Source organism: Pezoporus wallicus, unplaced genomic scaffold (assembly GCF_028554395.1).
Source record: "Pezoporus wallicus isolate ANWC-B61680 ecotype Strahan unplaced genomic scaffold, APGP_CSIRO_Pwel_v1 contig_5542, whole genome shotgun sequence".
NCBI lineage: Eukaryota > Metazoa > Chordata > Aves > Psittaciformes > Psittacidae > Pezoporus > Pezoporus wallicus.
In genome coordinates, this window is record NW_026640165.1 from 3,585,481 (window position 1) to 3,873,838 (window position 288,358).

At 37.4% G+C, this 288,358-nt stretch overlaps 2 protein-coding genes and 1 long non-coding RNA gene across 5 annotated transcripts; 1 reads left to right on the plus strand and 2 right to left on the minus strand.

The window, feature by feature from the left end:
* Positions 1-408: 408 nt before the first annotated feature.
* On the minus strand, positions 409-39,056 carry CERK (ceramide kinase). Its single transcript, XM_057417863.1, has 13 exons — positions 38,820-39,056; positions 29,188-29,301; positions 27,940-28,062; positions 25,860-25,985; positions 25,278-25,341; positions 21,872-22,017; positions 13,126-13,200; positions 11,180-11,332; positions 10,309-10,414; positions 7,923-7,993; positions 3,755-3,957; positions 1,528-1,736; positions 409-653 (listed from the first exon to the last, which is right to left on the minus strand). Exons 1-13 carry the CDS (start codon positions 38,956-38,958, stop codon positions 560-562), a joined length of 1,623 nt encoding a protein of 540 aa, XP_057273846.1. The 5' UTR covers positions 38,959-39,056; the 3' UTR covers positions 409-559.
* A 14,694-nt stretch (positions 39,057-53,750) lies between these two features.
* On the minus strand, positions 53,751-55,483 carry LOC130603827 (uncharacterized). The gene is made up of 2 exons (XR_008973295.1): positions 55,221-55,483; positions 53,751-54,364 (listed from the first exon to the last, which is right to left on the minus strand). It is a non-coding gene; the product is annotated as an uncharacterized LOC130603827 (long non-coding RNA).
* A 10,900-nt stretch (positions 55,484-66,383) lies between these two features.
* Positions 66,384-236,305, plus strand: TBC1D22A (TBC1 domain family member 22A). 3 transcript variants are annotated; one of them, XM_057417910.1, is made up of 13 exons: positions 66,384-66,541; positions 68,535-68,591; positions 70,634-70,974; positions 71,652-71,831; positions 92,018-92,088; positions 99,540-99,668; positions 100,826-100,888; positions 108,236-108,350; positions 132,704-132,813; positions 147,121-147,196; positions 162,725-162,852; positions 203,774-203,869; positions 235,162-236,305. In XM_057417910.1, exons 1-13 carry the CDS (start codon positions 66,480-66,482, stop codon positions 235,288-235,290), a joined length of 1,557 nt encoding a protein of 518 aa, XP_057273893.1. In that variant the 5' UTR covers positions 66,384-66,479; the 3' UTR covers positions 235,291-236,305. The 3 variants fall into 3 exon arrangements, with proteins under 3 accessions (XP_057273893.1, XP_057273894.1, XP_057273896.1); XM_057417911.1 differs by having other exon boundaries at positions 132,707-132,813; XM_057417913.1 differs by lacking the exons at positions 66,384-66,541; positions 68,535-68,591 and adding an exon at positions 69,307-69,431.
* The last annotated feature ends 52,053 nt before the right edge of the window (positions 236,306-288,358 follow it).

The window sequence follows — 288,358 nt, forward strand, 5'->3', positions numbered from 1 at the left end:
TTGAATTGCATTGATAAGTTGCAAGGTATAGTCAGAACTACAAAATGAAAAGTTTTACTAAACAAAGATGTGAATGACAACACTGTTGTCCAGCATTTAAGCCACATGTAACTATGGAATGACCCCAGCAAAAAACATCTCAGACTCTGAAAAATATCTTGTCTTGATCTCTTGGTTTGATGACAGTGGAAAGTCCAATGTTTTGTAACATTTGGATATTATTGCAACACAACCGCTACATTAGCTCTCCAGAAAAGCACAGAGAATTTATCAGTCTTCATGATTACACACACACACACACACACACATATATATGCCAATTCTCTCTTTTCTAACATAACTTAGATTACATTGTTCCAAGGTACATTTTAATGATTACAATGTTCTTTAAAAAAATGACACAATGCAATGATGTCTAAAACTAAACTGAAGCCATAAAAAACCAAAACCTCAAACCTAAAAGTTTAAAATACTTGTCAATTTGACTAAAATGCATATTTACTCAAGTTCCTTGAGCTTTCATTTTTTCTTCTCCCCACTGGAGGAACAATGTCTATAGTCATTGCTCAACACTACTCTGGCTGTAGGCAGCTTCATCTTTACAGGTTTCCTCGATTCCCCTTGCAAATAGTTTCATTAACTGGCAGTGAACCCTGGAAAATATAGAGATCAACTAATAAGAAACAAATGTATACTACACATTTAATTCAAATAATCCATTAATTTTAAGCAGTTGGACAAAGTTCCTTGCTCCAGACTACATAAAATGCACTCTCATTTTTGATACAGTCCTTTCCTGAAAAGAAGGTTGGATGTTTTCACATATCCATCACTCAGGTTATTCTTCTTTTCCATACATAGAGTTGTATGGTGAACTTAGACGAGTTGATTTTATGCAATACACAATATCTATAGAAATCACTTTTGGACTGGAAGTGATCACGTTTAGTAGACACACTTGCACGTAAATATTAGGTATTTTTGCTCCCTTTGTTCTAAAAACAACAAACAAAATCAACCAAAAAAACCCCAAACAATTCAATCAAAAAACTCCTTCAAATTTCACAAACCTCTATTCCTTTCTAATTCGATTATTTGCACAACTGCAAACGTCTTCCTCCATATGCAAAGGCTGGAGATAAGACTCAGTGCTGTGTCAAAAATTACAACGTATGGGACACACTCATCTGTAAGACAATGATGCTTACTTAAGTTTATGTTTAACAGGAAAGGCTGTTCCTCAGAGTAATAAGGTACTCTGCACTTTTAAAAAGAATCCTCCCAACACAAGCATGTAGCAGTTCCTAAGAAGTAAGTATGACTCCAATGGTAGAGCCATCCACCTTTCTCAGAGTGATCACTTACGCTTATTCTCTGGAAAAGACTCAAAAAAGGATATATAAAAAAGTTTATTATCAGAAGACCCAAATTTACTATGTAGAGGCACCTTTTGGGGATGTCTTTGTGAACATCTTTAAAATCAGTGAAAAGGCCTGATGTTTATGGAGAAAAATAATCAATGCTTACCTCACTTCAATTCCTGAACTCTCCAGAGTTTCTCCATCACAATTCCAGGTGCTATTAGCAATGTTACAGCAACAGGCTGGGTGATCTCGGCAGAACTGGCCAAACCGTTTCTTTCCCATGTCAGTGACATTGCTTTCATTGTCTTCTGAAAGCTTTGAAGTAAATTGAAAACTCTTCACCCGATGAACATCTACAAATGAGAAGTCAAACTACACAGAAAAAAACAAATCAAAACAGGCAATTACAATTAGTTAAATACATTTGATGTGTAAAGCAAGTCAGGGTGCAGCATTCTGTATTCAAGTCTGTCCACTCCAATTTTCTGGAGAAGCTTATCTGAGGCAGAGAGTGATTTTTGCTTTTAAAAAGCAGCACAAGTCAGAAACAATAAAGCCAAATTGGAACATTACTTTTTAAGGGTCCTCTTCAAGTGGCCATGTTATAGATAATCAGGTAACAGGTTTTGTGATTATGAGCCAATGGGGTATAAATCATGCCCTATAAAAACTAATATAGCATGGAATTGAAGTCAGAAAGGTCTGGATTGGATCTTTGTACCATCCTCAGGACCTCTTCAACTACAGCCCTTAAGACACATGGGCTTTTTTGAAAGCCTTCTGCTTCTGCATTTGGAACAATGTCCTGAAGGTGAGAATTCCATGGCAGTGTGATCACATCCCAGAGCTGGGTGTATAGGATCAAAAGAATAGAGAGCAATATTATTGCATTCTAACAAAATGAATGTATTTTTAACTAGTTAATTCAGCTAGAAAAAGTGGGACAGTTAAAAGATCACTCTTAGAAGATGCAGACTATAATATCATAAAAATGCTTTAAAACAGGCTTCATAAATTAAAGGAGCAATCAAATTAGAGGGTGTCCCTCGCAATTTTTTAAGTTTTCAAAAAGGGGTTTCCCCTGTTATGGTAGACACTAACCCGAAGTGAGGACAACCCTGCATTTAATCTGCACTGCAAGACCAGCATACGCCAGAGAGAAACAGGTAGGAAGCACTGGAAGGGGAACGGCCACAGTAACGAATCACAAAAAGCATCAGATTTGAAGGGACCTCCTAGGTCTTAAGTTCCCGCAGCTTTTAGCCATAAAAAAGCTGTCAAATTGTCAAAATCCACTCTTGTAAGTAGTGGCTCATGGGTACAATGAGGCTCGCTAAGCAGTTTACTAGTCCAAACAGCTTAGTTGCAAAAACTGGTTTCCACAGCTGCGCAATGAATGCTCTCATGTCTCAAGTCTAAGCAGAATGCCTCAAGTCTAAGCAGAATGAACTTGCTTGATAAATGTTGAAGTCAGTTTGAAAGGCAGACAACGAAGGCTTCAAATAACCAAAAATATCAAGGGAGCAGTGAGGGTGATTGGGAAGGAGTGAAGGGAAGAGCAGGAGACTGAGAATAGCAGGAAGGAGGAAAACAGACACAAAATGTCCCAGGGAATGGTAATGTGACAATAAAGAGAATCTATACTAATTTTTCTACAGAGGAGGAAGAATAGCATCATAAATGAGATTTATTATTGCTTTTATAACTGACTATGACACTAACCCATTGTTCAGATAATTTCCAGAACACGTTAATATCATCAGGTTGTGACAAATACTAAATGTGTGTGCTCACAGCCACAGCTCTGGTTTCAACAGATACTATGATCAAAAGCAGTGATGAATCTTTCCTTATAGTCTATCCTGACAGCTACAACATACACAAAGAATAATTTTAAAGCCAAATGAATAAAGCTCATATCCTGATCACATATATGCAGTAAAATTCTGCTAAAAGTTAGCACTTTACAACCAAACTACAGTTCTGGTAGCTTTCTTCTAAACCACATTTTCATGCAGTTTACAAAAAGTGATTTATTATTCTTCACTACAACTTCTACCTCACTTATGTTGCACTGCTGTGAATAGTTTTTCATGACAAATCACTGTAAATATTGTCCAAACAGCAAATATATGGAAAATGCTATAAAACAGAATTCAATTAGAAAAAATGGACTTTTATTAGAACGCTACAGCCAAAGGTTTGACTTAGCTAGAATGATTTTTTTTAATGGTACACATGATGAGATTTTGTCACCCAAAATGCAGAAACTCTTAAAAAACAAAGAAAAACCAACAGACCTGCTTTGTAAATTTTTTTTTCATATAAGAATATCAATATTTACAACTTAGACTGACACTGGAGAATTCACTGCCAAAGGGAATACACACCTGATCATCCTGGTTTGTATGCCTGACAAGATACCGTAGAAAATCAAATCTTGAGCATTTACGAACTAGAATGAGGTCAGCTGAACCATCTGCCAAATGAGCTGCTGGTGAAAGACCTTTCGGACTTCGTGGACAGGCACAGCTCATGTTTACTGCATTAATGGCTAGAAATTTCCCTTTAATAATCTTCCATTCTTCTTCTTCTGAAACACATCAATAAAGGCATGGAGATAGGTTATGATTTGATCTACTCAGAAGAACACTAAGAAGCAACTATTGTTGGCAGCTTACAAGTTTATATTGCCCATATTCATGTACTGTCAATAAATATCTAAAATTGCATTTTAAAAAAATAAATTTATTTTTCATATACTAACAGAGCAAGATTCTTTCTCCCTTCACAGACTGATTATCTGCTAAAACTGATCACCATTCCCGACATGCACATCGGATTCAGAATCAGTGCTATTTGGGTAGTCTGTTTCCACCCCAATCCCAAATGTCTGAAGATTAATACTATTAACAGAGTTAAACTTTCCTGTGCATAAATCTTTACAAATTTCTGGAAACCAGTACAAAAAGTCTGTTTTCAACATGACAGTGTTCTGTTACAGATCAGACTTAAACCAGGAGGCAGAGGAATTTTCTAGAACAAAGAAACAGTGTCAGGCACTGCACAGAGTTGTCATCTAACCTGTATTTTCTTCAATATGGATAAAAATAGATTTAAAAATGCCTTTGCATTTTTATATTACACATAATCACCTTCCTCACTGCAAAAAGAAAAAGCCATGAAACAGCCATAACACCCCTATTCCCCTCTCAGTATGAGTGGATGTGGATACTTCAAACAAACAATTCCACAACAGTCATGACTGCAGAATAGCCTATGAAGCTACGTGCAGTTCTAAGACTGGAGTTCAGGAATGGAGTGCCATTGCTGATGATGGGGGTGAAATTCAGGACTGAACTAAAGTTGTTTGTATAAGCTTATTAAAGTTTAACCATGAAAAAATAGCAAGGTTGAGGTTTTGAGGCATATTAACTGGTATGGACTTAGTATTGTAATGTTATTCAGTTCCCCACATCTGGGTTACCTTACAGTTATTTTCAAGGTGCTTCTCTGATGGGACTATAGATGACATCTATGCTATATATTCCACGCACTGAAATTCTGCTGTTCTTTACTGTCTTAGTCTTAGGAACTTTACATGTAAAAAATGATTCTTTAAAGTACAACTGTCAAGGTAATTGAACCTAAAGCTTATGATGCATTCATTTTGAACTGATCTCTTCCAAGCTTTATGCACCAGAAAAAGAAGAAAAAAAGAAGAAGAAAAAGAAGTTTGAAAAGTATGCTGCATTTGTTCTTTGCTCTTTGAACTTTACTTGCTTCCTTGAATTTTTATTCACTGGAACTTCTTACTATATACACTTGAGCAACAAAACCAAGAAACACAGAACTCCGGGAAAAATAGAGCAGGATTATAATGTGACAAAAGACTTAAAGGAAACCAAAAACTTCCATCTACACTATCCTCTCTATCTCCTGACAAACCAAACAGTAATAGCAAGAAAAAAAGCAGCTCTTGAGTTCAACATTTTCACATCAATAGCCAGAGCGGTTTTAGAATTGCTTGCTTTACTGCTGTTCTTTTTATGTTGCTTTCAAACAGTAAAATACAGAAAGAAAAAATTAAATCATATTCAAAAGGTGTATCTTAAGAGAGATGAGAAAAACTTAAATGTCAAACTACAGAACGACTTTGTTCAGGCTGTAGGCAAATGACAAGGCCCTGCTCGGAGATGAAGGTAACTGAACAGAACATAAGAAACTATTACAACTGGAAACATCTATGTCCAGAACTACACAAGTGCTTATTTACAAGTTCTCTGATATACAAACAACAAAATAAAACAACACCCTTTACTGATAAATCCTTTTGTTGTTTATCTGAGAAACAGTATGAATTTAGTCTACAGTGTGCTACACGTTAACTTTTAAGTTACGCTCACTGTAATAAATAAGCCTCAAATCACCTAAGGGAGAATGTTTATGAATGTTACTGTAATAGTTTGTTTTCACCTGGTGGGAAGAGTACCATACAGTATAAATTTTAGTATGTTAATAAAAAAAAAAAAAAAGCTTTACCATTCCAGTAAGAATCAAGTCAGGATATTTATCACATTTTAAATGACCAACTGCTTCCATAAGCATTCAGTGGGATGCATCACTGTAATAGCACAAATAACTCACCAAAAAAAATCCTTCATACAATAGAGCAATCACAAGCTCGTTTCAACTGTCTACTGTGTATAACTACATGGCAAGTTGCTGAAATCAGCATCAAGTATTAACACTCAGTGTTTACTCAGCACATACTCATAGACTTCAGGCACAATATGAAGAAATATGCTCACTGACAGCCAATGCAAGCATCCTTCTAAACTTACCTGAATTGTACACAAACCAAGTACACAATGAGAAAGTCAGCCAACACACCCTGCTGAGTAAAAAGCTTGTCTGAGGTGGCGATTTAAAATCCTTTTCATTGCAAATCAAGAGTAACTGATTGTTATTGTTTGCTTACCAGTACTAAACAGAGAAGAGACTGGACTGCAAAGAAAGCCAGTCAGCAGCAGTAAAATGGATTTAAGTAAACAATATCCTACATAATTATTTGCTTAATGTCTTGGGCAATGCTGGCTAAAGCAGTCTTGATGGCTTGATAATCTGTGGCTTTCTCCTGCCTGTACTCCATCAAAGCTAACAAAATGGCAGATTTAAAAATCAAGCCAAACAACCCTCCCTCCCCCAAAACAATAACAAAAAACCCTCCACAAACAAAAGGAAAAAGCTTGGTAATTCTGAACTACAGTTATTTCTCAAAAAGGTAGGGTTTTTTTTTTCCCTTACCAAAGCCCCTACTATCACATTTAGCTCTTAGGAAAACATTATGTAAAGCAATTTCTTTAGCTAAATCTAGGCATAAATTAAAACAACTCAAGACTGCAATCTGCCCATCTGCTGACTACATAAAAGATCTAAAAGCAGTAGCTGGGATAGGAGCACTATATAGATAGAAGCATGTGTAACAGGAATTCAAGTTGGCATAGAAACCTATATACTGTCTTTATGGTACCAATGAATCTCTATACTATGATGATACTTTTTTTGCTAACAGTCTAGAACCTGGCAAAGACACTGTGCAAAATAACTGTAATTATAAGAATCCAGGTCGTAACGGCCAATGGTTGTGTCAAGAAAATTATGTGTTTAGGCACCGGGCTTTACAAGAAAAGAAAAAATAGAGTAAAGGCAGAAGCAAACACCCATGGGAAGGCTTCCTGCTGTTTAATGAAGGGTTTATCCAAGATGACAAACTCAGATCAGAAGCAAAACTCAGCCAACTGAATCTGTATCTCTTACTCCAGCAAGGCCACAAGTTCTCCCCATTAGGACACAGTAGTCAGACAAAGATACAACCAGGAAGATGACAGCACAGAATCCAGTATATTGACAGTTGTTTTAATGAAAGGAACGAAGAGTTCTGCTTATAAAAAAAAATCCCTGGAAGTGTAGGCAGAGGTAGGAACAGAAGGAAAAAAAGAGAGTAAAGATAACACAACAAGAGAAAGAGGAGAGAAATCCCATTTATCATTTATACTGAGAATTGGTGGGGTATAGTACAGAAATACTTCAGACCACTAGATTGTTATTAGTTGTCTAAGTTCACTGCCTCCCATTTTCTTATTAAACAGCTTTCCATAGGATGACTTTTGCACTGGAAAACACAAATTTTTAAACCTGATCTATTCTAAAAGCTGTCTTCATGAACTGCTTCCTTGTGTACTGCCTCACGGTTTACAGCTGAGCCCTTCTCACAAAAAGAACAGAGTCCTAGCTCACAAAATATATCTTACCTGAGGAAGAGAGACCAAACCCATTGAAATATACAAGTGACCAGTACAATTTATCAGAATTTTCTGAGGTTTGGATGGAGAAGACACCTTATATTTTCCACATATTTACATGTGTTTTTCTTAAAGAAAAAATGTAACTCACAACTGTTGAAAAACCTAAACCACACACACACTTGAACTGATATATTCTGAAAAACAACAATTTGTATAACATTACACTATCATGCTTTTTCTGGCAAATTACCTTCATGTTTTAATCCACACTGCTTCTGCTGTTGTGCCAGCTGTTGCTCACTTTTCTTGCAAATGTAACATCTGAAAACAAAAATACCACTCAGTTCCTGAAAAAAGAACTATTATTCAGTTCAACTTCTTTGTTTTACCCAATCATTACAAGATCTCCCTACCCCAAGATGCAGCATGGCCAACTGGCCAACCTAGGAGGCTGGCCTTCCTTGCAGCATGGACACAAAAGGTACAGCTTACTCAGATACATCTGTTGTCCACCAGGATCCCAAAGTTCTTTTCGGCAGAGCTGCCTTCCTTGCCAGTCAGTACTATTGCATCAGACTATTCACCCATGATGTTTACCTCTTCTGAGCTTCAGCAGGTTCCTACTGGCCATTTCTTCAGCCAAGGGGCCTCAGAATAGCAGCCCTGACTTTCAACATGTCAACCACTCTTTCCAATCTGGTACCATCCATAAAACTGCTGAGTGTGCACTCTCTGCCACCATCCCAATCCCTGATAGTGATATTGCACAGTATTAGCGCCAGTACTGGTCCCAGAGGAGCACCATTAATAATCAGCTGCCAACAGGTCTGGTTCTCACAACCATTCTAACAATCTTCCCAGTTCTCTACCCATCCACTAATCTAGACCACATCTCAACGTTTTAGTTTTAAGAATACTACAGGAAACAATACCAAAGGCCTTGATAAAGTTCCCACTCATCCATAGGCCTTTTGTACCCGTAAGTACCGGTAAAGCCTCGGAGAAGACAACATCAGTGGAAAGTGGGGCAAAGGAGTAATTTTCTATTACTTTTCCCTATCTTTTATCACTATGTACCCCATACTACATACCCCAGCAGGCCCACAGGTCCTTTAGCCTTTAGCTTTGATTGCTATACTTATATAATCCCTTTGTAAGAAGTAACACCCTTCACATGACTCACTGATTTCAATTCCACCTGAGCTTTGGCTTTGTCAGCTCCATCCCTGTGTGTTTAGGCTATGTCTCTGGCTTCTTCCAAAGTAAACCATTCCACTTGCACCTCCCCTTTACTTCTCAGATACTTGCTCATTCATATTGGTTTTCTATCAATCATTCTTATTCAAGTTTCTGCACATCAAAATGGGCTGCTCTTTTGCTTTGAGAAATTACCAACTCTCTTGGGTCTCTTTGTCCTCTGGGGCAGTCTCCCATGGAATCTTGCCACGATTCCTGAATAAACCAAAATCTGCTCTCTGAAAGTTCAGAGCTGCAACTCTTCTTTTTTCTTGCTTACTTGTCTCAGGATTTTAGACTCTGTAATCTCCCAGTCACCGCTGCTCTCAATTTTCACATCCCCCACTTTTCTGTAACAAGACCAGCAGAGCACTTGTCCTGGTCAACTTGTCAATCACTTGCACCATCACTGCCATCACCACACTCCAGAATACTCCTAAATGGCTTGTACCCAGCCCTATTTCCCTTCCAACAATTATCAGGATGTATAAAATCCCACAAGAGGCAGCAGGCACTCTTTACTCTCTGACTGAGACCTGGATACAGCTTTCTCCCTCTGGAGTTTCTCCTGCATCAAGGCACCAGATGGGTCAGAATAGTTCATTCAGCTAGTACTGGAGACCTTGATCTGCAGTATGTCATAGCACTAACACAGCAGAATCTCAACAACTTCCATGTAGTTTCTGGACAAAGATTCTGGCTCCTTGGTATCCTGCTGTAGCATTTGCTGCTGTAACAACTACTATACCTCTGATAGATACATTCATATATAAAGAGGAATAATAAATGCTGCTGCATAATTTCAAGCAGGTGAAAGCAAAGAGAAAGGAAGGAACACTGGGAGATTCAGGTAGGTTCCCTGGTTGAAGAAACAAGTGAAGAATAACACACAGAATTTATACAGCATTGTAGCTGTCTATAAAAAGAGTGCTAAATAGGGTGATTACTGAGGACATATCCTCAGAACAAGCCATGCCAGCTGTTGTCGTGGCACCAAAACAACCACCAAAATTGCTAGATCCAATTACAGTGTGAACATTTGAGAACTTCTGAATAATTATTTCTATTTGTAGAAGCCATGAGGCATCCAGACATTAAATTTATCAACACTAACACAGCACAATACCCTCAGCACCTTGTAACTGGGTACCATGCTGTTATACTGGTCACTGCTCCTCATTTAAAACCGGGGGAGGAGAGGGAACAGCTAACAAAGTCTTACTACATTTTACATTTCTGTTTACCTAATAATATGGTGCTCTCTTTAATAATGTCAATAAACCTTTTTTACTAGCTTGTGTCTTTCAGAGTAAGTGTTCTGATATTACAAACAACATTTCTGTGACATCTATTTATGTACAGGCTGCATGTCAGATATTCAGAGTTAAACATTAGCCTACCCTGTTCTGCAGGTATATTTATCTCGTGGAGATCCCAGTGTGTGTTTTGCTGGTTGAAATGAAATTGTTCCTTCATAGTAATGATGAGTAAGAAAAGTCTTGAAGCCTACAAAAAAATATTAAGCAGCATTACATCATTATAAATCCACATTGCAAACACCTCTGCGTACACAGAATCATAGAATGGTTTGGGTTCAAAGGGACCTTCATGAGAGCTGAGCAGAGGGGCAGAATCACCTCCCTCAACCTGCTGGTCACACTCCTTTTGATGCAGCCCCCTCAACTTTCTAAAATTTGCCAACAGTGCCATTACTACTCAACATCTTCAAAAGCCAACTAACCTTTTAGCTATATATCACTATCAAGTCTTAAAATTGGCCTAATACTACTAAAATTCTGCTTCCGCACCTTCTTTTCCTAACACAAGACAAATCATACTCTCTAGTAGTATAGAATTTATCCAAATATTGGCTAACTAGGCTAAACCGCTCATCTCTATGATTAGTGCTGGAAGAAGAACAAAATTAACAATTCATTCCATCACCTGAATGTCCAAGACAGAGGTGTTCTTAACTTTAACTGACAGAAAAGAATGACAAAATGATTAGCACCGAAGAGATACTACTTCTTAGGTAGATATCACTAGGTCACATATATTCAACACAACTTCAAGGAGTGCACTATAAACATTGTCCCCAAAGTTATGAACCTCTACATAATGTGATCCAATGTACGTGGTACTACAAGGAGTTTAAAATCGGGTTCAGTCTGTTTCTGATGTTTAAAGGCTTCAGAGAAGGTTGGTTTGGAGAGAACATCAACTGTTCTGATACGTTTATGTGCTGACAAAAAATGCAATGACACAAGTTACCTGAGTAGTCATATCTCATTGGACCCATCCACCGTTTCTTTTCACTATCTTTTAATACATCTCCATAAAAACCATAACCCAGCAATGACACACAGTACTTCAAAAACGTGTTGTTATGATGTACAGAACAGACATCCAGAGGCTGACAGTCACCTATGAAAGTGAGAAGTGCAAGGCTGTATTAAGACTTCTTACGTTTGCAGCTGCAAACATGATAGTAACTTTAATGCTACAAAATCTAAAAATATTAAAAAATGTTGTATTTATGTCATATATACATATATATGTATATATATATAACGTATGTCATATATGTCACATATCTTGCTTACACATGCAGAAAGGGAAAATAATTTTTAATACTAATTTCACTAATATTTAAAAAGCATTAAACACTAAGTGAGAAGAGGTCAAAATGCTAAAAAATTATAATGAAGAATATACATTCATTTACCATGTAGCAGTAAGTGGGGATGTTATGGAAGGGATCAAAGTGAGCTATACATTTACCGGATATTACTTAATCCTGTATGTCATTCTATGAGACAATATGTCATGCTATCAGAGGATAATTCAATCTGGAAGGGGCCTTAGGAGGTTCCTCGTCAAACCTCTCACTCCAAGCAGGTTCAGCTATGACATCAGATCAGGTTATGCAGGGCTTACCCAGTCAAGTTCTGAAAATCCCTAAGAAGAAAACGTATATTGCCTCTTGATGTCCTCATAAAGTAAGCTTTGGAGTGGTAGTGGTTTTGGGTGGGGTAAGTGGGTGTGTATATTTCTGTTTAATAATCCAACTAAAGTCTATCCATCCCTCTAAATTTAGCCCAATGGCCTAAACTCTACATACGCTGAACAGAGTTAACCATAAGTAAGTAATAGAGAAGCACATGTGTAAACTTGCGCAACACCAGTTCCTAAACCTGTAACTGTTAAGCGTACAAGTGATAATGAAATAATGGTCATTAACGCTTACACATCACCATCTGAACTGAAGACTACCTTGCACAACTTTTCAAATTCAGTATTAACAACTGGGTGACTGTGGTTCTTCAGCATGTGGCAGATAGGATGGACTGAATAAGCCAAGCTGCCTTCTTCAGCCCTCGTGCAGTTCAGGTCCTCCATTACTAGAGGACTTCGAAAAGTGGCAATGTTAGCATCTCTAATGATGACGATGTGTCAAAATACATTTACTGAAGAGTAATTGTTTTCCTCCCTAGTTCCTCCTCAAATATATGACTTACAGATGGTAAAAATGGGAAATTATCAGCTAATTCCAGGCAAGCAGAAACTTGGCATGGAAGCACTGAACTGCACAGGACAATTGGGGAACTAATACAAAATGCAACTATTCAAGTGTGCATGCACTTGTCATAGCTTTCTTTAAGAGAAAGAAAAAAGAAAAGAAAAGAAAAGAAAAGAAAAGAAAAGAAAAGAAAAGAAAAGAAAAGAAAAGAAAAGAAAAGAAAAGAAAAGAAAAGAAAAGAAAAGAAAAGAAAAGAAGAGAAAAGAAAAGAAAAGAAAAGAAAAGAAAAGAAAAGAAAAGAAAAGAAAAGAAAAGAAAAGAAAAGAAAAGAAAAGAAAAGAAAAGAAAAGAAAAGAAAAGAAAAGAAAAGAAAGAAAAAGTGTGCAATAACTTAGACTGCTTATTGTATTTTACTGTTATTTTCAAAAGCATGCGAGAATGTCGAAAACTTCAGCACCAGATATAAAGCTTCAAAACACTATGATCCCATGAAAACAATGAATTACAGTGGAGAAAGCAATTTATTTTTAACCTCCTGTATTCCAAATCGCTTAAATTGCAGACAAAAATTTTATATTTCAACTCAGCCATTATGTTCAAATTGTATTTCACAGACATACAGAAAGACCTAAATGAATTAGGGGGTTAGGCTATGTTCACCATTTTCATAACAAAACAGTGAACTATGATCACCCACCTACAATAATATGAAGAGCTGATGTCACTGGATCAGAAATGCCAATAGTTGAATAGCATATGCAGTCTGTTGATCCTGAAAAATAAACAACTAGAGATTAATTAATACCCTTTCAAAAGAAGTTATTATTGGCACAGTTCTCCAAACTAAAGCACTATGTTCCTTTGGATTGCCCCTTTCTATTTTATGGAACAAAGTAAATACAAGGATACCAATATTATGAATTAAAAGGTACCTTTCCTTCTCCCCCTCCTCCCCTGCAATAAGTAGAGCTGTTTCTCTCCATAGAAAGTACAAATATTTTCACTACATAACCAATAAATATATAGCAGTTAGTGAAGGGAAATAAGTTAATTCACATGAAAAAAAAAAATAAATCAGGATTACATTACAGCTTTTAAAGTGTTTAAGGGTGGAGGGGAAGGAAGGCAGATGCTGACTCTCCTTTCCTCAAAATTTTTTAGTCATTGAGATCTCATGAAAAGAAATTAACTGATATCCTGGTTTTTGGGGGACAGATCTAAATTCCAGGCTGCCAACATCTTCTCCTCCTCCAGCTGCATCTTAAACCAGAAACTACTGCTTAGTTCCATTATTTGAAAATTAGTAAATCCTTGCATTCAGTAATTAGTTTATAGATAGGTGAGCAAAGTGGATAGAGATATGCCTTTACAGTCTTGAACAAAAGATCTACAAGAAGAAAGAGGGGAAGCTTTAGATTTCACCTATATTCTGTCTTTGTAAATAACTACCTGCAGGCAATTCTGAAGTCAGTACATCCATTCAGTATTTTAGGTGCTGGTTAGAGACAGGAAATTCTCCCTGATCCCTATAAAAAGCAGTCTAAGAGCCTAATGTAGGGTTCTGATTTCTGTTCTGCAGCAGGGACTTGCAAGTTGGGGCCAGACATACCAAAGCACACTCGTTGCAACACCTAACTCCAAATTCATCTTGTAGCTTCTCCCATTCCTTCCCTGAAATTGAATTTCTTTAAAGCCAAGGCTGGATATCAGAAAACAAAGTTACTTTGTCCACATATAGGTTCTCAGATTTGCTACTAATATACTAGCTGAAGAGCAGCTCAGATACAGCATACTTCATTTCTGAGGCCTAATCAAATTGAAATAGAAAACTAAAAGTGGAGGCATGAACAACCACTATTTAAAACGATACTTTTAGTTCTTTCTCGCTTTGAAAACAGTCAGGGCATATACAGCTGTCAACAGAAGCAAAGAAAATCCTTCCCACTCCAACTCCCAGGAAATAGACACCACTTCCCCTACCAGAGAAGGGTATTGAGGGAAGCTTCTATCAATCAAATGTATGCTCTCTACAAGGCTGAGGTTCAAAATGGTGCAAGTGGACCACTAAAAGTATAAGCTGTTGCACAGGAAATGGGACTCCAATTTCTCTCAGTATTGCAACAGAAAAGGTACTCAGATGATGTTATTATGCCACATTTAGCGTTTTATAGCCAAAAATATTCAGTAGAGTTCAGATACTGAAGCTATGCTTTACTGCCATTTTTTTTCAGTTTCATTTTGCCTTCTACACTTGTGAATTTCCATTAAGCAGAAAAAAAATTCTCACTACTTTTGAAAAGAAAAATAAATAAATATACGAGTGGTGTCCCTCAGGGATCGGTACTGGGACTGGTCTTGTTCAACACCTTTGTCGCTGACATGGACAGTGGGATTGAGTGTACCCTCAGCAAGTTTGCCGATGACACCAAGCTGTGTGGTTCGGTTGATACACTGGAGGGAAGGAATGCCATCCAGAGGGACCTCGACACACTTGTGAGGTGGGCTGATGCCAACCTTATGAAGTTTAACCATGCCAAGTGCAAGGTCCTACACCTGGGTTGGAGCAATCCCAGGCACAGCTACAGGTTGGGCAGAGAAGAGATTCAGAGCAGCCCTGCAGAGAAGGACTTGGGGGTGTTGGTCGATGAGAAAATGAACATGAGCCGGCTTCAGTGTGCACTTGCAGCCCAGAAAGCCAACCGTATCCTGGGCTGCATCAAAAGGAGCGTGACCAGCAGGTCAAAGGAGGTGATCCTGCCTCTCTACTCTGCTCTTGTGAGACCTCACCTGGAGTATTGTGTGCAGTTCTGGTGTCCTCAACATAAAAAGGACATGGAACTGTTGGAACAAGTCCAGAGGAGGGCCACGAGGATGATCAGGGGCTGGAGCACCTCCCGTATGAAGACAGGCTGAGGAAGTTGGGGCTGTTCAGCCTGGAGAAGAGAAGGCTGCGTGGAGACCTCAGAGCAGCCTTCCAGTATCTGAAGGGGGCCTACAGGGATTCTGGGGAGGGACTCTTCATTAGAGACTGTAGTGACAGGACAAAGGGTAACGGGTTCAAACTTAAACAGAGGAAGTTTAGATTGGATACAAGGAGGACATTCTTTCCTGTTAGGGTGGTGAGGCACTGGAATGGGTTGCCCAGGGAGGCTGTGAATGCTCCATCCCTGGCAGTATTCAAGGCCAGGCTGGACAAAGCCTTGGGTGAGATGGTTTAGTGTGAGGTGTCCCTGCCTGTGGCAGGGGGGTTGGAACTAGATGATCTAAAGGTCCTTTCCAACCCTAACTATTCTATGATTCTAAAATAGCCACTAGAAGTAGCCACTAAAAGGTCTGACCTGAACTTTTACAACATTTCATCCAACTTTTCTCATTTCTTCAAGATCTGTTTGCATTCTGCTTCTAGAATTACCTTAAGTCACATTTGTCTTGATGTAAGCAAATTTTCCGCAGTCTTACACTATAGAATCGTAGAATAGTTTGGGTTGGAAATGACCTTAAGATTATCTAGTTCCAACCCTCCTGCCATGGGCAGGGACACCCTGCCGAGGTAGAAGAAGAGGGGCGTTCACTCAAGCTACATTTTAGACTGAAGGCTTACCTCCCTGTATTATTCTGTAGTCAATTAAAAGCTGATTTATCTGTTGGGCAATTTTATAGAACTTATTTTAATTTCCATTTGTTAACTAGCAAGGGAGGGTTAAAGTTAGATCTGAAGTCTGAAATTAATTCTGAGATTCTGAATAGGAGGCTGGGGAAGACACCAACAGTGTTTAACAATTGCCAAATCATTCCTCTTTCCCAGACGTGCCAGTGGAGTACCAAGCACAAACAGTAAAATACCGGGTTTTTTTTCTCTCTCAGGGCTGGTAGCATGCGGCAACAAAACCAGCATCATTCCTTACGTACATTCTAATAGAATATAACTGGTCATAACACCACACCAAGCATGAATCTAGCAGCACTAGTTTAAAGGTCACTAAAATGTTCATATGACTAAAGATTTGTATCTCTTTGAATACTTCATAACCAAACAGGAATTCTAGACCAACAGGTGGGTCTTGAATACTCTACAGGCTCTAATACCTGTACTGACCAGATTACCCCTGCTACAACATGGATTTAGGTGCTCATCTTACCTGCAGACACCTAAACATAAGCAAGAAAATTTGATTATCAATTTCAAATTGTAACTCACCCTAAAGGGAGTGCTGCAGATTACTCTGCTTGGCTTCCAGCTGCTACTCTAGCACAACAGTTGTCTTGCATAGGGCTAGTGCGTTGCAATGATAGTGGCACCATACCACCACATGTGGATAGCTGAATCCCGAACTAAATGTCCAAACTCTCCCACCTAAAGAAAGCTCTCATCCCAGGTATTTTGGTATTAAGAGCTTACTGAAAATATGAAGTGTGTAGAGGGCAAACTGACTAGTCTTTGTTAAAATACATATAATTACTTTGAATCTTTACCATGTATTATGTATACTAGAGCCCAGTTTCATTACCCATTTTAGCTAAAGTCTGTCTGTTATTAGGAGTTATCACAGAGCCACATAGTTCTTTATAGGCAAGCTCTTCTACATCTTTTCCCTCCCCAAACTTAAACACTATTTTTTTTAAACAAATCAATTTAGTAATTAAAAAATTATCAAGGAAGTCCTTCTTTTTAATCATAAGGAGAAATGATTGAGATATGTATTTAAAATATTAAAGAGTATGTACTCCCCACAAACCATTTTTGCAAGATTAAAGAAAGCAAAGTGATGGACTGCACTATATAGAATACAGCACAGCTAAATCCCCAGATTTCCCCTTTGCATGCAAATATTGCTAAGTTATTTGTGAGTAGGCAAGTTACACAGACAGGTGCTCAGATACCACCTCGCTAGCTTTACTCATAGAACCACCAAAGCAATAAACAAAATCTGATGATTTACTGGTCGTACAAAGAGTTCATGCTGTTGATGCTGCAGACAACCCTCTCCCCCCCCCCCCCCCCCCCAAAACCACACCCAAAACCAACCAACCAAAAAAACAAACGTAGAAACAAAACCACCAAACAAAAACGGAATCCCCAAAGTGCTGGAATTACTCATCTGAAAAATTATTCAACCAGAACACACACATGCTGTGGGCTTCAAGGTCTCTTTTTTGTGCTTTTACTGATGGAAGACTGCATAGATTTCAAAGAACTGGAAGTCCTAAACTGAGCATATGACAGAAGCAATTCAGCTAGATGTTGATGCTATAGAAAAGAGTAAATTTAGTAAAGAAATAAATACTTTTAGTGCTTCATATGAGATACGGTTGACAAGGGCAGGTGCTTCCACAGCACAAACAGAATCCTCAGAGATAAATTAGTATGGCAACAGGATTCTGTACTGCAAACAGGTAAAATTACTTCGGTGGGGATCCCATACATTTGAAGTATTTTTGTGAAGTCACAATCCACGCCGTCACCTCATAGATAAAATACCAGCTGAGTCACGCTAATGACTGAGTAACCGCATGCTCTTGGGCAAGCAGCATTGAGAATTTTGAAAAAATCCATACCATGACTTTTCCAGGAAGTGACTTTCAAATGACAAGGATCTGACACATTCAAAAGTAAGTGAGGAAGCTGCTGTTACAGGGAGAGATGAATGGCCTGGGCATACAGTCATCGCCCTACTCAAGAGTTTGTACACCTTCCTGTACTATCTTTAGTATTCTCAACTTCTACAGCCACACATCAACGTGCTGATTATAACTACATTGCATGCTTCAATCCATTAGTTTATACCTTGACCACAATGAAAATGAGAGGGATCTGGATACACTACATACCTAATTCAGTATATCAATTCACACTTTGTATCTACACTTCACTCCATCTTCCCTAGTGCAAGGAAGATCTTCCCCCTATCCCTAGGGTAGACTTGCAAACTTATTTGTTTTTTGAAGAACAAATGCATTAATAATATGCCACGGCACAGACTGAAGTGAGATTTCTTTGTCCTGCCTACTGAGATCACAAGAGTATTTAATCCAACCCAGGCTCTTTTACTAAACAGTCCTCCAACAGCAGTTGACAGCTTTGTCCTCCTGTTCTGTGCTGAGTTCAGTGAGAACAACAAATTACTTCCGCTTGCTCCAGAGAGTATAATTTTAAAACTAAAACACGTGGATGAAACCACAGTACCACGTGTCATAACAGAAATGATTTTCTGTTTTTAAATTATATAGAGGCACTCTACCACTCTGAATGCAGTAAGAAACTGTGGCTGAATGTGCTTTTAAGGCTAGATGACACTAAGAGGAAGTAATAACTAAACAGAAGTTTTTGTAGCTGTGCTGACTTGTGGTTACCACATCGCAATGCAAAATTTTGTTAGGTTGCTACAGTCTCTAAGTACTTTTAACAGTAAGGCTGTTTACAACAGAACTCAGTCAACTTACACTGGCAGATTAGAAGACTGGCTGCAACTAAGAGAAATTCAGAATTTAAAACTACTATTTGAGTAAAAGCTTTATTCATGCCAATAAAAACACAAGTTATTTCATAAAAATGTACCATAAACCACAAGAATAAATGATACTTTTTAACCAGAAAACACACTAAGGATACACATTTGTTCAAGGAAAAGAAAAGAGGGCCAAGCAGGGTTTGCTCCAGAAAGTCAGTCATGATTTAGAAGCAGCATCCAACATTAATATGGAAAAAAGAGCCTGCACAATGGGATTCTGCTTATGAAATAGAGCCAATTACTCAGAAATGGTTATATAGAAGAGAGCTATTTAACATTAAATCTCTTTCATTTGTAATTTCAAGCCTTTGTGTAAGTAAATTGACAATTTCTGAGCAAAGATTAAGTCTGCTGAACTGTTAGTTTGAATACAGACACTGTTTAATCACAACCGCAAACCACAACCTGCCATGCCTGTTAACACAGCCTGACATTAGGAAATAAATGAAAAAAAAAAGGGAAAAACACCAATTCAGTGCCACCTTACCTGAGGCTCCTGTCCTCACTGAACTTATTCTCTGAACTATGGGTTTGTTTTCAATATCTATTAATGAGATCTTAGGATTTTTAGAAAAAGGTTAGGATTTTTAGAAAAAGGATTTTTAGAAAAAGGACTAAAAAGAGCATCATGGATGAAATTTTTCTAAAAGCATGGTTTATATTTCATTATTCCTTTTGACTTGCTGTATTTTAGGACTGTCAGTTTAGTTTAAAAAAAAAAAAAAAGTAGTTTTTAATGATCTCACTTACTTTGGAACAGACTTCTTACACTAGTCAGGGAACTACAGGATCTGTTGGGGTCAACACAGTCAGAGCTCCATTACATCAAGCAAATATGAACTGAGAACAGCTTCACCAAGGACTGGAAAAAAAAAACCCTCTTGCTGCCTTCCTGACCATCTGCAATGCATGGGTTTGGCTATTTCATATACAATTAAGGTCCCTGTGATGACTACATGTGTTAAGAAAGAGTTAAGATTAATTTGTTCAGTGATTTGACTCCCTTTTTCAGTAAATAAACATTTTCCCATATTTTCAGTAACAGATCATTTTAAATATTGTACAATATACAAACAGATCAAGATATGTATTATCCTCTGTACCTCCAGAAACTTAATTAACAGAACTTCAGCATGGAGAAAATACTTGAAACACAGCACTGATTACAAGGCTGCACCTCATGTTAGTTCAAGGAATGAAGCATGCAGTATACACTCAATAGCAAACAGCTACAGTGGACAAAGCAGATAAATACTGAAGTATGTAAGAGAAGAAAGTGACTTAATGCATGGCAGTCATACTAAAATATCAGTGAAGATCATACATTTTGGTTGGGTCTGGAAAAAATGCCTTAAGAAATTGTTGAAAAAACAAGGTTAATCTTCCAATTTTAACATGCTTATAGTTAATTTCTTAAACCCAAGGAAACAGATCTTAATATTGAGGTTCTGTTTTTTCAATTGGTCTCCAATTATGGTCTCTAATATCACAAGTAGGCAAAATCTTCTGAAATCAACCATGTAAGCAAAAAACATTAGTCCAAGAACTTTGCCCAAATAATGGAAACAAAGGATAAAGCACTTCAAATTCTATGCTTGTTAAGCTTACTATACAAACTAATTTTAATCCAAAGCTTTAAAAAACAAAATCAGAATATACTTATATATAATAAATGCCATAAAGAACCCTTAGTGTGCTACCTTAAAAGCAGAATGAAAAACTGCAAGGGGATATCCACATTGGAACTTTTAGATATCTAACTGTTGTTATACTGCAAGCAGAAAGGGTTAAGCTTCTTCCAAGCAACAATTCAGACTGTTTGGGTTTGAATACATTCTTCACAAAGATACAAGTATAAAATTAGTCACCTAAAGCCTGAGGGTACAAATATACTATTTCACTTGGTGTATTTTTATAACCTGTGCTAAATTTTCTCATAAAGTCTGTGTTACAGTTCTAGTCAGAAGCTCATAATGTTTATTTCATATCACAGTTCTTTAATTCAAATCCCAAGCATCTGACAAGAAAGAGAATAGCATAGAAAAGACACTGAACTGTCCGTTTGTCTTCACAGAGTACTCAGAATTGCAGATGCTATTAATGAGCTGCAACAATGAATCTAGTCATGGAAAAGAGTCGTCTTGTAAGTTCATTCTTTGAGGAATCTTTAGGGACCAATTGGGCAGGGTGAAGTAACGCCTGAGACACCAAATTTAACAAGACTGATACAAAGAGTGCCTATGGTCAATAAAATTGTAAGTTTATCTCCAGAGATCCAAATTTCAAGGATGAGTTTCCTCAAATGCCTCTCAATGACAATAGTCAGGACCATCTGAAAAATCAGCTGACATGGACATGGAGAACTGTGAAGATATAGCACCTCTAAAAAGGGGCAGAAACTGCAACTTGGTTTGGAACTTGAGGACTCTTCCTCAGACATAACCGCCCTTTGATTTCTGTGATGACAACAGGAAGCGGGGAAGAGAGAGAGAGGAAACGTTAGCAGTTTTTGGAGTTTGCCAGACTAGTGGGAGGTTCTCAGTACAATTCTAACTAAATCTGTGGAGCACTTGGAACTGGAGAAATACTTATCAGGTAAGTCTCTGTTCAGTAGATTTCACTCACTATGTTCAGATGAGCAAAGGTGCTATTTTCAACAACTTATCTTGTATTAATACACAATAAGCCACACACACTCAAAAGGAGTAGCAATTACATTCTAAAGTTGCACATTAAGATTATTTCCTTCACAAAATACCCCTCCCAAATAAAATGGCATGTGATCAATAATTATACCAGGATACAAACAGTTTAGCTATGTGTCTTTATGGAATATCATTGCTCATATCTTACACCTAAATTCAAGAAGTTATGAATAAGAAGAAATTTCAAGAATAAATGAATAAAGTAAACTGAAAGTTAACCCTTTCTTACCAGCAGGAATTATGCCAATCCTTATATTGCACTGGACTAATGGTGCTTTGGGATTATTTTGATCTATGCCAGAGTCCTTCTGCATTCTTCCAATGAGACCATGCATCACTTCACTGAACATGCCGTCCCCACCAACACAAACAACACTGCCAGGAAACACAAATTAGAATGCACACTAACAGTCAATAAACAACACAGCAAGTGTTCTACTTAGGGCATGCACTGGGCACATCAAAAATAGCTGGTCTATTCTTCTCTTCCTTTTTAATGTGATATAGTTGCCTACAGTCAACTTGGCAGTTACAATCAAGCTACACAACTGCAAAGGCACCTACACATGTCTGTAATGGTAGAAAAAAATGTTGGAATGCAACCTAATATCTTTATCCTCTATTGCCGTGTGCAGACAGACAAGGATTGGTGGAAATTCACTATACATGGGAAACACTGAACAGGACTGTACATACAGCTTTCCAAGTAAATAAAATGGAAATAGCATACCTTTACTAATAGTGAAAAATTAAGCTAATATTTGTGGCTTCAGGCAGAAGTATACTTTACACTATTAATTTAATAGGATATATATTATATAAAAGTCAAAAACCAGAAAAGTGCATGCTTGCATTCTCTTTTGAACATGCTGAGAGCCCAAACAGACAGAAGTCATGTATATCTACATAACCACCCATAGTGAAATGCAGTGTTCTAGATGCTACCAAATGCAAAACTTCGTTTTGCAAACTTAATTCAGGTCAGAGCTGATGCAGCAGCTACACAGTTCCACAATATGTTAAAGCTCAGCAGAGAGTCCACAGCCAAGCAAATGCTAGGAAGTAAAAGACTATTTTACAGCAATATATGTTTCATGCACAATAATCAAATGGACACCATGAACTCCAAAAACATAAACTATTTCAAATACATTTGAAAGGCACACATGACAAATTCAAAGCTATGCAGGTAGTCCCCAGCACACATGTTTAGGAATGCATACTGTTATCTATAGAAATCATTTTCAGTGCATAAGCTAATACTTACTCTTCCACATAGTCAGCAACAGACATTGCAGAATGAGCACTTGTTCATAGGACAAGTTAATTTATTTAGTTTGTAAGTATTGATGATTTAAGTCTACTTATTATTGTATTTTCAGCAGAAGCTTGAAAAACCCCAGTCATTTTTTCATGAATGGGGAGGACAGTCTTAAAAATACACACTGTCCAATTCTGAGTCAAGACCTAAGAGACTGGGAGAGAAGGAAGAAAGGATGTTTGTTTTTCATTTTTATAATGAATTTATCATCTCATAGCTTAACTACATTATTCCTCAGCTTTAGACAGTCTCATCTTTCTCTGCAGACTCTAAGAAAGAGGTTGAGTGGACAAAAATTTCCATGTCAGAACACTACTGAGACAGCATTGACCTTGAACTATCTATAACAAATACTATATCCAGGCTGAGAGATGACAACAATATTAATGTCTAGACCTATCAGATAAAGAAGTTCACATACACAATATCAGCATGACCAAACTCAAAGCAAAAATCAGATGTGAAAAGCACGCACGTGAAAGCCCCTAGCAAAGAGCTACTGTAAGAGAGAGCTTCTTAGAGCAATTCTTACGTTCTGGTTTTATTTTTCTAATGGACTAGCATTTCAATTTTTAGACAGATGGTAACAGTAAACTACATATGCCAAAAGACTTCAGGAGAGCCCACAAGAAAAACGAGTTTTAAAAGATCTATGATCCCTTCTAATCTCAACCATTCTGTGAACTATTCAAAAGCTAGGAAAAAAAAAAAAAAACAACCTGAAACAGTTTTAGAAAGGCTTGTGCAGTACGTATATGGGCAAGGAAGTGATTCATACATGCCAGACTTATTCTAAACATGGACAATACCTGCATAATATTACAGCATGCTGTAGCTCTACACAGCAATGTATGAAAACCTGCTATATTGCAACTGAATGAATATTTGAAGTAACTGTCTTTGAAGAGAAGCTGTTCTGCCACTGAGCTTTTAGATCGGTACACTTGCCATAAGAAATTCTTTGGAGATTTCTTTGGAGATTAAATGAAGAAACTCATCACTGAATGACAAGAAAGAGCTAATCTAAGAAAATAGGTGAACAACAATTAGATGTAGGAATCCAAAGAAGCTTTTCCTGCACATGTAAGGAGTCAGTCAAACTTGGAGAAACGTGTATTTATGCAGTTCAGCCATTTTTAAAACCTTCCATATAGCTATGTGATCTGTTATTTAAAAAAATAGTATTAATACAAGAACTCCTTCCCAACATCACTGTTCACCACAGAAACACACTTGTATGTGATGGACAAAAACTAGGCTTGGAAAGACAGGCTGTAGTTCCCAGGCTGACTGCCACTAAGGCCTAAACTGAGGATGGAAGAATAATGAGATCCTAAAATGATGCAGTGCCCTGGCCAATTGTTAAGCTCAGTCATGTTAGAGAAAGACCAAACCCCACCCCTCAGAAAGGGGAGGGGGAGTAGTCTAGGAACAAAGCCTGTAAATGTAGTTTCTTACTTCCACAATTTATCAACATCATGACCTCACCTGTCTTCTATAATGCAGATAGATCTGCTCCCCCAGTAAAAGTACTCCGAAAAGATACAATGTGTTTCATTTTTGCAACTTACCAGTTTAAATGTACCTGTCAACAAGCACAACAAAATACTATCTTTATATTCTCTAGTTATAACAGCTTATCTACATAGGTTCTCCATACATTTGCATGATTTTCCAGCTATGTAACTTGCTTCATGTCATGAACTGGAAGCTGAATGACTAGCTTATTTATTAAAATACTCTCCTTCTACAGCAGATTTAATAATGGAATGCAATTTCACAATTCAATTAGGTCTTCTTTAAAACAGTAATTTCACAACAGAACAAACACAAATAAAACCAAACTACATAGCCGTTATTTGAACAGTCCTATATAGCAAGAGGAACTATGTGAAGCTTTTATAAACGGTTCCTGTTTTTCATACACAAGCTGAATGCTACTAATGCAATGTTCTGGACCCATGTCTATATCAAGATCACCTTTACCACAAAACATTTCAGAGTAGCTTTAGGGCTATCAGCAAATGCTCAACTTCTGGACAAGCAGAATTAATCTGACATTCATTTTCTGAACACAGATCTCATGAAAACATTGTGATACTACACTTGAAACTACTGTGTGTTCAACAGGTTTACTGAAACAGGTTAGTTTTCCTTTGATACTCCTTAATGTGGATCTATGGAAAGATACATGCCTCAGAATTTTCAGCTGTTGCAATAAACTATCAGCAATGAAGGGTACTTTTATAAATTAGATACAAGAACAGATCACAGAATATATCAACTAGAAAAAAAGGCAAGTGAGGTTACTTACCCATCATATTTATTAATATTAACTTCAAATAGATTGTCCTTAGCATGGTTAGCATGTTCAGTTACTATGAAGAAATAAACACATTAAAAATTATATATAAATACATTGATATATAATATAGTTATAGACATTTTATTATGAATTACAATTCTATTCATAATGATTCTATTACCAATGTGACTTAACAGCTTGCCCATAAAATGTATTTCAAAGGACTGTGTGCCAAGTAAAGATTTGAAAGACACACTCACTGCAGTACATGTGAGTATTTCATTACGATACTGTACAAATGAAAACTGGTTTTAACAGTGAAACTGGAAGAGAGAAGAAAGGCAGCATCATATAAATGAAGAGCTCAAATAGCTCAGAAGTACCAGAAATTTTAGTTTGGTAAGCAGAAAATTGATATAAGGCTGACATTTTCTGGCTAGCTATGTTTTAATTAGAAAACAGTTCCCCCCAACACTTAGCTTCATTTTCTTAGTAAGAAAAGGTAAGAAACAGGAAGAACTTCAGGTACCCATACGTGTTTTAAAGAGTTCATATTGTGTTTATTAATAAATTAAAATATTCATCACTCACTAACAACATCAGTGGAGATAGAAGCCAGACTGAAGAGTGGAGCCACTTTCTGTTCATAAATCCTCTTCCCTTGTCGTTTTCCTCCATAAGGATTAATATACACAAGCAACTGCTTTGGTCTAGATTCTGCAGTATGGAAAAAATATTACAATATACTACTTCTGTTCACAAAACAAATTTAAGAAGCTATACAAAACCAAACCTGTAAACATCAGAGTGAACACAGCACACTAACCTTTTATAACTCTTTATTAACAATTGCAACTCTATAAATCTTTATCAAAGTGCTATAAAAACCTGCTTCATCTATCCTCTTTATTATACTGAGGATATTGACAGCATTAAACAAATTGGTAAGAAGACAGAAGGTGAAGTTCAGAATAATTTCATCTGACCATGTCTTGCATTCTTAATTATGTTATTCTTGCAGAACTTTCCCATTAAATTACATTAGTATCACAGGCATACAAGACAAAAGGCAAACCAAAGGCAGCAATAGTACTTTTTAGCAGTGGTGAGTGAAGCGCACATAGAAATGATTTTACATTAATTTATTTAAACAACATTCTTGGCTTTTGTAATATAGATAGTGTCCTTATCACGGAAAGGAAATATCTCACTAACTACATACTGCACAGCAAGTGCTTGCCTTATAGTGTGTAAGCCCTTCCCTCCAGAAACCACCTTTGATACTGTTATCTCAAGTTTGTCCAAGTAGTTATAGATTATGTAAATGGTGGTAGCAATGAAAACAATTACTACACCTCTTTACTAACAGATACACAAAATTGTAATGCTTCCTGCACCTCAGGAGCCTTAATTTTTTTTTTTGATAGAGCACAAAGACCTCTTAACACATTCACATTTCCTCAGGTAGAATTCAAATAATTATTTTAAAAGGAAAGAATAACTGAGTTAAGCCAGCACACCTACATAATAAATCCAGAATGTTTGAAAAGCTTAAAGCTGCCACACATCCAAAGCATCATTCACCCTCTCTGGGAACCTGTTACCTTCTCTGAAATAGTTTGATACCAATAGAACTACTTGCACTTAAACAAAGATGACTGCCCAGGCCACATCTCTCACAGATGTACTAAATTGGTGCATAAACCCCATTTTTAATAATATTTTATTATAAGAGAGATACTAATGTTCTTGATTTGCATACATTACATGAGGTAAGATGCATGCTTACAATACCTGTTCAAAAGAACATCTATTTTTAAATGTACATTTTTCATATGTGAGCCTCAAGTACTTGCTTGAGTCACATCGTAGGTGTACTTGTACCCAGTCCCTTCTCCACCTCTGTCTCAGATGGACCTCAGGCCTATGCTGTAGGTAGCTTACCTATAGTCCCACCTCCACCTTCTGCTGCTCCCATCTGGCCTCCCTGGGTGGACCCGATTATCTCATCTGAACAGTAAATCTGACCCACTGCTACTCCACCCTGCATAGATACAGTGGTACTGCATGCTGGATGGTGAGGGCACTGCCTGTGGTATGGTCATCCTTGATCTTCATTCTATCCTGCCACTCTCTGACATCTATCAAGGTATCTCTCAGGAATAACTCCTGCAAAACTCCTTTTAGCTTTACGAGAAGTAGTTGTCCAAGAGTCCCAGAAATGATTAATGGGAGCTCTTACTGCAGCACATTGTTGATGAGAGAGACTGGAAAGGTTAGACAGACACACAAAAAGCCACCCATAAATCTTACAGTTGTTACAATCCTTCTCCTCATATCTCTGGAGTACCTCACATGTCTAAGCTTACATCTGCCTTTTACTTCTCTTATTTAAAGCCTCTGGTAAGCCTCCAATGTGTCCTTATTTTGTGACAATAACTTTCATCTGAGCAAAACTGTAAGATACCTGTAGTCCTGACTGATTAGAGTAAAACACTGCACAACTTGGCAAATATGTGAGATACAAAAGCAGTGATGAGAAGAATGAGACACTTCAACTCTCAGCTCCCTCAACTTTTAAACATAAGCTGCAGATACATCAGAATAATAGGAACTGAGATACAAGCCCGTAAAATGATGCTGAAAATGTTAGTATTTTAGTCAAACTTACTCTGCATTTCAAGTAATTCTTTCAGTGCCTGTATCCACTGATTACACAAGTGCTCATCAGCACACCAAAATGTCACATCACTGCACCGCCAGCGGTGATTTCGAGCTTTCTTCACATAATAAACTGTTTAAATTAAAAAAAGAAAAAAAAATAAATTGGTACAATGAGGCAGTTCTGTGAAATAACCAATGCATTTCTGAGAAACAGCCAAAATATCTACCTTTGGAAAGAAGTGATAATTAACCCCCCACCACACATTTCTGCTAATGACAAAAGCATTTAGAGTGTGAACAGGACGTCTGTAAAAAGTCATGATGAAAAGACTGCTCTAGGTCATTACCTTGCAGCAGAATCTCAAACATAAACTTCTTTTTTTTAAACCAAATACGATCCATTTTCCACAAACTAATTATAGACATAACATAAAAGTTCACTGAGTTTATGTATTATTTTATCCATATTAATGTCTACATAATATAAATTGCCATAAGCTTAAGAGAACAAGCCGAAACGGTCACATCCACTTCCATGTAACCAACAGGATGAATTTAATTTTATACAGCTGAAATTTAAGGGGAAAAAAAATATTTAGAGTTCTCTCGTGCATTAAGAACTAGGCTGGTGAGACAAGAAGTACCCTTATCTCTCCATCTACAGTATCAGCAATCATTGTTACTGAACTACTAAGTGCGATCAAAGTATTCCACAACATAAAGTTTTGGCATGGGAGCAACCACATTTGCAGCACAGAAGTCACCACTCTTTCCCCAAACCAAACAGAAATCTATTTCTGGCACTTGATTTTAAGAATGTAGTCAATAATACAGCGAACCTTCTCACGCACGCATTCTGAACCCAAACATTAAAACCACAAACATGTAGGACTCATTTTTCCAGCCTCTCTTGATTTTCTAGTCAAGTAACATAAAGTGAGTATGTTGCTGCAGAGTCATTCAGCAGCTAAAATGTAAGATGTTTGGGCTTTGCTAAAGAACTAAACCCAGCAAGTGCTCTTAAAGGAAGGGGTTTATTCTCCAAAATAAGAAGCTTTAGATGTAAACGGGCAGACGTGGTTTTGTTTGTTTGTGGGGGGTTTGGTTGTTTTGTTTGGTTTTTTTTTTATGTTCTCTGTTTGGTTTGGGTGGGGTTTTTTGTGTTGTTTCACTGTTTTTTTCTGGGGTGTTAATTGTTTGGGTTCGGGGTTTTTTTGGGGGGAGGGGGAGGGATGTATTTATCTATTTGCCTTACCTGTGAAAGCATGTGGCTTTCCCATTTTTTGCCATTTGCCACTATTTCGTTGTTTCTTGTTAAGTTCCGTTTCTTCTACAGCAATGATCTCCGAGAGTGGTACGAAACAGTTTTCTGTACAAACACAAGACCCCGTACATTAACATCTTAAACCAGCAGCAGATTATTCCTACAGGCAATATGATATAGACATAAAATTAGAGTAGTTGCTCAATAAGCAAAACCAAGAGCAAAAGCAGTAATTTGCTGAATATTTTCAATTTCCTTCTGCCTTTTGTCAAAGCACATAATTCATAAGCACCTATGAAGTACAGCAACTAATATTTCAAATGTCTATGATTTCTCAGAAAATCAAGCTTTCTGAGTATAAAAACTTTTTGCATGAAGCCAAAATCCAGCAACTAATGAAACTGACCCTTCAATGACACCTAGTCCAGATATCTGACAGCAAATAGCACAAGAGGTTTCAAAGACTGTGAACTAAATCTAGTGCAGAGACACTACAGGGACTGTTTGTTATTCTCAAGTAACTAGTTGTCTTAAGAATTCATATGTGAATGCCCTTCTTTCATAAGACTTTAAGTCCCACTAAGCTTTTAAACTTCAAGGCCTCCTAAGAAGCAAGTCCTAGGTATTATGTTTAGGTACTGTTAAGTGTATTTCTCTTACAAAAAATCCGAAACTATTGTTTTTCAGAATTACAGGCCTCTTGCTCTTACACTATGAAAGAATTTCCTCTACCCTCACTCTTTTTTCTTCTAATAGTCCTTCATACCTTCTCAGTCTTCTTAACTCCTGACAAATTGAGGATTTTGTCTCATTTTCATTATCAATTTCAAAATTTCTCTGCTTTTTCCTTAACTCAGAAAAATAAAAAAAAAGCAGAACTGAAAATACATGCTTTGCATTTATGTACAAATGAGCACTCTGTGCATATATACACATGTATAAAACTTAGTTACATAAGATTATATTACTATTATAATATGTCTTATATATTAACAATTTATCTACCTGTATATGAGAAAAACAAGTATAGAGACTCACAGATATAAAGAGATATTAAACACATAAAATACAGCACTAATACTGCCATTACCAAGTTTTATCCTACATTTCATCTTCCTCCCTATTTTGCAGAAGCACCCCAGTGGTGGTGAGAAATATAAAACAAAGAGAAAAACCTCCTAAGCTCTTCACAGTGCTGACCACAATTCATTTGCCACTAGTTCAATTTTTTCCTGCCCTATTTATTTTAGTCAACACAGTTGTTACCTATTATGATGTCTATTGATATGTCACGGATTTCACACGCAAGGTTGTGTTTTCTGTTTCTTTACAGGTGTTTCAATACTTGACTTGATTTGTATTCCTGTAGGGATTTCATCTTCCCACAGGGTTTTAGTTTGATTCATAAATGTAGCCTCCGAACTTTGCACTAGGGTCTTTTAGGAATCTGACTGTATTCAAATGTTTTAACTACTCACAAAATTAGTTATGGCTTATAATTACATTTACCGTATTTATAGCATGATGGGGAAATGCAGCAGTCACAGAATGTCTTTATAAAGATCCAACAGCAGAGATGAACTTAATAAAAACATTTAACTTGTATTCAGATATCAGTATCATACATATACACATGTAAGACAGTATCAAGTATTTAATACTGGATAGTAACAGTTAGTTTCTCTTCCTAACATTCAGAGTGAAGGTCTGCTGTGGGCTCTCAATGTCATTACCCACCTAGCCATTTATCAGAGTTAAAAAGTTCAGAACAGGGATGGAACAATAAATGAAGGGAAGGGAACACATTCTTTAACCTTTCTTTCCCAGAACTGCTTTTAGTTCTCATTTTTCTACTGGCTACGCTGGCTATCCATACGTTACAAGACAAAAGAAAGCTTGTTGCATTTATAAAGACTGCTTTTAGGTGATAACTCATTTTGTTGTTGCTCACAGATTGCTACAAAACCGAAACTAGATTTATATTAAATTTAAATAACAATGCTCTAATGACCAACTTGGTAAATAGGACTATGTATTGGACACTCAGTAGCATGTGTGTTAGAAGCAGCTACAAAAGTCATTGTTTTATTAGGCAGTTTCTGTACAATAGAGAAAGCTGTCCAACTGTACAGATAGCAAATAGATTAAAAAGCACTTCCAAATCTGTATCACTAAAAGCATTTTTTTGGAGTACATATTTTAGCACATATCACACAGCTTATATTAACAACCGTAGACCTTGAAACTGCTTCTACTAATACTAAGTTCTCCTAATTTGTCAGATGTGTTCTCCCTCTGACAGTCGCATGACTGGAAGTTCTGCTTTTCCAGTAAATCTCTCCACAGATGCAGCAAAAAAAGCAAAGAAGAAAAATTTTAGTTAAATATGTGCCTTTTTTATTATTATTATTATAAGCCACAGGAGGTACATATCTGAAAAAAATAAACCCCAGACTGGGGGTGGGAGCAGTGACACACCAAAACAAGGAAAAAGAAACAAAAAAGGAACAAAACAAAAGCAAAGCACAGAGTGATCCCACCTTCCCCCTCTAAATCCTTGGGCTTGGTAGAAGTTCAAGATGTTTCTGTTCTATGAATATCGGCTGTGTCAGTTGTGGCCCTCTACTACTTAGCACTGCACAAGTATCAAGCAACTTCACTGCCCCACCAGCATACTCCAATCTTCAGGCAGTCAAAACCACACACTACTTAACAGAGTAATCACAGAGGACCAAAAGATGCAAGGCTTTCTCAAATACAAACATGTTATTCAGAACATTCCCTACAGCTTATAAAAACAAATCTGAATGCAGTGGCATTTGTGTTTGGATAGAGCTCAAGAATTCCTATCAGTCCAAATATGACTATCACTATTTGACTTAGTGTTATGCAGTAAGTCAAAACACATCGTTTAATCAAAAAGCAAATCAACTACTTAGCTGCCCCCTCCCCCTTTTTTTCTCCAGACAGGAAAAGTTTCCATTGCAAAGAAATCAAATAGAAGCCTTGAATACAAGAAATCCTGCTTCTACGAACACAATGCCCCCTTCTGCCATTTAATTACCAAAACATGCCCCGTAAAAAAGTAGGTCTCTCCCACCCTCTTTTGAAAGGTCAACAAGTTTCACATATGTACTGATGTCCTTTCACATACCTACTCTTGCAGCATTTACCCTATTATCAGGTAGCATAAGCTACTTCTTTCACTGATGTAGTATAAAAATGCTCACTTCACCTTGACAAGCTTCTCCCAAAACACGGAAAATCTTATTGCCACATTAACAGTAACAAAAAAATTGTACTTAGACCAGAACTACTAGAACAACATTAACGAAAAAAGTTGAAAAGTGGACTCAGAACCATACCACATAAAGAATTTCACTTGGCTCAGAACAATATATTCAACCAAGCAGATACAAAAGTTGCTAGATAAAATTCCAGATGAAATACCATGCCATTTTCAACATACACATCTAGATTCAAGAGACTGAATTTCATGCTCAGAAATACTGAAGTACATATTAATTTTCTTAAACTATCTCAAAGATCTTAAGACATTTTTATGTTTCAATGTCTCACCTTGCCCAGTATCTAACATACGCAATGCACTAAAGATGATGATTTGTCCAACCAAAGCAGATGGATGAAGAAGCATGGCAAAAAGATAAAATAATTAAAACCCCAAAAGACACACTAGACAGGTGACAGTCTTCCCTGCACATTGGCTGTGCCAGTTATCAGTTATTCCATGTCCCAGCGCCTTTACAGTCTTAACAGACAGTCTTCTCTAACTGCAAACTGGCAAACAGTGTGTTAGATGCATACTACTTTTTCCCACATTAAGCAAGTGGGAGAAAAAAAAATAACAAACAAACCCAAAAAACTCAAGTTAAGCACACTAACAGTGGGCTTTCTTTGCAAAAAAAACTAGCTAGAAGTTGTGAAGTGTGGTGTTGTGTGTTATGAAAGGCATTTTAATATGCCATTTCTGTCTGCTACTTCTGTAGAATACGTCCTGAGTTTATAAGCAAACTCACTCAGAACCTCAGTAAAGACTTGTTCAGTCATCACTGCCAGCTTCATACCCTACAGGCCAAATTCCTCCCTCAGAAATGTGTTAGCTCAAAGCAACAGACATGTGCAAAAGCACAAAGACGTTGCTGATCACAACATTTGGTTTATTATTAAAATTCAGCTCAGTCCCAGCGATGCAGTGACATTCAGAACTAATTTAAATTATTAGTATACTCCTGTGACATAAAAGTATTAACAGCTAAAAAGCTGGGGTGCAGATTTAAATAAAAAGTTTCTTTTCAGTCACTTTGGAAACTAATTTACTGTTAGGGAACACATGAACATTAAGTTACCTTGCCCTAAGTTTAAGCTTTGCCTTCACCCAAAAGCAAGAAAACAAGAACATTTTCTGTCAGAAGGTACACTGCATTATATTGACCATGCACTACAGAAAGCTGTGTCTAATAAAGACCAGAATAAAAGATGGTGGATGGGATATAGAGCAGAATTACAGAGAATTCACATCCTACAAGAGGGGGAAGGGGAAAAGAAAGGTATCATAACTAAATTATTTAATTCCAAACTGTGGAAGAGTCACAGAAACATATGAAGTCCATGATCTCACAATATACAGGCATTTATAGGATTTTTTTTTTTTAAGTAAATCTTCAAGTACTTTGTAAACCAATAGACAATAGAACAGTTCCTTAGTATGATCAGACACACAGCTGGGGCTTAACGTCACATATCTGAATTTGAATCAAATCACAGCAATTTGCACTTGCATCAATTTGCATATTTAAATTGTACCATTGAGTATTTTCCCAAATTGATTCCATTCCATTGAATGTTTTCCAAATAAAATCTTTCCAACTCAACCATGAATACTTTACTGGTAAAGCAAGAAATAAGATGCACTTTTTCACTGTAACAAGGGAAAAAAAAACACCACCAAAGAGATGTATGCTGAAAAGCATGTATTTTTTAATGTAAGGTGCGTCTACATCTGAATAATATATCTTCCAGAAGACAACATACTCCAAAGAAACAATGCATTCTAAACCTATTATTCCCCACATCCTACTGGTTCAATGTAGTCAGGGGAACTGTCTAGAGAAAAACATGGTTCAGATTTCTACTTGTGCCCACTGCCAACTGGGAATGATTGATGACAAATGACCTTGACTAAGGATGTGCCAACACACTACAGGTGCAGTACAGGCCTTCATTCCAAGCAGGCTCACTTCTGCTGTCTCAGTACTGTGTTTATCAAACTAAACACCCTCTGGAATCCACAACATCGGAATGGCATCAGTCGTGAATATGAGTTCTGAGGCTTCCATGAGTGTTTTGGGGAGAAAAGTAGAAAAGACACTTAGAGGGACAAGAATTCCCTGGGAGAGACAGAGAAAGGGTTAAAAGATAGAAAAGAAGGTGCACGCAGGAAGTGAAATCATACAGTTCAGTGTCTAGTTTGATCATCCCCTTTATGCTTGTACCTTACAAGTATAAAATCCCAAAACACAGAAGTAACAAGGGAATCTCATTCTGTGTTTGTAATGCCTTAGTATGAGGCACATTATAATCTTAGCCAATACTTGTAAAATACCTGTAAGTACATGTGTACAATATATAATCTGCTATGAAATTTGGTACATGAAGTTTTATAATCACTTCTACCACTTGATAAAAACCCTAACTGTGCCACCAACATAAGGAAATAATAAAACAATTGATCTGTCCAGCTTTGCATAGGCTATTAACGACTAACAACTAAATCTAATGGAGAAATGTTATAAGGTTGAAAAAAATAATATTCTTCAGAACATTTGAAGATGAAGGTGTGAAAAAGAGGTATAGCTAAGAGTAACAAAGAAACACATTTAGATGAAACTTTGCCCTTTAAGTTTAAAAAAGTCCAACCAAAGAATGGAAAATGGGAACCTCATTACACTGAAGACAGAACTTGAAAATATGATGCTGTTAAACAAGGTCTAACAGTAGGAAAGAAAGTTAACAGGCTTGTTTAAAAACAAGCCATGTCCTGAACAAACATTTTTGGTTTTATTATTGTTGGTATCTCCTCAACAATAGCATTAAATTCTTCAGAATCAATACTTCTTTCTTCATAAAACACATTTTAACAGAATTGGCTTTAAATTTATATATCTATATGTTGACACACTCGAGAGGTGAGCCAGTGCCAACTTCAAGTACAATAATGCAAAGTGCAAGGTCCTACGCCTGGGTCAGGACAGGCTAAGAAAGCTGGGGCTGTTCAGCCTGGAGAAGGGAAGTTGCGTGGAGACCTCCTAGCAGCTTTCCAGTATCTGAAGGGGGCCTGGGCCTACAAGGATACTGGAGAGGGGCTCTTCATTAAGGGACTGTAGCGATAGGACAAGGAGGAATGGGTTTAAACTTAAATAGATGAAGTTCAGGTTAGATACAAGGAATTCTTTACTGTGAGGGTGGTGAGGCACTGGAACAGGTTACCCAAAGAAGTGGTAAATGCTCCATCCCTAGCAGTGTTCAAGGCCAGGTTGGACAGAGCCTTGGGTGACATGGTCTAGTGTGAGGCACCCCCACCCATGGCAGGGGCTTGGAATTAGATCATCTTAAGGTCCTTTCTAACCCTAACTATTCTATGTTAGCATCATTGTACAAAGATAAGAAAACACAAGAACCTTGCCATATTCTGTAAAGGACAATAGGACAAAATCTCTATTGTTTCCTACCTCTTCCTAACAGCTAACTATAGCTCTAGTTCCTTACCCGTCAACATCTGAAAACCTTGACAAAACATGTACCGAACCATTTTACATATGTAGCTAAAACCAAGACAGTAATAAATACTCAGAAAATAAGCAGCCCTCACTGAGGGTATTTTTTTCAGTTTAAAGACAACTGTTTCGCTGTAATAACTACCTATTAAACAAAAAATACAGCAGCTGTATACTGCATAATCAAGTCTATATTTAGGCAGAATACACAGTAGTCACGTAGTCAAAGGCTAAATGGTAGAAAGATACCAATCTTGGTCAAAGAACTCCTCTATAATAATATGCTTCTAACTAACCACCTTCCATAGTATAGTTTATTTATATATACTGTCACATATGCTGCTTGGATTTCCAAAATAATTGCAGAGCACACAATGAGCCATCCCAGGTCTTAGAAGAGCTTAAAGGCAACACGGCAGCAAACTGTGATCATACTAAAGCACAAGTGCAAGGAACACATGAATTAATCACGGTGTTAAGAGGAAGTGATACATCAAGTATTATATTGCTCTTTACAGAAATTATACATGTGCCTCCAGAAGACCTGGGCATTTATTTTTCTTCTCCCACCCTCCCTTTTCTCTCTGGATAACATGTCATAGTTTCCAAAATGTTGTTAATAGCTATGCCACAGGACAGCAGCCGCCCTCAGTAACCAGACTTGCCCCCTAAGAAATCTGCTGGCTACTACTTCAGAAACTGCCTCAGAAAGAATCTAGTTATTGTGTCCCACTACATTTGCTATGGAACAGGATTCAGCACAGGTTCATACTTGGTTTGGCCAAGTCAAGAAAACTTATAACTTGCAAGGTCTAAAGGAAGTCATCACACAGAAGGAGCAACTGTCCCAAAAAGCTCTGAAACTCTATTTTAAATTTAAGATCCAGACACCTTTCTCTGAACAATTTTTTTTTTTTTTTTTTTAAAGTATAGAGCTTACTTTTCACAGCAATATATTAGAGCTTGGCAGAATTAAAGAACTCATTTTTAAAGTCTTAATTTCATTCAGATGCTGAACTAAGTCCAGGGATTTTCAAACACTCTTTTCAGCAGCACTGCTGATAAAAACTGGATGAAGTCAAATTGTATTTACAGAACAGAAGGAAAGCAGACTGGTTTTATGTTACTATGAATAAGAAGAGATGTACTTAAAACATGACCAATTCTCAATTATGTAAACTACATTTTCTTCTCGAGTCCTCCTTCTCCTTCAACTTTATTCAAAAAAGCCTCAGGCCAATAAGACATTATGACAAAATCAGTGAAATATTTAAGAAGGATACATGGTAAGAAAGGAAGAACTATTTAACTACTTAAGTTTGGGAACTTGCCCGAGACTGGAGACATCTATACTCAAACTCTTCTCAGAAAAGCTTCTAGTTGACCTTTCTATTATTAGTTTCTTTCTGTTTCGGTACCTACAACCTCTTAGAGGAGAATGACAGCAGTTTTCCACCCTACAGCAGCTGCTGTGAAAAGAACATTACACACTTCAGGATGCTCACATACCCTGCTAATAGGGCTATATTATTAATGTGAATAATTACTAGATTAAAAATGCCCAGGTCAGAGACTGATGAAATACCACCTACAGTGTAGCAGAAAGCTCGATATACATGTACACACATTTTCAGCAGTTATCCTGCAATTCTGTCAGGTATTTTCCACAGCAACCTCTCACACTTGCAGTTTTATAAGTCAACACTATTCTACCTGCACAAAAGGTGAACAGCTTTGTTACACCAATACACTCTATTAGACTATATTTAACACTTCCTAAAAAGTAACTCACAGAAGTTAAACTTTCTTTGGAAATTCCTACGAAGCTCTTTAGAAAATAAAGAGTTTAAAAAAACCCACACCTTTTTTTTCCTTTTTTTTTTGGGTGAGGGGAGGGGAAGCCTGAAATAGTGCTTCAGTATTTTTCAGTATTATTTTTTAAGCACAAGTCATGTACCAAAAAGAAATGTTGCTTTAAAAGTTCTGTAAGTCTATTATGTCCTTTTGTTGCCCGAAGAAGTTGCGTCTGCCCCATACCTGGCAGCGTGCAAAGCCAGGTTGAACAGAGCTTTCAGTAACTTGGTCCAGTGGAAGGTGTCCCTGCCCGTGGCGGCGGGTTGGAACTGGATGAGCTTTAAGGTCCCTTCCAACCCAAACCATTCTGTCGTTCTAGGATTACAAACTACATGCTGCTACCTGCTCCCAGTGCCAAGAAACAACGGGCTTCAACTACAAAACCCGTGCTTTCCTCATCCAGCTGCAGGGAAGTTTTCTCACCCCTCGGTAACCAGGGGCACACTCTCAGACAGACGCTCCTCTTCCGCAGAACGGGGAGCTCGCTGCACTCCACGCGGTCCCTGCGGCTCAAAGAGGGGGAGCTTCCAGCTACCTCTCGCAGGGAACCGGCTGACAGGTTCAGTACAGCCGGCGGCTGACAGCCCGTCCGCGGCTACACCGCCGCCCGGCCGGGCCCGCGTGTGATTAACGCACTCTCCGTCTGCCACCGCCGGACTCCGAACCCCGGAGCCGACCGCGAAAGGACGCCGGTGCCGCCGGCTGCCGCGCTTCTTTTGTAGGGCGAAAAGGCGCCCAAGTACAGGAAATACACGGCGCCGGCTGAGCGCACCCTAAGCCGCCGGCGTGCGACCCGGCCACTGCAGGCCGTCCCCGCCGGCACCGGCACCCGCGCCGCGCTGCGAGCTGCCCCGCGCTGCAAAGGACGCGAGGAAGGCCCGTCCCGCACCGCGGAGGGGAGGCGGCCCCTCCGGCGGCCCCGGCAGGTGCGCTAATGCCGGCCGGCGCCGCAGCCCGCCCCGCCGCTCCACTCACCATCGCCGCGGCGCGGTGGGCGGGGGTCGCGCCAGGCCAGCCGGCCCCACTCCACGTCTAAGGTGACCTCCCAGGCGCGCTGCCCCAGCCCCAGCGAGGACACCAGCCGGAGCCGCCGCCCGCCCGGGAGCTGTTCCATGGCCTCCGAGAGCGCGGGCCCGCCGCACCCCGCTACGGCACGGCCCAGCGAGGGGCACCCATCAGCTAACGGCGCCCCCCACCCGCCGCTACCCGGCCTGGCCCGCGGGCGGGGCGAGGCGGGGCGGGGAGCGGCGTCAGAGCCTACGACAGCGCCGCGGGGCGGGGCCTGCGGGGCCGCGGCTCCTCGGTCTGGGCGGGGCGGGGCGGGGCCGGGCGGTGTTCCTGCGGTGGGCTGCCCCTGCCCGTGCCCCTGCCCGTGCCCGGCGCGACGGAGGAGGCGGGGGCCAGCCCTTCGGCCCGCTGTGTGTGTGCTCGTCCCTCTGGCGGGTGACACGGGCTCCGTGCGGGGACACTCGGGCTTGCACCGTAACGTGTCTGGGTGTCTTTCGCGGCTTTTCTTCAGAAGGACCAAGCGCCCATCACCGTGACGACGAACTCTTCCCTTATCAAGACAGTGCCAATGTAATGGATACATCACACCACAAACGGTGCCACTCGATCTAACCTTGCCTTCTGTTACATACAAACATTTTGGGGTTTGCCTTAAGGATTCTAACTATAATTAAACTCAGATTTACTATAATTAAACCCTTCATTCTTTGCCATCTTCCCTCCATTGTGTTCCTGAATTTTATCGCTGTAATCATCAGCATCCGATCCAAAATGCCACCCAGAGTGCACAGCAGTTACTTCACCTCTGACCTTCCTCCCAACCTATTGGTTCTGATTATTTCCCCTAGAGTTTAGATAAGAATGTCACTGCTCTGTTCTCACGTGGGCCCAGCCTGGGGCCAGGTCTCTGCTTCATCTGGATGATCCAGAGCAGCTCCAGCTGGCTTTGTGCAGAGCCACTGCAGGTTCAAAAATCTTCTGCACTGAGCTCTGCTCTGAACCTTGCAATGCACTCACACTTCATTTTCTGGAAAGGAATGAGCTTGGCACTGTCACCCCAGGCATGTGTTCAAGATAGCCTCCCTGTGCCATGTATACTTGTCATTGCCTGTCCATCAGTGCAACATCCGTTCCACTGGCTTTGACAGACACGATGTTGCTACCTTTAATGTTAAAAATAGGTATGCTGCACTTTCAGCATTCCAAGAAACAGTTATTTCTGGCAGTTGTATTGCCCTTCACATTTTTTAATCCTTCCCTCCACAAACACCTATAAAGCTCTTTACACTACGATAAAGTCTGTTTGTTGCAAAAGCCTGTTGTGAACATCAGTCTGCCAAATCCATTTCTGAGCAGTCACTGGCGTCTCACTGGTTCTTTGCATTTTGCCAGCTCCCTCCTCTGTTATCATCCCTCTTACACTTGGATGGTAAGATCCCTGGGCCAGGAATGTCCTTTTTGTTTGTTTGCACCATATCTAGTACATTTCATTTCCATTATTTGTAATCACTTCTGCAAGCCAGAGCAGCTGTGTGAAAACCCCAGTCCAGTGCTGGTACTATGGATGCAGCTGAGGCTTTCGCTGTTCTGTTGACCCTCTCAGACATGCTCCAGGAGCTAATGGATAAATTTTTATTCTGATAAATACTACACAGGGGTACCCATTTATATTTCTGCACTGGGAAAAGTAGATCTAACCTTTTATAGCCTGTAGTCACCCAAATCAATAAAATGCTGTGATCCATGCTAGCTGAAGAAGTAAAAAGCTTGTTCTATCACTGTTGCTTATGATTATTTCCTTTTATTATTAATTTGACAACTCTTTTTGACCTAGACAGGCCTGAAGCCTTCAGTTGTGATAAAGTAATCTCTGGTCTGTTAGAAGCCTACAAAGGTGTATTAGAACCACTAGCAGGAATGGCATTTACCATCCACATTTCTTAGTTCTTTAGATAATGAGAAGCCACTTATTTCTTCCTTCTACATCATTTTACTGTAACAGTGCTTTGGTCCATGATTTGGGATCCTCCATGCTAGTACAGGAATGTCTTGCACTTCTTACCAGTGATGTGCTTGGTCTGCTCTGGCACTCCCTGTTAGTACCTTGAACATGTGCCCAGAAAGTAAAGGTCAAATTTCAGCCAATACAATGTTGGTTGGTTTTTTTTTTTCCAATTGGTTTTAGTACTTTATGATTTTTTTCCCTTAATCTAACAAAAAGCAACTTCTAAAGGATGATTGACTTGGCAGACTAAAGCTCACATATGTCAATTGTTGTTTTACTGCTTATTACGTAAGCCTTTAATTACCACTGAGGGGCCAGAACTGCAGATGCCAGTGATGCCAGGTTTATAAAACTGCAGGTTTTATAACCTAAAATCTTGGTGCTAAAGACAGCTGATCACAGGACTCCACCCTGAGAAATGGCATGGTTGTAAAAGTACCTCACTTTGCTCACAGGTCCAGAGAGGCCACAGGAAGGGTTGCACTTGTCAGGAACAAGTTGATTCCCAACTTAGGAACAATATGTTGTGCAACAAGTACAATTTACAATGTCAGATGGGAAGAATGCAGGAAGGTAACACAACTTCCAAGGTTTATCTCTATGATCCATTTACTACCTGTGTAGCAAAAAACATAACTTCTAAAGCCAACTTTCTCTCCCCAGTCGGAGTTTATGATCGGTCAATGATCTTGAATGACACCAGGCCAAGTGGTGCAGTTGATACTCTTGAGGGCAGGGACACCATCCTGAGGGGCCTTGACAAGCTTGAAGAGTGGGCCCACATGAACCTCATGAAGTTCAACATAGCCAAGTGAAAGGTTCCACACCTGGGTGGGGGCAATCGCAGGCTAGGCTAGGGGATGAAAGGATGGACAGCAGCCCTGAGGGGAAGGACTTGGGGATGCTGATGGATGAAGAATTTGATGTGACCTGGCAATGTGCACTTGCAGCCCAGAAAGACAGACATATTCTGGGCTGCATCAAAAGGAGTACGGCCAGCAGGTCGAGGAAAGTGATTCTCTCCCTCTACTCCACTCTGGTGAGATCCCACCTGGAGTACTGACTTCCACTCTGGAGCCACCAGAACAAGAAGGACACGGATATGATACAGCAGATTCAGAGGAGTGCTATGAAGATGATCAGAGGGCTGGAGCATTTCTCCTAAGGAGACAGGCTAAGAGAGTGCAAATTGTTCAGCCTGGAGAAGAGAAGACTCTGGGGAGAATTTAGATCAGCCTTCCAGTACCTAAAGGGGCCAACAAGAAAGACGGAGAGAGACTTTTTAGTAGGATCTGTTGCGATAGGACAATTTGTAATGGCTTTAAACTGAAAGAGGTTAGATTTATATTAGATGTTAGGAAGAAGTTCTTCACTGTGAGGGTTGTGAGACATTGGAACAAGTTGTCTAGAGAAGCTGTGGCTGCATTCAAGGAAGTGTTGAAGACCAGGTTGGATGGGGTTTTGAGCAACCTGATTTAGTAGAAGGTGTCCATGCCCATGGCAGGGGCATTGGACTAGATTATCTTTACAGGTCCCTTCCAACCCAAACCATTCTGTGAGTCTCTGATCTCTGTAAAAAGTACTTACTCCTTGCAACTTCATGTTGTACTTAACAGGTTCATTAAATGATAATGTAAGCAATCAATTAAGGACACTGCTTAGTAGGTACATCTTTTGAATCAACAGACACAGACAGGTAATCTTCAGCATGACCTGCATTAACAAAGTTCAGATTTTATTCATTACCAACTTGAGTTATCTTTCTTCTAAAATTTTTGGAGGTGCAATTCATCATTAGGACACTGCAACTGATTATTTCCACAGTGAAAATCAAGCATTCCCTTGCAATGCCTTGGCAGAAGCAGAAAGTACTTGTATCCAACCTTACCTGAAAGAGTGAATGAAATGAAAAAATGTAAAATATCTTCTTCAAAGTCATAGTTGGATAATACTTACCTAGGTGTGCCAGAGACAAAAGAAGAATATTCCACCATATTTTTGCCACTGAGTTCTTCATTGGAAGTTTAGAAGGAATCACAGATTTTTATGAAGATGTTTTTACTGCCCACAGATAACTATATTTATTTTCTTCCACAAAGAAAATGTCACAAGAAAGGTTTTTTTAGAGAGCTTGGGAATTATAAAAAATTGTTATCTCAGTGCATCTCAGGCAAACTGAAGTACTTACACATTAATCAAATTCGGTTCTCAAGTACACAGACACACAACTCCATTAGAACAGTGTAAATACACCCAAAAGCCAAATTCGGCAATACTTTTGGAAAATGGAAACTAACCAACAAAGAGATTAGAACAGAGGAAAATAATTAATTTTAAATATCAAAATACTGACTAATGTTCTAATTCTTTTTCTGCTTATCAGCAAACAAAGACTAAAGCATGAGTGGCTGCTGATGGAAAGAATGACATCATGTTCTCTAGAAAAATACCTGGGCTATTTTAAAGCACTTGTATGCTTTTATCATAAAAGTTTAAATTACATTTATTGTTGGAAATGATCTGGAAAACAGTTTTGAAGGCTTGTCAAAAAGGATGATTGCAGCTTTTTATTCACTTGAGCCAAAAGGTAATTGAGAGAAAGTTGTTGATATACTGGAGAGTGTGGGAACAAATCCAGAAGATACTTTATTTTAATGTAAAGTGAAATGTTGCATGCTGTTCCTGAACCATGAAAGTTTGCACAATGCTTCCTTTCTTCCAAAGCTCCAACCTATCTCCATATTCTCTGCCTCAAATACCTATCACTGTGACTCCCACTTACAGATATACACAGAAGTACTGATTTGTATTTCTTTGTTTAGATGCTTATTCCTATTTTAATTATTATCCTCAACTGGACTCCCTGAGGAGCTGTAAGACCTTCCTCTCATCTACCTGCAATCTTTTAAGAAACAATGAAATTACTAGTTTACTGTCTGACAGAATGATAATGCTCTCTGGCAGTGTGCAGCTTTGCTCTTAAGTCGAGAAATTGTTGTAATTAGTTGAAAGAGCTAGGAGCCACTGATATTTCATCCTGTTTTAAGAGACCAACATAGGAATCTGAGATTAGTTATCTTCTTGATGGCCTTGCAGGGTACAGGGTGTGTAAGGGGGTGTATAAGAAGTATTTGCTCTGCTTTGTTGAGAATGACTGAATAGGTAAAGTAGGTCTTACCCTGCAGTCATCATAGGCAAAGATAACTGAAGAGGCAGACCTCATGTTTGAGACCATATAAGGTACCTGAAGGTGTATAAGACTGTGGGACCTGATGAGATGTCCCATGTTCAATAGTAACCTTCATCACATATACTAACTCTTACACTTAAGATTTTCTGATGGTTTATAAATCTGCCTGAAGATGGTTTTATACAATTATAGGGCATATGTGTGCCATCAGCATGGCACTATTGACAACTTTCAAGTGTGGGCTCCATTCTATGAAATAAAAGAGCTTCAGGATGAAAATATTGTTATTAAAAAAAAAAATCATCATCAAAACAGTATTTTTCCTCCTAATTAATTTTTAGACTTCTAATATGAGCCATTTTAACTGGACCTTTCACTCCCAAAGTACTTCTCTAAACACTCTGATTTAGCAGGCAGGGCTCTAATCCATATCATGGCTTCTCTGACTTATACCAGGCAATGTGGCCTAAATATAAAAAACACACAGACTATGGAAGCAGTAGAAACAGTCCCTTTCCAAGGAGAAAGTAAACCAAACCAGAAGCAAGTTCTTCTGAAAGAGAAGAGGAAGGTCTGGGCAGCATATTTATAAGACTTAATGTCATCAACTAATGAAATAATTTGAAAATAAAACAATCTCATTATAGAAACAATTACACTGAAAAATATGATTTACTTCCTTCAGTTGTGGATATATGAGAAGAATCTACATTCTTTAAGAAAGTAGTTGTCTCTGTATAGCTGTCAGAATAAAAACTCTAGGTGATACACAGTGAATGAGATGAAATATAAACCTAATTCATATTATCTTAAAAAAATTTCTTTCTTTTTTCCTTATTACTGAGAAAATGACACTGATGTGCCATTTATGCCTAAAAGATAATCATACCTGTGATCACAGTTAGATTGAGCTCACTGAGAAGCTAGTGAAATGACTAATCACCAGTGATCAAAAAGTCCTCTTGCTCTCTTCTTGACATTTGGTAGGTTCTTCATCAATTTTTGTCCCAGGGAACTTATCACCTATCAAATGTACCCTGAAACACAAGCATTCACACCAGTCTCTTTGGAATACCTCTACTTCTGACTTGATATTCATGAGCTCGTGCTTTTTTCAGTACCACTACAAGACTACAAATAATTGCAGTTAAAGACGGATCTTGAGATCTGTTTTCTTACAAAAGCAAGAGATGTTCTAAGGCATAGCTACTATTTACAAGATAGCAGAGTTACTATATGTGGAAGAAGGATGCTCAGAAGGGCAGACATTTGGCTAAAGTAAAAGATAACACATAAAACTCTCTCTTTACTGTCACTTTGAAGCCAAGTAGCATTAGATCACACACTTGACTTTCCTGATAGCTCATGTTGAAAAAAATCATGACTTGTAGTCAAAAGTTGTAGTTTCATATTTTTATTCAAACTATCCCAACACTTCAGTTTCAGTGCAAAAAAAGAAATCCTGCACAAAACCTTGATCAGAATTAATTCAGAAAATATAAGAGTATATGAAATACAGAAAAAAAAAAAAAGTTTTCTCAATCTTATAAGTCTTTAGACATAGCCTCATTTTGGTTGTATTATTGGAATGTTCACTGATGCATAAATGTATATTTTAATAACATCTATCTTTGCAAAGTCAAAGATGCTGGTTGTAGAGTCTTTTAAAGTCATGTTTGTGGATTTAAAATAGAAGAAGGAAGGGTTTTTTCGTCTTTAAATGCCAGTGAATTGTCTCCTTGAAACAGGTTTAATTAATTAATGTGATTTAATTAGCAGTGTTACTTTCTGTGGTTGATACAATATTTTAAAAATGCATTATAAACCTTAAGTACATGCTTAGAAATGCAGGTGAAATTCTCTTTCAAAAATGAAGATTCTGAATGATCAGATCAAATATAAATTGAAGCTGTTTCTCTGAATAGAGTAATTTTCACTATGATTGTTTTTCAGCTGGCTACTGTAGTAGAGATGATGATAGCTGATATGAAGCTGTCTGAATCAGTGATATGAGAATGCAAATACATGCCAATACTTTGCATAAAATCCACAAAGCAGAGCAGATGCCTTTTGACATCTCTGCATGCATGTTGACTTGAATTGGCATCTTCTCTCTTTGATTTTCTGTCATCAAAATTAAATGGAAAGCTAAGAAAAGAATACAAAATCAGCCACAGCAAAAAAAAAAAGGGCAATGGTGAACAAAGAGGATCTGTTCATAACTGAAGTTAAATATTTAATTCTAGCAAAAAAATATTAAAGGGAATTTGTTGTACCTGACTTCATAGTTGTTCAAAGGGATGCCAGTCACCCTGGGGACAGTGCTGAATACACTGAAAAATGAATTCAAAGACTGAGGAGTAACCTGATAAACATTTGTAATCTGTTTGTCATGCCAGGTGGCAATGACTGACTAATCTGGAGCACACCATTTTATGGGGAACATATTTAGAGTTGGCTAGCCTAGATGTCATTCTAAATACAATTTATAGATATTGTAGGTTTTGATGGAAGTTATACATTTTCAAAAGATTGCACAGGGATTTAGTCAACCAGCTCACTTAGAACTATGAATCAAACTTCACTTCAATGCTTTGAAAAATCAATCACCACAAAACTATCACCAGACGGTTTAATGTGAATAGTTCTGAGAAAATCATGACTCTGAAAGACATAATTCTAAATCACTGTGGCTAAGAAATGACAATTAGGAGTAATCAGTATTTCAAAAAAGAACCTGAGTGCAAAGAAACCATTCAAACCAATTGCTTTTATGGTTGTATCTATAGGAGCAAGTCAACAGGAAAAAAGATTACATTGTTAACTGCAGATTCTTTGTCTTGATTAAAAAAGGAAATGTAATAACAAAACTTGAACTAATAACACATTTATTCTAGATTTAGCTGGGAGAAATTTCCTCCTCTGTAACAGTAGGATGGGCATACAATAAACCTATGAATGGCCAGAACCACAAATAGAATAGAAAACAAAGAAGTATACTGAGTTGAAACAAAAATTCAGTCGAAAATGGACTTGTGCAATATTTCATTCCTCTTCCTTCTTTTTTTTTTTAGCAAATTTTGAGACTGTGACTAGAATTCTTAGAACAGAAATTAATGTAATGCTATGTGTGTCATGTCATTCACAGCTAGCAGCTACTGGCTACCAAGAAATCATGTGTGATTTACTCAATAGACCATATGGCTGATGATATCAACATCACAAATCATTCTGGTTTTGGAAAGAAGCATTTTGAAACACTGTGGGATAGAACATGAAGTGGAGAGAGAAAAATAGAGAAGTGTGCTATAGACTGTCTCGTTAACAAACAGAAACGCAACTATAGGCTTAAGGGAAGTAGACAGTGCCCAAATACAAACAGGACAAGAGTAGGAAAAAAAACCCTACATCTTCCCTTTTTCACCAGCACGAACTCCCTTACTCACAATCCAGTGTTTCAGAAGACACACAATGTTGCATGTGTTTGATTAGACAAACACACATAACAGGGTTGACAGCAACATAGCTTGAAGTTGGGTTAAAACACATAAACTGTTTCTACATAACTTAATCAATGGCAACACATCTCTCTGAAAATGATCAGATAAAACCCAACATGAGAAATCTACAAAATAAAACTGAAGACATTAATTCCTTTTGCTTTCTGAAGATGCTATGACTGCAAAGCGTACGGGTATATGTGCAGGTATGCATGTACAGCCAGGTGAAAAATGATTTACCTGCATCCCCAAATTCACTGGGTCATAATGATGTCAACACTTCACCTGCTACTTTACACTCCAGAGTAATGAATGTACAATGCAGATAGATTTCTCTAGCTTTGAAATATAATTTGTTAATCCTAAAGAAATTAAAAGTTTAGCCAAACCAAAACCAAACATATTTCAAGCAAAATGATGGTTGAGTTATAATGGCCTTAAGCTGATATCTCAGTACCTTCAAGAGGCAGCAGCTCATGTGCAAACCTTCTGTTAACCTTCAAATTAAAATACCCTGTTTTTTAACAGTTTTTAATTGTGAAGCTATTATCAGGCCTGAGTAAATCTTGTATTTACCCATCTTGGACTGAATCTACAGAGACATCCTCTAAAGCAACTGTGCAACTTATCTTACGATTTGTTTTTCCCCAATCCAGCAATAATACAACACATAATGCATATCTGTCCTCTTCTACAACTGACAACTTCCTTCTGCAAGTAATAGAGGAGCCGACCAGGAGAGGTGCTGTGCTTGACCTCGTGCTCACCAACAGGGAAGGGCTCGTTGGAAATGTGATGCTCCAGGGCAGCCTTGGATGCAGCGATCATAAGATGCTCGAATTTGAGATCCTCAGACAGTGAGAAGAGCGTGCAGCAAGCTCACTGCCCTGGACTTCAAAAGAGCAGACTTTGGCCTCTTCAGGAACCTGCTTCGGAAGGTTCCATGGGATACAGCCCTAGAGGGCAGAGGGGCCCAAGACTGTTGGTTGATATTCAAGGATCACCTGTTACAAGCTCAGGAGTGTTGCATCCCAACCAGAAGGAAGTGCAGCAGGAGGGCCAGGAGACCTCCTTGGATGGATAAGGAATTCCTGAGGAAAATTCAATTGAAAAAAGAGGCTTATAATAAGTGGAAGCAAGGACAGGTGGCATGGGAAGAGTACAGGGATATTGTCAGAGAAGCTAGGGAACAGGTTAGGAAAGCTAAGGCTCAGTTTGAATTAAACTTATCTAGAGGTATTAAAGATAACAGGAAGGGATTCTACAAGTACATAGCAAATAAAACACAGACTAGGGAGAATGTAGGCCCCCTCAGGAAGCTCTCGGGAGAACTGGCTACACAGGATTTGGAGAAGGCTGAGGTTCTGAATGACTTCTTTGCCTCGGTCTTCACTGGCAAAGGCTGCGACCAAACCACCCAAGTCTTGGAAGGCAGATGCAGGGACTGTGAGAATGAAGACCTTGGGCCCACTGTAGGAGAGGAACTGGTTGGAGACCATCTTAAAAATCTGAACGTGCACAAGTCCATGGGTCCTGATGAGATCCATCCGTGGGTCCTGAAGGAGCTGGGGAATGAAGTTGCGAAGCCGCTATCCATCATATTTGAGAAATCGTGGCAGTCAGATGAAGTTCCTGATGACTGGAACAAGGGAAATATAACCCCATTTTCAAGAAGGGGAAAATGGATGACCCGGGGAATTACAGACCAGTCAGTCTCACCTCTGTGCCTGGCAAAATCTTGGAGCAGATTCTCCTGGATGCCATGCTAAGGCACATGAAAAACAACAAGGTGCTTGGTGACAGCCAGCATGGCTTCACTAAGGGGAAATCCCGCCTGACCAATTTGGTGGCCTTCTATGATGGGGCTACAGAACTGATGGACAGGGGTAGAGCAGTTGATGTCATCTACCTCGACTTGTGTAAAGTGTTCAACACTGTCCCACACGACATCCTTGTCTCTAAATTGGAGAGACATCAATTTGATGGACGGACCACTCTGTGTGTGGCCATGCAGCCAGTTCTTTATCCACCAAGAGTTGTGGTCAGTGGCTCAGTGTCCGGCTGGAGACCAGTAACGAGTGGTGTCCCTCAGGGATCGGTGTTGGGACTAGTCTTGTTTAACATCTTCGTCACTGACATGGACAGTGGGATTGAGTGCACCCTCAGCAAGCTTGCTGATGACACCAAGCTGTGTGGTTTGGTTGACACGCTGGAGGGAAGGAATGCCATCCAGAGGGACCTTAACACACTTGTGAGGTGGGCTGATGCCAACCTTATGAAGTTTAACCATGCCAAGTGCAAGGTCCTGCACCTGGGTGGGACCAATCCCAGGCACAGCTACAGGTTGGGCAGAGAAGAGATTCAGAGCAGCCCTGCAGAGAAGGACTTGGGGGTGTTGGCTGATGAGAAAATGAACATGAGCCGGCTTCAGTGTGCGCTCGCAGCCCAGAAAGCCAACCATATCCTGGGCTGCATCAAAAGAAGCGTGACCAGCAGGTCGAAGGAGGTGATCCTGCCCCTCTACTCTGCTCTTGTGAGACCTCACCTGGAGTATTGTGTGCAGTTCTGTTGTCCTCAACATAAAAAGGACATGGAACTGTTGGAACAAGTCCAGAGAAGGGCCATGAGGATGATCAGGGGACTGGAGCACCTCCTGTATGAAGACAGGCTGAGGAAGTTGGGGCTGTTCAGCCTGGGGAAGAGAAGGCTGCGTGGAGACCTCAGAGCAGCCTTCCAGTATCTGAAGGGGGCCTATAGGGATGCTGGAGAGGGACTCTTCGTTAGAGACTGTAGTGACAGGACAAGGGGTAACAGGTTAAAACTTAAACAGGGGAAGTTTAGGTTGGATATAAGAAGGAAATTCTTTCCTGTTAGGGTGGTGAGGCACTGGAATGGGTTGCCCAGGGAGGCTGTGAATGCTCCATCCCTGGCAGTGTTCAAGGCCAGGTTGGACGAGGCCTTGGGTGATATGATTTAGCGTTAGGTGTCCCTGCCCATGGCAGGGGAGTTGGAACTAGATGATCTTAAGGTCCTTTCCAACCCTAACGATTTTATGATTCTATGATTCTATGATCTTCTACAGTACATTATATGAATAGTATAGAATCTCTTACTCCTTTCACATCTGTTTTTCATTGAAAGAGGCAATAGACAGCTAGTGAAATGCCCTGTGAAATTAGAATCATGTTCATTGTTATCATGGTCTCAGAGTCAAAGATGCTGTTGCCATAAGGAGGTACGTGCTAACATGCTGACGCATGCAGCTACTTTTAAGCCCATGCAGAGGACTCCTCTTTTTGGTTTAGGAATCCAGAAGCATTAGCTGGCAGGGTGTGTTCAGTCCTTCTAGGGTACCTTTGAATAATGTCTCACCATCCATCCTCCTTTTCAGATGTTCCAGCTCACTGTATGAGAACTGTTTGGTCACTTACGTATGGTCTACCCAAACCACACCTACTACCCATGCTGCTGGGACATCATTATTGATGACGCATTTAGTCGCATTCAATCCATCTGACTAAAGCCAAGAAGGTATACTATTTCATTATGAGCAGGTACACAGAATCCTGTCATGGCAGTTTTCCATAAGTGGAAATCTATGGCTGGTTGCATTTTCTATGCAGAATCTCTGACTTATATAGGAGCACTGTAAGCATGGGAGTGCTGTGTCACTTTAATTTGGTGAAGAAGCTACTTTCATGTTGATGCAATAGCTAAACTGCAAAAGCATATCAAATTTCAAGTTTATTTCTACCCATGAATGTGGAAGGCATAATGCGTTTTCTTCTTTAGCACATAATCTTTTGTTTTCCTTGGAGTCAGCAATACTTGAGGCCTGACAACGTAAGAAGAAAATCAGCCTGTAAACTAAGTATCTTGTTTAGAACAGGGTACTAGTGAATGCTCAAATCCTGCAAGAGTTTTTGTAGCCTTGAATAGTTCAGGAGTAAACACTGTTGATTGTTTTAGTGCATTGTATAGCACAAATGCACAAAATAGCACGAACAATGAAGTCCCTAAGATGCAATCTCATTTGCTACTGATTGCTTTGGGGAAATGATTGGCTTGGAATTCTGCTGAACTTTTCGGAACCCAAAGGAAGCTTTTTCAGACAGCCAGGTCCCTCTATCATGCTTCAAAATTCAGCTCATTTCTGAGTGGCCAAAAGCTTTCATCAAATCAAGGGATGTTCAACAAATCTTTAGATTTTTCTCCTGGATGCAAAATGATGCAACTTTAAGAATAGTTTCATGGCTTGTTGGAGCATGTTTCAAATACAGAAGCTTTCTTTATTACAGTATTCTAGGGCATTCAACAGGAATGTTTTTTAATCATTCTTAATTTCTCAGGCTGCAATGCATTCAACCTCCCTATGTGGCTGGGCACTAGTCTGAACTGCAGCAGTGCAGTTGCCATGAGAAGCAATGGGGATGCTACCTTTGGCAACAAACGTAGGAAGTGCTGGGCCTACCAACTTTGCAGTCTGCAGTCAGCTTTTCTACCCTTTACTGGCATTATCATGTGTTAACTCCTCCAGAGCTCTGAGCCCTGCTTAGAATAAACACACATCAGAAACACCAAACTGGTGAAAAATGAATAATCAGGAAGGAAGCCAGTTTTTACTCAAGACTTCATGAACAGTTTTTATTGATATGTATTAATCAACATGTAGTATGTACTGTTTAAAGAGATTAAAAGCTGCCTCTTACATAAAAATACAATGTTCAGTTACAGATTTGTTTTCAGCCTGCTTCTGTAGGGCCACTAGAATAAAACCAGGAATGTATGAGATGGTATTTCTGAAAATTCTAATGTGAAAAAAACAATCATTCACCACTTGATATTAAAAAACGTAGCAAAGCAGAACAGAAGCAGTGCCCATCACTCAGTGCAGACGACTTTTATATTGAAATCATGGGAAGAAATTAATCATTGCTCTAAGTGGGGAGAACACAGCTGGGAGTGGCTGAATTGTGTCTGCAACCAAGGCAGGCTGAACAGCACTCTGTGAAGCAACTCAGCTGGATCCCTGGGCAGTGAGAGGCTGCTAACCACCAGCCTTTTAAAACACCACAGCAGTAAAAGCCCATCAAATGCCTGCAAGAAGGTGTTTGGTCTCAGGCCTAGTGGGAATTTCCTCAGATTTCAAATAGTGGGGGCCATATGCCAAGATCCCTGCAGCACTGCTCAGCTTGAAAGTAAACAGCTGAATATATTTGGCACAGCATATATACTACTGCTGCTCAAGGAGTTTTTGTAAGGGTTTTGTATGGGCAAAGCCATCATAGCACTGGAATTAGGAAGAATTCCTTTTTATGTAAGTCAATATTCTTTTGATAAATCTCTGGAAAGCATGTATAGGGAAGATATGAATTGACAAAAAAACCTTTAAAATAGATAAACATGAAGATGTGTTTTTTGTTTCAAGCAGAAATCCCCACTCCAGTCATCCATTTATATAAGGGCAACACTTCTGAGTGTGGGATAGAGTAGGATGTGCTCTTCAGTGACTGTTTTTCTCCTTTTCCATATTAACATTTTTCAGCGATAATGTTGTCAATGTTGCAGTTACTGTAATAAACAGTCTTTGCCTCAAAGTAGTTAGGTTCAAAAATGCAGATTCACATTAGCAGCCTGGAGGTCATGCTGATGTGAAAAAGGCCAGGTTCAACATGCCAGAACATTTTGGTCTTTGACACCTGGCCATGTTGCAAATGATAATTAACTTGATCTTCAGGAATGGGATTACCAAAACATTACAGTGCTAAGCAGTACCAAGACATCTACTTCAGCAGCTGTTTTGCTGGCAGACTCCAGGCAGAGCTTTTATCATAATCTTATAATAAGGTATTAATAGCAATCTCAGAGGAAACTGCTTGCTCTTTCTCGAAGAGGAATTATCAGTAACTGCAAAACTCTGTTTATGGTTTTGTACAGGATGGAAACATTGGTGACAAGGAAAGAATTCCCTGGATCCTCCTCTGCAAGTGGAAAGTCACTCCTGCACTACCTGCTTTCTTCCATAGAAAAAATCAGATGTTGAAAGTCCAATAATTGGTCAACAGAAATCTGAAACCAAGACACTGGGCTTTGATAATACTTTTATATGAGGGATATTAAGAGGAATTTTTACTTTTGCAAGCTTAGATGAGAAAAAGCATCGATCCTGTATGAAATGATAGTGAGAGCCACTTACTCAGTGATGCTGCAATGAGTTCATTTTATTGCATAACAGAGGACAAATGAAGTACACTAATTGTAACAGAATGAGATCAAGTCATGAATCCCAGTCCTCTCTCAAAAGCACACAAGGCTATTCTTTCTTGTGTCTGCTACAGAAGTCCTTAGAATATTTCCGAGAAAAAAACATGTCTTTGTTCAAGGTTACAGCTCTTAAAATCTGTAATATCTGCATCTGGACTCTTTATAAAAATCAGTGTTTCTCAGAGCAGTGTGAAAACTTACCACCTAGGTTCGGTTTCTCCCAGGCACTGTGTACGTATATATTGAAGCCTACCTGCCACTGGAAAAATCTATAGCAATGCAGGTTAGATGAGCAGGTGGTAACAGAAAAAAGGCTGTATGGAAGAATAAAAATTCAGAGAACCACAGATGCCTATTGCTGGCTGATTTCTTCAGGACTCTTAGGCCTACAAAAGACCTCTCAGATATTGATCCTTTTCCTTGGTATCAAAGAGATGAACAAGTGCACTGAAGTCTGTGGGAGCTGATGGATGCTATGAAAGGCTTTTCACAACAGCACTGGCAAAGTTGCCTGCCTGTTTCTTCTGCCAGAGGAAAGGATTGTATAGCTTCACTGTTAAAAGAAACAAAACAGCAAACAAACACTGAGCAATTCTTTTAACGTGAAATAAGTATTCGGGCTGCTCTTCCCTCCAGATGTAAAGAATCCCATTGTTTTTGTATGAAAAGCAGGTTCTGTATTGTTTAGGTTTGAAGAAAATAAGATGAAGCAATGTTTTTGTCAATAATTCTGAAGCTCTTACAATCCAAATGAAATCAAAGTTTCAATAGTGACATATAACAGTTAAATTTGCCTAGAATGGACATGAATTCTTCAAGATTTTCAGCACCCCAGAACAGAAGGAAGAACCAGGGAGCATTTTTGACAAATTAGACCTGAACTAGTAAGATAGAAGTGATTTGACGTTGTTAAACTTGCCTTCTGTTAAGGGAAACATCTGTTTACTATAATAAAATCAATGATCAACTTCTATAAAGACAATTCAAATTCATTCAAAACTGTGCTGAGTTTTTATCACCCATAGTATAAACAGCCTATTAACATAAAAAGTAATATGTACATCTATATATCATGAAAAGATGCTGAGTCCTCCCTTTTTCCTTTTCCATATTTCTTAAGGTTATTGGAGTAATTATTTTGCTTTTCAATTAAAACAAACAAAAAGCCATCACAAAATAATTCCTTGTCTTTGAGCATCTAAATCCTTAAATTGGGTTACTTAGGACTTGAGCCAACAGGAGGGTTAAATGAAGCGCAATAGCTAGCCAAGTAGTGTTTGCCCCTCAGATAACAGGCTGCTCATGCAGAGCTACAGGACTTCCATACAGCCTTTTTGCTAAAGCCATCTCTGACAGTGTGAAGAGGATACAAAATTCTACCAACAGATTTTTTAATCCATTTCACTCACCATTGCACAATCCTTGATTGCTGTATACCAGTGATATTATCCAAAGCAATGTTGGATTAGCACCCTGAACAACTCTTAATCTCTTCTGAGACTTACTCCTCAGCAGAGAGGTGAACTTGTTTCTACAGAGAGCCCTTTAGCTCTAGCTGTCCTGCCTTTCACAACACATTGACCCAGAGGCATGCGGCTGTTCTGGTTTGTCTGTGCTGGAGACCCCGAGGAGGATACATTTGACAGCACTGGCACCGGAGCCCGGCAGGGAAGTAGGCTAGGATGGATGGAAGGATTGCAGCACAATGCCCTTTCAAAGTCAGGTGAGTTCCTGTGGGGCTGCCAGCCCTTGCACCCCACGCGATGCAGCGTTCCCGGGGCTGTGTGGTCACACAGACTAAAGGCTAGACTTGACTGGTGTCAGCAGCAGGAAAAGGGCTAAAGCCTTCTCCTCCCTTCCCCATTGATTAATCAGTGATATGTGAAGTACTTCCTGCACAAAGACAGCATACTATTGAAATAGTTGAAAGGCTGAAACCTAATGTGGGCAGAAGGTGCAATTTTTCTTGTTATCTGAGGTTGGCAGACATGTATTTTCAGATGAATCAACTCAGTTTACTAGGCGGAGAGACAAATCAAGTCCCTGGAGATTTATACCATGGGAAATGCCTTGGAAAGTGTTCCAAGTTGTCTTTTATAAAATAACAACACAGTTTTGAGCCAGCAGCTCCTCATCTAAGTATTGATCCTTTCCTGGCATGACAACATCTTGTTGAGATAATGACATAATGTTTCCAGTGGAGCCAAAGGCACCCCAGCCCCGCTCCAGACATGCTTGAGCAGACTGAAAAGAGCAATGAGATGCAGAGTGCTGATGAATGGTCCTTTGCCTTCAACAAAGGAGAACCTGAATGCAAACAAGGATTTATTAACATAAATGCTTCTTTCACATTTTGAAATCAGTGAAAACAAACACGCATGAGCTTCAAGCTGCAATCTGGCTTATAAAACACAACAGATTTTCTTAGCTAAGTTAGATACTGAAATGTTACTGACTGCTATTTCTCTACTATAATAATTTTCTCATTAACTTTTACTGTTTTTGAGCATACTGCCAATAATTAGCAATGAAATAAAGGACATTTTCTTCTATTGTGCAGTGTGTAACAGACAGAAAATTGGAATACTCTAAAAAACTCATATAGCTGCTGCTGCGTGATTTATTCCTTCACTACTCCCATATGTTCACACTTCAACTGGCTAATTATATGAACTATGAAGAAATTTCCTGAGTTACTTTTTCCTTCGGAAAAAGACTGTGATACAGACCCCCTCTCATGAACCATGTTACAGAAGGACCCAACTCTCCTGGCTTCTCAGTGAAGAGAGACAGACCACACTCCTAGACAGGAGTTTACATCTTAAATGAACCAAAGACTATGTAGAGGTGGCCTCTTCCTTCACCTACACAAACACAAGAAAGTTCATTTTAAACACATCAATTTAAATAAACTTGCTCCACTAAATTTCCTTTTACCACAAAGAAAGGCCCACTATTCTTTGTGATACTCCAACAAAACCACATTTTAATTGGATTTTTATATAAGATTAAACATCTGTATCTAATGTGCATTCACATATATATATGCCATGTATAAATCAATGTAATGTAACTGTTTCACTGTTGCAGAGAGTTTAACAGATAAATAATAGTAAGAAATTAGAAAAGGAATAGCTTTGAGAGCAATTCATAGGTTATGCAGCCCAAGGGACTGTTATGATCATCTTCTCTGATTTTCTACACAAAGAACATAGATTTTTCACACAGTAAAAGCCTCAATCAAGCTCAATGAATTGTAGCTGAAGTACTGCAAATTTTCAGCAATACATCCTGTCTTAATCTAAAGAACTAAATTTATGAGGAAGCTCCGACATCCCCTACCGAACCATTGCTTATCTTCACTCTTTAGACAGTATTTCTGCTTAGGTTTTTCTAGTATTAACTTCCAACCATCAAATCATGTTACAACTCTCCTACACTCTTTAATGACTGCTATTATTATTATTTGTAACTTTTAATTTTTGCCACATACAAATGCAGAGCACCAGCGATTTTGAATTTGTAGAGCATTATTAAGAATGTTGGCTAGCGTTATCTGAGAACTGATACAAACAGAAGGGTACAATGTACAAATTAATATAAATCATAGACAACAAAGGTGGAATGGGATCAGCTCGATATTAATAATATTAACAATTACAGTATTATTACTGTGGAAACAAGAATATAATATGAACTATGAATTTAAAGTTTTTGTCATGAAGTACTTATAAAACTTTCAGTATCAAAGTGTGTAAAAAAAATAGAAAAAGGTTCGTCTGGTAGAAACCTACCTGTTGTTCCCTCAGTTTCATTAGTCCAGTATAAAACACTATCTCCCTGAGCAGGTATCTCCTCTCACAAAACAAAGCCAAAAAAGATAAAACACAAAAGTTTTCAAGCTTCATTAGTATTTCAGTATTGCTCCTGTTCTCCAGCCCATGGCTGATTTTCAGAGTTAGAGAGATTTTTGAAAAATGATGCATAACATATTTATTTCCTCTGGCTACTTGTGAAGTCTTATTTTAATGACCATGCATACTAGAATTATTACCACTATACTTCAAAATTTCAGTAGAAGAGATGAATCCTCTGAGCTCTTTCCATTTAAAATGGTTTTAACTTCTGAGGAGCTGCCTGTGATTGCCTTATCATTTTCTTTTCGAAAGCCAGGGACTCTCTGGTGCTTTTACATTAGTATTCTTAGTTCGTTCCTTGCACTAAGATTGCCAGTCCTGAAACAACTGTCAAGACTATTCAAGAGAAATGGCAAATTTTCATTCTGAGGTTTAGAAGCTAAGCTGTTCTTTCTTTTATTACTTTACAACATGATGCTACATGCTGTGTTATATAAGAAAGTGATATGAATAGCAAAATATTTCATTCTTACTTTGGAGTCTGAGTTTTCTCCCCTTAGCTGAAAAACTTGTACTATTTCTACCTTTGTTTCAAAAGTAACAAGGTCTAAATAGAAAAAAAATATGCAGGTTTTCCAATTCTACCAATGTTCTTATATTTGAGAAAACATTTACCATCTTCAGCTAATGAGTACTTTCAATTACTTTAATTCTCTAACACAGTATACCTCTTGGATAAGGAGCAACAATGCTTTAAAGCGAATATGTAAAATGCTTTGTCATTTATATCATATCTTTTCATCCAAATATTTGCAGTTACTCCCATTTTCTTTGCAATATAATTTTGCTTATATCTCCTTCTGCAACCTCTCAGCCTCTGTGTTGCTAAATCATAAACCCTTCCAACACTCTCACTAGTAAAACAAGTTGCTCAGCCAACAGCATTACTGCAGGAGCACTCAATAACTTCTTCCTACCAAAAGTCATGCTGGAAGGATCCTGTTACAAGAACTCCAACTGCAATATCTTAATTATACTCATCACTCATGTTTACATCTGCTCATATTCAAACAAGAGCATACACAAAACACAAAACCAGCAATAAAAATACAAGTAATAAAGAACAGTTAATGAGACCTGATACAGACATGCCTCTAAAGTAGCAAATTCTATTCCTCTTCAAGAAAAACAAAACATGACTTTTTGATACAACTCACTTGACTTGAATGATAACTACGATGTATTATACTGAAGATATTTTTGGAAATGCTATCTATGCAACACACTGCAAGGCCAACTGTGAATTCATATTCTATCCTGTATTTGTCATTCACCTTACAATACCTGAACTCACTCTACCACTAATCCTTTTCTACAGAAATTGTATTAATAGGATTTCAATACTGAAAACAGGTGGAACGCTAAAAAAAGAAGGGAAGAAGGCTGTTTTCAGTTTAAGTGTACTTTTCAACTGCTATGCAGAGTAACTCAGAAATGGATTGTAAAGCAAACAGTGAAACTTAATTACCTTCTAATATATATTTGGATCAAAGAGAAATTAATTGAGAGTGAAATGGGGTTGAATAGCATAGTAAAGGCTTTGCTATCCTCCAGAACACCAAGGAAAACTAATCCCTCACACAGACGCAAATGACATGAAAAAGGAAGTAACAGTGTCTTTGAGGCACAAAGAGAACTCAGTGGTAGGCTTAAATAAGACAGAGATCCAAGGAGAAACCACAAAAAAAAAAAATTAAAAAAATGCTGGTGAGGGAGCTGGATGGTCACAGACAAGACTAGAGAAAAAAACCAATCTAACTAAATCTTGCAGCATTCAGTCATAATATTGTCAGAGGACAAAGGTATGTTCTCAAGATAAATGTAGATGCCAATTAACATACAGCTTGATGCATTCGAGCACCTGAAAATATCTGCTGAAGATAATTCATAAAAACTTGTGTGTAGTATCATGTTGCCATTCTTCTTACATGCATGGGGAGACTTAAAGATTCACTTCTAAATACCCTTTTTTTTTTTGAACAAAAATATAAGAAGCCAAGGACAGGACTGATGCTAGTTGCATGCCAAATGCACCGTCTTCGTGCTGAATACGTTTTCTGAGAACAATGGAAAACACAGGCTAGCCAGAGAATGAACTAAAAGGAACATATCTTTTACAGACCTTTACAGGTCTGGAGGCTCAAAGATCAACATAAACATTCATCAGAGTTGTTACAAACCACAGGTCAGAGCAGTTTAGTATCAGCAGTCACAGAAGCAGCTGGATAACCAAGAAGTCAATAATGCTGAGAAATACTTCTCTCCACACCTGGTACATTTCCTGAAATTTGAAACGAAGTTGTCCGTCAGAACCAAAATGACCAAAACTGAGAAGCTGAGCCAAACACCTAAATCTGCTGTTAAATTCCTTCCTAGAGTTACAAGGCACTTAACCTGTAACTTGTTTCAGGTTTTCTCTTAAAAATTCAATAATACAAACTGACATGAAGAAAGAAAGTGAGGCCACTTAGCAAAATGAGTATGGATATTCTAAAAAGAAACCTGAGGGATCTGAGAGCCCTACTCACTCTCGTATTACATGCCAAAATCTAGTTTTGCACAGTTTTGTAATCCAGTTAATTACAGATGGTACTTTAAAAAAAACAAACCAATCCAAAAAGCCAGTCTGTAGATTTAGGGGAACAGGTCCAGATACCCACCTTTCACATTCTGCTGCATTTCACGTACAGCTTTTAGAATAAAGCAAAAGTAGACAGTTCTGCTATTTATTATGACTTTGGTAAAAAAGTGGTTCTGTGTCTGTCCCAAGGGATTCATGCTCTTACTGAATTTAGAGAAATGCTATTGCCTACTTCCTCATCAATAGCACTAAGCAGGTCTTCTGGCACCTTTAAAGTTCTCTCAGCAAGTCAAGATGCTTTAGCTGCAGGAAAAGTTAGCTAATGCTCCAATGATTTTACCTTTCACCTTGTTCTAATAGATAACAAGTTAAATGTGGAGTTTAGAAACTGATATAGGTAGTGTAATTTAAAGAAATTTCTATTGGCAATGAACAGAACTATCATGGCTCAGAGACAAATATACATTGATTTATTCCTCTGTTCGAAGTTCTGTCATGCTGCAATTCACTGTATGTACTGGAAGCATAATAAGATGGAATTTCAAGGAACTAGAAGTATGCTGGAAAGAGAACCTGTTGCTTTTGCCAACTTCCCTGTCTCCTACCCAAGACTTCCACTTAGAAGCGTCCTTCCTCCTCTGAGTCATTTAAGTCTCAACTGCATATTGCATCAGACTTGGGGAAAGAGCAGTTTCATCAACCAGACTGCTGTTAAGCAAGTACTCCTTGGACACAGAGTGCTGTTCCAGACTATGCCCAACAATGTCGGATTATCAGTTGATGCTGTGACAGACAGAAATAAAACTAAAACCCTTCACCTAAACCCACATGGAATGTAAATATGGGGACCGCTACTAATATTTTAGTGAATAACAGCCTTTGAAAACTGCCCACATCAATCAGTCTTCTAGAAGCAGAAAAAAGAAACAGACATTTACCCAGAGACAGCACATATTTATGCTCTTTCCTGTTTCACAGTATTCTTTCACTGTTACTGAATACAGAGTGCAAGTGTGCACAATTCCATACATGTGCACCACCACAGTAAGTATATTTTGGCAAGTTTGCTCACATTTTCAAACCCCTGCTCAATTCATGCGCAATAGGGAAGGCCACTTACAGAGAAAAAGCTACGAAATGCTATGGTGACTGCTTGTCTGCAATGACTACTCCTCCTGGTCATTGCTCTCTCATTTTGATTCCTTCCTCCTTTTTTCCTCTTCAATTTTCTGGAGAAAAATTGTACTACACTGGAAGAGCTGTTGAGACTATGTGATTTGCTGGCCCATATCTAACCCCTTTCAATCTAGCTGTTGGCTATCTCTATTCTTTAACATCCCTTTATTCTTTCTTCCATAGTACTACATGTCTACTTATCTCATTTATCTTACCTTGCCTTATATCTTCAGTACTACCAAGTACTGAACCCTCCAGAACTGTTGTCCTTCCTAGTGTATAAGTGGCTATCTCTGCTTCTATTCTTTTTGTGCAGAATGCTGGCTTTGGGTTAGCTTGCTTGGCAACTTCACTGCCTTTGCCCAATTTTATTTTAAAGAACTGCTTCTTCCATTGTATTTACAGTAAAGTTGATGGATATAATAGCTCAGTAGGAAGGCATATGGATGGACCAAACAGTGATCAGCCACCATAAAAAGCCCTGAGTATTACATTCAGAAGCACTTACACCAGTTTGCTTAAGTGGTAAAAACATGCAAAAACTAATACTTCAATGTGTAGGGACCCATATGAATTCAGTTTGGGTTTTCTTTTTCTGTATTAATTAAAGCAAACAAAACCATACATACAGCAAAATGTAGTCTTGTAAGCTTGTAGAACAACTAAGTTTAAAATACAACTCACAGCTGCATCTACATTACAGCATGTTGCTGACGAAGCAATGTGAGGATAAGCATGAAAAAGCACACTCCCTAGCTTGCACAACTTTATCAGTAAATCCTCCTGGTGTGAGTGTACCTAAGTCAGCAGGGGAATGCTGTTGTCAGCTAAGTTAATTATGTTTATTATCAATCTATACTTTCCTGTCATCAGAAAAGCTTCTTTTCCAAAAATACACTGCACCTCCACAGAAAAGTCTACCTGTGTAACCATACCAACACAGCTGTATTAGCAGAAGCTCTCTATAACAGATTAGCTGAAAAACAAAACAATAAAACTGAATGTCCACTGAAACACCTGCATATATAGTTCACCAGCTCTTACACTAATAAACATCTCAGCATCTACTTTGTTCAAAACATTGCTAGTGCAAGAATATTAATCAGCCAAGAATGTGGCTTGTTTGGATGCCAGAAGCAGTGCAACTGCAGCTAAGCACAATTCAATGTTAATCAATTTCCAAAGTGCTTGTCTAGATTCTTGAGAATGTTTGAAAACTACACTGATGATAACAGCAGTGGGTGAGTCCCAGCAGTGACTGCAGTGTTGTTATACTGATTGAATGACAGTACCTGACCCCCAGCAGACCTCCTCAAATGAGTAAAGAGGTTGCCATTGAAAACTCTGTACACCTTCAGCTGCCCATGTTACATTTATGTAACCAAAAACATTAAGCATTAACACTGCTAAAATACATGCTTAGACCACCATCTCCTTCCAAGTACTATACAGCTATGAAGTTATCTCATTATGATACTCCATTAATACTGTTTTGTAAAGTCCTTTTCAAGGACATACACTTTGTGGTTGTATCAGCTTAAGTGATGGGCATAAGGAATTGCACCTAAATTACCTGATGGGGCCTTGAAAGGTTCCTCCTTCCAAATCCCTTGCATCTCCAGAACCTCGGCAACACAGGTTTAGGTGAGGCATAAAACACAGAACAAGGAAAAAATGTAACAGTGAATGGAAAGAGAATTAAAATAGTATCCCTGACTTCTTGAAAGTCAAGAAGAAAGGGTCTGTCCAGCTCTGGATGACTTCAGTCTAAGGGTCTAAACTGGCAGCAGCGGCACACAGTTTCAGAGATTTTGTGATTGTACTTGTTACAGATGTAGCCCCATTTGCAGGTCAGACCCATTCACATGAACAAATCAATGCAGCTGTTATTTGTTTCCAGTATCAAATTCTGCACCACACAAAAACTTTAAGCACCACACAACATATACTGAATACAATGAAAACTAAATAATGCAGTTAACTTTGTACTTACTTTATTATATAATGCAATAAAACTTCCATTTCTAAAACTCACCAGTTCCACATGGCTGCACCAGACTGACAAAAAAGTTAAACAGTGTTTCATCAGCATTCAGGTCAAGGATGACAGATGATTTAGGCTATCTAGGCTGAATCTAATTAAGTTTCCTTTGCACAAATATCAACAAAAAAGAAAAGAACAGAAATAGAGTTTCAACATCCATACTAATGCTAATGATAGAACATATCTTTTATGGATTATTACTTTTTTGACTGTCAAAACCAAAAGTACCTCATTTTTGTACTCTAACAGCAACAGGTCTGATTTAAATTTATCTAGCTAAGACCATGCAAAGTTTCACTCATGACCTTACAGGTTTTATCTTCACTTTAGCTAACAGGTGTAGTTCATGTTACATTATGCTTCTTGTATATTCTATTAAACTTGCTGATAGTCAAGGTCATAATGCATTACAAAAAGCTTACAGGTCCAGAATCTGTAAGAGGGATCCTATTTAAAGGACACAAGTAGGGAAGATGATGCTACCCTTATCATATTTCTCTTTAAGTAGCTTTAAAATTACTGGGACATGCAGCTTTCACTTATGGATAATGATCTACCAAGATCTCCTAAAGCAAACCCCAAAGCAGGCAGAAAAACTCATTACTTTTTATTCTTAATAATAACTTACATGTGAAATATATACTAAAGAATAAATGTCATGCTACAGGTCAGGTCTTATACTACATGGTGGTTTTTAAGTTAATTATGGTGGAATGTTCCCTGAACTATCTTTGATACATTAAGTCAGCCTTGCATTAGGATGCAGCGTAAAACCTCTGTAAGTCAGCATTACTTTCTCAGGAGCCACACCCCAAAGAATAACGTAAAATCATACTTATTTAGTTTGCAGAAGTGATGTATCCTTCGATCAGAGTGCCGAGAACTCTATAAAGACCCTCAGTCTTGTACCATTCCAAAGCAAATAAATAAAGTGGATACAATGATTGGGTGAGCCCAATCTTCAGGAAAACTTTAAAGTATAGAAAGATGGAGATGTTGGAACAAGTCCAGAGGAGGCCACAAGGATGATCAGGGGAATGGAGCACCTCCCATAGGAAGACAGGCTGAGAAAGTTGAGGCTCTTCAGCCTGGAGAAGAGAAGGCTGCATGGAGACCTCATAGCAGCCTTCCAATATCTGCAGGGGACCTACAAGGATGCCGGAGAGGGACTGTTCACCAGGGATTGTAGCAACAGAACAAAGGGTAATAGGTTTAAACTTAAACAGGGGAAGCTCAGGTTAGACAGAAGGAAGAAGTTCTTTTCTGGGTGGATGGTGAGGCACTGGAACAGGTTGCCCAAGGAAGTGGAAAATGCTCCATCCCTGGCAGTGTTCAAGGCCAGGTTGGACAGAGCCTTGGGCAACATGGTCTAGAGTGAGGTGCCCATGGTGAGGCAGCTAGAACTAGATGATCTTAAGGTCCTTTCCAACCTAAACCATTCTGTGATTACACAGTATCACAGTATGCTAGAGATTGGAAGGGACCTCGAAAGATCATCTAGTCCAATCCCCCTGCTGGAGCAGGAACACCTAGATAATGTTACACAGGAATGTGTCCAGGCGGGTTTTGAATGTCTCCAGGGAAGAAGACTCCACAACCTCCCTGGGCAGCCTGTTCCAGTGTTCCGTCACCCTCACTGAGAAGAAGTTTCTTCTCAAGTTTAAGTGGAACCTCTTGTGTTCCAGTTTGTACCCATTACCCCTTGTCCTATCATTGTTTGCCACTGAGTAGAGCCTGGCTCCATCCTCGTGACACTCCCCCTTTATATATTTATATACACTAATAAGGTCACCCCTCAGTCTCCTCTTCTCCAAACTATAGAGACCCAGTTCCCTCAGTCTTTCCTCATAAGGGAGGTGCTCCACTCCCTTAATCATCTTCGTTGCCCTGCACTGGACTCTCTCCAGCAGGTCCCTGTCCTTCTTGAACTGAGGGGCCCAGAACTGGACACAATATTCCAGATGCGGTCTCACCAGGGCAGAGTAGAGGGGAAGGAGGACCTCTCTAGACCTACTAACCACCCCCCTTCTAATACACCCCAGGATGCCATTGGCCTTCTTGGCCACAAGGGCACAGTGTTGGCTCATGGTCATCCTGTTGTCCACTAGGACCCCCAGGTCCCTCTCCCCTACACTGCTCTCTAACAGGTCGTTCCCCAAGCTATACTGGAACCTGGGGTTGTTCCTGCCCAGATGCAGGACTCTACACTTTCCTTTGTTATATTTCATCCAGTTATTCCCTGCCCAACTCTCCAGCCTGTCCAGGTCTCGCTGGATGGCAGCACAGCCTTCTGCCGTGTCAGCCACTCCTCCCAGCTTAGTGTCATCAGCAAACTTGCTGATAGTACACTCAATTCCCTCATCTAAATCATTGATGAATATATTAAATAATACTGGTCCCAGTACTGACCCTTGAGGCCTCCAACTACAGACTCAGCCCCATAGACTACAACTCTCTGGCTTCTCTCCTTCAGCCAGTTCGCAGTCCACCTCACTACCTGATCATCCAGACCACACTTCCTCAATTTAGCTGTGAGGATGCTGTGGGAGACTGTGTCACATGCTTTGCTGAAGTCAAGGTAGACCACATCCACCGCTCTGCCATCATCGATCCCGCTGCGACACCACCTCCACCACGGGAGGAGCGAGCGGTCCCACACCGACTGACCCACCACCTCCACAGCAGCCCCACTACCAGGCTTTTCTCCGCCCAACACACTCCCCTGGTGCGATTGGCTCAACCTGACCCACCCGGCAGCACTCTCACTTTTGGTTGGCTAAAAGCTCTGGGCCGCATTGTGGGGCGAATGAGAAGCAGGGTTGTTTTACGGTCCCAAAATGGCTGCGCTCTGTCCCGTTTGTGTGGAAAGGGGTGGGAGGGAGTGAAGTCTGAGGGAGCGGGTCGGGGCCGTGAGCCGCGCCGCAGGGAGGGGGATGAGGTGACGGCCGCCATGGCGAGTGAGGGCGGCAAGAAGCAGTTCTGGAAGCGGAGCGGCGCGAAGGTGCCGGGCAGGTGAGGGGGCGGCGGGAAGGTCGGGAGCGGCCGGCTGGCGGAGGCTTGTCGCTGTTCGTCCCGCTGCCAGCTGGAGTACAGGGTGTCGGCGCGGGTCTGCCTAGCTCCGCTTCGTGGTCTCCAGCGCCGGGCTCCTGGGAGCCGCCTTGGCCGCTGAATTCACCAGATGCTCGTAGATCTGTGCTCTCTGTGGCCGGCCGGTCGCTGTGGCTGGTGCGGGGCCTCTCCTCCCTGCCTTGGTTGTTTTCTGTTAGCTCAGTGCCCGGAGCGTTGCAATTGTAACTTAATGCAAGCTATGGTATTTTGAAATAGTGTGCAGGAAACTGCACTTTAGAGGCATAGAGCTGTATTTTAGCTCCTGCTTAATGTTTCAAAATAGCATCGATTTCACAATTCTCTTCCTGAAGTATAGACAGCAGACCCAGTCGTGGTATTGCAAAGAGCTACAAACACGTTCTGCTCTTCACATTTTTCTGGGAAATACATCCCCAAAGTCACATTAACTCTTTTGACCATTACGTCAGGCTGGACCGCATGTTCAGGTGATTATTTAACAGTAACTCTGCTCCCATCCCTGAGCTACTTTTGTAAGTAGAGTAATTCTGTTTCCTATATTATTTTTATAAGAGCGATGCGTGCTCTTGGTTCTTGGAGAACTGTAACTCTGCACCGTTTTCCTGAATTCAACAAAACCTGCTCGGCCTTTTAGCTCCTTCCGTTCTTAGTTACCTATAAGCAATAACTTGTAGCAGTTTTGTTTTTCTAGTTACAAACTAACCCTTTGAGTCTGACTGTTCCTGTGCTGAACTTGTTATTTTGTAACTTTGCTGAGTCCTTTAGGAGTAAATACACCTGACCCTCCTCCATTGGGTGGGGTCTATGAATAGATGCATTTAATTAACTTGAAGGCAACTGCAGGCATGTGGAAAAATAAGGATTCTGCTTTTTTTTTTTTTTTTTTTTTTTAAATGGTGCGGAGAAGGTTGATGTTGCTTTATATTTGGGTGGATTCCTATCATGGTCATTCATAGTGTCTGAAGGAAAAGGCAGATTTTGTGTGAACGCCAAAATGGAAGGGGACACCTGACTCTCATGTGAGCTAAGAGGAGAAGACTGCAGGGGCTTGATGTGTGGGGTATGCATACAGTCATGTAGGAAGGCTGGTGGTGGACTGACTCTTTCATTTGTATGGGATCACGTGAAAATTGATAGCCTTTATAAACCACCACTCAGTCATCTCTAGGGCTAATTTCACTAATATTAATACTGCTTGTGTAGTATAAATTTAAGTCTGTCAAAATTTGTGACTGCCATCTTCCTGGCTTGGTTCTATCTCAGGTTTACTAAGGTCAGGCTTATTTATGTTTATGATCTGAAGATTGGTTTTGATTTGTCAGGAGGGCATGTTTGTTTTCTTTTATGTGGTTTTTAGTGCAGGTTTAGGTAGATGTTAACGTTGTATATGATTTGCTTCTCTGACAATCAGAGTTTTGTAGTAGTAATTTCTGTTATGAAACCAGATGTAAATCTTGATGTGCCTTCTGTGGAGTTTTTCTATGTATAAAATAATTTTGTAGCTGAAAACTGAGCAAATGAACTTTTAGTTTATAGAGAGTTTTATTATTCATGAAGTAATGTGCTGTTTTGCAATGTTAAAGATAATTGTAAATAAGTCTGTCTTGGGCAGCCGCTCCTCAAAACATTTGTTTTAATACTCATGGCTTTTATTCTCTAATATGACATCTTTTGTGTTTTTATTTAAATACGTCAGTCTTTTACTTTAGTAACAGTTAAGGCCTCCTGTTAGGCAAATCTATGATTTTTTTATAAGATACTTTAATTTTAGCTTCATTATTTTTAATGTCATGAGGGATTCTTTGAAACAGAAAACTTGGAACATTTCAATTCAGCTGATTATAGGCTGTTTATTTGATACACAGAAAAAAACCCAAATGTTTTACTATTTTTGTGATAACTCTTTCTTTTCCTTTAGTATTCAACATGTGTATGGAGCTCAGCATCCACCTTTTGATCCGTTGTTGCATGGAACGTAAGTCAACCTAATATTTAAATATTCCAGGTAGCTTATATCTCCTCTGCCTTCTCTCCCCTTTTTCTTCCCTGTTGGCTGTAAAGTTTTTTGTTAGTCTTCCTTTTTCAATTTTTGTCATCATCTTGACTTCTCTGTTCTGTCTTGTCTTATGACTTCCTCATGCTTATCATATTGCGAACAACAAACAGCTGTTCAGTTCTTAAGTAGCCTGGATTGCCAGCATTTATTATCTGTTTGCAGTGTCTTACACATTGAAAATCGTAGGGTAAATATTTGGGTGTAAGCAGCTTTCCTGCATGCAACTTTATGTGGATGGATTGGCTTTCTTTGCCTGTAAGAGAAAAGAGTCAGGTTGTGATGTAGATCATTTTGAGGCAAAGGTGTGCATTTTGACTTGTGAGGAGTCAGTAGGTAGAATAAATTTTAGTGCTTTGAAAGTTGATTGCCATAGATCATGACTATTTGGTATCAGAACACAATGTACATGAAAATGGTAGCATTATGCTAAACATCATTAGTAACCAAATATATTTCATGCTGATAAGCCAAAATGATTTTCATCTCCTTTTGCCTGAGGGCTACAGAAAAATGCTGCTTTCTGATAGCTCCTACTTCTCTGTGTATTACATTTTGCTTTATTGTATTTTGTTTGTCTTTTGAAAGACAGTTTAAGTTTTGTCAAGGACAGAATTGTTTCTGGTTTGTTGGTAGAGTTCTCAGCTCCTTGGAAACCAGCATTGCTGTTGAAATGTTGGTGTGTGTGAGAATTTTGGGAAAAGTGTATGACCAATGAAATGAACTGTCCAAAGTGGCAAGGACAAAACATAAGGGAAGGAGGTGATTTTTTTTTTTTTTTTCTTCTTCCAAAAGCTGATTTGAAATGGCACAAGAGATAAACACATGCTAGTTAATTTTCAGATGATACAGAATTGAAGGCAGTTGAAATGTGTAACCTTGAGGACTGAAGAAAAAGGAACGGGATGAATTGGTTCAAAATGTGGAGTTATTAAGTATGTTAAAGAACTTTAACTTACACTTCCACTTAATGGGAGTTAAATGTGGAGAGACCCAGTAACAAAAACTAGAAGCTAACTGCTTGAAATGATGACAGGAGAAAGACCTTGCTATTTTAGATAATGATAACCTGGATGAAAGTGTTAGTTTTGTAACACCTGTTAGGAAAGATATTCCTTGTAATACATAACAGAAACATTACTGACATTGTATGAGGACTATGTAAGAACTTTTTCTGATTTCCAATTCTGGCTGCCTTGTCTTTACAGGAAAAAAAAGCAAATGAGCACAGGTGGAAAGACAGGAATGGCAGGAAAAGCAATGGAGTTAATGGCGTTAACTTTTTTCTTGGGAGCAGACTGGGATGCTCTCTCAACTTTATACCTTGTTTAGCTGAAATCTGAAGAGATATGTGACTGCTTGGTATTGTAAGTGAGAGCAAGTGTCAAGCTGGAGAGGAATGCTTAATTCTTTTCTGTTATACTGTGTGTTGACAGAGGGATGAAAGGTTAGGAGCTGATCAGGGTACACTCTAGACTAGCAACTAGAGGAAATATCCTGCCTATAAGCAGAGCAAAGTTCCGAGGCAAATTGAGCTGGATCGCCTGTATAGGGAGGAATGGTAGATGTAATGAGTTTTAAGGTGAGACTTTGTTTATGGCATGATTACATGATTGGTTATGATGACATGAGTAGACCTGATGACTTGATTATTGCTGCTGTGTTGTTATGCAGAAATTGCAGTCTACAGAAATTTGTGAAGCAAGAGAAGTGCAACACCTCCTGTCTATCTTTTAAACTATTGCAGTAGTATTCTGTTTATTTGTCTTTTGGGTTGGTCTATTTTTTTGTTGTTGTTTGGTGTGGATTTTGGTGGGTTTTTTTAACAGTAACATGACTGGAGGAAGCTTAAATTTTGCTACCTATATAATGTCAAGCATGGGCTTTTTTTTTTGGCCTTCTCCATGGTGTTTTTCGTACTCCATTACTAGTTCTTTAAATATTGTTTACTTGTTTTTGAACAGCTTGGTAAAACCAGGTTCAAAGCCACCTACAACTCCAGTGAAACTAAAGAAAGTCAGCACCTTCCAAGAATTTGAAAGTAACACGAGTGATGCTTGGGATCTTGGGGATGACGATGATGAACTCTTAGCAATAGCTGCTGAAAACTTAAATACAGAAGTGGTCATGGAAACGGCTCACAAAGTAATTGAGAATCATAGCAAGCTACAAGAGCAGCATAAATTTCAGGAAGAACATCTACAGGAAGAAAAACAAGTAGAATCTGCAGAATTGACTTCGATTGCATGTGGTGATAATAGGCTTGTTAAATCAATCAGTGAAGGTCATACATCGAGCTCATCAGGTATGTTTAAAAAATGAAAAAGATGTTGAAAATCAAATGAGGGGACTACTATTTGCTCTTTAAGACATTAACCCCTTCCCAACCTTTTCATAGTACCACAGGAAAATAGTAGTAATCAATATTGATTTGAGGGAGGCACTGTATGCCTTACTGAACTTTAAAGTATGTGTGTGAGAAATACAGGGGTGAGGGAAGGATAATTAAACTTTTGTGTTTTCAGCATTATTACATCCTCAGTTTTGGAAGGAAGCTGCACTACTGAATGCATTTTAATGGTTAACTGCACCAAGTTGTGTGTAGTTAATAGTATTCCTACCGCTGTGAAAATTTCTTATTAAAATACTACTGTATAAAGCATATTCAAAAATTGGAGAAAAACATGCATGTGAATTGGGAAGTTCATCCTTTATGTGATCTGTTCTGTGGTATACGTATAAACTTTAAAGTAAGATTTTAGAAATCAAAGCTGTTGGTCTGCTCCCTAATTGGTGTGGTTTAATTGTGGAACACTGCTTGGAAGAGGAATGCTCCTCCTGCTAAATCCAAATGATTTGAAGTCCTAACTTGTGCTGTACTTGAGTTTACCTAATTCTATTTTAAATTTACAAATTAAATTCAAGTTATGAGTAGCCTTCTCAGTAGCTGAGGCTAACTGTTGTGAATCTTTTTCTCTTCAGATAATGCTAGTGAAAATACTTCCATGCAGAGATCACAGTCCCTTCCACAAACTTCCACCCCTCCCTTGGTGAGTGGAATGGCAGACTGTAATACCTCAGTTACTCCTGCATTAACTGAAAGAGAAGCATCCCGATTAGACAAATTTAAGCTGCTACTTGCTGGCCCCAATACAGATCTTGGTGAGTATTTCTCATAGGAGCTATGAATTACATGTAAATTATTATTTAACTATATATTTTCTGTTTCATGTACTGTTCTGCCTGATGGTTTGTTGAGTATCTAATCCTTTCAGCATTTAGAATTGATCTTGCAAAAGGCAGAATAAAATTGAATGCTTGTTGTATTCAGGCTTGTGATACTCAATTTGTGTACATCCTACTAATATGTAAGGTGTTAGTTGCCTTTTTGTTCTTTTCTTTCTCACGTTATTTTTTCCTACTGGGCTAACCTCTGGAGGAAAACCAAACTATAATTAGCTGTGTTTAGTGTTAATACCTGTTAATGGAACAGCATGTAGTACAGGAATGATTCTCACACTTAGGAATATGGATATGAAAAATGATGAGGCGTGGAAGTATTGTTGCTTGTCTACTCGGCATTCATGTTCACAGACTGATACAGCAGTAGTTCTGTGTCTCATCTGTGAATGGTGACAACATGTTAATGTGAAAACAAATGTTTTGTCAGATAACTTGACTGTTCCCTTTGTGCACTGGATTTTCACTGCTGAATAGTAAATACAAGTGCTGAGAGAATATCACAGAATCTCATGGCTTTGTCTCCCACACTCTTAAGGAAGGAAGTAGAAATTGCATGTTTGCTGTTCTTGAATTGAAGGTTTCCTGCTCAGTAGTGGTCATGAGAAAATCAATCTGAGACTTCAGTGTAATATAGTCCAAGTTGTATCTTCCTTTCCGTGCCCCCACTGTGTGCTGTGTCTTATTGTGAGATTGATGCTAGCGAAGTAGAACTATGGAAATAATACTAACTAGATGAGACATATCACTTCAGTGAGTTAGACATTCTTATAAATTGCAGCTCTGAACAAACTGAGTTTTTAGAATAAATTACATGTGTAATTTGTTTTATATAAAAACATTTTATATAAGCTTCAAAATGGTACTCAAGTATCGCTTTTTCCCCTTTAATCTAACAGATGTTATGAGCTATGTGATTGTGACCGACATAAAAGCTCACAACTTTTCAGAATGTCGTAATAGCAGAAATCTTTGTTACATAAGGTTGGAAAGTCAGAAGGAAGATAAAGTTTGATTTTAAACCTATCCATTTTGCTTTTGCTGTCCTATTCAATGTGAATACTTTCTCAGTAAATCAAATTTAGCGATTAAAGTAAAACATTTTGAAGGGAATGCAAGAAAATTTCCACTTTATTAGGAGTGCAGTCATCCTGACTGTGGTGAGAGTTTAGGCAATGTTATTTAAACAAACCATGTTTGGTTTTTTTCTGCATTGAACTTTGTAAATTTCAAATGGAAATGTGCATAGGAATACAAAATTTGAGGATGTTGCTCATAAGCTTTCAATATTCTTTCCCTATTACTATATATATTACTAATAATGCCTTTTCTGTCTTAGTTTACAGGAAGCTTGGTTTTTTTTTTCTCTTGCTGTACAATCTGTAATGAGTACAGAATTTGAAACTGTGTGAATAAGAATTTTAAGCCCAGTTTTTATTTTTTGATATAAATGTATTGACTTTTGTATCTGGGATATATCCAATAGCATTCCCTAATATATCTATCAATAATACAGGAACTTTCTTAATGGAAGGGTTGAACTCTTTATTGATGACAAGCAAACTCGTAATGATCATCAAGTTTGTAATAGTAGGTCATATGTGGTGGTAGTTCTTGGACTACATTATATGGACCTATTAGGGAAAGTGTGTGTATGCATATATATATGTGTGCAAACATGTATATGCATGTGACCATATGTATGGTTCATCAGAATCTGGTGTGTGCATGTGTGTATGCATTTTTGAGAGATGTTTGGTTTAGTTCTCTGTGTTACAATGAAGACTATGTTTAGAAAGGTTTCTTCATGTACAATGACAGTACTAGAGTGTGAAACTGTCGTGTGCTCTGTGGTGGTTTGTTTCAGTTTTTTTCTTCCTTTGTGGGTTGGTTTGTTTCTGATTTTGTTAGGATTTTTTTTGTTTTGTTTTTTTTGTCCCTTCATAGTTATACTGAAGGTGGACTAAAGGTAGAACTAGATAACGGGCTCAAAACTGAGATTTGTGGTGAGTAATGAAGGGACAGGTAGCTGCTCTGCTGCAGCTTTGCAGCTTGCTCATTCTCTGTGTGTGTGATGTTGTGGTGTGTGTGTGACGTGGTATGTGTGAGTCTTTGTTTTGTGTTAGATCCACGGATAGTTTGGTTTTGTTTCTCATGATGAATTGAATTAGTAAGTAGTTGTCTTGGAGACATTTTAGCAAGTGTTTCTGTTCATTTCTGCATGTAGTAGTATTGGTTTTGCTTGGAAGTAGTAGAAGCAGAAGTATTTCTATTGACTTTGTTTTCTTGGCATAATTTTGCGTATTATTGAAAGAGATTGTGCGACTAGTCCTTTTTCTGCATCCTTTCAAAGCAATATAAAAATAAGTTAATCTGTGGAACTGAAACAGTGTCATGCACATTTTCAGCTGGGGTTTTTCTCTTATCATAACATGAGAAATCAACATGGACTAAGAACAAAATAATAAAATGACCTTGAAATCCTTTCAGTCACACTTGAATAATCATTATCCTATAAAGACACCATAAAATGCATTGTTAGTCTTCTATGTCAACAAAAGGTTGTGAAAGAGTGTGTTCTTTTACAAGAAAAATCTCAAAAAGATGAATTGGGCATATAGATTTGGAAGTGAAGATTATTTTAGTCGTTGAAGTCCACCAACAGATTTTGGAGTTGGGTTTGCTCCGCAAGTTGGATCTTACAAAGTTGTGGAAATAGGTAGATTTCATCAACCCCATAAAATTATACATTGAGCAAAAAAATATACCAGGTATAGACTGTAATTGGGATTTGAATCCCCATGTAAATATTACATAAATATGTAATAATAGAAGCATTCTCAAAGTTTCTCTGTACAGTTTTATCCAGCAGATGTTTACATACACTTATGTACGCTTTATCCAGCAAATGCTTACACACACTTGATTTAACAGGTCAAGGTGCAATCTGAGAACATGAACTAGGAAAGGAAGGAAAAAACCCCACCCCAGAATTCTAAGAACATGAAAGAACTAATTCTTTTAGGTTAATTAACACTTATTTATGAATAAATAAACTGTAAATAAAAGCCTATTTCCATGTCTCAAAAGTGCCCTTAAATAATTTCTAACATTTTTGTAGAGCTGAACTAATAAACTTACTGTTGTAATTTATAATTGCCCTTGTAGTTGTTCCGAGTCTTCCCTTAAGTCCTCCTAACACACTTTGCTTCTCTTTCCTGTAGGCATTTTTGTTGTTTGCATGATAAATAGATGCAAATAATATGCCTTATTTCCATTTGGCATTTTTTTATTTGACTATTGGTATGTTATTACCTCTAATATAAATAGGGAAAGTAGAATATTAATTGAATGTCAAGATTAGTTAGCTATATGAACTCCTCTTGTAGCTCTTATAGAAATGTTACTTCTAGGTATATGATTTGTGCCGCAGGAGAGAGATATTCAAGAGCCCTGCTGGTATACTCTCAAGTAGTAATATAATGCAAAGAATGGGAAGAATAATCTTAAAATTAAAATTATGGAATGAAAGCTGCTAAAGTGGCTGAGCTGTGTTACAGCAAGAAATGTGGGCTGGTAGAAGGAGCCCGTTGCAAGAAGCAGTTTGGACTTTAGGACTGACCCCTGTAGAGAGATCATATAGAGGCATACTAGGTGCACATTCAGGAGGCAGGATAGGACTAGAGATAGCAGTACAGATGTGTTTAGTAGACAGCTGAAGAGTAGACTGTAAGGGCCTGTGTGTCTGTGTAGCTTCCTTACTCCTGGTACTGTATGCCAACTTATTCAGAGGGAACAATTTACACTAGTTGTTTTGTGCAATCAACCTGTGCTTATGCTTGCCTTGCAGTCAATTTGGTGTACATTTACTTCATTTTGGGCCTTGTCTTTCCTTGTAATGGACCTTGCTTTACTGAATGAGATGGGCTATGTTCTTGCAGAATCTTCTGTAAATAGCTGGTTGCTTTAAGAGGATGGGAGGGGACTGTAGGGGGCTTTAACAAGTGGAAGGAGAAGGTCTCTGTGAAGAAATTTCTTTCCTTCAATGGGCCATTTTTTACGTATTTAAGAGGGACACTACTGCTACAGGTAAAACACTGTACAAGATACTTTAATGCTATTAGATTTGTTAGACTTGTGTTTTTAGGAAGCTGTTTGCTGTGCAAAGACAATGTAAGCAAATTGTTGATAAAATTGGGCTGACTTATAGCAACAAAGTCATCTTGTAACCTCAACATAGTAGATGTACAATAGGTTTTGTAACATCAATTTAAAGAATAGGCTGTTAAAACAGTTTGTTAACTCCCTATTTATCTTAAAATCAAGTAATTTTCTGCCCTTTTTTTTTCCACACATATAGCTAATGGGTATGTAATTGGGTGTCAAACATGTTTATTTAAATCAACAACAACCAACAATAAGCTTGGTATAGTGTGTTGTCTTGATTTAATGAAGCTTCATAACATTGCCATGCTGCTGTTATGCAGCCTAGCACACAGATATAATTTTTCAAAGTTAAAACAACTTATTTCTTAAGATGTAAAGTTGTTCTCATGTTAAGTTGACTTTTTTACTTAGTCACAGCGTATTCCAAGTTGAACAAAATAACAGATTGATGTTTTAGAATACTGCCTTGGTAAAAAAAATGGAAGGCCCTGTAGAAGCACCAATGAGAATGGTAAAGCATTCCTATCGTAAATCTACTCATATTGCTGTATCCTGTATTCAAATTACAAAGCTCTATTTCATTGAACGTTGTAAAAATTCATTTATATATCTCTCTCATTCTGATAAAATCTCTTAAAAAGAAAACCTTTGCAGAGAGCACCACAAGCTGCTAAGTGGGGTGCTGTCTCTTAGCAAGTCCTTTACTAACTATAGAAGTAGTATGTAATGTGAAGTCTTACAGAATATATGAAGAATAGCTGAACCTTTGATCTGATAGCAAAAGTTAATTACATAATTTTGCACAAATTACAAATGGTGTAATCTCAGATTATCTCATAACAATAGAGGTTTTCTCTGTGTACTATAAGAATTCTAGGGTGGTTCTCTAGAAATGAAATTTAGAAAGAAAACTTATATGTGTTGTCTTATCACAGTAGTCATCTATAATGTTGCAACAGCATGAAAAGTAGTATTTTCCTGTTTGTGCTTACAGTTGTTTATACATTCTAGATGTATATTAAACCTGATTAAACAGTAATTATAATCTTGTTTATTTATGGTTCATAAATATAGTAGTCTGTAACAGCAGTATATTATGTCCTTTAAAACTGTCAAACTGATGTTATTGAAAATTTTCAATAACTTTATAAAATGCATTAATTGAAATGAACTTGATTAATTTTGTACCCAGCTTCATTAATTTTGCTGCACTGAACTGCATAGTGATTTATCTCTGTGCTTCTAGTCCATCCATGTCACTTAGAATTTTATTGCCCCCTGCAGTTTCCAGTTATCTGCAATTGATCCTGTTAGTGCTTATTCTTCTTCCAGTTTGTTGTTATATAGTATAAAACGAACATGTGTCCTACCACTGCTTCATATGACATGCCATTAGTCATATCTTTTTAAACTAGTATCACTGAAAGGTGTCCTTACTGATTCCTGTTGTGTTCTAGTTAACTTGTTACTTGCAAAACATGCTTGCTTTTTCAGTTAATATAGTTAATAAACAAGACTAATAAAAAAAAGTCAGTACTCTACCAGTAGGTTTTGGAACTTGGTGCTAAATATCCATAAATGATTCCTTATGTTTGGTTTTTGCAGGGTTAGTATTTTTGCTGCTTTTTTTCATCTAATAGTCCATCTATCAAACCCATATGTCTTCAATTTAATGGCAGGAATGTTGTGGAGGACTGTATGAAAGGCCTTATGGAAGAGCTGTAGTTGGAATCAATACTTTCAAGAGAAGAAACTTTCATTTGCTTTGTTTTCTTCTTGTCTTTCTGTCTTTCACTGTTGTCTTAACAAGGGTTTGTTAATTTTGACTTGAACATAGACTCCTTCCTGTTCCAGGTTCCAAGCACAAACTATCATTGAATTAAGTTTCTACTGAAAAAAAAAAGACTTTAAGATTCTACAGCTGCAGATTTATTAACAAGCAAAATAATATTCTCCTTTTCTCAGCTCTGAAAAAGGAGTCTGTACCCTAAATCTTTGCCTTTTTTTTTTTTTTTCAGTCAGGAAGTTTGGTATTCAAGTGTGATTTAATGAACTGTTATGGGAAGTGGTGGACTACACAGGCCTACTTCTGAGGGACTAGGGCTCTAGCCCTAGCTCTTCTGGACTTCTTTCAGGAAATATTTACCTATAAATCAGTGATCTCTTATCTGATCTTCGTTAATACCAATTGCAGCAGTATGGCATAGAGAATAAAACTTCATTTTTGTGCTGAGGCACACAGAGATCATTAACCTTTGATTTGCACACCACTCAAAGAAATGTGCTCTAGCACAGCCTTTAAAAGTCCTATGTCATATTCATGGCAGTAGGTCTCCTTGAGTAAGAGCGGAGCTCCGTAATAATTCTGTTTCCGAATGAGTTTGGACCTAGAGCATTACAGTGGGACTGTAAGTTCAGCTGATGCGAAGGGATTATAAAAAAAATTCCCAAATTCCTGTGTACACACAGGATAACCTTGTTAGTTACCCCTAACTGACATTGGAAAAAAAAATAAAAGGAATTAGGCAGCATTCTACTACAAATTTCAAGATTATTTAATTAAATTCTTTTCATGGCAGTTTTAGTTTTAGCGGAGTTTTTAAGGGATCATATACCCTTCACTGTATTGATTTGTGATCAGATGTTCAAGACTCATTCTAAGCTTGAGCCACGTGGCAGACAATAGGATTCGGAGGAATATTTTATTCTGGATGAAATAGGAGAAAGAAAGATACTATATGATGAGTTATTCCTTTATGTTTGTTTTTTAATGTATTTTTCTTCAGTGTGCTATCTCCCTTTCTTTGCAGCTATTATCATGAATTTACACAGATACTGTGCGAAATCTGCATTATCATAGTAAAAGAGACTTGGGTGAGAAGTTCAGTGCTCCCTGTGGTAGTTAATAGTTATAGGCCTTTCAAAGGAGCAGCCTCTCCCTTGCTTTCCACACCATCGTGCAGATGACACAGCAGGAAACGAACTTACTAGGAATGTCACCAACAAGGCTATTCAGAACTTTGACCTTTCTATGGGCCCTGGGGCTTTTGAACATCAAGATTAGTAATTTACATGTTGCAATGAGTGGCATATCCTGCTGGTAAATCAGTTTAGCGAAGCTCAAGGAAGTATAACTAATCCTGTTTATTTTCTTGCCACCATCTCTTTCACTTTTAATAAAATAGAAAATTATAGTTACTTCCATAGCAGGAAATCCAGAAACGGAAGATTTATATAGAAAAATATATGTAAAGCAGTGACTGCCTGGGAAGGTGATCACAGTGGAGGATACTTCACTGTGTATGTTTGTGCTATGCTACCTTCCTGATACTGATTATTGATTAGATATTCCCCCACATGTTTTTTATCAATAAGGGACAAATGCTCTAGAGATGTAATTCATGTTCACAGTTGACTGAAAAAACCTTATGTGGATTAGAGCTCATGGACTGGGCTTTTTGTTAGTGGGGAAAGCTGTCTATTACTATTTCTTGTGAATAACTGCATTAATTTTGTGGCTTGGTAATCTAGACATCTATCTGTTAATCCTGATTATTTTAATTGTGCAAGAACCAGTGTTGGATTACATTTTGAATGTAGATTTTTTTAATAGTCTGTTTTGTAGGCGTCTTAATGACAGGGAGCTTTAATATTATATGTAATAAGTCATACAATTTCTTTCCAAACAGGAGAAATAAATACTGTCATTTCTAAATAAGTGGGAAAATTGTCTCCTTTAATTAACTGGTACTGTAAGTGGTATTTCCTATATTCTCTATTTCTGTATAGAGAGATACCTTAGTTCTACTTGGAAAGTTTGTTAGAGACTGAGTGGCTTTAATGTGAAAATAAAACCAGTTTAGGATGCACAAAGAATTGAACGTTATAGGAGAGCTATGAAACACTATAATGCCATTTAAAATCTTATGCTGGCATAGCTGTTCTCTATTCCTTATTTTCATAATTTACATTATTGGCTTCACTTTTGCAGTTCTTGGTGGTTTTTTTTATCTTTTGCCTTAGTTTTCCTAATCTTCTGTTCACTTGCTTTTTTTTTTTGTAACTTCTAAAACCAACCTCATCTACATTTGCTTCTCAGACTTTCTCCATGAAATAGCAGACAAGATGTTCTTTCCTGTTCTTTTCTACCAGAGGTCCTGAAAAGTGTTTTACCCTGTAGTTAGGACACTAGATTAGGCTTTATTTCCTCTTTTCTGCATATAGTCAGACAACTTTGCTCCATTGAGATGATTAAGGACAGTATTTGGTTAAAAAAATTAATGAATTGCCCAACAGAGCTATTACTCATTTTGGAATCCAGTTGCTGCAGTTGCCATAGTAATAACAAGCCCTTTATTAAAGCTATTTTCTATATGTACTGCCTGTATTATAACATGCTGTTGGGGGAGCTGCGGTTCTGTGCATCTGTGCTCTTGACAGAATTTTCCAGCTTTGTATAGTTAAATTCTCTAAGGAATTTATGTTATAGGAACATAAAACATGTAAATCTAGTTTATCATATCTGTCATGGAGTTGTTCATGCAGGCCATCACTTCATGTAGCCATTTACAGTAATCTCAATGATATAACAGCTGTATCAAGAGTGAATAATACATACTGAGAAATTTTGAACTCCTTTAATATTTCTTGGCTTATTTTTTATTTATTTGTAACTGATAGAATGATGAGCTTGTAGTTCCAAGAAAAATACTTGTAGTCTTGACTGTTTACCCTCATGTGTTTCAGGCTTAATGGGTAATAGCTCGTGGGGTTAGAAAGTTGGCAATTTAATGGCGTGTTTTCTTTGTAGAATGCCCCCTGAAATATTTATGGAATATAAAGACTCTTTAAATCTACTGCAGTAAAAGGGCACTGTCTCAAGATTTCTTTTAGAATAATTGCTTTAAACTGTTCCCTCTTCAGAGAGGAAAAAATGCATATCTGATTGTGTTGTAGTAAGGTAGATGAAACAAAATTTTCCAAAATTACTTGAGTTATATCAATTTGAAGTATTTGCATACCACATTATCTCTTCATAATAAGATAGCCTAAACCAACAATGTTTCTGCAAAAAATAAATGCTGCCTCCTAAGCGGAAGTGACAGTTAGCTAGTGTTAGCAAATGGAGATATTTTTGGTGTAAAACCCAGAGGGGTTTATAAATATTTTGATATTTATTGTTCATAGAAGTATATAAAATAAGGAGACAACTGAAAGACGGAGTAGCGTTAGGGTTCAAAGTGGTGCTTCAGAAGGTATCTATTCAATCTGGGACAGAGCTTATAGACAGGGTTTTACAAATACTGCTTTTGGATCTGGCTAATTTCAGCTCCAAAGCAGTAAGTTAAACTTAATTCTGTGCTGGCATTTTTAACAGGTGGTCTTGTCTGGGTAAGAATGTTTTATAACTGCTCATTTTCAAAATAATTGTGCTGGAATTTTAAGAAAACATTAATTGTATTGAAGCAATGATATTTTTTTCAGTACTGTCTTGGGTGAGAATGTGTGTCTGATTTGTAGGTGGCATTAAAACTCCTTTGTAGAAATCCTGTGCTGCAGAGCATGTTCTTCACCTCATAAGTAGGACATCTAATTCCTTGGGAAATCTACAAGGGGAAAGAGTTGGTATAATGACAGTAAATTGAAATTATGCTTTGACTATGGAGAATGTAACATTTCAACCAATGCCAAATAGTTTAATGGTTAATGAGATATTAAATAGAGGACAAGTTTCAAATATAAGTGCAAGTACATGCGATGCCTTGATTTAAAGTATTGCAAACTATAGCATAGACATATTTAGTCAACGGGTTTTTACAACACAGAAATTTCCAAGATCGAATCCTTCATACCTGTACTTCTAAACTACAATCTGTGCAATAAAAAAATAATAAATGTACTGTGTGGTTGGAGTGTATTTGTACACTACCACAGCAGGAATATGATAGCTTTAGATTTATTTTTTATTTGCCACCAATTTTGTTCTTTCCTGTTTGCTTTTATTAAAAACAAAATCAAGAACACTCTAATAGACAAGGACTAATCCAGGAAAAAAGGCATCACAGGTATGGAAAAGCTGTGAGTAAATATAAAAAAAATAATCCCTCCCCCAAAAAACCCCAACCCCATCCAAAACATAAAAAAAACCCAAACAAACCCCCAGACAAACTTACCCAAACCCCCAAATAACCCAACAAAACAAAAAACAGCAAAACAAAACCCAATCAACCAATGAGAAGCCCCCAGCACTTTAATAATGCAGGTCATCAGAAGTATTGTGAAGGGGTATCAGCTTGGCTTAAGAGATTGTTGCTATTGAAAACAAGGGGGTAACAAAGCAGTAAAGTTGAGAGGAACATTTCTTTGGAAGAAAAGCTAAAATTCAGCTTTTCTTTGGTGTGAAATATTAGCTCTTCCCACTGTTGTGTAAACATTTATAGAAATCAGTTTGGAGGAAATGGGTAGTTAAGAAAAATCCTTCTGTTCTCCCCAGTTATAGTTTCATTTGGATATGTGCTCTAGGAATGTACCTCTCAAAGACACAGTATCAAGTAATTGGGTTTTGTAACCATCCTTTGCCTTAATTATACAATAATAGATGAGTAAAAATGTTTCAGAAATTCAGGGGGTGTTGGGCTAGATGAGCTTTGAAGGTCCCTTCCAGCCCAAACTGCTTACACGATTAAATATAACCTGCACCTTAATTTTACCATTGAATGCTTTTTCTGCATTTGGTGGTGTATAGACAAGGTTATTTGATGACTCTTTTACTTTCTATGGATCTTCCTTACTAAAAATGACCTAGAGTAAGAGTAGAGTGCTCAACTGTTATTATCTTGTTGGAAATTTATCAGAGAAGTCTTGTACATTGTGTATCAATGCAAATAATATATATTAGGTTTATACTAAGCATTGTAATATATAGTACTTAATATTATTTCCCTTCTTTTGGATGTTATACAAAACTCAAAGAACTCAAACTTCAAGGGCTGAGTCAAACAGCAAGGGTATTTTGGTATGCATGCAGTTCCAGCTGTGTCATAGGACTGTCTGTATTTCAGTTTACCTGGTTCACCTTAGCAAGTTATTTTTGGCATGTCTTTCCATTAGCTGGCATTTGTCCTTTTGTTTTGTGACTCCATTGGAATAATGACCCATGTTGGGGAGGAAAGGCAAGAAATTTCTGGAAAGAAAAGAACTGAAAACTTCTGCTGGTGGACAGGTTGAAGAGATACCAGATTCCCCATGTAGAAATCTGACAGAAGTTAGCAAAGTAGTACTTCCTATTCCACAGCCTCCCCCATTCTTTTTCCCTCTCTCCACCCCTCCGCCCCCTCCCCCCTCATCCTCTTTGTGAAGATGTTGCATCTGTGGATGTAGGAATCCTCAGCACAGGAAAGACATGGACCTGTTGGAGTGGGTCCAGAGGAAGGCCATAAAATTTGTCAGAGTTGGAGCACCCTTCCTGTGGAGACAGGCTGAGAGAATTGGGCTTGTTCAGCTTGGAGAAGAGAAGGCTGAGGGGAGACCTTAGGTTGGCCTTCCAGTATCTAAAGGGGATCTACAAGAAATCTGGAGAGGGACTTTTTACAAGGGTGTGTAGTGATAGGACAAAGTGGATGCCTTTAAACTGAAAGGGGATAGATTAAGATTAGATAATAGGAAGAAGCTCTTTACTGTGAGGGTAGTGAGACACCGGAACAGTTTTCCCGGGGAGGTTGTTCTGTATCCCTTGAATTGTTCATGGTCAGGTTGGAAGTTGTCCCTGCTTGTTGCAAAGGGGTTGGGCTAGGTGGCCTTTTAAGGTGCTTCCAACCCAAACTGTTCTATGATTCTATGACCTTAGTATTTTAACTTTGAGATAAAAATATCAGAATGATTTAATTCCCCCTTCAGCTCTTTTTTAAATTAAGACTTTGGTGTCTTAAGATAACATGCGAACTTAGATACTTGCCTGCCTTGTCACCAGAAGCATTTTTATTTTATGCTCTAGTAGTGTTAGACTAAGTCTTCTAGGGGTAATTTTTGTCCTGCTTTTATAGTTGTTGTTGGGAAGGGCAGGGTTCTTTTTCTTTCCACTTGTTTTGGTTTTGAATCATCAAAGGAAAGCATAATGTGAACTGATGCTTTAACAGCAGCGATGCATAAGGGTCAGACTGTGCTTCTGGGGTGATAATTATGAAAGCTTGCTATTGCATCTGACGAATTCTTGCATAGCCTCTTTCAGTTGTAATGTGTGCTGTTTGTCGCTGGCAAAATGCTAGCTGACCTCACTGTAGTGAAAAGGTAGGTCCAGAATTTTATATTGTTTTTGGAGTAGTGTGAGATCCTGGAACTTTGGAGTCCCTTGACAGAGGACAGCAGTCAGTGATGGCGCAGAGATGGAATTATCACATATCCAGGCTAATGGTTTTCGATGGAATTGGCTTAACTCTCAAATATGAAATCATCTATCAAACAGTTTCCATCCTGAAAGTAGTTGCCCTACAACTCAGAAAGCAAAACCAAAAGCACTGAGAAAATTCAAGAGACTCTGTGACATGACAGTAGAGTAGGTTTATATATACTTATATATTTTAAGTATAATAAGTCATTAAATACAATATTAAATGCAATATTAAATACAAAGTTCTGTATCAAATAAGGAGAGTAGAACAGAATTTAAATCCTATCAAGCTAAATGTATGGAAGTGTTTTTAAAAGAGAGTTCGAGAAAAAACTCGCAAAAGGTATAAAAACTAGTGTTAAATGCATTTTCTCAAACAATCCAGGCTCTCAGCATGGAAGAATGCAGGCACATATTAATCCCCAAGGCCTACATCATGGGAAGCTAGTCAGAGGATCTGTTTCACATAAGTGTTGTGTTATACACAAAGGAGAAACATCTTTGGTTTACATTTTTACCTCCATGTCTGGTGCTGAGATTTTTATTTTTTTCCAGAAAGAGCAGCCCTTTGAAACCCAGTCCTACAGGATATGTATGGTATTGTCTGGAATTTTGGGACAACCCAGTCTATTCCTAGTTAAAAGGACTAGGAGACTAATGTCAGGAATGAAAAAGTATTTCTTTTGAAACTTGCTGAAATAAAACATTACTCCTCCTTTCTCTTTAATTTTCAAAACATGACTCCTTAGTTCAGTGAGTTCTATAGGTGTTGTTTATATTTAGCCTAGAAACTGAGGTTTCATTTCAAATAGTGTTGTAATTTAAATTCTTTGGCAAAACTATCTTTGCCTCATCCTGAATGTAGAAGGAAAGCTCAGCTGCATCACAGGATAGAAAGTTGGACTAGAATATACTATATTCCAGTTTGCTTGCATTAAGAAATAAGTTACTTAAGAATATGTGGAACTTTTGTCCTGGGTGGTTTGTCGCTGATTCAATCATATGTTCCACATTTCTGATTCTGACAGTGGATTTGCATCTTTTCTTGGGTTTATGCTTGGGTGTTTTTTTTACTTTGCATAGGTTGGTTTTAGAGGTCAGTAGCCATGTTTGTGCATAGATTCCTATTTGGGATGAGTTAAGGGAGGATTAAAAAATACAGTAAGGTGAAAGATTAGTATTTAATGGGTATAGAGTTGACAAGGAGCAATTGATGTTACTTGAAAGTAACAAATGTAGTTTGGGTTGCAACTTATTTTTTGTTTTATGCATTTACTATGCTTATTACGTAATTTGTAAATGGTGTGCTGTGTGTAACAGTAGCCAAAACTTAAAGCAAAATGATTGTGTAAGGAAGTAATAAACTAACACATATGATCCCTTTCCTTTCAGCCAAACTATGAGTGACAGAGATAGATCAGACCTGGGAAAGCATACTTGTTCTTAAATACAGATTAATGGAACAGTATGATTCACAGCTAGAGATCACTTGTGTTTGAAGACTTGGGGCCTTCATTGTTATTAAATCATCACTGGAGCTTATGATCATGTTCTTGAGTGGAGGAGTTATGCATATGTAGTTTATAGATGTTTAGTTAAGGCAGATATTCTCTTTTTTAGTCCATAAACTGTATTATACTATATGGTTGCTTTACCTTTACTTGTTCTGACTGATTCCTGCCTTTTTGGATTTTAGAAGAATATAACCAGTGATACAGTTACTTATGATTTAGTGCTTGATAGCTTGGGAATTTATTTGACATTGGATTATGTGTGGAATTGAAACTTGTTTCAGGGAAGTTAGGTCTGCAGGCATATATTTAAGCTGCTGACTGCCCTGCTCGGAGGCTGAGCTAACTCCCTAGGGCATGGAGAGCTGCTGGAGGCAACACGAGAAATTGCTGAACATAACAAACTACAGTGTAAGAAACTAACAGAAGTTATAGATAGCACCTAACAAGATGCCTGGATTTCACAAGTGTTAAAAGGGGAATTGTGTGAGAAATGTCCAAACAGTGCCATTTCATGGGGAGGAGGAGCCCTGGAGCTACTTTGGAAGGTGCAGCGTGACAAGACCAACAGTGCCTGGGTAATAATTTCAGAAATGCCAAATTTTGGTTTAGCTATAGTGAAACTGGGACCAGTAAGGGAAGAAGTAATTGGAGTGGTTTGATAATTTTGGGTAGAGAAGAGGAGATAGAAGGGTGGTGGAAAAAGAATACCAAGTAATGGGAAAAAAGAGTAAGGTATGTGACTTGGTACTGGGGGTACCTATTGGGCAGCTTGTGCTGGATTATCACAGTTTGAGCCTGACAAACTGAACCTGTTGACACTACATGAAACAAATCAAACCTGTTTTGCCTGCCAGGAGGGCTTAGGGGAGAAGGGCTTCTTTGGCTGGCAAGGGGCACCTGGGTTGGGTGCATTTAGAATCCTGTTATCACTGCCTTAGTGCTTCCAGGTCTGTTGTGGAGCTGCTACTCTATAACAAATGGATATCAAAATACCTGAGTTATGGTGCCTCTGGTCAGTCATTACTAATACTGTTAGACTGGGTGGTAGTTCTTACTTTTGATAGTCACTGAGAACTTGTAACATTAGAATTGTCTTGTCTGCTTTTGTAGACTAGAAAATTGGAATTTCATATAAACCGGATTAATGGATCTATTTTATGCTTGCTCTGAGAATATTGCTGAAGTTGATATGACCTAAAACTGTAGAATTTATGAGTCTACAAATGCCTTTTAATTGCAGCACTGTTCTTGATCTCAAACTTCTGTTATGAAGCTGTCTGTTTCCATTCTTTTGAATGCAGAGGTTTTGATTTAGCTTGAATTTCTTGGATAGAAGTCTGTTTAAGGACAAATATGAAGATTTTCTAAAGATGATCACTTAATACCACAATAACTTAGTAATTTTTCTATTAGGCTTTGTTATTAATTCTGCTGCTTACCATCTCTCCTCTCCCCATTCAAAAAACTAGTCCCTTAAAGCTGTCATTGTAAAGACTGAATCCCTGAGAGCCAAATAGGCCGTTCCAAATAGTATTGTACTCAAACTTTTGCTCTGTTTGAAGTGGCAGAGTTTTTCACCTTGTCCTGATATAAGAAAAAAAAAATCTAGTTTTCATGTCAGTGGTGTCCATCTGTTGTTATCTGAAACTCCTTGATGAAGGCTGTCCCTGTCCAGCTATGTTCTGTACTTCAACATTGCTGTGTGACATGGCAGAGCTATTAGCATGGTTTTCTTTGTCATGTGCATTCTTGGTTTTCTTCAGAATCCATTGGTGCCTTTTTTCCATTGCTCGTGACATCCCATAGCTCTTGACTTCATAACTGCATTTTGTTTTCTGTTGTGAGAGCCACCAATCTCTTTGCTGCTGTACTTGATGCATCTCTGTGCCCAAGCCTAGGGTTTTATTATGAATAGACAATCCTGGGTGCCATCCCCTATTGAGTATCAGTGAAATTTAGGAGTTTTTTGTTAATTTTTTCCCATTGAATCCCTTGTGTTTGCAGTGACAGAATACTCATAATGGAGTATATTTTTTGTGCTAGCCTTTGATACGTAGCTCAGTTTAAACTTCACCCTCTCTCTGTGTGTATAGACTGCACAAGTTCTGCTCTCATTGTTTCTTTGAGACTTCAGTTCACACTCCAACAGTATCATATTTTTTTAATGTTACTTGTCTTTTGGTCATCCTATATTCTTCCAGTGCCTATCAACTTGAGATGAAGAATAAGGGAGGATTTGCAGTTATGCTTATAAGCATGCTTTTATGCTTCCTCCATCCATGCATATTTAGTGTGCGTGTACTGTGAGTTTCTTAATAGGTTTTGAAAGCATATGCTGCTGTTGCTTCTGTTCTGCTTAGACTCTAATATATTACAACTGCTTTTCCTGATTTTTATATACGTGTGAAGGGTATGAAGTATCTCAAAAAGCTGTGGAAGAATAATATATTTCTGTAGTAAGTTGCCAAGTGAGACAAAAAAAATTCTTATTTTTACAATACGGAGAGAGTAATAGAAATAATAGCTCTATTCCATAACTTTCAAGATGATGGTTAAAACAACATGGGTTTTATATTACAGAATGAGAAAACTGCTGCAATGTTACATATGATTTCCACTTGTTTCATAAAATACTTTCCTAAAGTAGGACAAATATTTAAAAAAAATATATCGTGAAAGAATGATCATGTTTGCAAATGCAAACTGAAAATAATGAAGACCATATGAAAAAAAACCCTGCAGAATTTGCTCTCTGGACTTCATTTTTAGAAGCCCTATCAGCAGTCTGGTGTTTCTAAATTAACAATGGAAAATAACCCAAGCTGTAGGGAGCATGACATCAGGAATAATTGTATCAAAGCATATACTTTGTCTTTAATGATTCTTGTATTTAAATGTACTTCGGTGGTACACTGATCCTCCACAATAGCTAGTCTCTGTGAAAGTGAATAGAACGTTATTATTCTGACAGTTCTTTTACAGGCTTTAGTTTATAGAAGGGTCATGAATATTTGGACTTTACATAGTTTTTCATTTCTAATGCTCTTTCTTATGTGTTTAATTTAAAACATCTGTGATGTGAATAGTTGCAGTTAAATTTATTGTTACAGTTTAGTATAAGCAGGAAAGCAAGAGAGCATCAATTTCTGGGATTATTCTAAGATAAAGAACAAAACCAGGTTCCTTTGAAAAATATCATAAGAAATTATTTAGATTTTTTTTTTTAAGATACAGTTCTGTTTTAATGATTGCACCACTTTTTTTTTTATTAAGAATTTAAGGTTTTCTTAACTATACAGTGAATTCTGCTGGTCAGCAATGAAGACAGGTGTGGAATTTCAGTTGATGATTTGAGGAAAGATAAAGCTGAAATATATAGGGATGAGGACCAAAAAGGAGGAAAACAAAGGAAAAAGGAAGTCTTGAGAAGAGGTGGAATGGATAAATGGTACTCAGAAGTGATATGTAAATAGGAAGTAGAGGTTAGGAAATTAGTGTTAGAAGGGATGAAGGTTTTCTTTTGCTTATGTTGTCATGCATTAAGGAACCTTGATATAATTGAACTTTGTCATTGTTCTTACATTTTGATGTACTTCAGTCAGTGCTTCTTCTGAGGTACCTCTATGCTTAGAGAAGGGGAAATAGTTGTCAGTGCCTTGCCATATCTATATCTTCTCTGAACTTAAAATAGCTCTCAGTCCTGGGTTTGGATTTCCTTGACCACAAATACCTTGTGTTTTCTGTTTTGGAGTTGGAACCAGTAAAATGAGCTTAAATTTGTGTACTGCTTGATAGTGTATGTTTTACTTTACAGATTAAAGACCAGGCAGTAATCTGCCTATGATGATTATTAAAGAAGTACAGGAAGAATGGCAAAGATTACTTGCTGTAAATGATCAGCATGTTTGATAAGGATGGACTTTAAATGAAATAAAATGCAATCAGTTACAGTAAGTGTAGTTGTGTTATTAACTCTGTAGTATATTTAATCTTACTGTTGCCATAGATGTGGATAAGCCTCAAGTACAAGGAAATTCAAGGCTGGGGAATAATTTGTTTGCTGGAAATCAACTCAGTTCACATTTTATGTGGTGGTGTACCTTTTTCCTTTGGTATTTGGTAGTCTAGTCTTTGGATTGCCCAAGGTATATGACCGAATTTATCTTCGGTCATACTCAGTATGATATTCCTAAATAGCTATATATTCTGCTGTTTTGGTACACTTGCACAGAAATACATGCCTAAATGTAACCTGTAGTGGTAGGAAATAACCTTGACTTATTTATCTACTCTCCCTTTAACAGGGTGTCATTTTGATGTCCTTGTATTTCTTCTTGTATAGTCAAGAAATAAAAGAGTTCATTTAAAAACAAAACTACAAAATAAACCATGACTTCAAGTTAAAAACATCTTAATTTTTTTCTTTTTTCTCTGTGTCAGTAAATGTTGACTTTTTCAAGGGTTTGAACTGTTGAAGACAAACTTCTGTTAATGAAACTTATTTTTGTCAAATACAATGGTATTTTAAAGCTTAGAGGAAGCAAACAGTTTTGTTGATGTTATAAGAAAGTAACCCTTTTTCTTTAGGCTAGATTCAAGACTTGTGGTAGATGCATTCACTGATGTGATGACCGTTTAACATCTTCTTTCTTAGTATCTGTTCTTTTCCTCTGTTGTTCTGAGTTTCTGCTCTGTTTTGGTCCCAGTGCAGCATCTGGTCGCTTTTTTTGCTTGGATTTTGGTAACTTAATATTACAAAATCCAATTTACTGGAGCTTTTTGTTTGCTTTAGTTGATGCTTTTTTGAAAAACCTGAATTGTTAATTAATCTTTTTATTATTATTAACTATTTAGCCTCAGTACACTTTTAAAATCAGTTTCTTTTGTCTTGGAATATATTATATGTATTTTAAGTATTGCACTTGTTTCAGTGGACTGTGTTTTCATTCCTGGTTAAAAATAGTTATATATGTTCCTAGAAATAACTTGCTTCATGGTAACATACCACACCTAACATGATATTTTACATTTCTTTGTATTGTGGATGCGTATTTCTTTTGGAGTAATAGAAGGAGGGTGAGAGTAAGATTATGATGATGGACATTGCCTATAAGAGTCTTTGTCTTAACAAAAAATAAAGGCAGTATTCATTTATAAATGGCCAAAGTTAGTCATCATATTCACTCGGGATGTTCTTACTCTAATTACTTTCTTCTGTGCTTTGTTTTCTTGGAGTAATAGATAGACAAAATGCTTTTAAATGCCTTGTTGGAGTGTAGAATTTGGAAAACATAGGCATATGATTGAGACCAAATTTGCTGGAATATACATAGTTAATTCAAATATATAATTAACTGGAATAAGTATATACAAGGTAAAATGTAGAATTTTTTTCTGTATTCCTTAGCATGTTGGTGATTTGAACTTGTGCAGTATTAACCTGTAATTTCGACTTGGAGTAAGAGGAGAAAGAGCTACAAATAGATATCTCATAAAAATACTGTTTCTAAGGGACACTGTTATAAGCATATGAATTTTCTCTGATTTTTCTGTGTTAAACAGTTCTCACAAAAAATGTGCAAAGGATAGGTTTAGCTGGTTTGGTATCTGACAAAAGAAAGGAGTACGACATAAAGAATGAACATATAACATTGGATTAAATTCCAGTGTTCAGACCAATTATCATTCTATTTCTGTAACTGCAAATCTTATTTTTAATTAGGATCTGTGTAAACATATTATATGATAAGACTCAGGTTATCTTGCATATTAATATAAGACATGTATACTGAAAACTAATGTTGAGAAACACTTCAGAAAGTTACCTTATCACACTCAGTACCTATCATAGTATCCCTAGAGATAGTAATTTTTCAATATTTTATCGATTCATTAGAATTGCCACATAATTCTGATTTCATTAGATTTTATATGAGGACATGATCATTGTTGTAAACAACTTTGCGCTAACTTGAATGTATCTGTGTATAATATTTGATAGTCATTTCCTTAGTTCTCATGAAATACTTCTCTTTTAATAGAAGAATTACGGAAATTGAGTTGGTCTGGCATTCCCAAACGGGTTCGTCCAATTGCATGGAAGCTTCTTTCAGTAAGTTGTTTGGTTTTGGTTTTGTTTAGTTGTTTTTAATTTTCCTTCTTCCTTTGCATTTAGTAGTAATAGTTTTTGTTGCTTTGGTTTGTGTTTTTTGTTTTTTTTTTTTTTTCCCAAGCATTACAGATAATTTTGCTTGAGTTGTAATGCATCAGTGATACTTGAAAACACTGTGTCCTGTTGCTGAATTGTAATGAAAGTTCTGTTCTTTTACTTGATCTCAAGATTAATTTGTCAAACTGAACGGAGGGGAATGAGAGGTAGCAGTAAATCATGTCAGCTGTACATCTTTATTTTTCAAAGTGGCTTTCTATGAGAGAGAGGCTTAGGTGATAACAGTGGCCTCTCGCAACCAATTTTGATGGAATGGTGAAGAGTTCAAATACAAGTACTTGCTTACAGTTTTCTCTAAAATAGGCACACAGTAGAGGAAATGAAGCCTATTGGTGTCCTGTGAAAGGCTTCATTCTGACTTCACATTAAAGTAACTATGAGAAAGGATTAACAGTGTACTAAGGAAAATCTGTGATAGGATCTCATGGGGTTTATGGCTGATTTTTCTGTAGTGGTTTAAAATGAACAAATCCGCACCGCAGTGGTCAGTTATATTGTGGCATTGGCTGTCCCGATGTCAGACCTGTGAGACAGTTCAGGGAGACAGCTAATTAAAAAACTAATCACCTTTTTGCAGTGTGAGGTTTTGGCTGGCTGAGCTCACTGAACTTTGCCCAGTGGTCACATGATTTTACAATGGCAGTAGCTTTGGGAGTAGGCTGACTGAAATACCACACAGCAGTTGCAGTCGGGCATCAGAGACAAGCTTGCAGGAATCTGGGATTCGCTGGGTTTGGTGTTACAGAACTGATTTTTTTTTTTTTTTTTCAAATCTCAGTATTTACACTATATTTAAAAATGTTCCTCTGCAAAAATACAATGTATTCCTCAGAGGAGTATTTTTCATGTCAATCTTTTCAGCTATGATACTTCAGATGGCAAACAGTTGTGTGTTTTAGCAGTTGTTTGTCTGCCTGTGGTTGGGAGAAGAACTTGTGAAGATGTTTGTATTAAAAAGAAGCAAAAATCTACTGCTGTCTACTCTCCAGAGGCTAGGAAAGACACTTCCTCAGCAAGTCTTTATGCATTTAAGTACTGTTTAAAATTCTGAGTTATACACACAACAGTTTAATGCTATTGAATTTTTCAGAGAGTAGACTTAAATAGCTTTGCTTTTTATAGAATAATTCAGCGGGGAATGCAAAGTATTTACTTCAGATTGACACTGATTTCCAATGACTGAAAGAGTCTCTCTTGCTGATGAGTTCTACTAAATTTGCAGCTTAGTTCCTTCTAATGCTAAATGCAGATGAAGCTTCTTAATGGTGGATATTCAAATATCCTGCTGTAATTGAAATTAAACTTGCACTGTACAAGTTATTTTTGTTGTGTTTCCAAAGGTAACTGAGAATTTGGTAATGAAAAGGACATTTTTTTCCTTTTTTTTCCGTGAAGTTTTAGGATGCCTCTTTGCAAACACTCAAAGTATAAAAAAAGAATATGGCTAACTCAAAATTGATTTTGAAATACAGTTAAGCTAATTCATAAAGATAGGTTAAGTTTTGAATCAGAGGACTGTCACTGAGGTTTAGAAAACTGGAATTATGCATAAGCTAACTGCAGTCACTTTCTTGCTTTCAAGTAAGAGCATGGGCTTTCTGTGAGATGCAGCTTCATTCCATAAGCTGATTTTAACTTAGTGTTTCTGAGATTCCCAGTCTAGAGAAATTCCTAAGAGTAGAGTTCCCTTGTTCTGTTGTTTTAACCGCTCCAGGATCCATTCTGGTTCAATTCTTACCTTCATCTGTGTTGCCATACCGCTGCAAAGAAACTGTCTTCAGGACTTTTGGATTTTACTTTAAGAATTACTTGATTTTTTTTTTCCTTTTTTTTTTTTTCCCTTGTCATCCAAATAGCAATATTTTGAAAGGTCTCAGCTTTTTTTATGTAATTCTCACGATGATTTATCTACTAAGTGTTCCTTATTTAGTATGTTTTGGAAACCCAAAGATGAGTCATTTAGGAATCATTAACTTTTCTATACTGTAACGCAGCAGCTGGATTCATCTTCTTCCTGAAGTGGGGAAGAAAAAGTGTTTTGGGTATTTGTGGCCTAAACTCCATAAGGCTTTTTTCTAATGGTAATTAATTTTTAAGTCACATTAGCTGTTTACCTATTGTTAATGTATGTCCCAGGTAAGAGGGAGTAATGTTTTTTAGTAAAATTCTTTAGTTCTAATTCTTTAGTCTTTAGCTTGATGAGAAACTTACCATGAGCCGGCTTCAGTGTGCATTCGCAGCCCAGAAAGCCAACCCTATCCTGGGCTGCATCAAAAGGAGCGTGACCAGCATGAAGGAGGTGATCCTGACCCTCTACTCTGCTCTCGTGACACCTCACCTGGAGTATTGTGTGCAGTTCTGGTGTCCTCAACATAAAAAGGACATGGAACTGTTGGAACAAGTCCAGAGAAGGGCCACGAGGATGATCAGGGTACTGGAGCACCTCCCATATGAAGACAGGCTGAGGAAGTTGGGGGCTGTTCAGCCTGGAGAAGAGAAGGCTGTGTGGAGACCTCATAGCAGCCTTCCAGTATCTGAAGGGGGCCTACAAGGATGCTGGGAAGGGACTTTACATTAGGGGCTGTAGTGATAAGACAAGGGGTAACGGGTTAAAACTTAAACAGGGGAAGTTTAGATTGGATATAAGGAAGAAGTTCTTTCCTGTGAGGGTGGTGAGGCACTGGAATGGGTTGCCCAGGGAAGCTGTGAATGCTCCATTGCTGGTGGTGTTCAAGGCCAGGTTCGACAGAGCCTTGGGTGAGATGGTTTAGTGTGAGGTATCCCTGCCCATGGCAGGGGGGTTGGAACTAGATGATCTTAAGGTCCTTTCCAACCCTAACGATTTTATGATTCTATGATAATCTTTTGTGCTATGAGTTGCCTTGGGAAATAAGCATACAAAAGCAAAACTTTTGGTTAAATATCAGTTGCAAAACCAAAAAAGACTGGGAAACCAAAGAAACTAAAGCACAGTTTAGAACTAAATTAAGGCTTGATATGTTTGCCTTGGAATTATTCAAAAGTCTTAGCCAGTCATGCCCAGACTATGACATGTCTGGGGAACTGTGTACAGTTGGTAGTATCTAAGGCAGAAGGTGATAACCTTCTTTGTAAAATCAGAATTGAAGTTGGAATTTTTTGAATATGATTCAACAAATTGGACAGTTGAGATACTTATTATATAGAAGGTAAATAATACTAACATGTTAGATTAATAGTTTTTTGGAGGGAAATCATATGAAAATCAATGTAATGCTTAGGGGCTGTGGATGTTATGCATGTATATTGGTCACAGCATAGAAAAAAATTACATGATTTAGCTATAAAATATAGCAAAAATGTTAGGTATGCTGTACTTAAACAGCAAGCAGAACTATTCAGGCTCACTTTTCTTTTGATTAACCAAACTTAAGATATGGTTGCAACAGCCTTTGGAGGAAATTATTGAATAAGCGGATTAAAGTCTCCACCAGTTTATTCCTTGATATGTTGCAAGTCTTTCCTACTTTTGAAAATAAAACCTAATTTGTAAAGTGAACAGGAAATAGGACATGTCCAACTGAAAGATTACTTCAGTCTTTGAAACTGAATAATAGCAAAAAGGCTTGCTGAGAAAGTATTGATATCCTTCGAGCAATCACTTCTGATCTCACAAATGAATTCTTTTCTAATGGAACTAAGATATCCTAAAGGGGGGAAAAAAAACCACAACTATTGAGAATAAATGGGAGGCAGAATTCAATATTTAACTTAATACAAAACACTGGGACAGGATATTAAATGCCAGGATTAGCCTTGAGGCAAAAGTTAAGCTCGTATGATGTAAGGTACCAGATGTAAGTCCTAAAAGATATGGTTTTGCAAAAGCAAATACCTCTTAAGGTATCTGGAGTATAATATGATTTGTATTTACTCTGTTGTCATCTTAAACTAAGGAATTAAAGTATATGGGAATAACATTTTTAAATGTTTTTAATATAGAATCATAAATTGTTTAGGTTGGAGAAGACCCTTAATCTTAAATCCAGCCGTTAACCTAGCACTGCCAGTTAAACCATGTCCATAAGTGCTACAACTTCATGTTTTATAAGTACCTCCAGGGATGATGACTCCACCACTTCCTTGGGCAGCCTGTTCTAGTGCTTGACATCCCTTTCCTAATACCTAATCTAAACCTTCCTTGGTGCAACTTCAGGCCATTTCCTTTTGTTCTGTTAGTTGTTACTTGGAGAAGAGACCTACCCCTGCCTCGCTACAATCTTCTTTCAGGTAGTTATAAGAGAATGATAATGTCTCCTCTGAGCTTCCATCTCTCCAGGCTAAATAACCTCAGTTCCCTCAGCCATTCCTCACAGGACTTGTTCGCTAGACCTTTCACCAGTTTTATTGCCCTTTGGACATGCTTCAGCACCAAAATGTCTTTCTTGGGGCCCAAAACTGAACACACTATTCGAGGTGTGTCACCACTGCTGAGTACAGGGGGACAATTGCTTCCCTAGTCCTTCTGGCCACGCTATTGCTGATAAAGGCCAGGATGCCGCTGGCTGCCAGGGCACAAGCTGGCTCATGTTCAGCCATTTGTTGACCAACATCCCCAGGTCCTTTTCCACCAAGCAGCTTTCCAGCCATTCTTCTCTAAGTCTGTAGCATTGCATGGGGTTGTCATAGACCAAGTGCAGGACCTGGCACTGAGCCTTCTTGAACCTCATACAATTGGCCTTGGCCCATCTATCCAGCCTGTCCAGATCTCTCTCTCGAGCCTTCCTATGCTCCAGCAGATCAACACTCCCACCCAACTTGGTGTCATCTGCAAACATGCTGAGGGTTCACTTGATCCCCTCATCCAGGTTATTGATAAAGATGTTAAACAGAAGTGGCCTCAATACTGCATGGGAAGCACCACCTGGGACCAGCCACGAACTGAGTTTAGCTCCATTCAGCTTGGCCATCCAGCCAGTTCTATACCCAGCAAAAAGGTATGACTGTCCCAGGCATGAGCAGCCAGTTTCTTCAAGGGAATGCTGTGGGAAACGGTATCAAAGGCTTTACTAAAGCCTAGGTAGACACATCCACAACTTTTCCCTTGTTCACTAAACAGGTCACCTTGTCGTAGATGCAGATGGGGTTAGTCAAGCAGGACCTGCCTTTCATAAACCCACGATGATGGGGCTCGATCACCAGGTTGTCCTCTACATGCTGTGTGAAGGCACTCAAGATGATCTGTTTTATAACCTTCCCTGGCACAGAGGTCAGACTGACTGGCCTGTAGTTCCCCTGATACTCCTTCCATCTTTTCTTGTGGATGGGTGTTACGTTTGCTAACCTCCAGTCAACTGGGACCTTGCCAGTTAGCTAAGACTACTGATGAATAATGGAATGTGGCTCAGTGAGCACTTTCACCAGCTCCCTATGTACTGTTGGGCCGATCCATGTGGCCCCACAGACTTGTGTGTATCTAAGTGGTATAGCAGATTGCTGATGATTTCCCATTGGATTATGAGGGCTTTATATAGAGATACTTTCAAAAATCTATCTGTGTTTTAGTATGGAGTGTAATTTTTATTTTTCTCTAAATGTTGAGCGAAAGAGAAGTTATAGAAATGGGATAGATGCAGGAGAGTAATGGAACGTGTATACTTGGATTGTTTAATTTTATTGTATAATTAACAATTATAGTATGTTGGATTTACCACTTCCATTTTTGTTTAGGACTGAATAAGATAGCTGTTTTTGTAGTTAAATGCACAGCATTTTGCTAGTTACTTGCAGTGGCTATGTGGCTCTATGGCTCATTGTGTAAGAGCAAATATATATGCTGTACTTCTTTACAGATTTTTTCGATGTTATGAGGATTATTTTGTAAAGGGAACTTAAATTTTGCATAAATTTAGTTTCTCTGTTTTATCAGTTACCATTAGTATGGTGATAGCTGTTACTGTGGCAAGAGAATGTTTCTAATATTGGTAAAATCTTTTAATTTGACTTGAATAGTGATTAATATGATTATTAGGGTTTTTTTTTTAATATGGTCTTGGATGTTCAGATCTCTTTCAAAGCCATCTATCCTTAGAATGATTCTTCAAAGTATTTTTAAAGGACTGCCATCTATGTAAAATATCAACTAGCTTGCTTTATTGCAGTGTTAGAGGATATTGATATTGCTTGAAATCAAGCTGCTTGCAAGAAAGCATTTAATGTATCTGAATATTCAGAAATCTTTTTGGTAGCCAGTTACATGAATAATGGTGTTTCTAGTAAGTGAATTTTATATCTAACTGACCATTTAATAACGTTCATGATACTTCCTTTTGTAAAATGCTAAAATGGCAAGCTGAGTTGCTTGGTTTATTTTAAATGGCAAGTTGTCTGTGATGCCAGAAATGGTGATCAGACTTGACAAAAGAGGAAAATTAGAATGGATTGTTTTTGTTTCTGAAAGGTTGTTTTTTTCAGATATATCTGAGTTCAATGATGAACCATTCAGATATATTCTGTACTTAGGCAGGATTATACACTGTTGCATCATCTGACACAACTGCCTTAGTGTGTCCATACTTTACACAAAATATGATAGTATTTATAAATTGCTTTCAGAAAGGTACGGCTTGTGCTCTTACATCTAAGAGCCCAGTCGCTGGTGCTGTTGAGTCATTTTTTGTGATGAAACTTAATAACCTCCTGAGATGAAATGAAAGCTTGAGATAATTTTTTTTTTCTCATCTGAAACAGTGAAATAAAGTAGCTAGAATGTTTTAAAGCTTTTGAATTAATACTCCATTGTATTACAGATTTAACCATAATTTAAGCATATTTGCTAATGTATATCATTCTTACTTGAAGCCTACTGAGATAATATGCATTTTGTTAAAAAATTATTAAAATTACTCTAATAACAGCCACATAGAAATGCAGAAATAAGTGAACTCGTATAGCGTTGCATTTATCTCAGGTTATTTGTTTTGAGCTTTTGTCTTCAGAAAGTAAACATAATCTTAGAATTCTTGATGAGAAATTGCTTTTTAAAGCTGGAAAAACTTGAAACTTTTCCCTTAACAAAAAAAAAGCCAACAAAACAAACCCCCAACCAACCAACCCCCCTCCCCCCCCCGAAAAAAACCAAGAACAACCAAACCTGATTTTAGTAAGATGTTTGTACTTTTGCATCAGTTGTGATGATTAGAAAACTGCTTTACTAAAGGATTATTCAGATCCAGGTAGGACTGCATGGCACTGCGTGATTTTATTAGCTTTCCTGTCATATGTAATCAAATACCAGTGGTGCTTTTTGTAAGGCAAAGAATAATATCCTTTTCTTTTCACTGTTTTTCCTTCAGGGCTATCTTCCTGCAAATGTGGACAGAAGAGAAAGCACTTTACAAAGAAAACGCAAAGAGTATTTTGCATTTGTTGAACAATATTATGATTCCAGAAATGATGAAAATCACCAGGATACCTATAGACAGGTAGAACACCTATTGAAGTGACTTTTACTTACAGGACATCTTCTAAAGAACTTAGAGATTATTTTTGATGTTTACCACTGTTTTCCTCTATTTCTTTAATAATACTTGATAGGCAGCTCTCTAATGAATTGTTTCTCTACATTTTTGAAGCAAAAATATTAACTATTTTGGCCTGAAATTCAAAACAGTAGATTTCTTTTAATTTCGGCTTTAGTCAGGCCATGTGGCACTGCTGTTCAGTGCTGTCATTATTTTGTTTAAGAATAATAGGGTTTTCAAATGTTTCATCTCCTGCTCAGACCTTCCTTGAATTGAGTGAAAATGGACAGGGAGTGTAACAGTGACTGTTTTTTACTGGCTTCATACTTCTGCTTAAGAAGTTGAAACTATTTATGATGTGCAATAAAAATAAATAGCTGTATCAAACTTTCTTGCCTGCCCAGATAAGCAGGTAACTTTTCTTCAAGTTAAGGAATACTCCATACTTATTTTGTATTATTAAGTATGGAGTAAGCAATAGTACCTAGCCTTCTTTAAGACAGAAGAAGCAGAGATTTTCAGCTTCAAGTCTTATCTTTGTTGGCAAGAAGTATATAGCATGACTAATACAAGGTACTTGTGTATCTAGCCCAGAATAATCAGGTTAGTATTCTGTTGCATAAAACTCCTTTGTGAAGTTGTATATTTGGGCTCTCTTCATAAGCAATTGTCAAATAAATTAAAATAGGTGCTAAACTCTATTTTCACCTTTTAATGGTTAGTCCTTATTGTAAAGGTCTTTTCCAACCTAAGTGATTCTATGATTTGAACATGTCTTTGCAGCAGTAGTAGTCTATATTTACTCATAAATACCCCAGGTTACAAGTATTACCAAAATGAATGTATTTTCCAAATGATCAAAATGTGATATAAGAATCCTAAAATGTGAAAACAAAATATATGGGTGTTTCATTCTTTATTTTACCTCATTGATTAATAATGACTTAAAGATGTAGCTATATGTTTTGAAATACAATAAATCCATATTATTAAAAAAAAAGTGATTCAGTGACATTATAGCTAATACTGTAAAATTAAAAAAAATGTTTTAACTGTTGGGTTGTTTAAAAGATTTGTGGTTGGTTCCTTTTACAGTATTCTTCTTTCTGTTTAATTAGATCCATATAGATATCCCACGCATGAGTCCTGAAGTTTTAAGGCTTCAGCCCAAAGTAACAGAGGTAAGAATGATATCTAAAGATTTTTATTTATTTATTTATTTATTTAGATATCAGTTTATTAATGAATCTGATGTAACAGCACTGGTTAACAATTAATTTGACAACACTTGCAATTTTAACTTTAGAACTAGCTTAAAGTAAAAAAATAAGAGTATATGAGTATAGGCTAAGGATAGTGTAAATATGAGTAGTAAAAAGAAAGGCATCTCATTAATCTTTTGCATTGAATCTGTCAGTTTTTTTTTCTTTGGCATTGTGCCTTTGAGTTTTATTTTTTTCCTTTTACTTTTTTTCTGTCTGTATTTTGGTAATAATGTGTTTTGAAGTAAAGGCAGATGATAGTCCCCATGGTTCTATATATTTGTCAAAATCATTCAAGTCTGAAAGTTCTTATCACAGTTTTCCTCTTAGGAAATTCTCTTTTTGTGAATTTGTAGCATGACTGGTTTTGTGTTCCTTATTTCATTTTGCTTCCTTAAGTTTTATATGTTGAGCACACTATTTAAGCTCTTTTACCGCTATAATAAACTTTCATCAATTAATGGTAAATATGTTAATCAAATTGGTCTATTTTGTTTGGAAATTGAATACCAGGGTGACTTTATAAAGTATATAGGTCATAAATAGTGTAGATGGTGTGAATTACCCTCTTTCAATTATTTCTTCTTCTTCAATTCCTTCCCCTTCTAATGGGAGATCTAGTTAGATCTTCATATGTACTTCCATGTAAATTCTGTTAGTATCATTATAGAGCCATATAGAACATCTTTGGATAGTTCATTAGATGATACAGAAGTTAAATGCAGAACTAGCTTTCATCTGTTTTTCTGCTCTTGCAGTTATTTGTCTAATGGAAACACTCCTCCACAGATGTTGGAGAAATCAGTTTGAAGAAATAGCCAATTACAATTTCTTAAAAGAAAATGTTATAAAAATACTTCTTTTTCTGTTTTCTACACAGTGGTGTTTTACCTTGGCTATTCTAGGGATGATTACAAAGATTAAAGTAAGAAAAATAGGGGACAAAAAGGGAAACAATACCAGCAAGAAATATACTATTAAAGAAATTAATAAGATCAGTGTTGTATCTAGAAATGAGCCAATAAATGAAATTGGAAGTGATTATTTTGTCATGCAGAAAGGGCTACAGAAAGAAGAATGCTCTAACACTTCTAAGAGGAAAGAACTACTTGTATTGTATCAGCAGTAGTCTTTTAAATTATTCTAAAGATGTATTTGCATTCAACACAAAGTGGTGGCTTTCTTGGGATGGGCTTTTTACTTCCCTGTGTTGCAAAATGAAACTGTTCTTAAGGTTTCCATGAAGATCATCTGTGTCTCAAATTGTGTGTGACTGTGGTTCAGAGGTACAATGATCGTGGTTTTGTAGCTTTCAGTTTAGATGAAAATGCCCCAAAATTACGTTGGGTTTTCTTCTGCCTCATGTTTTAGCGAAAGAAAAACTAGAAGCTGTTTAACTTGCCTGGTGTAAGAATCTGTGCATTCTTGTTTTTTAAAGGAAGATTGAAAAGTACAAAACACTTCCTCAGGAATGACTATTTACTTCTAAATTAGCTGAATAATCAAAAAAAAAAGAAAAAGGACTTTAAACTAGAATTTCAGGTAAATGTCTTCTGAAGAATATATTTAATGTCCTTTCTTTTAACCAAATTTTTGGATGAGACCTCAAGTGGCTTTAAAATGATACTAAGACAGATAAAATATTCTTACGGGAGATTATTTTGAAGGAAAATGATATTTAGTAAAATGATATTGTCAGATAGAAATAGAAATCTGTAGGATCTTGGACTAGTTAATGTGTTTCTTTAGACTGCATACAGACTTGATAATAGTTTGTATGGACACAGCTTTGTATTTACCGTGGATATCTGCTTTTTTAATAGTACAGTTAGAAATGTTAGAGTAAACTTATGCTGATAATCAGAGAAGATTTGGTCAAGGTTTTCCAACATTTGCAGTGAGTAATTTTGTTAAATACTTAGTGTGTTGGGGGAAGTATCCCATAATAAATAATTGAAAATAATTAGTTACAGGATAGTTACAATCGCTTTTTTGTTGAATGAGTAACTTAGAGCTAAAGGATTTATTTAGGCATTGGAGAGTATGGCAATGTGATAAAAATATTAGTGTGGTATTTGTTACAAGCTGTCATAGTTGAAAGAAGATTTTCTTTCTTTTTATAGCTGAACTATAGTTAATCTGAAAAGAGGCTAGTTTAATGAAAATGCTGACAGTCAGCTTCAGAACTAGTAGATCCTCCCAGAATAAAACACTTCTTTTATTGCTTGGGAGTAATTGAAATAAAAAAGAAATACTGTGTCTAGGTAACTTCTTGCTAAGTAACTTCCAGTATGTCAATAGAACTTCAATAGCAAATATTATTCAGCAAAGTTTGAGTCTGGCACGCAGTTCTGGCTCACTTTGTGGCATCATTAAACACTTGAAATTATTAGGTATTTTTTGGTTTTAGTTGTCTGTTTTCAGGTAACACCAATTTTCAGGTTGCATAGTCATTTAATGTGATTTACTGGCATCTCATTTGCAAATATGTTTTTTTGTTAAAATTAGCATTGTTTTCATTTGTAGTTATTTGTTGAACCTGTCCAAATGTATGCTTTCCTAGTGTTTCATTGAACAGGTGCATCTTTAGCATTGCCATAAAATAAACATATTTTAAATCCATACTTTTTAAAAACTCTGGTTGCCCTTGCAAGTGACATTGAATTATCCCCCAATATGAAGAATTCTATTTCATGTATACAGGTGCTTGAATTCAGGCTCCTGAATACAGCCCAGTATTCCTGCCTGCTGCTGATCATACTTACATTTTTTTAGTTTGAATGTTTAGTAAATTGAGTCACTTAACAAGCCTAATTGAGCCACATAAAATAGAAAGACATACTTGTCATCAGTGTGATGCATGCGTTGTACAAGAGTGCTGCTGCTTTCTTGTTGAAAAAGAAACCACAACAACTCCTTTTTCCCCAAAAAAGAAAAATCCCTGTTCGTAACCTATGTCATCCATACTTCTTCTCTAACACGTTTTGTTTTTTTTTTTTTCCCTAGTTCACAGTAAAGGATTGGTAAAGGTGTCTTTTAGTAATATTTTGTTAGTTGGCAGCAAGTGATGTTGCTGGTACAGAAGAATAAGAATGTGAAAAGGGTGGATGGCAGCAGTCAAGTGGGATAATGGGAAATCTAGGAAGCATTTGAACAATAAAGAGAATCTCCAATTTAATTTCTAGTGACCCATCAGTATCCTGAACTTTACAGGGTCTCAGGGTCTTCATGTGTTAGGTGTTTTTAGAGCTCCACTGATCTCTGATCTCCTGACTATATGTGTGGGCTGCTGAGGGGGTAGGCTTGCATATATCTTTGCCTTCACTCTCTGATCCAAGAGGGCCAAGCCTAAGTGGCTTGATGTCATCTTACAATGACTAGTGCAAATGACGCTGGAAGGGTTGTAACATCCAACTTCTCCCTTGTTTCTTCCTCTCCCTTTCTGGGTTTTTGGAGCCTTATGCTAGCATAGCCTAATCATTTATCACAGGGAAACCATTTCTGTGCCCAAGGGCTCAATGTGGACAGGGGCCTTGCATTGTTCCCAGACCTGACTCCCTTCAAGAGAGGGGGAAGGTGTTGCTGGGCCCAGATGAGCAGCAGTTACTCCCTTTCTTTTAAGGTGTGATGTCAAGAGCCATAAAGAAGGGAATTGAAGTGTAAGTCAAAGACAGGTTTCAAAGGGCGGTGCAATTGACTGTGGGTATTACAACTGTTTTTTTTATATAGCAATTTTTGATGCTACTGCGATGTAGGATGATGATACAGCTACTAGGAAGAATGTCACTTAGGATGAGGTAAAAAAACTGTAGCTGACAAAGACCGAGGAAGAGCTCTAGTGAAAAGACCAGAAACATAATGCATCTAGAAACTTCACAGTGTCTTCTGACATCAATTTCCAAATGCTGCTATTCCAAGATTTTTGTTCTTGCTGGTATTTGAGTCTCTGTTCCCAAAGAGCTTTTCATTAGAATTAATAAAGCTGTTTTAATTTCTTCTCTGAACTTGGAATTTGGTTCCTGTACTAAAACGTTTTAGTTTGGAAGAAGGTCTTTTGAGTCTTATGTGTGGGAATAACTTCCTTTTAAAATCTGTTTGAAGTGTTTTTCATGGGAGTTGTGTATTCTGGGTCAGAGGAAGGAAGTGTGGCCCTCAAAGAGTGGGAGAGTGTAGTTGGAGGTCTTCCCCCATATAGTTCAGTCAGGTTTCTTTTGAAGACTAGTGGCTGTAAGTTTAGAGTTTAGGTGCAATAAGTTAAGCTAATGGATTCTTCTCTTTATGTATATAAATATAGTTCTTTCTGTTATCATGAATGAGAGTTAAATTCAAAAGAGAATAATTGATCAGTAATGACATCTCATGAGATGTAGTGGTTCCTAGTAGAAAATTAATTCCAGTTTCTGCTGCTGGTTTGGAAATCAAGAAGGAAACCTTTAGGGAAAGTGACCTTTTTAATGAGTCCTATTTGAACACAGTGATGAGTGCTGTATAGAAACTTAAATCAGTCTGCCTTTCAGGTTTTCAGTGCTCATTTTTTTCAATTCAGAACAGTAAATGAAACTTTACGAAAACGATTAGAAACTGAAAACACTATTTTAGTGTGTATTTATGGAATTTGTGATTAGATGCATTTGGGGATATTAAAGATGATGTGCCAATCACAAAGTGATCCTTCCTGCTCAATAATATTAAATAAACCCCCCCAACAAACCCAAACAAAAAAACCCCAACCAAATACCACCCCCACATCCCCTTAGTTTTCATACCAGGATTTTAAAAATGCATTGAAATCCATAGGCAGCTCAATTTACAATGCACACTATGTATATTTTCAGGTTCTCAGGAAAGGAAAAGTTGGTGGTACAAATTTGAGCATTGTTTGATTTGAGGCATGCCTTGATGAAAAGCACTGTTTTTGTGATTTTTTTTTTTTTTTTTTTTTTAGAATGGGTGTTTTGACATCTGTTACTTCCTGAATTACTTTTTTTGTTTGTTTGTTTCTCACTGTGCATATTTTGTAACCCCATCACACAAGGTTTTTTTTAATCTAGCCTACTGCATAACATAATTGCTACTTAAATAGGGTTTTCTAGTCACTTCTGTCTAAAATTTTTTTTCAAAAAAGTTATTTGTGTTTACAATATGATAAATCTGTCCTTTATTTGAAGTGAAACACAGGATGATAACGCTGGTAATACTGTTTCAGTTTCAGTAACATTAGATTATCAGTAACTGACAGAAGCAGGAAGGATGGCTGTGAGCTAACTTGATTTGCAGTTTTTCAATAATAGTAAAGCTGTGATATAACCAATTTCATAAAGGCATAATTATGTAAAATGTGATGTACATGTAAAAGTACATGGCAGAACTTAGGGTCTTTGTACAGTTGTTGATAGATGATGAAACCCCATTGGCTATTGCTTGGTTTGCACAGGTTAGTATTTTTTCAGTTTAATATGCAGCACATATTAAAAAGCATGAGGTGACAGGGACTATCACAGAGAATTTATAGCTAAAGGGATAAGCACCTTAGCTAATGAATATGAGGTTTTTGTGGAGCTTTTGCTAGCTGAATACCTCCCTTTCTGCCTAATCTTTGCCCCAAAAACTGAAATCACAAAACCTCAATCTTAATTGTAGCTGGAATGGATCAAACATGAGCTGAGTTAATGCTTCTTGTGTTTCAGTGCCCACCAAAGCTTTTCATATTTATTGTTCTTGACTATTTCCCTTGTTCTGTGGATTTTCAGCATGCCAGGGAAATGTAAAACCTGGAGATTAAGGAAATCTGGTTGTTAAAAGAAAGCCTGTGGGAGAAGGGTGAATGTTGATATTTGCTTTCAAAGCAAAAAGTGCAAATGTGTTTCAGCTTCAGGTAGTTCATAGAGAAGCCTGTGATAGAATTCTTATGCACCTGGATGCAGTCATATATGCCTAGATCCTTCTGTACTTGAAAATGACTGCAAGAGGGCTTTTAAACTAAAGATTAAGTTTTTATTTAAAATTGGATTAGAATAGTCAACTTCTTAATGTAGCAAAAACTTGAAGTGAGATTGAATAGAAATAATGCCAGCTTTTTCTCCCTGTTGTGTCCTTTGAGGTCAAGTCCTTTACTAGCTTTCTTGAAGCATGAGCATTCATTGACTTCTGGGCTTGCAGCAAACTATGCAATCTCCTTTGGGTCCTTATAAAGTCTCTCATTTTTCTGTTAGTGTTGGAGGCCTGATCTTAAGACTGACACAGTCATTTGGTTTGAGCTCTCCTTTCTCTGCTCCTCTTAGCTGCCTCTGCATTTTGGCTTCTTGGGCAGACCTTCCAGGGAAAAGCAAACGTTCTTTTGCTTCAGCAAGATTATACCTGATTGAGTACCTGTAGTTAGGGCAAAGAACACAACAGCTTTCACTCTGCTGCTTATTTGAAGCATTTAAGACATGTAGCATGTTCAGAATCAAATAATTGAGGAAAACTAGAGGTTATCACAGACCTAAATTGGGTTAGAGATAAATTGTGTGATTTCCCTGCTCTGTACTCTTCTCATGCTGTCCTTCCCGTGGTGAGGTATGTTGTGGCCTTAGGAGCTTTTGCAGATCTTGGGCAAGGTACAGTTTACAGTTGAGGTGGTGATGTTATGCAATACCCTCAGGCAGGTAGTTGCCTTATTTCTGTGTTTCCTGAATTTTTTCAGATAGATTTTTTTTTTGTTGTTGTTGTTGCTGTTAACCAGTATACTTGCTTCTCAAGTCTAGGACCCCACATTGCAGTGCTAGACAAGCCAAACTATGGCGGAATCTCTTTTTATGGGTATATTATTAAAAAAAAACAAACAAAGCTAAATGAAGTACTTCTTTCTGTTACTTAGGGATAGATACAATGATATATTGATAAAATACTTCTCTCAAAGAGGTGAAAAGTCATAAGAAAATGATCTAATATTTCTGTTTCTTTGGGAAAGAAGTATTTTACATTTTCAGAAAAGGTTCAATGAGTAAGTGCTACTTAGTTGTAACTACTATAAATTAATTATGTACTAGGTTGGTTTTAATGTACTAATATAGTAAAAATGCTTCCTTTTGAAGATCTGAGAAGCTTACTTAGCACTGGAAGTTAATTATAAATACTGATGCTTATTTATGCTTTCGTATGCACGTTTCTGTAGTAGTAGTTCTGTGTTGTTGAATTTTGTCCTTGTATAATTTTCAAGTGTTGTGCTTAAAATGTGCTCATCACTTGATAAATTATCTGATAGTTTCTTTAACTCTTTTTCAGATCTTTGAAAGAATTTTGTTTATCTGGGCAATACGTCATCCAGCCAGTGGATATGTTCAGGGCATAAATGATCTTGTTACTCCTTTTTTTGTAGTCTTCGTTTGTGAATATATAGGTAAGATTTGTCTTAATACTGAATTATGAATTACTGCTGGTTTTGGAACTGTATCTTAGTTTTAATCTGAGTAACGATTTGGACAAGCTAGTCAAAGCATAATTTTATGCATAATTTATCATATATTTTTATACTTTTAATTCTATATAGTTCCCTTTGAATATATACTGAGAAGCAGTCAGATTTCATCTAAGTCCCTAGAGTTCAGGATTCCTTCAGGTTTTTATTCCAGAAAACCTCCCCCTCAACAAAACCCAACCAAATAATCCTCTGTGGAAGTTGCAGACAGTGTTCTCGTTGGTCAGATCTGAAAGCACAGTCTAGGATTTGCTTTTATCTTGCTCTGTAGTTAAGAAGTGTTCATGACTCCTGATGCTTTTTTTTCTTCATAGGTGGTTTTATTCTCCCTTTTTCTCTTTCTCTTCTGTTTCACACTGCTTGTGAAACTCTAAATTGTATCTATGAAATGAGCAGGGGTTTAAAAAATGCAACCAGAATCAGGCAACAACAATGAAAAACTCCCCAAAACAAGGCACCGAAACAAAACAAGAAAAAACAACATAGGAAACAAGGAAACCTTTCAAATGAATGGCAGGGAAACTGGAGGGAACCTGTTAAAGTGGATCTGTGACTGAAAGAATAGCAGTCTGGAATTAGGGTCTGAAAATTAAGGCAGCAGTAATCAAATTTCTCTGGTTGAGAGCTCTGCCATTCTGGGGCTTACAGCACTAGTAACAACAGTAAACAGCTGTATATCTCTTGAGTTTGTGGCCTTATATATGTGTGTGTACTTTTTGAAAACTTGTTTAACAAACTCAGATATTGGTTAAATGCTCACCTCTTTCAAGAACACCACCCTTATCTTAAATTTATAGTTTGGTATTTATGTCTTTATAAATATTAAGAGTTTGGCTAATCGTTAACAACAGTTCATTATAACTTGGGTATAACTATATCCACATAACCATGGATATAAAGAGTAAGGTTAAACAGTAAAAATGACAGTGCTATCTGTCTTGAATTAAAACTCTTTTCCTTGTATTTCTATTTGTCATACCGACATAGAATGAAAATGCACAATGCTTATATGTAAACTTGAGCAACGCTTTGCCTGGCTACATCAATGAGCCTGTAGTTACTGAATTCTTCTTACCTTCTCTATGCAAGATACCTTCTCTATGCAAGATACCCATTGGTGTCTTAATCTGGATTGATTAAATTTGATGAAGGACAGATTATCCTTGAGTAGATGATAGACTACCCATTTACTCATTTGCATGGCAACACCTCTGGTGCTATGTTCATTTCTTGTTTCATAGAGGGACATTTCATTGCTAAGCAACTAATGAGAACTACTGCTGCTTTCTCCCTAATCATCTCTTAAGTAGGGTAGAGGCCTACTCCTGAGAGTACTTGCAGTTTCTGCCTTTTACTCCCTCATTTGACAGATAATGAAAATGTTCTTAATGATTCTAGAACAGTAGGGTCTCTAGTAGACTTGGGGTTGTTAATTGAAATAAGAAGTTCAAATGAGATGTGATTAGAGAATTGATATTCCATGTTAAATAGACCATTTAATTAATATGGTAAATAAGTTTGCCTTTACCACCAACTTACATTTGGAGACCCTGCTGATTTTAATGTATTTGCCAGTTTGTCGGTATTTTCATATCAGAAAGCATAACTGGTCCACAAGTGTCCATTGAAGAAAGACAAAACTCAAAACCTAGCAACCGTAAAAGATATTTTGCCACAGAAAATGTATGAAACTTAGAAAACTGCATTGTGAAAGCTTATTTAAAAGCGGATTTCTATATAATAAGAAAAATACTGAAATTAGGGTATTCAATATATTAGTGGTTCTGGCTTAGTGCTAATAGCAGTTACTTCCCCTGGTGACATAAAACTGTCTAAGATATGTCTTTAAATAGCTTTTTGATTTGAGTCTTTGTAGTTACACTGAGTGATGCCTTCAGGTTAGAATGAATAAGAATGTGCATGACACTTAAACTTGAAATGGGGACATTAAATTTGCAAAGTACCTAAAAAATCTTGATATTTTGTAGTAAAATTATAGATGGACTCAAAACTCATACTATGAATTATGCTTAAGTAATATGTATAGAAATAAATGCAGAGAAACAGAGGTTTCCTAGCAAAAATGTTGAAGCTACTAGTGTATTTAATATTTACTCTAGTAAGAGTCTGTATTTACCTCAGATTTTATTCTGGATCTTATTTCTTACTCTGTTTTTAAGTCAATATTGGTTTGTACCTTAAGGTGCTTTATTTATTGTTCTAACTATTGATTTTTTGTGGATTTTTTTCAGTATAACTGGAGTGTTTGTGTTGCAGCTCTGAGTCACTTGGGTCATAATTCATGCCATTGAAAGTGATGATAATGCCTTTTAATTTGGGTCCTTTCTATAATTAAGAGAAAGATGTCCTAAAGGATTATTAAAGATTAATAAATTCTTATTAACACCATTATAATAAATCTGTGCTGATTAGATCATCTGATAGTAAATCCTGATAACACTTACACGCAATTGCAGTTTTGTCAAATATTTTGGTGGGAGGAAAGCCATGTTTATTTTAGCTTTATGACAACTGAGAGAGCCCTAAATCCTTAATCCTGAATGACAAGTATGTGACGTGTTTATTCTAGTGATGGGAGTCTTTCTGGTCTGCTAAAGACATCCAGAAACTATTTGGAAAAGTGTTGTTAAAGAACTTTTGAAGATAGAAATGGCATGTATGGGAGTGATAATTTACTTGCCTTTTCATTCAAATCTGAATGGCACAAAGTAGGTTTGTGGGTTTGTTTATAAGGACTGAAGTCATAGACGTTTTGATGAATTAGTGTGGATTGCGGTACCTAATTTTAGCACATAAGTTCCCACATTTAGAATAGATTAAGTGACTGAAGGTAGGAATTGAATATGTTAAATGTTGAGAGCATTCTGTCAACCCTTCCAGTAGTGTAAGAATGATGAAAGTGTAATTTGTGAATGTCTCATTAGTTCCCTACTTTGCAGTGAAAGTGGAATACTGTAATATTTTCAGCAAGATAGAACTTGGTTGTCAAAGCAAGCCAGGAGAGGCACAGCTGCAATTAAAGAAAATTTTACAGGAGTTGATAACCAGACTTGCTGGAATATAGTAGATTCAGATTAGGATTTCTGGTCTAAATGAGGAGAAGAGGAATTTGAACCCATGAAAAATACTAGAGTTCTATAAGCTTATTCCACCATAACATAACAGCTTCCTTGGAATTTCAAAATTAGTGGTATGGGAAACTATTTTGCGCTTACTTCTAATATCTTACATGATGTAGCAGTGTTACAACGTATGTTGTCAGAAGGAATGCTGATTACCTGTGAGGGCAGTTTTCCTGAAAGCTTTGTGACTTTTTTGCATATTAGTTTGCGTCAAAAGTAATCTTGTCAATATGGATTCAATTCCAGAGATGTTTTTGTTAATGAGGTAAGATATACTATATGACTGCTCAGTGTTTGACTAAATGTAGACAAGGAAATTTTGCATTGGCTTGCAAGTCCTATTTCAAGTTGTACATGTGTTGCTGTCTTTGTACACCATACCGTTGCCCTGAGTTCCTGTTGATCTAGATTGTTTCCAGTCATTAAGTTGTGCTGCACAGTTTCTTGAGGCTTCTTGCTCATGGAGTTAGCTACACTTCAATACATTTGACATTTCAGTTGTATATCTGCATTTCATTAACTCACTGGGCCTTGTGTGTATATCTAGAACCACAGAGAGGACCTGGATTTATTCACCATCCAGGGAGATGAGAGCTCAAGAGAAACACCATCATAATAAGGATGCATGCCATGCCATTGCTAAGTGGAATGGCTGTGTGAAATCACTTTGAGACCCCTAGTAGTGCTGGGTCAAGAGAAAATTAGCAGTTAGTGGGAAATCAGTGGCAGAAAACAAATACTGTTGTTAGCATTCCATCATTTTATGTTGGATAAAGAATGTGAAGGAAAATGAGGCTGCTGAAGACTGGAATGGCGATTCAGATACTGTCTGCAATCTTCTTGCAATAGAGGAGCTGAAGACAATTTGAGGATGTCTACAAGAACTCATGAACTGAAAACTTTGAAAAGGAAGGTGTTACTCTTGTAAGTATTTTTCTTGTGATCTTAGATCCTTCCGTAACACTGTTACCTAGTGTTTTTAAGTTGATACTGGCATGACTTTATGGAATAATTAATCCAGGCTGAAATCCTAATGGAATTGGGATAGGATTTAGTCCCAGACCAGTGTTACTATGAGAACATAAAATTTCTTTGGTCCTCGAAAAGCACTTATCTGTCTGTAGCTGCCTTGCTTAGCTTTCCATTACCTCTCATAGGTCACAGGCGGCTTCCTGTCCTTAAAATGAGGTTTCATACTAGTTATTACCTTTGTTCCTTCCTTTTCAGCATATTTACTGCAAATAATATAAAACTATTTTTTTTTCCAACTGTTGAATGCTGTATTTAAAAATGTTATTTTCATAGTATAATTGGAATGTTTCAGAGCATTGTATCATGGCTCTGTCTGAGGTAATTCTTCAGTGTTTGTTCATAAAATATGAAAAAGCTGTCTGTTTATCAGACTTTTGTAAGAGATTTGTAATTTTTATGCAATAAGTACATCTGTTTAGAATGTACATAAAACTGGATTTCTGAATGGTGAGGCAGTAAGCCAGAGAGGAAAGAGTATTAACCCACTGACTCCAGAGAGCTGCTAGATGTTTTCTTATATTTACAGTGTTAGAAGGTAAAATTTTGTCTAACGTGCATTATTTCCTTTACAAGACCAAGCTTGAAACCATGATTTGCTGCAGTATATAAATTAATCTGAGATACTGAATCCTTCTACCTAAAAACCTAGACCTTTTTAATCAGTTCCTTCAATGCACTAGTCCGTGGAGAATTGTGAATAGGGCTCATGCATTGGGGTTTTGAGGAGATACGGTGGAAAAGATGTAACATATATGTAGTTATTCTACTTAGAAAAGACTGAGCAAAACTGAAGGAATGACAAATTGTTAATGTGGAAGTTGAGCAAGGAGCTATAACTGGACTAACTGGATGCTTCTCTTTCTCAGGTCCTTCAAGTGGTTAGAGACTGATAGAATCATCCTTGCTGTCTTCTGGTTTACCATGAAAGAAATACTGGAAAGCCTCCCAGGATGGAGTGCTGAAGAATATGAGGGGTTTCTGCAGTTTGAAAGCTGAAAAGATTTTTTTTTTTTTTTTATTTGCTATCTTTGTATGCTCTTGAGCTGTTCTGAAAACTTTGGCATTACACTTTGTAACAAACTTCTACCTTTTTACTTTTCTTTGTTTAAATAAATACATTTTTCGAGCAATACTGTATAAAAATGTTTTTATTTACACATTTGTTTGATTTATAAAACTTACACAAATTAAGTTTTCGTGAAAGCACTGACATGATGCGTAACTGACATTTTAACATTTTCTTGCAAGTATTAAGAAAATGTTTCTTCGTTTTTTTAAAACATTGTAAAACTTGTCTGAAAAACTATTCAAAATAATTTAAATCACTCTTCTGTCATATGAAAATTCAATGTCACAAGTTCCATTTGATCACATTATGTTTTCTCTCCTTAATGCTAATCACCAGTAGTGTAGTTATCCACATACAAAGGTGTGTTTCAGTGCTGCTTAATAATTTCCAGGATTTTTTTATAGTAATAATCATGATACCAGTGAGATTGACTGAAATTCTCATAAACATTAAAAATATTCTATGCAGTATTCTTTGATAATTGAATGAGATATTGTTACTTGTGTGATTTGAGTTGCCAAGGAACGAAGAAAGCTGACATAAAACTCTTGAATTCAAGTATTGAATATACTGAAAACCCAATTACATCTTCTGCCTAAGTCCAGAAAACATCCTATGTATTCCTCTGTAAAAGACTGGCAACAAACACAAGCCGCTCTGTTTTCTGAAACTTTCAAATTAACTGTCTATTCTCTTTGAAACACTCTTTGCTTTCACATGTTACAAAACATATAGTATATGCACACATATGTATATATAAACATGATGCAGCAATTGTTCAGCATTGCCTTAGCTGGCTTTGAGATAATTGCCATTCACTTTCTGACTTTCTAGGAATATGTTCCCCCACTCTACACTGTTGATAAGCCTGTCTATTGTCCAGTGAAAATATTTTTTTGTGCAGAGTAGGTGAAGAGAGAGAAGACTATGATGAGTAAGATAAACAGCATCTGAATTTGATTTTATGCATTGATGATTCCTGCTTTTGCCACATGGAAAAAGTGAAAAAGGTCCACAAGTAATCAAAAGACCCATTTAGCGCCTGCCCACAGTGCAGAGGGCATGGTTCTTCTGTACCAGTCTCCTGTGCTGTGTGACAGCACTGGTTGTGACTGCAGTGGGAAAGAAGCTAGAAATGATAGGTGCTGAAAGGCAGTCCTGACAGCATGTGTCTTAACTCATTATTAAATTGACTTGTGGAGCTAAATTGTGTTTTATCCTGTTTCTTATGGTTTGGCTCGTTCTACTTTATTTAGGAGCTTCTTGAGACCCTTTTATAGATCTTATTTCCTCCTTACATCTTCTCTTTTATGCCACCTATCAGAGTCCTCAGTTGGAATTCAACCATTCTTTTTGTGCAGAAAGTACTAATTGCCCCATTTTTAAGTCACTGCAAGTTTTAGATTCTGAAGTTTACAGTCCTGATATAATTGATCCTTGTAAAGAAGCTGTGTATCCTCAGAATTTGTAGTCGCTTTTAAAATGCATGAATATTCTTCTGTAATTCAGAAGGTTGTCAGGGGTTTTTTATTCATTTAGATATTTGAGTTATAGTGAAAAACCCTAAATTCCTCCAGATGATTTACATTGCATCAAAGGAGGTAAAAATATAGACTTAAATTTTAGTGCTTTAAAAAAGCCTTGGCTAGATTATATTTTTAAATTGTTCATTTTTTACATATGTCTTACTTAAATCATTCACAATATCTGATCAATTTTCTTTACTAATATATAATATATCTTTTCAGGCCTAATTGGGAGAAGAAATCAATTTTACATCCTTCCATGGGCTTTAATCAAGGAGGAGAACTTTGAAAATAGTGAGCATTGAATTGTTTGAATTGTTTGTCAGCTAGCAGTGCTTGCCATAATATACTGCTGTGCCTAGGGCTGGTTAATAAAGCTGTATATTTGGAGGCACTGCAAACAGAACTGTAAGGAAAATGTAGATAATATTAAGAGGACATCTGCTTAGTTTTTGGAAGGTTAGAGAATGAGAGAGCATGAAGGAGGGCAAATATGTCTGTAGGACTTGTGGAACGGCAAGAATAGGTTAATAGGGGGTAAATTAACTATAAATTGCATTTAATCTTTTGATCCTTTTGTGTGTGTCTGTTTGGATATTTGTTTTGGTTATTTACTTAAACAAATTTATTTTTATTTTTCAGCTTGTTAGAATGCTAATTTTTTTAGCTGCAGTTTCACTAATCCTTCAGTGAGCACTTTGCTGTGTCTTGGAGTTATACAACTATTTCAATTGAGGACTATTTTTTCATGTAATTGTAATATTAAAGGCCCTAAAGAATGTAGTTGAGCTTTACCCAGGTAAGCACTTTGTGTGTGTCTTGCTAGTGACTAGTTTATTCCCTACTCTATTTCCTTAGTTGCTTACCCTACTGGAAGTCAGTGGCATTCGGTATCAAATATACATGTGAATCTCTCTGCATAAGCGCTCTCTTAATCTGCTTTGGTCAAAATGAGGTGATTTACTTATTTAACTAGTGGATTTTTAGCTAATTGTGCCAACCCAATTAGCGCTTCTGCCATTTCTTGGAGTATAGTAACCTTAAGGTGTTTATAAAGAGCAGCTGTGCACACATCGACAAGTAACTCTTTGGTGTAGTTGGGTGATAATATATTGCTATGTATGTTTTACTCATTAATGTATTTGATTTCCAGAAAGGGCTTGGAAATGTGTGAACTAGATTCTTCTATGCTGTAGAATTAATCTTACTCCAGATCCCATTTGCTGTTAACAGAGGTCAGTGTACCCTGCCTATTCTAGTTTCATTTCACTGTTCTTTAAACTTCACAGTGGAGCTACATATTTGAGTATTTCCAAATTGGGTTTAGTTGGACAGAAAAGGGTTTGTTTGCCAAGTGCTTAGGTTACACAGCTGAATTGGGCTTGCTAATGTCAAAATCAGTAGCTTTGCTTTCAGTTTTCAAACCCCAGACATGCATTCCTGCCTTCTCTTGTTGGTCAGCATTGGGTTTTCTCTGGCATGGTGGATCAGTTCAGTTACACTGGCAGGAAACTAGCCCCATAATAAAATGAATAATTTAACTTTCTGCTCTTATCTTAGGGATCAGAGATGGACGTCAGTGCTGATGTGGGGATAGGAGCATGTTAGGGAAGAAGGGAGAAGTAAGATCTCTGTTTAATGCCAGGTAGCTCTTAGGGTGCTTTAGCTGTATTATTAAACTGAGTGGTCATGATAAGTCTTAGTGAATTACACCTATTTTTTTCTTAGCAAGTTAGAGAGTACTCATAAAAGCATCTCAAAATCCATGTAGGGTATGGCAACCTGCTTTTCTGCAGTTTTTATTTTCTAGTACTGTTTTGAATGGCCATGATTTATTATAATTAGGCAATACTGTTTTACAGAATCAGTCCTTCTCTACCTCTGTATTTCAGTTTTGATTTCAGTCTCTTCAGTATACTGTCAGATTTCCAAACTAATCGTAACAGTTCATCTGAAATGTCGGATGCATGGGTGCATCCAGTAGTCGTATGGGGAGAGATTCGAGACTGACTGATCAAAATTTTAGTAGTAACTGTGATAAGCAAATGCTATGAATCTTAGTTTTCTAGGTACCAGTTTTAACTTCAAGGCTAATAAAAGAAAAATAGATGCATTAATTTTTTTTTCCCTACTTCTGAAGATTCCCCTGAAAGGTGACAAAGCTTAGGCTTTGCTGTCTTTTGCTTATTGTATGTAGAATTATTTTTCATATTACTTCTGTCATATTTTCCTATAATCTCAATTTTTTTTAAGTAGCTTCACAGATCATTAGAACCAAAGTGTCTGAAGTCATATCATACTGATGGGATGGAGAAAATAACTCCAGTCATCTTCATGTTTCCCTTGAAACAAACTTAAGTTCTTGAAAGTCCATTTGGTTAACCACACAAACTGCAGAATCAAAAGTCTTATTCTCATGAGCTGGTACATATTGCAAGTTTCAATCAAGTGTGGACTGTATTAAAATAGTTTGATTACAGATGCATAGTAGTAAGAGTGCTGATTACTTAGTTCATAAGGGTTTGTTAGTTGATGAAGTAGGCTTCACTGTCAGGGAGAAATTAACATATTTAAACTACAAATTTTTTGTGGATGCTTTTTAAAAGGTTTCTATCTATTTGAAGTGAAAAAACCTAATTAAAGTTCAAACTCTCAGGCTGTGGTTAACAGTTACTGTCAGAAGTGAAAAAGAAGCATTAGGATTATCCTAGTAAGTATATCCAACTGCTTCATTGCCTGTTATTTTTTTGTTCTCTCAGAGAAAATTAATATTTTGAGTCATTGTATTTCTTGCTCTGTTTAGAAAAGTACCAAAACCAAACAACAAAACTTAGCACCCTCTAAAGAAACCCTTAAACCCTGAAATTCTAAGGTGTAAGAGTAATCTACATAACTAAAGCATAAATTTTTGCTGAATGAAAAAAGGACAGTACGTAAAGCATATATGAAAGATGCCTTTGGAAGAAAACCAGAAAGGGTTGTTAATAGGAAGCCATGTTGATGCAAAACTTAAAATATGTCAAGTTTTTATGGTAATAGAGTTACTCTGCGTGTCTGAATTCAACTCATGAAACCAGAACACTGAAAGTGTTTTACGTCATAAAAGAAACAGAAGGGAAAAAAACACAAACAAACACATTGAAAAATAAAGTAATAGTACTTCAGTTTTATTATTAAATGAACTTCTCTGTTGCATTAACTTTATACTCCAGTTATCAAGCTAAATTAAAGTTTGAATGACAAGAGAGAAAGAACAGCTGTCATAGTTGTATTCGTCTACTAGAGTTTATGAAGCTTCTCTAACTGTCACTGTTTTTGTCTAATTTGAAACAGTTTGTCATTTTCAAAGAGTACGCTTTGCTGAATATTAATAGGAATGTTGAATTTCTTTATAACATTACTATTTACAGTCTAGATATTCATGGTATTTTTTGATTATCAAACTAGATAATGCTCTCTGAATTCTGAACTGTTCTCTATTCGACATACTTCTGTGGGCAATTATCAAAATATAATTCAATATGACAGTTCAGTTCAAATTTTTTCTCATTTAAAAATAAAAGCTTCTGTTTGAAAATAAGGGAAGTACATGTTTAAGTTGATTTTATTTTTACTTGGGAAAGTATTTTCTTTATTCCCTTGTGCTTGTGCTAGTTGAGTGATGTTCTAAACCAAACTGAAATTATGTATTTGTCGAAGACCAGTTCTTCAGTGTAATCGCCCTGATATGTTTATCTGATTCAGTTTGATGCAGTTTATATGAATAAAGTAGTTTAAAATGAAAAATGCTTTCCCCTGTTTTAAAAGCTATTCCTAAGTTTTGGTTTTTTTTGAGTCAAATTAAAGATGGTAATAAGGGAAATATAAAAGTTAGACAAAATGCAAAGTGGTGGATATATGATTTCTTATGAATATAGCTTCACAGGAAAACTGTGCTATATTAGAAAGTAACTTTTTCTTTAGGAGAAGAGAGGGGGGAAATGTGTTTGAGAAAGAAAAAAGAAAAACCCCCAAATTTCCTTTTTTTTTCTTTTTTTTTTTGTCAGCATTATTTTTATAAGGGTTTGAGTAAAAAGGAACTTTCATGTGCTTCAGAAGAAAATATCCATGTCATTCAGGCTTGTCATGTTAGAAAATGCTTTTCCAATTTCCAAGTGGCATCAGCATACTAAGTTGGTGTGCTGAGTCCCAAAGCTGTCACTTTAACCTATACTAAATAAGTATTTCAGAGCACTGATATAACTAATTATCATACTGCAGTATTTTCATTGAAAGCATAGCAAGCACCAGTTGCTGTATTTTTGATCTGTGTTTGGTTGACAAGCTTTAAAAAAATGTCTAAAGGAGTTAAGATTGGCAGCAGGGAATAGCTGTTAAGAGCAACTATGGAAGAAGCAAACGTACTATCTCAAAGATTAGACTAGGTGTTGAGCAGAGGATTTATCAGATGACTGGTAGTAGCTACTTCCAGGTACCACTCTTTGAATTAATTGCTTTTATCTTAAAGATGCTGCTGTATATGACCAGATTTCTTGTTAAATAGAGAATTAAATGAAAATTTTTGATAGTAACTGGTTTCAGCTCACTGCAATATTCATGCAGTTTGAGTTACTCAGTGTGCTGCCTATGTTTTACTAGAGGAAGCCTTCAAGACCTTTAAGTGTCATTAGTTTTATATTGTGATTCAATGAATGAGTTGCAAAAATGTTGAGGTACCATAATTATACTAGTTTGTCTTCTGTTTCTGCTGACAGGTGAGCAGAATTGCTTCTTATACTGCAGGTTGTCTCTACTGTCTCTGTTCATCCTGAAAGTTTATTCCGCACCATTTTACTACTACCAGGCACTTCTATTCTGTCCAAGAAAGTGTATGAGGTTGTAACAATTGCTGCATTGGTTATGTGATTTCCGATTTGTTTTGTTTGTTCTTTTAAACCAATGGTTACCATGAAGGTGGTGAGACACTGGGACAGAGAAGTTGTGTATGCCCCATCACTGGAAGTGTTTAAGACCCAGCTGAATGTGGGTCTGAGCAACCTGGTCGAGTGGGAGGTGGCTCTGCCTGTGGTAGGGAGGTTGGAACTGCATGATCTTTAAGGTCCCTTCCAACCCAAAACATTCTGTGATTCTATACTGGTTTTCAGATGGAGAGCCATGGTCTTGCTGTCTATCTACCTCAAGTGCCTACTTGAAGCCTTCTGCTTCAAGTGCCTTTGGTAGTTTAGTGCTTAAAATGGGTTTTGTTCTTGCTTAACATCTTTACTCCATATTAAATACCATTTTACATTTTCATGAGGAAAAAAAACCTCAAAACTTCTGTCATTAGTAATCAGAATAAGTAAGTCTTTTAAGTATTTGAGGTTTTCAGCTAACTCTCAGATCTGTCAAATGAAAGTCTGTATTAGCCAAGTACATACTTCTAGTTCTTCTGTTTGGTGGGATTTTCTTTGTTTTTTCCCTGCAAGGTATGCTAAAGAGTGCTTGAGGAGAAAGGCTTTCTCTTCCCTGTGTATTAAAAAAAAAAAAATCTGTTAACAAAAGTCCTGGTTTAGTTCATAGGATGATGTGTTTAAATGTATCAATCTGATTACTGATGTGGATTTTAATTATCTAAGTTTGTTTTGCATGTCTGTGTATTTCTGCATTTTTTTCTATCTGCATCTGTCTAAAGAAGACGTTATTTCATGATGTTTAAAGTACACTTATAGAATTTTAAAAACTAAATGAATTTGATAATATGATTGCCTTAAAAACAATGCATTTCTGTCAAGTTTGAAATATCTTTTGTGGTTTACATTGTCTCATTTTTTAAAGAAATTAAGAAAGTAATAGACTTGTACTGTGAGAAAGTCACAAGAGGTTAGTTAAAACTGTTTTATTTGAAACTACAAATTGGAAATGTTTGGTCGTGGGAATAGATGGAAAATATGATCTGGAATAATGGTAGAATCAGTAAAATGAAGAGAAACCAGAAGATTTCTGCAGATGTAAAAATGAAAGAATAGTGAAGAAAGAGAAAGTTAATACATTTAATGTAACTATGGGAGAGACATGTATTCCAAAGGGAGCAGTGTATTTTAGTTCTGGCTGGTGCATCCGTTTACTCTCCCCATGGTCTCCCTATAGTTATAATTGACAATCATCTTTTTATAATGAAGCAGCACAGAGGTGGTTACACTTTCAGATCTAAATCTTCTCAAGCACGCTTTCCAGCAGACTGGGATATGTCTTCAGTGGCTCTTGGCATCCAAATATCACAACTTTGTGTGTTGGTTATGAAGTAACTCACAGGAAGAAAAGCTAAAAGAGAAAGAATTGCTTAGGCAATGATAGCAGGCTATACAAATGTCAGGAATGTAACATTCAAATACTGTTTCATAGATGAGTAGCATATCAAGATCCAAGAGGCTTTTAAAGTAGGTGAATCAGTGCTTTAAACAGTTGTAAACAGCTTTTATTTTCACTGATATATATGGTTAGTTAATGTTTTATAGATTTCAAATCAATTCAAATACAGAAATGCAGTTGTCAGAAGTTTGTATGCAGAAACATTTTAATTTGGGCTTCACTTGAAGTTTAAATGCAAACCTTTTTAAATCATAGTCATCATAAAGTAATTGGGCTTCATCATTGTGGGGATTTTTTGATTGTTTTTAATTTGGAAAATCTGAAATTTTATAAATCTGAAATTGTAAAGCAAAAGTGAAAAATTCAGTAATTTAGCACAAAAAAAAAAGGGGGGGGGAAGAACAGTTTTTTTACAAAAGTTTTTCTTCCATATGCTTTTATTGCCTTATTTCATAGAAACAGAAAATACTTCATGATTTTATAGCAATTAGTTTTGATAAAAGCCAATACTTATTACATATACTGCCTTATGAAGTGTATTCTCAACAAAGACATATCTGAGTTCAAAAATGTTCTTTTGCTTGTTCCATCTTCAGTTAATTAGGAGGTAAAAAGTCACTTTATTACAGCATTTTGTTACAGTAACCCTAATTAATTTAAAGACACTTCTTTCTTACGGTAACATAGAGGAAGGAAAGTAAAAAATCATACTCTTTATTTTTGAATAGATGGAGCAGTTTTCTTTTTTCCTAGAGGTTGTACCATGTGGGATTATTTCTTAATGATAAGTACCTGTAGAGCATGTAAAAATGCTATTGAATCTGATGAATAAAGCAAGCCATGTGGCTTTTTTGCCATAGATGTGTATGTAGCAGCTTAACTGGGAAATTGTAAATCACAGCAGATTAACATAGAATAGAAGAATCATAGAATAGTTAGGGTTGGAAAGGACCTGAAGATCATCTAGTTCCAACCCCCCTGTCATGGGCAGGGACACCTCACACTAAGCCATCTCACCCAAGGCTTTGTCCAACCTGGTCTTGAACACCACCAGGGATGGAGCATTCACAGCTTTCCTGGGCAACCCATTCCAGTGCTTCACCACCCTAACGGGAAAGAACTTCCTCCTTATATCCAATCTAAACTTCCCCTGTTTAAGTTTGAACCCGTTACCCCTTGTCCTATCACTACAGTCCCTAATGAATAGCCCCTCCCCAGTATCCCTATAGGCCCCTTTCAGATACTGGAAGGCTGCTATGAGGTCTCCACGCAGCCTTCTCTTCTCCAGGCTGAACAGCCCCAACTTTCTCATCCTGTCTTCATACAGGAGATGCTCCAGTCCCCTGATCATCCTCGTGGCCCTTCTCTGGACTTGTTCCAACAGTTCCATGTCCTTTTTATGTTGAGGACACCAGAACTGCACACACTACTCCAGGTGAGGTTTCAGGAGAGCAGAGTAGAGGGGCAGGATCACCTCCTTCGACCTGCTGGTCACGCTCCTTTTGATGCAGCTCAGGATATGGTTGGCTTTCAAGGAATGCACTTGACAAGTAATATAACAAATAGTGCTGCCTGTGCAGTCAAGAATTCATTCTCTATAAATATGCTTCTTTTAATTCAGTATATACAATCTGTACTAAAAAGTGCAAATAATACACGTTACTTACGTTCTGTTGCAAATAAGTCAAGAAGTCTGTTATGTGGATGTCTGTCTTATTCATTGTGAATGACATGGGGATCAGAATATAAGGAAGCTAGTCACTATATTTAAGAAATTTGACCAATATTGCACAGATTGGATTTGCAGCTAACTGCCACTGTCAGAGCTGTGCATTTGATGTCACTGAAAAACAGTTATTTCCCCTGCCACCTATTTTTCTTTGAGAATATATTTAGTTGCTCAGTTCAGTGACAATAACAAGTTAATTTTTTTTTTCATGACTGGGTGCATTTATATTTATATGGAGTTACTGTCGTGTAAATGGTTGCTGAGCTTACTTGACAATTGTAAATTTTTCAGTCTTTCATCACTGAAAAAATTAAACTTATGCATTTTAGAAAGGTTTTATATTTACATACCATTTCTTGGATTGTTTTAATTATTTTTAAATTTACCCAAGTTGAACATTCAGCCTGGTTAAGTTATCCAGGTAATTTATGAAAGATACTTCTGTTTATGAGATTGTTCAAATGAGTTCTCATTGCCTACCTTATAATATTAAGTAATTATGTGCAAGACCATTTGTTGTTTTTTTTTTGTAATAATACTATCATGTAAGAAGTATCAATTTTCAATACTTCAAATTCACCCTTGCATATGTAGATGCATAGACTGTTTTCTTAATCTTTTAAATTTGCATTTAATGGAGTTGATATTGCCCCCAGTTTGTTAAATTTACATTAACTTATGGATTCTTTTTGAAGGTTCTTCTATTTAAGAAAATACAATCCTACAGTGCTTGTCTCTAAAATAGCCTTGTAACCAATCTGACTGTGTAATACAAGTAAGGCCTGTGTTACTGAGACTTCCTTTAGACTTGTTTGACCACGCTATGATTTACTCTTACCCATTCTTGCAGTTCTGTGCTCTGTGTGTTTGTGCATATGAGCATACATAAGCTTGATGCTTTAAAAAAAACTAAGTGATAAGCAAAAACTAGGTAATTAAAAGATATGATTTGGGAGACATGTTCAACCTTTAATCTTTCATTTACTATTCTCCAAGCACCTTTTGGATTTCTCAGGAAACTCCGTTATCAGGCATTCTAAGAAAATGCTCATCAGCATCCTGTGCTCATCATGCATACTGGATGCTAATTACTAGTCCCATAATTTGATATCACATGCACCACTTATCCCTGGCAACCTGTTTTGGTTGACAGCAGTAAATCTATTGAAGTGATTTCTCTGAGAAGCATTTGTGCTGAATGTTGTGTTTTTCATTGTTGCTAAAATACATTTTTAAGAAGAGCTGTTATCTTACAAGCTTTGAAGGCTCCTCTTTCACAATAATGTCATACTCAAGGATGTGGCTTATACCTTTCTTTCTCAATGTAAGCTGCTTTTACCAGGCAGATATCTCAGCTGCCAGTCTCATACTTGGCATTATGTAAGTTCTATGTATCAAAGACCTGTTGGTGCCACCTGATTTACTTAGTTCTCTTTTGTATCCTGTTTTGGTGGTAGAGTTGTTGAAGTAGTAAATATATTTTTAATCTTTCTCATATCTGAATTGTTGAGCAGTAATCTGTGTCTGCAGCCTATGAGGAATCATTTAACATGCAACATGAGGTGAGGATTTCCCTATTTTTCAAATAAATTGATGATTCTTAAAAACAGGCCTATTTCTACATGGTATGTACAGTAGGAATTAAGGACAAGTTATGGACTACTTAGTGTGTGTGTGGGGAAAGATTAGCATTAAAATCTAGTCTGGAAAAAGCCTAAGTAGAAAAATCTCATTTGCAAGCATGTAGGCCCACTGAAGAAAGACTCTCAATGATTCACTGATTGCTGTTATGGAAAGTCTGGAATTAGAGAATAAGTGTATGAAGTATTTACTGTTTTGTGATAGAATAAATTGAGAGTACTTTCAGGGTCATATATTAATTTTTATGAGCCTAAAAATTAGGTCAAAGTAATCAAGCTTACAATGTTTTTGAAGCTGGTGATTGACCTTGTTTTCCAGGTCAGAGGATTTTATAACATTTCTCATATTTAAAGAATTAATATTGATAAAGTAAAATGATTAATGTTTGAAACAACATTCTTATACTGATGTAGAAAGGATATTTATTTTTCTTCCATTTGCATCTTAAGGAAATTGTTGCAGAGCAATTGAAAACAAGTGTAATATTATTAACAGTCTTAAACCAGACAAGTCAACAATACATTGCATATGGGAGAACATGACTCAGAAGAGGGGAATATTTGAAATGCATTAAGGTCATGTTTACCTAAGCCTGGACTGATGAGATAGTTAAGTTTATTTTTTTAGTTTTAATTTTACCTTTGTGACTACAGTATTGTAAAGAAAGGGAACTTTTTACTTTGGTGATTAATCCTTAATAGCTCAAAAGCTATTTCTATCAGATAAATAGGTAATTAGGATTGTTTTCAATGAGAGATACTGATGTGGTTATGTACATATTTAATTAGGTAATTGTTACTGAAAAAAATTTACATTTAAATGCTCTATTATGTCCTGATCTCCTTGGAAAACATTGCACTAATGCAGCAGTGACTGAATAGCTGTTTCAGAAGGCTTTTTGAAAACCGAGTTTGAAGTAGGATATATAAGATTCTGTAGATGTTACTGTGCATCTCTGCATGCAATATAGTTTTGCGTATATATGTATGTGTATAGTTTTGTAGTTTGTATATTTTGCAGGTAACTTTCAGGTTAGATCTTTCTGAAAATAAAACATCTAAAGTAGATTACAACAAGCAAAGTTCATACACACAAGTACCTCTGCAGGGACACCTTCCGCCAAATCAGAATGCTCAAAACCTTGTCCAACCTGGTCTTGAACACTTCTGGGGTGGGACAGCCACAACTTCTTTGGGAAACCAGTTCCAGTGTCTCACCACCCTCATAGTAAAGAATCTAAATCTCCCCTCTTTCAGTTTAATGCTGTAACCCCTTGTCCTATCACTGTTTTCCCCTGAAGTCCCTCTCCAGATTTTTTGTAAGCCCCCTTGAGGTATTAGAAGACTGTTATAGGGTCTCCCCAGAGTCTTTTCTTCAGGCTGAACAAGCGCAACTCACTTAGCCTGTCTTCATAGGAGAGGTGCTTGAGACCTCTCATCATCTTTTATCCCTTCTCTGAACCAGCTAGGGCAGCTCCACAGCCCATTTGTGTTGGGGGCCCCAAAGGTGGATGTGATACTCCAGGCAGGGTGTCATGAAAGTGGAGTAGCAGGGGAGAATCCTCTCCCTCAACCTGCTGACCATGTTCCTTTTGATGCAGCCCAGGGGACAGTTGGCTTTCTGGGCTGCAGGTGTACTAATTCTTTCTCATATCGCCATCCGTCTCATCCCCTGCCTCCACTTCAGTGCATTCATCTGAGTTTTGCCTTATTCTGAGTGCTGAGACACCATTTCAAGATAAAGAGCTAAAATTAAAATATTAATAACCCAATTAAATGCCTCTTTCACTAAAAAATAGTTCCCTTTGAAAGAATGTATGCTTTATTTAATAGAGACATTTTTTATATGAGCTTGCTTAGTGTAATGAAGTAGTAAAACTGTCACATTACATTAATTTCTTTCCCATTTTGTGAAGACTTGAGTATTGGTTTAGAAGAAATTCTGAATGCAGGTTGCTTTTTTGTTTGTTGCATTTGAACATGGTTGGACACAGCTGGCCGTTTGGATGCATTAAGAGGGTGGCTAGTTACTGTAGCAATATCATTAACCCATTTAAATCATATCAGTTTTCAGTATTTTAGTGTTATTTCAGGATATGATTTTTTCATAAATAAAATCCTCTCTGAAATTAAAAATTTCCAGTTCTTTAATGCAAAAATGTATATTGTTTGACTTGATCTGCCTGTAATGACAGCTGCTTTACCTATGATCTGTGCTGAAATGGTGAATTTAAGCACTTTTTTATTTTAGTGTGTTTTGGTTTTGTTTTTTTTTTTTTTTAAGAAATCAAATACTTCTTAAAGACACAGATGAGACATGAACTTGATTTTAACATTTTTAACAACTTCCACCAAAATCAGCAATTAGGCTAAAAATCTATTTTCAATGGAGACAAAGCAGTATTATGTTTAGCGTGTGTGTATTTTCTGTTGTCATTGGAAAAATACATTTGGAAGTATTTGTAATTAATACTTTATATTAATTTTTCATTTCATCCTTCTGTCTCTGCCTTTGGGAATGGATCCAGTTAAAGCTGTTTAGAAAAAGTTACTCTTTCTTTTTTGCACTGTGGGAAGTTTTGGAAGCATAAGCTAGGAATGAGTGAAAAACGGCTAATACTATGCTTACGGCAATGCACATATTCAGATCAGCATGTTATTGACTTCATTCTACAGAAGTTTTCCTCAGGGCAACTGTTTTACTGTCTTCTACAATAACATAGATAGCACAATAAAGATCTCTGCAGGAAACTGAAGAAAATAAGAAATGTTGCTGTGAGATTTTTAATTGTGAATTTTTGCAGTGATCTTTTTCTCCCTGGATATTGATACATGTACACATTGGCCTGCTATTTGCCTCCATATTCTTGTTATTTAATCTTTATATTCCTGTTCTCTCAGATTTCACTCCTTGAAAAGAAATTTAAATTTATCTAAAACAAGAATTTGCAATCGTTTTCCAGCACAAGTGTTAAATTGAAATAAGAAGCAGCACTTTGCACTATGTGCCTACACAAATAAATGAATAAACATTATGTAGACTATATTTTGTGTATTAGTCTGCCAATCAAGTGTTCCTTAATTGAAGCTTGTCATGAAAATGATGGCCTTTTTTATTTCAGCTCTCCCTGAAACAGGTTGTTCACGTTAGGAGTCAGTTTTGAACTTCGTCAAAAAACTGCAGCAAGTTAAGGTGAATTGATGCAGCAGAAACCATGGCATGTCACTGACCACTTGGTTGGTTGGTGGCTTTTGCAATGTTGTGTCTTCTTCAGTAGATTTAGCGTCTGGATTTTTCTCCTTGTTCAGCATATACCTCATTTAAATAAAAAAGTACCAGGTAATATAGCATATACAAAAACATGCTACATAGCTGATCTAATGAAAAATGTATTTTAGTTATTAAAGTAATTTGACAGACTCTTTGAAATACTTAGTTGCGCAGTTTTAAGCAAAAGTTTGAGACAGTTGTTTTACATAGGATAAATACTTCTAGAGTGTTACTGAAATACAATTGAATGTCTAACACATTTACTTTTTTTTTATGTCAAAGCTTTATTATCTGACATTAGTAGAGATGACTTGATGCATGAGAAACACAATGGGAATGAAAATTGGATGGGAAGCAGCTTATATATTTAAAGAGCATATAAAAAATCCTGCATATCTGTTTTATGTTTGAGGCTTATGAAAACACTAAAGATAAGTCAGTATAAGCCATGTAAAAGTATAGTGTTCTTGAACGCCTCTTCCAAAGGGAGAGACAGAACAAGAAAACTGGATGAGTGCTTCCCTGAAGTGCTATTTTTATGTCTCTAATGGTTGAGCTTGTGAGTCTGTGGTATTATATTTTGGGACTATGGATTCCTTTGGTGAAAGAATTGAACGGTTCTTGAATGCCATCTGTATATTTTGATTTATAGGGTCACCTAAACTAGAGCAGAAAGAACTTGATAATAGTTGCCTTTCTGTCTCTAACCCATTTTTCTTTTCCCTGTGGAAAAAAGGAGAACTCTACTTAGAATGGTGAATATACGTCAGACCTATGTTCTTTTCAGAAGGGCCTGTCGTGACATCCTTTGTGTTTGGTGAACATACCCATGATGAAAAGTAGTTGGAATCATTACAAATTTTTTCTTAAAAAGTGTATTTTTGGAGGATGGGCTGGGAATAAAAAAAAAGTCTTTCCAATTTGCTAGTCCTCTGTTACTAGAACAATTAGAATCTACTTTTTTCCCCAAAATACTAATGCTTGCGTATCTTTGCTGTCCAAGCTGCTTCAGCCTTGTTTCTCAAACTGCTGTTGTTTTCTTGCAGCCTTCTGTTTTCACTTGTTGTAGGTAGTTCAGTCACAGGATGGGAATACTTTTGATGGGTCCTTATAGACTTCCAAAGTTTAGAGGTCTGCATTAAAAGGCATTCCTTTTCAGTTCAAGTTATAGCTAATATTGACAAACCCAGGATTTTCTTTGTATGTGATTCATCTGATTTATTTTAGATTTCTGCTTTAGAACAAGACACGGTCACTACTTGTTTTTCTGCATTGGCTGTGGAGGGAGGTGAAGACACCCACTTCCAATGGTTAGGTGTGTCTTCAGCTTTTTTGTTGGTTTAAATGCTAGTATGAGCATATGGTATGAAATGGTAGATTTTGAAAGAGGACAAAAAAGAGGTAAGATAAGAAAGATGAGAAAGAGAAGATAAAAAGGCTCATTCATTTGTTATCTTTTCATGCCCACCTGTAGAGGAGTTATTGTGTTGTGCTACAATTTATAACTTCCTTTTTGTTCAGAAATGCAATAGCAGTATCATGAAAAGAAAAGTTGCTCAAAGGCAGGAAATTTGCAAAGGAACATTATCTAAGTAGTCATAATCTTATTCTTTCAGCAAATGTTTTGTGAACGAAGGCCTGAAGACTGCTTCTTTCAAGCTGAATAAAGTTCAATATATGTTTTTGTTTTATATAAATATGAGTAAGTTTGGTTCATTTATTGGTTTTTCTGTAGATATTGTGAGGTTTAGGGAGAATGGGTTACTCACTTTTTTTACCTGTTAAAATGAAAAAAAAATAACTAGATGCTTTTCCACTGGGACTCTGGTTTATGACTATATAGTAAACATAAACTGCATAACTGTAAGGCATTTATGAATTAACATGAATAGGATATGACAAAAATAATGTTCCTGCTGTAGAGGTTACATAAGTCATCTTCTGTCTGGAAAAGTCTCTTATAAACTAATGGGAATATTCATGCTTAATTTTAATTTCTGAACTGTTAAAAAGGGCTTCTGAAAATGGTGGGGTTTTCTTGTTTATTTTGTGAAATCTCAGGGCACATGAGATTGGAAGTAGGTAGATAATATTGAGTTTTTCACAGGCTGGTATGAAACTTGCCATCTTAAATTGCCTTTTGTTTTGGGTCCATGTTAAGTCTAATAATTTTTAGTCTTTCTGGGAGTAAGCCTTGTGAGTAAACTTAGTAAACTTTTCTGTTAGTGGACTTAGTAAAGGACATGTTAACATTCATAAAAAATTGCTGTTTTTTCTAGACTTTGAGGGACCTTTCTGCTGTCTTCTTTTTGAACTGTGGAAGTGGCAGTTCAGTTTGGCTTGGTTTTGCCAAATGTATATCACCTTAACTACTTGTGTAGCCTGAGTTAAGTTTTTTTATTGCTGCATGTTTTGGGTTTTTTGTTGAGTTGGTCTGTTTGCCTTCAATCCTCTCTTGTCATCACCATTGTATTTAAGCATCTTTACTTTGAAAAAACTTTTGTCTTTTATATGATGCTAGGCTTTTCTCTTAACATGATTTTTCTGAAGGGGTTGGATTTGCAGAGTGAAAGGAAACCAAGTTTGTGCTAGAAGCAGTCTTTCATGAGGAAAGTCTAATAAAGTAAGTGAACTCAACAGAAAGATGTTGGAGGGGTGTTGCCTCCTAGTTACTGCCTTTATTGCCTCTGTTTTCCACAGAGAATTGTGAGAATCTGCTGTCCATTGCAGGGGGAGGAGTATAATACTTACTTCTGGGGGGGTAGGTCTGTCCCCTTTTTGCTGGGAGGAGTATGCTGCTGACATTGGATAAGGAGTTTCTTCCTGCTCACAGAAGTATCGGCTGTTAAAAAAATGTGTTGTTGCAGTCTGCTACTAACTTTTTCTTCATTCTTCTGCAAGGCAGTGTTATAGATGAATTTATTGTATAGGATGTTTTAAAATATGTGGGGTACTTGTTTGGTAATTTCATTTTAGAAACTGCTTTTTGAAACTGAACTCCAAGGCAAAGGTGGCAAAGGTGATATTTCTTTACCCACTAAGTGACTTCAGGTGCATTGCTTACGGTCCTGCTATGTCTGAGAGCATTGCATGCTTTTATTTTATGGAGTCTCTGCTGCAATCCCCTGTTTTAGTTACCAGGTTTCCCAATATCTTCAATAGTTTTTTATTAGCACAGCCTAATCTCCTTGTCCTGCAGCTGAATAATACTTTATAATGCAAAACTAAGATGCACATCCACATATGGACACCAGTTCAAACAAGAATGCCTTTGGTAAGTAGACATCTTGCCACCAGTGTCTGCTAGTGGTGGTAAAATCACTGTTATGTTAAAATTATTTTATAACGTGTAATTCTCATGATTATTACCAGTTGACAAATAAGTGCTTTAAGGCAGCATAATCAAGCATGACAATCTAAAGGTGTACTTAGCTTTGCAATATGTCATTACAGAAGCCTATGAGACAGATGATTAGAGGAGTTTTAAGGCATCACATATCCTTGTTTTCTGTTACCGTTTACTTGCAGTTGTGTAATGGAAAAAGTTCTTTCTTTGGTTTAAGTTGAATCAAACACCTCTTTCTTCTGCACCTTCCCCTCCTTGAGAAGAAACCAGGGCTGGGAAAGACATCTTTGGTTTTTATCTTGATACAGTAAAACACTCTGAGCTGCTGCTGCAAGAGGAAAGCTACAGCATTTACTTGGAGCATTCCCAACTTGTGTTAAACTCTCTTCTAGGGCTGTACGGGAGCTTTATGTTTTAGCTGGCAAGGCAGCACATTTAGTGTTCAAGATGGATTTATTCAGATGCCATGCTTTAAAAGTAAGATGGTGTGGCTTAGGTGGTAAATTTCAGTTCATAGCAAAATGCACATTTCTGTTAACATACTCATGTGTTGAATTAAATAGGTGTCATTCTGTGCTTTTCCAGTATTGAGAATCATGGTATTTTTGGGAGTGACGGGTAGGAATCATGTTTCCTTTTATCTGATTTCCTTCTGGTTCCAAATGTTTGCCTGAAAAACAAACCCTCCTTAAAAAGCTGTAGTCAGGTTTCTAAATAAATTTCACTGGTTTTCTAAAAAAGCATTTTTCAAGGCTTTTTCTTCTGCCAAGACTGGCAACATATTTTGCTGTACGTGATGCAAACACAGCCATGTTCTGCAGATTGCTCATACATAGCTTGAGGGCTCTCAAAGTGCTTCTGATGATCCTCCTTCAGGTGTGAAATGTTTAGAATGAAATAATTTATTATATATTAATTCTGGTTAACCGGGCATGGTTTGGGTTTTTCACAGTCTGCAAGAAATTGAGTATTCATTAACATTTAAAGCCATTAGGTGACACAGTTGAGCAATAAATGATTTATTTAGTCCCTGTTAAAGTAAGTGTGCATTGAAGTTTTTGACTAGAAGATAAGTAGTGGTTGTCTTTGTTTTCAGATATTTTCATCATCCTTGCTTTATTTATTCTGTGCACTTCATTGACTTGATTCTCTTTCTGTTTTCCTGAAACAGAAGAGGAAGAAGTGGAAAATTTTGATGTTTCCAGTCTGCCTGAAGAAGTGCTGCAGAACATAGAAGCTGACAGTTACTGGTGCATGAGCAAGTTGCTTGATGGCATTCAGGTAAATTGTTTTTTCCCGTCTGTAAGTAGTAGAGTTAACTGATTAATGTCATGGCCTTGAAATATTTTAAGGCTGTTGAGATAGAGTGCATCTATGAAAAACAGGGGAGAAGTAGATTTTCACATTGGAGAAATCTGCTGGAAGTTTGGCATAGTATTAAGAAAGGAAAAGGAAGGAAAAAATTGTGCAACTTCTTTTCATTAAAATAGCCAGATGTTTCATGGAAGTATGGTGTTTGAGAGCAGAGTTGAAATCTCCAATTCTAGAGGCATGTTGGACATCTCCGTCACCAAGCATGGAGAACATTTGCTCAAGTCTCAAAGTAAAATGGCCTCACTGAGCTGATGAAAAGCTGGCTTATTTCTTCATTTTAAAGTCATTAATATAGCAAACTCTAAACAATAGTTCTGAAAATATGATCATATTTGTAAAACATTTATTTAAAGCTTGATACTGATGCTACTTCACCACGTGTTTGAATTCCTTCCATGTGGAGAAGCTATAAATGGGAGAACCATTTTCTGTTCAATACAACAAGTTGCAACTAATAATGATGGATTTGTATGTACACATTTGCAATCACTGTCATGTAAGTTTATGAAGATTAGAAAGATCTACAAGGAATAGTAAATATGTAGCTGAACATCTTGCATTTATGTGAGGAATCCATACAATCTACCATGGATTAAGTGAGAGTCCAAATATCTGCATTTGATATTTAGCAGATTTAAACACTTTGTGCTGCAGCGCTGACACACTGTAAAATAGAAACCTCTCAATTTGTAAAAAAATTACCTGAATTGAATTTTATAGGCTTTGTGTCGCATTAGGCATCAAATAATATTTATCTAATATTTGTTTTTCAGATCTGTGTCATTAAGACCTGTGCCATCTGTGCCATAGAAAGTAATTTTCGTAACCACAGAATATATGATTTCGTAACCACAGAATATATGCCCTAAAATGATAGTTGTTGTGAATTCCTGGGTTCTGATGGGACCAAAATTGACCATTTGCTAGAAATGGAAAGTTTCTGAAACATGATGACTTGTATTTTGCATTGGCAACAAAGGCCTTTTTTTTTTTGTTAGCAGTATTTGGGAGGCACATGTTTGCAGTCAGGGTTCGTTTGCTGCTTTCAGTGAGCTGATTAGAAAATAAATTACAGTTACAAATATTTAGCAGATTGCTGCTGCTTCTTTTTTTTTCTGTGTTTGTACCTTCTCTTTGTGATTATTCTCTGCTATTCAAACAAGTTACTTGTATAGTGTAGAGGATCTTTTCTGTGAAATTGTTTCAGGGTTTTTTTTTTTTTTTTTTTCATGACAATAGCAATGGTTGCAGGGATAGCAAAACTTTAGCTTATTCCTAACATTCTGTTACAAGATGAGGTGATGGACAAATGCTTCTACTGTACTTCTTATATTCAATCGTTTAGATAGGTCTCATGTAAATTCATTTGTTTTGAAGTGCTTTGGAGAAATGCTTGAAAATTTGAGGTTTTGTTTTCCAAGTGGTTTTCATGTAGCAAAGACTCTGGAGATTGTGTCAAAAATGGCTATCCTCCCATCATTAATAAATCATCATAAAATATGAATAACCATAAAAAAATTCCTATGGATTGAAGCTGTACTGCTGTACTTTTCAGTGAAACTAAATTAATGGTTTCCAGATTCTTTATTTTGATTGCATTTTGTTGCCTGTTATTTCTTTCCTTACGGTACTTAGTATTTTTAAAAGTGCTTTAACATATTCTTACCTATGACTTATGTTTTAATACAAATGTTGCATTGGCTAAGGCAGGTTGACTAAGGCATAAACTTGTAACAAAATTGGTGTAAAATTGCGTAAAAAACCAGAAGTCTGACTTCTTTTAAGGTATTTTACGTGTATGTCTCCTGGTTAAAGATCAAATAAGTAGCTCAATGCTTTGTGTAGCAGTGTTGAAAAGCATAGTCATCTTCTAATGTTGGTTCCTGTAAAAAATGACGGTTTTCTTATTTCAGTCTCTTAGAACTACTACATTTTAAAATATTTGACCACATACCCAAAATATGTAAAAACGTATGAAGACAAAAGTAAGAACTTGAAATCCACTTTAAAGGAAGAAAGCCAGGTAAAGAAATGCAAGCCCTCCAGCTGTCTTACCTGTTTCTGGAACATCTTTTGTCACAGGCCTGCTGCTGTGTTTGTTATTTTTATTTTTTTTTCTAGAAAAAGAGGTTCAGAGATTGCATATTTTATCCTTAAAACTGTGTTTTGGTACAAAACTGTCAAGTACTGATAAGCAGAATCCTGAAATTAATTGTAATGGAATTAAACTGCATTGATGAAAATTTAAGCTGTTATATAAATAGAATGGTTATGAATTAGATGTATTCATCTATCAAAAAGGATGCGCTCATCTATCAAAAGCAGGCTTGAAAGTTTATGCCAGTGGTGTGACTAATGATGTTACAGTTAATTCAGTGCAACTGACAGGTACTGCTGAAATGAAATGGTTTACTTGTTTTTTTTATTCCCATTCTCTTGTTTTGGTTCCCTTCTGTGTTGATAACACTTTACTTATCAAGATAGAATGGTCATGTAGTTGCAGGTTGAGTTGGCTGGGAGAACTAACCCAATAAGGAATCTTATAATTAAAAGGAAGAGGTTAAAAAACAGAATAAAGATTGTTTTGCCAAAGGGATGCCATCCAGAGGGACCTTGACAACTCTGAGGTGGGCCCACGCGAACATTATGAAATTCAATAAGACCAAGTGCAAGGTCCTGCACCTGGGTTGGGGCAATCCCCAATGTCAGTGCAGACTGGGGATGAACAGATTGGGAGCAGCCCCATTACATTTACTTTGTGAAGGTGTGTCACAAGAGGCTCATGTATGACTACTGATACTTTGAGATGTCTGAATAAACTGTACGGGGATTTTAAAGAAGAGGACTATGTGATGTGGTGATAAGTGCAGTTGAAGAATCTCTGCAGAATATTTCTCTTGATTTATGCATCAGCATAGGCTTACATTTGATGCAAGTACTGGTCTACCAGTACTGGATAAGTTAAAAGAGTGTACTTTGATAACAGTTAGGGTCCTGTTGTGAAATTCTTTATTCATATGAGCTAAATAGGTTGTTTTGTTTTGCTTTGTTTTTGTTAGGTGTGTGTGTCTTTCAAATGCACAAGAGTGCAATGGAAGAATGATTGTATTTGTATCCCTATATTATTCTTAAGAGAAAACAAACTCATCCCGGCTGTATCATTTTCTTGGTTCCAAAATTGTCAAAGATATTATTAAGAAACATGTATTTCTTGTTTGGGTTTTGTGACACATAGTATCTATTACTTCTTCTTTCCTCACCCATCTTAACGCCCTCCCCTCTTTATTTAATGTGTCTGTTTATTTCTAATATAACAACACATATTCATTCTTGAGTGAGAGACCGTGTTGGCATTGAGCAGCATGACAGTCACTTCCTGACATGCTTACAGCCATTAGCCTTGAGGAGAAATAAAACCAGTGGTCAAATGATCTGTTGCTTTAGCAGATCCACTAATATTTTTTTGTGATCTGGGGGGTTTTATTCAAGTATGTCTTTGGCTCCGGTTAGAGAGTTTTGCAGAACTTTTCCACTAGTTAATGTTTTGTATTGCACAATAGTTTAGTCTATTATATTTTCTTAGATTACTTTGCATCTTCTTTCTCAGTTTGTTCTTTCTAGTTATAGGCTCCCAAGTGGCTATACATGCTGAAATTTTTTTCCTTAGCTCTTGTCACAGAAAGACTATCCCTCACTTATTTCAGGAAAACGAAAACTTCTAAAATCATAAGATGGATCATAGGATAAAACATAAGATAATTCTGGGAGGAAGGGGCCTCTACAGGCCATCCTGTAGGGTCATCTCTGAGGTCAGATCAGGTCGCTCAGGGCTTTGTCCAGTTGGGTCTTGAAACCTTCAAGGATGGAGACTGCACAATCTTGGAGGATTAACCTGTTCCAAAGCTTGATTGTCCTCATGTTGAAAAAGTTTCTTCCTGTAGCCGTATGAAGCACTTCTTGTTTGTTTTTGCTGCTTGTCTCTCATCCTGCTAATACACACCACTATTAAAAACCAACTGCTGTCTTGGTAACGTAGGTTTTAGCAGGCTGCTATTAGGTGCATCTGAAGCCTTCTTTTCTCAGTGGCCTTAGTTCCCTCATCCTCTCGCAGGGCATTTGCTCCATACCTTGGAGGATCTTGGTGACCTTGTGCCCTCGCTCCAGTTTATTCATATTTTTCCTTGTATCAGGGTTCCTAAAACTGGATGCGGTATTCTAGATTTTATCTTGCATTTCAAGTTGAACAATCAAAAGATAAAACGTTTCAGATGTCAGTTTACCATGCTCATAATAAAGCCGGTTGTCTTTAACCCAGTTCTAAATTGTAGATGTTGAATGAGTATTCTTGCATTTTCACCTGTAGTAATAATAGCTGTACATATGGGAAAACTAGAACTTACTCCACAAGCATTTCTTCCATTTAATTAAGTAGACATTCCTATATATCCATCACAATTAGCTTTCTTATTACAAAAGCGTCCTTTAGAATACTTTCCTCAACAGAGTCCCGTTAACATTCAGTAGAAAGCGCATGCTGATCTGTGCCATCTGAAAACGTAATGTTCATGTGTAAAATAGAGTATAACTCTTCATTTTAAGTTCAACTATAATGGTAATAAAATAACCAAAGGGGAAATATATGCATTTTATAATGATCTAACCAGATGTATTAAAAATAGCAATAAAATATTAATATAATTATTTATTAGGGCCTGGAAATTTTTAGAATAAAAGGGAGATAATTAATTTCCAGGGGCTAATGTATGCTGATGTAGGTGTTAACTGTTTCTATGGCTGATTATATAGCAAGACTTATGATCTACAGAGGGATTCCAGCAAAGTTCTTTCTTGTTCCTCAGTTACTGAAAGTTGTTGCTAATGTGTGCCTCAAGTCAGATGCATGGAGGGATGGATGGATTGAATGCTGCTTTAAAAGCCTTTCAGGGGTCTGTGGTAAAAGATAAATAGCATGAATATGCAGCTCAAATGTTAAAAAGAGATAAATCACCCTGGTTCTTCTGAAAATTCTTTATGGGACCTTCCAAAGTTTTATTTCTAAGATTGAAGATAGCTTTCTTTGAACATTTTTGTTAAACTCCTGCAAGACAGGCTTTCTGATTATGTCTGCAATTATTTTTGGCAGGTAGTTTAGGGGTATGATAAATTGCACATCTGTTGTCTGAGAATATAGGTTCGTTAGTCAAGATTCACGGATAAGAGGAATATGCACTGTGTCTGCGTCTAGCTGGTATCTCCCTCTTGCCATGTGAACCACCTGTCTGTTGCATATGTGATTTCGTGCCATGGGTCAAGTTTCTGTATCACAGGCATTGCGAGGTCTACCAATGCTAATGTGGTGATATTTCGTCTAGGATTTCTGGGTGTGCATCAGCCCAGCACTTCTGGTAATCTTAGATAAATGGAGGAAGTAGGCTTTCCTCCCCTCAGCTGAACACAGCACTTCAATTGTGGTGTGTTCAGGGGAAATGTGATATATGGTTCTGTTTCATAAGCAGTCTTCAGAATCTCAGCTAAAATCATATAGCTGATACTGAAAGACACTACTACAGTAGTGCTTCAATTTCTACATAAATAGATCATAATGCCAGTCAGAAATGTATGATTTAGAAATGTGGGAGTCCTGTCAGAAATTGTCAGAAACCCTAACAGTAATTATTTCTGTACATAGTTCTCTTAATATTTGAGCTGCGTATTCATTCTTTGTGACTCTTCCTGCAGCTGTTATTGCTGTAGCTCTATCTGTGAGAGAGAACTTCTATATGGTAATAACCATGTTTAGTAATTTCCAGAAATCCAGATTGTTCATTTTATGCTAGTGTCTTGTCCAAGTTGTATCCTGGGAATGACAAAACATGGTGTTTGTTTTTTTTGCCTTGAAGCTACAACTATTCTAAGGAAAACCACCGGATTTGCTTGATCAGAATTGTGTTTTAAAACACTTGTAAAAGTAATAGCTGTTTTGGGGGGGGGAATTAAAGTGCAAGTTGTGTTGTAAAACTTTATGAATGCTAATATATACATGTATATGTATTTATATGTATTTATATGTATATATATTATATATATATATAAAAATTATAGGGGTGATTGCAAGCAGATTGCTCTGTGTTGCTGGAAGTGACTGTTGTTGAATGGAGACTTCTAATGAATAAACAATATCTTGGGATTACTGTTTTCATTATCAGTAGCTTCCATAAAGCTATTTCTAAATTATGAAAAAGTTTAATTTAAACTTCCAGTTTCTCAAATTTAGATACTAATTTTAAAATCATAAACATGAGAAATTTAATGAGAAATAGGCTCTGCAATTAGGGCAGGCATTTGTGCCTCTTCAGGGTTCTAGAAGGGCTTTCCTTCTAATCAGAAATGGACAAGCTCAGCATTTCTAGCAAGCACTTATCTAATGATACCCTAAATGGTATTTTTCTGTTACTCAATGTATCATATGTGAGACTCAAATCTTGTGAAACATAAGCATGGCCATAGCAGGTGCCAGAATCTTTTCTGTTTTCATGCTCAGATATCTGCTTCTCATTTTCTTACATAATCTGTTGGAGCAAATACTGTTTTTATAGTGCTTTAAACTGAGTGAAGGAAAAGAAGAAAAACTAGAGCAAGTGTCTAGAAATTTTCCTGTAAGTAGGTTTTATCTTTCTCAATTCAGTAGAATGCTGTTAGAATACACATAAATTATTGTTAAGAATACCATTAAGGGAAGACTTTGAGGGCAAAACACATGCAGTATTGTGTCATTCTCTGTGATTTTTTTCCTTTTCCAAAGGACCTTCAGATCTTCAGACTCTTGTTTGAAGCTCCTCTGCATAGAGCTCTTTGAATACTTTATTAATACCTGAAGAAAAAAAACCAAACAAAAACATTTTATTGAAGAATGCTAGAAAGTTGATAAACTCAGAGAGTAGACTTGTAACTGTGAGCTGTTTGAGTGTAATTAACACAGCTGTTAAGTTAGGCCTGCTGTTTTGGTGTGACAGTAATTAAAACATATCTACTATCATCTGTTCAAAACTCTGAATAGTGAAAATGCTGAAAAAGCATATTTACTGTAGTCTTCCTGTATGGCTCTGAGTAGAAGTAGTCTGAGCAGCCAATGACTGTATCATGGTTGTTGATGTTCTGGCCTTAGCCAAATTGTTTCAGAGTGGATCCTGAAACTCTTGATGTGCCAACATCTGAGTCTTTTTGAATAAATGTTCCTTCAAACCGGTCTCCACTGAGACTATCATTAATAATGAGCCCGAGTCATACTTTGCAAAGTATCTACTTTCCAACTAAAAATTGTAAATTGGTTTAGAAGAACTGCAATTAAATCTATTGTTTGTGGTATCACTAACTTTATAGTAGAAGTATGCTACAACAATAAGCTTTACATGGAAATTGCTGAGTTTGGACTAGTGTCTATCCATGCCTGTCCATCTTTTGGGACCCTCCTGAAATTTCTAGTGGCTTAATCAGTCACTGTAAGACTTAAGTTCCTGCCCATCAGTTTGAGAAGATTGAATACATCATTAGGATACTATGTTTCAGGATGCCCAGTGAGAATTTCAGAGGCAATTGCTAACTCTGCTCATTTAGAAACGTATCTTTGATTGTGTCCTGTGAAGGTCTCTGGTAATGGGTAAACAAGATCAATGCTCAGAACTGCTTTGGTATGAGAAGAATGGAATGGAGTGGGTATGGCATCAGAATTTGAGAATGATTTCAAGAGGATTCAGGAGAGTACAGACAATTAGGCATATACACATCAGGAAAGTTTGTAGGAAGTGTAAAAATAGAATAAATGGTTAAAGGATAAAACCACACATTATTTAATATTTTCTATAACTCCTGTAAAGCAGCAGAAATCTGGAAGCTTTTTGAAGGAGTCAGTGGGCCTGTGAACACCTCTACAGTTTAGCTGCATTTGCAAAATGCACTTGGATAAAGTCCTTTACCAGAAATTCGTAAAGAAGCTAAGTATCCATGTTGAAGCATTGCCTGTTACCACATAAGGAGGAGAAGGATTTATACAAGTGTTCCTCAAAAGAGAATCCAACACTTTGATACTTTTAAAACCTAAAATGAGCTTGTGCTAGGTGTGCTGTGTGCTGTTTTAATCCCTTCTGTCCATCTCATTTTGAAATGATGGATTGAAAGTTAAACAGACAAAAAAACCAAACCCACAACAAAACAGAACAAGATAAGTGTGATCAAATGTATGGAACAGTTTCTAAATGATGGATTATATTCTTCAGCTTGGACTAGTTAGCTAAGTGAAGGAATATAATACAAGTCTTTAAAATTATGAGCTGCACAAAGAAGGTGAATAGGGAGTAGTTGCTTTCTGCCTCTTCTGATGCAAGACCTAGATAATATCTTGTAATACTGCTGAGTGAAAGGCTTAAAAAAAAAAGAGTGGTTGGGTAACTAAGATGAGGGGCTACTTATCAAAGATTAAAAGATTTTACATGGGTTTAGAACACAAACTGTTTGAATTTGGTTGAAGGAAAATCTTTAAACAACCTTAACTACCAAGATACCACCTTGAGTTAGGGAAGTCTCAATACTGCAGACTGGAAACTGAATGAATGCTGTAAGCATACCACTGCCAGCTTGTTTTACTCTTATTATCCCTTGTAGTCATTTGCTGCTGACTGCTCGTAAAAGGGAAAAAACAAGGTAGTTCTTCTTTTTGGCCCAGTAACCGATTTTAAGTTTGTAACAATAAGCTTTTCTTGGGACTTCAGGTAATAAAAAATTGAGGGCTGAAGTTTTACCCTGAGGGCTGTAGTTTTGCTTCAGCACCCACATCTTCAGAAGCTCTTAAGGAGCCTGTGTCTCTTTGAAAGCCAGTAACAGAGTTTTCTAGCCTATCTCTGAGAGTAAAATTTTCAGGAAGAGAACAAGTCTGTTTGTAATCGCTTCTGAACACTTATATAAGGGGCATTGTTTTCTGGGGCTTAGATTAAATATACTATGTTATAAGTATGCCTCAGAATAAAAATGTCTTATGCCTAAAATATACAGCATCAGCTTTTGGGAACTTAAGTTCTCATGATTTATGATTTCTAGCTCTTTCAGTTTTTATTGGCATACACTGTAATCCAGAACTATACCCTGAGCACTTCTTTTATTGCTGCTTTAGAGGTTTCTGTAATTTATAATATATCCACTTGTGTAAACTGAGGTTTTGATTACATAGCTCAGTAGAAGATTGGGTCTTTGATTCTGAAACTAAGGATACTATTTTAACATGAGAGTTGGTACCTACTTTTTAATAAGATGTGGCTCTTTCCATCCTGTTAGTGTAGGAATAAATAAGATGCTGTTTTCTGTATAGAAAATTTTGGACTACAACAATTTGTAAATCTCTTTCCTACTGCTTAGGAAATTTTAAGTTTTCAAAAGTCAGGCTTAACAATTACAGAGGTTGAAAGATCTTTTAAAATATCTTGGAGTAATTATAGAACATGGTGTGGGATATGCGCATACAGAATACTCCAGCACATTCCAGCACACTTGTGTGTTTGTTCTTGGGCTTGTGTACACTCTGTCTCCTATACTCTATTTAAGACTGAGTTTATGTTGTAATCTCCAGCTTCAAAAAACATATTGGGTAAGCTGAGCCTACCATTGATTGTGTTATTATACATGTTGGTTATCATTATCTAAGTGTCATGCTTCTCTCTCATCTGCCCCCACCTTTTTGCATAACTTGGAGAACAAGGTGGACCAAGATTTCTGATAGGAGTTTGCTTAGAAGATTCAAAAATATGTGAAGGAAGTATTTAAACAAGTTTAAAAAATAAAATTTAGAAGACTGCTTTCTGATGTGATAAATATACAACTTCTGAAAGCTTTTTTTCCTTTTGTTTGTATTTCATTCATGTGATAATACACTTGAACATACTTAAACTGATTTATAGGAATGCTTAAATATATATCAGTAGAGAAAACAGACATCTAGGTATGCTGTATACATATTGCTTAATGTATCCTTTATGTTTAAAAGCTCTGATCTGACTGATAAAATCCTGCTAAACCCAACCAAACAATATGGGAAGAAGACTTTGTGTCGAAACTTTCTATTTGCTCTGTAAATGGTTCTGATATTTTGATCAGCACATTGTTAGTGAACAGCATATATGACCTGAGAAGATGAGCAACACTGTGCATATACTTGTGTTTTGGCTGCAGTCGTCGGATTATTGGCAGTATTTTTTTTCCATTTGTGTGGTTTTACTTCTTTTGCCCTGGTGACATGAAAGGTTGGTTTCCTTCCCTTTTCATCTTCCTTCTTCTCTTAAAATTATCCTATCATTGTCTATTTAAAGACAAAAGATGGGGGATATTGTTTAGGTAAAGTCTGCAAAGTCTCCCTCTCCCCTCTGTGCCCCAGTTCACTTTCATTATGTGAGTGTGGGAGGGTAGTCCCAGTTAAATTTGTTCAGTGCATTTTTTTGTTTGTTTTCACTTTCTAATCAAGTTTCTTCCACTTAGAATTTCTCTAACCTTAAAAAACAACAACAAAAAAAAGGAATTATCTTGTACGTTTTTCCAAGTTTAGTGAAGGCTATAATTGAATTATTTTATTTTAAATTATAATGATTATGTTTTTGAGAAGTCCTGCAGACCTAGTTGTAATTGCAGGGTGGTGAGGTGGTTGTACTAGCCTCTACAGAATAAGTACAGACTAATAACGCAGAGATTTGAGGCTGAAGCAAGTTTTGAGCCCTTGTGACATTATCAAGTCTTAACCTTCTGCATAAGGTGAAACTAATTATGTGTCTGCATTCTGAACTAGTTATTATAACCATTCAGCTGTGAAGTAGGTTAGCATAGTTCACTGAAAGTATGTTGGAAGCTATCTGAGCAGAGCGTCAAGGAACTTGGATAATGCACACCAATGCATGAATATTTTGTTTATCATGGATTCTGTCTTGTACTTATGCATGCTTTGTCATATATGAAGGCTTGCTAGAAAGTCTCAAGTACAGTGGTTAGAAATATAAGGTGTTTTATATTAACAGTTTGGTGCAGGTCTCTTGAGGCAAAACAATCCCTGTTCTTAACTACTTATGACTTTCAGAGTTTGTATTTTGGTTAAGATTGATGGCCAAAGTCACACAAGGAATAAATGAGGAAACAACAAAAATTTGCAGGATGAATAATGAAATGCTCCTATGAGGACCCCAGCTGCGTGGGGGAATAGGTAGGGAGCTGAATACTGGAATACTTTTTTCTTCAGAAGTCAGTGAAGAACTTGTTATTGGATTTACATGGCAAGTTTTGGTAGCAGGGGAGATGGATGAGTGTATTCTGTGAGAAGAGGCCTAGTGTCAAGATGGAGCCAGTTCCAGCCAGGAGTGAGACAGATCTGTTGCTGGCCAAAACTGAGCCTGTTGGCAATGCTGGTGGTGCCCCTGTGGTAACATATTTAAGAAAGGGTAAAAAGCCACTGGGAAGCAGCTGTGAGAGAGGAGTGAGAAAACTCTGCAGACACCAAGGTCATGAAGAAGGAGGGGAGGAGGAGCTCCAAGCACCGAGGTTCCCCTGGACCCATGGTGCAGACCATGATGAGGCAGGCTGTGCCCCTGCCATGGAGTTTCATGGTGGAGCAGATCTCCACCTGCAGCCTGGGGAGAACCTCACATTGGAGCAGGTGGAGATGCCTTGATGGAAACTGCAGCCCATGGAGAAGAGCCTGCACAGGAGCAGGCTTTTTTGCAAGATGTATGGCCCATGGGGAACAGCATAGATGAAGTGTGATGAACTGACCACACCTCTCAATTCCTATCTCCCTGTGCCTCTTGCTGGGGAGGAGGTAGAGGAGTTGGGATTAACGTTGAGTCAAATTTTGAAGCTGATATTGTCAATTAAATTGTATGATATAGGAATTAAATTCTTAACCACTGTGCTTCTGTATTGGCCTGAGCAATAATTCATGAATTTCCCAAGGTTGACAAGTTTTCTTATTTAACTGTTACTAGCTTTTTCCCCCACCTAGAAGCACATAAGGAGCAAGAATAGTAGATAACAGAATACTTTTTGTGTTTACAGTGTCCTTCTCACAGTTTTGGAAACTCCAGAAAGTCCATTACAAGTATCATAGGGAATGTGTACAGTATAGCTTAGTTAGAAGAGAGGACTGGGGGAGCCGGCAAAGAACCTTTCAGGTAAATGAGTCAGCACCAGTAGAAGAGTGAATCCCAGCTGTGCTCATTTGCAGCTGAAATAATGAGCAGAGAAATAGGGACTGTAGTGGTAGGACAAGGGGTAATGGGTTAAAACTTAAACAGGGGAAGTTTAGATTGGATATAAGGAAGAAGTTCTTTACTGTAAGGGTGGTGAGGCACTGGAATGGCTTGCCCAGGGAGGTTGTGAATGCTCCATCCCTGGCGGTGTTCAAGGCCAGGTTGGACAGAGCCTTGGGTGACATGGTTTAGTGTGAGGTGTCCCTGCCCATGGCAGTGGGGTTGGAACTAGATGATCTTAAGGTCCTTTCCAACCCTAACTATTCTATGATTCTATGAAATGAATAGACAAAATATCAAATGTACAGAAGAGCAAACTTACCTGTGTTTTCAGACCCAAACCCCAAAGTTTTGTTTTGCATTTCTGTTTTTGCATGGAGTAAATGATACTTTGAGAAAGAAAACACTTTCAGATTCATAGATCACTGTTTGGAGTTGCACTACCTAGGGAGAGACTAATGATCCAAATAGTAGTATTTTAATTTTGTGTTGACTTTCAGTGGATTTGTTATAGATTAAATATTTGAGTATCATATTGCTGTAATTTGAGTACAGTACTTCTAGAAATGCCAGTTAACTTTAAATAAATTAATAGAACAGTATATAAGCATTTGCAATAGTTTTCATTGTTAGAGTACTTAGTGTAGGAAAATGGATATGTTATTTCCCAAAGAGATTTTAACATTAAATAGCAAATAAAATAAGAAAAGCAAGTAAAAACCCCAAAAAAACAAACATGTAAACATAGTTAAGAAAGTCAGTATGACCTTTAAAAAAAAAAAAAAACCACCAAAAACCAAAATACAACCAACCAAACATTTCTCCAGATATATAAAAATGAACTTGATATTCACCCCTTTTACTCTTATGGACAAGTTAAAATTTGAAATCAAAAGAAAATATTCCAACATCAGTGAATTTTTTTAAGGATTAGTTTTTGGATAGTTACTCAGTTGACCGATTGGCTTTCATATTCAAGTAATAGCAGTTGAGACAAAAAATCATTTCCCCTGTTTTTCTGTGTAAGCAGCAGTTACAAAGAAACCAATTTTATGTCGAAACTTTCTTTTAAAATATAGATTGGTAAGTTTCTTTTCTTGAATCATCCTGTGTAGAAAACCATAACAAAAGGAGTTGTTGAGATATTGTCAAATACTTGGAAGCATTGCTGTGCATTTTAAAAAATATCATATTTGAAAAGATTGTTCACTTTGGGGTTCAAGTGGAGATATCTTTCTCCTTCTCATTATTGCAAACTCTAGTGTGTACTGTGGAGTTGCAATCCAGAAATAAAAAATCCAGTTAGAGTCAATACATTCAACCAAATACATGCAAATACCCTGCCATTTTAGCTATATGGCTTGTGTGTTAGATTTTGGTTCATGATATTAGCTGTAACCTTGGGTTCAGAACAGTCATGATTCCATTAAAATAGTCTTTTGATTTCCTGGGCTGCTGGAAGTTACAGTTCTGAACTTCTAAAGATCAGTTTCTTACTCTGAAACTGATTAGGGTCTAAATTTTCATATTTCCTACATTATTTGTCATAGAATAGTAAATTTATGAGAAAAAAGTTTACCTTAAAAAGATCTCTAGCATGGCATATTTGGTATTGAATATGACAGCCATTTAAAACTACTTGGACTTTTGCAAGAAAGCTGTAAATCCAGAGACACTAAATTAGCATGTAGAGAGCGATTGATACAGTAATAGCCATAGAGTATACTGTTAGGGATGGGGTCTTGAAGTAGGACTATACAGTGTGATGATTTACTACTTATCTGTAGCAGCAGTTCTAGGAAACATAGAAACAAGACACAAACACCTTAAGAAAACATAGAAACATACATGGATTGAGACGCATAATTGAAGGAAAAGAAGGTTTATTTAGTTTTGTTTGTTTTTTTTCTCTCTACAAACTTGTATATGGTCTCTTCTTCAGGATAACTACACATTTGCACAGCCAGGAATTCAGAAGAAAGTGAAAATGTTGGAAGAACTTGTTAGTCGGATCGATGGTAAGTCTTAAAATCTAATTTCTAATTTTTTCACTGAAAGAGTTTTGTTAAAATGTTTGCAAGAAGTCAAGTCATCATTGCATTTACCTACAGTGGTGGGGTAATACCGCCTTCCTCAGATGAGGTGTCATAATCAATTTGTGGCACACTGGCCTTTGCAAGATCATTGTAGTGTATCGTTTAAAAGAAAGCCACTAGAGCATGAGCCACTTTCATTACCTTTTATTAAGGCAATATAATCAAAATTCAATGGTGATTTCTTTGCAGCAGAGTAATGACCACATACAAAAGGCAGCCAGTATTCATTTCACATTAAGCTCAATGATTGTTGTAATTCAGGCAAGTCACAGTGGTTGTTTATGGTTGTCCTTCGGCACTATGTTTTGTGCCTTTGTGCATCATTTTGCTATCTGGAATGCCTGAATAATTTCTCTGTGGAATCCAATTAATTATGAACTCTGGAAATAACATCTTTAATATTATAGATAAGTTACTGTGTGTGCAGGGGTAATTTTAGATTATGCTTTCATGTTTTAGCAGGGCATTTTGAAATATTTTCTACCTTCATCTTTAAAATAATTCCCTTCATGAAATGCTGACTGTCATATTGCTAGAACAAAGTTTAATTAAATGAAATGCAAGAGATAATGCTTGCCCATTCTAAACATACTCTCTTGATAGTTTGTTAAATTAATGAACAGAGTATTAACAAAATGTTGCCAAGCAGAACCAGGCATATATTTGCAACATTAGCCTGTCAGTGGTGAGATAGAAAAAAATATTTCTTGTATATTTGATAATCTGCTTGGAAAGATTAATTCCATCTTTTCATTACACAAACTAATGTTTTTTTTTTTTGTCCCAGTGCTTACCATAGTAGATTTTGGGTTAGCCTGTGCATATTCACTGCCTGAATATTTGATAACATATTTGATAATATATTTGTTAATATATTTGATAATATGCTCTTTGTGCATTTTTAGGTTGTTAAAGTATTTTTAATGAACAAAAACTAAGGGCAGGAGACATTACATTGTTTATATAATATTACAGGAAGGTTACAATGTAAACATTATAATATTTGTGTAATATTGCTCTATATATGTAAATGTATGTGAAACTTGCTGTAAATGTATTTTTTAAAATGTAAATGAATATGAAAAATATAAGGGGATACTTCTGTATATCAGGTAGCAAAATATGTGCATAAAATAGTTCTAAAACAGTCTATTTTACTTCAAAGATTAACTGCTTGTGGTGTGAATTTTAATGTCATTTTATGCTTATATCAATTTTGGTATTTATATTTCATAGAATCATAGAATAGTTAGGGTTGGAAAGGACCTTAAGATCATCACGTTCCAGCCCCCCTGCCATGGGCCCAGACATCTCACACTAAACCATGTCACCCAAGGCACTGTCCAACCTGGCCTTGAACGCCACCAGGAACGGAGCATTCACAGCTTCTTTGGGCAACCCATTCCAGTGCCTCACCACCCTTACAGTAAAGAACTTTTTCCTTATATCCAATCTAAACTTTCAATCTAGACTTTAACCCATTACTCCTTGTTCCTATCACTACAGTCCCTAATGAAGACTCCCTCCCCAGCATCCTTCTAGGCCTCTGTTGTGGTTTAAACCCAGCCGGCAACAAGAACCATGCAGCCGCTCCCTCGCTCCCCACCTTTTCTCCCCCTGGTCCCGGAGGGATGGGGAGGAGAATTGAAAGAATGTAACTCCCACGGGCTGAGATAAGAACAGTCCAGTAACTAAGGTATAACACAAATCACTGCTGCTGCCACCAATGATAATAATAATAAGGGAAAAAACAAGGGAAGAAAATACAACTGCTCACCACCCGCCAACCAATACCCAGCCTGACCCAGGCAGTGATTTAACCCTTCTGGGTAACTGCCCCCAGTTTATATAGCGGGCATGATGTGCTGTGATATGGAATGCCTCTTTGGTCAGTTTGCGTCAGGTGTCCTGTCTCTGCTTCCTCCTGGCTTCCCCTCCTCCCTGGCAGAGCATGAGACTCACAAAGTCCTTGGTAAACATTACTGAGCAGTAACTGAAAACATCGGTGTTATCAGCACTGTTCCCAGGTCAAAAGTCAAACCACAGCACTGCACCAGCTACTAAGAAGGAGAAAAATGACTGCTACTGCTGAACCCTGGACACCCCCCTTCAGATACTGGAAGGCTGCTATAAGGTCTCCACACAGCCTTCTTTTCCCCAGGCTGAACAGCCCAACTTTCTCAGCCTGTCCTCATATGGGAGGTGCTCCAGTCTCCTGATCATCCTTGTGGCCCTTCTCTGGACTTGTTCCAACAGCTCCATGTCCTTTTTATGTTGAGGACACCAGAACTGCACACAATACTCCAAGTGAGGTCTCACAAGAGCGGAGTAGAGGGGCAGGATCAGCTCCTTCAACCTGCTGGTCACGTTCCTTTCGATGCAGCCCAGGATACGGTTGGCTTTCTGGGCTGTGAGCACACACTGCTGGATCATGTTCAGTTTCTCATTGACCAGCACCCCCAAGTCCTTCTCTGCAGGACTGCTCTGAATCTCTTCTCGAAATTCAGTTATTGTTCAATTCTTCTTCTTATTATTATTATTATATAATAATATAATTTTAGAAATATATTATATATATAAAATCAATTATATATTCAGTTATTCTTTTCTAATTTATTTTTTCTATATTAAATGAAATGTCTAATTATATTGCCTGTAAATAGATTTCCTGAATTTGGTCAATGAAAACTTATTTCAACAAAATCTTGGTTGCCAAGTTCTTAGAATGAAAAATACCATTCTGATAATCAGCCTTATTGTCAGTTTTAATAAAAATATTAAATGCAATACAATATATTATTGTTCAGTTTCTAAGAAAGAAGGATTGTAATTCTTCAGAGTGAGGGAAATTTCATTGCACATTTTGTTTCATTGTAGAACCTATGATGTGTTAAAGAAAGTTATCATTGCTGTTTGAAAAGGAAAACAATTAGATTAGTATGTAATTTTCATTATGGAAACCTAGAAATATTTAGGTTATGTGGAGACTCTGGAAGTCAGTGCTCCAAACTTCCACTCATGTCTTTCTTGAAGTAAGGGAGCAGGAGCAACAGATCAGGCTGTATAGAGTATTTCCTGTTCATCTTTGAGCAACTCCAGGGATGAAGATTATGAAGCCTCTTTGGGTAAGACTCTTTAAGGCTTTGGCTACTGTAATTGTAGTCAATTACAGACAGTTCTTAGTGCCTTCCTTTTCAAATAGCAATGGCGGCTATTTCAATGATAGGTGATGGTGGATGTGTACTGCTGTCATTTCACAAACTTTTGGATTCCTCAGGTAAGTGATTCTGGTTCGTGCTTTGCTGGAATTGTGACATAGTTTGATTATATTATACATTATTGTGCTTTACTCCATTTATCTTTGGTTTTGTCTTCTTATATTTACTGGGTCTGTTATACTGTAGCTAAGGGGAAATGAATGGCCAATATGAATTGTGCTATGTATGAATTCAGCCAGTGTGAACACTTTATTTTTAAAAAGGAAATCTTACAATCTATATATATTGTAAATATCCTTTGTGCTAATTAAAGTGATTGTGGAAGAAAATAATATTCCTGTTGCTACTGTGTCTTAACATAGTAAGTAGCTGTGTGAGAGGAGAAGCTTGTGCAGATTGTATGCTAACAGTAATGGATTAGCAGTGTACGAAGTGATGCCCACCCTTTGGAGAGTGTTAATGCATTATGTTAGCAATTCAAGTCACCTTCAGTAGCCCAGCCTTGTGTATCACAACTGCTCTCTAAGTAACTGTCCTTGTGTGCATACTGTAGAACATTGCAGTAGACTTCAAACAGCCAAGCTACTCTGTTAATTTAATCATAATCTCAGTCTGCTTAAACTTCAGAAAATAATTTTGACTGAATCATGCTTAATGGAATTTTTGAGTTTGTTAATAGAATGTTGTTATAGATGAGATGGAATCTAAAGATAACATATTATTCAATCTCATTTATCTGCTCATCATCATTCACATTGCTCTAGGAATTATACAAAAATATCGAGAGGGACCCTCAATAGATTGCTTAATAATATAAGGAATTTGTTATAACTGTATTTTCTGTTTCCTGTAATGTCAGGAGAGCTTTTCTGCTCTAAGTCAAGAACCATTTCTCATGTCTGTAAAAGGTCACACTCATGTGGCATGCTGTCTTCCACTTTTGCTTCATTTAGGCTGGAAAGCAAAGAGACTTAGTGTAGAAATGCCAGATTTGATTTGGGATTTGTGTTTCCAAAATTTAGCAGTATTTAGCAGTTGGCTGGTTTCATGCTTGGGAGAGTCTCAGCTTCTTTGGTTTACTGTAAGACATCTGGTAATTACATTAGCTTTTGAGGTAGCCATCTGGAGAAGGCTGAGCATTTGTAGACAAAAGTAGTCTTGGGTTTCCATAAGCATTGATAAAACTGTATAGCATCCTCTCTAAATTAGCAAGAAAGCAGTTCTAAAAAAATAGCCTATTTTATAATGTTAAATTTAGTTTGTGTTTATGTTGGCTTCTTGTTAGCCTTACAATAAACTATAAAGGCTGTATTGATGACTCAGCATAAATGTTCTGAATCTTCTCTGAGGGTAAGTTTGGGAAGTTTTTTTTTCTACATCTTTCATAGAACAACTGACAGGGTTTGCATCTGTGTTCTTCACAGCGTGATCCGTGTTTATGTTTTCTTGTAGTTAAATAAATTCTGTGTTATTAGTGTTCCAGATTCTTTCACCAGTAATTCCTAATCTTATTATAGAATTGGCCCTTGAATCTTAATAACAAGAAATGGAAAAATAAAAAAAAAAACCTTCAAACCCCCCAAAACAGCCAAAACCCCTGTTGCTATTTAGATTTTTCCCTTCTTTTGAGAATGGAAGTAGTGGAAAAATTCCTAAGAAAATAAAAAGATTGCTGCATTTTAACATTTCCTTAAGGAAGTTCATTTAGAATCCAGCTACATTTTTCTAAGGTTCAGTAATTTTTCAGTATTTCTGCTGTGTCCACTGTAAACACTTCTTTGGCCATCTGTTTTGAGGAATATTAATAGGTATTCTTAAATATGATATTTTAATTGGGATAATTTCTGATTTATTTCCATTTGAATATTGTAAAAAACCTGCAGTTTTGTCAAGGGACAGGAAAGTATTTTTTAAGCTACTACATGCAAAATATTCTAAGGAATGAGTTAATAAATACCACATAGTGTTATTTGGGAAAATATTTATTACTTAGGCTTTGATGCAGTTAAAATGTTTTTTTCACCTTTAAAACCATGTTATTTTAGAAATTATATAATGATTTTTTTTTATTGCTGCCATATGGTAAATGTGTTTGTTTCATCCCCTGCAAATGAAATACAAATTCAATAATACATTTTGTTTTAATGTTCTAAACAAATTAATCATAGCTCCACTAATCATACTTTATTTACATATTTCTGTCTTGTGTTACAAATGTCTTGGCCACTTGTCTGCAGTTCTGTAGATAGTGCCACAAGTAAGGACTTGTGATAAAGTTCTTTCATGTCATGGCCTTAAATTTATACTTTGCATGTTTTTTTGCTATCTATGCACATAAGAAGATGAGTTCCATATTTTAAATTTCTATGTGGTTTATGTGTATATATCCAGGTCAAGTTCTTAACGAAACATAGTCAACTAAAAATTTTAATTTTTATACGTATTTTTGCTTACCCACAGTGAAATAGCTTACTTAATTGCACCATTCTGTGTGTTTCTCATCTTTGGAATGAGATGTATCTAAAAGGTAGAATTAGTACTGGTGGAATTATCCTTTCCAGTGCAAAAGCTGTGTGTTCTTTCTGGGCTGCCAAAGTTTTAAATGTCCAGACTTCACTTGGGATTCCTACAGTTGCTCCTCTGAAGGTTGCATTGATGTTTGGCATTCAGAAGGTTCTTGTCCCAGGTGATAAAGGTCCCTGTTCCCATAGTATTGTGCAGTGCTTCAAACACAAATGTTTCATCGTGCTGCTCAGAGCCTAATTTCTGGAGCACCTTTTGTATGAAGATAGGCTGAGAAAATTGGGGCTGTTCAGTCTGGAGAAGGCTGCGTGGAGACCTCATAGCAGCCTTCCAGTATCTGAAGGGGGCCTACAAGGGTGCTAAGGAGGGAGTCTTCATTAGGGACTGTAGTGGTACAACAAGGGGTAATGGGTTCAAACTTAAGCAAGGGAAGTTTAGGTTAGATACAAGGGTGAAATTCTCTACTGTGAGAGTGGTGAGGCACTGGAATGGGTTGCCCAAGGAAGCTGTGAATGCTGCATCCCTGGCGGTGTTCAAGGCCAGGTTGGGCAGAGCCTTGGGTGACATGGTTTAGTGTGAGGTGTCCCTGCCCATGACAGGGCGGTTGGAACTAGATGATTTTAAGGTCCTTTCCAACCCTAACTGCTCTATGATTCAATGATTTAAGCCCAAAATGTACATAGAGATACCTATTGAGTAGTTTTGATCCTTTCATAGTTTCCAAAGGACATTCAATTTCTGTGCTGATTAAATGTCTTAAACTGCAGGGAAAAAATCAGCTTACTCTTTTGCTTAGGAAAATCTGAATCTCCAAAAGGCAAAATATCAACCAAGACTAATATGTTTTCTCATTAAACAACTGCTGTTGTTTAATAAGAACTCATGAATAAGTGAACTGTTCAATATACTGTGATAGGTATAGATTCACTAATTTGTTTCTTTTTAATCTGATTCTTTTAGAGTTCATACAGTGAACTGATGATAAAACTGTGGTAAGATGTGACATGTGATCAATCTTCATGAAGTACTTAACCATGCTAATGATTTTTTTAAATTATGATTAAAGAATACTTAATTGTATGGGCAAAATTATGTTCATGTTTAATTATATTGTAAAACATGGAACTAAGATTGTGTTGAAGTGTCTGGAAAAAAGAGCTCTAATTGTAATATTTAAAAAGAATGATATTCTTTAACCATGCAGAACCGTTTTCAAAGGGAAATGGATATAGAACTGATTTCTATTTAGACCTTACTGCTGCTGTTGAAAATTAGTGATTAGTAAGGACCTTCTCTGCTGGACCATTTTTATATGTCAGCTTGCTGCTGAAGTGATTAAAAATCTTGGAAGCATTTCATAATTGTTTAAATTAATTTGTGCCATAAAGCTCTCTTTCATTTTAACAAAGCCATCTTATGTATTTCACCAGTATGACTTTTTTATCTGGTTTTGTAATTGTAATTCTATATTATACTTTAATCCACTCTTAAGTGCTGGTCACTGGCCAGTATAATTATTTAATATGTCTTTTAAATCATATTTTTATGTTTTGCCATGGAGATTGTTTGTATGCTGTTACAGAGTTCAGAGATCCTAGCAGGAGTTGAGACTGACTATAAAATCATTTGTAAATTCCTGGCTTCTGTAAGCACTTTAACTTTTCAATAGGCAAAAGTTACAATTTTCATAGCAAATTAAAAAAAAAAAAAAAAAAGAAGGAAAGAAAAAAGTTTAACAAGCTGGAGAATTTAAAAAGTGTTAGGCATAAACCTTGTTATGAATGCATACAGTTATGATTTAAAAGAAGAGGCTACCAAAGGCCAGTGTATGCTACCTGGAAGTAGAATTGTCTCATCAAACATATTTCTCACTGTTATTTTTTGCACTTTGGATATTGAGTTCCATCTGGAAATAAGGGATATATTTTTAACTTTTAGCTAGAACAGTAGATCTTCCTCAGTTGCTGCTGTTTTTCCTGCTAATACGCTTTCCTCCATTTTGCATTGAATACCACAGAATTGTTACTTGCATTTGATTCTCTAAGCCAACTAGGTCTTCCCTCCCTTCTGCCACCCCTCCTCTAAATTATCTTCTTTCGCTTTGGGATCAGTGTCTTGGGCTTTTTACTACTTGGAGTATCAGCCATATCTTTTTGTTTATGAAGAAGGTATTTCTCAGTCATAGGTATTGGCTGTATGTTTAGTAAGCTAAATTCAAATCGGCCGTTATCTCTAAATTGTAGGTCATGAAGAAAATATAAATTGGTAATATTTCTGGTTTTCTGCTAGTCTTCTTTTCATTTTGTAGAAGACTTTCCATTTATTTTTTATAAATGCTTTTATTCTTACAATGGATGATTTTAGCCAGTTATAAAAAGCAAACTAATTCTGGAACAAGATATAATCAGCATGTCAATCTTTTACTCAGATCCCTACTATTACTTGAAGCTGAATTGTGTATCGTAATGAGATCTTGTCTTCAAGCGCGCATTTATGATCTTTTGAATGTCTTTTTCAGTCATCAGGAACTTCTTTTGTTATTAATGTATATTAACAGAAATTAATATACTAAGCTGTAGTCTTGACAGAATTACTTTGTTCAGACTTTCATTAATTCAGGTTGGGAGGCTGTAAGCAGTAATCTGCATCTAGTAAAATCTGGTGTTGAGATTTTTCTCCAAACTCATAGCTTTGTCTTCCATAAACATACTGGCTTTCAACAGTGTAGAAATGTTTCTGGAAGAGAGAGAATGACAACCAAAATTTGCTTTAGGTAGGTAGGTTACTCAGAAAGAAAGTAGTCATTTACTGATGACAAAGTTCCATCTTGTTTGAACAGCAAGGTTTAGTATGTGGGAGTTATAATTTTATGCAAATAACAATGTCTAAAGGTGAAGTAGGAAAGATTTCAGTATTTTGTTGCTGTATTGACTGAATGAGTAGTACAGCACGGTGGTGGTGGATGTGTTGGTGGTTGTGGAGTCCCCGTCTGAATGAATGAAGTTGCATGAACTGCTCCATGGTAATCACCTGTCTCTGAGTCTAGACTGGAGCAAAATGTGCTGCAAAGTGAAGGAAAACAAGCATGGATGACTGTATCCAATATGGGGCTGGTGCAGTCAAAGAGATTCTTGTTTCCTAAGGTTATCTGGAGGCTTGTAGGTAGTACTTAGGAAAACCAGTTTTATCAAATTTGCGTGGTAGCTTAGTGGTGAAACTTAAGCAGTCACTGCTTTTCAGGAGGTTTTCGTCTCATGAACACAAGCTTGCAGGGGCAGCCCTTGTGGATACCACCATTTCTAGTAAGCAGTGTGCCTTTAGATTATGTCGTTTATTTGTGTTACAATACTGTTGTTTTTTTTTTAATAGCTGCCCATGTTTTAGAAAGTTCAGCTAAGTATGAATAAGTGCCTACTATAGTATTGCAATAAATAGAATAAAATCTAGTTGGTTGCTTGCTTTTTAGTCAAGAAAACAGTACTGAAATATTGTAGGTGGAAACTTAGTACTTGGAAACTGTCAGTCAAGTATCAAGTCACAGGTTCAACAAGGCTCATTGCTGGGTCCTGCACTTGGGTCACAACAACTCCATGCAAAGCTACAGGCTTGAGGAAGAGTACCTGGAAAGCTGCTCAGTGGAAAAGGACCTGAGGGTGTTGGTGAACACCTGGATGAGTATGGACACACGGCCCATACTCAGCCAAGAAGGCCAACAGCATTCTGGCTTGTATCAGCGGTAATGCGGCCAGCAGGACAAGGGGAGCGATTCTTCCCCTGTACTCGGCACTGTTGAGGCCATGCCATGAATATTGTGTTCAGTTCTGGGCCCTTCTCTACAAGAGAGACATTGGAGTACAACAAAGAACAAAGAAGCTGGCTGAGGGGAAACCTTGCTGCTCTCCACAACTACCTGAAAGGAGGTTGTAGCAAGGTAGGTGTCAGTCTCTTCTCCCATATAACAAGTGATGGGACAAGAGGAAACTGCCTCAGTTGCACCAGGAGAGGTTTAGACTGGGTATTAGGAGAAACTTCTTTACCAAAAGGGCTGTCAGGTGTTGAAACAAGCTTCCCAGGGAAGTGGTTGAGTCGCCATCCCTGGAGGTATTTCAGATTTGAAATCAGTAAAACAGTTGAGAAGCTGACTGTAAATATTTTCTATAAACATTTTATGTATGCTAGTCTTTCTGCCATGAGAAGCATCTGTTTAAGGTTGCTGATTGTGGTCATTAATACTAATATATCTAATAAGTGTACTTACTGAAATTATCAGTAGTTATAAATGCCTTTAATGTACAAAAGACAGGTTTTTGGTGGTATATTACTTTGGAATGCATAAATATAATGAATTTTATTTTTTAATCAGAAGACTTGCTTCACCAAAACTTTTATATATAGATTTATTGAAAGTAGTGAGAAACTTATAATGTCTTTCTTTTGAATTTTGATAAAACAGCTATTTTTTTTAACTGTAATACTATTTTACTATCACAGACTGCAGTAGAAGATTTTTTTATAAAATACTTGAAGTCTGAAAGCTGACAGTAATTATATATCTCGCTTGTTCGTTGCACACATGTACTTATTTTCATTGAAATGGAAAAATTAAATTTAGATTATGACTGTCCAAATTACCTTTATCAGCAAAATAGCCTGTACTCACCATTACTTACAAAGTAGGAAGAATTAGCTTTTTTACTCAATGCATCTTCTATGTCAGTCTTGCATCATTTATAATGCACAGAACTTAGTAGCCTATTTTTCAACTTGTTTAGACTTGAAAGCAACTTTCAAGAAATTCATTGTGCCTATTAACAACAGTAGTTGAAATATCACACCTGGCACAATTTATAGTTTTTCATTGCTTACTTTCAGTGACCGCAAGCAATGAAATGAAATTTGGTTTTTCTGCATGAAGAACAAAAATGTTTGTGAGTTAGTAACTTCAGTTAGAAATAAAACTGACTTTTTTTGCATCCTGATGTGGTGGATTATCTAATTATAGTAGTCTGCAATATAGGTATCTAAATGTGACACAAAAGAAATCTAACATAGTATCTCAGATCAGTATATTTAACTTGCAGCTGAATTCACCCAGAGCAAAGGCAGTCTGTATTTTTTCTGAATGTCTAATCTAATAATGGTGCTCTGGATGAAGAGCTGGCTGAAAGGGAAAGCTCAAAGGGTTGTAGTGAATGGAGCTACATCCAGCTGGTGACTGGTCACTAGTGTTGTCCTTCAAGGCCTAGCCTGTCCTGTTCAATATTATTATCAGTGATCTGGATGCACAACTTGAATGCCCCATTAACAAGTTTGCTGGTGATATGAAAATGGTAAGTGCAGTTGACTCTTGTGGGACAGGAGGCCTTTCAGAGGGATCTAGATAGATTGGAACATTAGGCACTCATCAGTGGTTTATTTAACATTTGAAAATTTAACAAGAACAAATGCCAGATTCTGTACCTGGGACGGAGTAACACTGGGCACAAGTGTGAAATGGAAGAGGAGTGGCTGGAGAGCAGCCCTGCAGAAAGAGATCTGGGGGTGTTGGTCAACAGCAGGCTCAGTACGAGTCAGCAGTGTGCCCTGGCAGCCACAAGGGCATCAAACATACAGGGGTGCATTAAACGCAGCATAACCAGCTGGTCAAAAGAGATGATTATGCCGCTGTGTTTAGCGGTTCAGCCTCCCCTTGAGTACTGTGTACAGGTCTGGTTCCCATCATTTAAGAAGGATGTGAAGGCCTCTGAAAGTATTTAGAGGGCAGTGAAGCTGGCGAAAGGCCTGGAAAGCATGTCCTGTGAGGAGTGGCTGAGGAAACTGGGCCTGTCTAGTTCGGAGAAAAGGAGGCTGAGAGGGTGACCTCATTGCTCTCTGCAGCTAATTGAGGAGGGGAAATGGAGAGGAAAATGCTGAGCTGTTCTCTGCGGCATCCAGTGATAAATCACATGAGAATGGTTCAAAGCTGGCCAGGGAGGTTCAAACTGGACATTAGGAAGCATTTATTTACTGAGAGAGTGGTCAAACTGCAGAAGAGGCTTCCTAGAGAGCTTGTCAATGCCCCATGCATGTCAGTGTTTCAGAGGCATTTGAACAATGCCCTTAACATTAGCTTTAGCTTTTGGTCAGGCCTGGAGTGGTCATGCAGTTGTGCTATGTGATCACGGTAGGTCCCTTCCAATTGCAACTGTTCTGTTGTATTCTAACTGCTTAGAAGTAGAAACATGCAAGGTCTCTGTGTGGAAAATGAAAATACAGAGGTTTCTGAAGCTCATACTGTCTTCAAAATGTGGTCTTTAACATATAAACTGCCCTGTTTAATTTTTAAGCCTATTTGTTTAAGGTTGCAAACCTTAGAGCATGATTACCACATCTGTCTTCTTTCCAGTAACTTTTCAAGCTGAGGGCTTGCTTCATCAGCATTACACAGAGGGAGAAAAGTCTCCACTGTGCAGAATTCTATGACTCTTCTAAAGCTTATTTGCTGATTAGTAAGAAAAAAGGAAAAGGTACCCAGATTAGCAATGCTGCTGAGGAAGGGCTCAGAACTAGCCTTCATATTATCTGTTGTCTCTGTCCCAGCTGGGGCAGCTGATGAGTTTTGCAGAAAGCCCGGGAAAGAAGTGTATGAAGGTGATGGGAGGATGTTAGGTTTGTAGAGGAAGGAAGAAGATTAGTCACAGGTTGTTAAGACTGGAAGGCTGAGGCTATTATGGATAGTGGAAAATTCATCACAAAGTCCTCATGTAATTTTAGAAATACTGACAATGCGTACACACAATATACAGTGGTAATGCTGTAGTACTGCTCTTGTACACATAATGACAGAGGAGAGGGATTATCCAGGGCTTGATGAGATCACTTCAAATAGCACAAAATCATTACCTCTCCTCCCTCATTCTCTGCCTTTTCATATCCCATAGTAGCAGTTCAGTCTACTGTATAGCAGAAGTATCAAATCAGCTGGTATTATACATAGAAATGAATCATTTAAAGATTCACATATCTTTATATATAGTTACAACTTTAAAGAGTTCCCAAGAGAGGTAACAGATAGTTTTAAGATATGCACATAGTTTTATATGGTTGGCTATATTGATATTACAGAAGGCTATGACTTTAGGAACATAAATACCAGGTCTCCTGAAGAGGGCTTTAGCCACAAATTGCTAGAGGCTGAGAAGTGCCATGAAGAAATGCCAATGCTTTATACTTTCCCATGAGTATTTGTTTGCAGACACGACGCAGATGGAATGTTGTGATAGGCGGGCTTTCAGTATAAAGTGTTGTGACTGGTCTTACTTTTTAAAAAAGCTCACTGTTCATTGTTTTTAAAATCTAAAAAATTTCTACTTCTTGCTTCCATATTGAACCAAGTGTATCATATTGGCTGACACTTTCATATGGCCACAAAATACATCTTGAGTAAAAAGAAAAAGTGATTTGAGTAACTTCAGTCTATATTATAATTTAGTACAATTTAACTTCTACTGCCTGAATCTTTAGGTCATGTTTCCTATAACAGTGCAACCATACTCTTGGGATTAATTTTTTTGTTCACTTAGTATTTTAGTGCCTTTTTAGATCTTTCTGAGAAATGTGAATTTTTCAAGATCAGCATTTATGCATTGATTTAGCTGATAATACACCTCTGTCGATGTGGATAAAAAATAGCTTGGGTAGCTGTCCTGGGTTCAGCAGTAGCAGTCCTGTTTCTCTTTCTTGGTAGCTGGTGCAGTGCAATGTTTTGACTTTCAGCCTGGGAACAGAGCTGATAGCGATGTTTTGGTTTGGCCAAGGACTTTGTGAGCCTCATGCTCTGCCAGGGAGGAGGGGAAGCCAGGAGGAAGCAGAGACAGGACACCTGACCCAAGCTAGCCAAAGAGGTATTTCATACCACAGCACATCATGCCCAGGATGTAACTGGGAGTTAGCCGGAAGGGCTGGGAGACTGCAGGGTTGGAGGAGGCATCGGTCAGAGCATGGTCAGGCGGGGGGGGCAAGTTATCGGTCGGCTGGTGGTGAGATGTCGTATTCTCTTCCCTTGTTATTTCCTTTATCATTGTTATCATTGGTGGTAGCAGTAGTGATCTGTGTTATACCTTAGTTACTAAACTGTTCTTATCTCAACCCGTGGGAGTTGCATTTTTTTCGATTCTCCTCTCCATCCCTCTGGGAGTGGGGGGAGTGAGTGAATGAGTTATCTGACTGGGTTTAAACCACAACAGTAGCAAAATCTCCCAAGATTGTATCTGTATAAAGAAAGACATTAGGAATATCTTTCTTAGGCTTTAACAAGACTTCTTGTCATAAATATATATAAAATAAGACACTAGCTTGTCTGTAGTATTTGTCATTTACGCCATGCTAACATCATACTCAAGCCTGTTAGCTAAAACATGTTAGCAGAATGTCTGTGATCCGTTATAGAGGAAATTCTGCTAAATACATAAGAGAAATGAGGGGATTAGTTCTGTTAGCTCTAGTAGTAACCCATGCTACTGTGATTATCACAGCCTTCAAATAGTAAACGTGCTTCAATAAATACAGTGTGTAGGAGTATTGCTTTAGAAACCATTGATTTGTACTGTTTTTTTATTTCTATTTATTTGTTAGACTAAGAATCACAGAATCATAGAATAGTTAGGGTTGGAAAGGACCTTCAGATCATCTAGTTCCACCCCACTGCCATGGGCAGGGACACGTCACACTAAACCATGTCACCCAAGGCTCTGCCCAACCTGGGCTTAAACGCCGCCAGGGATGGAGCATTCACAACTTCCCTGGGCAACCCATTCCAGTGCCTCACCACTCTTACAGTAAAGAACTTCTTCCTTATATCCAATCTAAACTTCCCCTGTTTAAGTTTTAACCCATTACCCCTTGTCCTATCACTACAGTCCCTAATGAAGACTCCCTCCTTAGCACCCTTGTAGGCCCCCTTCAGATACTGGAAGGCTGCTATGAGGTCTCCACGCAGCCTTCTCTTCTCCAGGCTGAACAGGCTCAACTTTCTCAGCCTGTCTTCATATGGGAGGTGCTCCAGTCCCCTGATCATCCTTGTGGCCCTCCTCTGGACTTGTTCCAACAGTTCCATGTCCTTTTTATGTTGAGGACACTAGAACTGCACACAATACTCCAAGTGAGGTCTCATGAGAGCAGAGTAGAAATTATGTAAATTACAAATTACTTAAATTTGTTCACATTATTCTCACCTATTTTTGTCTCAAGTGAATGCAACCTTTACATGCACTTCCCTTGTATTTCTTTGCCTTGTTATTTAATGTTGTCTTCTTTTTATTACCAGCAGTTTATTTTTGGAAGCTATTATGTTACTTGCAAACCTTGTAGACTTGCCCCAAATAATTTGTAGCCTAAGAAATTAAGTGAGGATATATGTACCAAATCATTTCACTTTTAAACTTTGTTTATTTTTGTAGTATGTTTTAAAGCTCTTAGTTTAATCTTTTCTTAAGATAGCACCACTGAGAGCAATTGTTTAAGCTATCAAGAGGCAGAAAAATAAATCCAATGTAGTGTTTAATTACTTGCTTATATTTTGTGGATTTTCTTACAGTTGTAAGAGTTTGCATGCACCACCACATTTGATTTGCTTGAGAATGGAAGAGTGTTTTATTTTTTCAGACAGTGCCTTTGATACTTACGGACTACAGAAAAGTTGCAGTAAAATATCTGTTTATTCTTTCTTCAGAACAAGTTCATAGGCACTTGGATCAGCATGAGGTGAAATACTTGCAATTTGCATTCCGTTGGATGAATAACTTGCTGATGAGAGAAGTCCCTTTACGGTGTACCATCAGGTTATGGGACACATACCAAGTAAGTACTATTTCAAACCTCATAACTCTGGTAATGAGTTCTGGACATGCCAGTATGCTTGTGTGTGTTTTTTCTTGAACCTTTAGTTTTGGTATCATCTGAGAATCATCATAAGAAGTGAAAAAGCCTTCAGTGATCGTTAATAATTAGAAATATATAATGTCTTCACTTTTTGTCCTTCAAAACCAAACACTTGATGTTGTGATAGTTTATATTACTAAAATGAATGCTCACTCAAAGCATGGGTTAATGTTGATATTCTCTTTTGTCTCTTCAGAGAAGTAAAACATTGAATTGTGCTTAATCGATGCCCTTCATTGATTCTGAGTTCCAGTCTTCTTACTGCCTGTCTGCTTAACTACTCAATCCAATACTAGCTTCCAGTCTCCAGTTCCCAACATTCATCCTCCCATCATGTCTTCTGTCTTATTGTCTGTCTAGACTAAGCTTGTTATGTTACTGACCTCTAGTTGAGGTAATTAATTTTCCTCAATAATTCCTTGCTTGACTGTCAAGTTAAGGAATTGATATCAGAAAAAACTTTACCCATTCTTTTTTCTGTGACTTGACACTCCACTAGCTTCTGGTTGGAATTTTTGGCTATGTATTTAAACAATATATCTTCTGCTGCCTTTAACATTGAAGTTAATGAAAAATAAATAAATGAAGAAAAGTAAAAATATTTTAAATTCCATAAAAATTATCAACTGAATTAGTTTAGTAAATATGAGAATAATTCATTATTTGTCTTGTAAAGACGTGTAACATCATATAAGTGTCTTCACATCTATTCATTATGTAGCAAAGTTTAGTAAGTTACATACACTTTAATCCCAGATTGTTCACTTAGACATTCTATACAGACCTCTCAGAGGGTTAAGAATTTGCTTGCTATTCATTTGATGAATCCAGTAGGTTGTTTTGGTGTGTGTTTTGTAGAATGGTATCCAAACCTGATAAGAAAATGTTCAGAAATGTTAAGGATGATCTACCATTTCTACTGTTAGTGTGTCCTAGGAGGTGGTATTCTTGCAGGTTTTATTTGGTTGTTCATCTTCAACAAATTTCTGAACTGAATTTGAATATTGCTTCCATCTGGAGTCCTTTTACCTCCTTTGTTTCATTTTAATATCTGTTATTCATTTTAATATCTGTTATTACCTTGCATTTTTTTCCAGTGGAAAATATTCTTTATATGATTTTTCCGAGAAACTGAAAAAAATGAGCTATTTAAGATGTTTTAGTGTAGCTAGTTTCTTTCATTTTGAATAATTTTTGTTGCTGTTGGTGCAACATTTCTAACTCCTGAAGGTTTTTTATCATGCTAACACTAGCACTGCATTTGGTACTTGATCATTAGTCTCACCAAAGTGCTAAAATTGTGTGAAAGCTCTTCCTTGGTACAGGTAACCACCTTTATATGCCCAAGAAATAGCTGGCTTTACCAAAACTTCACTTGGAATGCTTCAGTGAGCTATGATGTTAATGTTGATAATATAATGTTGATAATGTTGATAATATAATAATGTTGATGATAATGTTGAAAAACTTCTTTTGAAGACCAAGCACGTGGATACTTTCTCAAGCTAACTGTTGTCATGCTGAAAAGAATCCTTCAAGTTCAGTCTGATCTTTTTCACCATAATAAGTGGTTCTGAATATTTCATTCTGATTTTTAGCAAATTTTGCTATATTACAATAGTTGTCTGTAGCATTTAAAAGCTTAAAACTTACTTATTCACATGGGATTTCCATGTATGTTTTCAATGAAGGTTTCTTATACCTAAATACATGACGGGGATTCTTATAGCTAGAGTGGGATTATTTTTGTATATTAAACACGCTTAAGGAGTATTTCTCTGTTTTGACTCAGCAGGTGCAGCAGTTCTGTACTGTTTTCTTGGTTCAGTTACTCAGCAGACTCGGGAGTTCTCACACTACTGTAAACAGAAATATCTTTAACTGCTGTATAAGTTCACAAAGAAGGTGAACTAATCATGTTGCAATGTAACGTTATCCATGGCAGGGACTACAGGTACACTGCTGATATGAGGGGTTTTGCTCAGGCTTTACCTTCTGGCTCTTGGGAAGGAATGGGACATTTTGCAAAGCACTGATACAGGCAGCTCTAAGCCCAGTACACAGCATGATTTGGCAATGCCAGAAGAGAGGGTAGGAAGGACAGTCAGATTTCTTTATGTGGAAGGAATGGGAAGACAGGCAGGACTGTCAGATTCCTTCATGTCTGCGCCAAGGGTGCATTCTGGCTCCCCCATTTCCTGAAGAAATCCAGGGTGATGGTGGATGGCTTCCCTCCCCATCCAAGGATTAGAGTGCAGTGGCCTCTCTTTGAAGAGAAGACCCTGCTGCTGATGTTTTCGCAGAAAAAAATGTTTTTTGTCTCCTTTGTCTTCCTCTGTCCCCATCAAAGCTGAAATAATGCCTGGTCTTGCTGAGCTGCATATTTTCCTCTGTTTGCAGTGGAAAGATAAATACTGTGCTGTCTCCAGCTTAAATTCCCGATTGGTCATTCTCAGAACAGGCCCCACTTTCTCACGAACCGCAACAGGGAGTTTTCAAGGGAATGACAGCACACTTAAATAGTCTGCTGTTATATGTTTCCTAGTGTGATAGGTAACTGTTTGTTCTCTGGAGTTGTTAGAACTGCATTCTGTCTCTCAAAATTTGTTGCAGTTCTTCCATTGCCTTCACTGAGAATAGGATTGGACACTTAAATGACATCCACCTCTGTCTCTGCATGCAAGATAGCAAAGGTACTCTGGCTGTTGTCCTCTTTTCTGTCTAGTTTAATTTAGGATTCATCAGTCATTTGTTAGGCTCTGTGAAGTACATCATTGGACATATAATCCGAAATACCTGCACTTGAGCTAGTTAGAGTTGAGGGGATGAGAAACTTGGAAGGATTCCCAAATCCTCACTTCAGTAAATACTCTGGTATTCTGTAACTGTATCTATGAAATCCACTAAAATATATCACTGTCTTCTGTGGCAGGATTTTGTAAAGTAGAAAAATTGCAGACATTATGCATCATGCTTACAAAGGATATGTTGTGAGAGCTTCTTAAACATAAATATTTAGTTTGGTTTATTCTTTAACTTGAATTGCATTTTAATGCAATCAAATTATCCCACTTTTTTCACCTTATTCGGGCTTTGCTTTCGTTAGGTTTTGTTTTTCTAAAAAAGATAAATGCTGTAAATACCTTGTAAATTCTTTCAAAATAGAAATCGCTGTTAAGTCATGCACAAGACAGTCAAATTTTAAATCTGTAGAACTGATTAATACGAATGTTCACGGACTTTATCAAATGTGAAAGATTCCACAAACCAAAAAATAGTGCAACATAAACCCTCAGGTTTATCTTTTTATTATCTCTTGCCTTTTTATCTTATATTTTGTCATGTTTTTTTGGCATAATGTATTGGTAAAAGGAGGTAGCATGATGGCTGAATTATTCAGGATACATAATGTTTAACATATTTCTACAGACTTATGAAATGCAAGTTAGCTTTGTATTTGTTCTAATGTTTCATTTTAACTATCAGTAGTTTTAAACTGCTTAAATACTGAGTACAAAACTACATTGGATTTCTGGGGAGTTTGGAGTTGGAAGGAAATCTTCAACGATGCCATCAAATCATAACATGGTGGTATACTGACTGCCGTTTTAAATAGAAGAATTATTTTCATTGGCACATCAGTAGTTAGTTTTGTTTACTTTTCCTGTAGAATGGACTGCATGTATTTTTCATTACAGTGTTTTCCTGCTGATCTGATGTTCTTACATAAATTACATTTTTGTGCTGTCTTTTGTGCAATGATCTCTCTGTGTAAGTAACTCGCTTGTAGTATATAATTTGCAGAAGAGACACTGACACAGTTCCTTAGCTAAAAACTTGCTCAGGGAAAAAAATGAAAAATGAAAAAAAATAAGAGCCCCTATGTGTATTAGTTTTCAGTTTTAAGTACATGGTAGCAAGTGCCACGTGAATTTTTCAAGTGTTCAGCCTAATATGTTCTCCTGCCAGGAAGCCTTTTTGTTTAAGTACCACTTAGCTGAGTGCTGTATTGCCAGCTCACCATAAACTGGTATGGTTGAAATGAGTCACATACTCGGACTTCTTGTATACACTGCCAAACAGGCAGGTGAGATAGGTACTGTTTGCAGTCCCCTGGTGCTCCTACTTTACAGCTTTACCCTGTTCTTGTGTGAGAAAAACTTTACCAGGATATCTTAAGGCTTACCATGGAAAATAAATGCAAATTAAAGCATATAATCCTACCATACAAAATGCAAAAGAGTTACAAAAGTATAGGAAAAAGCAAATAAAAACAATGTTAGAATTTGACAATACTGTTGAGTTGATTTACTGTCTCACTGTTGAAATAGGTGTTTCTACTTGTTCCTGTTATTCCCTGCTCTTTGGCACTGTTTTCTTCAGATTAGCCCAGTGAGGGGGTTGATGAGTACCACAGCCAGTGCAAGGGAGAGAGGATGGGATAGCAGAGCTGTGAATTGAACCCTAGTGTTAAATCAGAATGATGACAGCTTATTTGCCATCTTTTTTAAAGAAGAATTTCTTTCTTGCTATATAGTACATTTCTCAGGTTGCATCTGTTAGACAAACTTCAACAGAAAGCACCCACTGCTGGTGGAATCGCTTCCTGAAGTCCTCCAGGTGGGTCCAGAAAAATATGTTTTTCCTCCTTAAAATTTAATTTTTCATCCAGGAGGCTGAGGCTTCTTTTGCTCAAACTAAACATTATTTTATTTTTCTGGAGAATGTAAGTGTGTCTTCATTAGACTGAGTTTTATCACATGTACTTGATCAGCCATTTATATCTTTTCCTTCTTCAAGAAGAGATGAAGTTTCTTTTCCCTTTCTTTGACTTAGTGTTCATTTTTATTTTAAGGTAGCTCATGTTTGACCTCATGTACTCAGTTGACCAATGTGGTAACAGACATCTTTGTTTCCCATTTATTGGTTGGTATAATTTACATAGCTCATTACTACTTTTTAATCAAGCGGATTTTGTTTAAAAGTAGACATCTACTATTATATTTTAATAAATAACATTGATATGATTTTCCAGAAATGCTGAGAATGAAGAAACCTTATTGAAGCTCATGAAGAACAGCACAAGCAGAGTTTTTCTCTCTATACCAATGGAAAACCAGAGGTCTAGCTCTAGGGACATACCAAAACAAAATGTTGGTTACAAGAATTGTAACATCACTACTTCCTGCCAGAAAAAGACAAAAAAAAGTAAAGAGAGGAAAGAAGGTTACATGTAATAATATTATTTGTCTGACCAGCAGTTGTTGAAATTTAGGAAATGTTAAAACATGCAGTTACAGAGGTTTTTTTTGTGTGTTTCCACTTTTTGCATAGACTCAGAGATTTTGATTCCCTGAACAGGAGAATGATTTAAGTCTCTGTCCCAGCCAAACTAGGGCAGTATTTCAGTTTTTCTGTAGAGTTATATTGTATTTATTAAAAAGAACCCCAAACAATTAAATTTGAATCAGGAGTGCATTTCTCAACAGACACTGGAAAATGTATACAAAAAAAGATATTATTACTACTCTGGTCTCAATCAAAGCTTTAAGCCACCTGGGACAAGAGACTCGAAATACATCTACTGAAAGCAGATTGAATTTTTCATGGTCAAGAATACCTTTTATGTCAGCTCTAATATCTCTTTTCCATATTGAGTCCATGGTATTAAGTAGACAATTCTCATCCTTTTCTTCAGCAGGAGCATAAACCTCTCACTGTCCCAGTGGTCTCGTCTTTTTTTTTTTTTTTTTTGACTATAAAGTTCCTTGAAACAGTTTGGGGTAAGTGGACAACAACAGACATTTAGAGTGAAAGCAGAGTGGGGAAGATGTATACTGTCCCATCTTCTATTACTCAGAAGCCTTATTGTATTTCTATACTTTTGCTTTTAAATGTCCATTGAGTATTATTAAATATGTATCTAATTGTTTTAAAATATACTGTGTATAGCATCCTGTGGCAGTGATTTTTTGCAGTTTCTTTATGCTGTGTGAAAAGAAATTCTCCTTTAGCAAAAGATTCTTCTGAAGTCACATCATCTTCTTTCTTTGATTATGAGAAATTGTGTCAAATCATTCTTTATTCACTTTTTTGAAACATCACCTGTTTCAAAACTGTGTTCTGTCTCTGTATGCAGTCACTCCTTTTCCAAGCTGAAAATATCTGTACTTAGAGAAACCATTTCGTGCACTTTTTGTGTTTATCTTTCTTCTCTGTAATCTATATAGTTTTACTATACATTTTATTGCTGCCATATACTAAATGGAAACTTCAAGAGATGAGCATGCCATAGATTCATAGAGTGAGGTGAAATTATTTTCTGTTTCTTTATTTCTGTATTTATAATTTTTCATGCCTATTCTGTGAAATGAGTGATTTCAGGTAACTGTTCATAGTTAGTCTAGCTGTCTTGGTGGTCAATGTCAAGGACAACATCAGGTGTGTATGCTTTGCAGTGTTTTTCCCTCTGTGTATATAACCAGACTGAATTTCATTTGCCATCTTATTATTCAGTGACACTACAGCTTTCTGCAACTTTTTGCAGCCAGCCCAATTTTTCATCAGCAAAACCTATCCTGAATAATTTTGCATCTCTACCAAACTATTCCTTTCAAGACTGCTTAGTAATTTAGCGAGCAACACAGATTCTATTGTTGGTTTTGTCCTTTTAATTCATTAACACTTTCTCTTTTTTTTCAACAGCAACTTAATTTTAGAGTCTTGCTTAGCCACCTTGTTAATATATCTGGGCACTGAATATTTTATATCCAGTTACGTGTGGGTAGGAGCATGTCTTTAAGCTATCTAGGCATTTGTCAATTTGATTGAAACTGGCCAGTGTTTCTGGAAGAGGGGAGACAGTCATAGTGGGATATAACCTCTCCTGCCCAGACATAAAATGTGAAAGTTTATTTTTTGTAGGAAATAAAGGTAAAAATACTGTATGACTTGGTGGTTACTCTTCTTGTCCACCTGCCCTATACCATGTGAGAAACGAGCTCCTGGATTTAAAATGAGCATCCGCCTCTGGAGCCTGTAGTTAGGTCATGCCTCTCCCTTTGATTCTGTCACTTCTTGTTTTCTCTTGGGGATTTTTATTTTAGCTTCCTACCTGAGAGCTGGAATTCACCATCCTGCTGTCTACTGAACCCAGCCTTGATCTCGCCCACTTTCACTGTTATTCAGGAACACCTTTTCCATTGTTTTCTTTAAAAGTAAATCTGAAAGTATGATTTAAATCAGATTTAGTTCTTGGACCTTAGGAGGATGTGAACACATGAGAGGAGGACTTTTACTTGCAAGACCGGCAATCTAAGCATATTCCTATTAACATAAAACATCCTTATTCTAACTGCATTTCTTTGGAAGTTTCTAGATCCTATTGTATTCAGCAAGTCAGTATTTTCCCTTATGTCAGTAGATTCCTGGTACATAAAGCTTCCCTTCAACTTGAGCAATCAAAAAGTTTATATTTTTCGAATCTTTGTCAGGCAACTGACTGTCATCACCTCCTACCACATGGGTAGTTATCTTCTGGGATAACTTTGTTGCCAAGGCAACCTCCCATTGACAAGAGTTGCGCTCATTAGGACTTTATTGTGGCAGGCAATTATATTTCAGTGGTATAGCACTGAAGCCAGTGACCTCTTATTGTTTATCTTGTGCTAACTGCAATATCTGAAATAACCAGAGAGCTGAAAGAAAAGATGATAGAACAAGAACTAGACTGATTTCTGTTGAACTATATATCTAATATTATGTACAGTCTTTAATGTGCATAAGTATTGTGTGCACAATGGAGAAAAAACGGGTTTCTTTAATCGTAATTCAGCATTTCAGTCAAATCTTAAAATATACTCATTCACATTTATATAAGCTCTGAGGTTTTCTTCTGGAAAAGAAGAAAGCCAAATGCTCTTTGTAGAATAATAACAATGTCTGTATATGATTAGTACTATTTTGCTGATCGTCCAGCTCTAGTTTGTTAGTTTTCTTATTTATTTTACAGTTTCTTATTGAGAGGCAGGGTTCCCAAAGTCCCGGTGAAAGCAGAGTAAACAGCTCCTGATTTTGAGGTGGACCACAGTCTTAAACAGAGCAGTATGCACATTCAGATGCCAAGCTGTTGTCTGCAGTAACATATCCTCATCTCCCCCATCCTGTCTTATATTTTTTGCCTTGAAAAGCTTAAAAAAAATTAATAGTTCCATCATCCATTAAATAAAATCAGCTTTACTCCTATGCCAGCCCTAATAGGGATCTTAGCCATATTTATTTTCACATTTAGTCCTGGCCTTGCAGGAAAAGTCAAACTTGGCACTTTCTGTATCTCTCCTCAAATTCTGTGGTACAGAATAGCAGGTTGTGGGCCATGAGAGATGCATATTGGGTTACTTCTTGGGAGTAAATGCTGTTGTAGTGGTTACCTGAACTTCAAGAGATATGCAATAGCAGATATAAAACTGACAGAAGCTGCCTGTATGAGATGCTTAACTATGACTCCCCATAAAAGCTGAAGTTACCATCTGTCACAAATGCATGCCTTTGAATGGTTTTCCTTATTACTCACCAGTACGTGGGAGTTTCTGGGTTTAGAAGTTTGTTGGATCTGTAACTCCAGTTTCTAGTTTCTGCCCTTCCTACCTATGCACTTACTGTGAACAGTGGAGGTGGGATTTAGTTTGAGATAAAAATGAAATAATATAAATGTCTTACTGTAGGTTTGTGTGTATGTATTGCTGTGTCAGTTTTCTAAGCTTCCATGATAGCTGGTAGAGACTTGGGAAATAGAGGAGCCTAGAGAGAGATTAAGTATGGTTTAAAATCAGCTGTGAACTGAGAACCTTTTTAGGCTCCATTGACCATATTGACTATATCTTCATTACCTATGTAGTTTAAGTACACAGAATGCTCATAGAGACACAGATTTAGAAATCTTAATCTCAAAATGGAAGCTCTGCAAGTTTCTATAAAAAGTGAATTGAAATTCCTTTCATAGTGTTTAAAAGGACTTTTGTGAAATTCTGGGCTGCTAGATCAATTTTTTAAAGTAAGTGGATTTCAAATATGTTTGCATATTGCCAATTTTAGTCCTTTTTTTTTTTTTCTGGTAGCTTTCATGGATATGAGGGAGAATTCTATATGTGGGAAATAAAAGAAGCTGTGCTATTTTATGAGGTAGGTATTTAGACATGCAAAGCTGTCCTGGGTTCAGCAGCAGCAGTCATTTTTCTCCTCCTTGGTAGCTGGTGCAGTGCAGTGTTTTGACTTTCAGCTCGGGAACAGAGCTGATAGAGATGTTTTGGTTTGGCCAAGGACTTTGTGAGCCTCATGCTCTGCCTGGGAGGAGGGGAAGCCAGGAGGAAGCAGAGACAGGACACCTGACCCAAACTGACCAAAGAGCTATTCCATACCACAGCACGTCATGCCCAGGATGTAACTGGGAGTGAGCCGGAAGGGCTGGGAGACTGCAGGGTTGGAGGAGGTATCGGTCGGAGCTTGGTCGGGCTTGGGGGGCAAGTTATCGGTCAGCTGGTGCTGAGGTGTTGTATTCTGTTCCCTTGTTATTTCCTTTATCATTATTATCATTGGTGGTAGCAGTAGTGATTTGTGTTATACCTTAGTTACTAAACTGTTCTTATCTCAACCCGTGGGAGTTGCATTTTTTTCGATTCTCCTCTCCGTCCCTCTGGGAGTAGGGGGAGGGAAAGAAAGGGGGAAGTGAGTGAACGAATTACCTGACTGGGTTTAAACCACGACAAAAGCCCAGACAAAATCAAAACTCAGTGATATGCATAGGGAAGCCTGTGGGTTTTTCTAGGTTCAAGTTCTTAAGACAGTTTCCAATACTGCTGAAATAGATGGTAATTTTTCTGTAGCTAAATGGAAGTGGATTGTGAATGCAGAGGGGATGAGATGAAGTACTTTCTCTTATGCTTAACTCAAAGAATGTGAATAATCCCATTGGCTTCACTGGAGCAACTCATGAATTTAGTAAATTAAGCATGTCCTGTAAAATGCTTTATTGATCAGGATCTTGGTGCATTATTCTGTAGGATAATAGAATGTTAGATAATCTAGAAAATGGTTTGTTCTGCTTCTTCACTTCTTTGAAGTAGTCAGTTTTTCTAAAAGAAGGGTTTATTAAAGTTAATATTATTCTTAAAGTCTAAAGTCTGAAAGAGAATCATGATGCTATACAAGAAGAGAAAAAGGGAAGTTTCTCATATCCGTATGTTCTTTCATTTTGTGCACCTTTTAGATTCCGTACACATCAGACTTTTGTAGCACTTTTTGGTAATCTCAAAGGAGCAGGGGTGTGGAGTCTGTGTAATTCACAATTCCCAGGAGAAGGAGCCAGAGCCTAGCACAAATTTTCCAGGACATCTCTGCAAAGCAAGAAATGGCTGCTCCTCCTTCCCTCAGAGCCCTTCCTCACAGAGCTTCACTTATGTGTCTTAAGAGACAAAGCTGCAAGTTCAAGGTGTTCAGTTTAGTATTTTAAAACCGGAGTCTACTTCTCTTCTCAGCACCTGTTGCTAGTTGCACTGGTTATTGGTGTTTTTAGAAGCTAACACTAACAAGAAAACCATGACTGCCATTTGTTCTTTTAACTTTTGTTTCTGATGTTTTACTGTTGTTAGAACCTGAACAAATATAAAATAATCCTAACATTGTACAGTTCTCTGTTTCAAATTTATTAAAATATCCATAGCTAACACAGAATTGATATAGATTACTTTAATGTGAGAATGCATGGTTTCCTTCTTTGAACAGTACCAATTTAAAATCAGAAGTGTTTATAGTAGATGTAAGATGAAGAGTTGAATGAAAATAAAAGCATTTTGTTACTACTGTAAATGAACAACAGAATTGGAAATAATACTGCATATATGGTTTATATTGTTGTGCTTAATAAATGTCTGAATAGCAGAACCTTATCCAGGTAAGAAACAACATGAATTGCCATAAAATAGACTTGAAATTCAGAAATCTGTGTTTGATGCCACTTTACCAAACTGGGCATACTCACTACCACATGTAAAATAATGAGTACATATTCATGGCAAATTTGGCTGTGTACTGCAGAACATTCTGCTACACTGAAGATTAGTAGGTTGAAGTGCATAGATTAACCTGATTTGCTTTGAAGCAGAGAACTTTAGTGGGATAGTTTTTAAGCAACCTGCACAGAAAATCTGTTAAGCTTTCAAAGTAATTTTTAGCTCTTTTCCAGTGTGTATGACATAGTACCTGAATTCAAACATAACCTTGGAGGGGCAAAGGAAGGACAAGCTAGTATTCCTGTAAAATCCAGTAAAAATAGCTTTTTTATAATAGCATAGATATTGTAGGGGGATTATGAAATTGGCATAGTTACTATTTGTTTCAGGAATGCACATCATCATTAGAACTACATGAAATATTAAGAACTTTATCTTCTTTTGTCTTTCCAGTGCTTTAGCTCCTAGTAATGGTCACTTCTTCCTTAATATTCTGGCCTTTTTGTTTTCCTGATACATGACAGTCTTGTGCTTTGCTCTGCTTTTTTGCATTGCCCTTGACTGTCTATTTTGAGAGCTATTCTGCCCTTTCTTCCAGTCTCATGGAAAGTACTTTTTTTTCGTTCTTTTTTACTTTTCCTTCTCCATTCTATTCGTGGGTGATCTGAGGCTTTCCTACAACTTCACTGTCAGTTTATGCTGATGATTTGCATATCTGCTCTTTTTTTTTCTGGCCTGATTCTCTTAGTTAAGATGCACATTTTAGAGCATCTGTATGACAGTTCTCCCTAGATAGCTGATGACAATTACTGATACCAAGGATTCTTCTTTTTTCTCCCAAAAGCTCTTGGTTCTCTTTATTTCATAACTTTCTGTAGTAAATCCTGCATAGGATTTTTGGTTTTGTTCAACATATTTTTCTCTTACATTTTCTAGACTCTCTGTACTCTACTTTTTCCTCATAGGATTTCAAAAAGCCTAATTCTTGTTTTGAATTTTTTGTACAATATGAATAATATGAATCTATTTAAATCAGATGGGGTATGTAATTTGTTGCTTCTTTCAATGCTCAGAGTTTCTATCATTCAGTTCCTTCATTTTCTTACCATTTTTGTAAGTATTCTTGTGGTTATCCCAGTTTAGGTTGTGTTGGTGTTTTTTTTTTCTCCCAGCAGTTGAATCACTGATCAAAACCCCAATTATTTCAAAGCGTATGTAAATCTGTGCTAAATTTTGTGCTTAGCTGGAATTAAAGTTTTAATAGTATGAAACTGGTATAACGCTGCATAAGCTGCAGTATGTAAGTGAATATGAAGAGGTTCTAAATTGATGCCTAATGTGACATCAGTTATGGAAAGTCGTTTCACACTGGTTCAAATATTACATTGTCCTTAGGATTATTCATATCTCAGAGTATAGAACATACACTATAAAGTGCAATCTGTGACATAGCAGGTTGTTGTAGTGGTTATTCTGATGAAATCTACAGTTATTAATAATAGAACATTTTAAATGAATTAATTGGAGACTACTATCTCTTAATTTTTTTTTTTTTTAATCTTGCCTAGTCTATTAACCTGTTTGAAAAGGTGTCTCTCTGAAAAAACATTTATTTCTATATTCAACACTTTGGCCACCCTTTAATCCATTATCACTGTCTGTTTAATAAACCAGTTGACAAAACTTGTATATGGGAGTCAATGATTGATTTCACATAACTCAGATGTCTTCAGCAGCATTCCATAGAGTAGTGATTATTTTCCAGTGAAGTTAAGAATCAAAATAAAGTATGCACTCAAAACTAAGTATAATGTCTGAATCACAATTTGAGCATCATTATTGTGCTATGATACTGTCATGAATTTGTAAACAATGGAGTTTATAGATAAAATGAAAATAGCTGTTGTGAAAAACATACCTTTTGGAGGTGGTGACTCCACATCTGCTGTTGCAGGTTTTGAAGGCCGTGACTCTGGTGGTAACTGAAGGAAGATACATTTTAGTGCAAGCTGGAGGTACTTGGGTTAAATGCTGGAACTGTGTTTATCCATAGTAGAGAGGGAAAAATATAATGAAAAACAGTTCTTTATTTCTATTTATTAAAAAAGTTTATTGTGATAAAGAATAGTGTTCTTTATACAGCTTTCTCAGTTTGTGTTAACCGTGATGAGTAATACAGAGTTCATGCAGTCAGATAGAAGTTGAATTGTATGTTGCCAATGGCACAGGTTTGTCATTCATGTGTACTGACAGAGGTTGCCAAAAATGCCTTTGGGAACTTCATTTAAAGGTAGCTTATGAAATGTCTTTAAAAATCATACCTTTTATTTTTTTCTTATAAGTGCCTCACATTGAACACTCCCAAACTGGTAGTTTGTAAAGTTGAACAATACTCTATTCTCCAAAGTTTATAGTGGGCAGAATGCTGAATTTAGCTACTATTATTTTCAATGGCTGAATATTATTACACTAAGGATACTTCAGCCTGCTTTAGTAGAGTAGTAAAGTAGACTTGTATTTAGTTAACTACTGAGATTACATAACAGTTGCAGGGGTTCACAAAGCTTTAACTTCATCCTGTCTAGCTTTTGTTTCTCCTCTTTCTTAATCAGCACCGACAATTCACCAATCTTTCTATCTTAGTTTTCTTCTGATTGCAGCCTTCATAATTTTTTTTTTTCCCTTCCCCTTGAAATTAAAGATGTTTTCTCTTTCTAGAACCATTAAGCTTTCATTTGGAAGACATTTTTTACAGCCATGTGCAAGTGAGAACTCTGAACTTTTTTTAACAATCTTGTCTTAATAGCATGCTGATAGTTTGCAGCTTTGTTCTTGTAGATGCTTACAGGCAGTATCCCTGCAGTCATGTGAGATGACCTTGATTATATAAATCAGCATGTACAGCTCATGAATTCTTCAATTTCCATTTTGAAATGCTGACACCTTCTAGGTTATTTGAATTCTGTATTTATAAGGCACTTTCCCCCAAATTCTTGTCTTGAGAAGCAAGTTTTAGATTCAAGTTTGCATATACATGCAGCAAATGTAAGTCTGCGGTTTGGTCTGGAATAGTAGTGCAATTCTGAAGCAAATTCCCCTTTAGTTCTCTTTGCCTTCTGTTGGTTTGGTTCATGGAATATTTTTGGTGTTAATTCCTTTCCAAGGAAATGTGATGGTAACCTATTTTCCAGCTACACTCTCGAGGCTCTAACACGTAAGATTCCCTAATGGGTCATACATGTCTCAAGCCAATCAGCTTTGGACCACAAGATAGTGGGAACATTGCACTTGGGGACTCAAGGCTAAATCTAGTGTGAAGGAAAATCCAAGACTAAATTGAGTGTGAAATAAGATGCAAATACAAATTGCATTTACTGTAGCTGTAAAAGCCTCAGCCCAGACTGCTCTGATCTCACAATCTCCTGTTGCCTTGAGTTACTTGCTAATGAATTTTCAGATAACCCTGTTGGTCCATCTCACATAGTCCTGGATTAAACAAGCACTATCTCAAGGCCAGCAGCGGATCTTGTTGCTATACAGAGATCACTTCAGTCTCTGAGGTGGCTCTTACTCTGTATCTACTTGTTACTCAGTGCATCTTCAACAACTGCTGAAAAGATGTAAAAGATGTATGCATTTTTCCTATAGTATTTACAGACTATTTGTGCTTGGTTAATAAAAGTTCAAATATATCTAGTTTTGCTGTCATTGCTGTATCATGATATTGGGTATCATTGTTCAAGGTAAAATTTGTTATGTAGTTGTGCAACCATAAATCAGAACCTAGTCCACTGTGTGTTGTCTTTATTAAGGAAAGTAGTGTTTAATTTTTAAGTTTTGTCACAATATAGAATATTGCCTTGTTGATAATGGAGTTGAAAGCAAGGATAACCTGTCCTTCACAGGCTCCACAATTGAAAAGGACTTATTCCAACTCAAATGCATAGGACATGTCTATCCTGCTACTAAACTCATATTCTGATCTCTACACCAAGGTGAGATTGTTTATGACAGGACTGTTATAAACCTGGGAGGCTTATACTATAGCTGCACAATCAGTTTGCTTGTTAGTTTTATTCATGAATGGATTACAAATTATCTTGTAAAATATAAGATTTAGTAAAAGGAGACTGAGAAATAAAGAAATGTTTGTTAATGTTATGACTGTCAGAACAAAAAATTCAAGAAGGAAAAAATAGAATGGTTCCTTTTCTTCAGTTCTTTGAATCAGACCTGTTAACAATTGGCAGACATGCTTTTGAACTCTCTGGATATTTCTGATAGCAGACAGAACTACAGCATTATATATTCTTATTTACGGCACAGTATGCGGCTATAAAATGTAGATCATACTGTATTTATAGAATAATAGGATCATTTAGGTTGAAAAAGACTTTTAAGATCGAGTCCCACCATAAACCTGTCACTGCCAAATCCGCCATTAAACCATGTCCCTAAGCACCTTATCTAAAGGCCTTTTAAATACTTCCAGGGATGGTGACTTAACCACTTCCCTGGGCAGCCTGTTCCAATGCCTGACAATCCTTTCAGTGAAGAAATCTTTCCTGATAGCCAATCAAAACCTCTTCTGGTGGAGACCATTTCCTCGTGTCCTATTGCTTGTTACTTGGGAGGAGAGACTGACAGACTTGACACTTGCCTCACTGAAACCTCCTTTCGGGTAGTTGCAGAGAGCATTAAGGTTTCCCCTGAATCTCTTTTCTCCAGGCTAAACAACCCCAGTCCTCTCATCTGTTCCTCATAAGACTTGTTCTCCAGACCTTTCAACAGCTTTGGTTCCCTTCGTCATTGCACCTCAATATCTTTCTTGTAGTGAGGGGCCCATTTTGCGTTGAAAAGATGTGATATTGGCGCTTTCAATTTAAATGCGGTAGCATGCACTAAGAAAGCTGCAGTACCTGTATTTTAAAGGGTGGTGTATATTGTTGAAACTGATTGATTGTGTTAATCTAATCAAACTGTCAAAGCAATCCTTCTTACAACATTCTTCTTCATAAACCCATTAAGCATTTGAGCTTGTAAGCGTTTTATGCCTTTTATGCCTTTTCCTCAGCAGAAAGGAAACATCGATCACAGTCAAAGAGAAAAGATTTAGAAATTAGAACATTCAGAAAGATTTAACCTGCAAGCTGATATGTAACTCTGAGAAATAAACAGGAAAACTCGTATCATGCGAGTTGCTCATCAACAATAATTAAAATAAATTTACAGCTGATACTTTAAAAAAGAACTCAGGTACCTATTTCCTAGACTTTTTAAGGTAGCATTTCAATCAAATATAGTTTTGGTTGTGAGGATATGTGATTAGCAACGATTCATCCAAAGTCCACATTATCTTAATGTGCAGTGATCTTTCAGACCACAGATTGATCCATTTTTAAAACAGAAGTTCATTATAAGAGGTTGATTGCCCAGGGAGGTTGTGAATGCTCCATCCCTGGCAGTGTTCAAGACCAGGTTGGATGAGGCCGTGGGTGATATGGTTTAGTGTGAGGTGTCCATGCCCACGGCAGGGGGGTTGGAACTAGATGATCTTAAGGTCCTTTCCAACCCTAACTATTCTATGATTCTATGATTTTGTTGTGTGGTGGTTTAAGTACTGACTAAAATGGAGATTTTTTTAGAGGGAGTTGTTAAGAATTCCAGACAAATTTATTATCATTTGGCATTAACTAGAAAGTAACGGCACCAATAACATTGTTTGAGATCATTCTCTTTACAGATTCTATCTCAGAACTATCTGTGGGCTTTAGAAAACATCTTTTTTAAACTGTGGCCTTGGAAGTCCTTGAGTCTTGTATCATCTTTTATTAGATTTTTTTGTAATTAAAATTCAGTCAAGTGTGATTTGCTTTATTTTTAATTGATAAATCTACTTAAATTAAAAAAATGTTTCTCAGCTGTACTGAGGATTTCAGTGGCGGGGAAAACTAAGAGATAAAAGAAGGCAGCATGTCTAAATGTCATTTTATTGTAGTCTACTTTAGATATACTTAGTTACTTTATTTGTTGTTACTTTCTGTTGAATTACATTACTTCAGAGACAGTGAGCAGAGAGGAAACATAGTTGTGGTGACTTAATGTGAAATTTGAGAAAAGTTGCACAGAAATATTACTGTAGGGGAGAAGATTGCAGGTTTGGGTTCTTTTAAATGCTAAACACATTTCAGGATAGTGAAGTGCAGTTAAAGTATCTTTGGAGAACCTTTTTCTTTGCTATTAATATTGACATAATACAGCTGTTGAAGAGTTATCAATTCAGAGAAGACAGCGTAAGCCCTTGGGAAATATTAATGGGATGATATATTTTGATATAACATTATTTCTCCCTTTTTCACTGTGAAGGAACTTACTCTGTTGATTCTAAATTGTAGAAAAAGCCATTCAGTTATTTTCAAATGCACAGTAGATGAAGTTGAAATAAACCAGATTGTTTTTTTTTCATATCAGAACAAAAGACTATTATCTGGTAGCATAACACATAGAAAGCTTTAAGATTAAAATACAGTTTTTAAGGTGATAAAGTATTGCAGACAGATGTGTACTTTTCCTACATTACGTAAATGTTACATATTTAGATTTGAACATGTCGTTTAACATCTTCACAAGCGATCAGAAAAAGGTGACTAAGAGGGTAAGAAAGCCTGCAGCTGATAACAGCTCATTCAGAATAAGCATGGAAGCAAATTTATGAACCAAGAAAAGCAGAAAGACCTTCTGAGACAGAGTGACAGCGATAAAATGGCCCTTGAAATTCCTGTTCATGTAAGTGTAAAGTGACATGGAAAGATTTGGGGAGAAAAAGGAAATTATATTTTTTGTACATGATCATTAACTGTGAAGTGTGTGTTGCTACTTAGGAACAAGAACTCAAGGTCAAAATACTTCTGTGAAGATTTTAGAATGGAGAATATAAGAGAACCGAATTTTGCCATTATGTAAACCCATGGTGTTCCTGTGGAGTGAGGCGAGGTTAGAGGAGGTCAGGAATGCATAATGATGAAGAATTGCTTCTTCTGAAGACTCCTTATCCTGAGGAAGAGGGGGAAGGTTAAGATAGAAATACAGTGTAGGTGTACTAAGTACACGTGATGAAGAAAAAATTTAGTCACATTTAAAAAGAGGTGTTGTGTTCAAGATGAAGAAGGTACTTCTTTGCACAGCACACAGTTTAATTGTGGAGCACTTCACCACAAGACTCTGTGTCCTGAATTTTATAGGGATTCAAAGCGTGATCAAGCAAATTTGTGAGAGAAAAATCCATCATTAGGTATTGAAACAGATTCCAACGTCTGTCTTGAGAAATCTCTGTGCCAGGATACCAGAGGATGATAAGAAGTTACCTAAAGCTTACACGTTATCCCTGACTACTGATGACTGTAAAGACAAGGTTTTAAAACAGAAGTTCATTATAAGAGGTTGATTGCCCAGGGAGGTTGTGAATGCTCCATCCCTGGCAGTGTTCAGGACCAGGTTGGACGAGGCCTTGGGTGATATGATTTAGTGTGAGGTGTCCCTGCCCATGGCAGGGAGGTTGGAACTAGATGATCTTAAGGTCCTTTCCAACCCTAACTATTCTATGATTCTATGGTCCTTGTAGACCCCCTTCAGATATTAGAAGGCACTCTGTTTTTTCACACCCACATTGTGGCTGGGATGTTTCATGTTATATTCGGGGTCTAAAATAATTCCAAGAAAGGCAAAGTGGACATGCAAAATTAGAGAGTACTTTTTCCTTCACCATATTTATTAACTTATAGTATTAATAATGAAGACTTCCTGGTAATTTACTATGCTTTTACATTTTACTATTTTTGCTAATTTACAATTAAATTTTATTTTATTTAAGTAGAAAAATGTAAAATGTTGATTTCCTAGATATTGACACCTGCATTTTCCTTGTAAATCTTGTTTCACTTTAAAAATATTACTTTGAATTGTGCCATCATTTGCTTTTCAAATAGATTTTTTCCTGCTCTTTCCATCTACACTTGATTGAATACTTGGCAGTGTAACCCAGTAGGGTTACATTGTATTTTATATCTCCAGAAGCATAAGGATAGCTGGCCTCCTCATTCAGTCTGGTTCAGCAGGTTGCTCAATTTGCTGACACGTAAATGAGCAAAGTGAAGTGTCAAGAAAAAAATTGATAGAAATATTTTAAATAACATCTGATTTGTATTACAGGCAAGTGATGTCTTTGTTTTCTAGTTAGGCCAAGAATTTAGTCCCTTAATTAGCTAAACTGTACTTTTTAATGGGATTGCGATACGTAGACCTTTTTGTGTGAGTAAACACGATAGCTTTCCCCTATGAACAAGACATTTATGTTGTTTAACAGCATTAGCAAAAACTAATGTTATTCCTACAGCAAGGGACCAGGGAGGGAGCAGGGGGAGCAAAGTGTAGGAGAAATGAGTTGTCTTTTATTTAACATTTCTAAATAAAAGTTGTGTTAACATGCTTGATCCCTTAAAGAACTGGTTGTAAAATCAAGGCAAAATAAGGAAATTATCTTTTTGAGGCATTTAAAACCATTCTGAATTGTTTTTTCTTCCATTTTGATCCTTTATGGAAGCACTAAAACCACATTATTAGGTTTTCCATCATATTGCTAAGTCTAGGTCATTAACAGAAGATTCTGCAAAGTCAGAGTAATGTTGCAGGTGCTTTTATTGCCGTAAATTTTAGTCTCTGCAAAGGACTTTTTAATGAGGAATTTACCAATTGCTCATTTCAGTGTTAAAATGTAATGTGCATCTGTTTTCTTATAGATGTGTTTGAATTTATATGTGTATGATTTAAACTACTGTGTATTTTATCACCTTAGCTTTTTTTTTTTAAGTTAATCAGCTTGTTGCTATAAATGTTTTTTCCTAATGTCATTTCCAGAAGTTCTGCTAGTATCAATAGAAAAGTGTATTTTATGGAGTTACATCTTCATGAAATGTTTGTTGTACTCACCAGTGCAGGGTTTTTTTTCCTATTTTGTTTGTTTGTTTGTTTGGCCTTTATTCTGCTTCATTGGTTTTGGGATTATAAATAAATCCTGATTCAGAAAACTCCATATTTAGAAAGAGATTTTGAAGATTTGAAGAGGAGCACACGTGGAACTATGCATGCCTGTGCTAAGCATATGGTGTTAACTACAAGCTTAATCTCACACTGTAACCCTGAAACCCATGCCCAGGAGTTCATTATTGTTCTGTAATCAGTGTGTTAACAACCCTGAGAGGTCTTCAGCTCTTCAAGCACTTGTCTTCTTGCAGTCTACCTTTGGCACAGACTAGTTCTTTTGAATGTTATTTACTGAAACCAAGTGTGAGTTATGAGTGCTTTCTTGTTCTTGTCAGTGCAGGATTTGGACTTGTGTTATCTCAACTGCCATTCATTTCCTTCCTTCTGCCATGTCTTTGAGGAGGACCTTGTTTTAATTTAACTTTACTGCTTATTGGATGTACTTAAGCTTAAGCAAGGCATGGAGAGCTGGGCAGGTATGTGTCGCAGTTGTGAGAAGGGACAGAGAATGGCTGTCTGGCCTTGTTTAAAGCAGTCATTTCTTGCTCCTTTCTAAGTGTGATCTGATTCAGTTTTACTGCCCGCATGTGCTAATAACTATTTTTTAGGGTATAATTAGTATAATAGCATAGAATATTTCAGTTGGAAGGGACCTGCAGTGATCATCTAGTCCGACTGCCTGACCACTTCAGGGCTGACCAAATTGTAAGTTTTATTTCTCTGCTATACTAAAAAGAAAAACACCTCTTTGCTGATTTCTATTGATACTTTCTCTTCCTCACATTAGTGGGAAAGGGTGTCACCAAACTACAATGTACTAAATTATAGCACCACTGCAGATGCAATTTTAGCTATATACTTTCACTGAGGAATGTGTTTTGAGGAGTTCCATCCTGAGTTTTGAACTTTTTGCACGCATGATTGAGGTGCAGGAGACAATATTTAAAATTCCTACTGGAAAAGTTGCTGCTTATATCACTGGATCATTGTCGTTCCTCAAGGAAACATCATCAGCTGAGTCACACTCATTATGTTTTAATGTAAATCCAGTATTCCGAGATACCAGTTCATGTTCTCAAAACAGTGTTCAGAAGCCTCATTCACTTGCCATGTCAATGCCTCATTCCTGAGCACAGGCACAGAAGTTTTTCTTTGCTTCTCCAAGCAGGAGTTGGTGCTGACAGATAGTTCACAGCAAAAGATTTCACTGTATTCCTGTTCACTCTAAAATGGACTTTAGAGTGTAGCACACTTTTGAAATAATTTGCTTCTGGTAACACAAAGGCATTTCACAGTCCACAGCACCATCCTTTCTCTTCATCCTTAACAAAACAGCACAGGAATTTAAATAAACTCACATGCAGGGAAGATTATATATTTTTAATACAAAAAAATTAATGGAGGGGGAAAAATCACTGTATCTTGGTAAGGAAAGAGAAGCATAAATAGATTAGTTTTGCGATTATGAATTATGAAATTTTCAGAATGAAAGGATTTGCAGCTTAGTGTTAATTTAAAAGATACTGTCCCAAAGAAGAGTGAGGATAGTTGCTGCATTCTGTTATCTTTCTTCCTTTCAGACACTTTCTTTTATTTTTCAGTATAATTTTGATTGAAATGTTTTAAAAATAGTAGAAATAACCTTTCTAGAGAATAAACTGTTTCATAGCTGGTCAGAAAGACAAATTTATTATAACTAACTGTGGAAATACAATTTTTTGAAAAGCATTTAACAATGTGTTTATTACTAAAAAATCACCAATATACTTGAGCTATAAAGATTCGCTTTCATTATTCTTAGCTTGCTTTCATGGTGGAGTGTTGATGATGTATTCAAAATTGCAGAAATAAAAGCAAATTAGACTCTGAGTGAGTCCTAAAAGCAATTATGAATGATAATTCAGTTTCCTTCTGGAGTTGTTTGATAACTTTGTCAATATGGTCATCTAGATTCTGGAAGCATACTAATAGATATTTCATATTGGACTAAACCACTTATTTTGGCTGAAGCTAATATGCATGACAGTAAATAGGGAAAAGACAGGCTGAACTGCAGAATATTGTACTTAGAGTATCAACAGTTACCCTTTTTTCTTGTTTTCTTCTCTTTATTAAAATGTGAAAGACCAAGTCTATGCTTAGGTACTTGCATCAGCGCAAATAAAAAGAACTTAAGGAGAAGATGAGACATTCTGCATTGAAATTCTGAGTATCTTTCTCACTAGTAGAATAATTATTCTGTCTATCCCTTTCTTCTGACAAATGGAACACAACTGCTGCCAGTTAAGTCTATTAATTGCATCCTTTATATCAACTTCCAACTCTTCCTATTAAACTGTGATATGCTCTATTTAGTATATCATTCTGTAGATATGTTTCTTATCATTTGCACTCAACAGATATTTATTTTCGTCATGCAAGCATTCCTCTGCAAGAGTGAGGGAGTGTGAAAGAGTGTGTTGAGCAGTGTCAGATGAAGCTCATTGCTATTCTAACAGCATGACTGCGCTCCTTTAGGAGGGCATTCAATCCATGGCATTCATTCCCTCACACTGATGTGATAACAGAATAAAGGAGCTTTACAGCTGATTGAAGTCAAGTAGTAGGGCCATTGTAAAGGCTCACAAGAAGATTACTGATGAATACCATTACTGCTGGAGGTTGGACTAGCAATTGTACATGTCCATGCTTTCTTATAGACAGTGAATAATGAAAGAGAGCGCGTGCTAGTAATAATGTATTAGCTATGCTTTCCTTTTCTGGAGAGAAGATGGTGGTGTGCGTTTGACTTCAGACTGCTAAGAATTATATGATAAATGTTTACCAAATTCTGAGAAACCTTCATTTTTAAGTGGTAATAGGAGCTGTGGCTGTACAATTTCTCTAGTTCTGATTATAAGAAAAAAGAAAACTGGGCATGATACTCTGTTTTAGTCTGTGGTTAAAGTTGTTTGGCCACTTCAGGAATTAATGGAAATTCAGTGTTTTTCCCATCTTTTGCACTGAAACATTCACATTTTTCTTCTGATGGGAGACAGATTGAAGGCTTTGAATTTATCACAGTATATTGAACATTCTTTGCTTATAAACAAAGCAGATGGCTGAGATAAAATCACAGACTCTTCTGTGGTTTAGTTTGTCTGAACGTTTTTGAAACTAAAATACTTTGTGCCTTATTGTGTTTTCCTGAAGAGAGGGAGTACATGGGAAAACATGTCAAATTCCCAGTCTGACTCATTTTTTTTTCTGTTATGCTTGTAAGTGATGATGGAAATAGAAAATAGAATAACTTTGCAGAAAGTCTTTCATGTGCAAGTTCTTAACTACCTGTACTACCTCTGACAGGACCCTGGATGCTCAACAAAATTTCATATTGGCCTGAGCTTGGAGGTTGGTTAACACAGCTCTTCCTCTTTCTGCTTGAAAGCATTGCAAAAAACCAATCTTTTTGAATTGTTTAAAGGCTGGGTTTTATTAAGTTAGAATAATTCATTTCTTTACTAGTCACAAAATTGTATTTATGAAAAAGCAGAAATGGAATTTGTAGGCAACACTTATGTCTATTCAGTGCATCTTTATAGGGGGTTGCTTCTGTGTTAATTTCTACACATTTGTGTAGAAATTTCTACACACTTTGTGTGTCCATGTTGGCAAATAGTACAGTTCAATAGGAATGGATCTGCTGAGAGAAACTCTACTATGCAAGCCATGATTTAGTACATGAATGTACATGAGAATGTATTTCAAAAGAATGCTTGGATCCAAACCAAATCGCTGCTGTAGCTGTGCCCTTAAAGACTTTCTGAATCTTGGCAAGCTCCTTGAAGCTGTCTTTGCCTCAACAAGATTTGTTTCATCAAAGTCTGTTTGTTTCCCAGTCGTTTCATCAGTCTTTCTGGCTCTGGTTGGTGCAGGCCCCCATTTTTTTTTCTGTAATTTTTCTTCTAGTCTTCACTGTGGTCACTGGAACTTCCCTTCCTAAGTGTCCTCCATTCTTCTGAAGGGAAGCTCACAAGGGATCTCACTTTTCCTCTGGAGGCTTCATCCTGACCTCCTGGTGGTGTCTGTTTATGAAAAGGAATAAAACCTACACGCATATGAAAAGGAATAAAACCCACACACATATGAAAAGTGTATATCAAAGTGCAATCTTTCACAAAAGTCTTAAATTGGATCATCATAAATATCCATATGATTACTGTACTCTGTGTTGTATAACTCAATATATATTCTGCTGTGTTTGATAGATGACAATAATTAGACACTATGCTGTGATTTTTGTCCTTTATCTGTCTTTGAAAACAATGGCAATAATTCTGTGGATTGTGTTGATACCTCTGAATGAAAAAGGTATTATGAAAAGTAATAAATGGAAATGATGCTTCCAACTTATATTTGCTCTGAATTTGTTTCTAATGGAACTTTTATGAAACACAGTAAATAGTATGGGAAATGCAAGTTTTATGTAGTGACTTAGGAAATAGTAATAATACCTTGAATAAGCTAAATAAATAGAAAAGCTATGCAGCATGTTTTTTTTGCATTCTAGGCAAAAATACATAGATTATTTTGGAGGGAACACATGGTCTAGTAAATAGGACAATAGAAATAACAGTTGAAAGGGCTTTACTTTTTTTCTTTTTTGTTTAAATACTGTCAATTCTTTTTTTTCTCTTTTACTTAATTTTTTTAATTAAAATGTCTATATAATGGCAACCATATTTTAATATGGATATTTTTAAAGTTTTATATAGATTTTGAAAAACAAATCAGCTCAAAAAAACCTGTATCTTCTACTTATCCTTTAATAAATTTTTACACATTGTCTTCAAATACCTTTTCACAAAATTAACAGTAGCTTTTGCATGATTGAGGCTTTAAGTCCTTATAGTCTTCCTGTTTGTTAATAAACAGGTTTTTCTTCTTTCTAACTAGATTCTTTCTTTGTTTGTAGTAATTTATCAAACCTGCAGAAAAGCAGTGTGTTAGTGGGAAAACAAATCAATCTGTCCTTTCTGAAAGGTATAAACAACTTTCATTAATGATGCTTCTTAAAGCTTAGATTGCAGATAGAGGATAGTTCTCTCTTGTGTATGTTTTAATTTCATTTTAATATTTCAGGGAGAATTGCTTTTATGAGGGTGATATGCTGTTGTTTTATTTTGAAATAATCCAACATCCATTTTTTAATAAAATATTTTCATAATTAAGAACTTTGATTTTCTTGATGTTTCCATAAGATAAAATTTTAAATGCATATTGTTGTAGGATACCATATCACTTCCTGAAGTCAGATATTTAGGTGTAGACTAAATGCTTGTATGATGGCAGTATATATATATATTTATTTTTTAATTTGTTTTAGTTTTAAGAGTGATTGTCAATATCATTCCTGAATACCTGCTATGTAAATCAGAGATATGTTAAAGAGGTTTTCAGTTTTCCACTTTTCTGACTTGGAGATTGCCTTCCCTTATGGTATTGAGTCCTGTTTCATTACACATGCATTCTGCATTTCTTTTATTCTATCTGGGCTATGACTTCTTTTTCTTCTTTTTCTTTTTTTTTTTTTCCCCTTCCTTTGTTTTGAACTCTCTTTGTCTCTGGTCCTGTATCCTCTATGGAAGCAAAACACCGCTGCTGGGATCCCTGTAGGCTCTCAGTCAGCAGTGCGTGACAACCTTTACTTCCCGCCTGTTTCCATAGTAGCAGCACCTTGTCGTTTCTCAGAAATGAGTCTTAATTTGGTTTATAGTTTAAGACCTCAGGGATGCAGAGGCTTTTCACAGCCTTCTAAGACTAGGCACGCTTTATTGAGGTAACATGAAAAATAAAGAGCCTTAAAAATGTTTATGATAGTCCTTGCTTTCTGAAAGTTATATGGCAAGTGCAGATTCTTGAAAGGTGTTCAGGATCCACAGTCAGTAGTGAATCGTTAGTCCTGAGAATTGTAAAACTTCTGGAATCAGTCACTTGTTTGACACCACTGTTTCTATCCCTGCACCTGGCCAAGCAGTTTCTGCACGGTTCGGGGAGTCTTCAGGGTGTAAATCTTCAGTGGAACTCTGCCTGAGCACGTTGGCTGGATAGTTAGAGCATGTTTCTTCCAACTAATAGTACTGTACTGCCTCCATTTTGACTGGAATGAGCTACAGACATTGTCAGTCTATGCTGAGCTCCATCTTTCTACAGAGCCATTTTGTGATAGCAGTGATCTTATATACAATCTTTAATACAACCCTGAAAAATAACATGTACAGAGTTTTCCAAAATGGCATTAGATGATTGGTGTTGGCAATCAAAAAAAAAAATCTCTATGCATTTTTTATTTTTTTAAGGTACAGAAAATCTAATTGCAGTAAATATGGTTTATTTTTTATTTATTTTTTCTACATATTTTACCATTTTGATATGAATTTATGTGTTATTTATATTTATTTATATTGATATGAATTTAGGGTTTGGGAATCAAGAAATAATACAGTACACAAAGTAACTGGGGATGAGTAAACTGTGTCAAAAATCTTTCCGCTACATGCCAAATGAAGCTGTATTTGCAGCTTAAATGCTATCTTAAATGTTAAATTTATCTTTGAATACACAGCTTGACATCCTTGTTTCCAACATTTCAGTATATATGCTAGTCAGATTTTAAAGCCCCAAAATTCAGAGTCTTCAGTCTGCATTGTTATAAGAAAAATCATGTGGGAAAAATCTATGTAAATCATTTGAAAAACATTATAAAGCTAAAGAGCAGATCCAGTAAAAAAATTGCATTTTGATGATACATCCACTAATAGATAAACCTATTATTTTAGTTTCTTATTTGGGTACATACTACATTGTTTGGTTTCTGTTGTAATTTTCTACAGGCTGAATTGTTGTTTTGCTAAATATTTGTACATTTCACATTCATTTTGTTGATAAAACTTGTCCTGAAGCCTGGCAGCGTGATTTTTTATGATTGTCTTATTGTTGCTTGTTACAGCATAATAAAAGAGATTTGAGGAAAATTACATGGAAGCATATTTGTTTTTCCTTTTTTAATACTAAAAAACAAATCCAGTAAGAGTCATTTATAACCTCAGTAGGCACTCTTTTGAAGGCTTGAATAAAATAAATTGTAAAACTCTTCTGAAGATTTGGAGCGATGTTTAGGAATCTAATGCAGCGTGCAGTGCCCAGCTTGTTTCAGTAGGACTAGTGTTGTGCTTTTAAATTATTTAGTCAATAGTTCTTGATTAAGGAGATTGTGAAGTACTGTACTAGATGTTAACTCTGAATTTCAGGGGAAAATGCTGTGTTCAGCCAAAAAAAATCATCTAGAAAGCTATTATTTTAATCAAAGTTGTCCTCCCGTTTTGAGCTGCTTAAGGCCATGAAGGTGATGGTTAGGGCACTCTGTTTTGTCTTCTGTTGGAAGCGTCTCAAGATACTGGTACTGAAGATTCATTCCTTTAAATGTCAATGTGGATTAATGGAGAGATGCTCACAAAAGCTGGTGTAAAATGAAAAGGAAGCCATGTTTGCGGAGATCTGTAAGATTTGGACATCACACTCTGGTGATGTCATGTCAAATGAGAAAAAAATTACTATTCACCTTAAGCTGTCAGTATAGAAGAAGCTGTTGTAGAGCAAGGGCTTTTCAAGCAACTCATCTGTGTTGTGTCTGTGATGGAGTAAGGTTATTCAGAAAAAAAACCAATATAGTATTTGTAATACAATTAATAAAACTGTATGCAGGTGGTAGTATCTTCAAATTTGGCTCACTATCTGCCATTATTTTCTTTATTTAAACTGCTGTAGGGTGTTCTTGTAGAAGCTTTTCTCAACAAAGTGCTTGCAGTCTATATACTTAGGAAAGCATTGATGGTCAGTGTATGATACAGCTCAGATGGAGAAAAGTATGAGAGTATTACTGTCTTGTAATTGCTCAGGGCTCTTCAGGGTCAAGACAGATCTTTCAGTTCTATCAGAGTTAACCTCCAGAGAACCTTGATAAGGCAAATTGCAACAACTCCACAGGTGTTGCCATTCCAACCTAAGGCTTTTGTTTCATGCTGCTGTCTTCAATCAGTAATCTGGTGTGAAGACTCATTATTAGTGCAGACTTTCACTTGATTATTCTGCTGTCCACCAGTTTTTGATTTTCAGCATTGAAGATTGAAATCAAAGAGCTTACCTTGATTCAGTGTCCTGAGAGATATTTAAGCACTAATCAGTCTAGGGCATCCATTGACACATTAGCATCTTCAGAACCATAGTGTTATTCCCAGAATATATTTTGGCTAAAGCTAATAAAACCAATTATGTTTAGTGGACGTAAGTTCCCATTCTGATCAGAGTTTGGCAAACCTGCACCCGATCATCACTATTATTCTATTTCTGCACTAACCAGTTGATGAATGGGAACAGAAGTGGTATGAAAAGTATTTTTTTGGATTAGCTTGGTGAGTCTTTTGTATGAAGTGTTTAGGTAAGAAGCAGCTTATTTTATTCATCCAGACAAGATAAAGCTCCTAGTGATAGCTATCAAGTATCTAATGAATTCAATTAAAATACATGCATTATTAACATTTCCAGCTGTGATACTCAGTGCCTAGCAATTTTCAGATACTTGGAATGAGTAATGGTGTGGCTTTTCAGTTGCTTTTGACATGAGCCCTTTCATAAACCTGCAGTTTTGCAGAATCACGGCTGTGTACTGGATGTAGATGAAAAGCAGCTAAGTAGTGTTTTCAGATGTGCTTTTTCTTCTCTTTAATCGGTGAAGATGCTCTTGCATTCAGAGCTGCCATCTTTAGTTTCTGTGGCATTATTAATATGTTAGTTTTAATAGAAGCTGAATGAAATGTAAAGCATGCAGGCTATGGAATGTTGTTAAGCAGTCATATGGTCACAAAAAGCTTGGTGCAATTAGATTGTCATCATGAGACAAGATTGAACCTTCAACCATACTGCCATCCCTACATAGAAACTGATTCAGATAGTGTTACTGTGCAAGGGCACAATATTTTCATGAGTAAGTGTTAAGATATCTGCAGACCTGCAAGTGGTAGAAAATACAAGTTCCAACTATTTCTTAGTCTCTAGAGGAATACTGGTCATCAGAAACTAAGGATTTTGTTGCCAGTTTGTAGACTGTAGCGTGGTTTAGTGATGAGAGAAGGAGGTGAAAAAAGCTAGTGGTATATCTTGGGTATCTTTATAATGGTTGTGTTAGAAACTTGGGTGGTGCTCTTGACTGACGACTTGACTCTTGACTCTTGACTAAGCTTGCAAAGATCATTATGGACAAGAAAGAAAAGCAATAGTTCATGGTTATTACTAAATACCTTTTTGGTATCTCTGTTTCTACTATCTTATCCACTTATCTTCTTAGCCAACAAGACTACTTGTTAGAAAATGTGTGACTCAATGCAATACACGTTTGTTCATTCTGAGTTCTTATGGTGTTTGTCACTGGACTGCTTTTCTTGAAAATTTAGTTATTACTAAGAAGAAAATCAGTCTTAGAATACACAAGGTTTTTTTATGAAAGTCATTTTATGTTCAGAATCATAGAATCATAGAATAGTTAGGGTTGGAAAGGACCTAAAGATCATCAAGTTCCAACCCGCCTGCCATGGGCAGGGACACCTCACTCTAAACCATATCACTCAAGGCCTTGTCCAACCTGATCTTGAGCACTGCCAGGGATGTAGCATTCACAGCTTCCCTGGGCAACCTATTCCAGTGCCTCACCACTCTCACAGGAAAGAATTTCCTCCTTATATCCAATCATCTAAACTTCCCCTGTTTAAATTTTAGTCTGTTACCCCTTGTCCTGTCACTACAGTCTCTAATGAAGAGTCCCTCTCCAGCATCCCTATAGGCCCCCTTCAGATACTGGAAGGCTGCTATGAGGTCTCCATGCAGCCTTCTCTTCTCCAGGCTCAACAGCCCCAACTTCCTCATCCCGTCTTTATACGGGAGGTGCTCCAGTCCCCTGATCATCCTCATGGCCCTTCTCTGGACTTGTTCCAACAGTTCCATGTCCTTTTTATGTTGAGGACATCTAATAAGAAATATTCCAAAAACTTGAATGCAATACATATTTCATTTATGTAATCATCTCTTCAATTTGCAGAAGAGGGAGTTTGAGGACTGTAGACTTTCTATTCACTGGTCAAGAACTCAATAGCATCTTTATTGGATGACTCTTTACTCAAATGAAAAGTAACTTTTATTGCAGTCAAAGTGCCAAATTTTGTCCAACAAGGCACATATATGAGCCACCCTATCTGGAAGTGACGTATTGTGACGATGTTTTTTGGTTGCATGTTGGCAGTGTGTCAGTAAGGATTTCCATGTTATTTGCTGAGAAGTTCAAATAAGCAACTATTGGTCTTTAATACTTTTAGAGGTTGGTTTTGTCTTTCAGCATAAATATGTGGTATCTATTTGTACAGTTATCCAAATTATTTTTTTCAGTTGTGAAGTGTTAAGCGAACACTTTTTATAGGTCTGCTTCGAAGAATTAATTTAATAACTTTTATTAAAGCTTATAATATGATAAAGCTAAAGCAAATTAATAAAACATTTATACTACTATTATACAACTATTTCAGTATCTTTGAAATATGGGGGCTAAAAGCTCTAGTGGTGTCTTGAGCATGGATTATGTATTTCAGCAAAGTGTGATAACAGATGAGTATCTGCAGAAAAAGATATCATTGTGCTTCCTTTAATGAACTAACAGTTTCATACAAAAACCCCAGCAGTCCTATTGTTTAGAAGAAAGGGATACATGTAAATGAGGCCAGTGCTGAAATTTTATTTAAATAATGCTGACAGTTCTTCTGTTGTGTCCATTAATTAATTTCCCAGTATCAAGGTTCTCTGGGAATGAACTGCAAAAATAATTAGAATGATACTTGAGGTAAATAGTTTAGAAATTCAAAAGGCAAAATAGGGAATTAGCTTAGTAAATATTTGTCATACTGCTTATTTGTATTCATTTTTGAAATCAAGTTATTGCAGAAGTATGATTCAGTTTTGATTCATATGATCCGCTGAAGTTCTGCTCACAGGTGGAAAAGTTGCCGTATTCTTTTTTAATCGTGCCTTGTTCTTGTTTGAAATCAGTAGTCTGCTTAAAGCAGGTTAACATTTTATGTAAAAATATTTTTCCTTACAACAAAATTCTTCAGAATTAAATCAGTTGTGGCATATTTTTCCTAATGATCTGGGTTTAGTTTTTGCATTGTAAGGTGAATCTTATCTTTAAGTAAAATTCCGTGAATAATAGCGATTTTATTGTAACACAGCTTTGCTTCTTTCCACCACATTTTTTGGCTAACTAATTGGTGTCAAGTCATTTCTTGAGAAAGAATTTCAATGTTTAAGTTTAAATTAAATCAGTGATTTCAGATAGAAAGAATAAGGTCTTGATAAAAAGGAAACTTCAAAACAAATTTCTTTCCAGCTGGACAACCATGTCTGAACAGCTGAAGCCCAACTTTAAGCCTAGCTTAAAATAGAAGTAATCTTCTAAGTAAATGTTTTCTCTGTCATTGAATGAAGGTAAAACAAAGATGAGATTTTAATTTTGGTATCCCAAATGTGAATACCTTTGAAAATATTTTCTGAGGAGGTTTTCACTCAAATCTGCTATGCAACCTATTAAAAAATACCCTGCAGCTTTTTGAAAGCGTTTTCTTCAACTTCACCTATTGTGTGGGCATCTAGTCTGTCACTTTTGGATTTATCTTCATCTTTCTGCTCCTCAATCTTTCCATAACAATGCAGTTGATACTTCTATAACTTCTCTAATGGAAGAAGGGTTCTCTACTGGTGTGGAGCATCTGAATAATTAAAGACGCAAAATTAATTTTCTGGGAAATACCTGTTGAGTTAGACTTTCCAAGTGTATGCACGCTTTTGAAAAAACTGTTGGTGATGTCATCTTCTCATAGCGTCTTACAACTTCTGTCATCTGCCTAAGGAGTGTAGGGAAATGTATCCTTCAGCTTTATACTCATGAATGAAACAAAATATATTGTAAGCTTGAGTTTCCTGCTGAAACAGGAAGTAAAAGACCTGTTTACATAGAAATTCTCTTTTTTTTAAGTCATTACTCAGTGCTGTAGCTTGATGACATAATTAGGAACCATATTAATGGCTCTGATTGAAATACTTTGGTTTATAATACATTAACCACGATGAACAAAAGATAATATAGCTGTAAGTAGTCAACCACTTTCTAAAACGTAAACAGTGTAAATTATCCACCCTTATTGATGTACACTTGCTATGTTATATGACTTCCTTGTTAAGCCACTGAAATCAGCCTGGAGTAGTTCCATTAGTTTTACTACTGGTTCTGATGTTATCATCTCCAAACAAGTTAAAATTTTTTGATCTTACACAGAAGAAAAACTTGCAGAAAGTTATTAAATAAATATGTATATTAGATTTGGGGCTTATATTTCATCCCTTACCATTATGTTGTTTTTTTTGTTGGCTAAAATGGCAGTGACTGATTATCACTGGTAGAATTCATGCTTACATTGCCATATTCCCGGTCTTTCATGTTCTTCCTAGCTGTAACTAGTAGGTAGAATGGAAGCTGTTTGCCTTTTGCTTTGTAGGAATTCAAAGTGGCAAATTAAGTAATATTTTCTCTTGTAACTACAAAGAATTAACAAAGAACTCTTCACTGCAGGTGAGAGGAGGCTTATTAACATGGGAAATTAGAGAAAAGAAATCAATAAGCTTCTGATAGTTTCACTATGCATAATTCTTCCATGTATATCTAGATTCTTTTCAAAGTAATGTTGGAAATAAGTGTTGCAAAATGTAATTGGGTAGAGTTCAGTGTAACCTGTGTTTGTATTGATGGCATTCTTCAAGAAAACTGCCCTACTCTAATTTTTTCTGTAAATACCTAATTCAGCAACACAGGACTATACAGGAGTTGCATAAGAAGTTCTATGCCTTTGCTAAGGTCTAGCAAGGTTCCTGTATATGAAGATAACAGACCACCACCCATGAGGAGAAAAATAACTATAAAAGGAAACCCCATTTCATACTGGATGTGAAGGTACCTGTTGTAGTTTAAACTGGCAGGCAGCTAAGCATCACACAGCTACTCACACAGTCATACCCTGTGGAAGAGACCTGGGAAAAAGGTAAAAATTGTGGGTTGATATAAAGTCTATTTAATTGGACAGAAAAGGAAGGGAAACTAATAACGGTAAGAGAATATACAAAACAAGTGATGCACAATGTGATTGCTCACCATTCACTGACCAATGCCCAGCCAGTCCCTGAGCAGTGATCATCTCCTCCCAGCCAATTCCCCCCAGATTTATTCTTGAGCATGACATCATATGGTGTGGGATATCCTTTGGGTCAGTTGGGCTCAGCTGTCCCGGCTGTGTCCCCTCCCAGCTCCCTCTGCCCCCCCCACCCCCCAGCCTGCTCGCTGGTGGGGTGGTGTGAGGAGTAACAAAACAAAATCAAAAACATCAGTGTGTTACCAGCATTATTCTCATCCTAAATCCAAGGCACAACTCTATACCGGCTACTTGTTGAAAATTAACTCTCTCCCAGCTGAAACCAGGACAGTAAGTCACTTGACATTCTGGTCATGATGAACTCTTAAAAAACTTCATGATGAGTTCTTGAAATGAACCAAACGAGAAACACTGACTTTTTTTCACCATAGTTTATTCTGGAAAAACCAAGGCAAAAAAGTCAAACACACTCTTGAAGTTATTTTTCATTCCATTTGAATTGAATATATTTGCAAGTGAAGATGAGAGTAATTTAAGCACTGTTCTCAGAATGCAAGCTAATACGGAAATTGTATGAAAGATGCTTCTTAAAACTAAATGATTAGTGGGAGACTGGGTAAATAAGTAAATAGTAATTAACAGTAGCATCCATTTATATTTGATATTGATTAATAATCTTATCCTGAATTTTTGCAGGCCGCATGGAGCATTCTAACAGGGCAAGACATTGATCCAAAAAAATAATTTCAGCAACGGTCAATGTTCCTTGTGGCTGGAATTTCATGGCAGAGGTTTCTATCTCAGGGCCATTACAGATTTTAAAGTGCTATGAAATGTGTTTTGATCAGATTTTCTTTTAATGCAAAGGTTAAACCAGTCCTAAATTTTCATATTAACTGATGAATGTTTGCATTAGAAACAGCTACCTATAAGCCTTACCTATAGTAAGGTGGGTTTTTTTCTTGTTTGTTTGGGTTTTTCTTAAGAATAAATGATCCAACTTAGTTGCTGTGTTTATTATCAGATTAGATTTAGTTTAGCCAAGTTCTGTTGTGTTGGTCACTTCTTGCTTTTAGGATCATCCCCTTGGGAATAGTCATGGTGAAACAGAGACAATGATAGAAGACAATCCAAAATGTGCTAACTCACCAAAAATAAATATTTTTAATAGGTATTTTTATCTACAATTGTAAAATACTTTTAAATGTGTCATGACTAAAATTTGATTTTGTAGCACCACAGAATAATCAAAATTTCATTATATAAGTGACTAAAACTGATAGGCGAATGAACGTTATGATCTTACATGAGTTGGTAGGCTGCTGTGTACCATGAAGATAGTTGTAGTTCTTGCAGTATTACAACATATTTTAGAATGAAGAGATTTAGTGTCATCGTGAGAACATATGAGAGTGTTCTCTAAACTTAATATTGTTTCACAATTAGTAAATATGACATTTTAAGAAAATGTTGTCATTACTTTTGTAGTGAGAAATCACACCTTGCAAAGTTTTAAGAGCCAGTGGACATATGCACCTGGTCGCTGTAGCCTGTTGAGCTCGCTGAAAGCTGTAGAGAAGGTTTTTTGCTAAAGGTTTTTAAAGAAAAAGCATGCCTGTGAAATTTAATGGATAATAACTGTCCAGAGATTAAAAAGATGTGGTAGGAATAAGCAGGCAGGTTTCAAAATTAAAGGAAATCACATGTAATTCTTTTAAAATCTGTGATGATACATTAGCTGTTTCTGCTGAAGTGATTTGGAACAGAAAACAGGAGTGAGACAGCAAAGTTTGCTGACAACACCATCCTATGGAGAGTGGTAAAGTGATAGCAAGGAGTAGTAAGGCTTCATGTTGCTGTGAACAACCAGGCAGTAAATAACAGCTGAAATTCCATGTGGACAAATATAAAGTGATATTGTGTGTGTGTTTGGCACAATCCTAAATTAACCGGTGTAACTGCGGGCTTCAGGTTAGCTTTCTGCACTCCAGCGCGAGAGGAAAGTAGAAGCTCAGTAGCAGTCCAAAAAGAAAAAAAATCAAAATCTAGGAATAGCTGGAAAAGGAAAGGAGAACAAAATATTATGCAGCTATGATAATTATGGTCTTTTTGCATTTTACATGCTGTATACAGTGTCGACCTTATTTCAAAATCAGAAAAGTACACGAAAAGATGCTTAAGAAGGCTGAGCAAAGATGGTGGAGCTGGTATATGAGCAATGGTGGAATAGACCAAAAAAAATCTAGTCTGTAAAATAGAAGGAAAGATGAATGGACTGAAGAAGGTGAATAGGAAGTGATTATTATTACTCTCTTTCAATGTGATAACTGAGCAGCTTTGCATGAAACTAGCAGGTGCTGGGTTTAAAAACAGCTGGTTTAAAACAGACATGCTATAGAGCATGCACTTGCCTTGTGGAATTCTTTACTACAAGACTTTATGATTACCAAAAAAGGTTACTGTTGCAAAAAGCTTTGGGCATATTAGTAAAGAAAATAGACCTATTCTACAGCTTGTGTAAGGACATTTTTAAACATGGGATCATTGAAAGTTGACAGGATATTCTGGGGAGGTACTGCTATATGCTTGCACTCTTATAGGCTTAGTTGTCTTAGACCAATGCTGTTGGTCATTGCTATTGGAAGATAGCTACCCTGATGGATTTCTCCGTAGTGTGCTGGTGCTGTGTTTCTTCTCAGACTGGAACTCTGAGCCACAGTTTTGACAGTGGATTGAGTCTGTGCCTAGGAAGTCAGAGCACCTGGCTAATGGAAAAGGCAAATCATGGACAAGCAGCCAACACATTCCACATTCCATAATGATCCTTCACTGGCTTCTTTTTCTGCCATAGATTGCTTAGATAATGTTGGAAAAAAAATACTTAAATCTTTTTACAGCTAAGCTATCTCCTCTTTGTATTGTAATAAAAACAGAGTTGCTTAAAGTTGCTTTATTCACCTATAAAGAAGTCCTTGTGTCTGAGCCATTATTTGCATGTGAAATATGGTGGTTTAATACCTAACCTTGGCACAATTTCATAGTTTTAATAATTGTAAGTACTTAAAAAATAATCATGCATTTTATTTATCAACAAATATAATGCCATGAGATATTATTCTCCTTAAATACTGAAGTATCCAGGGTATGTGAAGCAGGTTAGACTAGACAATAATCGATCTAGTCATACAACAAAATTTGCATTCTTTCAGTGACTGTCTAATTCAAGAAGTTGGGGAAGTGTAGTGTGCAGAATGCCTTTCATTTCAGCTACAGAGGAGATCCAGCATTTGCAGGGCAATGAGATATTTGTGATGTTAACAATCTAAATGATTTTTATAGATAACGACAGATGGTTCTTAGATAATGCGCTCTGAGTCGTTTGTAATATGTTCAGAATAAGTCTTCTGGAAGGTTGTACATCTGTCTTGAGATCTTTTGTTAAAATATTTAAATCAAGGTCATTGTTTATATTTTATTTTAAATAGCTTTTAGCTGGTAGTCTACATTTCTTTACATTTAGAGATCAAACTGTTTGCAACTTCAAAAGCTACAAATGGAAAGGTATAATAGGTAGCAGGTGTTAGAAAAGGCAATTACGCATTAGCTGTTTTACTCAATTTCTAAAACTGTCTAAAACTATCCATTGGAAATACTTTGTAGCCTAGACTTATCTCTGAAGCACAATGAATTCTTAAATCTTTAGGGGGTTATGTATTTTTTCTCTAATGAATTGCATATTTAAGCCTATTTGGTTTCATTTAAAAGAGCTGAGGAAAATTGTATTGGAAAAAAAAAGGGTTGAACAGAAAAATACCAAGAAAAAGTATGGGTTGTTACATACTTGCAGATATTTTTTCTGCAATTTCTCAAAATATTTTCAACTTACAATGTTGCAGTTCTGGGCTTTTTTGATTTTAATTTTAATATTTTATTTTTTTTTAAGCTGGTTATCTTGACTTTCTGGCTATGCATTTTCTTGATTATGTGATAATAGAATAAATTCTTGGGTGTAAAATCAGGATCTTGGGTTAATATCAGAAGAATGAACACTCTGATGATCTAATTTGACTGCCTATGTAACATTGTTGAGATCAAAATAAACAATTTTGCCAACAGTTCTGCAAATTGACTTTTAAAGTGAAAATGCTGCTTTGAGACAGATTTCTTTAATCCTGCTTCCTTCTCTCCCATGCTTGTAAAGGATTTGTATAATGTTGGAGGAGTGAGGAGAAGAAAAGAAGATCAGTATGTATTAATATCAAACCAAGTTCCTTTCAGTTCATCATATCATAGAATGGTTTGGGTTGGAAGGAACCTTAAAACTCATCCAGTTCCAACCCCACTGCCATGGCAAGGACACCTTCCACCACACCAGGTTGCTCCAAGCCCAAGCCAACGTAGCCTTGAACACTGCCAGGGATGGGGCAGCCAGAGCTTCTTTGGGAAATCTGTTCTAGTGTCTCACCACCCTCACCATGAAGAGTTTCTTCCTTATATCTAACCTAAATCTACCCTCTTTCTTGCTTATGTAATGTAGTTAAAGAAATGTAATAATCCAATACATAAAATATCCTGACCAATAATTTTTTTAATGAAATTTTAGTCCTTATAGACTATTCAGTCTTTCTACTTCTTCATCTGTAAAAATAATCTTACTCTTTCTTAAGCTACTGTCAGCAGTATTTCTATACTTTTCCTCCATCTTGTAGCTATCATTTTTTTTTCTTCCCTGTTTTCCTGTTTGATTTCAAATGCTCAGGCAGCTGCCACGCTCTTCAGCTCCCCATTCTTTGAAGTGGCGCTAAACACAGTTCAAAATTCACCAGGTGACAGTGAACTGAGCCAGTTCTCACTATGCCAGAAAGTCTTCACCGTGACAGTGCATCCTTCAATGTTGGCTTCTGGCAAATGTGTTGATGTTTTCTTGTACAGACTGTTGACAGGTTAAAAGTGAGAAATTGGTTGCAGTTCAGTGCTGAGAAAAAGTAGACCACAAGTACTCTTTCTATACTTAATTTAAAAAAAAATTAAATATTTTTTCTCATTTTAGAGATGAATGTTCTATCAAAGTAAAGTATTATCAAAGGCTGATTTTTTAAAATATCGCATGTTCTATACCTTTACTTATACAATAAAGTAGGAAGAGGGTTGTTTTCTTAGAATTGGCTTTCTGTATTTTTTAGAGTTGTGTTTGATTATTTAAATGTTCCACAATAGTATCTGATATGTTAAATGGTAACAGCACTTTGCTTACAAGTGTGTCCTCTTGAGATACCATTTCATGCTTTTATATATGTTAGCTTCCCACCCAAGAGAAATGCCAGCACTAAAGTGAAAGACATGGATTTTTCAGGAGGATTGTAGTGAGTACATGATTCTGTAAAACTCTAATATTGTAAGTTGGACTTTGGTCTGTTTTCTGATTAAGACAACCTCTAGAGAGAAGTCTAGTTAAAATTACCATATGCTTTGTCTGTCCTGGGATTTTACAATGTTATTCAAGTCATGTTATTCAAGTCCAGCATTTTTCTAGATAAGCCCAGCCTGTAGCTTAGAACCACGCAGCCATGAGCTCACTCTCCCCTTTCCACCTGCCCTCTGGGTGGGATGGGGAGGAGAATCAAAAGAATGCAAACCTCACAGGTGGACATAAGAACAGTCCAATAAATAAAGTATTATACAAAACCACTACTACTACCACCAATAATAATAATAATGTTAAGGGAAATAACAAGGGAAGAGAATATAAAACTAAAAATGGAAAGGCAAAAAACCCCAACAAACACAAGTGATGCACAATACAATTGCTCACCACCTGCCAACCAATACCCAGCCTGACCTGAGCAGCAATTTGCCCCTTCCAGGTAACTTCCCCCAGTTTATATACTGAGCAGGACGTGCTGTGATATGGAATAACCCTTTAGATAGTTTGGTTCATGTATCCTGTCTCTGCTTCCTCCTGCCTTCTTGTGCCCTCTCTCCTCACTGGCAGAGCGTGAGACTTGAGAAGTCCTTGATCAGGTTAAACATTACTTAGCAACAACTGAAAGCATCAGTGTGTTATCAGCATTGTTCTCAGACTAAAGTCAAAAACACAGCACTGCACCAACTACTAAGAAGGAGAAAAATAACTGCTACAGCTGAACCCAGGACAATTCTATAATCAGAGTCTTCCTTTTCTACTTCCAGAATTAACTAATTTCTATTTTCAGTTCCAACACTTTTAAAATTAAAACTCCTCTGCAAATAATTGGTTTATCTGTTTTCTTGGTTCTTACCAGTTTGGTGGACAAGATGATCTTTTGTTTCTGTTGCTGCTACCATGGTGTTTGTATCAACCCCTTGTAATGTACTGTGTACTTCCATCAGTCAAGGGTATGGGAGAAGGAAAAGTAGTAGTAGGAGAATATTTTTCCTTCTCCACTTGTGATAATGGCAAGGTTACTCTATTGCACTGTCTTATGTGGTTATTTTAAATCCCATGCTCTTCTGCGTGAACAGCAATAAAATACATATTTTCTCATGTTATATTTTAATAAGAAGTTGTTTCAGTTCATTTTACTTAGCAGAACACAGTGTTTTTCTAAGAAGTAAACTGCAGTTTTGAAATTACCAGTAGAGAAATAGGAAAACAAATTTGCTCTGCTTTCAAAGCACTGCAATTTGATATTAAAAATTATTTAGATATCAGCATTTAGGTATCCCTACATTTGTCAGATTATGTAGCTTAATTTTGTAATTATTATTTTTAAATGTTATTTTAATTAGATTTTACATAGCTTTCGTTCACAGTCATCACATTGATAATTAAATATCATAATTATTTTTTCAGTTCTCAGTGGTGTAGAAAATAAAATCTAAGATTAATTTGGTAACACTGGAAAACTTAAAAATAGGATCGCAGATTCTCCTAAACTCTTAGGTATACTTATAAAATCTTAATTTCTGGGGGGAGTTTTACAAAGTGACAGAATCTGCTGACTTGAACTAGAACAGAAACTTGCAGATCTGAATACAAATCTGAGTTGTAAATATTTTATGTTAGAATTAATAGATTTTTTCCTTTACTAAAACCCTTTGGTTCAGTCAGTTATGTATTTTTGAAATACTTAATAAGGTTCGATAGCAAAATTTATAATGGAAAAGCTAGTAGTAGTAAGAGTTTGCTCTTAATAATGGAGATAAAGCGTATGCTCATGCCGCATTGTTAAACTAGACAGTACTGTATTTCATGCCAGATGTAAGTTAATGGATAACATCAGAAATTGGAAACACATCTGGAAAGAATTAATTTAAATATAAGAAATGGATGTACACCTCACCTTGATTTTTTTTTTTTGTGGACAATAGCTATGAATAGGTTTGGCATAGGTGAAATGCAAACATGTTTATAATACAGAGAGAGATTTGACATTTGTAGTTAGAAGTGAATGCCATAAAAATACACTTGGGGTATATGGTGATCAAAAGTAAGTTTTGTGTATTGAAAGAATGATATATTTTTATCTTTTCCAGTCTGAACCAGAGGGTTTTTCTCACTTCCACTTGTACGTCTGTGCTGCCTTCCTTGTCAGGTGGAGGAAAGAGATCCTGGAAGAGAAAGATTTTCAAGTAAGTGAAAGGGGATATTTTTCAAGGACATGGTGGTATTTATTAAATTTAGCTTCCTAGTGTTACTTGGAGATGGATTTATGACAAAATACCAGCAGTTGCAGCAAGACTGACGATATCTGTTAGAGTTGCTCCAGAACTGTTAGACCTGAAGTGATGGACTATAAGGAATAGGAGATGCATTTTCTTTGTCTGCTCTGGAAAAAAAAAAATGCTGTTTTAACTGAGAGAAGCTTTGAGAAAATGATTTCTGAAGATGCTGTTGCAAGCAGAGCCTTGGTATTTCACAAAGAGATTTTTCTGATAAGGTAATTGGATATTTTTTAATGTATTTATAGTTTTTCATTTGTATAAATAACAGCACACTCTAACAACGTGATTTTCATTCTTTCAAAAAAACCTAGGCAAGCTGTCTTTTAAAATTAGGAGTCTGTTTTTCAGTAGGAAATAAAAGGGTTGTAAGACTATTCACTTCAGGTCCCTGCATTTCAAAACCTTACATTTTTTCAGCAAAGAGCATATCAGGGAATTGTTTGGAATGGAATTTGAATGTGATAAATGGGCAAATAATTTGCATATGCCTGTAGAAGTTCAATTGTGATTGTGAAGTGGTGACAGTTCACTTTCATAGAAACACCATATATTGCATTTTACCCTATGATACGCATGCAATGCCTGAAAGGCATTTACGTCCTGCTTACAGGCTGACTGCAAGCAAACCATGCTGCACAGCCACCACCATTGCCTGCCTCTGGGAAATTGCCTGTTACCAGCTTGTTTTCTCTCCATCTGACTGAACTCTGTTGCCCTGTACAAATGAACCATTGTATAAATTTGTGTATCACTTCAATCTATTTTATCTTTCATCATAAAATGATTTATTCAGAGCACTTTAACTGCAGTTGCCTATCTTTGCAATAAAGAAGTGCCTAAGGGCACAACTAACTATAATTTATCCTACTTGTTAACACTGTCAGATTTTCTCAATTTATAGTATTTTATCAAAAACAACTTTAATGTTGGCAGCCATGCCTCTCAACTACCAATGTTCACAATGTTAATCCTTCCTATTAAATTTTTCCTGTTGATTTCCTGCACCAATTTAATAATTCTCCACTTTTTCAAAGTCTATTGCAAGTATGTTTAAAATAAATAATAATCTGGGGTGTAATACTATGAAGATTTGTTTTGTTCTCCTTACATATTTTGAGATTTTTTTTTTTTACTTATTTAATAATTAAGGTATTTATTTGTGGTTTAATTTCTTTATAGGCTATGGAAACTAGACTATGAAGTACGTAAATCTGGAACACATTTATCAGACTGCTTTAGCTTGCTTACAACTTAGAAACATAATTAGTAATTTTGAGGATCCGTAGCACTAGTTTTATCACAATCGGATGTTATCACTAGAAGACTTGCCCTTCTTTATTGTGTAACATGACCTTTTAAAATTACTACACTAAAGTGTTATTAGTTCTCCAAATGATGCTTCTCTCCCACAGGCAAGAATAAAATTCATTATTCTTCTGGTTTGTTAACAGTAGCTGTAGACTGTTGCCTTGGCTTCAAAGTGGTAGCACAAGCAATAGGTATTTACACTGGAATATTGGGAAGTTCAGTTTGTGTTGTTGGGGTACTCTAACTGCATTGAATTCACATTATTAAGAAGTCATAGCTATAGTACATTTTCTGCTGCATTTTTTGTTCTGTAAGCTGTATCAAGAATCATGGAAGCATGCATCATCATTTCTCTTGCTTATGCATATGATAGAGGTAAGTCTTTTGACTTCCCACAGGTTAAGCCAGTTCTCTATGCCATGTCTTTATAAATTGGTCCTGCCTGACTACTGTAAAATAGAGTACACTGGAGAATGAGGATAACTATTTCAAACTGCAGTGTCCCAAGAGAAAATATTTGATTTTAGGAAGCTGAGCAGAGGAGAAATGACAAATGCTTTTGTTTTGCTGTGAGTTTATAGTTGCTTGTATTTTGTCCTGCTTAATATAGGTATTGGTAACCTCTTTAGTAAACTTTGATCCCGTTTTGAACTTTGCTATTTGATGCCATCAGCTATGTGATGCAATGCTATGTAACGAGGGCAAAAATTATTACATGCTATTTTCAGGTTTTACAGGGTCACTTTTTGATAGCAGTGAAACTATGCTGATATGCTTCCAGGTAGACATTTTAAATATTTCATGCCCATGTACAATATAAAGATTAATTCTATAGAAAAGAATGATAGTGGTTTAGTTCTAGTTAGAGCTTGTTAATCTCCCGTAGTTATCACTTCTTGAGAGAGACAGTCTGCTTTACCTACATAGGATGCCTCACAAACCCAGGTGCAGAAAGCTCATTTGTGTAGCGATGTAGCTCTACTCATACTTCAGATTAAAAGTTTTTACTTGATATGTGGGGAAACAGAGAACAGAATGGGCAGACAGTAAATGGAAGACCTTTTAACGCTGGATTACATGTTCCTTTGTAACCCATGTGATGTTTGATACGATCAAATGGGTCATTCTTGCCTTATGACACTTCTGTCGATGGTATAAATATTCTGTGTTAATTCACTGATTTCATACTAGTGTCAGATTATAAAAAAGAGAAAAAGCACTAAATTTACTATGGATACAAATACAATATTTTTTAATGTGATAAAACATGTCTTGCTGTGCGAATGAAGCATATGAAATTAATTCAGTTTTTACTATCTAAGCTTAAGTAATTAAAGATACAAGTAATGAAGACCTTTCTATTCATCAGCATGTTTTAGACTTTGACTTATTGTCATTCATTTTCCTAAAAACAGCCGTAATTCTAAATTTTTTCTGAAATCTTGGGTTGTGAATGGTTAATGCTAAAATATTCAAGCATGGTTTTAAGCACATTTAGAATTAAAATATTAATAGAAAACATGGCTATTGAGTTTATTGTTACCAGATATCTGAAAGTTTTGTAAGGAAACAAGACTTCGGGAACTAGATCAGCTGTCAAACTGAATGTAAGCTAATAGTAATGTTGGACTGATACTGGTTTATCTGTTAGATACTAAAGATATAGTCCAAATTTTCAGTTTAAGTAAGTCATCATTTTATTGACATAACTGAGCTATAAAGATATATTCAATATGTTGTAGTAAGGAATCTGTCTTGCAGATTTTTACTTTGTGATTTGAAGATACAAGCATTTCTCTCTGTTTAACAGACATTTTCACCCATGCTGTCATCAGCTCACATCTTTATTACTGCAATGTCCTTTTCTTTGGCTTTGACAAATGCATTTTTGCTTCATTTAAATTCACACTGACTGCAAAGAAGCTATAAAGATCACTTTTCAGTCCATCATTTTTTCTTGCTTTGCATCTCCTTTAGCTCCCTTTCCTTTATAGCACCAAGGAAAACTTAGACATTTTCTCTCCCAAGGCCTTTAATGGACTAATACTGACACCTTACATGTCATCTCATATTCAGTGTTGAGATGCTGACTGCCAGTATATCAGCTGGTGATGACAGCCTCATCACACGCTTAAGCTTGCAAGAAAGTATCTGTGCTATCTCCCAGATAGACTGTCTCACTTAAATGGAGCACCTAATGCAGATACTCTGTTACTTTCTTCTAAATCTTTATGTAAGTTCTGTTTTTCTGCAATACCTAGAATAGACCCGACAGGTAGGCTTCTGCCTGTTAATAGCACTTGCAAGCACATTGACTAGTTTGGGGTTGCTTCTTTTTACTTTTCTGTGAATTTATTGTCTCTTGGTTTATACTTGAGCCATAAAATCTTCAGGGTAGTGACTGTCCTTTATTCTGATTTATACATTCTTTAAAATAATGATTTTGTAATTCTATTTTGTAGAAATACTAAGGAGTAAGCCATAATGCCCTCATGACTAAAAGGAATGTGTGCCCAATTGCTTGTCTTATTAAAATTTAGATAAGTGCTCTTGATTTTTGCCAAACGTTTAACTATGGTGAAGTATTACAAGCTAATGTTAGTTGAAATAATAATGTGAACCATCATCTTTCTACATCATATGATCAATAAAATTTAAAGGAAATGAGGGTTGTTATTACTTATGTGAATGTTTATGCCTTGTGAAGTTGTTGTCAGCTTTATTCTTAGATTTAATCTTAGGTTTTGCATGTGGTAGTTTCAAGAGGGATGCCTGTTTCATGGGATAGTGACACGTTTCACAGTGGAAACTTCTGAAAGTCAGCTACAGGTTGGCTTTGAAGTGCATCTTCAGCTCAGTGATGGAGTGAGCGCTGTCAGTACCTTTGGTTTGTTTTGCCTTTCCTTCCCTCTTTAATAACCACTTAATTAGAATCCGCACAAGGTTCAAAGACTCAGTGCTACCTACCACACTTCCTAATTCCTGAGATTTAAGTCCCAGCTCACTTAAGTACTTTGCCCCTTCTTTGAAATAAAATTAGAGATGGTCCAGGTTAGTGTCTTCTGATATCGGTAAGAATACACTACCGGTTTTTCAACCCTCATTTAGCACTTGAGCTTGCCCTTTTAGTCTTTTTCCTTATGTTTGTCAGCATTTTTTGGGTGCAAAGACACCCAAAAAATGGGTGGTCTGTTTTCTGCCCATTAGATTTATTAGATTTCAAAGTTCCTAAAGCATTATGTTATTCCATGAAATAGAGGAATAGTGCTCTCTTTTTATGAGTGAACCCTTGGCATCTGAAGGTTAATGGCTTATGTTGCTTCAGGTGTAATCTCAAATTTAAAGAAAAAAAAGAGAAAAAAGGTGTATTTCTTGCAGAGGATTTCACACCTATATTAAATGATATTAATATTCAACAGGAAAGTCTGAATTAATCAGAGAAATCTAAAATCAGAGCTATTGAAAATGCTTTGAGTTTCATCCCTATTTTCTAGAATATATAGATGATGAGCATATTGTCTCCTTATTTCATTCTTGAACTTGTCTGCCAGTTATCTTCATTGAAATATAACAGACTTTATGTGCAATCAAAGACCAAGTCTGTAGCTTGCATTTATCGCTGTTCAGACTGTTACATTTATTACAGGTATATCTTTATTTCACTTCTCACATGAACTAGCATTTCTTTTAAAGTGGATTCTTGCTTGTGAGCTAAAATCACTTGAAAGAGAAGGTTTTAAAGACAGACAAATCTGATTCTGTACACCTGCCAGAATGTGTATTTACTACAGCTACACAAGTTAAAAAATACAACTTTGCACCCTAAAAATGGATTGGTAGATAGTTACAGAAGTGATTGAATAGGAAGGTGCTTGGAAGACAAATTCAATTCACACTGCTGACTGCATAGGTAACAGACTTTAGTTTAGAAAGTTTAATATTAATATCCTTCCTAGTAATTATCTATTATAGAAACATCATATATCAGAAACATGCCTTTATACCATCTGTTTATGCTCAACTACAGTAACAGTTTTCCTTAATCTTTTGTTATCTTGTTCCTAGCTTATGATGTGAGTTTTTAAAGAGTTACTTTTCTTCATTAAAGTGCAGCAGTTCTCACTTCAGATGTTATGAGGCGTAACTAATAAATATATTTTTAATTTAGTTTCTTGGTGTGTACTGTGCTGGAAATTTAGTTCTCATTACTACTGCAGTAAAATAAATGTTTCTCAATTTAAAAAAAAAAGTGATGTTTCTAAACAGTTTAGCTTTCTGATCAGAGGAGTGTTCACCCCTCTTCTATCTAAGCTCTGTGATTAGAGGTATTGTGGTTCTGATCCTGCGCTCTCACTCTTCAGTATGCGGAAGCTAAAAGGGTCTTTTCTGAGAATGTACTAAACCCTATAAAGAGTTAGGGACAGGGAACGTGGAAATCTTTCTGACTTTAAAGAGCCTGGCTACTAACATTGCTGTGATTTTACTTCCTGCTGTGAACGCTTTTGGAAGATATTAATATATTGTCATGTGTTGCCAGAAATTGGAAGCTCTGCTGTTTTAGAATTTGAACATCATAGCTAGCAATCTAAAGAAGTTGCTCCTTAATCTCAGAGTACAAGCAGTAGGCAACTGGGAGTTAGCACTCTTGAATCATGGAATCACAGAATAGTTAGGGTCGGAAAGGACAAACCCCCCTGCCATGTGCAGGGACACCACACACTAGACCATGTCGCCCAAGGCTCTGTCCAGACTAGCCTTGAACACTGCCAGGTGTGGACTATTTACCAATTCTTTGGGCAACCTGTTCCAGAAGAGCTAACTTACATTACTAAAATCACTAGCATTATTTTTGCATGCTTACTATTTAAAATATGTTTCCAAGAAGGTATATGGTAAGTTATAATTCTGAATACTGTTTTTAACTCTGTGTAAATGTTCACGCCGTTTGAAAAAAATCCATTTAAACAGTGTTTTTCTTCAGTTAGTGCCAATTTAAGTTACTAATTTGAATGGTTTGCTTTTCTGATAGGGAATATGTTGCAGTTTTAGATGATGCATCAAATTAAAAAGTTCAAATGTGAACACTCAAAGTGCAGTTCTGTGCTTGGATTTCATGTGCAATATACAGCAGTTCATTAACTTCTACCCATTGTTTCATGCAGAACAAAATTTTTGACAACAGTTAGTGTACTTGACAGCTGAGGTCAGAGTACCATATATTAGTAGAACTGTGTTGTAATTCTGATGTTTTTCTGTGTTCTTCAAAAAGACCAAAGCAACTATATGACAAAATGAGCAGTAATTTGTATTTGCTAAATCAATTATATGTGATATTAGCTAATATTTCTCTTCCTTATTTTTCAAATATTAATCTTTTAAGTAACAAAAGTATGTTAACCAGGTGCAATAGTTCAGTACAAATATTGTTTGTAGATATGATTCATGTTACAGAGACCAGTTAGATTGAAAATGGGTTACATTATTTAGTTAGGCTTAAGCTTTAATAAAACCAATCCTGTAAGCCATGTCTAAATTAGAAATAAAGTAACTTTAAATTACATTTGTAGTCAGTGGATCTCAGTTCTGATCTCAGCCTATCCTCTGCAAATATTTATTTCACTCTATTAATTACAAAGGATCATGGCATCAGCAGAAATTAGAATTAATCTGTTAAATGCCTACATTTAGTGGTCTGGATATTGAATATGCTTTGAAGAAGCCCTTGAAGGTTTGAATGTCCCTTTGCAAGCCCAAATATCATTTCCTGTACTGACTGTCACCAGAGATGTCGTTCAGTAGGAGGAGGGTGGGAAGCTTTTAAGCATCCAGGAGCAAATTCCGTGGAAGCTGCTGAATAGAAGGAAAGAGCTGTGGAACATAAATCCACTTGTAAAACCTGCTATTGGGTGAAGAAAAACTGTGGGACATAGCGTTTATACAATTCATATTGCTTGCAAGATACCTTTAAATTCTGAATGCTTTCATGGGCAAGAAAAGGCATACATTTCTTTGTATTCTTCTGGGCACTTGACCATGAGAGAGTACCAAACCATCCCCATTTGTGTGCAGCTCTTTTTTTTTTAATTATTATAAATAATATTATTTTCTATTAAATTATTATTATTTGAGTTTAAGGAATTCATTAATATAGCTTTGAATACAATATGGTTTTGGTGGAAAACACATCCATGTGATTGTAATATGAACATGATTTTTCAAATGTGCAAACTATAAGATGACTAGTTTCTACTTCTGAACATGCTAATTGTAACTCTTCTTTAGTAACCAGTTTTATCTCTTTACTGTAACTGAGTGAACACTAGAGTGAGTTTTAGTTTACTTCTAGTTATTCTGTAAAATTATACTATGTGTTCTGTATACGCTTCCCAATAATTGATTTAATATATTTTATTGGTTTGTTTTAAACCTTCCCATTTCTACCCATTTTGCATAGTCACTAATTAGAAGGGCAGCCTAAAAAAGGAATATTACTAAGAAGTCACTTGGCCCCTGACTATTTACTGTAAGTCTCTCCAGAATCAAAGGCTCTTGAAGAAGGAAATATTAAGGATTACAAAAACCACAAAGGCATGGAGAGTTACCTGAATGTAGAACTTTAGAGATCATTCCAGTAACAATGGCATAGTAATAATTTCTTTCTTAGACTCTGGCTACTGTAAAAACTGTAGGATCCTAACACTTTAATCTGGTAAAACTGATTACCGACTCCTGTTATATATCTGCAAAGTTTTGCAGTTTATCAAAATCTTTTTGCTGTACTTGAAAATTGTGTATTTCAAATGTGATTAGATTGATCCCATTAACCTTACAGTGTCATTGCTCAGCTTTTCCTATTTGCCTCAGGAATTCTCATTTTTAATGGAAATTGCTTGCTGAAATTAGCACTAGATAAAGCATTTTTCTCTATTGTTTTTATTAATGTTGTTGTTTTAGTTGCAGGAAAACGTTTAATATGGTTTTGTGTCCCTTACTTGATTGTTTTTATTGAAGTTGCCCTTGCAGAATGAACTGACGCCCAATAAATAGGCCCAGATGTAGCAACAAGAATTAGTAGCAAATGTGACTTTTAGAGTGCATGAGACTGGCCTGGACTAAATGCAGTGTAATCATTGCTGTCTTAAAAGGGGTTTCCTTATGAACAGTTTTATAGAAACTCTAGGTTTGGAATACTTATACTGTGATGAGTTCCTAGAGCATTCACTCATAAAATATTTAATGATGGATAATATTTTTCTGAGGTGAAGAGCAGTACTTGTATTGTTTTACTTTATTTTCCAAGTCTGTATATTCTGAAAATCTAGGAAGGACAAAATGTTGCCGTGGTTAACTGATGCTGGATTTCATAGCATATTGTGCTGCTGTTGTTGAAGTAAGCCACAAATCAGAAGTAATGCAAGTGTCATGCACTGGACCTATGGCAATCATATAAAATGATTCCTCCAGTTACTTTATCAGTATTTATAGTGAGAAACTGTAAGTTGCTGTCTTGGTCACTGTATCTAAGTTTAATTTAGGCTAAATTATACTTCTCAATAAAAGACTCAGCAGTGATTGCAAAAAAGTAAGATGAAATTCTATAAAAGCTATTTTACCACAGTGTAATAGATACTGCATGTGACTTATTGTATTGAACTGTTTGAGATCGGATAATAATGTTACAGTGCTGTTTCTAATCTGGGTTATGTGTTTTATTGTTGGTTGTTTTTTTTTTAAACACAACTGTAAATGTATTCTTACAATGATGGCACCCATATGAATTTTATGCTTTCCACAATATCAGGTTATAACACAGGGTGATAGGTTTTTAAAAGAAACCTTAAGCTGATAAAGTTTTTTGCACAACAGAGGATCTACACTTCTGTTATGTTGAACTACAGAACAGACAGGGCAAAATGCTACAACAAATCTGTAGAGTTCATAACACACATATCATTACTGCTACTAGTGTGCAAGCAGCGTGATGAAATGTTTGAAAATGTAATGTTGTCCTAGAGTACATAAATCAGTAGCTGAATCAGAATCAAGTCGATACATAGTCATACACAAAGAAAAAAAAAAAGCTGTTTGGGGACAGAGGACTCTTGACAGTCTCTAACAAATTTTGTCATGTTGTCAATAAGTTTACTTAAATAACTTTTGCTAAACTTTTGAAATTATGGGTTTGGCACAGTTTTGTGGTTACATTTAATTGAGAAGCTGGAATGGTTAAGTGGTTCTGATTGCAGCTAAAAATCGCATTGTATGTCATAGTTGAAATAGAAGTCTATTTTGCTTATTCTAGAAAAAAGAATGAGATTAAAATAATGTGCATAAAATACAACGGGTATGAAGAATATAATTTGTCTAAGATGCAAGAGTAAGGACAATATTTTGTGCACTTGCCCATAAAGTAGTCCTTAATAATCCTCTGGGTCTTTGTATGGCTTCAAGTGAACCAGAATAATAATTCAGTTTCGGCTTCAGTTGAGTTATTTGACAAATTCAGCTCACCACTATTTGCAAATGCTACTCTTGAAGGGTTAAACTGTACATGGAGAGAAAACCTCATATTTTGGGTCAGACCTCAGGGATCTGGAGACACACTGTTGTGACATAAATAGAGTAATACTTCTTTTCAAAGCATTTTGACTTGGGCACATTAAGAATCAATAAAATACAAGTTCAGTAAATAGGCTTCAAAATCAAAACTGTTTTGCAAATATGATTAGCAATTCAAGTATAATTTGCAGAGCGTTATACCAAGAATCATAGAATCATAGAATGGTTAGGGTTGGAAAGGACCTTCAGATCATCTAGATCCAGCCCCCCTGCCATGGGCAGGGACACCTCACACTAAACCATGTCACCCAAGGCTTCGTCCAACCTGGTCTTGAACACTGCCAGGGACGGAGCATTCACAGCCTCCCTGGGCAACCCATCCCAGTGCCTCACCACCTTTACAGTAAAGAACTCCTTCCTTATATCCAATCTAAATTTCCCCTGTTTAACTTTTAATCTGTTACCCCTTGTCCTATCACTACAGTCCCTAATGAAGAGTCCCTCCCCAGCATCCCTATAGGCCCCCTCCAGATACTGGAAGGCTGCTATGAGGTCTCCATGCAGCCTTCTCTTCCAGGCTGAACAGCCCCAACTTTCTCATCCTGTCTTCATACGGGAGGTGCTCCAGTCCCCTCATCATCCTCGTGGCCCTTCTCTGGACTTGTGGCAACAGTTCCATGTCCCTTTTATGTTGAGGACACCAGAACTGCACACAATACTCCAGGTGAGGTCTCATAAGAGCAGAGCAGAGGGGCAGGATCACCTCCTTCGACCTGCTGGTCACACTGCTTTTGATGCAGCCCAGTATACGGTTGGCTTTCTGGGCTGCAAGCACACACTGAAGCCAGCTCATGTTCATTTTCTCATCAACCAGCACCCCCAAGCTCTTCTCCGCAGGGCTGCTCTGAATCTCTTCTCTGCCCAACCTGTAGCTGTGCCTGGGATTGCTCCAACCCAGGTGTAGGACCTTGCACTTGGCATGGTTAAACTTCATAAGGTTGGCATCAGCCCATCTCACAAGTGTGTCAAGGTCCCTCTGGATGGCATTCCTTCCCTCCAGCGTATCAATGGAACCACACAGCTTGGTGTCATCGGCAAACTTGCTGAGGGTGCAAGAGGTGAAGGTTTTACTTTCTATTTTATAATTGAGACTAACACGTCATTGTTAATACTGCATAATAAGATCCTAGCAGAAAATGAGATGAAAGAGCTGAGCTGAGTTTTTTACATCTGTGTTCTGGTATTCGTTTTTGAAAAAGTGCTGTTTCATTCTGGATATGCTTTTCTTAGATGATCTTAAGTGAGTACCAAAATCAGATAAGACTTTCTACCAATAGAAAATGAAATTACAACCAGGAATTTTAGGACTGACAAAACTTCAAATGTATCAAATTTCCATGTTAAAAAAAAGGCAAATTTTCATGTTAAAAAAAACCACAAAAAAAAACCCACACCAACAAACCCCAGCTAAAATCATCCAAAGCAGAAAAGGTTGTCTATGCTGTCTGTTTGGTAAAAAAAAAACACAAAATCCTGTACTTTTCAATAAGTTAATCTATAAATCTTCCAATGACGTTGTCCATTGAAACAGCACATAATGTGTAACTTTACATGACCTTTGAATTATCACGTTTTAAAAGAGCAGTGCGCTTCTTGGAACTGGAAGGGGTTTTTGATTCTTGCAAATTCCATTGGATGTTCTTATCAGTCCAGATTTCATTTTTCCTACAGTTGTGCTATATCTTGAATGGTTTCATCATAATTATTTCTTTTTCTCAGTGGAAACATTGATTTTGTCTTAATTGCAGAATTATCATATTTTCTCTTCAGTAAAGTTGCCTGTCGTAATAATTTGAGCCTTTAGGATAAAAATATCTACGTAATAGAGGACATTTGCTGTAGAAAAGCAATGCCAGACTATCAGTGTGTCAACAAATTATACTGAAACTAATTCAGCTATAAGTGATGTGATGAATACCAATGGAATTGAGGAAGTTGACCAAGACAAAATTACTAATGACGGAAACATGAAATGAGAAAGTGCTTGAACATTTAGCTTGTAATGCCCATTTCTACAGGCTTACGGGGAGAGAATCAGAAATAGAATAAATGTAAATTTAACTTAAGGAATAATTACATGATTAAAAATATGCTAAGTAATTCAATGGATATCATAAAACTGAAGAGGTTGGAAAATATCCCAGTTTATTTCAGAGCAACTGAAGTCCAGATATTCAGCAAAGAAATCCAGTATCCAAATTATACCTTCTAATGAAATGACTGAATTTATTTGAAGATTTGATCAAAATTAGAAAATGAAATAAAGTTTTTGATCTTCAGATGATCAATGCACAGTATTGTTTAGTGGTCAGAGTAAAGGCCAATTAAAAAGTGAGATCTGATCTCTGATTTTAATTCGTAGTATTTTTATAGGCAAATCTCTTAAGTTTCAGTTCTATTTTGAAAGGTGACCATGTATTCACGACACCTTTTATTCAGATATAGCCAATCATTATTTTCACAGAAGATGTCTCTGACTCAGAATATCTAAGAACTCAGTTGTATTCTGTGCTTTCTCATTACTGACATCACTTACTCCACTGAAAACCTATGGAAGAGCATAAGGGTTTCCAAAGATATCTATAGGACCTTACACTGAACACAGTGTTTCTTCCATCTCTTAACTAGATTTATCTGTGAAACCTAAAGTGCAAGAAAAATTCTAAACCCTCAGTCCATAGTGGTTTGACTTGCTTTTGTTAGGTATGTTTTAATCTACAGTTGGTTACTAAAATTCACTCGTGCTGTGAATGTCAGAGAACTTCCTGCTAGCTAACTGCCCAGTCCTTTAAAAAAAAAGATAAAGTTTAGTGAAAAAATAAGATTTACATTACGTGCATGAATTTCACACAGATACCTACCTAAAGTATGCATGTTTCAGTCTGTTTTGAAGAAAAGCAGTGGCAGTATGATAAAGCATTCCACATTACTGCTATATTCACTTGTTTATTTCGGCAATATTGATGGAATTTATTCTAATTTTTGTAGTAATTTTTCATAGTGTGTGGTAAGAGCATTTTTACCGCAGATGCAAGGAGGGGAGGGGAGAAGGGACAGTGTGATTGTCAAAATCATTGAAAGAGCAGCTGCTACTTAGTAACTAAAAGTAGCTGTAGCTGCATGTCTGAACGCAGATGTGACAAGTTTGCAGCTGTTGCTCCCATGAGCTTTAATGTATTTTATTTCTTGGCACATTCACTCTGAATTAAAAGCATAATCATACTCAAGTTAAGGATTTTGATGTTTTGCCGTAAGTCAAAATGGGTACTGTACTAAGATGTACCGGTTTTAAAGTGGTTTCTACTTTTACCTTTCTTTAGTCTTTCAAGTTATATGTTGTAGCATTTATGTCTTTTCCTTAGAAATGTTTCCATCCACCCATTTGACATCAGATCAGGTATTAAAATCCAGAGGCTTCCAAGTTTTGGCTTTTCAGATAAAATCTTGTCAGTAATCCAGAGGGTGAAATTATAGAAGGGGATGATTAATTCTCTTTTCCTGCTCTTCAGGTCTTAGGAATCTTTTCAAATAATTTGATTATAGTTTATAAATAGAGTTGCTGGTGAAAAACTGTAATAAGCACAGGAGAATTTAATGCACAGAATTCCTGAAGATAGAAAAAACACACAGAGCAAAATACAGATTTTTTTGTATCAAAAAAAACCATAAGAACTCTTGTTACAGTCACAACTTTAACTGCTGTCCTCATGTCATTAACAGCTAAATCTGTTATCTGGCAAAACATGCCTGTGTGTTTGTGTAATCATTGAAACACAAAGTTGTGTTTCAGTGATTATACAAGTAATCTGAAACTTGTAATGTTTCTTTATCACTAGAGTTAATTTCACCTGATGTACAGAGTTTATAAATTTTAAGGCAGGCAAACAAGTGTTGTTTCTTCTTGACATGTAGTTCATCATCTGCTCTGGCTCTGACCATAATGAAGTCTCCCATCATAAAGCAGTGTGAGAACAGCATAAATATAATGTAATAACAGCATGATTTAACAGCATGAATCAGCAGTGGACTATTGTGGCTTTCCAAATCTGTACTGCAGCTTCGCTATTTCAACAGATTGTTAGAAAGTAAATGAGGTAGCATTAGGGTTGGAGTGGTTCCAGCTGTCATAAGTAGACTGACGTCATGCTTTGCTGGGGTGCAAGGATGCTATTTCAGCCTTCAGTCCTATTTCAGTCTTGCTGAACATGCTATCATTTCCCTTGTGGCAGCATGACCACTCACAAATAAGTGATACAGAGTAGGTCATGAATGTGAAACTGTAATGAAAAAATGTGTTATTTTATTGCATTTATTTATGTTTTCTTTACTTTTCAGAAAAGAATCTGCTCCAGTTAAAATAATTTTGGATATTTTTAGCTCTTTGGATGGTCTTAGGTATTTATTTTTGCTTCCATGAAGATTTTGAATACTGAGTTACTTTTTGTTAATGGATCTACCACTTAAAGCTTATCAGAACTCTTCTCAGTGGTGGGTTTATTATCTTCGTGTGTAGACATCATTGTACCCTTGAGAGTGCTCTTCAAAGGCTTTTCCTAATTTTCAGGAAGACTGCAAATAGGGAAGCTCCAAGGTATCAGAGGATAGTACTGTAAAGACATTGTAGTTTTCTTGTGACCATGGTGTGTCCAGCTAACAATAATAAGAAGAATTATTAATATTTTATGCAGAAATAGCTTTTTCTTTATTTTCCTTTATGGATTTTAATGGCAAGATTATAACATATAAGTTCCTCCTGTATCTGTGACAATTTTTTGTTTATCTATCTCAGACGACTCTGTGAGAAGAAAGTAATATTGTTATGTTGTTAAAGATAATAAAGGTATCATTTTAATTATAAGCATTAAATTCTGTCAGCTTTACTAAGTCATTACTTTTCTCATAATTATTGTTTATCTAGTTACAGATCCAATTTTCTTACTATCAATTAAGAAGAACGTATGAATAATTTTTTCCCCCAGTGTTATTCCTGGCAGCTTCATTTCTATCTTTATTCCTGAAAAGTGAACCTGCATTAGGTAACAGACAAGACAACGAAACTTGATTTCATTCTTTGGTGATATATATTTGGTTGATAGATGCAATTTTTCAAAAGCAAATAGACAAAGAATATATTACAGGGATCATACTAACACATATAACATCCTAAAAGGATGTTTTTAGTTAATCATGTTCAAGAGGCAATTTGTTCAATGAACTTCTGTGAGAGTCAGTAATTGGCATGACGCTAGTCAGCATTTCCACTAATAAAACAGCAGATAATAATAATCTGTGGGTGATACAGATTTACCATTCTGACAAAGTGAGGAGAGCACAGCAGTTACATAAACTAATCTTGAATCACTCATTCAGTTGACCTCTTCAGGCAAGCTGTGTGTTGATACAGCCAAATGAAAAATTTTTGCAAATACAGGATAAGTAGGATAGGTCGTGTCTCTGGAGTGAGAGACTGTAGCCTGGGATGCATGGCTTCTGAAATGATCCTAGGGGGAATTGCTAACAGCTCTCTCAGTGCGAGCTAACAGAATGATGCTGTGGCACTTGGGAGTAATTACATCCTGAAACCAGAGAACATAACAGCTAGTTTTGCCTTTCGGTGGGGGGGGAGGTTTTGGTAATACTGCAACCAGTTCTGATATCTGCAGTCAAAGACATAGTGGGGGCTTAGAATGGATGGCTGAAGTGTTCAAAATGTTTAATTTGTCAAAAAGAAAACCAATAGGTTGATTGCTTAACATATGAGAGTACAGTTTTGAAATGGCAGTTGTCATTGCTAAAGCATATGTGTTTTTTGCCTTCACACAATTACCTCTTAACCATTTTAATATCTAGTAATTTTTAGTTATACTTACTAAGAAGCACACAGTGTTAGAACTACATTGCAGATATAAAATAGAAGTCTAAAACTGTGGATCTCCGTAAAGCCTAGTTGTGGAGAAAAAGCATTATTTTGTTTAAAAAGGCTTCATTAGTTGTTGAGTGATCAATGCTTTTTTTCATTATTATTTTTTAGTTTATTGTCACCATGTCCAGTAAAATAATGAAATTCTAGAAACATATTAATTCTATTCTGCCAGTAAGTTCTGTCCTTCCTTATCTTGAAAGTCTGAAGTAACAGGAAATATATCTGTGTTTTCTGTTCAGAGCTTTACAGCTCTAAGGATGCTGAGACCACTCCATAACAGGTCCAGCAATGCATTTTGCGGGCTGTGAGGAACACCTTGCAAAGTTGGGGTCCCCTCTAATCTGCATGCTTTGTCAAGAGTTGTATTTGGTCTGACTCCTGCTAAAGAAAGGGAAGGATGTGATGCAGGGTGCGTATAATCTGGAGAGATTTCTTGTAAGCCTTGCTTTATGGCTTGTATTTTACAGAGATTCTGTTACTATCCAAGTTCTAAATCAAATCTTCCAAACAATGAAAATCTGATTTTATTGTCCCGTAAGCTTGGAGAGAAGCACTTTCTGATGGCTATAAGGTATTTTTCTCTCATCAACTAATGTTTGTATTTGTTTTCAGTAAATACCACAAAAAGGAACTCTGCGTTTTCTCCATTTCAATGTAAAAAGGATTTTCTTGAACAAAGCAAAAACTCTTGTTCTTCCTGAGTAATTTAAGTCACCTGCTAAACTAAATGCACTGGCAGAGCTTCCATTCAGTTAGTAGTTCACAGCTGTCACTGGAGATATCTCTCTACAAAGAAAACTGTTTTCTTTCCGTGTTTATTTCTTCAGCAGAAACTGCTGCATAACAATGTCAATTATTGGCCTTATCAGTGTGTAACCCTGGAGAAGACTAAAATCACAGGCACCTGTACACTTGACTACCAAACTCAATCAAAACTACTGATAAGAGAACAAAGAGAAATTAAAAGCTTTTCGAGTATGAGCTGAATAATAGGATGAAGTGACATATGCTTTTCTTTGAGACAAGCAAATGGAGGAGGATTAATTTTCTTTCTTCCAATTCTGTTCTCTTCTGTGGTTCCCTAAATGCTGGTGTGTGTAGATTTTGCTGTCTTACAACAAAATTGTCTCATTGCAACTACAATACAGTAAAAATAACAAGAATTAAAATGTGTATTGTTTTGTCATCTACTTGTAAACAAATTGGATTTAAAATTCTTTCAGAAATGCCATTTTAGCAGATTTACTACTGCCATCGTACTCCTAGTTAGCTCTTTCAGCTGCCATCAAGAGCAAGATCTTTACACATGACAATTCATTTGCTCTCTGTAGTGTTTTTTACATTAGACATCCCTTTGCAAATATAGTAAGAGCTCCCATTTATCCTGTTCTAATTCATTTTCTGCACAATAGCATTTGCTTGCTGTTAGCTGAGTGAATAGCAATAGTTGCATCCACTCCTCAGGAAATGATTCACTAAAGTTTTGTGTTAATATTTTTTTCATCACAGTTCTTGGACATGTGCTTAGTTTCAGGTACTGATCTGCATACAACAACAGGTTAAACAGGGACAGCTGAAATCCTTAAGAGCTGTTGTTCTCTACCACATCCTCTCTTAAAGATTGCTGCCGCCGAGAAAAGATGACAGAGCATAGCAGGGCCTCTGAATTGCCAGCTCTCAGGCAAGCCTATTAAAGAGAACAGAAATTGCCACCAGGAATATGCCTCTGAAAGTTATATTTCATGTAGCTGACGTCTTTATTCTCTTCTGTGAGAAAAGGCTACATCTTGCAAGCTGTGCTATAGTTTCCTCTCTTGGAGATTATTGTGATAAATACAGGAATTTCTGCCTGCTAAGGAACAGATGAGAGATGTAGTCACTGTGGGTAAATCAGCCCATCAAACACTTAGATTATATCATATAATGCACCACTGAAGTATTTTTCCATTGGAACTGTTATTACAGTTTTGGCCAAACCCTTAAACACATTTTGGTCATATTCATTTATTTAAACAAAATGGCATTTTATTCACAAGGTATGGTCTTCTAGAAGAAAGAATTTTGTCAAAAGTCTCAGATCTCCAAAGAAAATAAATTCAGGAATAATGTTTTCCTTAGAACATACTCAGTTTATGTGTGGTTTTGAGTCTTTAAGATGAGCACTTCAGACAGAGTTTTCAAAGCTTTTTTCTGAATCTCTGAAGGCACAAGGCCACAAATCTTTTCCTAATATAAAGTTTTACAAAACCACACGGGTGTGAGAACCTTATACCTGGGAGAAACACTGCAAACTATTATTAATACTTAGTTTATGTAATACTAGCATCTGTCACATGCTAGAATAGCAGTTATGAAAACAGTATTTCTCCATATTGATTTTCCATGCTTTTAGTGAGATTTGTCCTTACATGGTGGAAAATTAAGGATTTTGCCATGCTTGATCTGGAGCTGCTTTGCAGTTGTCAGAGCGCTCCTCTGCCAACTGCTCTGTTAGTACTGCTACTGTGACTGTGGTCGCTGCTTTCAACATGCAGATTTTTGTGACGTTTTAGAGTATAAACTTGTTTATTTCCTTACATGTATGAACTAGGATTACCAAGAGAAGGTACTCATGGCCTAAGCGCTTTCAGGACTTGAATCTGGGAAATCTTAAAAATCAGGAGTCAGAAAGGATTAACCTAGCCCATTATCACCCACTGTACTGAAAGACATTCAGTTCTTCTCTCATGTTTGTGGCTGGAAGCTGTCCTTTGCTAGATAAGCAAAGAATAAATCCTGAATTTGGCTGCTGGTTTGCAAGCTCATGTTTTCTGTGAAAGTTGAAGCATTCATCATCTTATATACAAATTTGATCTCAAATTCTGGCTGGCCAAAGCTGAAGTTGTAGATTTCTGTTTTTATTAGTATAGTGATAAGAAAGAAAGGCGATTAAATACTATATAAATAAAATTTGTTAGTATTTTAATTGTCTTAGAATACTGGGGCCGTAGGCATTTGTATGTACCTTAAGACTTCCAAATGCTCCATTTAGAATTGTCATTTTTCCATGGTCTGTGTATATTCTTTGTCTATTTGCTTTTGAAAAACTGCATCTCTCTGGGACTTGCATGAGAATTCTGTTTGGGTTTTATGTAATCTCTTCAGAATTATGTTTATCAACAACAGTAGACTGGGAAATTAAGAACTGGCCATGGCAAAGAGTATTAAAAGAATGTTGCATATTTAACTTCGTAAAACAAAGCTTGAAAGGGAGTATGTTTATCTTCTAGAATGCAATTGGATCACTTTGTAATGTGGGTAAAGATGTAATTCGTAACATAATTTTAGTGAAAGATCAAAAGGATATAAATTGTTCCATTTAGATTTATAAACCATTAGATAAAGTGAAGCATCTCCAATGTAAAAGTATCAGGACGTAAAGAGTGGTATGTATTTTCTGACAAAGCTTTATGTTACTGTGTGGTACAGTAAGATTCATCCTGGTTTGGATTTCTTGTTGTCCACAGACAGATTGAATGATGTGTTAAGCACAGATGTTTATCGTGTTTCCAACATAGTACTTATACTGGTTTAGAATATTTTAATTATTTAGTTTATAGTATACAATTGAATTATACTGTGTTAATTTGAGTTAATGCTTCAGTCTGATTGTCTATGGAAGCACTTTTGGAACTTAGAATCATAGAATACTTAGGTTTGGAAAGGACCTTAAGATCATCTAGTTCCAACCCCCCTGCCATGGGCAGGGACACCTCACACTAAACCATATCACCCAAGGCTCTGTCCAACCTGGCCTTGAACACTGCCAGGGGCGGAGCATTCACAGCCTCCCTGGGCAGGCCATTCCAGTGCCTCACCACCCTAACAGTAAAGAATTTCCTCCTTATATCCAATCTAAACTTCCCCTGTTTAAGTTTTAACCCATTACCCCTTGTGCTATCACTACAGTCCCTAATGAAGAGTCCCTCCCCAGCATCCCTATAGGCCCCCTTCAGATACTGGAAGGCTGCTATGAGGTCTCCACGCAGCCTTCTCTTCTCCAGGCTGAACAGCCCCAACTTTCTCAGCCTGTCTTCATATGGGAGGTGCTCCAGTCCCCTGATCATCCTTCTGGCCCTCCTCTGGACTTGTTCCAACAGTTCCATGTCCTTTTTATGCTGAGGACACCAGAACTGTACACAATACTCCAAGTGAGGCCTCATGAGAGAGAACTTCAGCTGAAGCATCGTTTGTTCTAAGATGTACAAAGGAAATGCAATTTCATATATTTTTCTCTTTAAGGCATCAAGGAATGGCTGAAATTTGAGGTGATATTATTGGTTTTCTACATTGAGAGAATCCATGCAGCTTGAATGGTTCCATCTTGTGATTTTGCCTGCATGCTTTGCTCACCAAGGAAACTTAAATGATTTCTTAGTGTGAACAGTGATGTTCTCCTCAGAGTTAAAGGGACTTTTGGCTTAGTTGTTATTGATTTTTGTAAGATTTCTCAGGCTAACTTAGAAATTTTCAGTTATCAGATTCCAATTTTACAGGTTCTTTATCCGTCCTTTAATATCTTCATGAAGGTGGTTTGGTTCTTCCCTTCCACCACCAAGTCCTTGGTTCTCTGTGTTGATGTCCTGAAGTTTGTTAGAGGTGGACAAATGCTTTGTGGATTTTGACATTGCAAGTGGGGAACATTTATTTAAAATTTAGAGGAAAACGCCTATTTATGGCTTCATGTGGTGTGGGTGATTAAACAATGGAATGGGAATGGCCTCTTTCAGTCCTATATCCCTAAGATACTGACAATATTCCACTTGAATTATCCTTAGGATTTTTTTCCTTTTTTTAGTTATGAAAATACACTGAATAGCTGCTACATTGTGAAATATTTATTGCATGTTAGAATTATATATCTCAGGTAGTTCTACTTAAGATCTGTATACAGGCAATTTTATGTCAGTGATCCTTAATATGTTTTCTCTAAAACAAGATGAGATTTTACTCAGAACGATTTACAATGTGAAGTACCTTTTTGTCAAAACATACTAATTGCTTAAAGTGGAAAATACAGAAGTTTTGATGCACTCTTGTCCCTGTGGTTCATTATGTTCAATTGATATTTTATGATTTTCTTTCTTCTTTTTTTTTTTGATGAGCTTTTAGCTATTCATACTATGGTCTTAAAATTTAAGTCGCTGAGAGGGGTGAATATGTATGAATTTGGAGCTGTATAAAACTCTTCCGCTTAAAATGCCTTGCCAAATTATGGTCAGGAAAACCAAACCAAGTGGGTAGCATATGGACTTTATGGAGAAGCAGAACTGTAAATTTTCTATTGGAATCTGCTGTACAAATATTTTGATCTTGCTTGACTACAGAAAAAAAGAATGTAGTAACTTACTCATTGGCAATTCATTTCAGAAATGAAATTCAGCCACAATTGCTGCAGTCTTAATTTGTTCAGCAGGTTCTGTGTTTGTTTATTGTTTTTTTTTTAATAGGATGACTTCTGATCTTCATGACTTTGTATACTCTGGAAATTTGCATCCGTTCTTTATTTGCTTCTTTTGCACAGAGCTAGTGACAAACGATTTATCTGGGCTTCTCCTTAAATGTATTTGCTATGATTATATTTTGATGCATAAGAAGTACACATATCTCCAAATACCAGCCATGTAGCAATATTTCATCAAACAACATGACAAAAAGCATAGAGTGGCTCAGAAGCATTCTGCTCTGTGCTGTAGCAATTGAAGCACAGATGCTTCCTGGACCTTTCCCGGGTAGTCAATTTTCATATGAGATTTTTAAAATGGAAGTTCTGTTTTTACTAGTTTAAATGTAAGAAAGAATTCAAGAATATTTTTGTTTGTCTGATTTAAGCATGAATTTACACCAGTGTTGGAGTAAGTTTACTTCTTCTTCTTTCTTGAGCACTGAATATTCTGTGTAAGTATCTTCGGTTTCACATGCATGTAATTTTGAAGCATTTTGAGACAGTTCAGAATAAAAGGTATTACAGAAATCAGATGGCTTTTTATGGAGTTGAACATCTTTTGTGTCCTGTGGGAATGTTTGCTTTGTTTTTATGTCTGTGTGCTTAACCTTGTCATATAAACCTGTAGATAATAACATGTATTTAGTAAGTTTGTTAACAAGAATATCTAACATGCAAATTTATTTCCCATTTTAAGCTTTAGGGATATGTATTGCTTGTGGTTTTGGTTTTTGGTTTTGTTTGAGAACAAGGGTATAGGGCTACCTGCGATAACAGCTAAAATGTGTTCCCTTAGTTTCTTTTTACTATATTAATTCATATATTTTCATATCTGTGTAAATGAAGATGTAAATCTTTTCTTCAGCTAAGTAAGCACAGCTTCTCTGACATAGTTCTTTAGAACCACATATTTTATGATTAGCAATTAAGATTGCTAATGACTTGTGTAAGAGTTCCATACTGGATAAAACAGGACTTTAATTGCTGGTTTAGTGGTTTTAATATGCTGAGTCCAGCAATCCTTTTCAGTAGTCATGAAAAGAAAAACATGAAAGGGAAATGATAAGGCCATCAACTTTTCATAAGCTTTCATTTTCAGAATACTAAGGTGTGTTTCTATGGAGTTCTTATTAGGAATATGAAATTCATGATAAGAATAGCATATTTCTGTATGTTTGCAGAAGATTAATGGGAGATTTTGCACTTGAAAGAAGAATAAAAATATATATTTGAATCAAATAATATATATTATATAAAAGAATAATATATATACTTGCTGAAAACCACTATACACTTGAGCTGCTGAATGGAAGCTGATAGCAGAATAAATTAACCTTTAACCTATTTAGATTTTTTTCTTCAAGTATCCATTTTTAAGATGCATCAAGTCTAGTTAGAACTCTGAATAACCTTTTTTTCTGCAGTTAGTTTAATACTGGTCAGAGTTCTGTATGGCATGGTCCAATGGTTAACATGTCATGGTGTATAAAAGATAAAGATGATTGATTAAGAGGCAATTCTTTGGAAAGAATTGATAACCCTTTTAAGAAAGTCTAGATGCATAACTTAGGTAATGATCAAGAGAAAAGTGTAGAAGAAAAAAGAATTTGCAAAGTTGAATAGTCACTATTTCAGCAAATATTGTGTTTGGGTTTTGAGTTTGTTTGTTTGTTTGTTTGTTTGTTTGTTTGTTTTTCTCTAAACTGTTACAGGATAGGGCGTGAACTTTCATATTCAAGGTGGGAGTTCTTGAGTGAAACTGATTTATGACTTGCCAAGAACTTATCTCTCCTAAATCTTTCAGACTATGCCAGTGCAAGCTTAAATATCCCTGCCACTTAGCATGGATAAACCAGTGTTTCCCCCATCTTCTGCTTATCAAAGTTTAAGTTCACCCATAATCTTTGATATTACAAGAACAAGGAGGGCGTTGCTGCATCCAGTATCCAAACCAAACTGTTGGATGCTATTTCAGCCATAGCTGACCCAACCACATGTGCACTGTGGCATGTAGCTTTCCATGCTTAGGAAGCACTGCAGGTGGTCAGATGTACCACTGAAAGATCCAGATCCACCTATGCCTCTTAACCTGCATCTGCAGCAAATATTTCTTAAGCTGCAGTAGGTGACCTATTCCTGCTATCTCTTTAATATTAGATTTTGAAATCTTAGTTTTCTCAATTCCAGCTGTGCCCAATAGGAAGTAAATGTTTTCTCGGACTCAGAGACATAGGTAATTAATAAGATGCACAGCACTCCAGAAATACAGCTCATTATTTGCAACTCCATGTAGCAGGTTAGGACAGCTGGAGAAATAAGATGTGGCAGCAGTGTAGGGAATATTGCTGTGTGCATTGAAAGAAGGAAAACAGTGCTCGGGAAAGAAAAGAGAACTTGTCTCAGAGCTAAAGCCCTATTGCTGCACTACTTATCAACAGCAAGAGGTAAAAAGAAGGGAAAAGTAGCTTTAAGGGAACAGAACAAGGTCAGCTGGGCTCTCAGCAAGTGCTGGACCTCTGCTTTAAAGTTACCAGCCAGTGTGTTTGTCACTACTTTGATAACAGGCTGAAGGGGGTGGGATTTGGACTGAGCTTGGCCAAGTCCCCAAGCAAACGGGTATCCTTCATCCTAAGTATGTGGGAAGAGGATTTGAAGTTAGGATTGCACAGTACAGTACCAGCCTGGCCCCTGCAGCAATTACAGGGTTGCAGCCAGGCAATAGCTCTGTCTGCTTCGCTGTGCAATTCAGGGGAGTGACTGAGTCCATGGGCAGGATGCCCTCTTAGAACAAGCCATCCATGCCACCCTTTCACACTTGGAAGTCCCACATGCAAGTGGAAAAGAATGTTGTAAAGGAAAAAGGAATTAAATCATTCCTATACTAAGTATTTCCTTTGCTTGCATAGTGGTTACATCTGGTTGGAAAACAATGCTTGAATCATTGTCCAGTTCTGGCTCTCTCTGACACCACATTATATAATTTCCTATTAAATAAAAACATTTGGTATTCTTTGTATATATGTGTTGTTTATTTGCGGTTTATATTATCTAAAAAGATAAATGGTTATTTTCTCTGGCAATAATTGCTTTCCTCCTTAGCTTGTCTCAATGATTCTTCTAATTAAATTTTAGTAGTATTGCACTTCATTAGTTCTTTAAAAATAGGTACTATGTTCTAAAATATAAAGTCCAAATAACTCTCATAAAGAAGCTGTTTGATCAAATTGCCAGTATAAATTTTGTGGTATTTTATTTGTGTGCATAATGTGTAATAGGTAGAGCTCTGGTTCAAAATACTCGCAATTCTTTACTAAATAGTGCAAATTTATCTGTGAAGTTAATTTACCTTTAGCAGCCCTGAAGTATAATATTAAAAAGTTCATGATCATAAAATATGGTAAGATTGTAGGTTCTGCCTATCACAAAATAGAGCTGTGGTAGACCAGAAGTACTAAGACCATAATTACATTGCAGTTAGCAGCAGGAAGGATTAACAACTCTCATAGAAAAATACTGTATTTTAGGACTGCCTTTATTTGTTAAATTAATAGACCGGTTCTCTGTTTTGACATTAAAAACCAACTGTATTAATGTCCTCAGTATGTTCAAGTTTAATTTTAACCCTAGTTATTGCTATTTTTATATTAACTAGAAATAAACCCACTATTCTATTACTGGGGTTTATGTTCTGTTAAGTTTCTTTTGTTAAAAAAAAAACACTGCAGTTGTACTTTGTCAATAATTCATACAGACAAAAAAGTCTGAACTGGATAAATAAATGGAGTAAATAAATTGCTTTGATTATCACAGAAGAGACATTTATGCTCTATTCATTAGCATAGACTCTTTATTTTATTAACTATCAGCATGTTATTTGTTGTATAATTGGTTTTGATGTTCCACAAACGGAGTCAGAGTCAGGGTGACAATAAATAGCACAACAACTATAGATAGCCATTACAAAATAGCCATGACTATTGCCAAATGGTATGCTAAAAACTATATTGATTGAAAGGATTATAGTGGACTTCATAATATAGGGGGATTTGCTAATGAACCAGATTTCAAAACATGATGAAATTTACTTTCTTTTGCTTCCTTTTTTTGTTTGTTTGGTTTTGGTTTTTAAGATTGTTTTAATGAGCTGAGATTTCATTGGGTTACAGTCTCAATGAGGAGAGCTTTGTAATAGTTATTAAAAATGTGTTTTAATTAAGTTTTATTAGTATTCAGTTTTGATTTTTGATCATTTATTGATCATTTTGATCATTTTGATTTTGGAGGAAACTGCTTTGGAGAGCATCTCGTTGAGATACCTGTCTGGTAGTGTAGCATTTTCTTTTAGATATATGTATTGGCTCTTGTAAGGTTTTTTTTTTCCCCTCAAGAATAATTTTTTATCTGACAACAGCCATCGCTTAACAGCCAGCATTACTCCCAGATCTTACTGCTGTGGTGTTTAAAACATAGACTTCATACTTTTCGTACTTGTGCAGGTGCTTTTGTACCATGCACTTACAACAAATTTATCAGTCTTATCTCGATTACATGGTGATTACATAGTTCTAGAATAAATGTGGATTTATCTAAGGAAAACAGCATTTTGAAAGTACTTGTACTTTAATAATTATATTCTATACAGCTGTTTTTAAGTGTTGAAGCATACTTTATAAATTGTAGCATAGTTGAGCGTGCTATGTAAAGTGCTATAGTATATTTTAGTATATCTTAGGAAAACATGTAGGGTATTATGTAAATCCAAACTCTGTTAAAGTAGTGTTACTGTTTTTATTTCTTTGTAACCTTCACTGTATGTAGTGGGAAACTGCTCTTAGGTCTTAGATAAAAAAAGTCCCACATCTCTTACACTCTCCTGGTACAACATCTGCTGCAAACCTCTAACCATGTTAGGGGACCTGTGCTAAAATCTCTTCACGTTTTTGTTGTACAGGGAGAGGGGGAAGCAAATCTAAGTAGTTCCTTGATCTTCCTCTGTTATGGATAGTATCTCTTTGCCCAGCTGTTGCTGCTGCATAGAGAGACTTGTGATTTCTCAGAGCAGATTTGGTCAGACAACACTGAGCAATAGAAAGTCGTCAGACTATTGTTTCATTCCCTACAGTGTTCAGGGTTTTATGGCTTTGAAAGTACTCCTATATGTCTTTAACTTTTAAGCAGAAGTAAAAGTAAAGAGGGATTAATTTCTCCGGGGGGGGGAAGGAGTTGCTGCCGTGTGTTTGTCTTTTTGGTGAGGTTATTTTGCTTGGTTGGTTTTAATTTACCAGAGTTATTCCATAGACGATGAATTAGCTGCTGGTTGTACGTACCTCAGATACCTATTACTGTTCCCCAGACAGGAGGAAATCTACCACTACTTGAATGGCAAGGGGGAAGGGAGATTGGAAATGCCTTTCCATAGTGTGCCATGTCAGGGCAAATGCCACACACTGACCAAACTGAAGTTGTGCTTGTGGGCTCAGTCAGGCAGCTAAGCCTAATTCAAGAGATTAATACGTCTATTCAGTGCAGTAGGAGGCCAGTGAAACCAGGGCATTCTGTTTGCCAAATGTAATTTTGAGTATATTTGTTGTAGATGCTGCCAAAATACAAACAAACATTGGACTGGGATTCTGGAAACCCCATCTGATGATGGTCTATTGGCTGCCCTGGTTCCTCAGCCAGGTGACATCACAATATCATTTGAATTAAGCAGAAAATAAAATTCTTGCAGGAATAGTTTACAAATAATGCTTTTCATACTCAGTTTTCTTGTTCCAAAATATTCCAGGCAGTTTCTCACCACTGAGCTTTTTATGGTAAATATGATTTCAAGTTAATGATTCATCGTATTTCAAAGTGTCTTATATTTTAATTATGAGTGTGGATAGGAAAATTAATTGAAGCAGTTAATGTGGATGCCTTATTTGCAGATGTATTCTAGTGGTTCCTCCTTTACCTGTTGGAGAAAAAATAAGAATAGTAATTAAATTATTGAGCCACTTGTCACCTTTTTCGTAAGTGCAAAATGCTAAATTAAGCAGTTTTAGATAAACTTTTCATGTGGTCTTAAAAATATTGAGTAGCATAGCATAGGTTTGTATATTTCTTCAAATCCAAAAACTGTTTTCTGGAGTTTCTTTTGAGTTTGGTTGTTGTTGTTCTGTTGTTTTCAAAGAATGCCCCATATTTGGGCACAATAAATGCAGCATGATTTTCTTTAGCACTTAAAGCAAAAAAAAAATTTCTTTAGTAGGTTTTTTGCCAAGTTCTACTTTATTTTTAACAAAATACAAATTTAATTTGTGTCTGAGCCAATTTTGAAGCTCTGTAATAGATCACAGGAAGGGTAAGCCTTATATTTAGAAAATCAGTTAAGTAGTGCATCTTTGGCCAGTTACTTCATTTAGATTTATAACGTATGCACTAGTCAGTGTCAGTCTTAGACTTTGAGGAGCAGCTAAGGAATGATTCTGTTCCTTAGTAACAGTGGCAAATATGCCCACTCAAACAGAAGTGGACTTAGATGGTCAATGGATTACTCTGCCATTTATTTATATATTTGATTCTGATGAAAATTATTAATAATTTTGCTGTTAATCATAGAAGTACTAAACTAGTTCTTCACCAATAATCCTATTTCAGATTTAAGATGCACCTTAAATTTCATGTACTGTGGATATTGGAGATTTAGTCTTTACATGTTCAATGAAGAGCATAAGTTTGAATGGTTTGAGTTTTCCAGCCTTAAGCCTGGAGCACCTGATTTCTCCTTCTGTTGTGCTGTATATCCTGGGAGAAAAATAATGTGTTTTGTGTCATATTTTGTGGGTCATTTCCAGGCATACTTCTAAACCTGTACATTTATTTCAGAAAAAGTGGTTTGTTCCGTAAGGTAATGTAACTTCAGTACTCTGGAAAGTTAAATGTATCAAAATTAATAGTGACTGCTATTTTGCCTCCTTTTTTTAACCATTGAGCAGTGAGATGTTTGTAAGAATGGCTGCTATGTAGGAGGTTTTAAGAAAAGAAACTCGATTTTTGCAATAATTTTCTAATATGCATATCCAGCATTATTACCTTACAGTCAAAACTGAATATATAAGCAGCATTCATTCATTTACAGGAATTATCGGTGTTTCACACATGTACCAATATTTTCTAGTTTGAAAAACATGTATGATTGCCACAAAACCATGATTGCCACAAAACAGAAAAAATCAGTGTAGTGGACCAAATGTGTGACCAATGTAGACTCCTTTCTAATCTCATGCTGGAACAGTTTAGCTTCATTCACTAGCTGTTGAGTAGCTTCTGTACAGGCAACTGCTGGTTGCAGATTCTAGTAGGTGATGTCCTACAAAGTCCAAGTGCTGAGGTCTGCTAGAAGGTTCATGTCTGTCCAGTGCCTAGAGGATTGGTTTAGGCCAAATTTGTTTGAACAGTAGCCCAAAGGAAAACCAAAACACTGCTTGAGAACCATGAATCAGTTGTACCAGTTCACATCATAAGTCTGACCCAGCAAGTCTTGGCACTGCAAAGAGTAAAAGAGCCAATTTCACAAAACTCACTGAATTAACTGCTGTGTCTTAGAACTGATTGAAAGTTACTTTTGTAAGAGGAAGAAAAAAACCCACCTTTTGTGGAGGTAGGCATTTATCATCCCTCCACACAACCTTCCTACTCTGCAGTGCTAATTTATTAATTACAGTTATCAGCATAACTGTCAAATAAATAGATGGAAATAACACCTGTATAACAGTTTATTAAAAATGTGTTCTCTCAAGTGTAATAGAAGCATTCTCATGCTCTGTTATATTATATTATTCATAATTAAATATAGTACTGCACAACTCCTTTCTTGTCTCATATTGCAAGAACCAGAATAGCAAGACCATGAAACTGGTGAAGCCAAAATAATTAACATGCACAGACCAAGAAAAAAAAAAAAATTTCATTTTCATTTCTGCTCCCTGCTCTTTACTGTAACCACAGGATCTTTGCTAAATGCTCCTACAGCCTTCTTCCATGAAAGCAGATGCAGAGGAGGGAGAATGGGGGACAAGGAAAATAAGACCCTCATGAAGGTGAAGAATTTCACTGTGTAGTTATACATGATATTGTCATAGTTAGGGTTGGAAAGGACCTTAAGATCATCAAGTTCTAACCTGGGCAGGGACACCTCACACTACACCATGTCACCCAAGACTCCATCCAACCTGCCAGGGATGTTGCAGGATTCTGATTTATAGCAAGATAATGGTTGTGGGTTTAATTGCATTCCTGCTTACTTATTCCTGCTCTTTAGAATAAATCTTAATATATTCATGCAAAAAAAAAAAATGCACATGCTCACAAATATATGCACATATACAAATGTGCACAAATTATCTGCATTTTGCAGCAAAAATAGAGCACCTATGAGAGGCAGGCAAGCTTAACAACTATGCTTACTCCTAAGATTGCCTTATAACACCCATCATAAAATTCCACATTGTTTGTTGTAATGGAACTCATAAAAAAAAATGCCTTTTGCTGCTTTGCCACAGCTGAAATTTTAAGGAATTTTTTTTTTTTTTTTCTAGAGAGCTCAGACAGGAGATCTCCAGGGGATCTTTTTTTTTGGAAAGTTTAAAACGTGAACTTCATATTTGGCCTAGGGTGCCTTTTGCATCATGTTTGAGAGTTTGTGACCTTTAGGATCGCCATTTATTGAAGAAAAACAAAAAGTTTAACTTCCTAAGTTTGGTCAAATTGGGAATCTTATGAAACTGTCATGTGTATGAGCTCAGGAGATAGTTGGTGATAGTAGATTTTCCAAAGAGTGCTTTCACAGATGACAAGTTTCAGCATACAGATGATGATTTGAAGCTTTGTCCTGCTGAGGGTCATGGTGGATTTTAGTGCTGTCATCAGAACTGACCTTTAAGATCATCTAGTTCCAACACCCCATGTATGCCTTACAAAACCAGGAACCCACATTTTAGGGCCTTCTGAAATGAAATTCAAATCACCACTTAAAATTACTTCTGTTGATTAATTTTATCTGTATTGCTATATAATTAATGTTGAAAGAAATTGAACTGTTGTTTGCTGTGCTATATAAAAGGCATACCTAGAAAGCAGCAAACCAGAAGTCAGATATTCTTCGTGTTTGCATGTGAAAAGTCTAATTAGGGAAGAGAATTTTAGCACTTCTCAATTTAGTCGGCAACTCTGCTTTATATGTTGTTGTCTGCAGCTCTAACCCACCTCCTAAAGAGGTTCTAAAAATGTTCAAGGTATTGAAAATTAAAGATTTTTATAGCTCTTTAAAGAAGTATGGGTATTCCCCCCTTCTCCATACCTAGTACTGGCATACTGAAATGATATGGGCATCGGATGTTACAAACTGAAATTAGGTTGAACATCTTAAATGTGGAAGATACATGTGGAATTTTTAAAGAACTATACACAAAATGGTACATGAAAGCTTCTAGAGCTTGGTTGAAATTTGCAAGTGTGTAAGATGTATCCAGGTGCCCCATGATCGGGATACCAGTAGTGGTCTAAACATAGTAAAGTGCAGGTACATGGAATTTGCACACTTGGGCAGTATTGCTTTCTTTCATGAGTACTATTTATTTTTCTAACACTGGACGAAAACTACAGTTCAGTTACAATTAATAGGTGCTTTCTGAAGTGAAAGACCGAACAGCAAGTATTTCTATGAAAGTTACAGGAAAATCACTAAATGTAATGGGATCTCAGCTTTGTTTGGGATACTGAGGTGTGATTGCTTACAAATAATCATTGTATAAGTACCCCATTCCTATACACTAGTGTGTGAAAAAAATGTATTTTTTTTTTTGTTTTCTTTCCACCTAGGAATTGCTGATATTTTTGCAAAATTTGCCCACAGTACACTGGGGAAATGAAGAAATCAGTGTACTCCTAGCAGAGGCCTACAGACTGAAGTTTGCATTTGCAGATGCCCCCAATCATTACAAGAAATGAATATAAAGAACCAAAAATCGTGAAGACCAATGTGTTCTGCAGTATTATGGCATCTCTTCTGGTTGTGCTTTCAGCTCATTGCTCTTTCATTTGAATTAAGATGACCATTAAAATTGTGTTAAAATTTGCAGAATGAGAACAGAATACCAAAGAAATGGACAAAGCAGGATATTGAGCATAGAATGAACTTGAAAGTGAACTTTTTTGTTCAGCATGAAAAAAAGAATTCAGAGTCTGTCACATAATTTTCTTCCTTTTTTCCCTTTCTTTAATTGAAGTCTATCTAATTTATGTCGAACAATTTTTGTATATACCTAAGACTTAAAACTACTTACGGAATGATTTTGTCATTGCTTCAGCATCACCTGCCATGACTTTATCAGCCAGTTTTGGTCAGTAAAAGTTATTTCCTTTGAGTGGGAAAAAAAGAACTTTTCAGTGTTGTAAAGATCAAATGAGACATGAGACAGCAAGGCCTGGGTTTGGAGACCTGGTTATAAGTCAGAAGACACTGATATTCACACACCATCTGTTGTTTTCCCATGCAATTGGGTTAGAATAATAATGTAAGAGTAGAGAAGGTTGCACTGGAAATTGGTGGCATTTTTCTAAACATTACTCAGTCTTGCAGAGTGCTGTATAAGCTTTTTAGCCCTACAGAGGAGTTACTTAATGCTGAAGAGTCATCTGTAATACTAAAGTAAATCCCTCTCTATATATTTGAGAGTGTATTGAAAATATCAAATGAAATAGAAGACATGGTCTTTTTAAAGTAATTAAAGCTTTTCTTTTGAGGCCTTTCAGTTTTTCAGCTTGAAAGTTCACTTTTAAGAAACATAAGAAGAAGCATGGTTTACAAAGCAAGATACATTTTTATCTGTTGTTGCCTTATTCTCCATTTCTAGCATGTTAGAAAAGTAGTGTTTCTAAAGCTTATTTGTTAAATAATTGAATACCCTGTTTTCCTGATTATTCAGAGGAAGCGAGAAGATAGTTCCCAGTAACAACAGCAGTAACTGTATACTTGGAAGTCTTCTATGAATTTATAGCATAAAATTAGTGTTTCTTCACATTATCACGGGATACTGAATAATTTCTTAAAATCACATAATTTAAGTGTGCTATTTATTTTCAAGAAAACTTTTCAGATAAGATTTCTGATGTTGCTCTATTAGATGTAAATAACTGTTATTACTTTGTGCCTACCCTACACATACAGGTATTTAAGGGTGACAGCTGCAATAAGTAACATGGTGGAAGCTCAGAATTGTTATTCCTCATTTTGGTTCTCGAGTTGCACAGTGTTGCCTGAAAAATGTAGTGCAATTTTAAGTTTGGGAAATAAAAGATCTGTCAGAGGTTTTCTCTTATGACTGGTTTTTGGAAGATTATTTTCAAGTTCTTAAAAATATGTAGATACATATTTTGAAGAAAGCTTTCTAGATGTGTTATTTACATTAGTTTCTTTAGGGGCCTTAGTTCTTAGTTCTGGGCACTGACTTTATAAATAATTAGGTGTTTCAGGGTAAATAGACTAAAATACATTTTTACCAACACATGATGATGAGATGTGTATTTTCAAATTATATGAAAGCTTTGGTAGAAGAGAAAAAAAAAAAGAATTAATTCAAAAGCAGGAATGTTTGGTCACTTGGATGCATTTCTGTTCCACTGGTGTCAGCTGGGGGTTTCAGTTGCATTGGATATAAGATCAGGCCTCCTGGATTGCCGCATTTGTGCCTAGACTGTGTAGTGGATCCATGTGTCTTTAATGTCTGTATATTATTTTCTGTAACTTCAGTTTATGGTCTAATGTATTGAAATTTATCTTTATGTTTACAAAGAATGTCATATTGTGCCTAACAGAGTATCTACCAATAACAGAATAAAAGAAACCTGAAATTCATGACCATTTGTTTTAAACTTAGTATCTACAATCATTTGTTAATAGAAATGTGTATTACTGTAACAAGAAAAGACACACAGCATTAAATGTACAATGTTGTAAGAGTTTTCTATAGTTAACTTTTTTTTAATTAAGGCGTTATTTAGGTAGTTACATGTAACATGGAAAGTTGACCCAAAGTTGTCTGCTCTGTCAGATGCTCCTGCATAACATTTATGGGACTGGATATATAAAATGTTCTTTGTCGGGTCCACATAGTTGTCTGCCACTTCCTTCAAATTCAACAGGTACCTCTTACTTCCCTTGGAAGAAACTATTTACATTAGAGGTCACATTTACTACTATGTCTGTGTCAGAAGTTGAATATTGTACTTGAGCACATTGCTTTTTAAGGATATGGGAAGTTTCCTAGTATACTCACCATGCTTATTTATGTAGATCTAGAGTTTTCTGGAAAATAAAATATAGATCCATAAATAGCACTTATATATCTATACAGACGGGAATAGTACATAGAAGGCCAACGTTTATGCAAAAATTCAAATTTTCAGTACTGTAGAATTTACATAAAATACATCATTTATTGGAAAACCAACCCAACCCAACCCACCTCACATTTAACAATTCTACATCTCAGGTAAAATGTCATTCCGAACAAAATATGACATAGAAAATGAAGTACCATTATTGTTATTACATCCCATGTACTTATTTTTTTTCAAAATGCATGATTCTGAATATTATAAAATTCCTTTGTAATATGTATTTTCTTATGAAGGAGGCATCTTGACACATTACTAGTCAAACCAGGCAGTCATTTCCTAGAACTCATGTGAAGTATTAAAACCGTAGTGTCTAAAATTTGTGTTTAAAAAAAAAATCTGCAATAAAAAGCTAAAACAAGAATGTACAATTTAAAAAAAATATGATTACAGCATTTGAAAAATGTAAATAACAAACATATTAGTTAACTATGTAAATACAGGACATGGAGTAGATAGAAATGTAAGTTGAAATCTTATATAACTCTGTAATATGTTATAAGAAATTACTTTCATTATTTTTTTGGCTCAGCTCCTTATGGAATGGCCCATGAATTCGTTTTTAACTTCAGAACTACAGAAAGAAAGTATCTGAAATTCCACTGTATGCTCCTGACAAATATTACCACCGAGGCACCTGGTTAAAACTGTAAAACTGATGAAAGATGAGGAAATAAATGCATATTTATGAAGTGCTATATAGAGTGGAAAGCTTTCTTATTGTTCTCATCAAGCACACTGCATACTACTACATCAAAGCATGTTTTTGGTGTGTTTGTGTTCGTGTTTTACAGTCTCAAAACTCTTCATCACAAGAGCAAATGGAGTAGCAAACCCTCTGTTCTCGGTTACATTTCTGCAACTCTCTGCCACTGTATCTTGTATATTTTGCAAGTTAATAAGGAAGCTTCCAAAGGTATGTCTGTATATACCATATACACAAGGTGCTGAGCGTTTTCTGCAAAAAAAGCAGATGAAGACCAATTTGACACCAGAGCTGAATTAAGGGGCAGGCAGAGAAAATCAGGGCAAAGCAAACAGAGGAGGAACAGAATTCTGGACATCTCTGGAGGTGAGAGAAAAGGGGAAGCCTCAGCTCTGTGGGGGGAAATGGGAAAATGTAGTGATGGGGTCAGTGACATCTGGAAGCTTAAAGATGATTTAAGTAGATTAGCAAGCAAGGAGAAGCGTCCTGTACACATAGGAAGTTTGAGTCCCTTATGTCAATGGAACTAGTGAGAAGGGAGACTTCCAATAATCCAGATGAGTCTGGTAAGAAAATATACAGGCCTGGTTATATGGAAGGCAAAGTTAATAAGTTCTCTGTTTAGAACTCCACACAGCATTCAGTGAACAAGAAACACAGGGAGGCAATGGGCAATCTGTCTGTTATGTGCGTGACGGTGAATTGTAACCATGCTGGTTTCTCACCTGAATGAAATTCTCTTCATCTGCTATAACCTGCAGGATGAAGGTTTCTTCATCTGTTTTAATCTTTGGAAGATCCTGCAGAAAATCAGCAAGAGAAGATTTTTCAAATTATTTTTTTTAAGCAGAAATTATCAAAAAAGTGAAGTAAAGGCCCCAAGGTCTCACAGGAAATGTGCTGGGAGACGTAGCTCAGAGCTATTTGTAGATTTTCTTGTACAAGAGCAGTCCTGGATACCTATCTGACATCTTGGACAGATATCCCACAGATACAAAGTGGAACAGAATGGACATTCTGGAAATCTGATCTGTACTTCAGGTCACTTCCTCCTTGAAAACTGAGTGGGGAGGAAGGTTAGTTCTTTGTAGTGCTTTAAATTCTTTGGAGGTGGGAACATGAGGAGAAGTGGAAAAGCTCCCAGTCCAGCAATCACTCAGGCAGGATGCTGTGCCATGAGAAAGAACGTCATCTCAAGTGCTTCTAATCACTGTATGATGGAGAGTGAAGTTCCTGAGCAATTTAATTCCAGAGCATTTGCATTTTTATAAGTTAAAACTAAAATCTTGCATCCCATCTAATTCCTTAAGCTTAGTGTAGCTGAGGCAGCACCAGAGTAAATAATTAGATTGCTATGGCACCATATCAAAGTACCTTTTAACACTTCAAAATCTTCTCTATGAACCCTACATTTGAGTCAAGATACATGCCAGAAATGAGAATGATGTGATGCTACAGAAAGCCTCTCAAAGACAGGTGCTCTGAAACTTATGCACATTTTTGGCCAAAAAAGGATATCCTACAAGCTCCCAAAAGAGAATTAATGAGCACAGTCAGTAAAGCGTAGTTGTGAACTGCATTTCTATATTTATGCTTGTGATCAAGCTTCCTCAACATAGAAAATTAAAGTCTGAATTTGCCACCAGTATCTGTGGAGATCCTCGGAAACTTAGACTCCAGGCACAACTTTAAAAGTCTGAGCTGCAGTGCAGGTATTCATTTTGTTCCTAATACAAAACTATCTAGTAACATAAATCAGAAAGGGTCAGAATTTCTAGCAGAAGTGTACTGAGTGTCCCTCGGTCTGCCTTTGTTATCAGATTAATCCAGATTTAGTGTATGTATTTGCTTTGATTTTCCTGTTATGTATCCTTCACAACAGATTCCACTTCTGCGATATCTGGATTTCGGGGCCAAATCCACTTTATTACAGGAATTCAGGAATTTCTTAGCCAACCATCATCTTATCCAACCTGTGCCTACTCAGAGATCCTCCTCAGGGGAACAAAAACATTGAGTTTCAGAGCAATAGAAAAAAAACACCCCAAAACAAACATGGAGAATAGAAGAATTTTATTCCCATTAATTTCTGATTTACAGGCAGGATGAAGAAATGAGCCTCTTGTGGGTATTTGGACAACTTCATCCTCAAACTCAGGATGCAGACTCTGACCAAGCTTTTTGAAATTCAGGTTATTTGTTTTCATTTCCACCTTTGTCCAGAAAGAACTGAGTTGTCCAGTGGAGAGTTCCTGCTACCAGCCCACTTGATCAGTTCTGTTCACTCTTTTAGCAGCAGCAGAAATACAATGTATTGTATTTCTGTATAAATATGTATCTGGTAACAAGATGCCCAGTGTTAGCAATACTTAGATGGCTACCTCGCTCATGAAACGTCATTTTGACAGCTAAGGAAGCTCAACAGACTTGGCAATTTTCCATCACTTTTGATCTAAAAACGATTCAGTAACTCCAGCTCAAAGCAGTGCTTGTAAGTGCACTGTTAGTTAACAGTGAGCTGTATATCTGGGTTAAAAACCATTACTCGAATACCTACCTGATCAAGTAAAAATTTATCCTAAGACGTCAGCGAGTATTTGCAGCAACCGTATAGAATATATTACCTCATGCAAATAAATAATTCAGCTTTAGCATGCAGGAATGAATGAAGTTGGGGTATCAGTAAAGAAAGGGTTTTGTTGTTGTATTTTTTCCCAGGTATTTTACCATTATTGCATCAGTGAAAATGTTATGTAAATTTGAAAAAGGAAAGGAGTCCATTTCTCTCCATTGCTGTCATCAAAATCCTGGGGGGGCCGAACATCTTCACCTTCAGGTGAAGCAGCCATTACGTTCTCAGTACAGAGCCTACTCAAGAAACTTCATGTGAATGTGTCAGTGGCAAGAGTCTATTGTTGAAGGTGCACAGCCATCCTCCTCTGTGATGTAAAAGTTGTGATAATTCAAATCATGCCGGCTGATGCTGTATCTGTTATCCACAAAAGAAGAAAAAGGCTCATCTTTCCCCATCCAAGGGCACATGTTTATTTGTGGAAATTTTTATTCATTATGGAAATGCTCTGAAAATAGCATCCAATATGTTGTCAGATCAATTCAAGTTAAAAAGCAATTGTAGCCAGCAGTGTACCCAAATCCAGCAAGCACTTCCCAAGAAAACTAGTAATCATGAAATAACTGTCCTGCGTGGGATGTCTGTGAACAACACAAGAGTTAGTGCTGGTTAGGTAGTCACTTTCTTATATTAATGCAAGTTATTATCTCCTCAGTTTTGCAGCATGTCAGAAACAAGGATGTCTACATCTGAGCTTGTCACACACTCCTTTTGTCGATGGAAAGAGGTCCTTCCCGATGCCATCACCCCTGCTTCTGAGTAGAGCTCTGAACTATACCAAGGGATTGGTGCCTAAGAAGTTTCTCACTAAAGGAGCCTGGAGGACAAGCCCATAGCTAGATGTCAGCATTGCCATTTCCATACGTTGAAGTGGCTGCTAGAAACTTTAATTTGAAGCAGCATTTCTGCACATACATTAGAAAGAATCACAAATTCTCTTAGACACATTTCTAAGATGCACACTTGAAATTCAAATTTTATGTTCACATGGCCCAGATGAGCTACAATCTGAAGGACACACTGACTTCTTTGTTGCAGTTACTGCACTGCATCTTCATCCATACTTAGGTCAGCTTTAGCTCCAACTAGACAGCAGTTCAGCCCATTAGCTTGCTGTTTATATTTGCTACCTTTCCTGCTGTGAATAAACTGTAGCGCTGTAGCACAGCCAGAGATAAAACTCAGTTTCCTTGCATGCAAATTAAAATGAGTGGAAAAAGAAGTGTTGACAAATTACTTCATTTTAAAATGGCATCTCTGCCCCGAGATCTTCTTCCTACCACTTGTTATGTAAAGAAATATGATAGGCTGCTGAGTAAAATGTATAGGACACAATTTCCCATTCTGTCTAACCAATAGTAATAGTAATGATAGGGTTTAAGCTTCCTACTTATGTAGGACCCAAACTATATAATCTGTTTTCCACACAGTGAGGAAGATAAAGATCCTGCCTCACAGAATGCACCATGCATTTGCCAGTGTCCTGGACGAAACTGCTGACCACTACAGGGAAGTGCTGGCTGGGGCAATGATAACCTAACATAGAGTGAGGACTTGACAAATGTCCAGAGGAGGTCCTGCTTGGATTCCCAGACCACAAATTAGTGTGAAACTGTGTTCACTTCATACACCTGCATATTTCTCTGGAAGACAGAAATGGGATGTTGGCAACAAAATGTCCTGATTGTGTCCTGACTGAATGTGTTCTTTAAAAAAATCCCAAACAAAACCCCACAAATTTAGTAACCCACCAGTTACATACTATCAATCTAAGGAATAAACAGCATAACGTCATTGTTGTGAAACTAAACCCTTTGTTGAAGAATACAGCTGTCAAGCAACAGTATTAGCAATTAAATGTTGGAGGCTATAGGAGTTTAGCACTAGTCCAACAGCTATCTGAAAAGCACTTGCATATGATAAAGGGTGACAAACGATGTTTGCATATTTGAGGTTAGACTGGTTCTCAAAACTTTTTTAAGCCTTGCATTCATCTTCATGAATGGGGTTGTCTTGGTTTTCCATGTCAAGAGAAAAAGCAAATTTTGGAACATAAGGCTTCAGAAATGCCAAGTCTCCATGTCATCCTGTTTTCAGTTAGCTAGACACATCTCTGTTTCAGAGTCCATCTAGCCCACTTCAAATCGTTGCTCTTCAGGTAAATTAATAACATTAATCTTTTGTCTTCTACTTGTCTATGCTGACTGTATTTTATAAACTTTCTTGTGACTTGTTGGTGTAGAAAGATTCTGTAAATCAGCAGCGGTACTCTCAATTTAAAATTATCACATAGATTAGGGGAAACTACATCAAGTTTTATTGAGCAGGAATATTGTGAAGATGCATCTTTTGATTCTGAATTATTGCTTTCAGTTCATTAGACTGCCCTAAGCTGTTTATGTTGATCCTGTTAGACTCCTTTCTGACAGATAGGATAATCCCAGCTTTCATCCAACCAGAGAATGGTAGGAGAAACCAGAAATGGTTGGAGGAAAACAATGGTTAGAGGGAATAGGTGTGGGGAGTGAAGGCAATAAGACTTGCGTGAAAAAGAGTTTGGGAATGACCTCTGAGGCCTTGGTGCTTGACAAGCCCTGGGGCGATGAGTTGGAGCACTGAAGGACAGGGAAGGTGGAAAAGCAAGCCTTGGGAGGATGGGCCAGGATGCTGTTGTGGCAGGAATCTCAGCTGGAGGCCACAGGATGTAGGGGTTGTGAGAAGGTCTGCAGCATTGTAATTGGACTATTTACCTGGAGAGTTTCACAGTGGCCAATGACATTGAATGTTGTATGTATGTATGTGTCAGCTGGGAAAGTATGGAACAAGGGGATAAAAAGGGCTTGGTGGTAATAAGGATTTGTGCCTCTGCATCAACTTGAGTCCGTGTCATGAAATGCTGTAAGTAGGCGCCATATTTGGCAATGTGCCATGGAACTTGTCCAAGGTACCTAGCCAGTGTCTATACAGAATGAATTAATACAGCTACAATTAATAGAAGTTTGGTTTCAAACATCATAGTTTTGGGACCCTGAGGCCCAGCATATATGAGAATGTGTATCTTGGACAATCTCTTGATGACTAATAAATATTACCAGCTGTGTTTTAAGCTCAGTTAAAAAAAAATATCTCTGAAAAATATTTGTGTGTACTTTGTTGTTTTTTTTTTGTCAAATCCAGTTCTGGACCTGAAGTGTTAGAACTGTAAAACCATGCTCCTAGTCTGTCATATTGTGTAGTAATTTTATATTATATACAGTAAATATGCTTGAGAACTTAGTAGTAGCACAGACTTCAGTCTCCACTTTTATAGAGTCTTAATATGCTTTTTTTAAGTCCTGGCTTTTAAAAAACACTAACAGGAGCTGCAGAATGAGGTAGTGATACAGCATCAGCTTCTGGGTTATTGAAAAGTAAGTGATTTTAACTTCAGAAGTAATTGGTAGGTTTCTTTCTCAGCTGGCCTGGGTGAAAGGAAGTGTAATTTCATGACCTGAAATCAGATTCCAGTAATAAGATTCTTTTTTATTAAAGGAAAGAAACAAATTGAAGAAAAAAAAAACCACAAAAAGTACTGATAGATCTGAGGCAGCCCAAAGCGTTAAGAGCTGCCAGTGACTGAATGGAGACTAAGTGTTGCTTATGTTTAAAGTGCAAATTAATTTCCTCTCTAGAGAAATGAAGTAGCTCAAAGCTATGAAAATCTCATATGTGAACAAGGACTATTAAAGAAACTGCCAGTTAAGACAACTAATGGAATAAATGCAGCAGAGGAAGGAGATTGAAATTTATGGTGACTAGGCAAAACAGATCAATGCAAACAAAATACAACTGGAATTTCCCAACCTACAATAGAAGATAAAGAGAAATAATGTGAAAACCATCCAAAGATGAAAATACTACTCTTTTTTTGAAGAAGAAGAATTAAAATGGAAACAAGACAAAAATTAATCTGGCTGGATAATCTGGTGAAAGGAAAAGTCTTATACATCTGTAACCCAAATAAAGATACTAGCACCATTTGTAGTGCTTTGTATAACAGTACAAAGAAAGAGGGCAAAGCATATTTTGAGGCAGGTATGTTGTTACTTGGAAAGTTATTATTCACAAAACCCAATTTTGTGCAGCTAATTTGCTGCCTACCTTGCTCAACTGATCTCTTTAGGTTGCTTCAAGGGACCAGGAAAAGACAAAGATACAGAGGCAGTTGGGTGCCTCTAACCTATGTTCTGCTCCAGTCACTCTGGGGAAGAGTCATACTGAAGACCTGAGAGGGACTAGTGATCTACATGAAAATGGGCAATACCAGTACCTCCCCCTCCCACTGCATGACATTTCTGAGGGAAAATAAGAAGAAACAGCTGACATAACTCTCCTGCCATTTGAACTAGAATTATCTCCAGGAGCTTTTCCCTGTCAACAAAGAAAGACACTGTTTTGATCAGAGACACCAGTATTATAGCTCTGTAATGCAGGCACCTTACAATTTCCTGATATGCTCTAATATTTCAGAAAGAAACAGAGACTCCTGAAAAATGCAGTAGTTTACATTGCTGGGCACAGGTACCGATGGCTGCTATTTTGATTCAATGTTTTCTCGTAAATTGATGCGGGGATGATGGTGTCAAAATCAAAGCATGCAAAAAATGAAAGGTTTCTCAGTGCTTCCAGCTTAACTCTAGCGGTGCCCTGAAATTAAAATGTATGTCTGGCGCTGTACTCCTTCAAAGAAGTTTATACAAAGTGACTGTTACCTTGAGGTGTTTCTTTACCCTGCTCTATTTGACATGAATTTTACTGATTTTATGAAAGATGACTGTACAAAATCTCATCAAACCATCCTTGGGAGCAGCGAAAACTCCTGGGGCATGTGCTTCTTTGTCTCTTCATTGCATAAAGCCATGGGGGAAGCAGCACTATTATTTTTATGGCTACCTGTTTTGCAAGTCTAAGCTTCTCCACTTCTTCCAAATTAAAAATTTTATCAATAAATTTGGGATGACTGAAAGAGATTTTTTGGCAGAGCTCCTATTTGCAACATTTTGTTAAAAGAATAATGATTTCCAAATCTCTGGAAGTGTCTCTGGTTTCCGAGTGCTATAGCTGTAAGAACACTTCAGAGCTAGTACACGGGAGGGCGCATGTATCCTACAGTTGCAAGGAGCCAGAAGCCGCACTCCGCAGTCAGCTCCTGAGCAGTAACCCTTTAGTTCTGAGTATACAAAAGAAGACTTTAGAAATCAAGCCATAACATAAGAATATTGAAAATAACTGCTGTCCAAAAGCGTATGCCATACCAGAACTGTTACATTACAAGCCAGTCGTCAGAAATCACTTGCTTTCCTTCAGCATAAGGGTCAGTCAAAAGAAATTTGCTTAACCTGCCATGATGCAGTTTTCAGAACCAGGAAAATCCAGGGTATTGTTTCTGTTGCTGTCTGGGGACTGGTCAGTTCTTACAGGACAGAACTGCAGGGAAGCAGATCTGCCAAATTGTGGCCTTTAGTGTGCATCATGCTGTGCTTTGGCATATGGGCTGAAACTCTGTAGAGGAAAACAGCATACTGAAAACATCTACCATATGGTAAAATTAGTGAAATACCAGCAGCATTAAGACCAGAATGACTTAATTCTGCATATTACTACTGTGTCTCATTTAAGTTCCATATTACTGGATGTCCCAGTCAGAATTAGGGGCCTCTGTGTGCGGTATTTGACAATCACTCTGCCTTGAGCAAACAAAGCTGAGAAAACAACAAAGACTGGGATTTAAAAATCCCAGCCTAAAGCAACAAATAGCACAAAGCAGAGTCTCATAGCTTGTTGTAAATGCCTCTGATCATGGGATTTATCACTTTCCCATCTGTACTCTCCTAATCTAGCTACTTAGCCTCTGCAAGCTCATTTGGAGAGTGACTATCTGAATCCTTCAGCTGTTCACCTTGACAAATACCACAGGGCCAGATTTCATCTCTGCAACTTGGTTCAATATTGAAACAGAAGGAAACAAAACGAGCACATGCACAGTGCAGGTGAATAGTACATAGTGCATAGCGAATCCCAATTAAAGTTCCTGTGGTTTCTTGGTTACAATATTGGACAACGATGTCATGAAGGAAGAAAGCAAAAATAAAGCCTCCAACTCATTTTTTGCACAAGGCAACCCTGTCTCCCTGCTGCAGTGGGACACCATGCCAACATCCTTACAGAGATACAATCGACCCCTGGAAGTTCAACTGTGGTGCTTATGTCACCTTTCTGAGTTTGAACTCACTTGTTCTTAAGACAATCACCTCCTATAGCAAAAATTTCCAAGCAGTTCTCTGTCAGCCTCTGAAATACAGGGGACCCTAGAGCTGCTTTATTGCACATCAGCACTATGTGGTGTAGCACTTGGGCATTCCTCCTAGCAACTGTGTGCTTCTACTACCCCAGAGCAATTGATTAAAATGGCAGCAAAACATGCAAAACCTCCTGAAACAAACTGACAGATGAAGAAATGCAACTGGATACCAGTAAGGCCCCAGATACTTTAAAATCTGAAAACTAATTGTTTTCTTAATGGGATAATACTTCCGAAGACTGCTGTTTGGAAATGCAATGGCCTGGAAAATGGAGGTCAATAAAACAACAAAAGGACAACCAGCATAGCTGAAAGAGGAGAGCATTTGATGGAAATAATTTAATCACCAGACTAATTCCTTATCTGTTGAGTAGGGAATGTCAGTTGGGAATGCAGTGGAGCATGTGAAGTCTTACAGCCAAAGTCCTAACAATGTAGTTAGTTGTGCTTTAGTGTAGCAACACATATCCTCTGGGATGGAGCAGCTCCTCTTAGGTTGTTTTGTTCAAAAAATATTAAAATGGCTAGAAACAGTAACATAACTTGCCAATGAGTCCTCTTCCTCTGCTGCATTTATCCTGGTCTAGAAAGTGCTGAAGTGGTGGCAGTTTGCTACCTCTTGCCATCATTATATACTTATATACTTATATATATATATATATATGCGCTAAGAAATTCAGACCAGTTCTGTTAGAATATCAGGAAACATTGCTGCAATGCATGTTTAAATGTAATTTGCCTCATGAGAAAGAAGTAGTATAGTATCTAATGCAAGAAAGGACAGTGGGACAATAAAATAGTAGAAAACTATGCTGCTCATCAACAGGTACAGTCCATAGGCAGACAAGCTAATGTTACCTGGGATTTTTCTTTCACCCACTGCCCTTCCTAGTGTCAGTTCTGTGCTTTTACGTTTTCCATAGATATTTTTTTCAAAAGATCCACTTTGAATATGTATAAAGCACTTAATCTTTCAGAAATGTTCAGTTAAAATTGAGGTAGGAAGTACAGCTGCAGCTGTCCCTCCCAGATAAGGGATGGGAGTATTCAGCTTTTTGTTTGCAGTAAAGAAAGGCTGGACACTAGCCAGTGTTAAGCTACATCAGCTTCTAAGGTAGACTCTGAAGGTATTGAGCAGTATCACAAGTTTGGACAAAGTGGGTCAGCAAAATAACCTGCACAGATTAAGCCAAGGATGTTAAGACAGGAGAAAACATAACCATCAGATATGTAGCTAATCAGGCTTGTGAGATATAAGGAGTGCAAAGAGTCAAGAGTAAGCAGACAATAAATAACAAGATGCCATGCTTCAGGGTTAAGAATGTTGCTGATTTAATATGATGTGATTTAACTGCAAGTGTTATCCCTTAACATATTCTTTTGAGCACAGTCTAGGAAGTCTGATGATCATTTAGGTTTTTATGTTTTCTGCCAAATGATGCAAATACTACTTGTATAGAGAAATGCACTGGAATGTGTAATACAAGTAGAAAGAAGATCTATACCAAAAGGTAAGCTGAATAACAAGAAATGCAAGATATAATCAAACTTCAATGGATTTTTTTCCCTTTCTCTTATTAATGTATTTTCTCAGCTTTGATGTAGCAAATCACCTTCAAACGCAGGATGAATCTTGAAAGCTGTGTCTTTCTCAGAGCTGATGCTGTTCACTAATGCTGCTACTGTCTATTGGAGAGTACTCTCATTAAACCTACAAGTCCTCTTTCTATCAGGATGGCAACCTGGGGAAGAAGAAACACAAAACATCTTAGGTTACTGAAAAAGGTCTCTCTCTCTCCTACCCAAAAGAGATAAATATGTATCTATGAGGTAACAAAGCAGCTTGTGATATCTGCTGAGAGTCATCATGGTGTGCTTCCATGGCAGTTTAAGGTAATCTAGGACTAGGTAACTGCAACCTGCACTTTCCCTGTGGACCAACACTGCACACCTCCTCCTCTCTCTTGCATTAGCCCTGCCATCTCTAACTTTACATTGAACCCATTTAGGGAACTTACCTGGCTGAAAGCTAATTATTTTATTTCATGGTAAGTTTTCAGGTTTTCCAGCTCCCTGAACCATTTCACTATGCAATCAAATGAGTGCCTGTGCTAAAGTTACAGATGACAAGGGCATAAAAAGCTAGAAATGTGCAGGAAAGTGGGACAAGACCAACCTTGATTTAGATTAGCTTAAAACACGTTGAAAACCCTCTCCTGAAGACTGAGTGGAACAACAGAAGTCTGATCTTCTGCCATGCTCTAGGTAACCTATGCTCACATTTTGAGAGTGTATTTAAGCCTTTTCCTTGCCTTTTCTTCTACTGCTCTGTTCACACAACTGAAAGAAAAGTGTTTCTTCTTGGCAGGCTGTTTGCATCTGCTTGGTGTTTGTCACTGGTCAGAAGAGCAGTGTTCTGTTTGAGCCATGGAAAGGGCATAGCTGGTATGCAGGCAATGAGAGACTGCCCTCTCCACGCAGCAGAGAACAAAGATGATATATTCCCAGCATTCAAACTGTAATTTACAGAAAACAACATACTAATCTTCACTTGATGAGAATCATCACTTCTGAGCAAAAGCACAGCAGAGATTATTTACAAGGTACTTTAAGGATGCTCATAGCCAGTCAGCCCTGCTCTTCCTGGTCTTCAGAGTGGCCTTTCTCTGCCTGGTCCACCTGTTCCCTTTACTGTGCTTCACTGTATTTGATGTTTGTTGTCACTTTGCTTTTCCAACTAGGACAATGTTCGCATACTTTCTCTTTTTACTTATATGTAAACTTTTTTGTCTTTAGACTTCTGAAATGTGTTCTAAAGGAATCTTTTTCAAGTCCTGGCTTGTGTGCTCACTTAGGCAGAGCCTGTTATATAAAATGTTTCCCAGAAATCAGTCTCTTTTCTTTGGTTTGCATATCTTATATTAAAAGTCTTGTTTAAAAATTCACACCATAATTCTTACTCCTTGCTTCCAAAGCCAGTGGATAAATCCTGCCACAAACATGGACTCTCTTATATGATAGCACATGCATTATGTATAATTACAAAGCACACGAGAAGTTATTCAATGTTGTTAGCTTTGCTACACTGGAATTCCAGCACACATCTGTACACAATTTATAGTTGCTTATAACATATGCTAACACACAGTGTGTGAGCAGCTAGAATTAAAACTCATATCCTGCAGGAGGCTCTTTATGAATATGCTCACAGTTCTGCCATTATTGCTTGGTCTTGGAAAACAGGAACAGTGGAATTCTACTCAAGGAAAATAGAAGATGGGGCATAAAATGGAAGGGGCAAAGATTCAGCTGACTCTAAAATAAATTCCTTTTCCTTCAGACAAGGATAGGGAGAACTGTGGGTAGTTTCTAGGAGTTAATTTTGAATAGTCAATTAATTTTGGTTTTTTAGGTTTTTTTAAAGAAGAGATTATTGATTGCCTGACAAAACAGGAAATAAATTCAGAGTGTAAGAGAAAGTGGTGATTATACCACCTTCTGTAAGGTAAGTTAAAACTGCAGTGCCTATATTGGACTGACAAGGAGAATATGATCAGAGGTCTTATATTAACATTAAGCAGCTGTTGAGATCTTGTCTTTAATAATGTACAATGTTATTACTCTGAAGAGTACCATCACTGACATCTCCAAGCTCATATTAGAAGAAAAGCAGACTACTTTCATCGTATTATTCACTATTTCGTATGTCAGCACTGCCATTTTAGCTTTCAGGCCCTCGAGACAGACTACATTTACTTCTGTGTCTTATGCTGTGCAGTAAAATCTTTCAAGCAACAGAGAATGCTATTTAAAAAATAACCCTTCAGCTCCTCCAAATTTCATGAATTAAAGTACATTTTTTCACCCAAACAGACTGTAAATATAATTTTTCAGTGGCAAACAATGCAGGTGTTTCTCTATCTCATGAAAACCAGTTTTCCCAGTGTGGATGACTGAAAGGTTTTTTTTTCTCTCAACTACTTCAGACACCTTGGCTGTAAATTTGCTGTCTTCCATGCCTTAAGTTAGCTTCGTCACTTATACCCATGCGGGGTTTGAAAGGTGCTTCTTAGAAAACCCAGTGAGTGTTTTGAGTGTCCTCTTTCAAGTCCAGGAAATTAATGGCCACCCTGTTATCATTTTTTGGTATTTTGAAAACCCATGTTCAGAACTGTGACAAAGCCTGCAATATTTCATTCCAGCAATGTGAAAGCTTGTGGTTTTCAAATCAAAGTATTCTTAGTCACCTATAAAAGCTACAATGGATTATCTTCAAATCAGCCTTTAAAGTCAAGCTTGTAGGAGAGGGGATGCTATGGGGACCCCCAAATTCATTGTCTTCTCAGAGGTGGTTGCCATCCTGTCTAAACTGACCATTGGTAAAAAACTGCATGTATCAGGCTGGTTGTGACATCCTATTAAATATGATTAACAAGTTGGATGTATATGTAGAGCTTGAAGTTTACATGTGAAAAAGTTTATTCTTGTCTTTGCATAATATCTCTGGAAAAGTCCTTATGTTAACACTTGACCAAGACTTAGCCAGTCATGGTTGCTTGTGGTCAGGAATGGCCAGCTGAGAGTGGCACTAGGCTTTACCTGTGGTTCTAGTAGGCACTGATCTTATGTAAGGTAGGTAGAGATACTTCTGCTTGAGGCAATAATCAATAAATCAGGGAGAGTTCTGAATTTGAGTTAATTCGAAGATGGAGTTGGGTTGTAAAAGAAACTAGGACTCTCTTGAGCCCCATCTTCTTCCAAGAGTAAATGGAGAACATGAGATTGGATGGAAGTATCCTCAACAGAAGGGCTGGGAGTGGCTAGCAACTTCTCAGTTGGACTATGCCAACGGAGCAGCCATGTGTGAGACCTGCTTCATTTCCCTTCATTTCTGTCCAACTGTTTCCACAGACAGCAGAGTTGCTCTGCTTGAATTTGGTATATGGATTTGCTTTTGGCTTTTCCTATCCTTTTCTAAGAGAAGTTTCAGAGTAACTGTCAAGACTGCAAGGATCCATAATTTTTAGGTAGTGATCCTAAGGACAGGCGAATGGAGTCCTCCTCAACCTATCTGAGCACCCGCACTGATGCTCAACAGTGAAGTGCAGAGGTCTGAGAGAAAGAATAGCCCTTCAGTGGCCATTGCTAGTCAGGAAAGATATCTGACATGCAGCAATAAAGCAGGAAGGATGAAGGCACAAGGGTGTTGTTGCCACTAGGATCCGGGATCACACTGAGCTGACAGACTGTCCTGGATGGGACATGACACCTGGGATGCTTGATCCCCATTATTCCTGCCCCCAGGTCTCATGCTTCAAATGGTGTATAGGGACTGATAGATGGGGTACAGTCGCCAGGAGTCCATCCTGCTGAGGGCTGAGTATAAACTCACTGAAACCCACAAATATTCAAGTGTAATCCAGTCTGACTGACAAGGGTCCATGGGGTCCTTGCTTCTGCTCAGTGGAAAGAATAATTGAGGTTGACTTGCTCCCACAAGGAATTTTGTTTTCATTTTCTGAATGCTTTCTGACACAGTTTTTTTTGTAATGAAAAACTATCAACAAGCTCTATAAAGTGCCAAAATTATGCTCAACCATTGATCTACTGTCCAATAATGTTATGGTCAGAGTAGATTGGTATGACTGTCTTTTTTGATCTGCCTTAAAAGCAAGCTTCTATCCTTGCCTCAAAGGCCTTAAAACTTCCTTGTAACTTCTGGTCTAGACAGAAGTTAAAATTCAAATACTTCAGTCATGGATAACAACTTTTTCTCTCTTTTTTTTTTTTTTTTCCATTGATCTAGCAATCAGAATTATGGCTTACATTTTTTTATAACCCTGTTTGTCATGCACCAGGAAGGACTGTGATGGTTCAACCCACTTGGCAATTGAGCCCCATGCAGCCACTCGTTCTCTCTCCCCTGCTGAGCTGAAGGAAGAAAATCAGAAGGGCAAAACTCATGAGTTGAGGTAAAGGCAGTTTAACAGGTAAAGCAAGAGCTACACAAGCAAAGCAAAACCAGGAATTAATTCACCACTTCCCGTGGGCAGGCAGGTGTTCAGCCATCTCCAGGACAGCAGGGCTCCAGCACATGTAATAGTTACTTGGGAACACAAACGCCATCACTTCAACTGTCCCTCTTCCTTTCTTCTTCCCCCAGCTTCATATGCTGAGCATGACTCCATATGGTGTGGGGTATCCCTGGGGTCAGTTGGGGCCAGCTGTCCTGGCTGTGTCCCCAGGCTGCTCGCTGGAGGGGTGGTGTGAGGTGAAGAAAAGGCCTTTGCTCTGTGTAATCACTGCTCAGCATTAGCTAAAACACCCCTGTGTTATCAGCACCCTTTCCAACACAAATCCAAACCATAGCCTCGTACTAACTACTATGAAGCAAATTAACTCTACCCCAGCCAAAACCAGCACAAGAACTTAGCTCATGGATGTCAGCTGTGAAATGAATTCAGTTTTATAGGTGATGTGTCTGAAAAACAGCTTTGTGACGTTGTGTTGTTAGTTCAGAAATAGCTGAAATACTGAACTCTTCTGTTAAGTCACTGACCACTGCAAACCAGAATGATGTATTTTTAATCCCTCCTTTTTAGGGATTGGATCCACTCATTAGTGATAGCTGTCATCAATGAGTGCCCAAGAATTTGTATGTTAAACAAAGCGCCACTCATGGAAGGACAAAAATAGCAACCACCAGCTTCACAAAATTTCTGCCTGCTTTCTCCAGCTGCACTCAAAACCCTTTTCCCATTTAAGCTAACACTTGAGCTGGTGTTCATCACCAGTAAAGGAGGACTCATTTGGAGCTATCACATCTTCTTTTGAAAAGGGTTGTTAGCTTAATTTTCAGAAGTACTGTGCTTTCCTGGTTTCTTCTGATGATAACATGGGCTGCATTTGTTCTGACACTCAGAGAACCAAAATGTCCTGAATAAAATCACCTGTGCTGAATGACAGAATTACATCTAAATACTGTCAAAATCAATAGCAGCCTTTCCACAGACCTCTAAGAGACCTGGAGTAGATGTGTTTGTGGTCATTTTTTGTCTCCACTCCATGGCTCCTCATAGCACATATGTTTATTCGTAGGCAAACTGATTACAGGTCAAAATGGCTTCACATAAAACTTGACCCTGCATATGAAATAAATTAGTGTTTCCTTGGGTAGTGCTCAAGGTGAATTACAGATTTCCTTCCGAGTGGACTTGCTTATCTTTTTAAAAAATAAAAATGTTTCTCTTTTATCTAATCTCAGGACTTGCTCGTATCTCTTTCTTGAACAGTTGCAGTAAATCTTAGCAGGATTATCAGAGTTTTACAGGCTTTTAAAAGCTTTGGATTTGCCTTCATGCTGTTAGGCAGCACAGGCAAGAGAGGATGAATCTGCATCACACCTGCCACTTCAAATCCTGCCGTGCCAAGGAGGGTGTCCCAGTAGGATCACTCAATTACTGCAGCCTACAAAACACAGTTTTTCCTGCAGCTAAAAGAAAAATAATTCATGTTTTGTCATAGGCTTGCTGCACCATGCTAAGATGCAGACAAAATAGGAGAAGGTAAGAAACTATGATGGAATGGAAATGGATTTGCTCTGAAGTTAAATAGTACTATGATAGGACAGATAGAGATAACTTAAACTAACACAGGGCCAAGGAATAGGACTGCATATTCTTTCATTTGAGTAGAAATGCCTTTGACAGGTGATTCTTAGGGCTCTGGAGAAGAGAAGGGGTGTATTAATGGAGGCATGACCATTTTGATGGTGCAGAGCCGGTAAACCAAAAGTTTAGTAGAAAGGTGTTATCAATGAGCTGCAAACAGCACTAATGCTCTGAAGAGATTACTTTCTGCTCTCCTGTAGGAGAATAGGTGAGGAGTACTGGGAACCTGTGGTGACACCAGTGCAGAAGAATGAAATGTTATCTACACCTCTGCAATTCCTTCCAGATCTCTAACCAGGTGACAAGGAAACACAGATGCAACAATTCAGCGACAATTTGGGCTGTTGTTTGTTTTGATGAATTTGCGCTCTTTAAATAAAAAGCTGTTGCGCATTTTAATTAAGAGGTATGAAGAAGTCATTTGCGAAAAGGTTTAATTATGTAAAAAAAACCCCACAGCAAGGCTCCAATTTCACGCAAACCTTCACAGGGTAAAGAAGGCCAAGTAAGTCTTTTAATTGTGAAGCTATTTGATTTATAATTGCAGATGGATATGTTTTATAAAAAACAGTCTTAAAGAAATACTTATTCCAAGTTTTGCAGATATGCTAACATTTATATTAGCAGCCTGCGTCAGGTGAGCCTGAGAAGGGAAAAAAACATGTGGTCCATGGTAGCCTTTCCCTGACCATCCCCCGCAAACTGCTGGGGGGTAGTGCCAAGAAGTTACTTTTGTTTTGACTAAGTTTGCAACTTGTTGCAACCTATTCTGCTGATGCTTGCAACACATTTATATCTGCCTAATCTACAAGAAATAATGAACCAATCAGAAGGCACCAAGCAGATCAAGAGGAAACAAACCAGTTTTCACCAGCTATATGGTTTGGACTGATGCTAAGAACCACTGCGCATGCGCAGTGCTGAACAGTTCATAAATTCAGAACAAAGAAGACTTTGAGCCTTCAGCAAGAAGACCCCCACCAGAGACCACCCGGGAGTAGTGCACAAGGGCCAGGAAAGCATTCCATTAATTTACATAAAACTCCGCCTACTCTTGGATAGTTGATGTATATGTAAAACTGGCCACTCCTTCTGATGTAGGTTGGCCCCCTATGGCAGAAGGAGTGTGTATTTTGACAACATAAAAAGCCAGAAACTCATGTGGCGCGGGGAGTCAGAGCCTCACACCACTCAGGTCAACACTGTCTCCAATGGGGATGCCTGTTATGGTGGGGCCTGACGTCTCATATTGCAATGATGTTTCTCCGAGCTGGTTTCCTAAGCATCATCACATGGTCTCTAGGGTTGGTAAGATAAACACTCACCAAAAAATATCCATCACTGTTTCTTTTACACTTTGCTGGCTCTTCCTCCCTATCTTTTCCTACAGTAATAAACTAATCGGACTTTTTTTATCCATTGTGTCTTGCCTCTCTCTCAGCCTGGAATCCCCAAACCCTGGAATACACAGCCTGACAAAAAAAGTTCATTTTTCAGAAGCATCTCCAATTATTGCCAATAATTGTAGATTCTTGAAATTAAGACCCAAAGTATTTGACCACAACTCAATATTGCCTTGAATGACTACAGATAACAGCATCATATCCCATGAAAAAAGCTTGAGAACACCTGAAAAGAGCCTGAGTTTAGGTACCCAATGTATGGTTTCATGCAGCATCGTAAGCCAAACGAAGTAGTTTGAATGGGATAGCATCCACCACCACTACTGTGATTTCTAGCTGTGCACTGCTTATTTCGTGCTGGATCTAGCATTCACCAGTCCAAACAATGATCCAATTAAATGTACCCAGGAGAAGGTTAAACCCTAAAAAAAAAGTTAAAAAATTACTGGATTAGTGAATTTAAAATGTTTCAAATGAAAGCTTGCAGAATGCAAGAAACAGATAAAAGTGGCTAGGATCAGAGAGGAAAGGAAGATGGATGAGTGAAAAAGAAGTGAAAATTCTCCCTCTTAGTGAGCTGTGCAAAATTCTGTATCTTCAGATATTGATTGGGAGGGGAAAAGGGAGCCCAAGTGCTTTATCCTTTTACTTGACTGCTTTATGGTCAGCTCTTGAGATAAAAATCGTGAAGCATTGCAAGCCGCATCTACCTTTTTGAGTGACTTCCTATTTTTGCTTTTTTAAAAAGCCATCTATTTTTTTTTTTTCTGCAGTCTCCAGTTCATCTGTAGAAATGCCACATCATGGAAAAACTTTGGAAGAACAGTTTCAATAAGTTAGGCAACTTAATAAAGATACTGCTTTTCCAAATGTTTCCCCAGTCCACCAGTATACTGCTGGCACCTTAACTTGTACTGTCTTGGCAATCTCCCACAGTTGCTTATAGTAGTTGACCAGGGTGAAACAGAGGACAAATTTCTGAGCTCTGCAGAAGTGAGGGCTCTGCAGGGTAAGAGAATGATCATCACACACTTTTTCAGGGTATATTTTCATGCAGATATTCTCTTGGGGTGAAAGACTTTTCACACACAGCCTGTGGTTTAGGGCACCCTCAGTCTCACTAATGCAACTCCCTGCTGACCATGATACAAACTACTTGTGTAATGGGAACAAGGTTAATTATTTTCAAGTGCTAATTTTTGTTTTTTTTTTAAAAATAGCTGTTTTACTGATACAGTTTAGAAAATTTTCCCAACAGATTCTTGCACAACTGATTAATGCAGAAAATTGAGGGGGATGACAGAACGGGAACTTCTTATACTGCCTTTGCTGTAGAGAATTGGCATCTAGTCACTGCCTGATACTGGATGAACAAGGTGATTGATTACAGCAATGTCATTCCAGTTCCCTCATCCCTTTTTTCACTTTCGGATCAAAAAGCAGCAGTTGCAGGTCACTGTAAGGGAAGAATTTTCTATCAATAATGCTGCTGTAGCATCTGCTTTGTGTATCAGATGTTAAAAGGGTGTAGTTTACTGGCCTACGTTAAGTTAGAAGTGACCTTTGAAGAATATCCTATATAGCTCACTCTACGGGAGTTTAAATAATTGGCTGCAGCTGAAGAGGTTGCTTTGAGCATTGCTTTCTTTACCTACGATACATCTTTTTTCAGTGCACTAAAACAATTTTGGATGTTGAGTGCAGGTGAACAAGCTGCCTTGCTGAACCACTGCTAGGTAGGACTGGCTTAGCAGGCGGGCTGGTTCCAGCAGATCAGCATTAGTACAGCACCAGGAAAGCTGTGTACTGGGGGTAGGCTGTGGGTGGAGGAGGGTTGTTATTTATGATGTCATGCACAGATGACTGCTATTTATCCGTTATCAGGAGTACACTTTTCTCAAAAAATACACAAAAAATTGGAAGTTCTGCAAAAATATGCCACAAGCATGTTGGGACAAGCTCACTGTCTTGGTCTCAATGGAGTTACATTAGCACCTTGTTAAATACTCCATTGATTTTAGAATTGCTGTAATGGCCTATCAGTATTGCAGGGTTCTGAGTGTCTGTATTGATCTCGGTGGCTGGTCTTGCACATGTTACACAGCAGGGGTTCTTTCGAAGTACTACTATAGGATATTTGAAAATACAGGTGCAGGAGTGTGCCCTTTTAGTAGCTAAGCATGACTTCAGGCGCTAATTTACAGCAAGAGTCTGAAACTGAGTCATATAAAAGATGTCGTCTTGCGATTTCTTTAATAAGTTTTCTTGTTCTGACAGTCCTTTACAACATGCTAATGCTTAGTACTTGAAAAGGTGTTCACTTAAAAATGTATTTATTATAGTAATCATGTTTTATTCTCTTTGTTTAAAAGAGGACAATCAACAGAAATGGTAAAACAAGATCTTGTCTCTCTTTTTTCTTTAGCAAGGTTTTCAATTTCAGTCCAATGAAATCTTTTCGATGCCTGATGCTCTTATATTTTGTGTACATACCTACCAGTCAGTTAAAAGAAGGGAGTCCAAAAGCCAAACTAATCCCTTTGTGTACTCTGGGAAGTCACACTAAACGATCTCAACTTTGCACCACGGATGTTAGAATGCCTGCTACTGGGGACAAATGCATTTCAAAAAATGGCTTTGACCATCTAACAGCCACATCCCATGGCACCAATTCCCTGCATAGCAAACTGACCACCTTCGAATGCAGATGGCTGGAAAAAAGCTGCTGCAAGGAATAAACGTCTGTTATTTTTCAGTCTTTAGGTGCCATTGCTGATCCCTAACAGAAGTTTGTTTGTGTCCATGAGGAGCATGAGGCTCAGATCTTTAGACTTCTGAGGTGACTCAAGGTTTTCAGTCCCTGAGAAAATGATCCCTCTTTCTGTGAATAACCAGAGTTAAACAGCAAGAATTAGTTTATGATTACTAAGAGAGAGAATGAGTCTGACTATCAGGTATTCTTTCAGAGGCAGGCATGTGTTTCTATTTAGTTACAAATGACAACTGAAGTGAGGTTTCTGAAGTCCCTGCAGAGCTCTGTTCTGTCTGTTTCATTCTAGAGCACAGCCATCTGAAGTGCCAGCAGGTCTTGCTGCCAGAGGCAGCACGTTTGGATTGCTGGTTATCAGTGGATACCAGGTAGCAGGTATGAACAACAAGGGAATGACTGAAAAAACCTTCCTTGAATATGCCAGAACTTATTTACTGCCAGAGACAGAGGGAACACTATAAAGTTCAGACTGCGAAAAAATTATGTGGCTCAGAGGCACAAATGTTAATATTTAACAGCTCCTGCAAAACAAAACAAAGCAAAACCAGAGACTTCCGAAGCAGCAGTAAGAAAAATCACTGTCATGGGAGAAAGGTGATGAATAAACTGTGTGTATTTCTAGCCCTGTTCAAGAAACAGGATCTTGTGTTGGCTGTGTGCAGGAAAAGGCTAGTAGGATGGAGGAGTGAAAAGTCTGCTTTAGAAGATGAGAGCTTGGCTTCTTTAACCTAGGATAAGGGGAGATGAGAAGGGTTTTTCTCTCTGTAGATTCATCAAGTACGTATGAATAGTCCTAGGGCAAACGTTGAACAAATCACAAACATTGAAATGCCTGCCAAAAAGAACTTCAAATATTATTAAAGGTTGGAGAACAGGTCTAATAATATCAAGTTAAAAGAGATAGCTAAAGTTAGCTTTATCAAAAAGGACGGAGAGATGCCTTGTGCACAGCAAGGTGTGTAAGCACCTCCCAGGAAAAATTGATTCGGTACCTAAGAGCTCTCTCAAGTATCACAGAAAAATGGTGAGTAACCTTGAATCAAAGCTGGAGAAGTTTAGAGAAGAAAGAGATCTCAAGTCTTCAGTGGTGGGTTTCTCTCCTAGAGCAAACTATCAGAGTGCTGAATGGTTCAGCTCCCGATATTTATCTAGAAGACACAGTTTTAGCCCAAAGCAGTTATTGCCCCAAAGAAATGGACGTTAAATGAGATTTCACAGAATGAAAGTTAAGGTCTGTTTTGACTTTGAGGTCTGAGAACATATCCTACAGCAAAACACAGAACATATGGCTCTGCAGGGAGAAAAACGTGGGTGAGAAAATCAAAGGCTTACATATAGACTTTCTCCTCTTCTTCTGAATACATTTGGTTTATCGATTCTGGCTGTTTGCTTCACCTGTAGAGACTTTCCTGTTCCTGAGCTAACTCATTGCCAGGCTCTCACTATCCTGCTGCTTTCAAAATTGTTAGTGCCCAATCTGTCCCTTTTTACAGCTCTAAGTCACCTTCTTTGGTTCCTTCACCACTTTGTGTTACTGGAGTTTATAATCCCTTTTCCTCCTCACCAGCATAAACCAAGTTTGTGAATACCTTGGCTGTGACCATGATGGAAAGACCTACAAGCAGGTATAATCTTGAGTCTGGAGATCAGACACACCAAGCAGTACATCTATCTCACTGCATGCAAAGTCTTTCCAGATAGCAGGGGATATCCCAGTGTTAACATTGTATGTCTCGTCCCCCTTCCTTGCCCCAAAGTCAGTTACTAACAGTGTTTCCTGGCAACCTTTCTGAATTAGAAATATAATAACTAAATATACCCAAATGCATAGAATATATTTTCCAGTAAAAAGAAAAAAAAATAATCCAGATCGTTATTACAGATCTTTTTATTTGAAAACTGATCAATTTGACCGGCAATTGAGTTACTGTGTGACTTGGCACAAGTCAAATTTGCTGGACTGTTTTTTGTGTGGTTTTCATACGGCTGCCCCATCCCTGGAAGGTTCAAGGTTGAATGGGGCTTTGAGCAGCCTGGTCTAGTGGAAGGTGTCCCTGCCCATGGTGTGGGTGTTAGATCAAGGTGATCTTTACTGTCCCTTAAAAACTAAACCATTCTATGGTTCTATGAGAAACCCCACAATTTGGAGACTGTTTTGCTCAGAATTCATGCACAGCTTTACCCCTGTGTTACATGGAAAAGAAAAACTAATGCTGACCTATTATTCTGACTAAGCTCAGGATCTGAGCCACCTTTGTGGGATGACAGCAGGTTTGGAGGGAACTCTGCTCATAAGCGCTGCAGGCAGAGGATGCAATCAGCTAGCATGACTGTAAGTCACAAAAGACAGGTGAGTGGGCTGTAGCACTGCTCCTGCCTAAGAAACGTCTATAAAGCTTATAGCAGTATGGGAACCATTACTGGTTCCTATACAACTTATTTCTTCTCATCCTTCCCAATTTTACTGTGGCACGTAAAAATTTACCTGTCAGCTTCAGAATCACAGAATCATAGAATCATAGAACCACAGAATGGTTAGGTCTGGAAAGGACCATAAGATCATCAAGTTCCAACCCCACTGCCATGGGCAGGGACACCTCACACTAAACCATCTCACCCAAGGCTCTGTCCAACCTGGCCTTGAACACCGCCAGGGATGGAGCATTCACAACTTCCCTGGGCAACCCATTCCAGTGCCTCACCACCCTTACAGTAAAGAACTCCTTCCTTATATCCAATCTAAACTTCCTCTGTTTAAGTTTGAACCCGTTGCCCCTTGTCCTATCACTGCAGTCCCTAATGAAGAGTCCATCCCCAGCATCCCTATAGGCCCCCTTCAGATACTGGAAGGCTGCTATGAGGTCTCCACGCAGCCTTCTCTTCTCCAGGCTGAACAGCCCCAATTTTCTCAGCCTGTCTTCATACAGGAGGTGCTCCAGGCCCCTCATCATCCTCGTGGCCCTTCTCTGGACTTGTGGCAACAGCTCCATGTCCTTTTTATGTTGAGGACACCAGAACTGCACACAATACTCCAGGGGGGGTCTCATGAGAGCAGAGTAGAGGGGCAGGATCACATCCTTTGACCTGCTGGTCACTCTCTTTTTGATGCAGCCCAGGATATGGTTGGCTTTCTGGGCTGTGAGTGCACACTGAAGCCGGCTCATGTTCATTTTCTCATCAACCAGCACCCTCAAGTCCTTCTCTGCAGGGCTGCTCCGAATCTCTTCTTTGCCCAACCTGTAGCTGTGCCTGGGATTGCTCCCACCCAGGTGTAGGACCTTGCACTTCTCATGGTTAAACTTCATGAGGTTGGCATCAGCCCACCTCACAAGTGTGTCAAGGTCCCTCTGGATGGCATTCCTTCCCTCCAGTGTATCAACTGAACCACACAGCTTGGTGTCATTGGCAAACCTGCTGAAGATGTAGCAAGATATCAGTAAATTTTCTATGCAGATGCATGAAACAGCTGCAGAAATGGGTGCTTTTAGTGTTTCAATATGAACCTACCTCCATGAGATCACCACAGGCTCTGATTCACAATTTAATATATTTTCTGCTAATAATGAGATGAACTGAAGTAACTGCAAAGAAACTCAATTAGTATTGTAGCTAATAAAAATTATAGTTGTGATCAAAAAATGATTCATAACTGCAGAATGTGCTTCTGCATGTTTTTCATTACTTAGCCTGCACTAACTCTTGTAATCTAATATATCCCTGCACTTCTGAACCACACATGTCTTCTCACTGGGTAGCATCTAAAATCTGTGTCTACACCAGAGTAGGTTTTAATGCCACTTTGCATTGCAAGTATCATATTCTTCTACAAAAGGCAGTAGACAGGAGTCCAAGGATACGCTTTAAATTACTGTGGTACAGTGGTGGTGTTTTTTAGTCATTAAACTTTCACAAGCCTATGGATTTACCAGTGTTCTAGTGTTTTATTTTGCAGGAAAAAAAAAAACCAAACTACCTACTGTAGTGTGAACGGCAGATGCTAATATACCTTAACAGGGGATTTTTCATTTGAGCATTGAGAACGTTCAGGGGCAATGGAGATTCCTGGCGAGATTTGTGTGTAATTGCCACTCGTGACTCTGGAAAGCTCTTTATCTCCTGGCATCTCTTACAACAATACTTTGGTAATAATTATCTTCCACCTCTATGGCAGAAAGAAACATTCTGTGTTTGAAATTGATATTCATATTTCTATTTCTGTAATTAAAAGGCCCGATTTATTATATAAGCTTAATAAAAGCTAATTGGAAGCAAATTTAGTATTTTCAGCTGTACAGATGAGAGAGAAAAGGAAATGTGTAATTTCAAAAAGACAGACCCTCTTTCCCCTGAATTTGCCAGAAATTTTGTTGCTGCTTTTCTTGACCTATGTTAAGCCCCATTGAGTTCAGTAAGGTGACAGCTACAATAGGTAGTTTTTAGCTCCAAAAAATGTTTCCCCAACAATCATGATAGCTTTAACCAATACAATTGAAGATATGACTCCTTAAGGACAATTACGTGTCATTGTGAACAAGTTACACCTGATGACACAAAATCTCTATTATGAATACATGAATGTCATTTTTTTCCCCTCATATTTTAGAAGTCCATATGCTTTTGGACTAACAAGTAAAACAAGAGCCTGAAAGTAGATTCTGGTCTTGCAGTAATGAGTTAAAACAGCCACTGAACACTAGGATACAACTTCTGAAATAATTTGATTAACGTTTTGCTTATGCATTTTGATTAGTACTAAGTAGATTGTAAAAAAACCTGCTTGTGGTACAGTTCATCTCTGGTGTATCTTCACTGATCACAGACCAGAGGGAATGATTCTAAAAGAAACCCAAACCACAAAATCCCTATTGTTTTCCATTAATAATTTATGTTCTTTTCTTTGTAAGTGACTTCCTAAATGGATATAGAAAAATCATCTAGACATGTCTCAGATATAAACCTCAGTGTCTTATATATCTCACTTCCAATATTTTCAGTTTTTCTACAAGAGAAGCTCTTTCTAGTTCGGGGATACATGGCCAGGCATCAGAGAAAACAGAGACATAAGGCAGCAGCTGTAGAACCAGCATGATCTTTTCCTTAATCTTTTCTGATGAATCTCAGCCCATGTGAAGCAAGTTATGATTACAATGTGGAAATATGAAGATATTCCTAAAAGATACATATTTTTACTGATCACATGAATAACAGTAAAATTTAAATACCCACCAATATTATAGTTTCCATAGTCAAAATTCTCATTTCAGCACAAAGTGCAGATACTAACTCAAGTTTTTAAATTATGGGCGTTAAATCCTATCTCCACACACACATGAATGAACATGGGCGCACAAGGGAATTCAGGAAGAGGAGCCCCAGTAGCCTAGTCAAAGAAGCAGCCTCCTCCCCTTTTGAGATGGGCAGAAGGTCTCCTGTAAATGGCTCCTGGAGCCCCATGGTTCCCCCAATATGCAGAATGGACCCTTGGGTCCCTTCGGGATGATCCTAAGAACAGGGAACCCTTACCAGGCTACAGGATCCAGTAACTCTGAACAAAGTTCAACCTCTATTCCTGGCAGTTTCACAAAGAAAAACATTCAAGGAGAGGAAATATGACATAGATGTAATCCCAGTCTCATAAAAGAGTGGTGAGTAGCACTAAAGCTCTTCCCTTGGTGGGCAGTACTCAGGAGAAGAAAGAGCCTTTGTGATGGCAGTGGTGAAGCACCACAGCCTCTGTGGGAAGGCTGACAAGCCTAAGCCCCCTTCCTTTGGACAGACCAGAGGGGGTTACATAGCCCAGATCTGGGGGGCTCTAACCCTGCAACACCCCTTGGTAACATTGCCTGCAAGCCAGGGCAGGACCATTGCCTCTGCCACTCCTGGGTTTCCAGAGGGGAGAAGCTGGAAATAACAGTGTTCAAAGATGCTGCAGAACTCAAAGCCTTGCTCCTTTTAGAGGACCACTGGCTGTTTTCATCCTGAATTGAGGAATGAAAGTGTCTGTAGGGGAAGGAGGCATCAGTTATACAGGCTGGCTGGTGGACGTTTACATCATTATTTCAGCTCAGTTTTGTTTTAGAAGAAACTTGACAAAATGTTCTCTAAACTTCTCTCCATTGGGAAGAGCTGAGTTCCCAGCTTTATTGCTGGAACTGTGCGCTGAAGAAGGTGACCGTGGCCAGGGAGGGATGTCAGGCAGGGGGTCCTGTGCCTGCACCTCATGCGTTGCTGCAGCTGTGGTAGTGGCTGCCTCACAAGGCAGCAACTTGGGGGTGAGGGCAGGGGAAAGCCCCCAGGAGCAGACTGAGCATCCTTCTCTCCACAGTGAGCTCCGGCGAGGCTGAGCTGTCTCCTGAAACTGCAGAGAATGACGTTCATGGGGACAGCACAAGGGACATGGAGCAGGGAAGCAGGTTCCTCCCTGGCTGTGCTTCTCTGGTGCGTGGCAAAAATGTGCTTTACATGTTAAAGTATGCACTGCTTTTTTTTGGCATCTGGCTTTATGCAAACAGGTATTTTTACTGAGACTGAAAGCAGCACTTATTTGCAGAATAATCATTTTAGGCTGTGTTTGAAGTGTTCCCCTTTTCTCCTTACAATGATTTTCTCTGTTTAGTTTTGCTTGAAGCATTTATTAACAAGCTGCTTCAGCTTGCCTTGCAATCTCTGCAGCCCGGCAGGCAGGGCCACTGCTACTATTTGATTAAACATCCACAGCTCTTTCCTAAACTGTTGCAGGCCCTGCGCCCACAGATTTCTCAGCAGCTGTTTAGCTGTAAACTTGTGAGCCTTACTGAAGCCACATGCCATTGGAGCATGTCCAAAAAGACCTCAAAAGAGACTTCCAGGGCCTTATCACTCCTAACTCGGCTGTGAGCTCTGTGCCCAAGCTCTCAGCTGAATTTTAAGGAACCAATAAAGTAGCTCTCAGCCACAGCCACTCTTTCTGCTGCTTGGGAGCTGACCCTGGGAAAGCCAACACAGACTCTTGCAACACTGAAGTTGTTCCTTGGTTTTTGGGAGTCAGATGCTGAAGACAAGCTTCTAACTTGCCAATGTATGAACCCACCAGATGCCTGGGATATTTTACTGCTGGAAACCTGTGTAACTTCAGCAGCTCCAGGATCAGGGGCAACTGTGCATGGCTATCGGGTTTACATTAACTTGGGTGTCTCAAGCACCAGTGGTTAGTAATCCAGCCCCTTAGCCTGTCTGTACCTTAATTATTTAAATGTGCAATATATGCTTCAGTTTCCATTCCCTTTAGAAATGTAAAAAGAATTAAAGCTAATGCTAGACAAAACTGATTGTACAAGAGCAGTCAGTTTCCAGAATTTATTTGTTTGGGTTTTTTTTTTTGAATGTATTAGTCAATCTTCAGTTGCTTCGGAATTTTGGAAGTGCTGTAAAACAGAGACTTTATTTCTAAAGATTACGTTTAGCTTTTGGTGCTTATTCTTTGCAAGACAGTGGATTATTTAAAAGACAGAGAGAATGCTTTTAGAATTTGTGAGTTTTTCTTTTTCATTTTATATTTTCAGTAAGGGATCGTACTTCAGAAGGCTTAAATTAATAACTTGACCCAGAGTAAAAATATACAGTCCACATGAAATTTGCAGAAATAGTCTAGCTAGGAAATGCAACTAGATAAGATAAATGTGCAAGAAAGCCTGGTTTAAGGATAACTTACTGAAACTCAATCAATCCTTGTCAAATTTGCATGTCAAAGAGTTGATATTCAAGGGACCCTAATCATTTTCTTTTGTAAAAAGAAAATGAAACAGCTTTGTAGAAGAGACACATTATATTTATTTCCTGTTAAAATTCTTTTAACCATTTAGTACGTGTAGCAATATCACTTTTGAGTTTGTTCAGATATTCACATCAGTAAATTTGATTCCTGCTCTGTACTTTGTGCTTTTAATATCCTCTCTCCTTCCAGTTTTCAATTTATTCCAATTTCTCTGGCATGCTTTTCATAACTATAATATATTCCAATATCAGGTTTTATAATTACTTGGACTATATTAATTTCCAAATTTATATTTCAGGCTGTATTTCCTCCTGTATTACAAAGAACAGACCATTGTACTGAAAAGTAGTCTTAGATGTATGTGAAAATTATTGCAACAGTAGTGTAAGAAATCTGGTTTAATTTGGGGAGTGTCTGGGTTGGTGGCTGAATAGCATGGTGAAATTTTTCAACAGAAGAAAGCTAAAGTGACTTGATATATCTACAGACAGCTACTTTTTAATGTGCTGATTGGTGGATGGGTATTTCTGTCAGTATTATCTTCAGTTTTACTGGAATGAAATATCAGAACTTGAGGGCACAGAATACCCACGCACTGGTGTTAACTGAATTCTGTGTTTCAGATCCTGCTCTGGAGAGCTCAATGCCATACTGATACAGTTCTGCACCAAGCAGTACCTCTGGACTCTGCATCTGAGCCCATGTACCCTGATCCACCTGAGGGCTTAATTTCATACTTAAATTTAAATATGTGAGCAGGTGTTTACAGCTGGAGTGGACTGCACATGTGCTGAACAATAAGTTGAAGTGCTCCAATGCACCATTATGTTTAGTATCCTGCAAAGCTGAGCTCTAAATGGCTTGTGAAAATGGTACAAATATAAGTTATGGGTCAGAAAGTTGCTGAATCTTCAGTCTGGAGAATAAATACCTTGCAAATATAAGAAAAATCACAACATGGTCATTTTTTAAGAGGGGAAAACTGTAAACTGTGTCTAAAGGTAAGTTGCGAATGAATTCAGCTACCTGCTGGATCGCTCATTTCTGCAGAGTGAAAAATCATGACATTTATGAACTGGAACAGGAGACATGACACAAATTTCAATGTACTAACATTCAGGAAATGTGTATTTTGTCCAAAAATATGAAGGATTACAACAACTGCTCTGTTTGTAACATGGGAACCTGGCTGAAGTGACCACTGAGAAGACAAGTAAGAAAAATAAAACATACCTCTTCAAGGATCATACTGAGGGCAAGGAAGATTGAAAATGTGGTGGGAGTTGACAAAAGATACCAGCACTGATAAAAGAGTTCTCAAAAGGCACTGAAGTAGTGATTTTGAATCAAAAAAGCCTATACTTTGAAGAAAAAGGGTTTAACAATGGCTTTTATAGAAGGAATGAAATAAGAGGTAGTACAATGAGTACTGGAAGTAGATCAAAAGAAAAAGTGATCTTTTTTTCCTAAACAGAACAGTTATATTCATTGAAATCATAAACCAAATAGCATAAAGATGAGGGAACACAGGAAGGTGGGGAGGGGTGGCACGAACTGAGCTGAAGGGAGAAAGGAAGTGCTGAGAGCAGAGTCCCGAGTTCAGCATGGCACCACAATGGCATCAAAAGGGAAAGAAAAAAAAAGGGAAAAGAAGGAATATTGCAAATTTTTCTTAGTTACCTTTCTGAAAAGAACAAAGTTTTGGTGGGAAACAGGTCACGAAAGATGTGAAGAGGCGAGGGAAGAAGGCAGGACCTCTGTTTGCAAGTGCAGCATAAAAGTGGGGTTGTTCAGACAGAAACACTGTGATTAGAGAAGAGATTTCCAAGGCTCAAATGGACAGTCTGCTGCTTTTCAAAGTCCCATTGTGTCTAAGATCAAAGGATAGCCAGAGCATTGTAGTATCATAGCTTACAGATAAAATTCAGACAGGTTTCGAGACGGGAATTTTCATTATTAAATGGAGGATTAACGGCTGTATTAACATGTACAGTGATTAGCATGCTTAGGAGCAGGTGAAGAGGATGTATAATTATTTGTTTGGTTTATACTGTTTTTCATCACTGGGGAATCTGAGTGACTTCCATATAAAACTGATACCTGAAAGCTGAAATTTGGTGAGTGCTAATGGGTAGCCAGCATTCCTGATACAAAGTCCCGCTAGTTGGGAGTACACAGAGAAATTTTATCTGCTGCCATCCATATGGCTCCTGCACCCGTCTGACTTTGGGGACCAGAGCCTGATTTATCTTCCCCCCCCCCCCCCCCCTCAGTCACAGGAGCTTCATGGTCTCACTGTGCAGCCGCAGGACAGCCTGTCTCTTCCTTGCCCTGTACTTGTGGGGACACCTATCGGGGGAGTTGGAGCAGAACTGTCACGCCTCTGACACTTGGCTTCACTGACAGCCACTAATCCTGCTTCCCAAGCTCTGGAAACATGAGGTGACTACACATCCGTCCACAAAATGGACCAGATCTGGCAAGTGCTGAGTGTATCCTCTAGCCACATACTCTCTAGATATCACAATGCCCGTGATTTGATATTGGCAGGCTCCAAGTGGCATCCCATTTACTGTGCCTAGTCCATTCACTACCTTTGGGCTACTCTTGGCCTGAGCTGCTCTCTGGGAAGGGCATTGGGATCTCTTGGGCTCCCCACTAACTACGTAGAGACTAAATTACCCACATCAGGATGGATCCAGGGTGTACTGGATTGGGCGTCAGAGCTTAGGCTAGCTCTGAAGACAGCCTAGAAAGTCTGTCTGACTACAGCTTTCCTTCAATAAGTAAGAATTGTCCTAACTACAGCAAGCTGGAACTCTGAAAAAAATATTTTCAAAAAAAATGTTTTTACTCTTGCTCATCCCTTCAGTTCTATGACAAACAACTACCCTGCAACTGAGGCACAAATGCACAGAACCGACTTGTCTGGAGTAGTTTGGTCAGCAAGCTTGTTCTCAAATCTGTAATTAGGGTTACACTGATTGAAAATAAGAGAAAACTTAATTACAATGTCCTGCAGGTCCATGAAGTCAACATTTCCTACCTCTTAATCTAATAGCTGACTAATGATCATCACCTGACTTTAAACACTTTCTCCATCTTCACAGCAGAATAAATGTACAAACAACTCTCTCAGCTGAATTTTAGGTATTTCAGATATGTGGCATTAATTTATAATTTTGAGCTGTGCAATATTTCATCTAAACATTAGCAATTCTATCTGGTAAGTTTTTCTTTTTGATCCAAAAGGATTATGACTGAATTATCTTCTCTAGAAAGGAAACATTAATGTGCTGAAAATGAATCTGTGAGACTAAACAGAATCACTGAGAAGCGATATGAAATCTGAATATCTTTATCAACTGGGTAGTGCCATACCTAGGCCAGGAATAGAGATTATGGCCCTCCATTGTACAGGAAGGCAGAGAATAATTTCATAAAAGTTACTTGGTAAAGGCTTTGATTTTTCTCAGACGATGATCTGATTTCACTACCTTTACATACCGGTATACACTGAACTTAATTTTCATGTGAGAAAATCAGTCAGTGGCAGGAACATTTCTATTTGGCTGCAACTTCAAAGAGGGAATGAAAAATTTAGAAGGTAATATCAATAGCTGGAAAAATGAAATTCATCTTAACAAGAAAACTCATGGCTCAGAGCCATGCAAAACAGCTGAGAAGCTGTGACTTTCAAAATTATACTGGATGAGAAATGCTAAAAAGCTCAACTGGATGAAGCAGGTATTTGAACTGAAACAAAGAAATATAGCAAGAAAAAAATCACCCTTTTTCCTTCTTTCAAAAAAAAATTGGGAGATAGAAATCAGTCACAGCTGCTCAATTGTCCTTCCATCCAGAGCTGTATGGGCCAAGTGTAACTGCAGAGCACACACCTTCCCATCGTACTGCACTGGCTACCTAGGAACCCTTTTAGGAACACTGAGATGTGGCTTCAGACTCCACAAAGGCAAGGTGGCACTGAAGCATATTCCATTTCCCATTCATTTGCATTGTCCAGTGGGGGTATTGTAGAAAAGAGGTGAAATGGTTTTGGGTCTCCAGTCCCAGTCAGGTACTCATAATTGTGAATGACTTCAGCTAAAGTCTATCACAATGTTGGGGAGCTGGAGCACTTGCCCTGTGAGGAGAGGCAGAGGGAGCTGGGGACATCCAGGCTGGAGCAGGGACAGCTTCTGATATGCTGAACAGCCACCCCAGGTGCCTACAGGGAGGCACTGGGGAGGTGGAGTCAGGCTCTGAACAGTGCGGTATGGAAGGAGGGTGAAAAACAGGCATAAGCTGAAATAAGCAACATTTGGATGGGATATAAGGAAAACCTTTTTCTTCACAAGGACAGTGAAGCAGCGGGGTGGGTTGCCCAAACAGTTTGTGCAGTCTTCATCCTTCTAGGTTTTCAAGACTTAACTAGATAAAGCACTGAGTAACCTGGTCTGACCTAAGAGCTGATCTTTCTTTGAGAAGGAGGTTGGTCTAGAGGTCGCTTCCCACCTGAATTTGTCTTATTAAATACACATAAATAAAAAACACAGATGAAACAATTGTCTGTATGTCAAGGCTGATGTAAGTACCTAACCCTAAATTGTCAGACATTGGAGCCCCCTTTAACGGCATGAAATATTTCAGGTACAGGCTTCACTTCAACATCTCCTTTTTGCTCACTAGCTGACCTGTCCTCAGCACTCCCAGTATTGCTGCAGCAGTTCCAGCCTGAGTACCCATTTCTTCCTGTGTGCAGAAGAGGGAATCCATGTCTGGGGCATAAAATGTGGCACTAATGAGTGAGGGAATACCAAATCCTTTCGGGACTCCAGTGTGGAGTGTGTAATAAGCCAGATAATAAGCTAATAGCTCTAATTAATTTCTCTATATTGCAACTGGTCTGTAGGCTTTTCTGATACTTTGGAAGCTGTACTAGACCTACCTGTTACCCACAATCTACTGTCCTGTGTGACTGATTTCTAATCCTGAAAATTAGATCGGTTTAATTCCTTTATAGTGGCAGATTCCACATGTTAAAAGTGGGAATTCCCAGAGGGAGCTATAATGGCAGGCTCCAGATGGGGCAGTGACAAAGTATCAAACAATAATCCCACTGATGGGTTTGAAGATCAAATTCCATATCCCTCCAAAGGATACAAGCACAATTAGATGGAAAACTCCAAAGCATTTTGTTCAGCTGCTGCATAACCTATATACTGTAGGAACATGAAACTTTGCCTCTGTGCATGCTCACAGATGCCTTATATTCGACAATATTGAGCATTTTGGCACCTGTGTTACACCTGAGTGCTTTCAGGTTTCACAAAGTAGAGGCTGTGCCACCTGTCTCAGCACGGATATTTGGTGCATTAGATATGCTTTCAGCCTCATTCCTGGATCAGAAATTGGGATCCTCATTTGAAAAAGGGGAAAAGAAAATCCTGAGTTTCAGTCCTTTTCCGAGGACTGTTGATATATTATGCAGTGTCTGAATAAAATCCTAACTGGGCTGTAAAATACTTCCAGTGGGATCTGAAATGCAGGATGCCCCCCCCCCCCCCCCCCCAACATATTCCCTTGCAGTTTAGCAATCCAGGTTCACTGCTTTGAGATTTCTTTGTGCCTTGGTTTGCTTTGCAACCATGGCAGCACCATGACCCATCTTCAACAAGGGCGACAGACTCTGCTCATCCTGTCCAGCAGTTTAGGCTTCTCTAGGGAGATAGTTCTGAAATTGCAGTGTTTCAAAATATGCAGCAATGAAGGTAATAAAACTGTCTGCATCCTAGGCGAGTTAAACACTGAGCAACTGCATGAAAGGGCTGGATGAAGTTAGTCGCTTTCAGGGAAGTAAGATTTATCCCTGGGCAGAGCATATCTCATGCGGGCTCCTCCAGATGGGAGGAGATAGAAAGGAGGGGGAAGAGGGTGAGCAAAGGAAAAACCTGTTCTGTCTCCTCTTGGCTAGATAAGCAGCTTCCCCTTCAGCAGGCTTTTTTTTGTGATCCTTTCCTGAGGCATCTCTTCAGATAGGGAGCCAAGTTCTTAAAAATGGGGCTGTGAGACTGAGCATGTTGCCTTTTTGTGATCTGGGCTGAGGTGTTTGTAATCCAGAAGCAACATATAGCTCATTCCTCAGGAGTATTTCCCTTCACTTCAGGGTAGGCATAGATTACATACAGTGTTTGATCAGGTTTTATTTTAAATTGAGCCTCAGAGTCTCTGATGTTCTATAAAGGGCCAAGCATGCTGACGATAGTGTCTGAAGGACAGCCCTTACGCAAACACAAGTGAGATGCATGCAGCCAGATCCCTTAACAGCTTTTTACTGCTATTTTATTTTCCTCACTTTTACCTCTTGCTCTTGGGCACTTTAAAGTGATCTTTCCTTTATTTCACATCTTTCTGCTACTCAGTCAATCAGGAAGGAATGGACAAAAGGATGCTCACTCATTTACACCTCTGCTGAGTTAGCTGCCCTGTTTCAAGTACCCATTCCTAAAGTTGTTTACCTTTACTGAGGGAAGCATTGAGGGATTTCATCAGTTCAATGCCTATTATGGCTAATTTACAAAATATAGAACAGTTGCCTTAAAGAAGCTGAAAACAGGAGAATACTTCAAATTTGGAACAAAGACAGCTTTTTAATTGACTCTTTAGAGTGCTAAAACCACTGGGATGTGTTTCCAGGCAACAAGAGGCTTAAACCAACAAGATGATGTGACCAGCAAGGACATATGCCATCTTTAAACTGTGCCTAAAAGGATCCATGATGCCTGTAGTCATGTTTTAAAAGGTCTGGAAGGGTGAGTAACCTCCTCCTTTACATTGTTAGCCAGAAGATTTGCTGGCACTAACTGTCCTAGTCCCTCTAACTGGATCACTGACCTGACATAATGAAATCATCGTGCAGGTTTTCTATTTCACTGAACATTTTTTCCCCTTGCCTCCCAGAGAAACAAAGGCCTTTCTCCTTAAGTAATGCCCACTACAAAACAGGCATGTCATCACCTATCAGCTTTTAATGGATATTTCCACCCACTCTTATTTCATCTCATAGAAGAATGAGACGCACTTTTCTGAACTCATCTCCATTTAAAAAATAATGTAAAACAGAACATGTATCAAAACAGTAAACAGATATATTGCTTTGCCTCCTTAGATACACAAGTCCTTAGCAGAGCTATCGGGAAACAGAGTGATGAATATTGCCCGCAGAGCATTCACGTGATACCTTTTCTGAACAGTTTGCTCAGAATGCTGAGCAGATAATTCAGGATACAGAATCACCTTCAGTATGGAAGCATAGGATGCAACATAGGCCATGACCACACAGCACTCAGCTCATAGACTAGACCAAAGTTCTTCATTCCCAATTGCCCTTGCAGGGGAACAGAAAATAAATTCCCAGAACAGTGTTAACATGAATCTAACACCAAACAACTGACATTTTTCTTGGACAGCTCTAAAAGAAATAAGCTCATTTCCAATGTGCAAAAGAAAACTTTGGAGGATGGATGTTGCAGTTTCTCTGTAGCTTTGGAAGTATCCATAAGTGATATAAGAAATGCTTGAGGCATACATTTACATAGTTAAGGCTGTGGCCAGCCTGCTCCTCTCAGCTTTTGAAGATTTCTTGGAGGTGAAGGAAAGGAGGAGGGTGCTGAGTGTCTCTTGGGGAGAACAGTATAATTGCATGCTATGATGCCATGAGTTGGCATTGGTGTTCAAAGCATCAGCCTTGCAGTACATTCTTCACCAGAAGCTTCTACCTGACCTTGCTGGTTCATTGCCTTCACCCTTGTGCTTAAAGTTCTTCTGCAGTAGTGCAGTGAGCTTTTTGTCCCCTCTCCCACTCCCAGTTCAGATTTAGCTTGTATTAGCTCCCTGTCTTAGTCTACCACTCAACTGCATGTAGCTTTGTGCCAGAGTAGAGAAGCTCAACAGCAGGCAGGAGAAGTGGAGGAAGCCAGCAGGACTTTTTTGTTGGTAGCAATATTGACAAATGCCATCTTAAAACACTTGTGAACTTGTGGCCTGAAATGGGTCATGAAGAACGATGTACCACAGAATTCCAGCAGTACTGCACATTTTTATGGCAGAAAGACAAGTCAAAGGCAAAGTTTTTCTCTATGTTTGAAGATGGTATCTTACATAATTTAAAAGTAAGACTCTTACTGCATCTTCTTGATAGATTTTTGGCTTGTAATAGAGTTTTAATTATAGCCTCTTTATTCCATTACCCAGTCACACAGGTCTGGGATTCAAAGGACAGTGTTTCCTCGGAAATTCAGGCTTCAGTAAAGGATGTAGACTAGCCTTCATCCAGCTTACTCTGACTGCATCAACCCAAACTCCATTTGAAGAAACACATTTCTTTAATTTTACCTTGAAATCACGTTACAGGTTGGACATAGCTTTCAAGAGAAAAAAGATTATTAGTATAAATAGATAAACGTGGCTTCAGGCTGTGCCATTTGTTACTTCAGTCCTGGTTAGGGCCATAATAATGTTTGAGCTCAGAAAATCCTCAAGAACAAGAGAGGCCATTTGTATGGCCTGTTAGGCACAAAATTGCTTCTTTTATTGGTGGAATACAGGTGTGCCTTTTAAAAATTTTACTCCCTGTGTTTATAACTACTCAACTAACAAAATCATTAAGCAGACATGGAACTACCTGGTAATATTAAGACTGTCTGCTAAAGCAATATACATGTAATTTAATATGCCACTTTTCTTAACATGCTAATATCCTGTATTTCTTCTGCCTACCTATCAGAATTCTTTCCTAAACAACATCCACATCAAAACATCTGGAGACATCCAAGCAATGACATATAATTGAGGATCTCATGAAATAAATATCAGCTTTCCTTCCGTAAATGGTTTTGTTACTGAACAGGTTGAACTCCACTGCAAGGATATAGATTAAGAAGTGTCCATGTGTTTCAACACATGAAAGAACCTCTTGCTGTTTCATCTCTATGGCTGGCTAAGTCACACCACAACATGTCAGCACCCTGTGATTTTGCTCACCTCAGTATTAGTTATCTGTAGATACTGTAGGTATCGTTGTGATCACTAGCTCATGAGTGCATATGTTTTTTGAGGAAGTGCATTACTTTGCTCTGCTTCTCCATCTCCAGTCCTCCCTTTGCCTTCCTAAAATTTAATCCTAGTATCCGAGGCACTTCATTTTCCCATGCATTCCTGCTGAAAGTGGACTGAGTGGACGAGTGGGACTACTCATCTGAATATACTGTGGAAAATTAGGCTGTTATTTTTCAGAGAAAACATAGATAAAGGCAATGCTGCAAAGCTGCTCTGCAGTAGCTGAGGTAAAAGTCAGTGTAGATCACCTAGCTGAAGTTTAGAACCCAGTTCAGCTTGAGGACAAACTCTTCTGGCTGATCTGAAAACCTCCCTGAAGATTTCTAGGTTTCTGGTGGTGGTGTGTTACAAACACTTATTGCTGTATTTTGGACTGAATTCAAAACTGCCTGACTAAAGAGTTGCAGCCTCTTGGTGTTTTTCACACTGTTGCTGTAGGGTATAAACATAAATAACTACATCTGACTAAACTATTAGGTTTACTAAACCCCTGATATCTTCCTTTCTTTTTTAAAATTTCTTAAATCTGTTCTCTATTGCATACTTTAAACTAGTCCTAATATTGTACTATGCTGCAATACACAATATATGTATACTACCTAATGTTAGGACATCTTTCCTAGCATTGTCCAGCAGTGTCAAATGAGACAAACTGGACAAATTCTTGAGGGACATGCAGGGTGGTTTCTTATTACTTATCTGGATATGTACAACTTCCAGATTTAAGCAAAGTTTTATTATAATAAACTAACTACATGTCATCTATATATCAGAAACTTGGGACAGAAGCAGAAATTCAAAAGCCATTCTGCAAGATCACCTAAAAAGTCTGTGCTTAATTTAGAAGTCAAACTGAAAATGTCCTCACTCTAGGAGAACAGTGCCCAGAAATAAGAGAAACTGCTGTCTACCTCTGCTTTTTAAAGCAGCTACTGCAAAAATTACCAGAGTACATTGAACTTCTAACACTATTTTTTATTAGCACAAATTAGATGTTTTGTTTTGTTTTTTTTTAAGTGTGCAACTCAAAAAAACCCTGAAAATAAGACTGTAAACCTTTCACTTCCTGTGAAAGTGAAGTGAAATGAAAGGCTGGGCTGTTTTCTCTCTGCATCCTTGTTCTCAGTCTAGCAAATTTCAGTAACTTTCTGGTTTGGATCAGCTTCCAGCTTCCACCATCCCACCAGCTACCTTGGAAATTTCTCTTTTCTTTAGCTCTGGACTACATGGCTGTTTTCTGCTCCCCTCTGCCAGTTTCTGTGCCTTAGCAGCTCCCTGCCCACCAAGCCTGTCCCTTCCCACTACCCAGCTCTGCCCTTCTGCACCTTCTTCCCACTGAACAGTTGCTGTCAGAAAAGGAGCAATTGCCCCATCTGTAAAACACTGCTTTTTTGCCAAAGCCCAGTGGTCAAGGCAGGGCAAAGAAGCAGTTTTCCTACCTGCTGCCCAGCCACTGGTTTTTCAAAGGAACATAAAAAAACACTAACTGTAAACCAGAAAATAATTAAACAGATGTTATTCATCACAGTCCCACCCCGTCACCTGGACTGCAATACCACCTCTTTTTACTTCAGCTCTTCTCTCTCTTCTACATCTTGTTCCTGTATGCCCATCTCTCACTGTCAGCCCAAATGCTTTTATAGTTTTTGTAATCTATATCAAAAGTGTTTAATTTTTATTTAATTTTTTCCCTCTTCTTCCAGAGACTTGATGTTCCTTAGAACATCTTTATATTTTCGCTCACTTGTAAAGTGTTTTTCATTTAAGGAGACTTACTTACTTTTCTCTGCTTACCTGAAACCTGATATGCTGTTTCTGACTATTCTTCTCAGTCATCCCGGTTTTCCTCTTTCTGATGAGCCCTTTGCCCTTAACTTCAACACAGTTTTGAACACCAATTGAGGTGTATCCAGAGAAGATCCTTTCAGGGAGCACACTCTGTAGGTGGGCTGATAGCAATGCTGCTTTCTTTTCACCAATGCCAGCTCAGAATTTGGGTCCTCTTTCTTAATTTCATTTAAATTTAGTCTTTTTTGAAGAAAACATCTTATGCCTTCCCATTCATGGCTTAGATTGCTACTAGGTAACAATACCTACTTCTCTCTTTTTTTTTTCTTTTTTTTTTCTATTGTTGACAAATAAATGACTGCTGTGCTTTTCCAGGGTTGGAGCTGTCAATTTCTGCTTGCTTTCCTACTTTCCATACTAATGTCCATTCTCAAACTCCTTATTTACTTTTCTCCCTTTATACACAAGAAGTTTCATCTGATCTGTCAAGCTTCTTTATAATTGCGCTCATATTCTTGACCTTGTCATATGCTATTTTCTTTATAAGAAAATGGAAATTGCCAAGTCAGAAAACAATGATTCGTCAAGCTTACTAGCTTGTCAAAGAGGGTAGAAAAGCTCACAAGATACCTAGGCAAGAAAACTGTATTATATAAGGGGATATAAATCCTTCCCTTGGCTTCCAGCATTGATCAGTTTGAGCCCTCTGGCTTTAGTTTATGTATAGTTATTATATACAGTTTATATATATATATTTATATACAGTTCTATATATAGTTTATATACAGTTCCTATTTCAACTAGTATAAACAGGATCTTTTTGTGCAGGTATATTTAATGCTGGTGAAATTTTACTAATGTTTTTGCTAAAAATATTGTGTAGATTATATGTGTGTTCTATGAGAAGACTTTTTCAATGCTGAGAAAATATCTGCAAAAAACCTCCCTGGCTTACTTAAATATAAACAAAACACTGAAAAATAAAAGCATTTCATTTTATACGCCTTCTCTGAAACAGGATATTTCCTCTCTGTTGTTTATTTTTATATGTGACTCTCACATTTTTCTTAAGAACATTAAATAATTTGAGGCTCTCACCCACTCTGTCTGGATTTGTGGTCCAAGATAAAAGAAAAACAAAAACAGCTTCCCAGATGGATAGGAAAGTTATTTCTTTAGATCTACAGCAGGAAAACACACAAGACAGCGTTGAAAGGGTCAATTCCGGTAAAACTCAATTGTAAGGCAGGACTGAGAAAGTCCCTTTAGAAAGACAGCCTTCAGGAGACATAGAAAAGTTACAGACAGATTTTAGTCAGATTCAGACAGTAGTTTTGTTTCCTTAAATTTCCTGCCTTTAGAATGTGTGAATCAGCAAGATGCCTCTTTCCAGGGCACTCTTTTTTTTTAAATAAATATCACCAATAGATACAGTACTACTTCCAAACATGTTTCTCTCACATTTTTAGGTACTCTATAATTTTTACATGTTTTTCTGTGTGCCAGTCATTAAAAATGTTTCAGAATTTGATATTTAGATGCATTTTTGGGGAGTAGAACACATGAACTATTGTTTTCAAACAGATGAGTAAAACTTCAGCAGGGCATCAGATGTATGGCCATGCTGTTTCAGTGGTGAGGTGGCTGTCCTATTTGGAGCCAGAGCTCTGCTGTCTGATTGTACTGCTGTTCAATCCACCTTGAAACTTCACTTATGAGTTGAAATTGAACAACATCAGCTGCCCCACAGGGTGCTGTGATGGCTGGTTTTCTGGCACCGTGCTGTGCTGTGTGGGCCATCCTTGGCTGGTGGAAGCATACGGCTCTGCTGGCTGGAGACTAAGGCACAGGGGAGACTTCTCTGTATATGAACCAGTTGGGAACTTCAGAGAGTTCATCTCAGACCCCTTTGAAATCTTCCCAAAATGGTTGAGGACCCACAGTCAGTTTCTGACTTTTACCATGGTGTGCTTTGACCAGTTTATGCACCATGCTCAGTTAAATCAGTTGAGTTATTAAACTCTCATCAGTTGTGAAAGCAAAATACAAAAGCTCCAAGTAACATTGTACTGCATGCTGTACTACACTTTAGGTAAATAAAAATAGCTGGGATGTAAATCATAGACCAGAAATTATGTTTTTTTAATCTCTTTAGCTTGTAGAGGGAGGTAGGTATTTTCTATCCTAACTCCACCTACTAGAACTAAGACTCAAAGGATCTAACCAGCTTGTCATATAAACGAACTTAGTCAGAGCTAGTAAAAGTTTTCAGTCATCTCTTCCCTCTGGTATGTTCAACCCAAATAGGCGATGTACATAGTGTTTACTATGATTAGTATAACAGGATGCTCTGCGGTGTTCCTTTAAACCTCCAGAATTATTTTCCTTCTTTTCCACTGAAAAGAGTGCCCAGAGCTGCCTCTTTCTACAGTTCATTTATATGAACTTTGACAATTTTCATGTACAAAAGGTGGTGCTTAAACATTACCCATGTTTTTCACTTGTTTTCTATCAACCACAGCCCTGGAGGAGGTTTGAGTAATTCAGTTTCACTGATTGCAAATGAGCCCGAGCTTCAGGTGTCATGTGTTGTTTTCTAACACACCCTTGTTAATCAGAGGGGCACCCAGAGAGACCAGCTGCATGCAACTGAACCTGAGCCATCTAGTTAGTGTTTTCAGCTTGCTTGTGTTGCTTCTCAAGCCCTGTTTTCTCCCAACAGAAATTCAGCATGAGTAATACTTGCTTTCCAGGGCTAGTGAGGAGGAGGGTTCTAATGTGCATGTATACATTCCAACTTCCTAGATCAGTAGCATAAACTCTGTATTTGAAGCACGTTTTCTATCACTGTCTGAAAACGTATTGGTCCTCATTTGGTATTGTTACACTCATGATGCCAGGTATTTAAAAATGAAAAAAGAGCTGGATCTTTAGCCAAACAATAACACATTTGGTCTGAATGATAGCTCCTATGGACTTTTAACAGTTACAAGGCTGAATAAAGCATTTGCTCTTGAATGCTTAGAAGCTTATTCAACACAGGCTGATTAGATAAAAAAGAGTAGAAGGATAATAAATAAAGGAGCCCTCTGATGAGGATTCTAAGGAAATGAAAAACACTTTATTGATAATCAATCTATGGTAGATTTTGATAATGAACTCCTGTATAATAAGCAGCCTGTATGGTCACCCTGCCACTAGAATTCTAATGAGAGAGATAATGGATCCAAATGAGAAGTTTGCTAGTGAGCCTGTTATTAGAACAATTAAACATTTTTAATGCAAGTGAACAGAAGTTGCAGTCTGTATTTTGTCATTAGGTTATATGTTGTCTTTCTTTTGTTTACTTACTAATAAATGGGCTAAGTTATCCTTAGGATATATACTTTTAAGAATTTCATGATTACTGTCTGTCGTGGTTTAAACCCAGTCAGGTAATTCGTTCGCTCACTTCCCCCCCTTTCTTGCCCTCCCCCTGCTCTCGGAGGGACGGAGAGGAGAATCAAAAGAATGCAACTCCCACGGGTTGAGATAAGAACAGTTTAGTAACTAAGGTATAACACAAATCACTACTGCTACCACCAATGATAATAATGATAAAGGAAATAACAAGGGAACAGAATACAACACCTCACCACCCGCTGACCGATAACTCGCCCCCCAAGCCCGACCAAGCTCCGACCGATACCTCCTCCAACCATGCAGTCTCCCAGCCCTTCCGGCTAACTCCCAGTTACATCCTGGGCATGACGTGCTGTGGTATGGAATAGCTCTTTGGTCAGTTTGGGTCAGGTGTCCTGTCTCTGCTTCCTCCCAGCTTCCCCTCCTCCCTGGCAGAGCATGAGGCTCACAAAGTCCTTGGCCAAACCAAAACATCTCTATCAGCTCTGTTCCCGAGCCGAAAGTCAAAACACTGCACTGCACCAGCTACCAAGGAGGAGAAACATGACTGCTACTGCTGAACCCAGGACATTATCCACCCCTTATTCCATACCATTCACGTCATGCTCAGATCCCACATTTTCAATATACCATCACTCTTATCTCGGTGCACTCTTATCTTAGTGCATGGACCAGTCCCTATAAAGCTACTGCGTCCATCTGGTCCATGTCAGGCTCCATCTCTTGTAACAGTCTTCCAGAGCAGGAGAGACTGTGTGCAGTGTTCACACTCGTGAATAACCTGGGCAATAGTGTCCATTGTTAAGTCCACCCCTCGATCATGAGTCCATCTCTGTGTTGCATCTCTGCTCTGATGGCCTGAAGTGCCATGGGCCCACCAGGCTTAAAATAATTCACTGTCCCCTTAAGCAGTTTCTGCAGCTTGTTGCTGGGGACTCCATACAGCTGCCTTCCATCTCCGACGCTTCCAAAGCACTGGAGGGGCCCAGTGGACTAGATACTTGCCCATACTGTCCCACACACCCTGCCACTCATGACTATCCAGCCTTGGGGAAAACCTCTTGGTCCCCCTATATTGTCGTCTAATCCCAGACAAGACCCAAACCTGACTCTGCTTAACTGTTGAGATCAGACAAAATGGTTGTGGGTAGAACACAGCCTGTGTGTGTGCCAACATGCTGATCCCCATCACAATCAGCAGGCAGGTCCCAAGGATACCCAAAGGCCATTCAAAACCTTCAGACCTCTCTAACGATGCTGCTGTACTTGTCACTGGGGCTGGTGTTGCTGCTGTGCTTGCCGGCTCTCCCACCACCGGCTTCTCTTTTCCTGAGTCCAGCTCTTCCTCCTCTGCCTTGCTGGGAAATGCTGCGTGGTCTCCTGCATCCTCCTGGGGCTCAGCGGGTGGCTTCCGGGGAATGCTCTCGGCCGTTGCGGGGCTCGGCTCTTCCGCGGGGCTCGGCTCCTCCGCCGCCTTATCCCGCTGCTCGGCAGCCGCTTCCTTCTGCTCCTCGACCGCCCCGGCCTCCTCCACCGGCAGCCGTCCCCTCGCGGCCTCCGGCCCCGCTCCCACCGCCGCTTGGTCCCCGGGGCCGCTCTCCCGGGCCGCTTCGGCTGCCGCCGGCTCCCGGGGCCGCTCCCCCTCGGCTCCCCGCAGCCTCACGAAGATGGAGAGTAGGGTGAGGGCCAGGACGGTGAGGAGCAGCCGGACGGCCAGGTACAAGTCCACGGCCACGTCCGTCCCGCCCTGCTGCTGGAGCCCGCCCGTATTACAAGCCATTGCCATAAAGCACAGTGAGACAAGAACCTTAGCCCAGGCCCCACACTTGATAAACACTATCACAGCAAATACCGGCTCTACGTAAGTTACAACATTCTGAAGCTGTGAGATCAAGAAGAACAACTCTGAGAGCCAATAAATCAGCATTGTGACGAATGACTATTAATCCTGTCAAATCTGTCGTTATCTCAACCCTTCGTGCCCCACGTTGGGCGCCAAAAGAACTGTTGTGGTTTAAACCCAGTCAGGTAATTCGTTCGCTCACTTCCCCCCCTTTCTTGCCCTCCCCCTGCTCTCGGAGGGACGGAGAGGAGAATCAAAAGAATGCAACTCCCACGGGTTGAGATAAGAACAGTTTAGTAACTAAGGTATAACACAAATCACTACTGCTACCACCAATGATAATAATGATAAAGGAAATAACAAGGGAACAGAATACAACACCTCACCACCCGCTGACCGATAACTCGCCCCCAAGCCCGACCAAGCTCCGACCGATACCTCCTCCAACCCTGCAGTCTCCCAGCCCTTCCGGCTAACTCCCAGTTACATCCTGGGCATGACGTGCTGTGGTATGGAATAGCTCTTTGGTCAGTTTGGGTCAGGTGTCCTGTCTCTGCTTCCTCCCAGCTTCCCCTCCTCCCTGGCAGAGCATGAGGCTCACAAAGTCCTTGGCCAAACCAAAACATCTCTATCAGCTCTGTTCCCGAGCCGAAAGTCAAAACACTGCACTGCACCAGCTACCAAGGAGGAGAAACATGACTGCTACTGCTGAACCCAGGACACTGTCACTCAAACCAGGTGAGAATATTGTGGGTGAAATAACTGGGATAAACATCACAACAGATGGCACAACTATGTTGTATAGAGCAGGTAGTAATAAGTTTTCATGTCAAGCCACAGAAATACAGATATGAAAGTCCTTCTACCCTTGAAGGTTGTAAGCTCTATTGACCTATGTTTTATTGCAAGGCAGTGGGTGTGTATATGACACAGTAGCTAAAAAATATTAATCTATCCATCCAGGGGTTAATCAGATTTTTTTCTTGCACCCAGACAGCTATGACCAAGCCCTTGCTGATCTGCACTGGAACAAGCACTGACCAGAGCTGCTCAAGAAGCAGTGTTTTCCCTCCTTTTGAAGATGCATGTATGCTTAAACTTGCTATAATTTTGGCTCAGTGGCTATAAGATCATAATAGAATCATAGCTTCATAGAATGGTTTGATTTGGAAAGAACCTTAAAGGTTATCATGTTCCAACCCTGCTGCCATGGGCAGAGACAGCTTCCACTAGGCCATGTTGCTCAAAGTCCCATCTAGCCTGGCCTTAAACGCTGCCAGGGATGGGGCAACCACAGCTTCTTTGGGCAACCTCTTCCAGTGCATCACCACCCTCATAATAAAGAAGGTCTTCCTAATATCTAATCTAGACGTACCTGGGCACGAAGTCTGCAGGTAGGGCTGCTGCCTGTCCCTGCCCTGGGAGAAATATCTGGGCACTTCCTGCAGCCCCAGGTCTGCACTGCAGCCTCTCCCTTCAGCAGCTCTGTCTGGGTGGAGGCTTTGACCTCAGGTGGTGCAGACTGTGCCAGGCAGAGCTGCAGCCTTTACTCTCAAACAAGCACCCACATCCTGCCTTGAGGGTCAGGTAGGATGAGTGCCCTTGACCTGCGCAGAGGATCACAGAGCGGTGCCTGTTTGCTGGGTTATGTGTACTTCAAGTGTCCATTTGTTCAGTGGAATCTCCCTCCTTTGAAGAGGTGCCTTCCCTGCATGAACTACCATGCAAATTTCTCCACACCCTGTTTGCCCACTCTGTTCATAGTTCTCTAGGGAGCTCCTGGCACTTCCCACATCGCATTACCCACTCGAGCAAGAGCTGACAAATCCTGGTAGGTCTGGATGCTCCCTTGGGCTTTCCACTGCCCAGGAACCTGCCATATGCCACGATGACCTGCTCCACTGTGGAAAGTGCCTGCACCAGACCCGATTGCCTTGAAGAGTGACAAGTTGCCTCCATCAACCGCTTCTCACCAGCCTGTTGAGACTCCTCCTTTCCACATTATTTAGTTGCTGTTTGGCTTATCCCTTGTTACTCTAATTTTCTTTTTTCAACGAACTTACTGTGTGATTGATTCAAGCTAATTCTGCCAGCCAGTCACTGTTTGTTTCCTAACAGGTTTGTCACATTGCGTCAGCAATTATGCTGTGATGTTCCTCTCCTGTCTTCCCCACAGCAACCATCACTGAAACCAGAGCCCAAGTGGTTGCCTGAAAGCTGAAATGGGTCACTGTGTCTCCATGCACCATTTTGGTTCTCACAGAACTGTCTGCTCTTCCCTTTTTCAAGCACAAGTTAAGCAGTTGAGCAGTTGACCTGGAGGTGTAAGTGGTTTTAATCTTTCCTGTTTCTTTCAATAGTTCAAAGCTCATTTAATATTTCAGCTTCTACCAAGCTCGTCTGAATACTGTATGTCTAGGAAATGTGTGCTGGGAGGAAAACAAGAGGAAAGAAATGAGACAGAAAAAGAGAAATACAAAATCCATTAACAGAACGCCTTAGATAGCTTCATGAATTTTAATTTTCCCAGGGAGTGACCAGGAAACAATGTCCTTTAGGATGAAAGATGACTCAGGAACACAAAGCAAGTTTCACCTGCATTCTTGTGACAGATAATATCCTACTCCTGTGGGGAGAAAAGCCTTTGAAATTATTAGTATGAGGGCCCCAAGTACCAGTGACCTCACAGAGGACCTCACCTGAACACCTTGCCTAGAGACCTAGGGATGCATTCAAGCTCATAACTGAGCCCCCAGCCCTCGTTTCTTCCTGACAGTTACACAGAAGGATATCATGAATATAAAGAAAATAAATTGCAGCTCAAAAGACTGCAGCGTGACCATAGCATAAGGGCAATTCTGTTTTCTCTGGAACTCTTAAAAATACCTATGCAATTTATAAGTGAAATGTTCGCAATTTAAGATCTAAGGAAAAGATATAGCATTTTTCAGTACAGAAGAGATTTAAGTATTGAAGTAAAAACCAAACCAGTAGCTGTTTCAATCTTTTTTAAATGCATCAGCTGTCCGTTTTACTGCTACCTTTTTTTGACATGGACACTCAAATTTATCTTGAAAATTCTGTGTGCCCTGATGAGACACCTTTAAAGGACATGAAAGGACTAGAGATCTGTGGTTGAATTGGTAGTGGTTCAACTTCAGACAGAGATTGTTATAGTGTGATCAAACCATTTTAATAAAATATTAACTTGTATAGGAAAACAGGGGGGAAAAACAACAAGCCCTAAACAAACTGAGTATCATAAGGCATTAGAGATACTGATTTAACACCATACTATCACAACAGGTTGACATTTTAGAGCACATCTAATTTTTCTATTCAAGAGAATTTTGGGGTTGAGGGGGAGCAGGGTTTGTTAGACTTCTTATTAAATGTGATGATTTACATCACATGTGGCAGCTCTACATACCAGACATATGTGAATAATACAGATCCCTGCTAGGCTCACCCAGAACACTGTATTTACAGAAGCTGGTGTTACCCAATGGGATTTTGAGGAAGCGTGTGATACTTGTGGTGGAGTTCAAATCTCTCTGAGCTGTCCATGAAGCAAACAGATTCCACAGCATTATTTTTTTAGGAAACATTTACTTTTATTTTTCCTACCTACAAAATCTAGAAATTTGTTGAGGAGGTTGTATGTTTGTTCCTTTTAAAGGAGCTTGTCATTTCAGTATCCAGAAAACTAAATCTTAAACCCTGCTCAAGATACATCACAGGTTCGTGTCCTCAAGAGATGTCATAGCTTCTCCTTCATACTTTCTCTTGTGAATGCTACTCATTCTTGACAACAGCATCAATTTCCACTACTTGCCTAAGCACTTCTGCAGACAATGGTGCTCTTTTTCCCATGTCATCAATTCTATATAGAACAAGTTCCCAAAGCTAGGTCATTTATACATTGCCCTTTCCTTATCTTTTTTTACAAACAACAAATTCTGTAATGCTTGTAGTCTTGAAACAATAACTGCAGGATTTTTTTCCAGCCTTCTTACTCCATTCCTTGTTACTGTTTGCATTTTGTTTCAATGGAGCTGTAAGTCATGGGGGCTGTTTTCTTTTGATTTCTCCAGCATTTAGCACAATGAGTTCTTAATGGGGTAAGACAGGGGTAAGGATAAAGGAAAATTCTAGGTGTTATCATAGTAATATAATTAGCAATATAAATAAAAAGCTGTCTTCTTTAAAGTCTATTTGTCCGTGCAAGGAGAGCTGAAACATGCTTTCTATTCAGTGTTCTCCACTCTGACTTACATTTTAATATCTCTAAGGTAAAAGAGATTAGAGATCCCTTCTGGGGTCACTGCATTAATATACTCTGTGAACAGAAAGATACTGTTTGTGACATTTATGTAGGATTATTTTCAATTTAATTGAAATATCATGATCAGTTTGCCTTTTTTTCCCAACTTAAACAGTTGACCTTCATCAAAACAGTTTGCTTTTTACAGGAAGATGAGACCAAGTGGTGTTTGCACCATGAAATGAAAAGATAGTGGTAAATCATACATGACAAATGGAGTTCTAGGAAAGTTTAGGGTGCTATTCACCACTGTTTCCAAGTAGATTTAATTTATTATTCTCCCAGGAACAGACACTGTAGCTCATGCACTAAGGTATTGATTTTGATGATTACTGAGGATAATCATGTATATTTCTGAGTTATTGCATTAATCTTGAGTGCTGTTCCTTGGCTGCTGAATTAAAATGTGATTTTCATACATATGTTTTTCAAACCTGTCAGATTCAAGGACAAGCATGTTTTATATAAATTTCTAAAAATAAAATCATGGTTACTATATAAAATTCTTTCTGCTTATTACCGGTAGAATTTAAGTTCTATTCATGTATGTGTTTTGAAGAACTTCTTTCAGAACTACATTGCAACTAATTGGTCCTTAATAATTGTCTAAGTTGATAGTGTGACTACCAGGAACTGAACTAGTTATTTTTCTCAAATTGAAATATCAGGTTAAAAAGGGATCCTTTACTGCTCAGTTGAAGACACTTCTTAAAGCAGCACTAAAGAAAAAAGAATCACTGTCTACTGGACAATCTATGGAGGAAGATTGTATTAAGAAGCAATTATTTACTTCTATATAGTAATACTTTTCTATATCTATTCCTAGCCAATGTATGGCTGATTTTCAGAGAGTGTCCGAGATAGACCCTTAA

Excerpts from the sequence above, each read along its gene's own strand:
- CERK (XM_057417863.1), bottom strand. The coding sequence starts at position 38,958 with ATGGAACAGCTCCCGGGCGGGCGGCGGCTCCGGCTGGTGTCCTCGCTG. Across the intron at positions 22,018-25,277 it reads AATATTAATAAATATGATGG|TGTTGTTTGTGTTGGTGGGG; the intron begins GTAAGTAACCTC and ends GTTTCCTGGCAG. Across the intron at positions 13,201-21,871 it reads GATTGGCATAATTCCTGCTG|GATCAACAGACTGCATATGC; the intron begins GTAAGAAAGGGT and ends TTTATTTTTCAG.
- TBC1D22A (XM_057417910.1), top strand. The coding sequence starts at position 66,480 with ATGGCGAGTGAGGGCGGCAAGAAGCAGTTCTGGAAGCGGAGCGGCGCG. Across the intron at positions 68,592-70,633 it reads GATCCGTTGTTGCATGGAAC|CTTGGTAAAACCAGGTTCAA; the intron begins GTAAGTCAACCT and ends GTTTTTGAACAG. Across the intron at positions 147,197-162,724 it reads ACTTGTTAGTCGGATCGATG|AACAAGTTCATAGGCACTTG; the intron begins GTAAGTCTTAAA and ends TTCTTTCTTCAG.